Source organism: Pleurodeles waltl, chromosome 7 (genome assembly GCF_031143425.1).
Source record: "Pleurodeles waltl isolate 20211129_DDA chromosome 7, aPleWal1.hap1.20221129, whole genome shotgun sequence".
Classification (NCBI taxonomy): Eukaryota; Metazoa; Chordata; class Amphibia; order Caudata; family Salamandridae; genus Pleurodeles; species Pleurodeles waltl.
In genome coordinates, this window is record NC_090446.1 from 937,484,636 (window position 1) to 937,739,084 (window position 254,449).

Consider the following 254,449-nt stretch of genomic DNA (forward strand, 5'->3'; position numbering starts at 1 on the left):
ACAGGACTGCTCTCTAGGGGATAATGTGTGGATTTGAAACATCCAGGAGCAAGAGGAAGGGAATGATGTTGTTGAGTACTATCTCTCTTTCAATTTATACTTAAAGACGGTGTCAAGCACTACCTCCCAATCATCCGGGTGCACAGAGTCGGAGATCCCTGAGATTCGCTTGGAGTGCACCCGTGAAACATCATAGGCAAACTGTGGTCCTACCACATTAAATATACCATGAAGCAGTGGTTCCCACCCTGTGGTCCGGGGACCCCTGGGGGTCCGTGAAGCCTTCTCTGGGGGTCCACGACTGCTTTGAAAATTAAATATTATTAACAGATTAGGTCCCCAGCTTTCAGTAATAACTCACTGGGGGGTCCCTGGAGTCCAATAATGATTCAGTGGGCGTCCCTGGGTTCCAGTAATGATAAAGTAGAGGTCTATAGATGTCAAAAGATTGGGAACCATTTCCATAATGCCTGAGACCAGGAAGGTTGACAGATTGATCTTTCCTAAACAGGCTCTCGATCTCTTTCAGGACAAGGAAAAAGGAAGCTCAAGAGGTACTGGGACCCTCGAGAGACAGCCCAGCACTCCTGAACAGACCAGTTGCAATTCATCTTTGGACCACAAAGCAAACCTGGACCCTAAGGAGGATGGAAATAGATCCTGGAACACTAGAAATAAATGAGAGACAGCTGGAACTAGAGGTCGGATGGCACAGAGGGTGAATAGACAAGGGCACTAGCCCTGAGGAACACTGCAGCCCACCAGAAGGCAAGAGTTAACCTTTGTAATGGACAAGGAGCACACTCCAACCTGCCTTCTGGACATTATTAACTTCCTAGCCAAAGAAACCCCTCTAACTTGACTTCATCCTACAGACGAGAGATCTATGCACAGACTCTTATGAGTGCCCATGAGGGGGCTTGCACGGGTGGGCCTGGTTGATGGATCAAGCCCTAATGCTAGTCTGGTTGGGCATACCTACACATGTATTGGCGTTCCAGGGGCACCTTGGTAGGGGGTGGGAGTGGTCTCCAGGGGGAGGGTAGTGGTAGTGGTATGGCAGGCCACATTGTGGCTTATCTCTTTATGGGGAATGTTTTGGTTCCTCTTCCCTTGGTCTTGGGGTGGGTGGGAGGTGGGAGGGGTAGGTGATGGGGAGTTAGTGACCCAATGAGAAAAACTGTGAGGGGATATCCCATCACTGTGTCAAAGTGTACAGAATAGGGAAACACTATATAAGATAATGGCGGGATGGTATGTCACACCTGGAAAACTGAAACATATTTATGGTACCACTGATGGGTTATGCTGGCGGGGATGTGGACAAGTAAGCAATATGCTGAATGTGTGGTGGGCATGCCCTAAACTCACGCTCTTCTGCAAATAGATTGTTTGCCACATTAAGGGGCAGATTGGCTTTCCATTACAGCCCTCCCTGGCAACGTTTATACTCATTATACGATCATTTGCTAGAACCCTCATCCCCACCCCCCCCCCCCCCAGCTAATTATAGTGGTCAGGCGTGCTCGCTGTGCATCCCACGGTGGCTGGTTCAACAACATTTGCAAGGGCTGCTTTGGGTTCCCAGTCCGGCACCCGGAGAGGAGGAAGTCGGACTTGACTTGGGAACAATTATTGAAGCTTGATGTTCTGTCCGTACTGCTGATTTTCTCTTGTTAAAATCCGTAAAATATATTTGAACAAAAAATATATATTACCACACAAATCATTATGCTGAAGCAGTTTATCAATTAATATGTAATGTACATTCAGAAGAAATACATTCGAAAATACAGCACGTGAATGCATTTTTGTTAAAATTCACAGCTATACGACATTGAAAGGCAAGGTGGGATGAACCACTAAAACAGCATTCGCCCCACACACAAAATGTTTCATTGCGAGGAAGGTTAGTATATAAACCTCTTTAATACAGAGTGGAAACATATACAACCTTAATCTAAGATACAGCGTTCTGCGTCCTCTATCAGTAGTTCAGAACAGATAGTTTTGATTGCCCATTCTCCCACTCCATACTCAAATAATACTGCATGTCGAGCAGTGCTCCAAAGTAATAATTAAATTGGGAGTCAGTATGCCTTCATAAAAGAGGTCAATATTTTTAAACATCAAATGTGAATATGCAAAGAAATCCTCTAAGGGAAATGTAAGTTTTAACATTGTCACCTTTAGGGTTCTTGCAATTTGATCATCAAAGCCATTCTCCAGGCCAAATGGCTGAGGATGTGGTGTTAGGGCCACATCTGCTGGTTCTGGAGCTGGGGAACCTGGTTTGTGTCTTAGTGTGGGCTCACCATCACATGATTCCAGGCAAATCACATAGGGCCTAGTACAAGTTTGGAAGTCTGTGGACCTCCATGGCAGCATTGGCGGTCTGAACTCTGTCGGGTTAGCAATCAGACCACCAGATTACGAGCCATTCTGGCCTATGGAGCAAAGACCGCCATGATCCCGCCGGCACCGCCAGGCAGCACAGACCACTACGAAGCTGCACAACAGGCCAGAGGAAACAGTGTGCAGGAAATGTTTTGCGAAAGAGAAAGGAACACATGCTGACATGCAGGCACTAGGAATGTTGGGAACAGTGATGACACATAATGAGTTTGCACACCGCCAATGTGACCATGATGGTCCAACCACCACGTCTCAGCAGGTGGAGATGGGGATTATAAAGGGAGAAACTCATCTGCAGGCATCCTTACATGTCTGGTGCCACCATGGACCCCATCAAGCACATCCTGCCTCTGCTGCTGATCATCAAAAGTGAACGAAATCCAGGCCTCCGTGGGGGCAATTGACACAAACCTACCTGTGTAACTAACCGTACCAACAGATCGTTGCGCTATCATCCACATGAAAAGGGTGTCATGCCACAGGCACCAAGTACACGTCTCATTGTGTCCTGGCTCAGAATTATATACAAAGAAGGACTCCTGCACAGTCACAAGATGCCTCGTTCAGGCAGGTCACTCACACTGCACCGCAACACTACACAAAAACACATGTCCACTTATCTCAGGCATAGGGGCATTTAAGTGTACACAACATTATCTCACACAACAACAACAACACACCAACATCACAGCTACAAATACAACTCACACACTCACATTACACACATGCCATGGACTGTCCTCCCATTCAACACACATAGGTGTGGGTGTGGCATGGAACACAAACAACACTCTCAGTAAACAGCCCTGCAATGGACACACACATTGCAACACAATGGAAGGACTATGGGATGCACACTAGTTAGAAAGACAAATATACAAACCTCACAAGGCAAATAATACCTGCACAACAGGTATGAGGCCAGCATGAACACCCAGGGAAGGAGGCTGTACTGGGACACATATCACCATAAAACAACTATTGCACAGGAACTGGCCCTTCAGGTATCTCTGGGACAAACAATACTAGACCCAAATGACATGCCTATCTGCACAATGTGGAAGTGGAAGTCAATAAAGCACATACAATTCAGACTGCATGAGACATATCTCTACATGAAGTAGCTGCAAGTTACACACAGCTAAATGGACACATGCACGGTCAAATGCAAACAAAGCTAGCACAATTGAACACACTCCATGTCCGCACAAGCAAAACTCAAGCTGACACACATTAGATGAACACATAGGTGGTCCTTACAACCCTCGCGTCGGTGTTAAAGCGGCGTTAAAACCGCAAACAGGCCGGCGGAAAAAAAATGGAATTACGACCGTGGCGGAAACCGCCAACAAAGACAGCCACTTTCACACTCTGACCGCCACGGCGGTACAAACAAACAGCGCGGCGGTCACCGCCAACAGACAGGCGGAGGACAATGTACAACCCACAGTATCACAACCTACCAATCTGCCACCTTTTCCGGGGCGGATTCCCCGAGAACAAAAACACGGCGGAAACAGGACTTCGGAGGGAAAACACTCACCTCTACACACCCCACGAGGAATCAGGACGCCATGGAACCCGAGCTCCAGATCCTGCCAGCCCTTATCTTCTTGCTCCTCTACCAGGAGAACTAACGCCGGCGACTAAGACCGCAGTGAGTACAGTACCTACAACACAGGGGAGGGGGGAGAGAAAAAACAGGGACACACACAAGCAGTACGCAACACCCCCACCCCCACCCACCACAACACACACACTAATACATATTGATACATTACAGTTACACCCCGCAACCCCCCCCCGGAAGAATGCAAAGTCAAAAGAAAATGAGTGTAACCATTGTAATATATTAAAATCCAGTACGCAAAAAATATATATATACACTATAAACAAAATATACACCAAGAATAGTAGTCCAGGTAGTGTTCCATTGAAGTCCGTGGAACACTGGGCCCACACGGTATGGGCGAGGCCCACACCCAATCCCCGAACATGACAGAGAGAACACTGCAGGGGCATCAGATAGCAATAAAACAGGCACCTCAGGGGAAAGGGAAAGGGGGGGCACCTCAGCCGGTTGAGTGCACAACGCCAAATCCACAAGGGGGCCACATGCCCACTATTGCATCCTGGGGAGTGCAAAGCCACAGTCTCTCAAGTCTCTACAGTGGGTGGTTTGCCCACTGTTCAATCCTGGGGAGTGCAAAGCCACAGTCTCTCAAGTCTCTACAGTGTGTGGTTTGCCCACTGTTCCATCCTGGGGAGTGCAAAGCCACAGTCTCTCAAGTCTCTACAGTGGGTGGTTTGCCCACTGTTCCATCCTGGGGAGTGCAAAGCCACATTCTCTCAAGTCTCTACAGTGGGTGGTTTGCCCAGTGTTCCATCCTGGGGAGTGCAAAGCTACAGTCTCTCAAGTGGATGCCTTTCTCCACTGGTTCTGGAGGGGGCTTTGTGCCCAGAGTGCTTCATCCTGCCAAGGACATATGTAGTGGATGTGATACTCCGCTGGTTCTGGAGGGGGCTTTGTGCCCAGAGTGCTTCATCCTGCTCGTGATGGACTCAGTAGCCTCAGTGCCCTTGGCGCTCATGGGCCAGCGGTGCTTGTGGCGGCGGTGCCCTGTTCAGCGGTGCTAGTGGCGGCGGTGCTCTGTTCAGTGGTGCTAGTGGCGGCAGTGCCCTGTTCAGCGGTGCTTGTTGCGGCGGGGTCCTTTGCAGTGACTCAGCTGCTGGCGGTCCTGTCTGGCCCAACGGGGCTGGTGCTGGTGGTTCTTCGTGGCCCAGCGGGACTGGTGCTGGCTGGCCTTCATGGCCCAGCGGGGCTGGTGCTGGCGGTCCTGTCTGGCCCAGCGGGGCTGGTGCTGGCGGTCCTGTCTGGCCCTGCGGGGCTGGTGCTGGCGGTCCTGTCTGGACCAGCGGGCTGGTGCTGGTGGTTCTGTCTGGCCCAGCGGGGCTGGCGGTGTCCTCCTGGGCAGCTGGGCTGGTGCTGGCGGTGGCCTCCTGGACAGCGGGGATGATTGCGGTGGCCTCCTGGGCAGCGGGGATGATGGCGGTCTTCTCCGCCATGCTGCTCTTCCCAGACTTGCTGACTTTCTTGTGGCCCTTCCCCACCTTGGAAGGTGTCACAGCTGAATCCACACTCCCACCGGGACCCCTGGGAGTGGCTTTGGTGGCTGGAGTCTTCCCCCTCTCCCGCCGGGCACTGGCCAACTTTTGATGCTTGACAGGTTCGGGACTGTTCGTGCTGTGGCTCCGTGCCACACATGACGCCCTGGTGGCCGGTGCACTCCAGATTCCGGTGACTACAGGCACCACTGGTCCCGGAGATGTTGTGGCTGAGGTGCAAAGGTTGGGACCTGGAGAGTCGGGCCCTAGGAGACGGACGGAGTGGGGGAGGTGTGGGAAGGAGGTCAAGGTTGGACAAGAAAGGTTTTTGGGGAACACTGGGACAGGTAGCTGGAGGGGGTTTGGGAGTGGAGGAAGATGTTGTGGTTGTAGGAGGTGTTCGTTTGGTGACTTTGGGTGAAGGTGCATGCGCTGGAGGCTGTCGTGAGGTGGATGGCTGTTGGGTGGGTGTGTGCCTGCGTTTGTGTATCTTGGGAGGGGGCGTCACAGACACACTGGGAGAGGACAGAGGGGACGTGTGAATGACAGTGGGGGTGGTGACTGCACGTGAGCGGTTGTGGTGGTGGTTGTGCTGGTGATGGAAGTAGTGGCTGTAGGTGTAGTGCATGCAGGTGTGAGTGTAGACGAGACTGGGAGGGAGGAGGGAGACGAGGAGGAGGGGGACACAGTGGAGGCAGTGGATGTTGGTGTGTCTGCATGTGTGTGATGCTTGCGTGAGTGCCTGTGGGATGTGTGGTGCGTATGTTTACCAGAGCTTCCCTTGTGTGTTGAGGTGTGTGCATGCTGGTCTGAAGGTGTGCTTGGGATAGGCTGAGGTAGAGGGGATTGGGTCTGGGTGGAGGAAGTTGGAGGGGGGAGGCTAGAGACAGAGACAATGGCTGCCATCAGTGCTGAGGCCAGAGTCTGAAAAGCTCGCTGAAGGGTCGCCTGACCCGAATGAATGCCCTCCAGGAATACATTTGTTTGTTGCAACTGCCTTTCTACACCCTGGATGGCATTCAAAATGGTAGACTGCCCAACAGTGAGAGACCTGAGAAGGGCATTGGCCTCCTCACTGAGGGCAGCAGGGGTGACTGGGGCAGGGGCGAAGGTGATGCCCACGCTCCTGGGTGAGCGGGCACGGGGCAAAGGCTGAGGGGCTGCTGGGAGGATGGTGCTGGTAGGGGGGGGCGGCTGTACCTATAGATGCGGAGGGAACAGATGTTGCCGCCACCACAAGGGAGCTCCCATCATAAGACGAGTCCCTGTCACTGGTGTCAGCTCCTGTCCCCACCGTGGAGCTCCCCTCACCCTCCGTCCCACTGGTGAACCCCGAGTCCGTGTGGGATGCAGCTCCCTCCTGCTCCTGTGCCACTGCTCCTCCGCCTGATGATGCTAATGCACACAAGAACAGGGAGACCACAAAAAGGGGGGGGGCGACAGAAGTAAGGCATGTTGAGTGCATGCATTACCGCTACCGTTGGCGGACACGATAGACACAGAAGCCCCCTGCACTACACCGCGGACTTGGGCTCCACTGTTCAATCCCTAGGACATGGCCTACAAGGCTATGGACGATATCTGCACACATGGATGACACAGGAGCCTGACTAGGTGTACTTGGCACTGTACACAGGTGGGTTTGGGGTGCCACAGGGTCTTCCAGAAGAAGGGGACCTAACTAGCACACTCGCCCTGGCCTAGGGAAACCCACAGCCCACCTCCCCCACCCAGACACCTCCACTGCACGCAAAATCAGCAGAATGAGAGTGTACTCACCCCCTTGTGGCTGCTGTGATGCCCTCATGCGCCCAATCAACTCCGGGTACGCCACCGCCAGGATCCTGAACATCAGGGGGGTCATGGTGCGACGGGCCCCCCTCCCACGTTGGGAGGCCATCCCCAGCTGGGCCTCCACCGTCTTCTTGCTCCAGCGGCGAATGTCCTCCCATCTCTTACGGCAGCGGGTGCTCCGTCTGTGGTAGACCCCCAGGGTCCGGACGTCCTTGGCGATGGCACGCCTAATATCCTTTTTCTGGTGGGCGCTGACCTACATGAATTTTACAGGGGGAAAAGAAAAGTTATTACCAAATGCACCATCACAGTCATTGGCCCCCATCCCTACCCTTGCCATGATGCACATGCACTGACCGTCGTTTCATGCACGCCTCAATCTCCTCCCCCATCTTTCATCCACCCCACTCCACACAGGCATAGCCCATACAGCATGCTCCAAGTGTATTTACCTGTTTGTCTGGAGGACTGTAGAATAGCGTGTACTTGGGGAGGACCCCATCCACGAGTTTCTCCAACTCCTCCACTGTGAAGTCAGGGGCCCTTTCCCCAGACGCATGAGCCATTGTCTCTTCCAGACCGAGGTCACAGCAGCACTTGCAGTGTAGGTCCTCTCCTGTCGAAGATCAGGTATCGAGTGATTGAACAGATAGAAAATGGCGGTCACGTCCGCAGCGGTGCGTACCGTCACCGATGGCATACATCGTCATTGGCTCCTGGGACCCATAGGGTCCAATGTTAACCAATGCAGCATTGCGCCGCGGTCTTCGACCGCCTACCGCGACGGTGTACAACGCCAGCGCAGTTACCTCACATCCCATTGTCCCACTTTACAGGTCAGGCAGCCGTCATTTCAGGGGCCCACATGGCTTAATTTTTAACTGCGTCACACATACCTAGGCAACATTCGGGTTAGAATGGTTTTCTGAGTAAGCTGTGGGTACGTACCCCTGAGTTGGTTGACTCTGTGCTTGCTGTTGTCCTTCATAGGCACCGTCCGCTGGGACATGTGAGGAGATAGCGACATCATCCGGTGTACAGACCGCTGGTGGACCTGTCGACAATGGAGGAAAGACATGTGATCATCACCTACAGGCTTGATCATGCCACAATCCTGGAACTGTGTGCCCAGCTGGAGCCAGACCTGATGTTAGCTATCCGCCATCCCACAGGAATCCCCCCTCAAGTGCAGGTGCTGTCACTACTCCATTTCTTTGCAAGTGGGTCATTTCAAACAACAGTGCCCATATCATCAGGGATGTCCCAGCCTATGTTTTCCAAAGTGTTGTCCAGAGTGTTGTCTGCCCTGCTGAAACACATGTGGAGCTACATCGTTTTCCCTCAGGTGGAGGATTTGCCTACAGTGAAAGGAGACTTCTATGGCCTGGGACATATCCCCAACATCATAGGTGCCATTGATGGGAGCCATGTGGCTTTGGTACCCCCCACAGGAGTGAACAGGTGTACAGAAACCGGAAGAGTTATCATTCCATGAATGTGCAGATGGTGTGTTTGGCAGACCAGTACATCTCCCATGTTAATGTCAAGTTCCCTGGCTCAGTGCATGACGCTTACATCCTGCGGAATAGCAGCATCCCTTATGTGATGGGTCAACTCCAGAGGCACCGTGTGTGGCTATTAGGTGAGCACCTGGAAGCAAGTCAGTGGGAATGGTTGTCTGGGACTGGGGATATCCCTATAGGTTAGTGCATGTCTAACAGTTGTCCCTCGCCATTTGCAGGTGACTCTGGTTACCCCAACCTGTCATGGCTACTGACCCCAGTGAGGAATCCCAGGACAAGGGCAGAGGAATGCTACAATGAGGCCCATGGGCGAACTCAGTGGATACTAGAGCGGACCTTCAGCCTCCTGAAAGCCAGGTTCAGGTGCCTCCATATGACAGCTGGATCCCTATTCTACTCACCAAAGAAGGTGTGCCAGATCATTGTGGCCTGCTGTATGCTTCACAACTTAGCTTTGCGATGACAGGTGCCTTTTCTGCAGGAGGATGGTCCAGATGGCGGTGTTGTTGCAGCTGTGGAGCCTGTGGACAGTGAAGACGAGGAAGCAGAAGAAGAGGACGTCGACAACAGGAACTCGGTGATCCTGCAATATTTCCAGTGAGACACAGGTAAGAATACAAACCTGCCTACTACATGTACTTTAACACTACTACCTCTCTACTGTCTGTACTTTTCACGCAGTGTATGGTCACTGAGTTGTCACTTTCCCTTACGAACTCACAGATGTGGGTCCCACAGTGTGACATCTGCTTTGTTTCCTCATGGACTAGAGCTGTGTGACATAGGTATGTTGACATTACAATTGAAATAGCATTTTGACACTGTAATTGCTAATATACTATTTCAAAATCACAGACTGATTGTTTTGTGCTTCAAGGGTGTTTATTTAAGTGCTCAATATTGGAGGGGGTTGTAAAATGGCGAGGGGTGATGGTGGAGGAATGTCCATGGCAGAGTCCAGTCTATTAGTCTCACAGGTGCATTGCCCAAATGGGCGTAGGAAGTGGAGATGGGGCAGTTTGAGGATGGACATGGTGACAAAGTGGGACAGAAGGGTGGTCTCATTTCTTGGCGGGGGTTTGGCATTGTTCTCTGTCTTTGTCCTGGATCTCAGGGACCGTTTGCGGGGTGGTTCTCCCTCTGCAGGGGGAGGGGTGCTGGTGTGGTGGTCCTGTGGCAGTGCTTCCTGTCCACTAGCTCCGGCGGAGGTAGTGGGCAGTTCATCGTCCAGGCTAGTGTCAGGGCCCCCTTGTTGTGCCACAGTGTCCCTCCTGGTGTTGAGTACTTCCTTCAGAACCCCTACGATGGTGCCCATGGTGGAATTGATGGCTCTGAGTCCCTCCCTGAAGCCCAAATACTGTTCCTCCTGCAGGCGCTGGGTCTCCTGAAACTTGGCCAGTACCGTTGCCATCGTCTCCTGGGAGTGGTGGTATGCTCCCATGATGTTGGAGAGGGCCTCGTGGAGAGTGGGTTCCCTTGGCCTGTCCTCCCCCTGTCGGACAGCAGCCCTCCCAGTTCCCCTGTGTTCCTGGGCCTCAGTCCCCTGGACCGTGTGCCCACTACCACTGCCCCCAGGTCCCTGTTGTTGTTGGGGTAGTGGGTTAGCCTGGGTTCCCTGTAGTGGTGGACACATGCTGCTTGACGTGTCCTGGGGACAGAGGTATGGGCCCGCTGGGTGGGTGCTGTGCTGGTGTTTCCAGAGGGGGGAAGCTCTGTAGTGGCCTGTGACTGTGTCAGGGGAACCGACTGTCCCAAGGTCCTCGATGGCCTGGGCTGGTCATCTAGATCCAGTTGGACAGAGCTGCTGTCATCACTGTGGGACTCTTCTGTTGGTGGTGTGGACATGTGTGAACCCTCCTGTCCGGTGACGTTGGGTAGGGGTCCTGCAGGGGTATAAAAGGATGTTTATTACATCTGTGTGTGCCATGGTGTGCAATAGGTGGGTGACCGTGTACCCCAGTGCTTGCATTCCTGTGTGGGACCTTGTGTGATGGTGGCTTAGGGAGGTGTATGGGTATGTACAGTGGCCATGCTTTGGTGATGGGTGACCATGCTTTGTTGTTGCATGCAGGGCTTGGTGTTGGGATGGGTGGGTTGTGATAGTGTGACATTTGTGAGGAGTTGGAGTGATGGGGGTGAGGGTGGGGGTATGTGATTGCATGCAGGTAGGGTGGGGGATGTAATAGTTAAGATTTGACTTACCAGAGTCCATTCCTCCATCTACTCCAGCGAGGCCCTCAGGATGCAGAATCGCCAAGACCTGCTCCTCCCATGTTGTTAGTTGTGGGGGAGGAGGTGGGGGTCCGCCGCCAGTCCGCTGAACCACAAGGTGGTGTCTTGATACCACAGAACACACCTTCCCCGTAGGTCGTTCCACCTCTTCCTGATGTCATCCTGATATCTTGGGTGCTGTCCCACTGTGTTGACCCTGTCCACTATTCTTTGCCACAGCTCTATCTTCCTAGCTCTGGAGGTGTGCTGCACCTGTGATTCGAATAGCTGTGGCTCTACCCGGACTATTTCCTCCACCATGACCCTGAGCTCCTCCTCAGAGAACCTGGGGTGTCTTTGCCGTGCCATGGGGTGGTGTGGGTGATGTGTGGGGTGGTGTGTGATGTGATATGTGGGGTGATATTTATTGGTGTGTTGTGTGAGGTGCATGGAAGTTATGTGGGTGATGGTATTGTGTGCCTGTGGATGCTTGGTAGTTGTTTGTGGAGTCTCTCTCGGGCCTTCTCTCGGTAATTGTGGTCGTAGGGGTCTGTGGGTGATGTGGGTGTGTGTTTTATATTGTAATGGGTGTGTGGGAGTGGTGTGTGTATGTGTATCAGGTGTGTGTGTTTCGAATTGTCCAATGTGGCAGTGTTTTGTAAATGTGTGTGTATTTTGAGAGTGGTAGTGGCCGATAGAATACCGCGGTTGAAAGACCGCCGCGTGGATTCGTGTGTCATGATAGTGTGGGCGTATTTCTGTTGGCGTGACGGTGGAGGTTTTGTTTTCGCCCGTTTATCACTGACCTTTGGTGTGGCGGACTGGTGTGGGTGTCTGAATTTTGGCAGATTCCGAGCTGTGGGTCATAATAGCTGTGGCGGATTTCCACAGCCGCGGCGGTGTGTTGTCGGGCTTCTGCACGGCGGTAAGCGGCTTTTACCACCAATGTTGTAATGAGGGCCATAATCCATATCAGGGGCACAGGTCTAACACCATAGTTCACATTGGACAACACAAGATGAAATACTTACCATAACAAACAGTATAAAATGCCATGACACCACCAATGCATTTACACCCACATATCCATATAGTCAACATATACCCTGGTCTTGCGGGACACCAGCACTGCCGACAAAGTCAGATACTGCAAACAACAGCAAATCGATCAGCAAGCAGTCTGAAACACACACAACTGTAGACACACAACACAAGTTACTAAGGAACAACATAAAGGTAGAAAACGATTGCAGGACAAATGTATACCCACAAAACAACAACTCTTTTTGTTTAATAAATCATAACTAGGAAAAATCCAAGGCCATTGGCCAATTCATGCATGTTGGCACAAGCACATCATGTTGCCGTCACTTGACTACTAACTGCCAGGGAACCTCCACAGGAAGGGGCATCAAGTGGGTAGGCAGGCACCTCAGGGATCAACCTTGGGTGGGGGGGGACAGATTTGAGAAGGGGGGATTTGGTCTTGGGTTTGGGGAGGGTGGTCATCTTTTTTGGGGGTGGGCTTCCTCTTGTGGGGAGAGATATGAGTGCTTGCATGGATGGCAGGGGAGGCCTTGGGGGGTGAAAGGGAGGGGCTTGGGTTTGGGACATGGGAGAAGGGAATAGGGGAAAGGTCAAGGTTAAACATAAAAACTTTCTCAGGGACACAGGGACGGTCAATAGAAGGAGGTGTGTATTTGGAGGTCGAGGGAGTTGTCTACTGTGTTGGTGTGGATGTTGTGCACGCGTGCTTCGGTAGGTATGCTTGTGTTTTGGTGGTGTCTGTTGGGTGGGTGTGTGAGTGCATTTGTGTGTCTTGGGGGTCTGGGAGGTGGAGGTGGTGGGGGATGGAGTGGTGAATGTGTGTATGTCTGTTGGGGTGGTGACTGTGGGTATGCTAGATGTGGTGAATGTCTGTGTGTTTGTTTGGGTGGTGTCTGTGGGTATGGTGCTTGTGTGGGTGTCTGTTGGTGTGGTGTCTGTGGGTATGCTGGGTGTGGTGGGTGTGTGACTGTTGTGATGTTGCCTGTGGGTATGCTTGATGTTGTGTGTGTAATGCTGGGGGTGATGGAAGTGTCTGGGGAAGTGGTGACTGTTGTGGTGTCTGTTGTTTGCTTGCGTGCTGGTGTTTTATGTGTTGCTTGTTTCTGTGTGTGCTGCTCTTGTGTGTTGAGGTGGATGCCTACAGATCGTCTGTGTGCTTTCGGTAGGTAGGGGTATTTGGATTGGGAAGAGGGAGGTGAAGTGGGGACGGAAGGTGGGGAGTGACTGGCTGCCGCCATTGAGGAGGCCAGAGCCTGAAAAGATCTCTGTAGGCTAGCCTGTGCACCATGATGCCTTCCAGGAATGCATTTGTTGTAGTTGGGATGGCACTCTCAATGGCTGACTGACCCACAGAGATACTTCTCAGAAGATCAGTAGCCTCCTCACTGATGGCAGCAGGGGTAACAGGCACTGAGGAGGAGGTGCCTGTGGCAAAGGAGACAACCACACTCTTGGGTGAGCAGGCATAGCCAACTGGATGGGTAGCAACAGGGAGGGCGTTGATAGAACGGGGGATGGCGGACAAAGATGATACAGGGGATGCCCCAATAGGTCTGCCACCACTAGGGAGTGTCCACTGGAGGAAGAATCTGACGATGAAGACGATGTTCCAGTCTCCTCCATGGCACTCTCCTCGCCCTCCAGTTCCACTGGGTCCCTCTGTGTCAGTGGTGTGATGACTGGAGGTACCGTGGCCAGAGATTCTTACCCACTCAGCTGTGCCCCATCTCCTTTGCTTGAGGGTGCTGATGCTGCAAATACAAAAAGAAATAGGGTCATCACATGGCCATGGTCACACTTGAACAACAGCTCTGAATAGCAAACATTACCATGATATCAAGCAGGTCCCAGAAACAAACTCCTTATCTAAGTGGCCCATACATGTGTCTTACCATACGCATGCATGCCAGCTGAACTGTCCACAGTTGTCCACAAGAACATCAGGATCTCAGATAACTACAATTGCATGGCTGAGGTTGTGAAATCACAATAACCATTTAACAAGTAGAAGACCCCATAACCATCAAAGCTTTGCCCCATGGAGCAGACCTCGGTTACCTGTTGTCATACAACAGTGCCAAATGCCAATTCATACCCACAGATCCCATACACGGTCATGCACACATCTATTTGTCAGATATATAATGACCCAACGATAAGAAATGATGCTCCTAAATCCTACCATGTTGCTGAAAAAAGTACAATAGTCTGGAGAATGTGACATGGAACTACTCATGACACACTGGAAGCAGTTCCACTATGCACACTTCGCCAAGTGATATTTTTCCCAGTGAGTCATGGAGGTAGTATTAATGTTGCTCAGATAGTCCACACATGTGGAATGAAAATGGACATTGTAGACATCATGTGCAATATGTTAGGGAGCAATGTCCCCAAAATCCACAGCACATTGAATCAGCAAGCCCCAGGGAAATCACCACTAATGTCTGGCATCCCTTACAATGGCATAATCTGAGTGCATCTGTAGATGCCATTAGTCCCTTGGATGTTGGGGAGGCCCAGAGATTTGATAGTACTTGTTGAAATCCCTCAACAGGTAGCCCAACTGGAAGCTACATCAGTGTGTCCATTAGGGTCATGCACACCCATATGTCTGTCTGTCGATGAATGGTTGTACCCAAACACATGTGATTCCAACATAACTGCAAGTCACTCCATGATGCTGGCCTCAGTTAGGTCACAAACCTTACCCATTACACACATGTAGTGCACTTTTCCACATGATGCCACATCAAGGGCATAGAATTGCACAATGTGGCTCAAAACTCCGGGCCTACCTGTCATGTACCTCATTGCTACTACAGTTGTACATGTCAAATGACATGCTATGACGCATGAGGGAATGTGTCAGCCAATAAACAATGGTGACGCACTGCTGTCTGTGGGACAGCACGAAATGTACCCCTATTGTAAATGTCCCATTCCACACACAGCTTAGCATGTACATATGTGTGAGGGAATACAAACGTCAACCTATCAACATAGGTAGACCATGCATGAAACAACAGCTTACAAATGTTTTGCGAAAGAAAAAGGAACACATGCTGACAGGCAGGCACTAGGAATGTTGGGAACAGTGATGGCACATAAATCATGTTAATGGACATTTCCGACTTACCAAGGGAAAGTATTGATTTACAGCTGACCAAAAGAACAATGTAGTCTCTGTCACATGTATGTTGGCCATCTTCACATTACAGACTGCAGGGAGGCAACAGCACCCGTCATACGCTGAAGACAAGTGACTTATGGGTGGAAGATGCATGTATATACTCATTTACCCAAACACATGACTGAGGACAGTGATCCACCACTTACTTACCTTTGGCCTGTAACAATGAAGAGTAGTGGTCTGTTGATAGAAGTTACAAACACTGCAGCAACAAACAGTAGTTGATTGATCAATGTACCCAGCCATCTGTCGTCCCTGGAGAGCAAGTGGTGTGTGGATTCTACCCAGTTTGTCCTAGGTCCCTCGACCAATAGGCAAAGGTCATCAGTATGCACCACATGACATGTCTACACAATCACTCATCCACGGTGTGACTCATGGTTCAGCACTAATTGTCAGGGGGAGCTGTCAGAACCTAACTCAGTCACTTGGCAATGTTACAGGCAGGATTATGCCCTGTACACACTCTCCTTGTGGCTGCTGTGCTGCCCTCAAATGTCCATCAAGTTCTGGATAGGCCACTGCCAGAATGAGGGCCATTAGGAGATCATGAACCGATGGGCACCCGCCCACATTGGGAGGAATCCCCAGCTGGACCTCAGCGATCTTCCAGGCTCAACGTCTCAGGTTCTCCCACATTTTCCTGCAGTGGGCGCTCTGCCAGCTGTGGACCCCCAGGGTCCTCACCTTCCGGGTGATAGCTCTCCATAATTCTTTCTTTTTATGGGCATTGACCTGCATGGATACAAAGACAAATCTAGAGATCATGATCACAAGTTTCGTCACAAATGGTTGAGTCACATACATGTCAGTAACATTAAGCTAGGACTTTTCTATTTGTCAATACTCTCCAAGTGTTACACATACACGCCAATAAGTACAGGGACAGGACTAGAGACATATATTTTTCCATCTGCAGACTAACCCACTAGCCTGCTCAGGCCCTAAAATGACTAAGCAAGCTTACTGAAATTAGGTAGCCCATGCTCTAACAACCTGTACTGTGATGTGAGCCACTGTGAAACATATGACACCTATTTGGCTTCTGAAGGCTAAAACCATAAGGCATGAATGGTACAACACATTCACACTCTGTGAGAATGACTTACTGCATACAGTACAAAAAGTGTCTTCCCTGTCCATGTGTGGACATGTGCTATAACACATGCAGATTCATTCAATTTCAGGGGCAGTGGTTCTGTGCTATGTACCTGTACCACATAACTCTCCTTTGGACATGTGCCCATCCTACAGTTTCTGCTATGTGACCAAGCAACTGAGTCACATATCATGGCCTCACAGGAATCAGCACACTGTCTGTACTCTGGGACTGTTATTTGTGCAAGAAGCCTGTATAGGTCAAATATGACCTGTGGGAAGGTGATAACAGAGCTGTGGGAGTAATGGACCTGTCATGAGTCAAACACACACACTGACAATGATGCTAAGTGCACCTATCTTTCTTAAATGCGCTACTCAACAGTTAGGGTCTCAAGGTGCTGGGGATGGGGGGGTGGAGGGGTGTTACTGCTCGAAGAGCCAGGTTTTGAGGCGCTTTCTGAAAGTTAGGAGGTCCTGGGTCTTGCGTAGGTTGGTGGGGAGGGAGTTCCAGGTTTTGGCGGTGAGGTAGGAGAAGGATCTGCCGCCGGAGGTGGTGCGTTGGATGCGGGGGACCATTGCGAGGGTGAGGTCAGCAGAGCGGAGCTGGCGGGTCAAGATGTGGAAGTTGATTCGTACGTTGAGGTAGGCCAGTCCAGTGTCATGGAGGGCTTTGCGAGCGTGGATCAGGATTTTGAAGGCGATCCTTTTGTTGAAGGACAGCCAGTGTAGGGATCTGAGGTGGGCGGATATGTGCTCATGGCAAGGGAGGTTGAGGATGAGACGTCCGGCGGCGTTCTGGATGCGTTGGAGTTTTCTCTGAAGTTTGGCTTGTGTCCCTGCGTAGAGGGCGTTGCCGTAGTCCAGTCTGCTGCTGACGAGGGCGTGGGTGACCGTTTTTCAGGTTTCTATTGGAATCCACTTGAAGGTCTTGCGTAGCATGCAGAGGGTGTTGAAGCAGGAGGATGATATGGCGTTGATTTCTTGAGTCATGGAGAGAGACGAGTCTAGCATGATGCTGAGATTGCGTGCGTGGGTGGTGGGTTTCGGGGGTGGACCTAGGGTGGCAGGCCACCAGGAGTTATTTCATGCTCTCTTGTTGGGTCCAAAGACGATGATCTCGCTTTTACCTGAGTTCAGTTTGAGGTGGCTTGCTGTCATTCAGTTAGTGATGGCGAGGAGTCCGGCGTGGAGGCTGTTCTTGGTGGTGGATGGGTCCCTCGTGAGGGAGAGGATGAGCTGGGTGTCGCTGGCGTATGAAATGATGTTGAGGCCGTGGGGGCAGACGATTCTGGCGAGCGGAGCCATGTAGATACTGAAGAGGGTGGGTCTGAGGGAGGATCCTTGGGGGACTCCACATATGGTCTTGGTGGCTTTGGACCAGAATGGAGGGAGGTGAACTCTTTAGGTTCTTTTGAAGAGGAAGGAGGTGATCCAGTCCAGGGCTTTGTGGCGAATGCCGGCGTCGAAGAGGCGTGTGTGAAGGGTTTGGTGGCATACGGTGTCGAATGCTGTGGAGAGGTCTACAAGGATAAGGGCAACGGTTTCACCCTTGTCCAGTCTGGTCCTGATGTCGTCTGTGCAGGCGATGAGGGCGGTCTCGGTGCTGTGGTTTTTGCCGAATCCAGACTGGGAGACATTGAATATGTTGTTGTCCTCCTATCTTCTCTATGACCTTCACGGGGAAGGGGAGTAGAGAGATAAGTCAGTAGTTTGTGAGGTCCTTGGGGTCTGCTTTGGGTTTTTTGAGCTGGGTGTTGACTTCGGTGTGTTTCCAAGTATCTGCGAAGATTGTGGTCTCGAAGGAACTGTTGATGATGGCCCGGAGCTGGGGAGCGATGATTTGGCTGGCCTTGTTGAAGACATGGTGGGGGTAGGGGTCTGTTGGGGATCCTGAGTGGATGGAGCTCATGGTTTCACTGGTTTCATCATTGTTGGTGGAGGTCCAGGTGTTCAGCACGTTGGTGCAGCAGGGTGCTGTGGGGTTGGACGCGTCGGTGGTGGTGATGGTGGTTAGAGACAATATGAAGCTTTCGTGTATGTCTGTGATCTTGCGGTGGAAGTAGCTGGAGAGGGAGTTGCAGAGGTCTTGCGAGTGCAGAGGGTCGATGGCGCAGGATGTGGGTTTGGTGAGTTCTTTGATGATGGTGAAAAGTTTGTTGTGTGTTGTTGTCTATGCGTTCTTTGTAGAAGGATCGTTTGGTGGTCCGGATGAGCTGGTGGTGTTTGCGCATGGCTGATTTGAAGGCGTAAAAGTTGCTCACTGATGGTTCTTGGCACAAGGCTTTCTCAATTTTCTGCCATTCTCGTTTGGAGGTCTGGAGTTTCTGCAGTGAACCAGGGAGCTGTCTTGTTGATGCGGGTGTTGTTGGGTTTTTTGAGTGGGGCGAGGGAATTAGCACATACGTTGAGCCATCTTGTGGGGTTGAGGGAGGCGGCGTTGGGGTCGTTGGAAATGGGTGGTGTGGATTGGGTGAGGTTGGAGATCAGTTGTTCCTTGGAGATCTTGTTCCACTTGCAGCACGGGATAGGATGTTTTTGGTGGTGGGTGGTGGGCTTCAGGAAAGAGAAGTGGACGCAGTGGTGGTCAGTCCAATGGAGTTCAGTGGTGTGATTGAAGACGATGTAGCTGTTGGAGGAGAAAATGGCGTCAATCGTGTGACCAGCTGAGTGGGTGGGTGAGGTGACCAGTTGCTTGAGGCCGAGGTTTGCGAGGTTGTCCAGCAGAGCAATGGAGTTGCAGTCGCGGTCAGAATGCTCGTGGGAGCACCGCCAGCCTGTTGGCGGTGCTCCCGTGGTCGGTGGCCCTGGTGGCCACCGGCCGCCAGGGTCAGAATGACCCTCTTTGTCATAGGTGGATTTATTGAAATTTTGAGCAGAAACAAAAATTGGGGCATAATGGAACAGAAAAGTGAAGGATTCAGCCCATGATGGATGAAATTATTGGAGTAGATGCCACTCCATTGGAAGTCCAAAGTCCAGTGTACTCCTCCCATTGGAAATGGAGGGTGGTTTAGGAACAGTCAGCAGAGTGAATCTGTAGCACACAAAGGAGGTCATTTTGGAAGAGATAACTTGCTGGCAGTTGTGGTTGTCTTGCCATCTGCACCATCTGGATTCTTAACCAGACGTCCCTGCTTGTGTGGGGTGGATCTGCTGCTACAAAAGCAGGGGTGTCTGGGGCAGGTTTGTCTCCTGACAGGGCCTCCCTTCCAGTGCCTGGCACCGATGAAGGGCCTGGTGTAGATGCACCAAAGGAAGGGGTAGAGTGTTGTTGTCGATCCCTTTTCAGGGTGGTGTCAATGTCCCTCAGCACCCATGTTAGGGAGGCCATAATGGTAATGTGAGCCTCCCACTGTTCACACATTTCTCAATTGAAGTCCCTCTGCAACTGCTTCATTTCCGGGAGTTCTAAAAGCACCTGGTCCATCATGCCTTGGGAATCTTGATAGACTCCCAAGATGCGGCTAATGGTGTCCTGACCAGGATCAGCCCTAGTGGGCTCACCCCGCAGGCCCACAGCAATCACCCCATGCACCCTACCGCCACACTCCTGTCCTCTTGCCACAGGGTGCCTTCTCCCACTGGTTCCTGGACTATCATCGTCAGAGGTGCTGTTCTGCGACTCAGGATCCTGGCCTGGGGGGCACACAATGGTTGATACTGTGCTAGGGACACAGGTTGGGGGGGGGCGCGTGGTTGCCCCTGATGTGGAGGCAACCGGGCTGGGAGGTGATGTTGTAGCCACAGTGAGATTCACTGTTGGTGTCTGACCAGGTCGCCAGATGGGCCAGAACCATCCTCCATGTCCAGATGTCCAGGAGTATCTTCATCACTAAGGGATTCATCCACGGGGGTAGTGGCAGTCTCTTTAGTGGCCTCTGTGTAGCCAGTGGCAGCTCAACCTGTTGATTTTAAAGAATCAATGTTACTGGTTGTATTGTGACATCTTCCTCCAAAGGTTTTCAGTGACATTTCACAAAGACCTTGCAAATAGTTGTTTTGTAGGTAATTGTAGAGTGACGTACACATGGTATTGGTTGAATTGACATGAGATTTGTGGAGCGTTCCAGATCTTCTCGCCTGACACAGCTGCTAAGAGATGCCCCTTGGATGATGGCCTGAGAATGTCATATTGCCACCAGTGCAGGTTAAACAGTAGGGCTAGTAGAATGTGATGCAGGCAGACCAGGAGTCTGTAGCGTATGTTACAGGGGTCATCATGTGGTCAGTGCTTTGTGAATGTGTCTGCTGTCAATACCATTCTGATGATGCATCTTGAGGCCTTTGGGATCATTGTTTTGCACAGTTGGTAAGCTGTCCTTCCTGTCCTCAATAGTTTTATCTTGGGTTAGTAGGTCAAGATGGAGCTATGTAGCCAGGCACATCTCAGAGCTGGGTATGATCTGTATCTTGGTCAGTCCCAGATGAATACACCTCAAATCCGACTTAGCAGGCAAGGCTATTTGATCAAGTGACCACTGGTGTGGTGTTTTGAATTTGGGAAACTGTGCATCCAGGGAGTTCAAATCATGTCACTGTCTATGCTGCACACACTTGACAAATGTCACCCTCTAGGGTGTGTAGGGTTAATTTGGGATTTCTCTAATAGATAGATTTGGGCAAGTGTAACTGTTTTTTTTCGTTGAAGTTAGGTAAAAAGGGCCAAATGGGCTTTGCCTTCTGGTCACTCCCTGTACTTCCCACCCTTTTTTCATATGGTATCCTCCCAGGTGAGTGAACTTCATTTTGTATTTCAAAGACATGGCTATTTGGGCATATGGCGCCTGGGCTTGTGTCTGGAGTGAGAGATACAGAGGCTCCTGACCTCAGCAGTCAGGTCACTCCCTCTACTACATACACTTTAAAAAATGGTATCCTCACATCTGAGTAAACTTACATTGTGATTTGCAAAACTCAACTCTTTGATCAAATGTACACTGCTCTGGTGTTTGGAGTCAAAAAAATGAGTGCCTCTGTGAGTTGCAGTCCTTTTATTCTATCTACCTCACACACTTGACCAATGTCATCCCTCAAGGTGAGTAAACTTAATTTATGAGTTGCCAAACAAGGCTATTTCGAGAGGAGGACACTGTGCTGGTAGTTGTGGTAACAGTATCAGAGCCTCCTCAGAGTTGCATTCATGTCAGTTCCTTTACTACGCACACCATCCATATGTTGTCCCCCCAGGTGTGCACACTTTGTTTGTGAGTTCACATATATGGGTCTTTGGACTAGGGAACACTGTGCTGGTGTTTAGAGTTGCCAGAACAGGGCCTATTGTGCTTTGCATTCAGGTCACTCCCTCTACTACACACACTATACATATGTCACCCCCCCCCCAGGTGAGTAAACTTCATTTGTGAGTTACCAAACAAGGGTATTTTGAGAGGTGGACACTGTGCTGGTGGTTGTGGTAACAGTATTAGAGCCTCCTGTGAGTTGCATTCTTGTCAGTCCCTTTACTACACACTCCATCCATATGTTGTCATCCAGGTGAGTACACTTCATTTGTGAGTTGACAAACAGAAGTATTTGGGCACTGTGCTGGTGGTTTGGAGTTATTTAAACAGTGCCTCCTGGGGGTTGCAGTCATGTTAGTCCCTTTCCTACGCACCCTATACAAATGTTAACCCCCCAGGTGAGTACACTTCATTTGAGAGTTAACACACTTGGGTATTTCAAAAGCAGGAAACACTGAGATGGGGGTTTGGACTTAGAGTAACTTTGCCCATTGGGCTTTGCAGTCAGGTTTGTGGTACTGAAAATTCTGGACCCGTGTTATAAACATCGTCGTATCACAACGATTTTGGTATCAGCAGACCGAGAATGATTAGAATAGTATGCAGAAGCATTGTATTCATATTCAGGTGACGAAATCACCCGAATATCAGAGTTTCCGTCCTGAAGAATTCTTAGGTTCCATTTAAACGACAGCCATTTTGTGATTGCCCTCACATAGGCCAATGACTAATGCCTAAAACGAGTCTGAAGGACACGTACATCTTTGCTGACTCCTCTGTGACCTGGGCAAGCTGACTCCACTGCCTGAAGCCAAACCTGTTCGGCCAGTTTCTTTCCCAGTGGCCGAATGAGATTAGTATCAAGGCACAACACATCATAAAACCTTTCATCACACACAAACCATGCCTAATCTTACACGCACCTGTCCCTGTTTCTTTCTTTATGACTTGCTTTACAAGGAGGAGGTGCCTGTTTATATTGGGGGTCCGTCGATATCTGATGAAAGTACTGAGCCTTGCCGGGTAATTGATTGAGGGCTGGACAAACTGAAATATGGGCTTGTCATCATAACCCTGCTATTTCTTTGTAGTGAAAATATGTGAATGGTCAACTGTAAAATAAGGAATGTTTGCCTAAAGCATAATATTTTGTATAAAAGAGAAGGTTAGCTTTGCAAAGGGAGCAGTCTCCTGAGAATATACACCGTGTTGTACTTCTAGGATACCTGTTGCTGGCTGCAGCCAATAAACAAGATCTTTGACTTCACCAAGAAGACTCTGTGTTTCTGTAGTCTGAAACAGGAAGGACTCGAAGTCTTAGGGTGTGTTCCCTGGCACCACAGGGTTCTGAAAAACTCAGTACTTCATGTCACTTCCTCTACTTCCCAACATTTAAGAAATGTTCTTCGCCCAGGTGATTGAAGGGCATTAGAGAGAAGACAAACATGGGTATGTGGGCAAGTGTACACTCGGCTGGTGTTTGCTTTTGTAGAAACAGGTACCATTGGACTTTACAGTCATGTCACTCCTACTTCCCAACAGTTAGCCCATGGTATCCTCCCAGGTGAGTACACTTCATTTGTGACTTGACAAACAAAGGTGTTCGGAGATGGTAACACTGGGCTGGTGGTTTGAGTAACAGTAACAGTGCCTCCTGTGAGTTGTAGTCATATCACTCCCTCTACTTCCCAACAGTTAGCCCATGGCATATTTCCAGGTGAGCACACTTCATTTGTGAGTTGACAAACAAGGGTATTTGGAGAAGGAAACCCTGGGCTGGTGGTTTGAGTAACAGTTGCAGTGCCTCCTGGGAGTTATAGTCATGTTAGTCCCTGTACTACACTCACTTGACAAATGTTCTACCCGCAGGTGAGTACACTTCAATTGGGAATTCACAAACAGAGTCTTTGGACAGCTGAACACTGGACTGATGAGTGGAATGACAATAGATGTGGCAAGAGCTATGAGCATGCTTAACATTGCATGTTTGTGACATTTTTAGTGCTGTGACTTACCAGACTCCACTCCCCCAGGTATTCCTGTCAAGCCCTCAGGATGCATGATGGCCAAGACCTTCTAATCCCACGGATAGAGTTGGGTGGCAATTGTCAGTCTTCTTGGCCCACAGCTGGTGCCTGGAGACCAGGTAACAAACCTTGATACTGAGGTCGTTCCACCTCTTCCTAATGTCCTCCCTTGTGCGCGGGGTGGTGCCTACAGGATTCACTCTGTCAACTATCCTGTCCCACATTTTCATTTTCCTACTGAGAGGAGTTTGCTGGACTTGTGCTCCAAACAATTGGGGCTCTACTCTTCTGATTTCATCCACCATAACTCTCAACTCATCTTCTGAAAAACAGGGATTTTTTGAACGTGGAAAAAATAAAAGTAAAATTTAACAGTTGAAAGTGACATACTAAACAGGGGTTGTGCAATAGGGTGTAAATGGAGTGAAGTGTGTTCCGGGTGTTGTATGAGATAAGGAAAAAAAGGAGTGCCTAATTTATCGTGTGTGGATTTGTAAATTCGCTCTATCTCTCCAGGTCTTGCTGTGAAAATGCAAAGGATTGTGGTGTGTGCAGGGGTGTGTTTTATAGTGTCCCTTGCAATCTGTTTCAGCTGTGTTGTGCCATTGTGTATTACTTTGGTGACTGTGGACCACCGTGGTTCGGAATGCCATTGGCTGACTACCATGGGTTGTAATACAGTCAGTGGTTGGTTGCTGTGCTGTCGGCGCTTGTAGGAAGCTGGCTCTGTATATACTCTATCAAAATGAGATATAGTGTGCACAGCGTCCAGGGGTTCCCCAAGAGGCTTGACAGATACAATAATAGATAACACTAATGCTCTATTTGTGGTAGTGTGGTCGAGCAGTTAGGCTTATCAGAGGGTAGTGTTAAGCATTTGTTGTACACACACAAGCAATAAGTGAAAACACACTCAATGACTTAACTGCAGGCAATAGGTTTTTAGATAGAAAAATATTATTTTCTTAGTTTATTTTTAGAACCACAAGATTCATTTAGCAGGTAAGTACATTAAATGAAAGTTACTTTGCATAGTAATAGTTAAGACTGTGAATAAATTCAATATTGTACAAAGTTTTCATTAATTTATTATTATAGTGGCCACTGCAATTTTCAACAGTTCCTTGGGGAGGTAAGTACAGTACAGTTTCAGAGGTAAGTACCACACTTACGGGTTCAGTCTCCAGGGCATAGGTAACCCACCGTTGGGGGTTCAAGGCAACCCCAAGCACCCAGCACCAGCAACACAGGGTCGGTCAGGTGCAGAGGTCAAGCGGGAGCCAAAATAATGTGGATGCCTATGGAGACAGGGGGTACTCCGGTTCCAGTCTGCTTGCAAGTAAATACCCACGTTGTCGGAGGGCAGACCAGGGGTACTTGGAGGAGTACTGGAGGGGCCCCAAGTAGGCACAAAAACCACACCCTCAGCGGCACTGGGGCGGTCGGGTGCAGTGTGCCAACAGGGTGTCGGGTTCTCAATAGAACTCCATAGAGGGACCCAGGGGTCACTTAGGCACTGCAGGCAGGACACAGGGGGGCCTCTCGGGCAAGCCACCGACTGAGCAAGGGTCAGGAGTGCCTGCTGGTCATTGCTGCACTAGTGGTCGGTTTCTCTCGGGCCTGGGGGCTGCGGGTGCAGTACTTTTCCAGGTGTCAGATATCTTTGTCCTGGGCAGTCATGGTCGGGGGGTCCTCGGGATTCCCTCTGCAGGTGTCGTTGTGGGGGTGCAGAGAGATCAGCCCAGGGTGGACACATCATCGGGGCCTCCTGCGGGTCCTCTGGATAGTTGCTTTCTCTGGACACAGGCCGGGGACTCACGCTTCTGGAGTGAGGTGAAAGTCCCTTTAAAGTTGGTTGCTTGGTCTTTTCTTTGGATAGGTCCGCTGTCCACTGGAATTTCTTGGTCCTCTGTGAGGCAGACAGTTGCCTGGAGGCTTTTTAGGGGTCGCTGGTCTTGCAGGATGCGTTGCTTCTTTTCTTGCAGCTTTTCGAAGCAGGAGACAGGGCGGTAGGGCTGAGGCCGAGTCAGTTGGTGTCTCCTTCTTTTCTCTGTGGGATTTTCAGCTCACCAGTCCTTCTTCTTTTTTTAAGTCATCAGGAATCTGAATTTCTGGGTTTAGGGTCACCCCTAAATACTAAATTTAGGGGTGTGTTAGGGTTAGAGGGCAGTAGCCAATGGCTACTGTCCCTGAGGGTGGCTACACGCTCCTTGTGCCCACTCCCTCTTGGGAGGGGAGCACATCCCTATGGGTCCTAATCCTCCAAAGCAAGATGTAGGATTTCTCAAGGAGGGGGTCACTTCAGCTCTGGTCACCTTAAGGGTGGACCTGGCTGGAGGGGTGACTCCTCCTTGTTTTTCTCATTGTCCCTCTGGACTTGCCACCAAAAGTGGGGGCTCATCCGGGGGGGGGGCATGTCCACTGGCTGGAGTGCCCTGTGGGCATTGTAACACCAGGCTTGAGCCTTTGAGGCTTACCACCACGTGTTACAGTTCCTGCAGGGGAGAGGTGTGAAGCACCTCCACCCAGTGCATGCTTTGTTTCTGGCCCCAGAGAGCACAAATGCTCTCACCCCATGGGGTCAGCAGCTGTCTCTCAGTGGCAGGCTAGCACAGATCAGTCAGTCCTGCACTGAAGGATTGGGTAAAATACAGGGAGCATCTCTAAGATGCCCTATGTGTGCATTGTTTAATAAATCCAACACTGTCATCAGTGTGGGTTTATTATTCTGAGAAGTTTGATACCAAACTTCACAGTATTCAGTGTAGCCATTATGGAACTGTGGAGGTCGATTTGACAAACTTCCAGACCATATACTTAATATGGCCCACTGTACTTACAATGTCTAAGAATGGACGTAGACACTGTAGGGGCATATTGCTCATGCTGCTATACCCTCACCTGTGGTATAGTGCACACTGCCTTAGGGCTTTAAGGACTGCTAGAGGGGTGACTTACCTATGCCACAGGCAGTGTTTTGTGTGCATGGCACCCTGAGGGGGATGCCATGTCAACTTTGCCTTTTTCTCCCCACCAACACACACAATCTGCAATGGTAGTGTGCATGGGTTAGGTGAGGGGTCCTTTAGGGTGGCACAACACATGCTGCAGCCCTTGGGAACCTCCCCTGGTCACAGGGCCCTTGTTACCACTGGTACCTTTTACAAGGGACTTATCTGTGTGCTAGGGGTGTGCCAATTTGTGGAAACAATGCTACATTTGTAGTAAAAGAACTCTAGTGCTGGGGCCTGGTTAGCAAGGTCCCAGCACACTCTCAGTCAAGCCAGCATCAACATCAGGCAAGAAGTGTGGGAGGGGGGTAACTGCAACAAGGAGCCATGTTCCTACAGTGCTCAAGGTTGGACAGCCTATTTCCAGTCCTCCGTGCCACTGGCAGACTGCCTATTTTGTATGGCGGTGCTGCCTGTGTAACTTATAATAGGGAGCTCTGAAAGACCGCCAACATTATGGTCTTTTTCAGATTGCCAACATTACGGTCTTTTTCAGATCGCCAACATGCTATGCTTTCAAAGATGGACTGTCAAAGACTACTAGCCGATTTCTTTTTCACAAACCACTGGTAACTTTTTTAGCAAAATTACTTTTTTTGTGTCTATAAATGCAATAGTATATAAAGTGTGCAAATTTTCTAAGTTCAACCTTGTGACATTCTTCTTGGAGCTATGTAATGTGTGAAAGCTGGATAGAGCATTAAAAAAAAATCCACGAGAAATGACATTAGTACATTTTTCACATTCATTGCTGCAGGTGGTGGTATCAATAGTTTCTTCCCGAAACCATAATTAGAAACCAGACAAGTACAGTTCATTCCCTATCATCGGACTCCACAGGAAATGACATCACTGTATTTTACAGCATCTATAATTGCTGGAAATTACATCACTAGTTCCCTTTAACACCATCCTTAAAAGAACCCAGACAAGTGGACTTCATTTACCAGGATCAATGCAGACATCACTGAATATACCAGCATCCATCTCTATAGGAAGTGACATCCCTAATTCTCTACCACCTTTATAGGATGAAGCAAGACAAGTAACCTTCATTCCCCAGCATCCATCATCAAAGGAAGTGCTATTGTTATAACATAGGCTCCATTGGAATCTGTTCTTCGAGGATATCACAGATTTTCCAGACAACTGCCCCCCAGTAGTCATGAAATCAGCGGGCAGCCGCAGAGTATGTGTGAGAATAACCTGTCTTCTTCCTTACATAGTAGGCAATTTGGTGTCGTTGCCCATCCCATGCTATGTAATCTCCGTCTATCATAGTACACTCTGTGAAGAATTGTAAATTGTTTCAGTAGTAGACGTGTCTTTATTGCCACCTTCTCGGGTGCATCAGCATTGTCTCCCAATCTATATCCTCCATGTCCTCAGCCTCAATCATCCATTTCTCTCGCAGCCTTCCCAGAATAACGGGCATGTTATTGTTCAGTGTTTTATAGGTGAGGGAGACCGTCCCCTTCCCCAGTTCTTCTAACAGCAACTGCCCATTCAGTGGTGCATATTCCAGGATACCTTCCCCTGGCAGACCCTCAGACTGCCAAGCATGCGTACCTGTGCATACCTCAGGAACTGGTTGACGTACATTTCCTATTCATGTTACATTGAGGAGAATGGCATGATATGTCTATTTTCTAACAAATCCCCAACCTTGGATAGCTCGATGAGGTCTCAGGGACTAAACTCCTGCAGCTTCTGCACCTCCCGGGGCCAGGTCCCCTCCCATAAGGGTGTCTCCCGTGTGGCCCCATGGTGCCATCCCAAGCTTATTGTGGCCTACCCCCACACCACCAGGGATACCTGGCTGGCAGGGATTAGACTTTGTGTCCCCTTCCCCGTGCTGGCACAACCATGTCTCCCATTGCACCTGCTCAAGTCAGAAAGTGGAGTGAAAACCACATGCCACTGCGTGGATCTTTACAATACAATACAAGGACTCTATTGTGAGAGCCAAAGTTAAATTTCGTCTTAATTAATTTTTATCATTAAGTGTATGAATTTGGTTGCCACATAGGCAAGTTTTTTTCAGGTGTGTCAGTCATGAATGCTATATCTTCTAAACTTTATAGTGAGTTTAATGTCATACTCAGAGGGGATTTTAATGCTAGTTTGGGTACCCTTACCACTGTGAGTGCTTCTTTCTTGCTGCAGGATCGGCCCACTCAATGTACATAAACTGACCAAAGGGGTTGGAAGTTGTATAGGGCCCTGTGTAACATGGGCCTTTCTAATGTGTTAGAAATTGTGGGGGAACTCTCATCCCGCCCCCTACGTTTGTCGGATGGGGCCAAGGTTCCACAATTGATCATGTTTTTATTTCTAGGAACCTGGAATCTTTTGCATACTCAGAGTGGGGGTTATATAAAACAGTTAAAGTGATAATGGATTTTCCCGGAATTTATCTGTTTGCCCTCTTCCTCTTGCAATCCCTGGGTTTACTGGTCTTTCCCAGAAGGATAAGGGCTTAAGACTAAAGTGTAGGGCAATTAATAGCACCACCCTGACACATTTGTTAATAGCAGGAAATCTGGCCATACTAGTCGACTGTCTCTTAACTAGCGATTAATTGCCCCCTGATATTTTAAAGACTTTCTCAAACCTCAGCAGTTCTGCTGGAATAATTATGGTAAACCTTTCAGGAACGAGAAGGCAATGTAAAATTGGTTGGTTTAATAGAGTGTAGAGTTACCAATAATAGGCTTTGTGAACTTTTGAATGATATGCCCCGAGATCAGCAAGGAAATAAGGTTGCAGGGATAAGCCATTAGGAAAAGTCCATTTGAGCTAAGAAGGGAAAGATAGGAACAGCAAGTCTCTACATGCAGAGCTAGAGATACAAGGAGGTTCGATGAGATCCTTAATGACAAACAGGCCTTCTTACATTCGTCTGACAGCCTTAGGCCCAATATTAATCAAGAAAAATGGGTGGCCCACTTCAAACAGATCTACAATTCTGCATCTAGCCCTGTAGCTGAGCCTGCAGAGGCGCTCTCAGTTTTCTTTGGAAATCTCTTTCGAGAATGTTGAAGTTAATAGTGCTCTCATGGTCAGTTCAGCTAATAAAGCCCCAGGGCTAGATGGGGTGTCGATGGATTTGTACAACGTTGAGCTATGGGCCACTCTGATTACTAATGTTTTAAATTCTGTTGCCTCCATTAAAATCCCAAATTCATGGAAAAGAGCAACAATTGTCCCGGTCTTGAAGTTTCAAGGGTAACAGACAGGACCCATGTTGTTATAGACCCAAGTCATTGCTGGACTCTGCAGTTAAGATCGTGAGGTGGGATATTTTAAATCGAATTGAGGCCTGGGTGCAGGATAATAATATCCTCTCTCAGGTACATTATGGCTTTAGAGAATGCATGGTGACTTTAGAACAATGCTTAAATCTTAATATCATTTATGGGAAGTGTACAATAGCTAAGAAAGGGGCACTTTATTTAGCCTTCATGGATTTTAGTTAGTATTTTCAACCTGATAAACTGGTCTAAGCTGTGAGATATTTTACCTGATGTTAGCATGCCTTCTCCTTTAGTAAATTTCTTGTAGACCTTGCACACAGGGGTCAGAGCTTCTGTTAGATTCGGTACTGAGAGGGAGTGTTCCAAACTTTCTGATCTTTCAGAGCTGTTTGCCAAGGATGTGTCCTGGCCCTCATTCTATTTCTAGGGTATAATAATGGTCTTAACCCTTTTTAATCTCTAATGGCAAGGACATGTCCAACGTAAAATCTGCATTCATTTTGGCTCTTCTGTATGCCGATGATGCAGTCTTGCTTTCCCACATACCCAATGGCCTCAGGGGTCTTGTCAATGCCTTTGTTAGGTTTACGGATGGGTTAGATGTAGATGTTAACATCTCTAAGACACATTATATGGTATGTGGAAGGCAGACTTGCAAAACTAGGCCTATCTCAATCAAGGGCACAATATTTCAGAGGGTCCGTAAGATCCTAAAATTGGGTGGTATGTTTGACGCACGGAATTGCTGGTCATTTTGTCTCCCCAATCTTTGGATTCAAATCCTGTGGTGTGTTATTCAAGTTCACCTCCAGTGTTAGCAGTAAACATATCCTGCCCCTGTTAGAAATATATAAGATGAAGTGCCTTCTTGCCCTGACATATGGGGCTGGCATTTGGGAATATCAAGATTGTGCAAGTCTGCAACGGGAAGAGAATCTCATATGTAGAAGGCCGCTGGGACTAGCCCCTGGTACCCCTAGTTTCTTTATGTAAGAAGAATTACATCTACCATATCTAGAAGATACAATTAGATTTGCCCCTTTGCTTCTATGAATGGTGGTGTGGAATAATGAGCATACTGCCCTTAACCATAATGTGATCTTGGATAGTTTAAATTGTGAGTACAGCCATAAGATACCATGGTTTTTCCATGTAAGGTGAATAGCTGGCTCACTGGGTAGACTTGAGCTGTATACGTCTCCTCAAGCGCTCAGCAAGGCAGAGTGGATGACGATTAGGGAGTTGTATGTTGTGCGTGCCGAAGATGACAGAAAAAGGGAGGCCATGAGAAAATTCACATTGAGGGATTACTTGGCTAATAAAACCAGTGACAGGCCTGAGCCTTGTCTCCCACTTGTGAGGAACCCATGGGAAAGGGCAACGAAATGTTGTTTAAGCTCAATCAGATGGCATCTCTGTTTCCAAGCTGGCCCGTATGATCCAACCCTTCTGCAGCCTTGCCCATGTGGTGGTTTTTCCACTCCAACGCTAGAGCACTTTGCCTTGTTTTCTATATATTATGCACCATTTCACTGCAGATGCTTGCTGTCCATTCTTAGATCTCGTATCTTCCACCAATACAGGAACGCCTTTATTTATCTTCAAATGTTCTCTGAGCCGATAGTTTGTTTTGCTGTAGGTGCCTTCTTGAAAAGTGCCTTATCTTGGCAGAATGCAGTAATTTTTTTGTATAATCTGCTTATAACTAATAGTGTATTTATGAAGTCAAAGTATTTTAATGTTCTTAATGATCTTGCACACAGAAGCCATGCTAATACATAATGTAAATGTAGTTAAAGATTTTTTAATGCTCTTGGCAGAATGCAGTACATTTTTTAGTCTAACCTGATTATAAGTAATAAGGTATCTATGAAGTTAAAGATTTGTATGGTTCTTAATGATTTTGCACCTAGATGCCGTGCTATTATGTAATACATATGTAATTAAAGATTCCTAATGCTCTGAATGATCTTGCACCCCAATGCCATGCTATTATGTAATATCTATACATGTTTCTTTTTTTATTAATATGTATTGGTGGCTGTATATTTTATTATTTTATGATTATTTTCATTAATCAAATAAAGATTTATATGATGATGATGATGATAATGTTTTACTTACTTTCGAAGGTAGTTGTATGTATTTTTCCAATTCTGTTTTCAGGTTGCATTTTGAAAATCCCACAGAGTGTCATCTTCTTGCAGCTTTTGTAGTTTTGGGAGTAGTAAGTAGTCACATGTTGTGTTTCTTTTATATTGTTAGTTTAAGTGGTTGTTTAATTGTATTGGTTAATTTGATTTACAGTTTGTTTTTATTGATTATTGTTCTTTTAGTTTGATTTTTACCACCCATTGCCTTTTATGGTGAATTCTAATTAGTGCTTATTTTATAACGTTGAATATTTTTTTGAATATTTTTGTTTTGATGTGGATGTATTATTTGTGCATATCTGTATAAATATTTTTATTTCATGTTTCATATTAGTAGTTAGAAATATTTTTAATATTAGTTTGAAGTACTGAAGTGTATATTTTCTTGGGGGTAATTTAGGTTTATTTTACTAATAAGCTATCCAGCTCTAGCCAGTAAAAAATGATGAAAGATAAATGAGTTCCAGTCTTCTGGCAATAAGGTTCCAGCTGCAGCAACTAAGGCCCATACTTTTACTTTTTTTGAGCCACATTTGCGCCACTGCTTTTGCGTCAAAAAATGACGGAAATGAGGTGGAAAAAAAGTATCAATATGGGTTCATGTTCCTTAACTGTGTAGCAAGGAATGCTCTGAAGCAAAAGTAAGTTAAACGCGATAGACCCAAAGTGGCTATAACAAATGCAAGTCGAGTGAGAGTTCAGTGGCACTTTGGGACAAGTAGTTTGTCTTGACTTCACTTATGTGTTTTGCACACTACAGTCAATGCAGCAGCAAACCTAAATCAAACAAACATAATCCACACTTTGCTTTTTTTAAGCACATTTTTGATGGCCACTACTTCTTCTGACATAGTATTTGTGGTGTGGCTCTGTGTTTCAGAATGACACAATTTCTGAAATTGCACAAAATGCCACAAATCGTAATGGTGGAAATGTAAGTATTTTTGGAGAGACTGGGGTGTAATGATTTCAGTGCACTGTTGGCAACTGTGAAGTGGTAAATATTTTGATGAGGTCACCAGCATTTTTTTTTTCTTCCAGTTTGGAGGCTTGAGGTTTAATGCACACAGTGTGAAGGACTGAAAACTATTACATATTCAAAAAAATAATTACAATGACAGTAGTAAACGATCACCTCCCTAATTATTGACATTATGCATTTTTGCAAACACTGAGCACACTTTAGGCTGCCATGATCAAAACATACACCCTTACACCAAAGTGCAAGGACGAGTGCAAGATGTCAAGCATAGGTTTTCTACTGGAAGCAGTCCTTATGAGTACAAAATACTATGCACCACACATGCAAATTTAGAAAAGATTGTGAAACAGTAACCTTTCTCACACATTATACCGCCTTGAGGAGGCATCATTTTGTAATCGTCGTTGGGAATGCCCTTGTACCATCCGTGGTATGTCACTCTTGACATTAGAACAAATTTGCATTTGTTTGGGGCTACTTTCAAGCGCCAAACATGTTTGTGTTGGAAAGTAAATCCTAAAATCAAAATCAAAACCAAGGTATCCGCCAGGTAGCCCAGCGACAAAGTGGTAGCAGCTTTGACACCGGCTCGTAATCAAGGCGGCGGCAATGCTGCCACCTGCAGGGGACACCAGCACCCTCATAATGTGCACTATCTGCGCAGAAGACAGTGTGCATTATGAGGGTGCTGGGCAGGGGGACCCCTGCACTGCCTATGCCATTGACATTGGTAGTGCAGGAGCCCCCTTGTGGCCTCCTGCACCTGTTCTCTGCCAGCCTTTTCATGGGTAGTTTTACCGCCATGAAAAGCCTGGGGGAGAACCAGGTTGTAATCAGCAGGGCGGCGCTGACTTCAGCGCCACCCTGGCTGATTGCAACCTGTACCGTCGCCAGCCCGTCGTGATCTCTGATCCCGGCTGAGATGGTGGTAGGTTGGTGGGGCTGCCCGCCAACCTTGTAATGTGGCAGTTGGACCGCCACAACATCGGGGATCCAACAGTCACCGCGAGTGTGGCGTCGTAATTAGGCCCAATGTCTTTAAGCAATTAAGGCCTTGCTGAGGACTTACTAAGTTGGGATAATAGTTACTTAATAACTTGTGCTTTCTTTAAATAATGTTCCCTAACACAGCACATTTACCCAAATATTTGTTGAACTGTAGTTCAAACAGCAATATTGGAGAGTCTACCGCACCAGTTTGTTGTTGAAAGTATTGGCCCATTTGGTACACTCCATCATCAGATAGCAGTTATTTTTAATACCTACTAATCCTTTAGGGTTAATGCTCCCACTTCAAAGATTGTTCCAACCGCACCTCTGGCAGCCAATCCGGGCAGTAAGTGGGGAACACAAACACGCCCTCTCAGGCTCCCCACGCAAGCACCACCCTCGCTAACACACGCTGTCTGACAGCAATAAACGACTGTCCACTCCAACTAAAGTGAACTGTGACGAAAAATCAAGAGAAGTGAAACATGGCCATTGTGACAAATGTTTATTGGTCCAATTCCTTATGATGACTCTCCTTAAAATGGACCGTGTGTCAGACACAGAAGGCAGGGTGGCCAATCAGTGCAGTAGGCGGGGATCCTGACCTTGAACAAGAACACACACTCAGGCCCCTTACTCCCCAACACCTGCCATCTGGCAGCTGTACGCATCTCTCCACTCCAAGTACAGTGCACTGTGTCAAACAGTGAGCAGAAGTGAAATAGTCAAGTAAGTGCACTGTGCCAAATGTTTTAAGGGTCGAAGTCATCAAGCTGTTTCTCCTTAAGCTGGAGGAGGGCAACTGGCAGTCCAGGCGGTAAGCAGGGATTTTAAACTAGTACAAACATTCAAACTCACTCAGACATCACCCTCTCCACCACACGCTGTCTAGCAGCCATAAACGATTCTCAAACTAAAGTGCGCTGTGACCAACAAACAAGAGAAGTGAAACACATTCCAGAAAGTGCACTAGCCCAAAGGAAAACTGGTGGGTGATCGGAGATTCATTTTTCGAAACCAACACTGCAGGACTCTGGATAATATTACGTTAAATATTAGGAAGTATTCTAAAGTGGCTTGAATGAGGCACCCATACACATTAATGCCTTAAGTGTAGTTTAGTACAGACCAACATTTGAATAAGTCAAATTCCTCCATCATCTTTTATTGTCCTAATTATCACAACTAGATTTACTAAGCGCCTGTTGTGATAAGATGCCTATTGTCATACATGTTAGTCAATAAAAACGTACAGTCTTCTTCCGATGTCATCCGAAGCATATTCTTTCCCTCAGAATCCGTAACATCACATGCTATCCCCAAGCAGGACTTCTTCTGTAGGTTCATCATACCTCTTTTTTAAGTAAATGTGTTTTATTATTGTCTAGCAAACACACGGTTAGGTTATGTTATGTTAAGTTATGTGATGCATATCTGTAAAGCACACAATCACCCAGGAGGGTATCCCGGTGCTGTGTAGGTGTGAGTCTAGCTTCACCTAGGGCACATTCGAAAAGACAGGTCTTCAGCTTCTTTCAGAACCCAGGAATTGAGGCTGTGGCTCTGATGTGTGGCAAGCTCTTCCAGGCCTTAGGAGCGATGAAGGAGAAGGTCGTATTGTGGACTCTAGTTTTGCGTTAGCATGGGATATATGTAATTAAGAGCCCAGTCGAATGGAGGAGTCTGATTGGGTTGTGAAAGGAGGTGTAGCTATTGAGGTAGGCTGGGATAGTGTTATAAAGCGTTTTGAAGGTGTGTGTGAGGTGTCTGAACTGAGCTGGTTTGTGGATTGGGATCCAGAGGAGCTCTCTGAGGCACAGTGTGATATGTTTGCGATGTGAGAGGCTGAATGTGATTCTGGCTCCTGAGTTCTGGCTGGATTGCATCAGTTGAGTGAGTTGTTTACTGATCCCAGTGCAAAGCATGTTGCCACATTCCAATTTGCTGGTGATGGTGACGAGGATCTGTGTGACAGTTTAGTGGGAGTTGGTTCAGAGCCATTTAAAGATTTTCCTCAGCATACTCAGAGAGAGGCAGTGACGATGCTGATGATAGTTGTCGGAACGTACCTTCTTTTTGGCATGATTACCCCCACTTCTAGCCTGTTGTCAGTGTGTTTTCACTGTGTACCCTTGGATCTTGCTAACCAGGATCCCAGTAAATGTTCTCTCGCGCTCTAAATTTCATTGCTTAAGACTAAGCACACCCCACAATTGGCATACTGGTTATACATGTAAGTCCCTAGTATATGGTACTTAGGTACCCAGGGCATTAGGGCACCAGGGGTTCCCCATGGGCTGCAGCGTGTATTGTGCCACCCATGGGAGACCATGCAAAATCTATCTGCAGGCCTGCCATTGCAGCCTGCGTGAAAAGGTGCATGCACCCGGTCCCTACAGGTCACTGCACCAGGTCACTGTAAGTCACGCCTAAGGCAGGCCCTTCTGGGCCAGAGGGCAGGGTGCAAGTACCTGTGTGTGAGGGCCCCCAGCATGAGCAGAGGTGCCCCCTACAAACTGCAGCTCCATTTGCCTGGACTTCGTAAGTGAGGGGAAGCCATTTTTCCCGTGTACTGGACACAGTGTCCAGCTACAAAAAGGTAACTCTGAACCTGGGCATGTTTAGTATCAAACATGTCAGAATCATACCCCAATGCTGTTGCCAGTATTGGTTGTAAGATTCCATGCTCTCTGGGGGTGCCATAGAGACCCCCAGCATTGCTCCTACTAGTCTTCTGAGGTTCTCCAGGCAGCCCATGCTGCTGCCATCCCTCAGACAGGAGTGAAGGAGTCACCAACTGCAACAGCATCTGGCTGCGTGGATACTCTCTCCTGCAGAACTGCATGTATCCTGCAAAACAGGTGGTGGTCTGGAGTGGTCCTCTTGGTCCACTCTACCAGCTGTCCAACTTAAAAGACGGTGAGCCCTTGCCTATCCTTGCAGGATAGTATCCCTGTGCACCACGACTCTTGCAGCTACCAAGGCTTGTTGGTTCCTCTACCAAGGGATCTTCAGGCTCCATGTAGCCCCAGCCTATAGCACTCATCCCTGCAAAGCACAATCTCCTGTCTGCGGCTCCAGTGACTCCTCTCCAGGTGTGCTGAGTGGGCCTCACTGCGAATCCTATGTCTGCTGCCTGTGAGTTGCCTGTGGGGCTCCATCCTCGGCTTTTGACTCTCCTCACTGCGGAGGGTCACCTGGAACTCCCTTCCTTGGTTGAGTCCACCTGGACCTTGCTGGTCCTGCGCAGCTCTGCAAATCTTAATCTACGATTTTTGCCTTTGCCAAGGCTTGTTGGTGATTTTCCAACACCACTGAGTGACTGCAACTCTTCTTCTGTCGTGGGACATTGCCTGCATCACTTCTGGAACTCCTCTTCTGCTCCGGTGCTGCACAGCTGACTCCTTGTCTCCATCGTTGACTTGGTCCTGCATGTCCAGAAGGGTGGGTAGTGGTTCCTGACACAACCGGATGCTCCATCTTGAACTGCACTTGGTCCCCTTCTTTTGTAGATCCTCTTCTGTCAGCATCCACCATTGTTTTCTTCCAGTCTTGCTTGGGTCTTGCACAGTTTTTTTCCAAAGTTGACCTGTGGGTTTGAGGAAAAAACAGATACTTACCTCTTCTCTCCTGGTCGCTGGTGGGGCACCATGGTACTTATCTTTTGGGCTTCCAAGTTCCTCCAGCTCCCCTCTACCGGTTCCACTTCCTTGGGTGGGGGACTACCTTTCGCATTCCACTTACTTAGTATATGGTTCGGTCTCCCCCTAGGGCCTTCACTATTTTCTATTGTTTTTACTATTTGCTATTCTTTCTATGCTAATCACTGACTTCTAATGTGTATCTAATAGTGTGTTTACTCACCTCCTAGTGGAGTATTGCCTATCCAGTATTTTAGTATTTGTTTTACTATAATAAAGTCCTTTGTTTTTGTAACACTGTGTGGTTCTTTCATGTGTGTAAGTGCTGTGTGACTGTAATGGTATTGTATAAGCTTTGCATGTCTCCTAGATAAGTCTTGGCTGCTCATCCACAGCTACCCCTAGAGAGCTCTGGCTTCCTAGACACTGCCTACACCTCTATACTAGGGGATACCTGGACCTGGTATAAGGTGATAACACCACATGTGCTTACCACACACCAGGACAGCTTCCCATAATGCAGGAATACCTGCATGCAGGAACGCGGCCCGCAGATATGTCCCCGGACAGAATCAGGAGCAACGCTATACCGCATATCTGTTTCTGGGCACGTGCATTCCTATGGAGCCTGTGTTTTAATTTGGGATGGGCGACTTGCCGACTAGACTGACCATGACACATAGTTGGTATGAGTAAGTGACCTGAAAATATCTACTTTATTGTATCCTAATTGGGTCTAGGTAGTACTATCAGGAGAAGTTATGTTTTTGGTCCTGAAGAAGTGTCACTGGATCCTGTGTGACCACTTAGACGCGAAACATGTCGACCTAGCACTATAGGAATTTGGATAGTGTTCATCTTCCTTCCCCTACATGGAACGAGAGTGCGGTTGAGCATTATCTCCGTAAGCACTCCCCATATCAGTTTTTAATGTTGGTCTAAACCATATTCTGAATTATTAAATATGATGGTTACAGTTTAGAGCCAATTTTATTTTCCACCTTTTTCCTCTCCTGTATACACCTATAGTTTGTGCTCATCTTAGGCATAACTATCATTGGTAATAGTTGGTAATAGTAAGAGCCACCGTCTTTTCTTAAAGGGGTGGCCCGTCAGACATTGCAGTGCCGGTCTGACAAGGAGCTTGCCCAGTGATTAAGCTTGACATCCTATTGGGTGTGTGAGGGCTCTTCTGCTCCTGGCTACCGAGTTCCCCAGTGTTGTATTTGTGTGTCTCACTTTAATATTTTTGGAACAGTGTACTTTATTATTGTTATAGCTTCCTACAATAGTCATTTTGAGTTTGCTGTCTATGATGTGATCTGAGGTTTTGGTGTGGTTTGTGGGGATGGTTGTGGGTCTTAGTCCAGGTTGCCACCAAGTGGACTGCCAAGGAGATGGCTTCTTCATGAAGATCACAACTTCTGACTTGTCGGTGTTGAGTTTGAGACAGCTGGTCTTCATAAAGACAGCCACTTTGTTTTTGAAGGTGGTGAAGGTGGTGAAGATGTTCCAGGTGTTGGGTGTCTTGTATAAGCAGTAGACTATGGGATAGGTGTTGTTTGCATAGGAAAGGAGGTCGATGTTGTGGGTGCAGATGATGCAGGCAAGAGAAATCATTTATGCCTTGAAGAGGGTCGGTCTCAGAAATGATCCTTGCAGTACCCCACAGATGAGTTTGCAGGTTTTAGAACAGTGTGGGGCAGCTGACTGTACTTCTGATCAGGAAAGAGCAAATCCATTGGAGAATGGGTCCTTGGATTCCAATACAGTGCAGGTGGCGAATGAGCATGGGGTAGGATACAGTATTGAATGCTGTAGAGAGATTCAGGAGGATGAGGGTGCCCATTTCTCCTCTGTCCAGAATCATGAGAATGATGTCTGTGGCCGTGATGAGGGCTGTTTCTGTGCTTATATTAGGTCTGAAACTGGGCTGTGAGATGTCGAGGTGGCTGTCATTCAAATGGTTGGTGGGGCATTTGTTGATGTCTTTCACTAATATGTTATCTGGGTAAAGTAGCAGGTAGATGGGTAAGTAACTAGCAAATGTAGAGGGGTCCAAGAAAGGCTTCTTGAGCAGAAAGAGGACTGTGTCATTTTTCCAGATGTCCGGGAAGCTGATCGACTAGATGGATGCATTCAGGATTGGTATGAGCGCTGTGCTGAAGGGTTGAAGTCCTTTAGTGAAGGTGTGGTGGAAGCACAGTTCCACTGGAAACCTGAAGTGGATTATCTGCATGCATAGTGGCAGCAGTTTCAACCGTGGTGATAGTGGATCATCTGGTCTGAGTTGTGCCTTTGCGTGAGGGTTGAACTTGCTGTGTATGGAGGTAATATTGTTGCAGAAGTATAGAGCTTGTTGCAGAGGTCCTGTGAAGGGGATATGCTGATGGAGGCAGCTGCTAGTGAGGGGAAATCTTTCACAATGGTGAAGATCTCTTTACTGGTAATGGAGCAGGCGTTGATGTGATCTGCAAATGCCTTGTCCTGGGTGGACTGGATCTGCTAATTGTAGCATTTTCTCCAGCCTTGGTCCTGCTGAATAACTAGGCCACACAGTGAGCTGTAAATCACACACCTTTATTCCTCTGTATGCACCTGAGGTCACTATCATTCTAAACCAAGCGCTCATAGATTATTTTCTAACAGTTACGTCTCAGAGAGATACAGAGTCCTCGGGGAGTCAGAAAGGTTCCATTCTAAAATCATGCAAGCCACTACGTCTCCCCCTCTTTTAAATGAAAATGTGCAATTTTTTTTGAAATCATGAAAATATCTAAATATATAAAGAGAAGCATGTACAACTGTATCTCTTCAATTAATCTTCTTGGTGCTTTGATCTGTCGACCCAAACTGGTCACTGGAAGCTGTAAACGATCATCTTCAATGTTGGAGATTGCCAATGATGGTAACAAATACGCAACAGTCATTGAGTTTTCAGAATCAATCTTTCTTTCACCATCCAATGCTTAGTTTGTGCTTGTTGTTTCTGGTGCTGAAACAGCACTTTGTTTTGAGGGCCGGGGCTCATTCTTCTGCCCCAAGCATTTGCTGCAAGCAAAAGACACATATGGGAAAGACGGAGGAAGAGAAAAACGAAAAGGGGTCACAAGGGGAGAAAGCAGAAAGCTGAAAAAGTGGGTTGAAGGGGCAGTGGGTGGCCTTAAATGGATTGAAGAGGCTCGAGATGGCTTCAGGATTACCCTGCCTCAGTATTCCGTGTTCCCACATTTAATTGCAGCAGCCGCGTGTTTAAGAGGAGGGCTTTGAGCACCAGCACGTTTTTATTTTCAAATTAAGCACTGTCACCATCTCAAGTTAATGACCGATGAAACACAGGCCTGAAGTAAGAAGAGTATCTGTGAAGGGACTTTCCAGGTCGTTAGGACAGTCACCATGTTGTAGACACCACTTGAAAAGGTTTGGTATCGTATAGAGCACCAGATTTCCCTTTCTGTTTTCTGTAACTGTCGAGCCATCACCAAATCTCCTTTTCGGAATGAGAGATCTTTCGCATGTTGTCTCTTATTTGCATACATTCTTATTTTCTGTTTTTGAACCAAGTCCCTTGTATGAATCAGGTTTTCATTACTATTTCTTTCTGCAGTCCATTGGGGTATCTTCGTTGAGTTGGGTATCGAACGATAAGCTTGTAGAGTGGAGTTCAGTAATATTTTTAGACTGAGCTTCTCAAGAGCTGCATGCTGCACTGCTTTCTTTAACATACTCTAAACTGCTCAACATGTCCATTGGCCATAAGGGTGTGATCTTTTGAAGCTTTATGTTTAGATGCTCCAGACATTCTTTAATCTCTTTGCCATTTAAGGGTGGATCATTGCCAAACTTCACAATGGCTGGTAAGCCCCAGGTTGCAAAGATGGCATCACATTTTTTGATTACTCACTCATGTGTCGTGGGTGAGAGATTTACAGCCTAAGGAAAGCGTGAATATTCATCTACGATCACCATTAAATGATGTCCACTGTCAAGGGGATCAAAGAAATTGATGGTGATTCCCTCCAAGCATGTTTATGGAGTTCTGATATGTTCAGAGTATGCTAAGTAACTTTGGTTGACAGGCAATTGCAAATGTGTCAGGCTTTGATTTCCTTTTCAAATCTTTCATCTAGGTATGGAAGCCAAACTTGGTCTCAGAGAGCTCTCTTTGTAGCAACAATACCACAATGTCCTTCATGAACTACTTCTATCACCTTTTATCGTACACTCTTCGAAATCAGGATTCTTGATCCTCGTAATATAACTGCTTCCTGAGTTATGGACAATTTGTCATTGACAGTGTTGTACTTTTGTTACTCATCATCATTTCTGAGAGGTTGAACATGCTTGCTCCACAACTAATGTGTAATTATGGGCCTGATTACAACTTTGGAGGACGGTGTTAATCCGTCCCAAATGTGAAGAATTTACCACCTACCGTATTACGAGTTCCTTAGGATATAATGGACTCGTAATACGGTAGGTGGTATATCTGTCACATTTGGGACGGATTAACACCGTCCTCCAAAGTTGTAATCAGGCCCTATGTCTTCTAACTTTAGCAGGTCACTATCATGTCTCAAGCAGTGACAATGTTAGCAAACAATACAGCTGCTTGTGTACTTGACTTGACAATGAAATTGATGTAGGCCTCTGCAGGATTTTGATCCTTTCCTGGTGGATGCACAATTGTATATTTGTATTCTTGCTATCATAGTCCGCATCATCGTTCAATTCAAGGAGGCATCTTGGCTTTGGATTGCCGAGGATGGTCAGCAAAGCTTGTTGATCAGTCACCAGCTTAAAAGGCTTTCCATACAGGAACACATGGAAATGTTCACAAGCCCATACCTCAGCTAAACTTTCATTTTCAGGCTGCGAGTAAGCACATTCTGTTTGAGGCTAACTTCTGGTAGCATAGGCCAAAATATGTCATCTTGCATTTGTGTGTCCACTATGCGGTGCAAGTATAGCACCTAACCAAACAGGGCTAACGTCAACCAGAATCTCAGTGTGTAGTAGCTTTGTGTTGAAGTATGCCATTTCCGTAGCATGTTCGATGGCAGATGTTCTGGAAACTCTTATCTCATTCTCTTGAGCATTTAAAATAGACATGTATTTGTTAACTCTTGTAATGGAGCACTGACAGTGGCAAAGTTCTTTATATATTATGAGCAGTAGCTGGCCATTCCAAGAAAAGAACGTACCATTGAAACATCTTGTGGTGGTTCAGCATTAGTCAAGGCTTAGACTTTTGCAGGATCAGGTGTCATGGTCAAAGAATTTCAGTTTTGTCGTATTAAATTGCTCTTGTCTACGTTTAAAGTCAAACCTGCATCATTGAGTAGTTGACACACTTGTGGAGGGCTCTATCGTGCTCCTTCTGTGTAGCTCCACAGACCAATTTGCTATTGCCATAATTAAATGCATTCACAATAGGTTTTACGATGTGTCGTATGATGTCTTGGAAAAATTCTGTGGCTGATGACACAGCAAAATTAGGTCGCTTGTATCTAAACAAACCAACATGTGTAGAAAAGATTATAATATATTTGCAGCTTTCTTCTAGGTCTAACTGATGATAACCTTTATTCAAATCAAGTCGAGAGAAGATCTTGGCCCTATTCAATTGCGTGATCATGTCAGCAATGTGCGGCCCTGGATGTTGCTCTGGTAGAATCGCTTTGTTCTCCCGGGGCATGTCAACGCATATGCGCACAGCTCCTTCATGGTCCTTTTTAGGCACTACTACTGTAAGAGAAACCCATGACGTTGTACCAGTGTAAAGTTCAATAATGTCATGCATGAGCAAAGATTTAAGCTCTTTTTCATCAGCTTCTTGTAAATGGAAGGCAACTTGTGTATGTATCTCAGCAATAGGATGGACATCCTCATTAATATGCAGCTTTAATTTGATAGCCTTTAATATTTCTAAATCATGTAACAATGAAGGGAATTGACTTACTATCTCGTGATGAGCCTTCATGTTGTAATGTACTGAAAGTAGTCCCACGTCACCAGCGGTGTTAAAACTGAGCAAGCAGGCACTTTTCTTATGTTTCACTGTCACCATAAACAAACTGTTACTTTTCATGGGTGTCGATGCAGCCCAAGTGTAAACTCTAATGGAGACAGTTCATTGTACTTTTCTTCAGGCATTATCAAAACTCATGTAAGAGTATATCAGTATGCTTCTTTTTATACTTGTTCTTTCAGCCAGAACTATTCAATATCTAGTAATTGTCTTTAAAAGTGCTTGTAAACCTGAATGAATCTGCCTTCACCTTTAACACTCCCTAATTTGTATAGCTTTTTTTTGCGTGACAGCACGGTACCTTTTTGTATGATCTTAATCGTAGTTTCTTGATCAACGATGCATATACTTTTCTGTGAAGCTCTCTTTCCATTAACACGCTTCACACTGGCCAGAGTTACACTTTGACTCTACATAAGCCAATCGTTGACTCAGCACTTCGACGAAAGCACACATGGCATGCATGACAGTTTGCTTGGCCCATGGCACACTCTCCATGAGAGCAATTTCTTCTTTGTGTTACTTAGCCCCTATCTCGTCACCAGTTGTAGTGTCTTCCCCAGCCTGGTACCTGCTGAATAACTACGCCACACACTGAGCTGTAAATCACACGTCTTTATTCCTCTGCGTGTACCCATGGAGTCTAACATTCGAAACCAAAACCTCATAGATTCAATTCTAACAATTACACCACATGGTGATATGGTGTCCTTTGATAGTCAGAAAGGTTCCTTTCTAAATCATGCAAGTAGTAGCATCTTAGGATGGATTTAAAGGTGTTCCTGTCCACCATGTCTTGGCTTGTTCTCCATCTTTGCTCCTATTGACTGCAGTGTTGCTTCATCATCCTGTGTTTCCCCGTGTACCAAGTGACCTGAGGTCTGGATCTTGTCGCTTTATGAGGTTGGTGGGCCTTCCGTCAGCCCACAAGCCCTGTCGAGAGGAGACCACCGCAGAGCTGGCAGTCTCCCCCCCAGGCCGGTTACAATGTTTCCACTGGGCTGACCATCAGAAGCCTCAGAAATCAGAGGTTTCCGACGGTCAGCCCAGTAGGAACAGTGCGGTGGCATTGGCCTCGGATCATCATGGAGCCGAGGCCAATGCTATCGCACAGAGGGTGCTCTCAGCACCCTCTGAATACACACTGTCTGCTGTAGCAGACAGTGTGCATTCTGAGGGTGCTGGGCAGGGGGGCACTTTGGCCCTCAGCACTGGCTTTCTAACAGCCTTTTCATGGCATGGTCCCCACCATGAAAAGGCTGGCAGAAAGAGGACTTGTGATCAGCACGACAGTGCTAACCTCAGCGCCGTTGTGGCTGACCACGACTCTGACTGCTGCCACCCCATTAGAACCATGCTCCTGGTGGTGGCAGTGGTCCGACCGTTAAGTTTGTAATTTGACAGTTGGACCACCAGGAGTGGGGCGGGACTGCCAGACTCGAAATGAGGCCCAGAGTGTGTGAGTCCTTTTATTCGTTTAGTAATGTCGAGACTCCCAAGGTCTTCGAGAAGTGCATTTAAGTTTGGGTAGGTGCAGCCTTCCAGGTAGAATTTTAGGTTTTGAAGGAGGATAAAGGCATGTGAGTTGAGGATGAGGGGTGTAACAAAGTCCCCGATGGTGTCTGCAAATTTGGTAGTCTATAGATGATGATGCCACATGAGGTGAAGTTCGCTGTGATTTGGAGTTTAAAGAACATGTGTTCCTTGATGCTGGGGAAGTGTCCGTAGAGGTGGTGAAGCTGATGTTGTCCTTCAACATGATAGAGATTCTGCCTCCAGACCTATGCTGTCTGTCCATCCTGAGGCAGGAGGGATGGCTCTGGCAATGTTGGGGGCTAATAAATGGTTAAGCCAATCCCCTTGATGAATAACAGGTAGTAACAGTAGGTCGCAGCTCTCTGTGGTGTGTTTGGTGAAAGAGCGGGTGTTGAGGAGCATGCATGAGAGTGAGGACTATTATACAGTTGTTGGCTGGTGGGTGTGGATGTGAGAGTTTTGGGTACTGGATTATGTCTGTACGGGAGAGGTGAGCAGAGGATGTGGGAAAGTGAATGAGAATCTGCAGGTGGAGCAAGAAAACACCCCTTTGGTGTTTTGTGGTGTGGAATGGTTGCAGTGTCACAAGCAGAAGCCAGAGTTGAGGGCATGGAGGGTCTTGGTGTGTTGGGGGGAAAGCACCTGTGTTCCTGGCTATGGACGTGGGCAGGGAATAGATGGGTGCAGAATGGTTTCCCTATGGTGTGCTTTTGGCACACCAACAGTGCTCCCATGGCATGCCTCTTTTGCTTGTCTGCACTGCGACTGCCATAAAGTAGATTCTGGGAGGGGTGATGTAGACAGAACCGGGAGGGAAGGTGAGAAGCGGGAGACTAGAAGCGTGCACGAGGATGGAAAACAGGTAAGGAGCACGAAGGGAGGCAGGCAGAGAAAAAGGGGCTTAACCGAGCAACAGTGGCAACGAGAAAGAGCAAAAAGAGTGAAAGGTTGTGAGGACAGTAAATGAGTGGATCGAACAGAAATGAGTGAGAGGTGTTAAGGCAAGAAAACAGGAGGAAATGATTGATAGGTTTCAAGGAGAGAAAAGGGCAGAAATCAATGTGAGTGGTAAGGAGAGGAATGAGCAGCAATAGGAGCAAAAGAGTGTTGTGAGTCAGAGAAATAAAGGAAGAAAAGAGTAGGAATGAGAAAGAGTGGCACAGAAAAATCAAAGTCTGCCAAAACAGAAAGCTGTGACTGAGATCAAGAAGCCTGGAGTAGTAGTGGTAAAGGAAGCAATATACTCTAAGGAGCAGGAGAGAGATAGAGCCACAGAGCGGAAGGTGCGGGTCCGGAGTCTCAGCAGCATTGGAGAGGGATCGGAAAGGGCCTTGGGAGGACAGAGGTCCGAGATGCAGGTAAGTCCTAGGAGGGTTAGGAAGGTTTGAGAAGGTACCTTTCTCTTCGAAACTAGGATTTCAACTGGGAATTGTTTCCTGAAAGCCCAGCTACGCACACTTTCTGCAGTTTGATCAGAGATGACATATTTCCTTATGGGGAACTCAGTGCCGTATGGTTCATATCACAAGGCCAGCACATCACCCCTCCCCATTTAAAATGTACAAGATGAGGGGGCGTGGCTTGACGTCGTAGAAGGTGGCCGCCTTCACCAGAGCTCCGTGATTGCGACTGAGGTACGGGGAGCCGTTTTTCTTCCTTTTGAAGATTTTAATGCTGCTGAAGAGAGGAAAAGTTAGAGGAATATGCTTGGACGGTATAGTTCCCCTTGAAATGCAGTAAAAGGTATTTTTTTGCGCCTTTTATCACTAACTTACATTTCTCTGAGGAAATTATTGCGACCGCCATTTTGTTTTTTCACTTTTCACCTCATGACTCAGTTTTTACTCTATTTATCAAGCTCTGAGTGTTTCTTTTTGCACTTTTTTGGTCTATGGATGTATATTTATCTTTATCCAATGAAATCAAATCATTAACATTTATAAAGCGCGCTACTCACCCGTGCAGGTCTCAAGGCGCTGGGGGGAAGGGGTTACTGCTGCTCGAAGAGCCAGGTCTTGAGTAGGGTCTGGAATGTGGAGTGGTCCTGGGTGTGTCCTGAGGATGGTGGGGAGGGTGTTCCAAGTCTTGGCCGCCAGGTAGGAGAAGGACCTCCCACCCGCCGTGGAGCGGCGGATGCGAGGGACGGCGGCGAGAGCGAGGCTGGTGGAGCGGAGAAGACGAGTGGGAGCGTAGAAGCTGAGGCGACGGTTGAGGTATTCTGGTCCCTTGTTGTGGAGGGCTTTGTGTGCGTGGGTGAGGAGACGGAAGGTGATCCTTTTGCTGACGGGAAGCCAGTGCTGGTGTCTCAGGTGTGCGGAGATGTGGCTGTTGCGGGGTATGTTGAGGATGAGGCGGGCGGAGGCGTTTTGAATTTGTTGCAGACGTTTCTGGAGTTTAGCGGTGGTTCCTGCGTATAGGGTGTTGCCGTAGTCCAGGCGGCTTGTGACGAGGGCGTGGGTCACGGTCTTTCTGGTGTCGGCGGGGACCCAACGGAAGATCTTTCGGAGCATGCGGAGGGTGAGGAAGCAGGAGGATGATACGGCGTTAACTTGTTTGGTCATGGTGAGAAGTGGGTCCAAGATGAAGCCGAGGTTGCGTGCGTGGTCTGAGGGGGTCGGTGTGGTGCCAAGGGCCGTGGGCCACCAGGAGTCGTCCCAGGCGGTCGGGGTGTTACCGAGGATGAGGACTTCCGTTTTGTCTGAGTTCAGTTTCAGACGGCTGAGTTTCATCCAATCTGCGACGTCTTTCATTCCATCTTGCAGGTTGGTCTTGGCGCAGGTGGGGTCCTTGGTGAAGGAAAGTATCAGTTGAGTGTCGTCGGCGTAGGAGGTGATGATGATGCTGTGTTTGCGTACGATGTCGGCGAGGGGGCTCATGTAGACATTGAAGAGTGTCGGGCTGAGCGAGGAGCCTTGTGGGACGCCGCAAATGATCTTGGTGGGGTCTGAGCGAAAAGGTGGGAGGTAGACTCCCTGGGAGCGGTTGTAGAGGAAGGAGGCGATCCAGTCCAGGGCCTGGCCGTGGATCCCGGTGGAGCGGAGGCGGGTTATTAGGGTGCAGTGACAGACGGTGTCGAAGGCAGCCGAGAGGTCGAGGAGGATGAGGGCGACTGTTTCTCCGTTGTCCATCAGGGTTCTGATGTCGTCTGTGACTGAGATGAGGGCGGTTTCTGTGCTGTGGTTGGCTCGGAATCCGGACCGAGAGGGGTCGAGAAGGTTGTTGTCTTCAAGGAAGTTGGTAAGCTGCTTGTTGACAGTCTTCTCTATGACTTTGGCAGGGAAGGGGAGGAGCGAGATGGGGCGGAAGTTCTTCAGGTCGCTTGGGTCAGCCGTAGGTTTCTTCAGTAGGGCGTTGACTTCAGCGTGTTTCCAGCTCTCGGGGAAGGTAGCAGACGAAAACGAGGTGTTGATGATGGTCTGGAGGTGCGGGCGATGATGTCGTCGGCTTTATTGAAGATGAAGTGTGGGCAGGGGTCCGAGGGGGCACCGGAGTGGATGGAGTTCATGGTGGCTTTGGTCTCTTCTGTGTTGATGTGGGTCCAGGCGTTGAGGGTGATGGCTGGGGTTGTGGGTTCTGTGGTGGTCGGCTGGGACTGGAGTCCAAAGCTGTCGTGTAGGTCAGTGATCTTACGATGGAAGAAGGTGGCGAGGGAGTTGCAAAGGTCTTGTGAGGGCGTGATGGCGTTGGCGTTGGTGTTGGAGAGCTCTTTTACGATGTTGAAGAGTTCTCTGCTGTTGTGGCTGTTTTTGTCCAGTCTGTCTGTGAAGAAATTCCTTTTGGCGGCGCGGATCAGGTGATGGTGTTCGCGGGTAGCATTCTTGAGGGCAGTCATGTTGTCTGCGATGTGGTCCTTACGCCAGGCTTTCTCGAGGGTGCGACAAGTTTTCTTTGATTCCTTAAGGGTGTCAGAGAACCAGAGAGGTTTTTTGGTGTTGGACTGTCTTGGAAGGCGTCTGAGGGGAGCGAGGTTGTCTGCGCAGTTGGTGATCCAGTTCGTGAGGCTGAGGGCTGCGTCGTTGGGGTCGGCAGAGAAGGTGGGTTGGTTGTCGATGAGAGTGGAGAGAAGCTGTTCTTCGGGCATTTTGTTCCACTGTCCACGTGGGATGGGTTGTGTGCGGAGGTGGCGAGTTTCGCGTCGGAAGGTGAAGTGGACACATCTGTGCTCGGTCCAGTGTAGAGCGGAGGCGTGGCTGAAGGATACGTGTTTGCTGGCGGAAAAGATGGGGTCGAGCGTGTGTCCGGCGATGTGGGTGGGGGTGTTCACCAGTTGCTTGAGGCCGAGGTTGCAAAGGTTGTCGAGCAGGGCGGAGGTGTTGGGGTCGTTGTTCTGTTCCAGATGGAAGTTGAGGTCACCGAGGAGGATGTAGTCCGGCGAGGCGAGGGCGTGCGGGGAGATGAAGTCGGTGATGGAGTCGCTGAAGAGGGCGCGCGGTCCGGGGGGACGGTAGATGAGGGATCCTCTGAGGGTGGTCCTGGGGTCTGTGCGGATCTGGAAGTGCAGGTGTTCGGCGGCGAGGGGGGTGTCTTCGGTGGAGGTGGTGACGTTGATGGAGTCTTTGAAGACGATGGCGATTCCTCCTCCTACTTGGTTGGTGCGGTCTTTTCTGGAAATCTTGTAGCCTTCGGGGATGGCTATGGCGATGTCGGGGTCCGAGGAGGCGTTCATCCAGGTCTTAGTGATAAAGGCGACGTCTGGTGCGGTGGAGTCCAGGAGGTCCCAGAGTTCAACGGCGTGCTTGTGGACGGATTGTGCGTTGATCAGGATGCATTTGAGGTGGTTGATGGCGCGTGGGCTGGCGGTCGTGGTGGTTTCGTGGTGGAAGGTAAGTTTGCAGGTGTGACATACGAAGGGTCCGTGGGTACGTTTCGGGTTGGCTTGGAAGCAGGTGCTGGAACGCCCTGGGTTGTGGGCGTGGAGGGTGATGGGGTCGTAGCGGTGCAGCAGGGTTTGGGAGTGCTGAGGGCCAGGGGTCGTGGTGCTGGGCGCGGACGGGCGCAGACGGGCTTGCCTTTGGTGCGCTGGCGGCGCGGCCGTGCAGCGGCCGCGATAAGAGGGAGGAGGGGGGGAGGGGTCAGCTGGGGGCGGGGGACGGGAGTGGGGCGACGAATGGGAGCTGGGGGGGTGGGGGCGTGCAGGAGGTGGCAGCGGGAATCGGAGGGAGGGGGGACAGGTAAAGGGGAGAAAAGATGGGGGAGTGGGAGTTAGGAAGAAAGTTAGGAGGAAAGTTAGGAAGATAGGGGAGGGGGGGTTACAAGGTGGAGGTGAGTGAGGGAGAGAGAGAGATAGAAGGGTAGAAAGATAGGAAGATAGGGGCGTTACAGAGGGGGTGACGAGTCAGGAGCAGGAGGGCAGACGCGGGAAGATCCAAGAAGAAGGTAAAAGAAGAAGAGGAGCAGAAGAGAGAAGAGCAGAAGAGAGAAGATCAAAGAAGAAGGTAAAGAAGAAGAGGAGCGGAAGATCAGAAGAGAGTAGATCACAGAAGACGGTAAAGAAGAAGAGGAGCGGAAGATCAGAAGAGAGAAGATCACAGAAGAAGGTAAAGAAGAGGAGCGACGAGCAGCAGAGAGAAGAGCCAAGAAGACGGTAAAGACGAAGAGGAGCAGAAGAGCAGAAGAGAGAAGATCACAGAAGAAGGAAAAGAAGACGAGGAGCGACGAGCAGCAGAGAGAAGAGCCAAGAAGATGGTGAAAAAGAAGAGGAGCAGAGGAGAGAAGAGCCTAGAAGAAGGACACAGAAGAAGAAAGCACACGCAGGTCGCGTTGCAGAGGAGAGAGAAAGAAGCACACAGAAGAAGAACACAGATGAAGACAGAAGAAACAACACGCAGGACGGGGAGCAGGGAAGAAAGAAGAGTACAGATGAAGAATACAGATGAAGAGCACAGAGGAAGATCAGAGATGAAGAAAAGAAGCAGGAGAGGAGGTGAGTAGCACGGGGCAGGGCGAGGGGCTGGGCGGTGGGGGGGGGTACTTACTGTGATTTTGCTGGGCTTGCTAGGAGGTCTCAGGAGCCTGGGCTGGTGGAGCTGCAGCGGCAGGGGGAGCGACCTACCCTTGGTTCAAGGGTCGCTAACTCTGTCGCACAGCGGCTGCCATAAGAGGGAGGAGGGAGGGAGGGGTCAGCTGGGGGCAGGGGACGGGAGTGGGGTGACGAATGGGAGCTGGTGGTGCGGGGGTGTGCAGGAGGTGGTGGCGGGAAAGCGGAGGGAGGGGGGACAGGTAGAGGGGAGAAAAGATGGGGGAGGGGGAGTTAGGAAGAAAGTTAGGAGGAAAGTTAGGAAGATAGGGGAGGGGGGTTTCAAGGTGGAGGTGAGTGAGAGAGAGAGATAGAAGGGTAGAAAGATAGGAAGATAGGGGGGTTACAGAGGAGGTGGCGAGTGAGGGAGAGAGATAGAAAGATAGGAAGATAGGGGCGTTACAGAGGGGGTGGCGAGTGAGGGAGGTCAGAGAGACGAGTCAGGAGCAGGAGGGCAGACGCGGGAAGATCCAAGAAGAAGGTAAAAGAAGAAGAGGAGCAGAAGAGAGAAGAGCAGAAGAGAGAAGATCGCAGAAGAAGGTAAAGAAGAAGAGGAGCGGAAGATCAGAAGAGAGAAGATCACAGAAGAAGGTAAAGAAGAAGAGGAGCGGAAGATCAGAAGAGAGAAGATCACAGAAGAAGGTAAAGAAGAGGAGCGACGAGCAGCAGAGAGAAGAGCCAAGAAGATGGTAAAGAAGAAGAGGAGCAGAAGAGCAGAAGAGAGAAGATCACAGAAGAAGGAAAAGAAGAAGAGGACCGATGAGCAGCAGAGAGAAGAGCCAAGAAGATGGTGAAAAAGAAGAGGAGCAGAGGAGAGAAGAGCCTAGAAGAAGGACACAGAAGAAGAAAGAACACGCAGGTCGCGGTGCAGAGGAGAGAGAAAGAAGCACACAGAAGAAGAACACAGATGAAGACAGAAGAAACAACACACAGGACGGGGAGCAGGGAAGAAAGAAGAGTACAGATGAAGAATACAGATGAAGAGCACAGAGGAAGATCAGAGATGAAGAAAAGAAGCAGGAGAGGAGGTGAGTAGCGCGGGGCAGGGCGAGGGGCTGGGCGGTGGGGGGGGGTACTTACTGTGATTTCGCTGGGCTTGCTAGGAGGTCTCAGGAGCCTGGGCTGGTGGAGCTGTAGCGGCAGGGGGAGCGACCTACCCTTGGGTCAAGGGTCGCTAACTCTGTCGCGCAGCGGCCGCCATAAGAGGGAGGAGGGGTCATCTGGGGGCGGGAGTGGGGCGACGAATGGGAGCTGGGGGGGGGGCGTGCAGGAGGTGGCGGCGGGAAAGCGGAGGGAGGGGGGACAGGTAGAGGGGAGAAAAGATGGGGGAGGGGGAGTTAGGAAGAAAGTTAGGAGGAAAGTTAGGAAGATAGGGGAGGGGGGTTACAAGGTGGAGGTGAGTGAGGGAGAGAGATAGATGGGTAGAAAGATAGGAAGATAGGGGGGTTACAGAGGAGGTGGCGAGTGAGGGAGAAAGATAGAAAGATAGGAAGATAGGGGCGTTACAGAGGGGGTGGCGAGTGAGGGAGGTCCGAGAGACGAGTCAGGAGCAGGAGGGCAGACGTGGGAAGATCCAAGAAGAAGGTAAAAGAAGAAGAGGAGCAGAAGAGAGAAGAGAGGAAGAGAGAAGATCGCAGAAGAAGGTAAAGAAGAAGAGGAGCGGAAGATCAGAAGAGAGAAGATCACAGAAGAAGGTAAAGAAGAAGAGGAGCGGAAGATCAGAAGAGAGAAGATCACAGAAGAAGGTAAAGAAGAGGAGGAGTGACGAGCAGCAGAGAGAAGAGCCAAGAAGACGGTAAAGAAGAAGAGGAGCAGAAGAGAGAAGATCACAGAAGAAGGAAAAGAAGAAGAGGAGCGACGAGCAGCAGAGAGAAGAGCCAAGAAGATGGTGAAAAAGAAGAGGCGCAGAGGAGAGAAGAGCCTAGAAGAAGGACACAGAAGAAGAAAGCACACGCAGGTCGCGGTGCAGAGGAGAGAGAAAGAAGCACACAGAAGAAGAACACAGATGAAGACAGAAGAAACAACACGCAGGACGGGGAGCAGGGAAGAAAGAAGAGTACAGATGAGGAATACAGATGAAGAGCACAGAGAAAGATCAGAGATGAAGAAAAGAAGCAGGAGAGGAGGTGAGTAGCGCGGGGCAGGGCGAGGGGCTGGGCGGTGGGGGGGGTACTTACTGTGATTTCGCTGGGCTTGCTAGGAGGTCTCAGGCGCCTGGGCTGGTGGAGCTGCAGCGGCAGGGGCAGCGACCTACCCTTGGCACCGCATTTTCCTTTTTGGATGATTTGGTCCAGCTTAAGGAGAATTTTGGGCTGTTCTCATTTTTTAGATGACCCTTCCTTCATAAAACACATGCTTTAATATATCTTGGGCAGAATTATTAATTTTTGCTTATGGGCAGAACTAGGAACCTTCAATTGACTGCCAACAAAGTACAGAGCAATAAAGGTTCTGAAAATATTTCTTGGTCAAACTCATTTGCTCCTTTATCAAATATGGAGGGTCTACTACTCTTGACGCTACACTCTCAACGCCTATTTCCCCTCCTACTGCAATTAATAAAGTATCGTCCAAGCTTCCTGTAACGGTTCCGACATCCTCGAATAACAGAGCTAAAAAGGATCCTCCATCTCCTCTTAAAGTTGTGGATACTGTCGTGTAGGCTCTCATTATCTTAATGAGACTACTGGAGTTTGAGCAGCAAGATCGTCCACAATGTGGGGCACTGAGTCTGACCCACGGAGGATGACACTTGTCACTCCAAATCCGGGTTTTGCTCCAGCTAGCTAGCAGTGCCTCATCTCCCCCAAATGGCAGAGACAATTGGGCAGCCGAGCGGATGACATATCAGTACTTCTCAGGGAAGTCATGGTCACCCAGGTCACAACTGGTTCTCTCATACACAATGCGGTCTCATATATAAATGACAATAAAGGCAGTATAAGTTTTAAAGATTGGTTTAATAAAACAACTGCATTTTAGATAGCAAAGCGTGTGCTGCAATAACCAGAACTACACAACACAGTAATATTAAAATAGTGACTGTGGGAATGAAACACAAGAATAAGGCTATTATGGTGCCACTATTTTATTCTCTCTCTAAGTTATATTTTGAGCACAGCATTTTAAGCTTGTGCGATTAACCGCAGGAGGCGTCGGGACGTCTCTCTTGTTGCTTTCTTCTCTATTCTGATTTGTATCTACAATTGTGACATTCACGTCAGAAGATTCTTCTATCTTATGTAATGTGCCTTGAGAAAGCCCTGGCGTACCAGCATTAAGGGGCGAAACACGTGTTGGCTGCATCCTCGTTGAATATTGGAAGTTATTTTTTCCCTGAACTGATAATGTGCTAATTGGGAAGCAAAATCGTTGTATATTGGAAATTATTTTTCTTTTCAACTCAAAAATGCACCAACTGAGAGACTGCCTTATTGATGTCAATTTCCCCCTACTTTACACTGCTGAATTGGACTTTTGTTATGTATTGAGCACTTAATACTTTCAACTAGAAGATACTTTACATGTGGGATCTTACCAATATACAGTACTTTCGTCAGTAGGAGGACTGGGGTCCAGGCCCTCCGGTTTTAGCTCCCACAGCCCCCACAAAACAGCATTCTTCACAGGAAGTCATCCGTCAGGACCCTCCCCTTTTTGAACGCCTTTCATGTTAATCTCTAAGCCTGCCTTTCAGGTTCCTCCGGGAGGTCATCAACCCTCATACCTGAGCAAAGGCCTGTAATCAGCATCTGCAACGGGGCATTCAGCATACAGCTGTGGTTCCCTGGCTGGAATCTCCCTCTTGACGTGTACTAGGAGTAGAAAGTGTTTTTATAACTAACACGCAGATGTTCTAAGAAAATGTCCCTACTAAGGATGTGTATTTTCTAAGAATGCTGGAGACTAAACTTCTACCACGTTTACCGGCAATGTACCAGACTGTAGCCTTGACTGAAGCACAGGGCGATCAAGAATGCATTATTTGAGAACACAGTGCTGAACTAACCTAACCAGTGTGATAGAAGAAATTAAAACAAGACTGTAAAAACAGGTTATTGTAAAATAACAGTACGAAGCTGAATAAAAGATATCTAGGGCAAAGTGCACAGCAGCCTAGTATGTTAAACTAATGTGCATGGAGCTTCACATAAAATGGCTACACAACAATACCATTTCTAAGGAGTTACTCCTTGAAGAAATAAGAGCACTTAAACCCTATATGGAGGATACAAACAAACAATTACAATTACTGGATGACAAATGGTCTCTTGTGGAAAAAAGATTCTCTCGTGTGGAACGAAGAGTGGAAGTGCTTGAAGATTCAGTGACAGTTATTCAATCTCTGCAGTCTGAAGTTACTATGTTAAAACAACATGCAGAGGATGTAGAAAATCAAAATTGCAGGAATAATCTACGTATCTACGGTTTACCTGAAGGAATTGAGGGCTTGGATTCGCTATCTTTCTCTCAAACATTTCTGCCCAAGATTCTGGATCTCCCTACATCACCTGTCTTGAATATATAAAGAGCGCATCAGACTTGGTCATCCCTCACATTTGGCTTTGACGTCAAAGAATCCAAGAGGAATAATACTTTATTTTCTGGAGTATGTAGAGCTGCTAAAGGTTCTCAGAGCAGCAAAAGCTAAAGGTCGGATCACGTGGTCAGGTTCTACTCTTTTTTTTGCTCAAAACTATGCTAAGTCAACAGCGGACAAACGAAAGAAATTTCTGGATATGCGTCCGGCATTGAAGTTACTTAATGCTCGGTATGGTCTCTTTCATCCATGTTTGTTCAAAGTGGCCTACATAACAGGACCACAACATATGAAGCCCCAGTTTTACTTCATCATTTTATTGGGTTTTGTAGGAGCGACACAATGGACACTTCCAAAATATCAGAGACTTGAATATTGCATTATTTTGTTTCTCTGTTTTACAATTATTCTCTTGTTTAATGGATACGCCCATATTTGGGTTTTGAAATCTTAAGTTGTTTCAGTTGTCCACGGTTTTCATTGTTTCATATGTTTCCCTCCTTTTAGATTTTCATGCATTTACATTCCCGTCTTTTGTGGTAGCAACCTATGTGACCGGGTCCCTCTTCCCTTCGTGCCCGTGCTCGCGGAATAAAGGTTATGTCATCTTCCTTTGTGGTTTCACCACCCCACATTGTTTTTTTTGTCTTATAGGTGTGTTTTTATTACTCGTTGCGTGTTTTTTCTGTAGTTTTCATGTTTTTTTCTTTATTTTGTTCGCTTTGTTTTCTCTTTCTTTGCCTCTTTTGCTCTTAATTTTTCCTCCTTTTCTGATCTTTATTCTATATTTGCATGCTCATAGCTATATTGTTCTTTTTCTGGATAACAAATGTTTTCTTTTGGTTCAATTTCTCCATATTGATAAGTGGTTTATATGCATTTAATTACATAGTCATATTAAATTTTCTATATATAAATTGACAATTAGATTTCTTTCATGGAATGTTAAAGGTTTGGGATCCCCAATAAAGCGTCAGAGAGTTTTGACACTTATCTTAAAATTTAAAGCTGATATTGCTCTGTTGCAAGAGACTCACCTAACAGCTGATGAGGTAGCTAAACTTAAAAGACAATGGGTAGGATATGTTTTTGCATCTCCGGGTACCAGGGAAAGAAATGGGGCTACTATACTGTGTCATAAGGCTTTGAACATTACTGATATTTCTTAAGATTCTGATGAGCAGGGTAGATGGGTTATAGTCTCAATGAATATTAATAAAGTACCTCTCAGCATATTTAATGTTTATGCGCCAACCCAACCTGATAAGTCTTTTGGAATGAAATATTAGCTAAGTTAATGACTCTTTCAGATGAATATTTGATTTTTGGAGGTGATTGTAACATGGTTATGGATCCTTTTCTTGATCGCAAATCCACTTCTCGATTTGTTCCATCCACCATCCTTTCACAGTTTACCTCCATGATTCAACAAAGAGCATTAACGGATGTTTGGAGATTGTATAATCCCACACTACAGGAATTTTCATTTTTTTCCCCAGTACATTTTTCCCAATCAAGGATTGATTATCTGTTTGTCTCACAACCTCTTGTACAACATGTTTTGAGTTTGGAGATTGGTTCCATATTAATTTCAGATCATGCTCCTGTAAGCATGGACCTTGGTCTTATCGCACACAATCCTCCAAGTAACAGATGGAGATTTAACAATTCACTACTTCTCGATAATAATTTTACTCAGCTGTTTGAGAAATTTGCCACATAGTTCTTTGTAGATAATAATACCCCTCAGATATCAGTTCAAATTATCTGGGATACATTCAAAGCGGCCTCAAGGGATTTTATTATATCCTATGTTGCCAACAAAAAGAAAATAGCTAAAAGAAAATAGCTTAATTTAATTAATCGCATTAAACAATTAGAGAATCTTTAATACTCCTTCAAATCTACAAGTTGTCTTAATTACTTACTTCAAGCTAAATTCACTTTCAATACAAATTTGAATGATATCGCTAATTCTTATCTTCTTCAGTCTAGCGTTAAGTATTATGGGGGCCAAAATAAATCAGGAAAACTTTTAGCAAATTATCTTAAAATCAAAAAAGATAGAACAAAGATAGAATCTGTTTATAACTCCTCCAATCTTTTATTACATAAGAATGAAGACATTTTGGATGAACTTGTTCATTTCTACACATAATTGTATACCCATGATTCTGTTCAGGATCTTATTGATCAATACTTGCTTACCATTAACCCACCTGTACTTAACACTTCTGATTTTTCTGAGCTTGATAATGAAATTTCTATTGATGACATACTTAGTGCACTACAACTTATTTAAAAAGGTAAAGCCCCAGGTCCTGATGGCTTTACTATTAAATTATATTTAAGGTTTTCTAAATTATTGGTTCCAAGATTAGTTGAGCTTTTTCCCCATTTTGTTGAAGCGAAATCCTCTGGAAGGTCCTTCCAGGAAGCATTAATAGTCCTTGTACCAAAAGATAATAAAGATCCAAAGCTTTGTAAGAATTATAGACTTATATCTCTAGTAAATTTAGACTATAAAAGTTTTGCTAAAATTATTGCTATGCGTTTGGAATTGCTCCTACCCAAATTAATTGGTAAAGAGCAGTCTGGTTTTATTAAAGGACGCCTATTACCGGACAACACATGCCTATTTTTTAATATCTTAAGGAAGTCTGTGGCATATAAAGTCACTCTAGCTGCAATAGCTCTGGATGCTGAAAAAGCTTTTGATCGGGTTAATTGGTCTTTTATTTTTTCAACACTTTCCTGGTTTGGCTTTGGAGCTAAATTCATAAATTTAATTTTGTTATTATATTCCTCACCTAAAGCAGCTATTTTTCTAAATGGTCTTATTTCTCCCTCGTTCTCAATTCATAGAGGAGTTTGTCAGGGTTGTCCTTTGTCACCGCTTTTGTTTGTTCTTGCCTTAGAACCTTTTTTATTGAAACTTAGAACTAATCCAAATTTGCATGGTTTCCATTATGGGGAAAGACAGATAAAAGTTTCAGCTTATGCAGATGACATCTTACTTTTTATATCAAATCCGAAATCTTCAGTTCCTTCTTTTCTGTCTGAAGTACAGCTTTTTGCTTCTATTTCAGGATATAAGTTAAACAAAGACAAATGTGAAATACTCCCGCTAAATAAATTTTGTTTTCCTGAAGATTTTCAATCCTTAAATTTTCATTGGAATAATGATAACATTAAATATCTAGTTTTGCGGTTTAAACCCTATATTAAAGATACAATTTCTTGTAATTTTTTGCATTTATTTTCTGATCTTGACTCTCTCGTTTCTAAATGAAACCCTCTATTTTTATCCTAGTGGGGTAGATTGGATTCTCTCAAAATTATGTTACTCCCTGTTATTCTCTTTTATTTGTCAAACATTCCAACTAATATTCCAAATCTTTATTTTAAGAAGTTAAATTCCCTTTTAATGAAATTCTTATGGAATAATAAGAAACCCAGAATGTCTCTTCAAAAGTTAATGGACCCTAAATGCAATGGAGGGGTCCTTTTTCCGAATCTCTGCTCTTATCACATGGCTTTTTCTCTTAAGCAAGCTTCTTTTTTATTGAAGGATGATGATTCTATTTTTTTACCCTTATGGGTTGATGTTGAAAAGTCTTTTGTTGCTCCCTTTCCATTTCCGGAGATATTGACTCTGTCAAATAAACCAGCTTCTATCTCTCTTCTGAATTTGAATAACTCTTGTCGAATTTTACAGCCTGTTTTTGCTTCGGACAGTGATGATAAACCAAAGTTTCTAAATTCGGCAATTTGGTACAATAAACTCATTAAGTTGAATAATAGAACCATTTAGTGGAAATCGTGGCATTTGAAGAGGCTACAATGGGTATATCAATTATTTGAAAATGATTCCCCGCTTTTGTTTGTACAGGCACAATCTTTTTTTTCACTTCCATCCTCTTTTCATAAAAAATATGATGCTCTAATACACGTTATAAATACTTTATATCAATCTTTTCCAGCTCAGCAAACACCTTCAGTCCATCCTCTTCCAATTACGAATTTGTTATTAAAATCTGCATCAGCTTCTTGTCTTTATCAAACTCTTACAGCTCTTCCTGAAGATAGACCTAAGTCTGTAATAGAAAGAAAGTGGGAAACAGATCTGGATATTTCACTTTCACCTTCTTTGTGGAATAGAGTGTGGATTAAAAAACGGAAGTCTTCTAGAGCAGCTAATGCAATTCAAACTTTGTTCTTTATATGTGATAGGTTATTAATTACACCTTATTTTTTACATAAAATAAATTCTAACCTCCTGTCCTCTTGTTGGTCCTGTAAAACGCCGACCTCCAGACTTAAACTCATGCTTTTTGAATGTTTCTATACATTTCAATTTTGGGTTAAAGTATGGAGTCAACTTAATACTATTTTTAAAACTCAAATTCCCATGAGTTTTGCCAGCATATTTCTAGGTAGCCTTGCAGCTGACTGGTCTTGTTTTCCCAAAACTTCTATTATATTGTTGGATTTATTACTGGCTGTTGCTTTTCAGCAAATTACGAAAAATTGGAAGGCTTCATCTCAATTATCCTTTCAAGCTTGGTGGTACAGTGTATGCTACAAGCATAGGCTGGATAGAGCTTATGTCTCCCCCTGTATTCCTTTTCTATTAAGAGAGACATGCTATGCTTACCTATCACAAATTAATTAAACTCTTTGGCTTATTCTGCATGTAATCACTTTCCTAGAAATGAGGAGGTCTCTAAACCACCATGAATTGTTGTTTTTCTTTTTCTCCTTACCTTAAGGTACATACTCATATTTAACTATCTTTTATAATATTTTTATTATATGCATATATACTTTGGTTTTAGAGTATTAATATATTTAAAGTATTTTCTTTTGATACGTGTTTTCTCAGAAATTGAACTGCTGTTGTATTAATCTCATTTCTATTATCAAGCGTATTTATATATTTATTTTTTCTTTTTTTTCTCTTGTATACTGTATGATTTCTCAATAAACTTTCTTATTAAAACTTTAAAAAATGTACAAGACAAAAATATAATCAATTTCACCATACGATTCACTGAACTGCCCCTTAAAGTTACACCTTGCAGGCAATTATAGAAAACAAAGATAGAAGACAGAACTTGTACTTTAATTTCTGGTTGCAATTGGTCTGCTATTACTGCTCTAGGTAGGGCTGCCTGTTTTTTCAAAGATGGTAAGATTGTGATTTTCGCAGTATGTTGGTTGCTGCCTTGCCTAACTGAGGGTGCCTTGCAAACTGAGGATGTAGTTACTTCTATTGGAAGCCTGGTGCAGTCAAAATCCATTTACCGTTCTGGAGCTGGAAGTCATCCAACATTACCTCTACTTTGCCAGTATTTGGGCTGTCTGTTGTTACCCACCCAATCTTTTTGCATACTACTGATGTACTGGTTCAGTTCACGGGCATCTCCTTGGAATATATGTCATGATCTCATAGCACTTACGTCACTATCTCTTTATAGGCTTGTGTAGTTTGTGTGTAATTGAAAGCATCTCTTCCTCTAGTATTTATTCTCTCTTCTTCAAAATGCTTCCTGTTCTCTGCCTAGTACCAAGTTTTCTTTCGTTCAACAAAAATGCCAAATCTTATCTCTTGAACTGCCCTCACACCAATTAATGATCTGGTTAAATACTATTCTTTTCATGTTTTGTTTATTATGTCACACAGACTGTGTTCCCATGGATTTATATGGTGAGAGCACCCACTTCTCCGAAGGGCGAATAAGACACCCCTCTCGTGATGTCACAGTCTGACTTCAGTTTTCTGAAGTGATGGCCCATCCTGATCTTACCACGTTCATTTGCCGCAGCAGCCACTTAGGTGACTGTGCTTCGTGGCATGCATGTCTGGCAAGTGAAGTCTGCAATCTGAGTCATGTCCATTCCCAGTGCACTGGCATGATGCATGTATTTAACAAATATCACAGATCTCTAGCTAATGTAGTTCATCAGGTGGTTCGTATCACATGAGGTCAAACTACTAATACTCACTCCATTATTATGTGTCCAAATGTATATATACGTTTATGATTGGGATTTCCATTTTATGTACAAATCATGCTATGTAGAGGCTAGTTTTTATTTTTAAGTTTTTACAGGTACTGTCCATAAATAAAAGTTATTTGAGGTTGTAGTTGTTCAGCCAACATGTTGTGGAGCATTCTGGAAATCAGAATAATAAGACATTCCTTTGGGGCATTGACACCCTTTTTTTTGATGACCCTCGGGAGACCTAAAATATTTGTTAAATCAGGCAGATCTATCTTGACCTATCATGTTAACGTTGGAGGAGCTGGACATTAAGGGGAAAAGCCAGGAATAGGATTTTTCCTTATGGTCATTCAGGCCATAAACAGATACTAGTGTTATGGGTCTATGTGCCGATGTCCCAGTGACTACTATTACCCTCTCCTCCAGGTCTCAATGAATTGTATCCACCTGAAGTAGGATCATAGCTCCAACTAGAATCGCCATCCCTCTAGTTTTCAATGTGTATTGAAATTGAATTATTCTGGGTAGTTTTGGGGCTGGCATCCCTTAACATCACTCGTCAGGAGGTGGGCCTCCTGGAGGAAGACCAGGTCAGCTTTTTTGTGTGTATCCAAAGAAAAAAGGATTTTCTCTTTCCAGTGAGTTAAGGCCTTCCACATTTAGGGTGACTATTGTCAAGAGCTGCCTTATGTCCTGCATAAGGAATGCATAGGAAAGGTTTCCCTCCTTTGCTCAGTTCCTGTCCGTTGGAACCTCATTAGTGTTTCCTCACCGGCATGCATACATGCAGCAAGTGAGGTGATAGTGTCCAAAAAAAGTAGTAAACAGCATACCAGAAACATTCTGGAACAAGAAAATAACAGCATGGGAGAGAGGCACCCTGTGGCGTCAGTAATTGTACTGTACTCCAATGTGCCACTTCTGAGCTGAAGGCCTCCTCCCCAAACTCTAAATAAGGTTTTGGTCACCCACCAGTGTTGGGCTCAGGGTTGGGCTAGCACTTCATAGCCTGAAGGGCTTATCTTTTATCCTACTGTCCTCTCTCCTCTCACCCGGCCCCATGGGAGTAAAAAATTAGCTGACTCGATGAGGCAGAGGTTGTGCTCCAATTCCAAGTCTAATAAAGCATATTGGTGGTAGTCATCTAGATGCTGTCCGTTAGCAGGCCTTATTGATGAGTCTGTGAGCAGGCCTTCATCCCTTTCAACTGCAAAAGTTCCAAAAGTGTACCACACAATGTTTGCGTAGAGGCCAACCACCCGGCATACTTCAACATCCTCCAGCTCTTTCTTGTGACTCCTCTAGCTCTGTGTTGCTCTCTGAGGAGCTTTGCTTTTCTCAGACTGATTTTCGCACCTATTGCCATCTAGATTTCCTTGTCTGTTGTTAACACCAAGACAGTTTTAAGTATGTCGAGTATACCCCATCTGTCCTCTGGTTTTTATCCAAGTGGAGGAGTTTCATTACTTCCAGTCTTGTAGTGAGCACAACTGGTTTAACTTTTTAGCATTGGGGATGAACTAGAACAAAGTGTTAGAGTGGATCCTCGGAACACCACTGGTTCTCTTTATCTTGCCATTCTCCATACCTCCTCTTTCTAGCAGAAGTAGTGCACTCTAGTGAAGATGTCTGGCATCAAATTATTCTTGATGTGGACATAATCGGGAAGGTCCAGATTTGCAACTGAATTGGGTGATCCACTCTTGTGTATAATTTCTGGACCACGTGATTAAGTACACTCAAGGATTTCATAAAGTCTTGTTGCAACACTCCAATCTCCTTCATGAAGGTTGCCGTTATGTTTTGAATGGTCCCCCTTATGGTGAGGAGTCCAGATCTCCCCCGATTTCTTCCAATGAGCCAGGGTGAGCCACAGCCAAAGGAGGGGGTTTGTGGATGTCTTTGGAGGCTTAAGGAGGTCCTTTATCGTGTGTGCCTTCTGTTCTTTAGTGTGGGTCACCACCATGAGGCTGGGTGAGCAATTGACTGCACCGGGATTTACCAAGATCACCCGTGGGCCCAGTCTCAGTGGAGTACTCCAGGTTCCGGCTTCCAAGAGCTTACCGTGTTGATTAGCCATGGCTCTCTACACCATTTGTTCAGGGCCTGCTAAAATTAAACTGTCTCTCAGGGCCTGGGGGGGGTGAGGGGGGACCCCTGATAGCCATCTCTTCCCCATTGATCTGCTAAGTGAACTTCTCCCTGATGGATCTCCACTCCTGTACTCTAAGGCCAATGTCACAGGGCTGAAGGCTACTCCAGATGACCTCTTACTGCCTCTTCAATTCTCTAGGTTACTCTGCAAAAGAGGGTTACTCCCCCCCCATACTAGTTCGATGTACCTGCCATCCATCGCCCTATGAGTTCTAGAACCAGCATATAGTAATGTGGGAATATCCTGCTATTGATACGGGACGCATGCCTAGAACCCTTGCCGCAGGTTCCACCACATCTGGTTCCTTGTTCCTGCACCATGTCTCCCAGCCGCCAGTTGTTATTGCGGCCTCCTGGCCGACACATCAGCCCCAGAGTTGGCCCCTCTCCATACCTCTAGATTGCAAGCCGGATACCCGGCTCACATCACTTCTTCCTTGCACCCTGTCTGCTGGGTGTGGACGGTGGCAAAGTGGGTCCTCGTTGTGGCCCCCAACTTATTCCTTTTTAATCCACCACTATACACTTTCTGCCCCTTTATCCCAATCTTGTAGGTTCTTTTTCATTTCAGCTTTCTCTTTTTGCTACTGTTTTTTCATCTTTCTCTTCCTCCTTCTTTCCCTCTTTGTGTTTTTCTTGCTCTTGTTCTAGGACAAAGTCTGAGAAGGAAAAATAAGTGTCAGTCCCCAAAAATGAGTGCTGGCTGGCCCCAGTGGCTCAAACTAAGTACTGGGCCTACAGCAGACTTGAAGTATCCTGGATGGCAGTGCTGCTGCAAGGACACTAAGCCACACAGAGACAACACGGGCCGTTAGGTTTAGAGTGTCAGTAGTAAAGAGGGAAGGAGGGAGTGAGGGGTAGGTGCAGGGGTGTCTCTAAGACAATAACGTTACAGGGCTGTGAGTCAGAGATTTTCAGAGATTTCCTGACAAGATACATAATGCATTCAATTAAAAAAGGCCAGAAGGTGTGCTTGTGCAGTTGGCCACACATTGAAGGAGGGACTAGGAGTATTGGTTTTAAGTAATTTGAAACCAACCTCAAAAAAAGAAGCCTCAAAGCGACCTTGTCCCTATGCTCTGTTTATGAGAGTCCACCAAGCCACAAAAAGAAACTCCACCTAAGATGAGGAGGTCCATCTGAACCATTTGAGCTACAGTCTTCAAAACCTAATAAAGAAGGACCTGTTTCTCTGCACCATCTGTGCTAAGGTTCTCTGAAAATGCAAAGATCACTCTTTTGGGCTTCCATCTTTCCATGCTTCCGGAGCTACTATCTTCTGACCCACAAACCTGTAAGAAACGCCCCTCAGAACCTCTTCATAATTTCAGTGAGAAAGTGCAACTTTAAGAATTATTCCCTATCTGAGCTACAGCACCCCGGGAAGCTCATTGTGAGACCTTCATCACCCAGCTTGAACTCAGCTACCGACAACCCCTCACCCCAAGTGGAAACATGAAGTACAAATGTCCTGTGTTGCTGCCTGAGGCCCCGAACCTGGAAACTAAACACAGATATGAGATGGAAGCCCTCTAACTGGATTCAAGATAATTCACTTTGGCTTTTGATTCTTCCTGGAAAGAGTGAGTTTTCACCCTGTTCCCAGGTCTCTGCTGTAGAAGTCCTTTCCGAACAGCTAGGTTAGTACTAGTGTTCACAAGGACGTGTCCCTTCCTCTGCTCAAGCCGGAGACACTGCTATTTACAGAAAATAATTCCTTGATTCTACAGGAGACATAAGAAGGCATAACAGCAGAAAAGCGTCCTGGACAACAGAATGGATACACGGCAGGATAAGTTGCAGATACGTTGCACACTCTATTAAAAACACACTTCTAGTGGCTAAGGTGTTGCCGAAGTGGCTAAAAAGAACTCGTGATGGGCCCCATCCAAAGAGGTATTTCAGAATTCCAGGTATTTGTAGTGTAGGGAATTCAGGAGCTGGACCCTTTTACTGCAAAACACTGATAGCTTTCATAATAAGGCAGATGCGTAGCATAACCAAAAGGTCAATTTTAGGGATTTTTATATAGATTGAAGGTACAACAGGGAGTCCCTCAATCAGAACAGTGATGAGGCCTCCAACACCGAGGCACATGTCTTCACAAGACACACAACTCTTAAAGCAACTCGTCTTCGTACGCCAAAATATGTATAGATTATTTGTTTATTTGGAACTTTTACAAGGTGCTAAATGCATTTACTTCATAGTGCTGAATGTTTAGCTATAATATTCGGTCCAATCAAGTAATTGTAAGTTGTAGAGTAGCAATTCCTACAAGGTGTCACCACTAATCACCCAAGGTGCCTGGGGAGGTCCACAGGGCCAACCTCCAGAATCCCACCCCATGATCATTGATCGGTTAAGAAACCTTGAAGCTCGAACCTATATCTGCATACAGTACAGCATGCGAAACATGTACACACCTCTGCAGTGGCTGCAAAAATAAAGTATCTGCAATCGGTGTCCCACCTTAACTTTAGTAACAATTGGTCCTCCCTTGAAACAAGGTTAAACAGTGGGCAGTAACACTGTCAATTTGGTGGAAAGGACTCGTCTTGACTCTCTATTTAGCATAGGGAAGATGGGGTGAAATAACATGATTTGAATGTGCTGGGATCAAGCAGCAATATGATGCCGAATTGAGTATAAGTATCTCGGAAAACAGATTGCAAGTAGCAGTGCTGCCCTAATGCTGAGGTTAGGGAGAACTTCACCAATGTGTATTTGGTTGTGTGCTGAGGACAGGTGGCCAGTATGAAAAGGTTTTGTTCTCCTGAGCATTTTTCGATCAGAGCAGAGGGTTGGGGGGAGTAAAGAATTTGTAAATGGTACAACAATACGGGTTTGCAGACTCATCTTTTAGTGCCTAGGATTAGATCAGTCAGGTGGCTCTGCCGCCGTCAAAAACTGTATGCAGAAGTGCGTGAGTTGAATTTTAAGGTGGTGCAGCAAAATAAATGTGAGTTATAAGTACGACTTGTATTAGTTTGAAAGTGGCGCTATAATAATACGTTTATGATATAACTATAACTGTAGAATTTCTGTTTGTGTAGTTTAATTTGGGTTTGTAAACCAAACATTAATAATGTTTTCATATCTATAACTTAGCTTTAACTTTTGTTTTTTAATTTTAATGGTATATGAGTAACATATATGTAATATTGGTACAGTTTAGTGTTGTGGAGTGGAGTGTTATCAAGTGGAGCATGGTACAATATAGTGGTGGATAGGGTTGTAAAGTGTACTATGGTAAGTGTATTTTGGTATACTGGAGTGGAATAAAGTAGAATTAGATATACTAGAGTGGCGCACACTGGAATGGAATACAGTGAAGTGGCGAAGAGTAGAGTCACATACAGTGGAGTGGCAGGCACTAAAGTTGGATACAGTAGAGTGGCGTATATTGCAGTGGCATAGAGTGTAGTAGCGTACAGTGCTGTAGTATTCAGTGGGATAGCATACAGTGGAGTGTGGTAAAGTGGAGTTATGTCCTGTAAAGGTTGTAGAGTCTATTCACATACACTGTAGTGGCATACAGTGCTATAGAGTGCAGTGTTGTGTAGTGTAGGGATTATATTGGAATATTGTATGCTAAGATAGCATACAGTTGAGTGGCGTACAGTGCAGTTTGATACAATGGAATGGTGTAAGCTGGAATGGTGTACAGTGGAGTAGGGTACAGTGAAGTGCCATACTGTGGAGTGGCATACAATTGTCTGGTGCACAGTGGGCTTAAATAAAGTTGAGTGTTGCGCAGTGTAGTGTTGTAAACTGAAATTGTGTAAAGTGGAGTGGCATGTATTGGAGTGCCACTTAGTGCAGTGGAAGAGGTGACTGTGTTTACCTGTCGGGTAATTGATATGGAAGAGACAAGGATGATTCCTATGTTACGGGCATGCTCAGTCGGAGTAGGTGGTGCGCTGAGCGATGTGGGACACCAGGAGTCATCCCAGGCTGAGGTGGAGTTTCCGAAGATGATGAGCTCAGTCTTGTCCAAGTTGAGCTTGAGGCAGCTCTCCCTCATCCAGGCAGCGACAGCTTTCATCCCGGTGTGAAAGTTCCTCTTGGCTTTGTCAGAGTCTTCAGTGAGGGATATGATCAGTTGTGTCTCATGGGCGTATGACACAATGTTCAGTTTGTGGTCTCTGACGATGGCTGCAAGCTGGGCCATGTATATGTTGAAGAGTGTTGGGCTCAGGGAGGTTCCCTGAGGGACTCGGCAGCTGATTTCTGTTGGTTTTGATATGAAGTGTGAGAGTCTGTCTCTCTGTGTTTTTCTGTTGAGGAAGGAGGGGATCCATTGCTAGGCTTTTCCGCAGATTCCTGCGTCGTGGAGTCTGGTGTCTAAGGTGCTGTGGGAGACCGTGTCGAAGGTTGCTGAGAGGTCAAGGAGTTTGAGTGCTGTGGTGTGTCCGTGGTCGATGAGTGTGCGGATGTCATCGGTGGCTGCTAGAAAGGCTGTCTCTGTGCTGTGGTTGATGCGGAATCCAGACTAAGAGGTGTCCAGAGAGATGTTGTCCTTGAGGAATTGTCGCAGCTGTGAGTTTATGGCTTTTTCCAGGACTTTGGCCGGATAGGGTAGCACAAGATGGGTCAGAAATTCCTGAGCTCTGATGGGTCGGCTGTGGGTTTCTCTGGGTGGGGGCAGACTTCGGCATGTTTCCAATCTTTGGGGAAGGTGGCTGTTTCGCTGGAGCAGCTCAGTGTCTTGAGGAGTTCAGGTGTGATGGATGCACTGTGTCTGTTGTAGATGTGATGAGGACAGGAGTGAATGCTGTTCATGATGATTTCGGGCTCTTCTGTGGTGAGAGTGGACCATCTTTGGATGGCTTGGCTGGGTTCTGGGGGGCTGGGTTGGTCGTAGGTTCCGACGCTCAGAGGGTTTTGCAGGAGAAAGCTGTCATAGATGTCCTTAATCTTGCAGTGGAAGAAGTGGCCAATTTGTCAGGGTCTTGCGACGGGGGATACTGATGGCTTCAGAAGTAGGATTGGTGAATTCATTGATTACCGTGAAGAGTTATCTCATGTTGATGCATTCACGGAATGTGTTTTTTTTTGCATTCTTGATGCGTTGGTGATGGGTGGCAATGGGTGGGAATGGCGGCTCTGAAGGAGGCGAGGTCTTTGCTGGTTTTCCTGGTTCTCCATTTCTTCTCTAGGTGCCTGCAGGTGCCTTTGGCTTCTTGGAGTTCGGTGGTGAACCAGCTGGCTTTTTTTGGGACATGTTTGACTGAAGTTGATCAGAGAGGGGCTAATGAGTTGGAGCATTCGGTGATCCAGGAGTTGAGGTTTCGTGCTGCGGCGTTGGTGTTGTCAGTGGGGATGATTTGGCGAGGGTCGTAGTGAGTTGCTCATCAGGGATTCCGTTCCATTTCCTGTGGGGGCCCCGGGGAGGCAGAGGTGGCTGTTGGGTGCGGTGATGGCGAAGTGTATGCATTGATGGTCGGTCCAGTCCTGGGTGGAGGTATTCTTGATGGTGATCCGGTTGCTTATGGTAAATATGAGGTCTAGTGTTTGTCATGTGGCGTGCATGGGCACGGTGATCAGTTGCCTGAGGCCAAAGGTGGCAAGATCATCGAGGAGGGAAGTGGTGTTTCAGTCGTTGCGGTCCTTGAGGTGGAAGTCGCCCAGGAGGAGGTAGTCGGTGGACACCATGGCGAGGGGGCCACCGATGTCTACTATGGCATCAATGAAGGCTGGGCGGGGCCAAGCGGTCTGTAGATCAGGGTGCCTCAGAGGGAGGAGTTGTGAGTGGCATGGATCAGGAAGTGTAGGTGTTCCATTGTGGTGCAGTGTTCCTCCGTGTTGACTGTAATGCAGCATGAGGACTTGTGTACGATGGCCAGTCCTCCGCCCAGACGGGAGGGTCGATCCTTCCTTAGGAAGTTGTATCCATCCAGGATTGCGATGGCGATGTCTGGTCCAGAGGTTGGGTTGGTCCCGGTCTCGGTTAGGAAGGCAATATCTTGATGGGTGGAGTCGATCACGTCCCAGAGTTCGGTAGTGTGCAGTTAATGAGGTTGTGGCAGGTGTCAGTGGTTTCAGGTTTGGGGTGTTCCGGTTGTCTGTTGTGGCTGAACCTGAGGTTGCAGTTCCAACAGGAAAAAGTTCCATGGGTATCCTTAGGAGATGTGGTGCTGGAGGCATTGAGATGTCAGATGTTAAGGCGGTGAAGGGTCTTGGTGTCGTAATGGAGGGTGGCCAGGGAATGGCTCTTCAGAGATTCAGGGTTCCTGGCACTGGGTGCAGTCCAGGCATGGATGGGCACAGACAGGCTTGCATTTGGTGCGCCAGAGGCGGACAAGTGGTGCACCCGCTGTGCGGCCATGCTGCGGCCACTATTAAGAAGGGGAGGGAGGCAGGGGCTCCAGTCAGCTAGGAGACAGGAGGGTGGGAAAAGTGCTTTGTGGGGGGCGAAAGGGCAGCAGCGTCATTGGAGGGAGAGGGGAGCTGAGGACAGAAAGAAAAAGGGAAAAGAGACAGAAAAAGAAAAAAACGAAGTACTTACTTGTAGATGGTCACTAGGCCATCAGGGATGAGGCGCAGGCAGGAAGGGTGGAGGAGACTCTCAGTTTGTTCCCAGAGGCAGCAGCAGGAGGATCTGGGGAGGGCAACAGACGCTGGCCAGGAGGTCAGTGGAGTCGCACACTGTAGTGTACACCATAGTGGTGTACAGTGTAATAGAGTACACTGAAATGGCGTATACTGGAGTAGCCGAAAGGGTAGTGCCATACACTGGCGTAGTGTACAATTAAGTAGTGTTTACTGTAACAACATTGAGTTTACTGGTGTTAAGTCTTAAGACATACAAGTCTTAAGACGTACATTGGAGTGGCATATACTAGAGTGTTGTACAATTCAATAGGGTTAATTATAGAAGCGTAGAGTCTAGTGACATACATTGAAGTGTTGTTTAGTGGAGTGGCGCAGAATGTTAATTTGTAAAGTGAAATAGCATAGAGTATTTTGTAGGACACAGCAATGGCATATACTGCGTTTTAGTAGAATTGAGTGTCCCAGAGTGAAGTAGCATATACTGGAATAGCATACAATCCAGTAGTGTACCATTAAGTGAGGCATAGTGGAATAGCATATAGTGGAACAGCATAAAGTGGAGTTGTGTACAGTGGAATAGCGTACAGTCGCGGGCAGTACATTGTAGGGTCCTCTAGTAAAGTGGCATACACAAAAGTGTAATAGAATACAGTGGTGAACAATAAAATAGCGTATAGTGGTGTAGTGTGAGGTGCCATACAGTGGACTTGGGTGGAGTAATGTACAGTGGATTAGTACAGAATTTATTGGCGTATACTGGAGTGCCATAGCGTGGACTGGCATACAGTAAATAGTGTAGAGTCCAGAGGCATAAAGTAAATTCTTATACAATGGAGTGGAGTAAAGTGGAGGGTGTAATTAAAATGAAAGGTGCCATAAAATGATGTGAAAACATGTGAAGGTTATGTCTGAAAGATGTGAATTATAATAACCAAATGCTAGTTTTCTGGCTGTATTTATAAATATTGTAAGTAATTATAAACTTATATGTTGTATAAAATGTAGTTATGTATTCTACTACGGTGTACTGTGCAAAGTTCACAGTATACCACACTACATGGGGCTTAGAACTGTTGATATGATTGGTTATTATCTTTCATAAAGTGGTAATAAGTTAGCTTTTTTGTTTTGAAAATTGTATATATTATCAACTTATGGATTTTTTTTTTATATACCCGTGTGACTTTACACCTGTTTGAGGAGTGTCCGCACATTTCAGCAGACTTCTTCTACCAGTTTAATTGTCAAAGAAGTAAACGTTTTGTAGGGTTGGCTGAAGGGGATGTACAGAAAGAAGCGGGGGGTCCCAAAACGTTCTTAAATCAAATATATTTAACATACACTTTTATGTTTTGTGTTGCGCACATCTCGGGAGACAAAGTTTGAATTAATTTGGCAGGATTACATATTATGGTGCACACATTTATTTTGTTTAGTGTAGATAACTAATGTAATTATTTTATACGTTTTAATGTATTTAAAGTTAGTACAATATCTTATTGCTGTATTTTTGTGAAATGTGGGGATATTTAGCTGTGTACCACGGTACATAGTTGTTACAATTCATAAACTGATTAACTAATGATTGGCTTCACAAAAGTTAAAGGCAGTCATGTTGTTTTCAGTTAAACCTTTCCTGTGTTGGACGTTACGCCTTCCGATGTAGGTGGGTATTGGGTTTGGTATTTTTGCCCAAACTATTACCATTTTAGTAAAGTGTTAAATAGGTAGAGCAAAATATTTATAAATTTCTAGATTTTAAAAAAACAAAAAAAAAACTGTGGAGTAGGGCAGGATTACTGTGGTACCCCCCAAAAAGTTTATAAGTTTAACACTTTTGTTTTAAAAAATGTCTATATTTTTATACCATTGGACAGTGAACTGCATTTTATTTTCGAGTAGCCTGGTCATTTTTATTAATTAAAACACCTTTTTGTGCATGTTTAAATATGTAAGACATTCATAAAACAATTTAGCACACTATGGCCCTGATTATGACTTTGGCGGTCTCTGATCGAGACCGCCAAAGGCATGGGTGCCAGAAGACCGCCAGTGCTGGCAGTCTTCCGCCCGCCATATTATGGTTACTGGCAGATTTCCGCCACACTTTGGGTGGATATCCGGCAGGAGCCATGCTGGCGGATGGTGGCATTCTGGCATTGCTACCACCTGCACTGCCCCCCCAGTAGAATGCCACCAGCAATATTAAGACCATTAATACGGTCTGGCGGTGTCCTGCTGGAGGGGGCGCTGCCGGTAGTGGCAGCGCCCCTTCCCTTTCCCTGCCGGATGACCCCCTCGCCAGGCAAGGTAAGTTGGGCGTTCAACAGGGGAGGGGGGCCAGAGGGTGGTGGGTGTTGTGTGTGAGTGGTGTATGCGTGGTTGTATGCCTGTGAGTGAATGCATTTATGAATGTTATAGTGAGTGCGTGTCTACATGTCAGTGTGTATGCATGTTTGGATGTTTGTGTGTATGCGTGTCTGAATGTGGGTGAGTGTGAGTGAATGCGTGTATGGATGTGTGTGAGTATGTGTGAGTGAATGCATGTATTGATGTGTGTGAGTACGTGTGAGTGAATGCGTGTATGGAAGTGTAGGTGAATGGGTATATGCGTGGTGCGTGTGGGTGTCTGTGTGCATGTATGCAGAGAGGTGGAGTATTGGGGCGTCATGTGAGTAGGGAGGGTAGGGGACGCTGTGACTGTAGGGGGGTGGGGGCAGTCAGGAGCTTGCTGGGGAGGAGCCCTCTAGCTGTGACAGGGTAGCCCTACCACCATGGTTTTCGTGGCGGTGCTACTGCCGCGGAAACCATGGCAGAAGGCTGGCTCCTAATACCACTGGTGGTCTTCTGTGGACTGCCGGGTCAGAGATGAACATCTCCCTGTGGTTCATACTGCCATGGCGTTATGAGTGGAGATGTGGCAGGTTGGCAGCGGCCAACCCTCCACGCGCATAATCTGGCAGTCTTCACTACCAGCCTGTTGACGGTGATACCACCACATTAACCCCGGAGGTCGGAAAAACGCCAGGATCATAATGACCACCTATGTTATTAAAATACAGTGTCGTATAGTGCAGTTCATTTTTTTTTACATTTTGTTTGGTACCGCGGTACTCACATGGCACTCTTTAAAAAAAAATGTTAGCATAAATATTTTCTCCACCTATTACCACTTTACTTAACTGAGGTGTCAAGGCAAAACTCAAGCTTGAAACAAGATGGCTGCCTTTAACTCTTGTAAAGACAGCCAATAGCAAATTAGCTAATGACTTGTCATCACTGTATGTTTGGGTAGTACTGCAGTACTACTGCAGCCACAGATATCAGTAAAGTAAAAAAATACTTACCCTATGTACCTGAAGCACCCCACAGAATCATCTTTACACCATTATATATAATCCTTCCAAATTTAGTCAAACTCAGACTGACTTGCTCAGAGACTGTACACCGATTTTTCTGATAGAGACACAAGCATTATCTACCTGAGTTATCTTGTACCATAGGTCGCCACTGAGATCCCTTACTAACTGCACACAATCACACTGTTGATGGTGTGAAGCACTACCAAAAAACAAATTACCATAAATATGGCGCTGAACAAAATGTACCTTTCTCGGGTCTGGTCTGTGGTGCGCTCAGTTAACGCAGTCCCTAGTGCCCCTTCAGATTCCTCTTACAGGCGTGATACTGCATGGTAGATGATGCACTATAGAAGGGCTGATGAAAGCAGCTGCTATCCTCCACTGCTTTAGTCTTTTTCTAGCAGAGCACTGGCAAGGATTAATGGAAACAAATCTGACAGCCCAGGCCCAAAAGATGAAAAAGAAAAAAAGAAGTTGCTGCAAGAACTTACAGTCTCTTGTAGGACTCAACCATTGCTTAGTTTGTAAATAAAAACGTTCCCTCTGAAATTCGCGGCTGCTGCAGTTAAATGTGGGAGCACAGAATACTGAGGCAGCGTAGTGCTAAAGCCAACTCGAGCCTCTTTAACCCATTTACAGCCACTCCCTGGCCCTTCAGCCACTCTTGCAGCTTTATGCTTTCTCCCTTTGGTAAGCTTTTTCGTTTTTCTCTTCTTCCGTCTTTCCCATGGGCCTTTTGTTTGCTATAAATATCTGATGCAGAAAAATAAGTGCCGGCCTTAAAAATAAGTGCTGGTGCCCTGCACCGGAAACCACGGCTCAAGTTAAGCACTGGACCTAACTTTACTTGCTAGGAAAGTGAGCTATAACTGAACACCACAAGGAGGCCTGATTTGGCGTATAACTCAGATGGCCACCGCTGTGGTAGAGGAGCGTCACCCCCACACCCCACCAGCAGCAGCCACTGAAAACCTTTAACAACAAAATAATGATAAACCATTTTTATTATTGTTTAGTTATTAAAGGGATGGGGCATAGGCGATCACTGTGCACTCTCCTCAGTACGCATGATGTTTGTCAGCCGTCTCGGGCTTGCCAAATACACATGCTCACTGTGCTCTCTCCAGTCCGGCACTGTGTTGCCGGGCTGGAGAGAGCAGGCACGAGCTCCCAGTGTGCCTGGGAGCATGCTCTATCCAATCCTAACGCTGCTTTGAGCAGTGTCAGGATTGGCCGCAGGACAGGCTGGGAGCCTGCGCCTCCTGTCAGGAAGAAGGAGCGGCGGCACGGCGAGGAAGTGAGGCAGGTAAGTTTTGTACGTTTTTACATTTTTTAATTTAATGTTCAACCCCCACGCCACCCAGCCCCTTCACCGTGCAGCAAGCCATGACTGCTCGGATGCCTAGTTTTGTACATGGGTTCACAGGGCTCATATCTGCACCCAAGCCCTGCAGGCACTGACAACCAGACCCGACAGCAACAGGGTTGTGTGACCCGACTTAGCATTTATTTGGGGGGTGCTACACCCCTGAGCTATGCTCCTGGGCACGTAGGCGAGGCTGTGATCAAATCACATGAGAAAACAAGTTGCAGAAGGGAAGAACGGAGGGTATAGTCAGGAGAAAAGTAAGCTTGACAAAAGAAGAAAGCAATGGCGTGGTGAGAAAACAGGCATCCCTGAAATGCACCGATGGAGGGGAGTGAAAAAATAACTGGAGTTTTTGTGGAGCCTCCTGAATGGATCCATGATGGGGGCAGTCATGAAGGAAGACATAATGTGGATTACTCCTTGTAGAGTCACCTTCACTTCACTGAAGTGTATCCCTCTCATGAGGCATGAGTAAAATTACCAGATGAATGCGTCATCAAAAACACAATGCTGCAGGTCTACGATTTTACAAATCATTCAGTTCAACTGAATGAGTCTGCATGGATGTCATTTAGTGGTCGCCACGGGTCGCAGCTGCGACCCCTGGTTTGCCTCTTGCGACCCCTGGAACTGTCTTTGCAACCCCGGGCCTCAGAGGTGGCAAAATCAGTGCCAAGCGCACAATTGCAGTGCACCCTTACTGACATCGGGTGAGGATCCTTTTTCGTTTTCTCTAATTTCTTGTATTACACTAATAGTAAATAATGTTTAATTATTCTCTATTAGTGTAGTAAAAATACATTTAGCTGGACTATGGTCCTCCCTGGCAGTTTAGGAAAGTGCAAATGCTTTTAAATGCACGTTGTGTGTGTTTTTGATTGTGAGTGTGTTTTTTGTGCGAGGGAGTGTGTGCAAGTGTGAATGTGTGTATGTGTAAGCATGTGTGTGTGAATGAAACTGAAGGTCAAAGAGCATGTGAAGTCACTTCCACTACCCCTGGCATTTTGGTGACTTGATGTCCATGTGAGTCTGACTGGATCAACTGAAGTGGACTAGGACAACAACCCGCAGATATTGTTAAATTGTTAAAAGCCGCTGCCTGTCCTTTGGGGCTGAGGGGCTATGCACCCCCCCCCCCACCTTTTGCCCCTCAAGAAGAGTGTCTGTCAGGCAGAGCAAAGATCAGCCTGACAGACACTCTTCATTTTCAGGTCAGGAAGCCAGGAGCTAGATATGAACTATTTGCGCAGGCTCCTGGCTGCCTGAGTTGAACTTTGCTGGGCTGAAGAAGACACAGACCTGTGGGTGTGACCTCTTTAGCCTAGCAAAGTTGCCTCGAGGCCGTCATCCTCATCACGAGGGGTACGTCACAGATTGCTTCGGACCTGAGTACTTCAGTTTAAAACCCTGAAGTGCCCAGGGCGTAATGTTTATCACAGACATCTCCTCACAGAATGGAGTGGGGTCAGCAGTCTCACTGACCCCATCCCACTCTGTGATGAGTTGTAACTGCTGCCTTCCCTCATTGGCTGACCTTAGATTAGCCAGTGAGGTAAGGCAGCAGTCCCAATCCTCCTGGGACCTCTGAGGCAGAGCTGAAGGTAAGTGTGTTTTTTAAATAAATGTTTGGTGTATGTTTGAATTTTTGATAATGAGTGTTGTGAATGGATGTGTGTATGTATGTGCGCATGTGTGAATGAATGAGTGTGAGTGCATGTGTGCCTGTGTGTCCCGCCCACCCCCTTTCCTCCTAAAATTAGTGGCCACCACTTGTTGTTAAACCAAAATCCTGGACTAAAACTGTGGCTCCTTGGTGACATGAAACCATCAGGTATCTTTAGGTGTGAGCCACAGAGCTTGAGAATCAGGGTGAGTCAAGTCCCCATTAGCTTGTCAGATGCCAAGTTTCCCAGGTCTGTGCGTGATGTGCTGCTTCAGTCCAGATTTTTTCCTTTGAATTCTGGGGCTTGTAGTCCTGTTTTATAATGAAATAAAGAAGACTACAAGTCACAGAATTCAGATAAAAAACCTGGACTGGGCAGCACATCATGCATTGACCTGGGGAACTTGGCAGGGCTGTAAAACCTTGGTATTGATTACGAGAAGAATTGCGAAGTCATAGTTCTTCCTGTTGACATTTTCTCGAGGTTAGATTTTCACCCAGTCTGTCACCTAGCTGCCTGACAACTGCAGAAAATTTCTTTACACAGCTCCGCAAAGTTTCCCAGGTCCATGTATGATGTGCTGGTCTAGTCCAGGATTTCTATTGCAGTTCTAGGAGTTGTTATCTTGTTTATCCGAGTATAAAGCATAAATTAATGTCCCAGAATTCAAAGGAAAAAACCTGGATGGAACGGCACATCACGTATGGCCTTGGGAAACTTGACAACTATGTTTACAATCTTTAGCTAAGGTGACCACCTCCCTCCAGGTCATTACAGAGACTTTCCATTCCTGGAATTTTGTGTTATAGCAAAATGCATCCTGGGTATTGTAGTTTTGTTTTTCTTCCATTGCACAAACCTGAAATCAGCGATTTGTAGGTGGAAGATTCAGAACTGGAGACAATGTCTGTAATGACCTGTAGTGATATGGCCACCTTAAGGTAAGCTTAGATGCCTCCTCTCGAACAGATATGGTGTGAATGAGCCAAAGTGAGTTACAGTCTTGGATGGCAAACGTTGGTGTTGGACTCAGTGCCAGATTACCAAATAGGCAAAGTAGGCATCGGCCTATGGGCCTCCCTCCTTTTAGGGGCCCCACAACAACAGACCAAAGTAATATTGATTTGATCTTTAAAGAAAATTGCAATCAAGCTTTCTTAAATTATTTCCAAACAATAGAAAAACATGAATCAACTAAAAGAAAGAAATATGTAATGTTTAGTTTTGTGTGACAAAATTGGTTTATTAAAATTGTTGGCTGGTAAAATGAAAAACATATTAGGAAATAATTTGCGACGGGGGCCCGACATATCGACTGTCCAGGGGCCCCATAGGTTTTAATCCGGCACTGCTTGGACTGCTGAGTTGGGAAGGTTAGTGGTGTTTTTTTTTAGTTTGCATTCTATTATTTAATTATAAGCAAAACAGAAAACATCCGAATGCAAGGAAAACACAAAAGTGGGTAAACTGCTCGCACCAAATGTAGAGCAAGTTGAGGTGCCCTAAATCATATATGGCATGAATAATATTAGGGTGTGTTTTAGAATGTAACAAGAAGAGTCTAATATAGAAAAAAAGGAATTAGCCAGCACCTCAAAATGGAAGCGCTTGAGCGATCTGAACTAACTCTGTGTTAGGACTGAGTAGTGCTCCCAGTCGTAATTTTCAATGCATCCTGGTACCTGTAGTTTTGCTATGTTTTCAATAAACTACAAACACTTGAACGAAGAGTAACAAATATCAGTATAGATCTCAGCGCTGCACCAGTTTTCTCGTCCAAAGTCATGGGGCAAAAAGTAATTTAAAGTGTCATACACACTACAAGCACAGCAATGTCACATATATGCATAATAAAAAATTGGCAGCTATGCGTCAACCCTTATCTGCTGACCGTCCCATTCTGGAAAGCACTCTATGGTGACCGAGAAGAGTCCTGGGATAGCTGTGGGGCGAGTTTGTGCATTCGATCATAAGCATGGTTTAACAGAGCGAATCAGAGCTCTACAGGTTGATCCGATATGGGTTTACAGGGCTAGCTCCTGACCTGAGCCACTGCAACAGCTACAAATCGGGAGAGTGACAGGTCCAGCACTGACTTCTACCCTGGTAATGTGTGTTTATCAGCCGTCATAAGTCTAGTCAGTCTTACATACAGGATGGAGTCCCTTGGATTAACTGAGCCGTGGTCAGGAGGATACACATTCAGTATTTAATATTATGGCTGAACGGCTTCTGTTAGATCAGTGTGTCCTGTTCGGCACTTCTGCTGGATCTGTGTGTCCTAGCGGGCGGCTTCTGTTGGATCAGTGAGTCCTGCCTAGGCAGATTCTGTTGGATCAGTGTGTCCTGCTTAGGCAGATTCTGTTGGATCAGTGTGTGCTGGCTGGGTGGTTTTGGTGGATCAGTGTGTCCTGCCTCGGAGGCTTCTGTAGGGTCAGTGTGTCCTGTCAAGGTGACTTCTGTTGGATCAGAGTGTCTTGCCTGGGTGGCTTCAGTTGGATCACTGTCCTGCCTAAGCGTCTTCTGTTGGGTCATTGTGTCCTGCCTGGACAGCTTCTGTTGGATCAGTATATCCTGGTGGATGGCTTTTGTTGGATCTGTGTGCTCTGCTGCCTCAGTGGCTTCCGTTGGATCAGTGTGTCCTGGTTGGTTGCTTCTGTTGTGTCTGTGTGTGATGGCTGGCGGCTTCTGTTGGATAAGTGTGTCTGGCCTGGGCAGCTTCTGTTGAACCAGGGTGTCCTGCCTGGGTGGCTTCTGTTGGATCCGTGTGTCCTGCCTGGGTGTCTTCTGTTGGATCAGTGTGTGCTGGCTAGGTGGCTTCTGTTGGATCAGTGTGTCCCACCTAGGCAGCCTCTGTTGGATCAGTGTGCCCTGCCTGAGTAGCTTCAGTTGGATAAGTGTCCTGCCTAGGTGGCTTCTTTTGGGTCAGTGTGTTCTTCCTCAATGGTTTCTGTTGGATCTGTATGTCCTGGTAGGTGGCTTTTGTTGGATCTGTGTGTGCTGGCTCGATGTCTTCTGTTGATCAGTGTGTCTTGCCTAGGAGGCTTCTGTTGGATCAGTGTGTGCTGGCTGGGTGGTTTTGGTGGATATGTGTGTCCTGCCCAGGCGGCCTCTGTTGGATTAGTGTGTCCTGCGTGGGTGGTGTAGGAAAGTACCATCTTGCCTGGCACGTTACCCCCATTTTCAATGTATGTATGTATGTTTTAGCCCCTGTGTCACTGGGATCCTGCTAGGCAGGACCCCAGTGCTCATAGTATGCGCCCTGTATGTGTTCCCTGTGTGGTGCCTAACTGTATCACTGAGGCTCTGCTAACCAGAACCTCAGTGTTTATGCTCTCTCTGCTTTCTAAATTTGTCACTGCAGGCTAGTGACTACATTTACCAATTCTCATTGGCACACTCATTCTCCCATATAATTCCCTTGTATATGGTACTTAGGTACCCAGGGTATTGGGGTTCCAGAAGATCCCTATGGGCTGCAGCATTTCTTTTGCCACCCATAGGGAGCTCTGACAATACTTACACAGGCCTGCCACTGCAGCTTGAGTGAAATATCGTCCACGTTATTTCACGGCCATTTTTCACTGCACATAAGTAACTTATAAGTCACTATATGTCTAACCTTCACCTGGTGAAGGTTGGGTGCCACGTTACTTAGTGTGTGGGCACCCTGGCACTAGCCAAGGTGCCCCCACATCGTTCAGGGCAATTTCTCCAGACTTTGTGAGTGCCGGGACATCATTACACGTGTGCACTATACATAGGTCACTACCTATGTATAGCGTCACAATGGTAACTCCGAACATGGCCATGTAACATGTCTAAGATCATGGAATTGTCACCCTAATACCATTCTGGTATTGGGGAGACAATTCCATGATCCCCCGGTCTCTAGCACAGAACCCGGGTACTGCCAAACTGCCTTTCCGGGATTTCCACTGCAGCTGCTGTTGCTGCCAACCCCTCAGACAGGATTCTGCCCTGCTGGGGTCTAGGCAGCCCTGGCCCAGGAAGGCAGAACAAAGTATTTCCTCTGAGAGAGGGTGTTACACCCTCTCCCTTTGGAAATAGGTGTGAAGGGCTGGGGAGGAGTAGCCTCCCCCAGCCTGTGGAAATGCTTTGATGGGCACAGATGGTGCCCATCTCTGCATAAGCCAGTCTACACCGGTTCAGGGATCCCCCAGCCCTGCTCTGGTGTGAAAGTGGACAAAGGAAATGTGAGTGACCACTCCCCTGACCAGTACCTCCCAGGGGAGGTGCCCAGAGCTCCTCCAGTGTGTCCCAGACCTCTGCCATCTTGGAAACAGAAGTGTTGGGGGCACACTGGACTGCTCTGAGTGGCCAGTGCCAGCAGGTGATGTCAGTGACCCCCTCTGATAGGCTCTTACCTCTCTTGGTAGCCAATCCTCCTTTCTTGGTAGCCAAACCTCCTTTTCTGGCTATTTAGGGCCTCTCCTCTGGGGAATTCTTCAGATAACGAATGCAAGAGCTCACCAGAGTTCCTCTGCATCTCCCTTTTCGACTTCTACCAAGGATCGACCGCTGACTTCTCCAGGATGCCTGCAAAACCGCAACAAAGTAGCAAGATGACTACCAGCAACATTGTAGCGCCTCATCCTGCCAGCTTCCTCGACTATTTCCTGGTGGTGCATGCTCTGGGGGTCACCTGCCTTCACCCTGCACTGGAAGCTAAGAAGAAATCTCCCGTGGGTCGACGGAATCTTCCCCCTGCTAACGCAGGCACAAAAAGACTGCATCACCGGTCCTCTGGGTCCCCTCTCATCCTGACAAGCATGGTCCCTGGAATGTAGGAACTCTATCCAAGTGACTCTCACAGTCCAGTGATCCTTCAGTCCAAGTTTGGTGGAGGTAAGTCCTTGCCTCCCCACGCTAGACTGCAAACCTGTATATTGTGTGATTTGCAGCTGCTCCGGCTCCTGTGCACTCTTCCAGGATTTCCTTTGTACACTGCCTAGCCTGGGTCCCCAGCACTCCGTCCAGCAGTGCTCAACCCTCTGAGTTGGCCTCCGGCATCGTGGGACCCTCCTTTGTGACTCTGAGCCAGCTCCGGTTCACAAATCTTCCAAGTGCCTGTTTGGGTACTTCTGTGGGTGCTGCCTGCTTCTGTGGGGGCTCTCTGAGTTGCTGAGCGCCCCTTCTGTCTCCTCCTCCAAGGGGTGACATCCTGGTCCTTCCTGGTCCCCAGCAGCACCCAAAAACATCTACTGCGACCCTTGCAGCTAGAGAGGCTTGTTTGCGGTATTTCTGCGTGGGAACACTTCTGCAACCTTCATCGCGACGTGGGACATCTTCCATCCAAATGAGAAGTTCCTAGTCCTCTTCGTTGTTGCAGAACTCCAAGCTTCTTCCATCCGGAGGCAGCTTCCTTGCACCTTCATCCTGGGTTTCCTGGGCTCCTTCCCCCCCTGGACACTATCGCGACTCTTGGACTTGATCCCCTTGCCTTGCAGGTCCTCAGCTCCAGGAATCCACCTTCAGTGCCTTGCTGGTTTTTGTTGTTCTTGCAGAATCCCCCTATCATGACTATTGTGTCCTTTTGGGGTAGTAGGGGTACTTTACTCCTACTTTTTAGGGTCTTGGGGTGGGGTATCTTGGACACCCTGACTGTTTTCTTACAGTCCCAGCGACCCTCTACAAGCTCCCATAGGTCTGGGGTCCATTCGTGATTCGCATTCCACTTTTGGAGTATATGGTTTGTGTTGCCCCTAGACCTATGTTTGCCTATTGCATCCTATTGTAATTCTACACTGTTTGCATTACTTTTCTTACTATTACCTGTTTTGGGTTTGTGTACATATAACTTGTGTATATTACTTACCTTCTTACTGAGGGTACTCACTGAGATACTTGTGGCATATTGTCATAAAAATAAAATACCTTTATTTTTCGTAACTCTGTGTATTGTGTTTTCTTAAGATATTGTGCATATGATATAAATGGTATAGTGGGAGCTTTGCATGTCTCCTAGTTCAGCCTCAGCTGCTTTGCCATAGCTACCTTCTATAAGCCTAAGCTGCTAGAAACACCTCTATTCTACTAATAAGGGATAACTGGACCTGGCAAAGGGTGTAAGTACCTTAGGGTACCCACTACAAGCCAGGCCAGCCTCCTACAGGTGGCTTTTTTTGGATCAGTGTGTCCAGCCTAGGTGGCTTCTGGATGATCAGTGTGTCCTTTCAAGGTGACTTCTGTTGGATCTGTTTGTGCAGACTAGGTGGCTTCTGTTGGACCAGTGTCCTGCCTAGGCAGCATCTGTTGGGTCAGTGTGTCCTGCCTTGACAGCTTCTGTTGGAGAAGTATATCCTGGTGGGTGGCTTTTGTTGGATCTGTGTTTGCTGGCTCGGTGGCATCTGTTGGATCAGTGTGTCCTGGCAGGTGGTGTCTGTTGTACCTGTGTGTGGTGGCTTGATGGCTTCTGTTGGATAGCTGTGTCTGGCCTGGGCAGCTTCTGTTGAACCAGTGTGTCCTGCCTGGGCAGCTCCTGTTGGATCTGTGTGTCCTGCCTGGGTGGCTTCAGTTGGATCAGTGTCCTGCCTAGACGGCTTCTGTTGGGTCAGAGTGTCCTACCTGGATGGTTTCTGTTGGATCTGTGTGTCCTGGTGGGTGTCCCTTTGTTGGATCTGTGTGTGCTGGCTCTGTGGCTTCTGTTGGATCAGTGTGTCTTGCCTAGGCAGCTTCTGTTGGATCAGTGTGTGCTGGCTGTGTGGTTTTGGTGGATAAATGTGTCCTGCCTAGGCAGTCTGTGTTGGATCAGTGTGTCCTGCCTAGGCGGCTTCTGTTGGATCAATGTGTCCTGCCTAGGAGGCGTCTGTAGGATCAGTGTGTCCTGTCAAGGTGACTTCTGTTGGATCTGTTTGTGCAGACTAGGTGGCTTCAGTTGGATCAGTGTCCTGCCTAAGTGGCTTCTGTTGGGTCAGTGTGTCCTGCCTGGACAGCTTCTATTGGATCAGTATATCCTTGTGGGTGGCTTTTGTTGGATCTGTGTGTGCCGCCTCGGTGGCTTCTGTTAGATCACTGTGTCCTGGTGGGTGGCTTCTGTTGTGTCTGTGTGTGGTGGCTGGGAGGCTTCTGTTGGATAAGTGTGTCCTGCCAGGGCGGCTTCTGTTGGATCCGTGTGTGCTAGCTAGGTGGCTTCTGTTGGATAAGTGTTTCCCACCTAGGTGGCCTCTGTTTGATCAGTGTGTCCTGCCTGGGTGGCTTCAGTTTGATCAGTGATCTGCCTAGGCGGCTTCTGTTGGTTCAGTGTGTCCTGCCTGGATGGCTTTTGTTGGATCTGTGTGTGCTGGCTTGGCTGCTTCTGTAGGATCAATGTGTCCGGGTGGGTGGCTTCTGTTGTATCTGTGTGTGCTGGCTGGGCGGCTTCTGTTGGATCAGCGTGTCCTGGTTGGTGGTGTCTGTTGGATCTGTGTGTCTGGCAATGTGTGAATTGGATTGCCTGTCCTTTGCACTTCTCCCTTGGCTAAGCACTACAGCCACCGGATCTTGATGGACTGAACATCTGGACATTCAGATTTCACATCCAACAGGAAACGTAAACAGAACACTACACGTGCATAGAGCACAACACAACACCCCATGTAGGCCCTCGTTACGAATTTCTCAATAATTCAGTTTCGGGCGAAACAGGAGGATAAGCCCGAATATGGATTACAAGAAGTGAGTAAAACCAGTATTTTGGGTGTTTTCCTAGATTCATGTTGTTTGTTAGTAGCAGGAGGACTTTGTGAAAAGCCTCTGTAATGTGGGAAAACCCTGTAAATCGATGGGTAAAAACACCAATTTCCGACGTTGTTCCTCGTTCCACGCACGGGAGCTCATAATACTTTGGGCATTTCACCACGAGGAAATGCCAACATTTGCACTATTGGGAAAATTTGCAGCTGATAAAGGTGGAAAACTTGTAATGAAAGCTATGGTTCTTTATCACCTCACTCATAAGTGAACTTTTCTACAAGCGGCCACACAAAAGGTTAACACAACAACAAAGATACCACCCTACACATCCATTCAACATAACGCAGATACGCCACATGGTCCATCATATAGAGTAGCCATAGTCCTGTGGAATAACAGCATACAGCAGAACCCATGATGTTCTGGGCAGAAACTCATAGCCCAAAACAGTGTTAAGAACAAACTCAGGCTAGGGGGAATGGAGTAGCAATGAGCCCTCACCATGTACAGACCGCACAAGGCTGCACACATGAGAGCAGAGCCACACAGAGCGACACACCTTTGGATGTCGCTTTGCACACAGCAAAATCTTCCACTAGGCAACAACACCCAAAACAAAATCGAAAAGAGCACAATAGCAGTGCCTACCAAAAAGTAATTACTCACAACTCCTGACAACATATTAATAAAAATAAACACACATACGCACATCCAACACAACTAAGAGACACCATCTAGTTCGATCCCAACAAACCAAAAACAGCACTCCACTGTTCATGAAACAATAAATCACTCCTTGATAACACGTAATTCACTAAACCAATACCCATCAACAATCCACACCATGTCTGTTTTATAGGGATACTGTGGGTAAAAACAAGCTGATATGCTCTCATTTACTTCAGACTCTTACTTGAAGTTGAAAAGTGTATAAACCAGTCATTGCAAAAAGCAGTTACCTGAGTTGCTAAAGACATATGACTATACAGACACCACTGTTACAAGACACAATCAACCAAACATACATGAAAGCACTTCTCTATTGATGAGTCAGCTCAAAATAATCTCCATTACTGGGACCTCAGGTGCAGCTCCATCAGTGCACCTCAGTTCACACACTCCAAGCCCTCATCTGTGCCAGTGCCAGGAACCCCACTCACGCTGTCTGCCAGAGCACCTCAGTTCTTGCAGTCAGTACGCTCTGCTGCTCCAGTACTGGGACCTAGGGTGCAGCTCCATCAGTGCAGGTGCAGGTAAAGGAAGTGACCTCGCCGGGGTAGAACTGAGGTCAGTTCTACCCCGACGAGGTCACTTCCTTTCCTCTACTGGGGCCCGCTCACATATTGTTCCATTACAACAGCTCAATTCTAATATTCAGCCCCACTGCCAAGCCAATACTGCACCCAAAAGAGCAAAACACAGCTCAGCTAGTGCATCCCAAGTCTAACATCTACCACCACTGTTGAATGAAACCACCACAGCTACACCAGAATCCATCAATTCTAACATTCAGTGCACTTTTCTTCTCAGTACTAAGGCTCAGACACACGCCCTTCAGGAGTCCTTGTTTCAGTGGTTCAGAGGCAATGCCACTCCCATGTTGGGCCCCACTCGCAGCTTCATCAGGGCACCTCCAGGCTAACACTCGGCAACACTGGCATGCCAATACTAGGTTCCACACATAGCTCCATTAACATACCTCACTCCTGACCTTGTATGCCCGTTACTATTCCAGTACTGCAGTCCACATACAACTCTGCCAGTGCACCACAACCCTAACCTGCAGCACCCCATTATTCATATACCAGCAATTACACGGCGCTCTGTTTCTCATTCCTCACCTGCTGATTTTCTTTTATTCCAGCACTGGGCTAGGACACAGCTCTATATATACCCCCAATCCTGATCTGAAGCACTCCAATATTGCTGTGTCTTGCAGTTCACATAAAACTCTGCTAATGCACCTCCTGCTGTCCTGCAATGCCCCCACCTGTTCCACAGTCTGACTTCTGTTTGAGGACGTGGGGAGCCAATTAAACTGTTCTTAGCTGCTTTATTTGGGAGGATCTGTTTCACCTATCTCACTCCATCCTTTCCTGTTTACTCTCAATGTTTTCTTCTCCCCCACTTTCCGCTTCCCAGCTCTTAAAATCCTTATGTTATGTTTTGCTCTTTCTTATAACTGTTTATTTCTACTCATCTCCCTTTTTTTAATTTCCCTCTTCCTCTTGCTATCTCCTCTTTCAAACTCGCTAAAACTTGGTTATTTCTTTCCTTGTTTCATTCCTCTCTTTTTTCTTCATCAGGCATTTATTTTTTCACAATTTTATCTCTTCCCTTCATTCTTTCTTTGTCTTTTCTATTTGCTCTTTCATTTGACTGTATATGCGTCCTTTCACTTTTTTTTTCTTTTTTTAAGATCTTTCTTCCTTCCTTTCTCTGGTGTTTTTTTCTTACCTTTATCTTTCAATTCACGTTTTACTATAAATCCCTATTTTTCCCGACTGTATATGAAAGCCACAAGTTACTTGTCGGGACCCAAACGTCAAAGTGGTTTTCCCATTAGTGTCTGCGTGAAATGTGTCAGTACATACATGCCCTGATTCTTCTTCCGCTTGTTTCTCTCACCGTCTCTTTTTTCCTCTAATGTTCATTTTTCTCTTTCTTTTCACACTTCTTTCATTATTTTTTCCTCTTTATCTTTCTTTCACTTGTTTCCTTCCCTTTTTTTGTTTGTTTCACACATTTGCTCTATTTTTTCTCTTACTTGTCTTTTCATGTTCTCATTCTTTCTTTCCCTTCTTTCTTTTATTTCTTTGCGACCCTTTCTCTTTCTTCCTTTTGTCTGTTGTATTCCTTTCACTTCTCATTTTCTGCCCCATCCGCTATCTCTCCTGAGCCTATTTATCAATGGAGCAACAGGTGCAGTGGCACCGGAGTCCGGAGACCTACAGACTTCACTCAACTGTAATTACTGCTGTATTTTCCTACCGAAAGTCCAGTCAACCATTTTCCTTTCTTTCTCCAGGGCCCATGAGACTGTTACTACACCACATGTCCTCTCCATCTTTACTCCCGACTCCCTCTTTCCTTTCACCCTCCAATCCATCCCAAATGATATTTTTGTTATGGTGTTTTGAGCATTTTACTCTAATGCCAAAAGTTTATTTCTGAGAAAGGTTTATATGATAATGTTTTAAGATAGAGGAAGAAGGTAAATGGAAGTACTTTAGTTAAATGTTGGGCCACTGGAATTATACGGCAGGAAAAGACAAAATTATGAGGCAGGGTTGACCAATTTATGTGGCAAGAAAAGTCCAGTTATAAATTTACAATGACAATAGCTCTAACTCAAGAAAATGCACGACCTTTTGCATTGCAAATGCTTGTTTTAATCTTGTCACAGAGGTCCAATGTCAGGCTACATCCTTTGACAAATTGCTGCTTATTCCTTTAACATGGAGATTTATATTTTCTTTTACTGGCTGCAGAGTGAGTGGATTTTGAAAGGTGAACTATGTGACAATCTTACTGGGGTACATGAAATGTCTAAGTAAAGGCTGTTGGATGTCAATTTGTTTTTTAAAACACAACAAAACGTTTTGTACCCGTAAATAAACTGTACAAATATTTTATAATATCAGCAGTTAAGAAAGCACAAATTAAACATTTTCTTAGGTAATTCTGAAGTGTGATGAAAACAAAGATTTTGAAGGGATCAAACCAAGACTCTTTACCTATTGATGCACACATGATAATCACTGACCCCAAAGTTGTAATGAGGGCCACAGTGTTTGGTGTCATCTAGTATTATTACTGCATTAGGTGCATAACAAAGGACCAGATCATGACTGTGTTTTTTTTTTATTCAGATTGGAAACTGAAGCAGAATCTAATGGTTAAATTTAAATTGATTAACTTGTATTTCCCACATAGGGCCTACCTAACACCTGATAAAGTTAACAGATGTTATCCCATGGTGACGGCCTCCGTGCCTAGATGTTGAGAACCTGGGGCAGAACTCTTCCACATGATATGGGCATGCCCTTCACTGACTGGGTTCTGGGACATGGTTATTCGTTGTGTCAATGATATTACTCTCCGAGTGATTCCTTGCACACCACTAAATTGCCTCCTAGGAGGCCTCCTACGCTCAGCTAAACACAAAATCACCACCAGATTTGCCAATCTAGCATTAGTCTTAGCTAAACAGGAACTATCCATGCAGTGGAAAAACACAAAGGGACAGAGACTGGCTAAATGGTGGGAGGAACTGATTAAATGGGCAGGTCTAGAGAGTGCAATACTGCTCTGAGAGTTAAAAAGGGGTAGTGGGATGATAGATGGAGTGCAAGCATGGGAACAACTGGTAGATATTCTGATGACCCCAGACTGATACAGACGCAGACACATCTAAAGGCTCCTTATTGTGTGAGGAGGGCTTGATGGATGAACAAACTGAATATGCCCAAACTCAGGGTGAGGTCCCATGAAGGGACCCAGGCTGCACAAAGAGTGGGTCGTGAAGGTTCTGTCATAATATGGAACAATACATAGGGCGACATGGCAGGGGCAAGGAGGGAGGGGATAGGCTGTGACGGAGAGGCACCGTGGCATGGGATTCCTGGGGCCCGAGAAGGCTCAGGGATGGGGGCTGCGCAGCCCCACTTCCCCTTTTTCATAAACTATGCCCCAAACCCCGAAACTTTTCCCATTTTTGTTGAATTTGGCCCTGGGGGATGGTGTCCCAGTAACCTAATTAAGCTCAGGTCGTAGCACCATATGGCCCCTCCACTTTTTTCATTGAATTTGAAAATGTTCCTGGGTGATAGGGTCTCTGGTGCCTAATGAGCCTTGGGGAGGAGGCCCTGTTGTCCCTCTCCCCTTTGTAATGGAATTTGGCACCGGGGATGGGGTGTCCGGGGATTATTAAGGTGTAGGAATGGGGCTGCATGCCCCCTCCCCTTAATGTATATGTTTTGGCACCAGAGGCAGCCAAAGGCTGTGTGTGGTGTGGGATTGGCAGACTGCAGAGATTGGCTGCTTTCGGGTGGGTTGGCTCTGGCCAGGCCATGTGGTTAACTTCTCACCATGAACAGCAAAAGGCCATGTGCATTGTGGGTTTGGATGCCTCTGGGTGGGTTGGACACAGTGCCTGGCAGTCTGTCGGGCCCTGTGGCCAACCCCCGGTGCGCATGACCAACGGCTGTGCGCAGCTTGGAGATGGCTGCTTGAGGAAAGGGTTGGCCACAGGGCCTGGCATGTGGCCAACTCCCCACCAGCGAGGGATTAGCTGCCTAAAAGCATGGGGTTGTCATCAGGGCCTGGCCACATGCCAGGCCCAAATACCTGCAGCCAACCTCTTGTAATGCACAGCGATACCCAGTGCGCAGTGTGGGGTTCTCTGCCTTCAGGTGGGTGGCCACAGAGCCTCACCACAGGCCAGGGCCTGTGGGCACCTTTCTGCCAGCATAGGATTGGCTGCCTTCGGGGGGGGGTTGGCCCTGAGGCCCCCCTCACAGCATGGAGTTGGCCACCTTCAGGGGGTTGGCTGCAGGCCAGGCCCTTTAGCTAACCTCGCAGTGTGGGTTTGCCTGCCTGTGGGGGGGCGGAGGGGTTCAGGATGCAGGGCCGGGCTGTAGGCCGTGCGTGGTTGTCTTTACATATGGTAATAAAATATCACTTTACATTAAAAAAGCATGGAAATTCACAGATCAAAGCAAAGGTTAAAGTAACATTATAGGTAGTTGAAATGTTCAATAACATCATAATGTTTTGAACTCTAAAAACCATAGAAATTCACAAGTTATAATTATCTGAGATACCTATAAGTTGTGCACCAAGGAAACTCTGTGCCCTTTCCATGCACTGCTAATTACCCCACATATTACATCACTCATGACATTTTCTATGTCATCATTGATAATATCACTGCAACATTTGCAATTAAATTATTGATGAGCAAACACTGCAAGGGTGGGGGGCTTGAGTTGGTGATAGCTTAGTTCAGCAGTTCCCAACCTGTGGTCCGCATCCCCCAGGTGTCTGTGACACATTCCCAGGGGGTCCGCAGGCCTGGGCCAGCAGGAAGGCACTTTTCCAGCTAGGGCCTCTCGACAGAGACGTGCATGTTTTTATATATTCATTACTTTCTTTGTGCAGCAGTATAAAAAGCACCTCAAAGTTCCTTGTACATCCAGCAGCTTCCGGGCAAAAATAAAAGTGTCAAGATAACTCTGGTAATTAATGAAGTTGATGGAGAGAGATGGAAGTTTTGTCTAGTGGCAGTTTTGACTTATCTAGGGTAGCACAGATGGTCAATATGCCTGCTGCAAAGAATGTGTGTCATGAAAAGAACACTATTTTATGTGTGTAGCACAGTGGGTTACTGCTTTTGTCACAGAGATTATTTTGTTACTGTGCATTTCATAAGTTACAATTGTAATCTAACACAGTGGGCTATGAATTGCCATCTAAGAGCTGTGTGCAAACTGCATGCACAAATTAGAAAGTTATGTTTTTTCCTGGTCTTTAATTATCCCTATGCTGCTAAAAAATGTTGGCTTCCATAGAAATATATTCTTATTATTAATGTCAATGCTAACCACTGTGTTATGCTCTGAATCCTGAATTTGTGCTTTATCCAGACCAAGCACTCTCACAAAATGCCCACCAGTGTGAATGACATATGAATTGTACATCCTGTAGCCCCCTGTAAAGTGCTCCAACACCCTACGCTGGCATGAGAGGTGCTATGAAACAAAACAAATGAATTACATGTGACATAGAGGCTATGGAGAGATGAGAGGCCCTTATGGTTTTACTTCTTTTCCCAATCACATATTTATTTGAAAAAGATTTCTCATATCTTATGTACATAACAAATAAAAACAGAAATCACTTGGGAAATGTAGAATCTAACCTGAGTGTTCAGCTTTCTAAATAAAACCAAAAATTGAAAAGTTAGTCACCGAGATGCAGCGTCAAGCTTCCCATTAAAATATTTCAATTTTTGCATATTTTTTCAATATAAAATATTTATATCTTTAGTAAGTCAAGTATTTGTGTAGTGGTGACTGCTTCTGAGGAAAAGATCAAAGTCTGGATGTTGTTTCTACATGAGATGAATGAGAGATGCAATTAGGATGAAGATGATGATTTCGGCAAGCACCTGCAGAGTTTGGTCATTTCATCATTATATGAGATGACATGCTGTGGAGGAAGGAATACGAGGCAGTAAACACCACTCCTCTCCTGTCATCGCACACTGTAGACAGAAATACCTGCTGATCTTTCAGTAGTCACAAGACTCTGCAGCTGCACCGTTACCACAGAAGCACCTAAGGGAAGACGTAACCCAGTCATATGCTACAACTATCAACGCCTGGGGTACACCTCTGCATTCTGCCATCAGAAACCAAGGTGTGTACACTGTGGTGGGGAGCATGCCTTCAATCAATGCAGCAGGAATAGAGAAACAGAACCTGCAATATGTGTCAACTGCACAGGAAATCACCCTGCAAGCTATTGTGGCTGCCCCTACCTACAGAAAGCAAATAAGTATTAACCATGTAAGTGATTTTCTCAACCATCCATCCCTCACTGACCCCAGAGGAGGACCAGCAGAAGACATACACCCACAAACCTAGATCATCACGCAGGATCCCAACCCACACCTCAAGAAACAACCAGGGTGATGTGCTTGTGGATGCAAGGACTTACGCAGATGTTACAAGGTCCAAGAAGGCAATCCACCAACAACATCCACCCCAGTTTGCTTTCAAATGGCAGTAACTCATCATGAAGATTGCAAAAGTAGTTGCAGATATGAATATCCACCCTATGGTGACAACAGTGGGGAACCTTATCGCCAGACTTTTCCATGGGGAAGAAATCAACCATCATGGCAACCAAGACTAAAAAAAACTCTGCCTTCTTGATGTGGATTGCCAACAGCATTCAAAAGAATACTGGTGAAATCCTGCAACTGAAGGAATCTAAGGATGAGTGTAGCGCTTCTCTCTGACATCTATCTCCAGGGAAACCAGAAGCTCAACCTAGCAAATTAAAGAGTATACCGCACAGACTGCTCAACAGTAGCCAAGGGCAGTGGAACAGCTGTGATCGTCAGCACAAAAGTGAAGATTCATGACATGCACTACCACTAGTGGCGAGCATTGCAGCAACTGGTGTACAGATCCAGACATCTGCAGGCCCACTTCGATTGATTGCCACCTACTCACCCCCAAGCCAGCTATGCCCAAGCAACATAAATGCTTTACTGGACTCCAATATCCCAACAATAAACGGAGGTAACTTTAATGCCATGCACCAATGCTGGAACTTTGGACCGCAAACAGCAAAGGACATGCTCTTCTCGCCCACTCAAGAAAGAAGTACTTTGTATTTGCTGGCCCAACTCATCTGAAACATTATACACACAGCAGAAACCAGACATCCTGGATATTGTCGTCATGAAGAGCCTTTCCCAGTCTATGGAGCTGGAGACTTTAACAGCACTGACATCCGACCACAACCCAGTATTGATCACAGTTGGAGATGTAATTGAAAACCCACAACAGAGGACCAGGTAAAATCACAAGAAGGCAGACTGGGACCTCTACAAGAGACAAATGGACAAAATACTGACTTTTGAGCCAATATGCTGTATCAAAGATATTGATTGACCAAGCTGTTGATTACTTCACAGATTCAGTCCACACTGCTACCAAATGCAGTGTTCCTCAAAAGAAACCCTAGCACTGTTTCATCTACGACCTCCAAAGATAACTTAAAGGACTCAGACAACTCTCTCTGGAGAATGACCCGACGCTTGACTTTAAAAAAGGAATCAAACCCACTGATACAAGGAAAGACTCACCTAACATGCAGCAACAGAGACAAGGGAGAGGTCCTTCCTGAAACCCTGCAGGCATCCTTCAAGCCCAACCAGGCCAGCAAACTGACAGCAAAAGTAGGGCAAGAAGTCACCAAGCATCAACCTGGAGCATTCACCAGAAACAGAAGCTGCAACCATAGAAGAATGTTCAAGTGATGAACTACAAAGCCTGATAAAGAAACTGAAAAGCGGAAAGGCTCCAGGAAAAGACTGACTAACCAACCAAGCCATCAAGATGCTCCCAAATGCAGCAGTGGATCATCTTGCTGAAATCTTCAATGCATGTATCCAGCACCAGTATTTCCCCAAAGTCTGGAAAGAAGGAAGAGTGATTGTATTCCCTAAGGCTAAGAAGCCACTAAGAGATCCTGCAAACTACAGCCAAATAAGTCTGCTTTCTGGCCTATCAAAGCTGTTTGAAAAGGTAATTCTTGCACGTCTCAGTGATTTTTCATCAAGTGAAAACCTTCTTGCCAAAGAACAGTTTGGGATCCGGAAAGAACACTCTACAAATCATCAACGTCTCAGAGTTGTGGTCATTATTAGCCATGTACTTAATATCACTACTTTTGAGGACAAGGGAAACCCACGGGTACTTAGGGACCAGGGGTTGAAGTATTTTATGGAAGGAACAACGGTCCCTCAAGTGAAACTGTAAGAATCAAATATCGACTGAAGTACCTCGACTCGGTCCTTGAACATTTTTATTAAGTTAGTGCGAGAGAGGATACTGAAGTGTTATTAACTCATTTTCTGAGTTGTAATTTCTGTCACATATGTAATGCCTGAGTATCTCTACTTTGTTGTCTACATGATGTATGTCACTCTTTTTGTGTTTTTGTTTCTCCACTTCATTGTCTCAAATTCAAATAAATGTGTCTACTTTTTACATTTGCAAAATTAGCATAGAATCCATTTGGTTTCTATTGGATATTTTAATTTTACGGTTTCACTTGAGGGACTGTTGTTCCTTTCATAAAATGGATTCAACATCATCAAATCAACTGAAGTTGTCTTCCTGAACATAGCCAAAGCTTTTGACTGAGTATGGCACAGAAGACTGATCTACAAGCTTATTAAGCTGAAGTTTCCAAGCTACCTGGTAAACCTGCTGACTAGCTACCTGGAAGGAAGCACCTTTCACATGGTGATAAGTGAGGATTGCTCAACTGTACACCCTGTTCTTGCTGGAGTAACTCAGGGATCAATCCTTGGACTGTTTCTCTTTAATATATTTACAAATGATATTCCCAAGGACTTGAAGAAAACAGACCTTGCTGTCTACACCAATGATGCTGCAGTCGTCTTCCAATCTTTCAGCAAAAAGGAAGTGACTATGAAACATGAAGCTTCGCTCAGTAAAATCTCTGAACGGTAATGCGTCTGGCAGATAAATCTCAACACAAGCAAAACCACGGCAACATTGTTCATCAGAAAGCAGATGAAAAAGCATCCACAGATTCGCCTCAATGGAGAGGAAATAAAGTGGGAAAGCAGCAGCTCATGCCTATGGGTGACACTTGACTCCAAACTCATCGGGAGAAACCACATTGAGAAGGCATGCCAGAAGGCATCAACCAAACTGGCTGCCTTGTACCGGCTTCTGAGAACTAAATCAATGCCTGTGCGGAACAAAATGTGCACAATAAACGCAATTATTCAACCTACAATGCCAAATGCTTCACCTGTGTGGAGCGGTTGCCAGCTGGAGTATCGGAAACCATTGCAGACACTACAGAACAGGGCCTTACAGATAGCAGCAGGTGCTAGAAGAGCAGACCTGCACAGAGATTTAGGCGTTGAGATGTTGGCCGACCATCTCCACAAACTCAACGAGAGAGTCTACAAGGGACTGAATCAAAAGGAAAAGCCACTGATCAAGAAAATTGCTGACATCTTTGCAAAACCTTTTGACCGCTATGAACAGCCCATCACAGCGCTGACCATGTGAACCAACTACACCTATGACAAAGTGTCACAGATCGATAAGTAAACAAAACAGAAATGTAAAAATTCAAAATCAATATGGAGTAATGAGGCTACCGCCTCGGTATCCAAAACACACCCCTGTCAGAAGGAATCTGGCAGCAGAGAAGAAGACAGGCAGCCCGGGGCCAGGTTTGCAGTACAATACCACCCTGAATCATTGTCATTCATTATACATCATGTGGGCCTAGGGCCCAGAACTTTACATTGGCAACAAGGTGGATGAGATTCCCATACTACAGCAACCCCCTCACCTCACTCTGCTACAGATGATGGTCTCTGTTCTACCCCATGAGAAGGGGAATGCAGTGACTGCGGCCCTGATAGTGAGGAAATCATGGGGACTAAACTTCTTAGCTCAGTGATGCACCAACACTGTCAGCTCAGACTGAAGAGGGAATGAGGTTGTAACAGGAGGTCCAACCTCAGAGGCAGATCATGGGCAATCGTCTCCCAGATACAAGACAAAAGAGAGAAACTATGAGGTTTTGGCAGAACTGCCTATCAGTCTGCAACAGTGCAAGGTAAGGTAGGAAACAGCAAGTCCAAAAGTGGGAGACAACGAGCAGCCAGGGTAACCTCCCTACTTTGGGATATCTGACCCACTCGGAGGGCACCTGTTAGTGGGCAACAAAGAAAAAATATGGGCCAATGAATATATATATATACATGTTATTACATAGAGACAGCAAATGCAAGGCACGGTCAAAAGCAAAGGAATACAAGCTGGTCAAGCGACCTATGGTGCAGATTAACACTGATACTTGGATGGCAACCCTTACCTTCTATGGCAGTATTAAATGTGAGAAAGACCCCAAGTGTAGTGTGGCACTGTGGCTTATATATGGGCATCATCAGGGCTGCCAGTATCAGCTTCAGAAGCGTGGCCTGGTTGTGGTACAACAAAGAATTTAGGTCTAGGAAAAGTGTGTCAGCCACCAAATCTTGAGCAGACTTAGATAACATTTTAAAATTATTCCTGGTGGCGCTCACTGTGTGCTTGTGGGGACTGGAGCTCAGAAACAAGAAGAAAACATTTGTCATTGACAACTAAGCGGTGGTGCATGTTGTGAAGAGGATGGCGATGAGTAATTGAGGCTGCTTAGGGTGCTGATGTGTTTGGAAGGTATTATCTTGTTCAGAGTCAGGCATATTGCACATCTGTAAAGTGGTGTGGCTGGTGCACAGTTTCGTTCACAGTGGGCATGTTTATGTGAGGTTTAGCCCCAGAAGCAGATGCATGAGATCTGAGAGTTGCAGAACACTTGTGAGAGATCAGACTGTGGGAGCAATGGAGATGGCTGACCACTCACTGGCAGAATCAAGTAGGCAGCTGAGCCCACAGGCAATTGACTGCAACCAGACATGGTGGTGCGACAACTGAGAGAGAATGATTTAGTTCAGTTCACAGGCTGGAGTTGATCAAGATGATGAAGAGAGTTTGGGAAGCCTGAGAGACAGGTGAACGAAGATGCAGTTTGGATGGACCCAGTTGTTACTCAGGAGAACGTGTAAGGTGCCCTGGAAGATGGGCATGATTAACAGTGCCAGGAAAGAGGTTAACAGTGTAATTTCAGAGTTTTGCAGGGCCAAAGGGATGAGGGTTATCAAGCACAAGGAGATAGTTTATCAGTTCCCAGTGTTTCGATATTATGGGTTCAACCTTTCTATGCTTAGAGGCCGATGGTAATAATGGAAGAGTAGTGAACTGAGTCAGGAGCCTGAAGATGGACAAAAATAACATCTCGGTGGGGTGGGAGGGGAGGGTGGTTTCAGCGTGTTGCTTGAAGGGGCTAAGACAGAGAGATGCTTAACTGGGAGAAACTGGAGATAGTGAAAGTATGGGAAGAGAGAAGAGGAAAGAATTAAGATGGAGCCTGGGCTAAAGAGGGTAAGGCAAATCAAACAAGGAAAGGGAATGTCAAAGGAGAACACAAGAGATTATAAAGGCATAATGACGCAGTCTTCATTATTGAGGGGTACATCAGAAAGAAATATTGGGGATGGAGTTATTTAGGGGTAGGAGATTGGGTTAGGCGCTATTAGACATTTGAATATTTTTTTTTTTAGTATATGTGGTTCTGCCAACGTTTGTAGAATTGCCCAGCTTGCCCCGAATATGGGTGACCTTTTGCACATATGACGTAATGGAGTAGCTTAATGAGCACCTTTCAATCTTGATTTTTCAACATCTGCCCCAAAAGACAAATTTCTGTAAATGCAACACATGCATTGCATGCATGCATAAGGAAGGTCAATTTAGCACAAAGGAAAACCACTCTTCTTGTGCACCCATGCAGTGATAGTTAGCAACACTCATTAGGAAGCAATTTAAATGACAGGGACTCTATGTGTCAAAGTTGTATTTACATTTCTTCCTGTTAGTAGCACAAAAGTACCAATGTTGGTATTTTACTGACTCTTGTCATAGGTACTCCATGTTAATGTAAATACTGTCAGATCATTCTGTGCAGGCTTGCTAGACATTTTGTGGGGCCGAGGGCCAAACTTTTTTGCTCGGCCCCTATTTGACTTCTAATCAGATCAAGCTATCATAATTAGGAAAATAGTATGCTGGGGAAAGAGAAAACACAGGCCCTCATTACAGCCCTGGTGGTCAAAGACCGCCAGGGCTGTTTTGGAGGTTGCACTCTCGGGTATTATGACCGCAGCGGAATCGCCGCGGTCGTACCGCCGGGACCGACGGTTTTCCGCCACGTTGGTCCCAGCGGATTCAATCCTACAGGGCAGTCATCCCCAGTATTCCTTTTAATGCTCCTTCATGCGCTATCAGTTCCATCAATCATAATGGCAAGTCTGGAGAGTAGGGAGTACGGGTGTGAGTTTGCAGTAGTCAGCATTGCCAGCATTGTTGTACCACCAAGGTTTCCTGGGTGGAAGTGGGCAGGCACCGTCAGGGGACTAGGAGAATTGAGGAGACATACCGAACATTGGGAAGCGAGGCAATGACCATTTCCTCAGGGTGCATTCTATAATAAATCCATTGATTAAGCCACTGCAGCAGGGCTGCTTAGTAATAGGTCTGTAGATAGGGTGCTGTCATTCCTCCCTCTGTCACAGAATGCTGCAATTTGGACAGTGCCACTCTGCGTCTAATCATCCCCCAGATTAGCTCCACCAATAGGGAGTCCATTTCATGAAGAAGACAGTGAGGGATCAGCAGAGGCGACATGGAGAAAATGTAAAGTAACCTATGGAGTGCCACCATCTTGGCTACTGCTTTCTAGCCTGGGATGGATAATGGGAATCATTTCCAGAAATGTACACTGGATGGGAGTCTAACAGGCCCCACTGCTTGTGGCATATTTAGACTCCCAAATATTTTAGGCATGCAGTATTTCATGTGAGGCCGTGCAGGTTCTGGGACGGAGTGGTGTCCCAACCAAGTGGAAATAAATGGGACTTTTGCCAATTGATTTAGAGGCCTGACACAATACCAAAGTGCCCCAAAAGATTTATTGCTCCAGGTGAGTCTAGTTCAACATCTCTGAGGAATAGTAACATGCCATCAGTATACAGTGACGTGTAGTGCGAATGTCCTCGGACGTTTTCATGTCTACCTGTGCATGCACTGCAAGCCAGTGGTTCTTCTGCTATGGCAAACAAGATTGGAGAGAGGGAACAACCCGTGTGGTTCCCTGGCCCAGAGGGTATGTATTAGCTATGGTTCTACCCGTGTGTAGCCTTGAGGTGGGACCTGAGTATAGAAGTCTGGTCCACTGGATAAACCCGGGGCCCAGACCCATCAGTGCCATGACCTGATAAAGGAACTCCAAAGTTAGGCTGTCAAAAGCCTTCTCTATGTCTATCATGCATAATCGAGAGGAACCTATGAGTATTATGCCCTGAGATAAAGTTGGTTTGATTGGCTTGGATCAGGTTGGACATGTGGGGGAGGAGACGAGTCACCAGTATGCCACTAAGGATCTTATAGTACATATATAACATGTGCAAGGGGCACCATGCTCCGGCATCTCTATGGGGGCGACCAGGTTTTAGAAGTAGAACTAAGGTCTCACAGGTAGAGTCTGTGAGGTGGCCAGTGTTACATGCATCAGTATACAGATCCACCAGTTTCAGTGTCAGAATGTCCCTATGGGTAGCTAAGAAATCTACTGGCAGACCGTCTGCGCCAGGTACTTTACCATGAAGCATATTTTTATAGCAGCCCTAACCTCTAGCATTGTGATGGCTCCCCCAGTATCTCAGCATCTTCTTGTGAGAGCATCAGGAAAGTCACAGGGGTGAGGAAATCTTCAAATGCTTGGTGTTGCACTTCGGGCAATGGGGTATACCAAGTTGTGTAATATTTGCGGAACCTAGCATTAAGAGCAGATTGGCTATAAATGGGTTCTCCAGTAGCAGATTCCACCTCCAACATTAAGGAACCCGAGTGCTGGGTTTGGTGAGCCATGCTAATAAGGTGCCGGATTTATCACACTCAGCATGGGTGAGGGTCAGATATTCCCAGGAGTTTAATCAGTAGAGTTTCTCAGCTCTGTCCACCAGTTGTTCTTTTGCCTCCATCAGTGAGCATTTAAGGGCCCGATTTCCTGGCTTCTGCTTTTTAAGATCCCTCAGCGCATCTTCTTGACTTAAAACTTCACCCAGTAATGTGAGTCGCTCTCCTACTACTTCAACAATGCATCTGCCTCTGATGACTATTTTGAAAGCGTCCCATTTGATTAGAAGAGAGGCAGCTTCCAAGTATTATAAGTAAAGTAATCAGTTATGGCTTCACCAATGGTATGCTGAAAGACTGGATTATCTAATGCCTCCATCCATAGGCACCAATCAGGAATGGAAGGGCATTCCCAATTAACAGAAAGTAACACCAGGTTATGATCTGAAGTAGTTCAACACAGATATTCTATATTACAAACTGCTCCCTGAATAGCTGATGTGCAGAGGAAGATATCAAGATGAAATGGAGTTTGTACATGTTCAAGAAGAATAAATAGTCATGCGTCATAGGATAGAGGTGCCTCCAGGTGTCCACCAGTCCCCATCGCTTCTGCTATTCTGCGAAAATGTGCACTGAGCGGTGGGTGGATCGGTCAGGGCAGGGTCAGTGAAACTTTTGAAATCCTCTCCCAATAACATGTTTTGCATTAAATAGGAGGCTAATATTCTAGCCAGCTCAGTCAAAAATCCCCCCTGGTTTATATTGGGGCCGTATACTCCAACTATGGCCAGGTAGTGTCCCGCCAGTCGCCCCGTAACCACCACATATCTACCCTCTGGGACTATGAATTGCATTGTCTCTCAGAAAGGGACCCCTGATCTCACCCACAGCAGACCACCCAGGCAAAGGTCCTCCGCCCTCAAGGAAACCGGCTGAGCCCAGCAGACACTCTTGAACACAGCAGACACTCTTGAACACAGAGTTCAGAACTTCTCCAACTGGATCGCCTCTACGCCGACTCCATCGCTCCCCTCAAGAATACTACCCCCAGCAAACACACCAAGACTACAAGCTGGTTCACCCCAGAACGCCTGACCCTTAAAGTGCAAGAAACTCGAAGGACACTGGTGCACTGACAAGACCTGCGCCAAACTCAATGCCTTCAAAGCTGCCCTGAGGAAGTACCACCAGGGACTCAGAAATGCCAAGAAGCACTCAACACCAGCATTGAAGCAAGCGCAAACCATGCCAAAGAACTCTTCAGCATCGACAGAGAGTTCTCCTCCCCACCACAGAGAACTCAATCCACCCATCCCAAGTGCTCTGCGATAAGCTATCAGACTTCTTTCACTACAAGATCATTGACATCTACAGTAACTTCAACCTCCAGCCAACGATCCCAGACCTCATCCACACCCTAGCACACCTCCCCACCTGCTCTCCAACTGGAAACAACTCTCCACCAATGAAACCATCTCCATCACGACCTCCATCCACTCAGGATCACCCTCGGACCCCTGCCCCACCACATCTACAACCTCAATTATGCCACCGGAAGCACCCTCACATACATCATCACCCCCATCTGTACTGCCACCGTCCCCAACACCTTGAAACACGCTAAGGTAAAGCCTCTCCTCAAGAAACCCACAGCCAACCCCCACGAACTCAAAAATTACAGCCCCATCTCACTCCTGCTCTTCCCAGCGAAGGTATTGGAAAAAACCATCAACCTCCAGCCTTCACAATAAGGATTCAGACCCAATCACAGCGCAGAAACCACCCTCATCTCAGCCACAGATGACACCAGATGCCTCATCGACCAAGGAGGATCCACTGCCCTCATCCTCCTCGACCTCTCTGCAGCCTTCGACACCGTCTCCTACCCCACCCTAACCACCAGACTACACCACACAGGAATTCAAGGCAATGCACTCAACTGGATAACCTTCTTCCTATCTGGTTGAACACAAAGGATCCACCTACCACCCTTTGTTTCCAAGTCCAAAGACATCATATACAGTGTCCCATAGGGCTCCACTGTCAGCCCCACCTTCTTCAACACCTACATGACATCCCTCGCAGACATCGACAATACCCACAGACTTAACATCATCTCCTATGCCAATACCCACCTAGTCTTATCCCTCACATACGATGCCACAACCACAAAAACAACTTCCAAAACGCCCATGACCAACATTGCCAAATGGCTGAAGACCAACTGCCTCAAGTTGAACTCAGACAAGAAAAAGGTCTTCATCTTCCGGAACAGCCCGTCCCCCTGGGACACATGTGGTGCCCCCCATTCTCAGCCCTCCCCCTACCAACCACGCACGCAACCTCTGAATCATCCTGGACACCCAACTAAGCATGAAGCAACAGATTAAAGCCTTATCCTCAACTTGCTTCAACATCCCGTGCATGCTCACAAAGATCTTCCGCTGGATTTCACTGTCTGCCAGAAAAACTGTCACTCAGTCCTCATCACCAGCCAACTTGACTATGACAACACACTCTACGCCAGAGCCACAAAACAACTCATGAACTACCTCCAGACCATCCAGAACCCAGCCGCCAGACTCACCTTCAACCTCCCCAGAAGGACCACCATCACCACTCACCACAGGGCTCTCCACTGGCTCTCCTTCAGCAAAGATGCCTCTTCAAGCTCCTCACCCACACCTAAAAGCCCTCTACAAATCAGGTCCTGCCTACCTTAACAACCGCCTCGCTTTCCACCAACCAACAAGAGAATTTCGTTCCTTCTCCTTCGCCCAGGTCTATGTACCCCACATCCAGTGCAACCACTCTTTCTCCTGCATTGCACCAAAAGCATGAAACAACCTCCCCCTCTCCCTGTGAACCTGCCCTTCCCTTCAGGATTTCAGGAAGCAGTTCAAGACCTGGCTCTTTAACCAACATCCCCACCTGGCCGATGATTGCAGAACCCCAACAGCACCTGGAGATCCCCCCGGGGTGGCAAGCCGCGCTCTATAAGATTGATTGAGGTTGCTGCATATATCTGACCCTGCCATCTGTTATGGAGGGCTAGTGTCTCAGCTGCAGTAAGGTGGGTGTCAAGAACTAAGGCGATATGAGCTCCTTGTCTTTTAAGGTACGTATACAGTTTATATCTTTTGGACATACTTTTAAAATCCCAGGCATTCCAGGAAATGAAGTTGCAAATTAGGGAGGCTGCCATTCAGGTAAGCTAACATTTTGCAAGGGGACAAGAAAAGTGGTCCAATCCCATCCAGATAATGTAGGTCTGGTTCCTTCCCAGCAGCACTTTGGAACAGCAGGCCGGGGCAACCCAATAAACCTCACACAAATACAAACAACAAACCCAACTTCCCATCCCCAGGATCAGAAGCAAATGGCTCCCCATCCAAATCAGTTTTAAAAACAACTAACATACGTGCATGCATCACAAGCACAACTGTAAGCGGGTGGTCCCATAGTGGCGCTTCCCAGCCAGACACACCACCACCAGAAAGTGAAAGGGATAATCATTACCACGTTTGGCCCTGTACGAGAAGCAACCTAATGTAAACGTTGGAAAGGAAAGGATAAACTGGGTTTATCAGACATTGTCGGTAGTACCACTTAAAGCTCATTCAAAGAAAACAACTAGTACTCTCTTCCTCTGACAATCTCATTGGCAGTGCCGGGTTTGATCTTGGGCAAAGAGTCCGCAGAGTCTTGGGAGGGAACAGATGAACCATCAGGGTCAAGAGCATGTGGTTCCCCCTTGCCTCCAAGAGAAGGCAGAGCAGAGCCCCCACTGCTCAAGGCAGCGACTGCTTTGACCACCCACAAGCGTTCCTGATGTGCTTAATACTGGGACGGAGTAGCTCTCTGCAAACGTTTGGCCTTTTTCCGATGTGGTCACCAGCTGTGTCTTTTGTTCTCCATTTGGGCGCCCATGCACTACTCAGGGCAACGATCTAACCAGTACCACAACACTTGAGGCAATGTGAAAAAGTTCACTTCATCATCCACCGACACCCTCAGTCTTACAGAAGACAGCATAGCGTATTCTAGCCCTAGGTGTCGGAGGCATCTCTTGGTCTTGGTGCAAGGCCCTCTGGACCACCTTGTGATTTTCAACCAGACTCTCCCCCCGAATTCTGGCTTTGTTCAGAATATTGTCACGATACCTCTAATATAGGATTTTCACCACCAGTGGATGGTAAGCCGCTCTAGGGTGCAGGAGTTGTGAAGGGACACGGTGAGTGTGCTCCAATATGCTCAGGGAGCCTGATAATTCTAATGTTCTTCCGCTGTGCTCTATTTTCGGCATCCTCAGCCCTGACCTCTAAGGTCTTAACCTTTGTTTCCACAGTAGACAGCAGAGTCTGCACTGAGGCTATTTACAGGGTTAGATCATCTACAGCATGTTCAGTGGTGGTGACCCATTCTGCCAGTTGTTGTTGGTCATCTTGCGGTAGGCCCATGACTCCCACCATAAAGTCTATTTGTAGTTGAAGGGCTTCCCTGGAGACACAATGGCCTGAAGAATTGTGTCTAACTGGGTCCGGCGCACTCCCCACCGGGATACACATAGCATGGGTTGAGGACATCAGGTCCTGGGACCCCAGTATCTGAGAGGCGCAGGGTTCAGATAAATCTTTTTTTTTCAAGGTCTTACCCATGTTGGTGGTCACTCAGTAGCAGATGTCTCCCCAACATAGTTCAACCCAGGGCAGAGACCGTGGTGGGCAGAGTGGTTGTCCTGGCACAAGAACGAGCAGGGGTTCAGCAGGCACAGATCCCCCAGTATATTCACGACAGGTGGCAACAGGTGATTTTGTAAAGTGTGAAGGTCATTGACGGCCGCAGGCCGGAGTTGAACTCCAGAAGATCTAGGGTACTAACCTCCGCTGTGATACAGCATCAATTAAACAGTATGTTCAGGGCTGAGAAAGCAGGGGCCCCGGGCCTGGGAGGGCAGCAGCAGCTGGTTGCAGTGGGGGGAAAGGCTGCTAGTTGCAGGCCCCCTTACGGTTATACCATCAATTCAGTAATGGAGTAGCATCATATAATAGATTGAATTATCCAGTGTCTCCAACCCAAGTGGAATTATAGGGGTAGCCAATAGTCTGGAGGAAGGGAAGGGGCACCAACTACTCTCATTAGGGATGTACAGCTGGGTTCTGCATCAATGTTCAACAGTGATGTGAGCCACCACACCTGTTCAAGTGTCACTTCAGGAGCTCACATTGATGAAGGCCCACAGTGCAAAACAGCAGGTTATGAAAGATTCTTAGGGGCATCTGCTGCTGCAGGGTAAGAGGCGGTCCCTGCAGTTATTCAATTCCTGACCTCTGTGTTTGGAGCCTGACGGAGTCCCTCCAGGCATCTTTTGTGCCCAGCACTGCTAACAAAGCCCCCACTGGTCAAATAAGATGCTGTGGAGCTGTGGAGGGAGGGGATTTGCTACCTCTCCCTAAAGGAGGCCAAGTATTGGGATTACATTGGCAGCCGCGGCAGGCCCAGGCAACCTGTCCGTATCTGAACAGCCACCCACTGCGACTTAAAGATCCTGTGGTCGTGCTTCCCAGGACCGGACGGTCGATCACAAACAACCAGCCAGGCCAGCTGTACAGGCAGAGAATGGCACAGAAAAGCGAGGTGCAGGCCTCAGTCCTTGCGGTCCACCTACCCACCACGAGTTCTTCTCTGAGCTGACGACCCGGAGTTCCAGGCAGCACAGAGGCAGAATAATGCAACAGGCAGAGGTCGCATTTGCCCTGGTCTGCTGCTCACAGGCTGTTCCCCACATGCTCCATCTTGTAAAGATGTCTCTCAGTGCAAGTGGGCTCAGGGGGATGAGCCACTGTTATGGATTCTCTCAGCCAGCCCTGTTCAGCATTCTCGAGGCCTCCACCATCTTGTGTGAGGCCACGCCAACTGATGGAGTGGAAGTGGCAATAGTCTGGCAGCAGTCAAAATTCCTGCAATGGCAGCAGATTCTCAGGCATGCAGGGGTCCGCTGCTACTATCTTATTTGGCCAGGCATGGTAGATGAAGGTTGGCAGATGGCGGTGCCCGGCCGAGAGCCCCTCAGTAAAAGTCCTGCTTCATCGGCGCCAAACCACAACCCCCCAGGGCCTCACCTGATAATAGGTGACTGCCCAATTGCCCACCCGGGGAACCCACCAACCAAAAGGCTGGCGTAGTGGGGGAGCCACAAGGTCTCCACAGCCCCAGCCAGCTCTCTGCATGGTGCAGGAGCTGGCATTGCTCCCGCACAGAAAGTGCAGCTATCTATGCTTGCTCCCTGTAGGTGGGAGCAATATGTTTTGTTTCCCTGCCTGGAGGAGTGCGGTCAGGGAAAAAGAACACAAGTCTGCTCCCAACCGGTGGGAGCATTTATGCATCTCCTGCCTGTGGGGAGCAGACTCTCATGTTTGCTACCGTTTCACAGGAGATTTAAAAATGCTCCCGCCAGATGAGAGCAAACTTATGTTTGGCTGCCTGCTGTGGTGCAGGCAGTTAAACGACTGTGTCCCAGCACTGAGTTCCCCAGGACACCTTCACTGAGCCAGCCCCAGGGGATGGAGTCCCCAGGAATGTTTAAGGCTCAGGGAGGGTGGCCGCATAGCCCCTCCCTTTTAATAGGTGGCGCAGCCCCGGGAATTGGTGTCCCTTAGGTCCTACGGCTCGGTGAGGGGCTGCGAGGCCCCTTCCCCTTTTTTAATTTATTTCAGATCCGGGCAATTTGGTCTGCAGGGACTCTTTTGCCTCAGGGAGGGGGGCCACATGACCCCTCTTTGTTTTTTACCACAGCCCTGGGGGAATAGGGCCCACTGGGCCTCTCAAACACTCGGGGAGGGGAGCCACATGTCCCTGCTCACTAAAAGAAATGTTTTGGGCCCCCAGACCATGGCCCACCCCGGGGATTTTGAAGAAACAAGTGAGGAGCCCATTTTTTTTTTTATTTTGCTGTGGATTCATTGATCCCTTTAGGACACCACTGGCAAACTTAGGGGGTCAGGGTACCTGTACCACGCTCCCTATGTCTTTTTTTTTCTTTTTTCTTAGGTCTCGAGGTTGAGTACTGAGTCCTAAGATGGCTGCCACCACTTCCTGGCTGATGTGGTGGCAGCCAATCAGATCTCAGCTTGAGATCTGTTGGTTCCACAGATCCTTTATTGTGCGATGTATACAAAGTATTTCAATCTTAATTTCTCCAAAACTACTGAATGGATTTATCCCAAAACACAAAAAACACTCCTTCTGGACCACGATCTAGCTTTCAGCCAGATTCACTGTAAATGAGTTCAGCAGTTTGGGCTGGAGCTGTGTCTAAAGTTTCTATGGAAAAATGAGTGGGGAAAATGGGTTTTGGGGCCCCCTTTTTTCTCAGCCCCCTCTTGGCAGATCACCCCAAAACCTTCAATGCACAAACTAATCAAAAAGTAGCACTTCTTTTGAATGTTTCGTGGAGATTTGTCAAACAGTGCCAAGGTCATTGGCAACACAAAAAGGTATTTACTATGGAAACACAATCCTAACTCTAACTACCAAGTGGCGACTGCCACTGTTTTATATAGAGCATACTCAGGGCCACTGGAATTATGCGATTGTGCGGTTGCTGGGCTTTTCACTTAATTATGGATCTGCCTCATGTGACACATAATCCATCATCTGCTGCATAATCTGCAGATTTCACCCAAAAAAGATGTTGCTGCGCAGTGGAAGGTCCTTTGCAAAGGTTGACTAATCACCTTTCTGATGCTTATTGCTATGTTTGAGTGTTAAACTGAGTTGCAACCTATGCCCAGGCAGTGTTCATAAGTGTAAAAATGACAAAATAATGCAGTGCTGCTATCAGAAAATGTGCTGCATTATGCTGCTTAATTTTCCTTTTCTTGCTGCATAATTTATTCAACCCTGCCACATAATTGGGCCCTTTTCTTCCACGTAATTCCACTGGCCATGATCATAGTGGTGGTAGCCCTAGTTATAGTTAGGATTCTGAGAGATAAGAATTTCTTGGATTTTTGATAGGGCATATCTTTGTCACCGTTTCACCAATCTCCACCGAACATTGCAGACCTATTCCTTTTCTACATTGACTGATTATACAAAATTTTGTAGACTTTTTAAACAGATGTAGCACCAGGTTGGCTGAACTATGATGAAGTTTGGCAGGAACAGAGATTGTGGTACGGAAAGGGACATTTTTGTTAGTATATGTAAACTGGTTCAATAGTTTTTAAGTAATAATGGACAAAACCTTAGTGCTAAATTGGGCCATGGTACACCAAGGTACTTTCGAGGTATGCCAGGGTACTTGGCAATGATGAATCACAATATGTTTGGTTAATGAAAGCCCTTCTAAAATGAAAAGACAGCCATATTGTTTATGGTACTTTGGCTTTCTTGTGTGTTTTTTTGTGAAATGTAGGTTATTACTCTTGTTTTAATTTTGATGAAGAAATGATGGAATTTAGCAGTAGTTTTATTGATTTATATATTTTTGAAGAAGTTCATGGAGTACCGCAATACTCTCACAAGAGCATCTTAAAATTACTGTGGTACGTACTGAAACACAAAAAACTCATATATGAGAAAATAAGAGAAGACATAATATAAGGTGGCTCTTAAAAAGCCTTTGTTTCTTTCAACTAAACATATTTAAATATGTTTGTCAAGCCAATCTTTTAGGTTTGAAAGTAAAACATGGTTTCCATAGGTTGTAAAATGTGCGCCATCAGAATGATACAGTGCTACATTGGAATATGTTATATTCAAATGAAAAAATTGAAGACATTTTATGATCTCAAAGGAATGCTGAGACAGCCTTGTTGACATGTCTTTAAGTCCTTTTAAAGTTAGCAGCATTCAGAGTAGACCACTTCCGTTTCTGACCCGGTTTTGAGAAGATGAAATGTATGTTTGGAAAAATAGACTTTGAGATGGAAAATGTCTCTTTCATTTCGGTTTCCAGTCTAACTCTAGTTAAGTGTCCTATATCACTGGCACTAGAGTGGATAACCATAAAGTGGGGGTGGTCACATTTACAGCAGAAAGTAGAGGAAGTGATTCGATAACAAAACCTCTTTCACCAATTCATGTTATTTTGACTCCTTTCAAGCTTAAATAATTTTCCAAATCTGCTTTCTTGGCATGTTCTCTTGTCCAAAACATGAAACTGCGCCCAACAAGCCAAACCCGATCCATCTTGCATATACACTAACATACATGAATGAGAAACACAGAGGCAGACAAGCAAATATATACTGAGTTAGTTCATTCACCATTAGGAAAGTACATAATAACAAATTAATTTTGAAAGGAGGACAATGACTGGTTTGGGATACTAATGTAGCACAACGCTACCAAAACCCAAAATTAGGTAAGAAAATAAGCTAGTCTGCAACAATGAAGTTTCACAAGTACTAGAAAGGCATTTGAAACACCCATTTCTGGTCACATGACAATGAAAAACAATAGAAAACTAGATAAGATATAAGATTAAGAATCAAAGCATTATGTAATTGGTTTTTAACACAGAGTGGGCTATTAACATAGCCCAATAACACTAAATAATACCAACATCCATAGAGACTCTGCTGACTATTAAAATGTAACACAGCTGTATGTCTTTCTCAAAGATATTACAGAGAGTTTGAAAATTATTCCTCATCACCTCCATCTCTACACATGTCACTCCACTCCACTACACTGCACTCCATGACACTCTACTCCACTCTACAACACTTGACTCCATGACACTCTGTTCCACTCATTGGCACTGCACTCTATAACAGTGTACTTCACTCTATATACAATCAGATATTACTTTTGTAGTTGATTATAAACTTACCATCTAGTATGAAGTCACCAAAAAGGCACATATTTAACCTACCTTTCACTTACCTTTTATCTCAATAGTAATTACGATCTTTATTTCTGATATCTGAAACAAAATGGTTAATATTCATATAGGCTCTTTATTTTTTATCTATATGTTTAGTTCTGAAAAGGATGAATATTTTCATCTTTTATTTAATCATTTTCTCTAGAATTTTTCTTTTTTTTAAAGGTCAACATGACCAACCAATCAAAAAAGTCTTAACAGAAAACAGGAGGACAACCCAGGAGAAAAATAAGATTGTTTTTTAAAGACACTATGACACGCTCCTTCATGTATGGTGAGATATCTCTCTCCTGCAACAATCATGGTATGGCACAGGAGACAGTATGTGTCAGTATTTTCATATTGCTGTACAATTTGTCTATTCTGTCCCAAGAGATCTACTGGCACTGCAATACCAGGAGTAGGGATTGATGCATGGACAGCTGGTTGGAGGTGGTGGTGCAGTTGAAGATGTTGAAGGGGGTGCTGGAGGGACATATGCAGCAGGTGGTGGTCCTGAAGATGCTTCCTGCTTTGGACTTTCCAACTCCTTCTGATGCCTTCTTTCGGCCCATGCAAACCTGGTTGAATGGATTGGCTACAGTTGTTTCCTCATTCTTCTCATACCAAATGAGTACTGTTTGATGTTCCCCTGGGAAATTACCTTTTTGCAAAGTTTGCAGGTTCCCAGTTTGGCATTGAGTTTATTCCTCCTCTCAACCTCCTGTTCCTCCTCTTGCATCCTACTCTCCACCTTTTCTACGTCCTGTTCCAGCAGAAAAGGCTGTTCTTGGTGAGCCTTGCAGTACTGCAAAAACTCAAAGCTAGCATTTGAAAAGAACATTTTCCCTTTTGGAGAGACCACAACCTTCCCCTTTGAAGATCTAAATTGAAATTAGGAAAAGGGGTGTATACTTCATGTTTCCTACAATGGACAGAGTTCTAAGCCAATCAAATGCTGCCACAAAAAAGCGAAAGTAACGCTGTAGTTATCTCATTACTATTGCGGTACCGGTAGAGTTCACAAACACAACCTATAGTCTCAATATTAACAATTAAACCATTAAAATACATAACTAACCATGAAATCCTACATCTGATGTAAATAGCATTTTACAACTTTACATGGTACCACAAAAGAACTGCGGTGCTAAAAAAAATGTAATAATATCATAATAAAGAATATTATATGGTTAAAAACTACTTTAAAAAGCATACAAATTCAATGAAAAAAAAACTAAAGTTAAATCTTAGTTATACCTAGGAAAACTTAATATATTATTTCTATACAAAATCAACTTAAACTACACAAACCTTAGAAATTCTACAATTATAGATATAATTTACAGTTCTAATTTATGCCACAGCCAAAACATCCTGTAAATGGTGCACCTCCAAACATAGTGTTGCCAACTCTCTATAAACTATAAACTCTGCCCTCTACCATACACAGTGTACTCATAAATGATTTAATTAGAGACGTCATGAGTTTTTTATTTATTTTTATGAATGCCATCATTTAACATGCTACAAGTGAACTAATATCAAAGGTTATAAGCAGATCATTGGGAGGCGTAAGCATAGTTAATGTAGTGTGACTAATAAGTTGGCAACACTGCACGGAAGTGTGCCACTTATAGAACGTTTCCGCAATGGCATAAATTATAACTATAAGTTATAACTGTAACTTTCCCATTTCTAAGGTTTGTGTAGTTTAGGTTGCTTTTGTATATAAATAATTACGTTTTCATAACTATAGCTGTGCTTTACCCTTTGTTTTTTATTGAATAAATAAATATACACCACTTTTTTCGAAAATGTTTTCCTTCCTACAGTTGTTTTGTTAATGTCTGTCATTTTGTCAGTTGAAAACTTTCTGTCAGTCTTATTTATAATTTTATGTAAGCAGTTTACTAGGCTGTCTCACTCCTGGTATTTTAATCCTTCGAAAGGGCGAGTATAGTTAAGAGGTAAGTAAACTAGTTATTGAAAAGTAACTAATTGATTTTTATCTATGCTCTCTAAACGATCTGAAAACTGCAGATACTGAGTAGTGCCTTATAATGCCTTATTCCAGCATTCAAGGGACAAACAAGCAGGTCACTTGGCATTATCACATCTGCATTTTAAACAGGTCAATGAAAACTGGCCCTGAAAACTGGCCCTTCATATGTATTTTTGTAAAACATGGATAAGCAGAAAAGAGATATTTACAAAAACGTGCTTATTTTTGCACACTACAGGTAATTACAGAAACATTAGAACCCCGATGGGTTTTTCTACCCATTCTGAGCCTCAGCATTTTTTCAATCTGACTGACATTAAGCTGTTCCTAATACCATTTTATAACTGCGTGGTTTCATACCAGGTTCCTCGTATAGACTTCATTCCTGCATCCAGGCTACCTCTTTCCTACAAAACAGCAACACACCAAGCAGCTAAGTGGTTTGGGGAAAGGGTGGTGATGTGACCCGACCCGGTGTTATAAGGTAAACATTGCCCTCTGCTGAGCATTTTAAGAATACTGCAAGTCACCTCAGTGTTTCATGACCTTATAAAGGAGCTCGGCTGTATGGTCCCAAAACACCGTGGTGACTTCCAGTATACATAATGTGCGGCAAGGGGGTACTTTATCCTATATATATTTGAAAAATGTAGGCTCCCTTCAAATAGAAAAAATAAAACTACAGCAGAGGCACGGTTAAAAAATACTTCTACTCCCCCCCCCCACCCCGTGCTACATTATATGAGATGAAGGGATTGTGGGGAAAAGTAAAATGGGTTAGAAATGTCATTTTCCAAGTTTATTTTAGACCAGAAGCAGGAGAGTCATGCCACCCCTATGGATAACTATGTTCTATTGAAAAAGAATGGCGTCAACCCAGCTGCCGTCACTTCAATCAGCACTGAGGAATACCGTGTCAATACCATGGAAAGAGCATTCACCCTAATGGTAAAGCTTAGTTACGTTCTTGCATACCATGATTCCACTTCGGTACGTGGCTGTACTGCAGGGAGAGTGAATGGACACAAAACCCTGGTGCATTTTTGAACGGCAGTAGACTACCTTCTCTTTGTTTAGCCTACCACAGAGCCTGAGCTGGGAAGCAGAGACGCCCTCGTGTACAGTGAGCACAGGGGAAGGACGACGGATGTGTTGCCAGACAACTGCAGAAACTCTGAAAGAGTTAAACGGGAACTTAGCCAAACTAAGGCTGTGTAGGAGGTCGGAGACCTGAATCAGACTGCAATTGCAACCATCTCCTACTCCATCACAGCTATCAAATTTCAAACATTTACTTTGCTTATTCAGCAGCTCTTTTTAAATGATTCAACCAAGCTTAACTATTTTTTGCTTTACAATTTTGTCATTCTGTTTCATTTCTAATTTCTTCTAGCAGTTGGCAAGTGATTTACAATAGGTACGATAGCCTTTAAATGTTCTTTTCACATTTCCATTTATGATAAAAATCTACTTTATTGTTGTTTTTGTATAGCACTTGCAAAATCAGGAGGCCACTTCAGACCACTGATAAAAACATAACACGATCACAAGCACTATAAATCCCAGCTTGGAAAAGTGCACTGACGTCCTATGGCTCACTTGCTATAATCGGTTACGAATAAATGCACATGGCTTGACATCGCATCACTGACATTATCTTGGTGAGCTCCAAGTACAAAGGATAACAGCACTGTATTACTTCCAGGGTCCTTATGTGGAGGGAGCAGCTAGGTCTTTATATCTTAGAGGCTGCTCCCTGTGTTGCTACTTCAATCTATTTATATAACACAAAAGCAGACTTACCTTGCTTTGTGATATAGGGCCAGATTATGATATTGGCGGTCCGAGGACTGCCAATGCCTTGGTGGCTGTCGGACCGCCGCAGTTGTGGCAGTCTGATCGATACATTACAAGGTTGGTGGGCAGACCCGCTAACCTACCACTGTCTCCACCAGGGTCCTAGGTCCCGACGGGATGAGGGCGGTGCAGATTGTAATCAGCCAGGGCGGCGCTGAACTCAGTGCCTCCCTGCTGATTACAACCTTGTTCTCTGCCAGCCCTTTCTTGGCTGGTGGAGAATAGGTGCAGGGGGCTACCTGCACTGTCCAGGGCATGGGCAGTGCAGGGGACCCACTGCTGTGCAGGCAGTGCACATTCTGAGGGTGCTGGTGCCCCCTGGTGTGGCAACATTGCCGACGGGTCTATTACAAGCCAGGCACAAGGCTGCTGCCACTTTCCCACTGGGCTGAGGGGTGGAAGCCTTGGTTTCCACCCCTCAGCCCAGTGGGAAAGTCCTAATGGGGCCAGCAGGGATGTCGCCAGAATGATGGCGAAAACCATGTCTGGAGCTTGCCGGATGGGTGTTCTTGTTTGCGATACTCATAATCGGGCCCATAGTCTCAATAACACATATGGAGTCATTCACCACTAGATATCACCTTAAAACCAGAGAAGGGACACACATCACTTTGGTGACTTGGGCCTCACAAAATCTTCTGACAAGTCTGAGTGCTTCTCATTCTCAATGATGTAATTTAGTCCTTTTCCCTGGCTCATATTGTTGGAATGTTATTATGCCATGTTCCTTGGTTCATACTGTTGCTGATTGTTTCCCCCACCCCGTCTCAATATGTTCGGATGTTTTTTATCCTGACCCCTTCCTAATACTCTAGGGACATCTTTCCCATGCTCATATGCTTGTATCATGGTACAGCGTGGCCTTCAATGGAAATTAAATGCTGTTGCCTCGTTCTGTTTTTACCACATAATCTGGTTGTTCAGGATAAAGCCTTACATATCTCCCTGTGCTGTGGATTGGTCCCTGGATTGATCCATCGTGGTGGAGTGCAGAAAGTGTCTTTCTTGTTTTATCCTTTTCCATAAGAAGTCAACTATTGAAGTTTTAAAATGCCACAAAATCCCAGGCAGATGGCTAATGTCCGAGTCCTGCACCCAGCCGCTTCCAGCAATTTCTAAGACCATTGGATGTTTCCCTCCAGTGTGCAAATCAATGCAGTGAGTTGAGTTACTCCATGATGTAAAAATTGTCCTCTGCGTAGCTTTGGACATCCTTGGTAGCTACTAAGCCTCCAGGCTCAAAGCCTCTCATTGGCAGGGAGCTGTGGAAAGATTCATAAAGAAAATATAAGACTCTCATACCTTCTGAAAACCTTTGGCCGGAATGTACCCTATCTTATAATGTGCTGAACATGGTGTAACCTCTATCTCTTTCAACCTCATTGCTGCCTGTGGAGCAAGCCTTGGACTAAAATCTGGTCCTCAGTGCATTTATAGCTTTATAAAGGTTGTTGCTCGACCTTCTGCACATCTCCGGATTTTTCATTCCAAGAATGAATGGACTTGTTCCAGTTAAAGTAGAAGTCACCCCAGAGGTCCTCTGATCTTGAGATGCTTTAACAAATTAACTCCTACTCTGACGTCAGCTGTAAAGCCACTATTCCTGAAAAACATACCTGATCCTGGGTTTTGAATGTTGACAATGTGATCCTCTCAGGGGGACTTTGGCTTCTGGGCAAGTTCTACAGAGGGCCTCAAGCTGGCTGTCTCATCAATTAAAACTCTTTGATAGCAATCAAATAATCAATAAACCCACTCATGTGATTAAATAAATTAGCTCTCTTGACCCAATATTTACCAAAGCTTTCATTACCGCCCTTGCCCGGATCCAGCAAGAGGTCTGGAGACTGTGCACAGTGCAGCAGTTACCTTGACCTCTGACCTAAAGCTCCATGTTACCATAGTGCGCACAGTAAGCCTGTGTTGGAAAACTCTGGTATATTTTGCGCACATAAACTTTTTAAAATTGCTGTTCTTAGCCGCTGAGTTGGCTGTTTTCGCGTGTCATGTGTACAACAGTGCACGTGTGCATTCAATTCGTAATTGTCATGCCGAAGTGTGGCGCTTTTAAAAGTTTATTTAACCGGAGAAAATCCGCAGCTCCAAATTATACATTTTAGTAATTCAATACACGAGTCACACTTAAGCATCAAATCACTGTTTGAATCTCGAGAAGTGACAGTTTTACGAACTGCACAGTAAACGTTGGAGATAGTCAACAACAGCCACTTAAACAAATAACTGCCCGTCTCACAAAATGTGCACCACTTTGATGTGAAGCACAAGGGGTAGATCGGATGGCATGCCTCGCGCACAGACTGGAGGACGCTCATTGAGAGTAGCAGGCTCCACATAATGGAATGCCCGAGTATCCCATTTGTGATATATTCTCTAAGAACACTCGGAGTTTAAAAACAAATGCCAGAATCCCGCTGCTCTACTCCTCTCCGATCTGCCTATTTTACTTTCATCCACGTAATCAATCAAAGCGCCTAAGACTAATTCATGTCAACGTTTTGCGCTATAAAAACAGTACACAATAAAATACTATAAAATACATCAGTGGTTGGGACGTAACCACGGGCTACTCTTTAGGAAACAGGAAACATATAGGCCCGTATTTATTCTTTTTTTGCGACGCATTTGCGTCGTTTTTTGACGCAAAAACGGCGCAAACTTGTAAAATACCATTGTATTTTGTAGGTTTGCGCCGTTTTGCGTCAAAAAGCGGCGCAAATGCGGCGCTAAAAAAAGTATAAATACGGCCCATAATACTTATGTGTACCTCCCTCTCTTCTAGTGCAGAGACATTTCTCTAATGTATATGCTAGTTCATCAGATTGTGCCCTGGCAGTTTGTTCCGATTAGCGCACATATGCAAGTTAACAAAAAAAAACTTGTTTGCAGTGATTTAAAGCACTGCTTCTCAATCAAGTAGAGTTATGAATGCTTCCGGTCGGGATAACATTTAATTAGAATCACACACATGAATTGCTCCTTTACTTTAGGAATGTTCCTGAGCTGTCTAACATTCATGACTTTACCTGATTGAAAGAAAGATTCCTTAAAAAATTAGTGAAAAATATGATTTGCCATATTTGTGGTGAGGATCAACTTCATTAAATGAGCAAGAACTGAAGACTAATGTAATAATTAGCACGGGGTATGGGTCAAGACTGATGATTAGATGTATACATTCTAGAAACACGGTTGTGCACACACCAATATTTGCACATTCAAATATGGTTCACAATACGCTCCCAATGCCTTGCTTACAGTCAGGGTGGAGTCTATCTTGGGTTGATCTAGAAAAGTTGAATTCCCACAGAGATTTGCATTACCTGATGCATGTTGGATTTTTATTTGTCTTCAGTCTTCTGATGTAAAATCCTAATAAACAAAACAGGAAAATAAAGTTGAAACTCCATGAAACAAGTTAATGTGAAAGAGACACATAACTTCATAGTTAACTTTTCCTAGGCACAGCTGTGGAACAGCTCCTTCATCCCAGGCAAAGGACATCTCAGCTACAAGCGCCTTTGCCAAGGTACTTAGATCCTTGACCTGAGAACAGCACAGTGAGTACACTTTTGTCTTTGACGACAGACAGCCCTGCGAGTGCACATACATTCTAAATGCGGGACAGCTCCTGAATAAAACCTCTATGTTTGTTTAGAGGCAGTGTGTCACTGGTCCTTCATGATGTTTGTCTGGCTAGCTGCGATCTGAATCACTTGCTCCTGTCACAAGTTTCAATTCAATTAAAATAGTTCACAGAGTTATCTACCTTCTTCAAAGAACTCTGCGTAACCTACAGGGTACAACCTGGAAACTTTTCAGGTTTTAACTGAATCTTTAGTTATTTTTATTAAGTAACAATTAATTGTGCATTGTGTGCTATCAAAATAATTATTATTGGATAAATTCCACACATAGACAAACATAAGCCAACATTCCTATAGAATATGCAAAGATCCATGGGGCATATTTATAACTCGGGTTGCGTCTCTGTTGCAACACGCAACCTGGGGCGTGTGTGATGCAAGCCCAAAATGTGATTTATAAAGCCACTCAAGGCCATCTTGCGTGACCCTGAGTGGCTACATTAATCTGGAGTAATATAACACAGCGCAAATAGCTATGTTGTGTTACTCAGCCCAGGGAGGTGTTCCACGGGTGTTCCCCCCAAAAAACATGGATTTTGATGCATTTCTCAAATTTACCAGAAGTGGCAGATGTGTGAATGTGCCAAAATGCTACACCATTCCAGGGGAGGCAAAACAAGGAGAAATATCTATGTGTGAGGCATTCTGCAGCACACATAGAAAGAGGAAGATGCCTCAGGGGATTGTTTTTAAGCAGGAAGGTGCCCCTTCCTGCACAAAGACAATTCTCCTTGCAACACAGGCACTACATGCAAGGACAGAGGCAGGAATGTGCTGTATTCTTTTACATAAGGCGCATCTCTGTCCTTTCCCTGTGATGCAAATCATAAAATACAAAATTGACTCTTGAGGGATCAATCAATAAACATCATTTGGACCAATGAAACAATAATTGTTTTTGTCCTATTATATATAATTTCTTTTATTGTTTCAATGTACCCTCTGTGCAACATTAACTACTTGCCACTCTGGAAACACCTCTGGGACAATTACCTAAACATCACCTATAGTCTATAAAACCATTATATACAGTACATCTCCCTTATGTGTTACTTATTAGACGGCCCTATTCCAACTCTATTTCAAACAATACAAGTCCGTCTAGCCAAGTAGTCCATTACCCTAAACTCAATTGCCACAGTCTATTGCTGTTGTTTTCACAGTAGAACGAATAGCAGAATCCACCACTGTCCACATATCAGTAGATAATAAGCACTCCTGGTATGTTGATGTCAACGCGTTTTGGCCTATTTAATTCTGGCCTCTTCGGGGCCCATAAGGTGCATGTATCCTATCAAATAAAATAAAAAACATACAGAATCAGAATTACAAATCTAATCATTGGCTCTTATAAAACAAAACATTTGTTATTATACACATCCTCTTGTGTCACAAACAAGAGTTGTCCGCTTAGGTGCTGTGGACGTAAACCCAACACCTCCACCTGCCTTTGTATTCTATGATTATTTTCGTGCTGTTTCCTAATGATTTATATGTAGCCCCGTCCATTGTGCACTCCCTGTGATGCAGCACAATAAGGAGACTTGCTGCACTGACCTGCGCTGTCTCACAATCTTATAAATATGCCCCTACATATCTTACCTACAAATGGACCTTTAGAAAGTCAAAATATTTTCAAATCTCCGTTTATCTCTTTGAAACTTGTGAATTGACACTGTGGGGGTGATTCTGACTATGGCGGACGGCTGAGGCCGTCCGCCATAGTACCGCCGCCAAATGACCGCACCGCGGTCAAAAGACCGCGGCGGCCATTCAGACATTTCCTCTGGGCCGGCGGGCGCTCTCCAAAAGAGCGCCCGCCGGCCCAGAGGAAATGCCCCTGCAACGAGGACGCCGGCTCAGAATTGAGCCGGCGTAGTTGCAGGGGTGCGACGGGTGCAGTTGCACCCGTCGCGTATTTCAGTGTCTGCAAGGCAGACACTGAAATACTTTGCGGGGCCCTCTTACGGGGGCCCCTGCCGTGCCCATGCCATTGGCATGGGCACGGCAGGGGCCCCCAGGGGCCCCGCGGCACCCCCTACCACCATCCTGTTCATGGCGGGTTTCCCGCCATGAACAGGATGGCGGTAGGGGCTGTCAGAATCCTCATGGCGGCGGAGCGCGCTCCGCCGCCATGAAGGATTCCCCCGAGCAGCGGTAAGTCGGCGGGAGCCCGCCGACTTGCCGCTTCTGACCGCGGCTGAACCGCCGCGGTCAGAATGCTCGTGGGAGCACCGCCAGCCTGTTGGCGGTGCTCCCGTGGTCGGTGGCCCCCTGTGTGTCTTTGTTTGCCGTTATGTGATCCTGTCTGTGTTGGGCTGCATAATGTGAGGTTCCAGGCATGCTCCTCTGGATCTGCCCTGGCTAGTACACAACCTGGACTACAGAAATTAGTGATTATCCTGGAGAGCTATTTGTGGCCAGATTACACTGAATTGAAAATAAGACCCTTTCATCACTCGTGCCGGCCACTTTTCTGCAAGACAAAGCACACACTGAATGAGAACGATTGTGACTGCAAGTGTCTAGCACACTTCACATTGACACATCAAGGTCGGCTCCAAACAAGTATCAGTTTAAGAACAAATGTGGGAATCCAGCTGGCCGCACGCTATTAAAGCAGTGGAGATGGGTTTGTACCTAGGATCTGATTTACGGATCGAGGTAAAGTAAGCCAGTTCCCGGCAGATGTTGGCTGAATTATCTGTAGTGAAATTGCCACCACCATGCTGTAGTAAGGTGGCAGTATTTTCACCAGCAGTAATTCCACAGGTGGTAATCCCATTGATGCCATGTTTACTGCATCCTCAAGCAAACAGTGAATTAAATTTTACAGTAAATATGTGAATGAAGCCCGTAGTTTACAAGGCCACTTTCTTTATAGAAGCCTTTAGATATATGCACCCTGGATCTGGAACTAAGGGCCAGATGTACCTCAAAAGTGGCTTGCAATTCCCTATTAGCAAATGTTTGCGATTCACTGTTAATAAATCACAAACTACAATGTACAGTATGTTTCACACTGTCTGCAATTCCCAAATGGGTTGCAAGGGACCTGCCTCATTACTATTATGAGACAGGTCGAATTTGCGAACCGCGGGGACCCCTTCGTTTGCGAATGGGTTACCATCTCCTCCATGAAGTTGATAAAGTATGAATCTTTTGCGACTGCATTCCAGTCGCAAAAAACTCATACATTACCCTGTGACTCGCTATTAGGAAGGGCTGCCCTTCACACGCCCCTTTCTAATAGTGACTTACAAACCCTATTTTGCGATTCAGTAATAGGTTACTGACCTGCAAAATAGGGTTGGTACATACAAAAAGGCTATTTAGCGGTCACAAACGGCCCAATTCGCCTTTTGCGGCCGCTGGATGCTTTTGTACATCTGGCCCAAGATTCCTGTATCAATAAGGGACACTTCAATAATGCTTCAATTTAGGAAGTAGATATAGGGGGTCATTCTAACCCTGGCGGTCGGCGACCGCCAGGGCTAAAATGACGGAAGCACCGCCAACAGGCTGGCGGTGCTTCCTTGGCCATTCTGACCGCGGCGGTAAAGCCGCGGTCAGAAAAGGGCAACCAGCGGTTTCCCGCCGGTTTACCCCTGGCCCAGGGAATCCGGGGATTCCGACCCCCTTACCGCCTTCCTGTTACTGGCGGTTTTCACCGCCAGGAACAGGATGGCGATAACGGGTGTTGTGGGGCCCCTGCAGTGCCCATGCCACTGGCATGGGCACTGCAGGGGCCCCCTAACAGGGCCCCACTTAGATTTTCAGTGTCTGCAAAGCAGACACTGAAAATCGCGACGGGTGCCACTGCACCCGTCGCACCCCTTCGACTCCGCCAGCTCCATTCAGAGCCGGCATCCTCGTAGAAGGGGGTTTCCCGCTGGGCCGGCGGGCGGCCTTCTGGCGGTCGCCCGCCGGCCCAGCGGGAAAGCCAGAATGGCCGCTGCGGTCTTTTGACCGCGGTGCGGTCATTCGGCGGTTCCCGCTTGGCCGGCGGGCGACCACCGCCCGCCAATGTAGGAATGACCGCCTTAGACTCATCTCTTTAAAGAGCATTAGATCCTAATGGGTATTTGGCCAAAATACAGATTTTTTTCTATCGGGAGACAGAAATATCGGAAAAACCATATTGTGAAATAAAACTATCGTGATGCAGAAATGTTGTTCTCAAGAATACAGTTTTTTTCTGATAAGTAATATTCTTATTAAGCATCTAGTTGCTGTTATTATCGTTTTTAATAATAAAGTTGTAAAGAATGTCATTTTTTAATTATTTTATTGTGTTAGCTTTTAGATTAATTTTATGTGTTATTATTCTTTGTATAATTTTTTTTTTTTTAAATATAGTTTGGAATTTTAAGTGATTGATAATTTAATAGTCAATAGTAAACTGTAGTGTTCTAGCAGGTTGTTGGGTTTAAAGGGGGAAATGGTATGACGTTATTTAAGTAATAATTATTAATTAATCATTAATTTTTAGGTAAGTATATGATTGATATTAATTATGTATATTATGTAATACTGATTTAATTTACTTATATTTTAGGTATTAGTAGCTGTGTTTGTAGTGGTATAGGGTAGGAAGTTAATTAAGTAATGTTTAAAAATGAATAATTAATAATGTATAACTATATATTTAATTGATTAATAAACATGTACATTGTGTAATAATTACATATATTAGTTATATTGTAGGTGTGGGCTTCTGGGTTTGTAGGGTTGTTGGCCGGAAAGTTAATTATGTAATTATTAATTAACAATTAATTATTAATTGGTTATTTAATTGATTACCAACTATGTAAATTGTGTTACAGTTATATATTTTAATTGTGGGTTGCTAGGCTTGTTGGGGCATAAGGTGGCAAGTTAATCAAGTAATAGTTGAATAACCATTATTTTTAAATTGAAAATTAAATATTTAATTTTTATGAATTTTCTAAATTGGTTCATTGTTTTTTTAAAATAGATATATACATATTTATAATATATATTATGTTGAGTAATGATTATATTAAGAGTTTTATATTTTTCTAAAATAACACGGTTATGCAAATATGCAATGTGTTTGAAGTGAAGTAGTTTACCTACTATTGCTTAAATTGGAGTGAGAAGAGTAAATTTAACCTCTCCGAAGTCCAACGCTTCTACTGTTGCACAGACTGGAGTGTGAATAGGAAATTTAACCCCTCCGAAGTCCAATGCTTTCCCTACTGTTGCACAATTGGAGTGGGAATGGTAAATGTAACCCCTCCGAAGTCCAAAGCTTTCTCTACTGTTGCTTAGATTGGAGTGGGAATAGTAATTTTGCCCCCCTCCAAAGTCCAGTGCTTTCCCTGCTGTTGCACTGTTTGGAGTGGGAATAATATATTTAACCCATCTACTGTGACATAAACTGGAGTGGGAAGAGTGTATGTATCATTCCAAGACTCAAGTAGATTTTCTAACAATGTTTACATATATTTACTAATATTTGTTCCTAATTTTAATTTTATAGTATTTGTTTAGATTTTATTTGTTTCTAATTTTTCATATTATTTTTTGTAAATGTCTTTTTTTTATTATTTGTTTATGTAATTTTATTTAATTGAATTGGTAATATTTTTTATGTTTCATGTTTCAGTTGATAAATGGTACACACAAGGGGGAGTATTAGAACAAGTCAACCATTATAGATACCTGGGTGTACTATTTGATAAAAGGGGTTCCTTTCTCCCTCAGAAGCAGGATTTACATAGGATTTACATTGCAAAGGGAATGTTCTACTGCTTGCATTTGGAACTCTGAAAACGTTGCTAAATGTCCCTAGCTATCGCCCCCTCTTACAAGTTATTGCAGCAAAACTAAATTTGACTATATGGTACGGTAGTGAAGCCCTGCGAGGACAAGACACAGCTATTTTAAATGGAATAGTTGGAAAAATATTTAGGTCTCTATTCCATCTACCAGGATACGCTTTGCAAGCTCAAATTAGACTGGAGTTTGGGTACTTAAACCAAAATATAGCTAGGAAATGCAGCTACATTAAAACATCGAAACACCTACAATTAACAAAGGAAAATCATCTCTGCCTGCCACTCTGGAAGGAGATCAGCTCGAATCCTACAACCAAATCTAGACAGTATTTAGATCAGGTCCTAGAAGACGTGGAGGCATAGGAACTATGGGATTCAAATCTCTCCTACTGCACCTTTAAAAAAATCCTAAACCAAATAACAAAGAAAAGATCAGTACTTATGGATAAGAGCCTGTTAGCAACCAGGTCGCACTCCTGGATGGTTATAAATGAGTACAACATTTTGAAATGCCAGCCATATCTGGAGGCTGGGTGGTCAAAATCTAATAAGAATCTTTTTATCAAACATCGTTTTGGACTTATTCCTGGAGGCGCTCACCTACCCCCATGGGAACACACTGAAGCAATCTTCCAGTGTAGGCTGTGTGGAGTCGAAGACATTACCCATCTCACCTTTATCTGTAATGGTCTGCTAAATGAGAGTAAGACTCTACTAAAAACAGCCTTTAATCAGAGGGGAATACGTCCTGTAGAGAAGCGGTGATAGCTTGTTTTAAACCTTCTGACTATACCCTGAACGCCAGATTTATAAAGTTTATGCGTTTGATAGTCAAAAAAATTATCATATATCCATCAATCATTATAAACATAATACATGCTTGCTGGCGTATAAGATGAAGATCATCCAGTTTAAGTTTCCCCCGTTCAGAATCCATGGAAGTATTTTTGCTTTCTGAGTACCAACTTAACTTTAAATAACTTTATAACTTAATATTTCAAAATGTTTAAGGTAGAATGATAGTAAAAACGTTTATTTTTTAAGGTACCTTATAACACACAAAGAGTTTTAATACAAGATGAGAGGAGTGGGAACATGATGCACCCAACTGAAATACCTATGTGGGTGTGAATAGAACGTTTTTTCACTCATATCAAAGAGGTTTTTGTTAGTAATGACAACTAATAATAATATATAGCTATGAAATACGAATTGAAGAACTCTTGGTTAGTTATATTGAATCTATACTGTATATGTTATAATTTTGAAATTGGTGTGAGCATGTATGATGTATTGGTTTTAATTAACCATGCATTTAAATAAACTTGATGTAAAATATATACTGTATGTATATATACATATAATAATACATATATATAGTGCTTTTCATATTAGTACATTTTAATAATTGAACCAAAAATGTGTATATTGTAAATATACATGTATATATAGTATTGAATATTAGTTAGTTTTATTTCATTAACATTATTTTAATGGTATATATTACAATATTTAAGATTTAGTACTTTAAAATATAGGAAACAATATTTTTGTATGTCTTTTAACAATTTGTGTGAAACAATATTTTTTCCGATATTTTTGTACGTACCATTATAAGGATAGAGAAACAATATTTTTGTAAATTATATTTTTGACACAATATTTTTGGTACACAATATTGTTGACTCCAATAGTGTGTCAGTGATCCATCATAACGATTAGCTATTCACAGACCCGCTACCTCTCCTATCACTCGCTGACTCTATGCTTGTCTTTCATGATGTACCACAGTTCTGCCTTTTGGGCAGGTTCAAGCTATACAAATACCATATTCATCCATACATTCATACATACAGTTGAGACTGCCAGGGTATCTTCTTGTCCGTGCTATAGTACATCAGCCCTTCAATTAGGGTGACTCTCATACCCAATCATCCTACCATACGGTGATGAGCATCACTGGCAGGAGTGTCCTCTGCCTTGGGGTTCCATTAGATCAGCAAGGAGTTTACATCTGACCAGTATTGTGATCGTAATAGATCATGTTTACTCATCCATGAGACCCCTGGAGCTCAGCATCAGAATCAAATCAATGGTGAACTAGGGTCTTTAAATATATAATATTTCCTCAGATGCATCAATTTCATGGGTGGGGTACTGACTTGTTACTCCTGTTTCACACTCACCTGCAAAACGTATTTATGAGAGGTTTGGTTGGAATTTTCAATGAAGATTTTTTTTAATGTGACAAAAATATTCCTTTTGCATGGCATTGTTTCCTAAAAAGCTATACATTTCACAAACCATTCTGCAGGGAAAATTACAAAATATTTAAATACTTTGAGATCTGACTCAGTTCCCTTGATCATTGTTTCTCTCAAGCAGCAAATCATGTATGTGCCTCTAAGAAAATTGTGTGCCGCTGCCTCATAGCAGTTGTTGAGCAGGATGGGTCAATAGTCTCTCATCCATTCAGTCCACTACCATCCAGGCTTTGGGACTTTTTCTGTGTTCTTTACAAGGGTTCCACTGGTCTATAGGGCAATCTGTTAGTACCAGAGGGCTGGCCTGACAGGTCATTGAGTGAACCATTTTTTGGCTTTTGTAGACCTATTTTATGGTCTAGTGGGCTGGGTTTTACTGCTGTGTTCTCTGATATAACCACACATATTGGCTACAGAAAGAACAAATTGATGCAATCTTCTGTACCTTGCAAAACACCTGTATAGTGCTTTTTTACACGTTCACAATTTCCCCAATTTGTAAAAGTAGGCCACTTTATTAACTATCTGATTCACTAATGAGGGCCACTTCTATTTTGCTGCCCCAGTATATGTTCTGCACAGTTAGGCCCATCCCCTACAATACCCAGTTCCTGCAGTAAGTGATAGTGAACAACAAAGCCAGGCACACAGCTCCTATGTGCTACTTCTTTGGACCTTAACCCAGGCCAGAGAAGGATGTCCATTTCTGGATAACAGTGTTGTCACTAAAGCATTTGAGTACACTGGAATGCTAACAGTACATTTAAGGTGAAATGGTAGGGGAGAACAATGTCCAATAGAAGCTGACAAGGGGAGTCGTTCTACTAAATAAACTGTTCTTTAAGATAGTTTGAGTGGTTTGCAGAGGTGAGAACATGATGTGTGATTGCAAGAGGAAAGAAAATTCCATAGTTTAGGGGCATGAAAAGGTGTGAACGGTGACAAATTAACAAAGTATACAGGCCAAATATTGCATGATCTCCTTTGTAAATGGCTTAGTGTGGTATATCTGGAATGTTCCTTTTTCTTTATGAAAGCATCTTTGTAGTTTCTTATATGGAACTGTCATGCTGGAATGTTGATGTTCAGTTGGGGAGTCAGTTATACATGAGCTCGGGATGGCTGCAGTGTTACGAAAGGAGATGGCAAACCTATTTGTAAGTATTGGTATCTTTACCATGAGCCAGTTATTTCACACTTAGGCTTTGCTGGTTCAAAGGGGATAACACAGACCATTGGTTCTTTCTTGTGGGCCAGTAGAAAATCACTCTTCTCTAACAAAATGAACAGCCATTTGAGAAAGAGCATTGTTACTTTCTAGTTATATTCCACCTCTCAGTCCTCACATCTGTATTGGATTGTTTTGAAATTGGGTTTTGTTGGACCTGGCCCTTTTTGCAGGGTCATCCACAAACTTTTTGCCTCCTTCCTCCTATTTTTCGGCCCTGTTTTTGTTGGCTTTAGGACTCTGTGCACTTGACCACTGCTAACCAGTGCTAAAGAGTATATGCTCTCTGTCTAAAGTGTATTGGTGATTGGTTTCTCTATGGTTGCCCTATTTTATTTATTAGTAAGTCCCTAGTAAAGAGCACTGGAGGTGCCCAGACCCTGTAAGTCAAATGCTACTAGTGGGCCTACAGCACTAATTGTGCCACCCAAACGAATAGCCCTGTAAACCTGCCTCAGACCTGCCATTGCAGTGCCTATGTGTGCAGTCTTGCACTGTCTATTTGACCTGGCAAGTGTACCCACTTACCAGGCCCAAACCTTCCCTTTTACTATATGTAAGTCACCCCTAAGGTACGCCCTAGGTAGCACCATGGGCACGGTACAGTGTATTTTAGAGGTCGGACATGTACTGATGTGTTTTACATGTCCTGATAGTAAAATATTGCCAAATTTGTTTTTCATTTTTGCAAGGCCTATCTCTCCAATAGGTTAACATCGGGATTGCCTTTAAACATCTTTTAAGTACACTTTCACATTAGGAGCAGTTAGAGATTTGGAGTTTGCGGTCTCTGAATTCACAATTTAAAAATACTGCTTTTGGTAAAGTTGTTTTTTACAATGTCTGTTTGAAAATGGCACTTTTAGAAAGTGGGCATTTTCTTGCTTAACCATTCTGAGCCTCTGCTTGGCTGCTGAATCCACGCCTGGGACAGACTGACAGTTGGGCTGTTTGTGAATTCACTGTAGACAGTGACACAAAGGTAGCTAAGGTGTGTGACCAGCATATCCCAATGAGTCTTCCTGGGCTATAGTGGGAGGAAAGAGCTGTCACCTGCGCTTGAAAAGGCTGTGTCTGTCCCCTCACAATACAGTCTCCAAGCCCTTGAGTGTGGCTGGGTCAGGGAAAGAAAGAGCCAGCGTCTTGTGCACTATAAAGACTTTCCTTAGAAGTTTGCCTACTTCAAAGGCAGAAATGAGTATAAGAAGTGGAACCAAAACCCTAGACTTTTAGAACACTTCTGAATCAAGAGGAACCTGTGCCAAGGAGAAGAGCTGAAGAGCTGTGAGAAGGAGTACTGCCCCTTTGCTGTGTGCGCTTTGCTCAGCTGGCCATGCAGTTGCTGCTTCTGCCTTAGAGAGGACAAAGGCTGGACTTTGCTGTATATCCTGCTTGTGAAGATTCTCCACCAGCTTAGACTGAGCTCGCCTCCTGTTAAGGAGTCTCAGGGACATCAAAAACGTCATCGGCCAATACCAAGGCTCTCTGGCTGAGACACCTGACTTGCCAAGTGGTGCCACTTCCAGTCCCTGGGCCCCTGCAAGGAGAAGCTGGCAGAACCAGAGTGAAAATCCACGCACCTGAGCTGAGCGGCCAAACAATAGACACAGCCCCAGCACCGCAGCTGATCGATCCAAGCAGTGCTGGTAAAATCTGCTGTGCATTCGGATTTTCCACACATCATCTCTGGGCATCAAAATCTTCCACATCACCGCATGGACCCGAAGTTGTGTGTCCAGAAACCAACGCATCCCCTCCCTGCGAGGAAAGAATCGGTGCATCGCTTACCCAGCGGAGAAAGAATCAAAGCACGGCCTCACTTGCAAGTAAGGAATCAATGCATTGCTTGCTTTTCCGATGCACACTCACCCGTGTGGCTTTATTTTTTGACGCATACCAGGTACTTTGTCCTAGAACAGCGCATCCATTGATTTCTATGGAGTAAGACTCTTTTTACTTTAAAAATTCATACCTTTGCATTTGTATGTGTAGTTTTGCTCTTGTTTGATTTAGGTAAATATTGGATATTTTTCTAAACTTGTCTGGAGTCCTTTTGTGGTGTTTTCCCTGTGTTACTGTATGTGTTTGTGCAAATACTTTACACATTACCTCTGAGATAAGCCTGACTGCTTATGCCAAGCTACCAAGGGGGTGAGCAAAGGTTATCTGAGCGGTGTATCTCCCTTACCCCAAGTAGAGTGAGGGTCCCTACTTGAACAGAGTGTAAACTGACTGCCAACTAGAACCCCCTTTTCTAACAGATTTATTTAGCGCTTATGTACTAGTCTTTTTAATAATTAGAAATTTGTGCTTAATTTAGATGTGTTTAAGTTAGCACAACTTGGCCGAAGTCGACATGGAAGGCTACAACCAGTTTCCATTGACATCCATTCAAAAATAAATGCACACTTTTATTTCACATGAACAAGCCTGTCTCTGTGTGTTTTTCAATTTTAGAAAAATAAGTGAAATAGAAGATCTATTCACTGTGTCTGTTTGTTCAGAAAATGTAGTTGTATGTATTTGCCTCCTCATAGAAATGCCATGTTCGGGATGTTCCTGTATGTTGTAATATTCAAGGGCCTTTGCCTAGGCTTGAGCGAGATAAGCATTCATTCTTTGAAAGGGTTGTTGTTTGTTAAATTACATAAAAGTACTAACATTTCCTTCATTTTCTATGTAAGTAAGGGACATTAATATGCATCAAAGTTGGTGTTTACTAGATGTAACTTATTTGATGTATCTTGCTTATGTGAACAGTCATAGATAAATCACATATATCTTTGGTAATCCAACCCTAATATGTCATTTCACACTATGTTAGGTGTGTGGCTTTTCTGCCTATGACTCTGTCAGTCTGTCTATTAATCTATATTTGGGCTTTTCTACCTTTCTAACTGTGCAGACTGTGCACTGGTCTGTCATTTGATTTAAACTTAAAACATTTTACACTTGCTTAGAGAGCAGAATTTGGTCAGTCTGTCATTTCACTTTATATTTGGTTCTGGCTGATTGCTTGTTTCCGAGACCGATTCTATGTTTGTCTACCTGCAGATGGCCCTCGTTACGAGTGTGGCGGTCTTACGACCCCCACACTCACGGTGGCGGTCAGGTCTGCCGCCAATGCGGCTGTCCGACCGGCAAATTAAAACCAGTCGGACCACCAGGGAACCGCCAGCTCCGCCAGGACCTTGGATCCCGGCGGTCTAGAGGTGGTGGAAATCCTAATCTGCCAGACGGATTACGGCCTCGTTCTCCACTAGCCTTTTCATGGTAGAAACACTGCCATGAAAAGGCTGGCGGATAACAGGTGCAGGCCTCCCCTGCCCAGCACCCTCGCAATGTTTACTGTCTGCTTTGCTTTGCAGACAGTGAACATTGCGAGGGTGCTGGTGCACCCTGTGGGCTACAGCATTGCCACCAGCTCGATTACGAGCTGCAGACAGTGCTGTAGCCTATTTCCCGCTAGGCTGGCGGGAAACTCTTAATGGGGCCGGCTGGAAGGTAGCCCGTGTGGCGGAAACCTCCCAGTCCGAAATTCAGTGGATGGCAAAAACCGTCCTCCAAACTCATAATGACCCCCAATGCCTTTGACTCTTTTGATCTGAGCTAATTCATGATTTGGCTAACAATCTTTTTGCCTTCTGTAATGATCCTAATTCTGAATAAACCTTTATGTTATTGACTTGTCTTTTGTCTTCTGAAGGCTTTCTTAAATGACATTAGGATTTAGGGCCTGATTTAGATCTTGGCGGTCGCACCACCAACTTGCGTTGGCTGCAGACGGGAGAAGACCGCCAAGTCAGCGGTCTTCCGCCCGACACATTTACCTGCTATAGCTGTGCAAGACTGGCGACAGATTACAGATGGAGGTAAAAGGAGGTGGAACCCAATGGTCTTCGCACAATGGCAGGGGCCATAGAATAGTGTTAAGTGATACACACACATGCTTTATCTTAGCCATATATGTACCCCCACACTACACAACACACCACATTCACACTATAACCCATTACCATTCCAACACAACCCGTACATGCCAAAAAACACAAATTTACATACATCCATGAACCAGCATACACACACCATCAACACTGTACCCATATACAACACAACCACAACAAACAACACAACTACATACTCAGCTACACAAACACGCTCACACACATGCAAAACTGCACACATCATGACAACGTCTGCCACACAACGACCACACTCACCTGAATGAATCACGCGGCAGGCAACACAATATACAACACATTGTTCTCACATGCAAATGACACACATACAGACACAAAGCAGCTCCCTCCCCCTCACCCAGCCAATCACATCCCATATACGCATAGACATACTGACTCACATGCAACGCACAGCACAAGATGACTGGTACGGGTCCCCTGGCAGTTTGCACATATGGTCATAGTTGACAGATGTGAATGTACTGTCATTGTGGTGCCAGCATTCTTTTGCTAATAAATACTGGCACCATAATGACAGTTGTGTATGTGGGCGATATGTGTTGTGTATCAGTGTCAGACCCATTCATGTCCGCAACATATGCATGTCACAGTAATGTACAAAAATTACTGTGACATGTATATGCCTGCAATGGTCCTGACCTCCCGTGCAGTGCCCACCCAAAGTACCCTGGCAATGCAGCATCCCTACCTTTGAGGCCATCGACTGGAAGGGGGAGGTCATATTTTCTCAGTGGGTCAGTGGCAGCAGAGACAGCAGGTGTTGTCCAGTCTTGTTCAGTCAAAGATAGAGGTGGAATCGGGAGCAAAGGTGAGTTTTCACCCCTTCTACCTACCAATCCACCAACTCAGACATGGAGGCCGGACCAGCACTTTTTTCTTGGAGTAAGACACATCCAAATCTGCATGGGTGGCTGGGGTCTCCAGGCATCCACTTTTCCCTCTCCTGCAATCGACGCAGGTGGTGTTTCTTGGTGGAGACGGCAGTTTGAATGTGGGTTTTCGTCTATGGGACTTCCAACATATAAATAAGGTGGGCAGCCCGTCACAGCAGCGGGCGGGTTTTCAGTTGAAAAATTGTCAGCAGGACCGTTACCAGCAACATCTAAATCAGGACTTTAGTCTTACAAAGACATACTAGGTCTTACAAAGACCAATTCCATTTCTGCACAGCAACCCTCTAATAATTTAATTAGAGAACTGGCACTCACTACTTCTGACGAGTCATTAAAGTTCTTTATGGTGAGTAGCATGTTACTTTGGAACCCAAAATTAGTAGTTAACCCAGTGATTGATGGTTATTGGTGGTTATGTTGATAATTCTTGCGCTCCCAATGAACACATTCCATGACTTTGCTTCAGTCTGTCAGTTGGTGCAATTAATGAATGGACTAGAGAAGATTATAGTTTGTTAGGGGGCATGAGTATAGCTCAGTGAAGCAGAGGGCAATGAAATGAGGTGTTGGCAATTTTCAGAAATACAATGCACAATATTAAGGGAGACAGACATGCAACTTAGATTGGGCTATTCCTAGAGAGAAGAGGCATTCAGAAGATGGAGGTAAGGCGACGTTGTCACCAGGGACATCTTAAGGTTTTTGGGGGCCCTGGGACAAATTTATTTTGGGGGCCCCTGTTAGGAACAGTTTTGAATTTATGATCCAATTGCAACTTACTCATGCTTTCTTCGGCCAGCTCACTGGCGGTGCACAGGTACTCTCAACTAAACCTGAAATGCTTTTACATCTAATATTCAGGGATAGTGATGTGTGTTTTCAATATTGTAACTAAGGCTCCCAGTTTTCCATTTTTACTGCTCTGTACAGAAAAATACAGACAGAAAACAATGTGTTTCCTGTCTGCATTTATTTTTAAAAGTGGAAAAATACAGAAACTTGTGCTTCTACTGAGTGACTTTCCATGCTGTGCGTTGTGAATTCCAAGACAGCAGATGAGCAGATAAACATCATGGGGAGTTAAAAAAACAGGTTAAGAAATCTTAAATACATGCATATGTTAAAATATGTTTGTAGTAAAATGCTAATATGTACCTATGATGTAGTGTTTTGCTATTTTTGGCTGCTGAATTTGCTAAAACACAACAGGTATCGAAGTAGGAGTGCATGTTTATCCGTTAAATAAATGTGGAAATGTGCCAGTTGTGACTTTACTTATTTGCAGACCATAAAAGAAATATGGATAAATACTAATAAGATGGTCATAAAATAAATATGGTTAAATACAGATGGAAATGTTAAAAAACATAAATGCCATAAAACTGGGAGCCCTAATTGCAACACAGCAGCAGCTCAGTAATATCACTGAAAATAATCTCTGTGACAAGCTCCCATTTCTCATATGTGAAGTCCTGTTTTCATCTAAAGGAACCTTTTTTATTGGATGTTACATTGAACATAAACACAACATTTCTCTGCAAAATATCTATAATATACTCACACCTTACCCACATTAAAAATAATTGAAAGGAAAATAGTATTTAAAACAATCGGTTTAAAATGTATTGAGGGTCATCAGGGCAAGGCTCTCAGCAGAGGAGAGCTGGCTTATCAGGGGCCCCCTGAAAGGCTGGGGTCTTGGGCTAGAGCCCACTTTGCTCATGCCTTAAAACGTCTCTGGTTGTCACTAACCCTTTATTTATTGAAGTGGCTGCCTCTGCAGCTCCTACATACATTTTGTATTACATTGTATATCGTGCTGACAAGGCACAGAGGCATCGGAGCACCGAACATTATGAATGAAACAAGACTTAAACCAAAAATGTTACACAGAGACTGGGTTTTATAATGTAATGTAAACCATAAAATATTAAACACACGCTGGGTATATACAATAGTACTATGGATATATAGCTGACCCTGCATATAGGCAATCATAAAATAGGTATATATGCAAAAAATATAAGGGTAAAATACATTTTAAATATGATAGGGAACTAATTCAAGATTTGGAGCCAATGTAGATAGATAATTGGGTCATCTAAGAATGGTGTGACACATGATTAAGATCCTATGGCGACTTTGAGATCAGGAGTTACAAGAGTTCCTGTGCATATAAATGAGCAAGAACGAGATAGGGAGCTTGAAAATATCACGTATTTATGTTTGCAAATGTAAATGTGGGTGCACAGGGCATTTCTGTCTTGACTACGCGGAGAGCTGAAGAAACTTGGAAGCTTTTCAAGATAAAGGCGGTCATTATGAACACGGCGGTACACTCCCACCAGGACCAATACCCCACCCAGGCAACAGCCACTGAATCCACCCCCCCACATGACCACAAACCCACTAACAGGCCCACATCCCTCCCCCTGTGCACAGCCACCTACCCCTGCAAGGATTCACAATAGAACTACCCCCCCCATGCAACCCCACACCCTAAGCAAAATGCAGTGTAAACCTCACAAAGACACCCTGGATGGCCACTCAAAGTTACACCAGCACAAAATAGCCCAGTCCTGTGCACCCCAACCGTTCATGCATTTGTAACAGACATGTCTATGTCCCCCAACAGGCACACCCACCCATGCCACCCTCAAGGACGGGACAAGGAGTGCCAGTGCCCCCCATGGAGAGAGAGGCACCTCACAGGACACTGGTGAAGGATCCCTGAACACTGATGGGCAGGCAGGCCCCACACACAGTCCTGGACTGTCACCATGCAGCAGCCCCACCCAGGATACCACTGACACCCCTACCACCCAGTCAAGAACAGCAGCCCAGGGCAAGCGTCCCCACACCAGTGTATCTAGGCCACAGACTGGTGGAACACAGGTACAGAGGCCACAGTCTCCTACTCCCAACATGCAAGAAGGCGAGGGCCCCAGTACAAGTGGTACCGCCAGACCTGTGCAGGGGACACAGGCACAGGGGGCTAGGGCAAGTGCTAGTGCCTCAGTGGGCCAGGGGGGAGGCCACAGGATGGATGTAGCAGCCCAGGACGTGATATCTGAGGTATTGGGGGGCTATCAGCATATCCATGACAGTTTGGCACAGATAGTATCCACCCTGGAGTACAGTCAGAGGATGCAGCAGGAACACCACCAACAGGCCATGGGGCAGTGGAAACAGCACAATGCCACAATGGCCACCATAGCAGGAGCACTGCTGCAGCTGGTACAAACCCAGTCTGAAACCTACACAGGACAGGAGGTCCCCACTACAGCACCAGACACGGACCTGACAATTACACCATCATCAGAAACATCCCAGGAACTACTCTCAGAGGAAACCCAAGGGCCAACCAAGTCATCCTCTCAAGGTCAACAGCAGGTGCCCAAACGTACCCTCAGGCCAAAATATGGCACTGGAACCCCAGCAAAAAACAAGGCCCCCTTCAAGAAGTAACTCAGCAACAATCTGCACTGCAACCATCCCACTCAATCAACCACCACACAGTGCTAAGAAGCAATATGAACTAATGTAAGAATTAATGGACCCATCAATACTACCAACAAGGCTGCCACCATGTCCACTTGCCATCACTGTAAATTGCACTATTCACTTCCTGCCACCAATAAAACACATATCACACCTGCAACACCGTCCTCTGTCATACAATGTGAACAAAGTGAAGCATGGATGCAACTGGCTGATAACCACTTTATTGTCAAGGCGTTGCATGAAAGGACTCCTGTGTGCCTAAAGGTGGCCCCAAACTAAATGCACTAAATTGTATTCTGTACCATGCAGACCTGGACCCAGTTTCACATATAAGAATCAAACCCCCCTAGACGACAAACCACACTGACAGTATGTGTCACAAACCCCAATGTCAGCCCGTAGTCCCACATAGTTATTGGAAGTAGAGTTTTACCAGTTGGGTCCTGGAATTGACATCTTCCCCTTCCTCATCATCACCATCACTCTCCTCACCTCTCTGAGGTAGCTGGTCAGGACATACAGCACCCTCCACCTCCAAGAGAGGGATAGAATTTATCACTGCCACGTTGTGCAGCATGCAGCAGGCCACCACTATTCTACACACCTTTTCAGGCCCATAGGCTAGGGAACCCCCAGAGATATGTAGACAACTAAATATAGCCTTCAGGAGACCTAATGTGCGCTCTATCACCCTCCTAGTACGTCCATGGGCCTCATTGTAATTTCTCTCTGCATCCGTCCCAGGATTCCTCACTGGTGTCAGGAGCCAACGCAAGTTTGGATATCCAGAATCACCTACAAAAAGGTGCAATACGAGTAGTCATTGTCAAGCCTCTTAGTCAGACAGCCTGGCTGTCTGCTATGTGTCAGTTACTGACAGAAACACTTACCTATGATCCACCCTCTGTCCTCTTGGAGTTGTTCGATCTTCTGTGGCACACTACTGTTCCTCAGCACAAAGGAATCATGGACTGAACCTGGGAACATGGCATTCACATTTGAGATGTACTGTCTGCAGTACATACCAAATGGATGTTCATGGAATGAAAGTTCTTCCTGTTTCTGTACACCTGTTCACTGACTCTTGGGGGGATGATAGCTATGTGGGTGCCATCGATGGCACCTATCACATGGGGTATGTTGGCAAAGGCATAGAAGTCTGACTTGATGGCAGGGAGGTCAGTACTTTGGGGAAATCTCACATAGGACTGCAGGTGTCGTACAAATGCATTTAGAAATCTTGTCAGTACCATGCTGAACATTGGCTGTGAAATTCCAGCACCCATGCCCACTGTCACTTGAAATGAGCCCGGATCCAGGAAATGGTGTGTGGAGAGCGCCTGCACTTCAGTAGGGATGGCATGCTGATTACGATTTCCCAGAGTTAGTGCAGGATCCAGTAGTGCACAAAATTCCAGAATTGTTGCACGGGTGAGTCTGTAACTGATTATGATCTGACGCTCCACCATGGTCCTCATATCCACAAGTGGTCTGTACACCGACGGTGCCCTTCCTTGCCACAAGGGTCAGTACCTACGAGGTATATCAAACAAGTGTGAGGAACACACATACATAGGCACACATTGTCATCAATTGTGCACTGCATACTTGATTGTTGTGACTCAACAGTAACATGTTCTTGACAGATCTACATCTACACCTCAATGAGGGAACAGAGGTTTTCATGTGTGTTATTTTTTAAATGGTCACATACATAGGTGCTTCATGTGGAAAATAGGGCCTGCATTGTGCACAATTATTTTTTATAGATGCGTAGTTAATGCCAAAATGTCTTCCCCCTGTAATCCAGGCCTGTCATTGTGGAAGTGACCTCATACCACTAGCGGTTGACTTAACAGCGTCAGGCGGTGTTTACCGCCGTTTGCACCGTCATTGGTTAACATGGATGCCAATGGGGAATCCTGATGTACCATGATCGCCACCAGCGTTGACGGTGCACACCGCTGCGGTACGTACGCAAATTCATCATCTTTACTTCACTTGACTCCCTGATCTCATGCGGACAGGTACTCCACTGTGTGTACTGCTGTGTTCTGCCTCTGGTCATGGAAGTGGCTCGTGTTGCAGGGGAAAGGGCCCCGGCCTTCACCCAGGAGGAACTGGAGAGGCTAGTGGTCCTGCCCCTGTACGCCAAGCTCTACGGATGGCCAGAGGTACAGGTAAGTCATGGTTTGGAGTGCAATGTTTGGGTGTAATGGATGGTGTTGTAAGGACATATTTGTGCACCTCTGAGCCTGCATGGGCCATGGTGCATGGCATGCTGTGTGCGTATGTCCTGTAAGTCTGACAGTACTGTCCATCCCATAGTGGACAAATAGCTTGCTGTACCTATCTTGCATGTTCCTGAACTCTGTGTTCCATTTCTGTGTCACCCTTTTAGGTCAGCGCCCACCAGAAGAGGGCACTTTGGCATGCCATTGCCAAGGAGGTGCGGACCCTGGGGGTCTACAACCGGCTGAGCACCCACTGCAGGAAGAGGTGGTAGAACCAGCGGTGCTGGCCGCGTAAAGTCTGTGAGGCCCAGCTGGGGAAATCCTCCCAACGTGGAAGGGGTGTCCGTCGGGCACTAAACCCCCTCATGCAGTGCATCCTGGCGGTGGCGTACCCAGACCTGGATGGATGCTTGAATGCTGCACAGCAGTCACAAGGGGGTGAGTACTCATGTCACAAATCTTATGCCTGGATGGATGTCTGTGTGTGCATTAGGGTTCATGCTGCTTAGATGCAGGGACTCTGACTGTGGTTCATCTACATGATGATGGTCCCCGTAGGGTGTAGGGGTGTCTTGGTCAGGTTTCCCACATGTCGGGTCCTTAGGTAATTCAGGGGATGGGTGTAGAGCAGGGTTCTGATCAGTAGTCAGGGGCATGGCCAGGGGCATAGTGAACGGTGCTGCCTGTTGTGGGTGTCTTCTGGGTGGGTGTATGTCTGCCCACTATGTACCTCTATTCAGCTATTTACAAGTGTCTCTCCTGTTTTGTCTCCCCGTCCCTGTTCTCTTGTGTTGTTTTTGTACATCAGCGACCTCTGAGGAGGGAGCTGAGGAACCAGCAATTGGGGAAGCAGCGGCTCAAGGATCCTCGGAGGCAGAGTCATCTGACCCCAAGGGGACCAGTGGGTGGGAGGGTGAGCGCAGTACCACGGGGAAGGCAACTACCACTGGAGGTAGTGACTCCGATACCTCCTCCGATGGGGGCTCCCCGGCGGTGGCAGACCCTAGTGGCCACACCACTACAGTGACATCTTCCGCCACCCCCATTCCATCACCACCCTCCCTTCTGCTCCCCACCTTGTTGCCCGTGCCTGCTCAACCAGAAAGGTGGGCGTCTCCTTCGCCCCAGGCACCTCCTCCCCTGCCCCAGTCAGCCCTGATGCCCTTACAGAGGAGGCTATTGACGTCCTGAAAACCATCTCTGTAGGGCAGAAAACCATTGTCAATGCCATCCAGGGGCTAGCATCAGAGGTGCAGCAGACCAATGCCTATCTGGATGGTGTTCACGGTGCCGTGTCTGGCCTACAGAGATCTTTTCAGGCTCTGGCCTCCTCTTGGATGGCAGACAGTTTCTCTGGCCATTCCGTCCCCCCTCCAACCTCCTCTACCCCTTCCAGCACCCCACTCCCTTCACCCTTCCAAAGCACACAATCTGACACGCAGTCAAGCACCTCAACACACAAGAAGCACACTTCTAAACACAAGCACCACACCTCCCACCACAAGCATTCACACAGCCAACATACATGCACACACAGCAACATCCACTTCCCCCCAGTGTGCCCACCTCTTCCGCCTCCTTGTCTGTCCCCTCTACATGCATACCCGCATGCACTGCACATTCAGTCACTGTTGCTGCTCCTCTTACTGCACTCACCACAATAGCAGACATCCATAAATGCACCCCAGACACCACACCTGCACTCACAACAACTACTGTAGTTGATACATGCAGCACACTCACCAGACTTGCAGACACCCACACAACATACATCCACACTGGCAGCCTGTCTTCTCCCACTGTGTCCACCCCCCTTCTACAAAAACACACAAACGCACCAAGACACTCACCCATCACACATCCACCACACCGCAGCATACTGTCCAGTCACCTGCACCCACTACACGCAACCCTACACCACATAATTCCACACCTTCTGCCTCCACTCCCACAACCTCATCCACGACCACCCCAATTGCTCCGAAAAAACATTTCCTCTCCCGTGCTGACCTCTTCCAACCCACTGGCCTACCCCGTCTTATCCCTAAGCATGCACACATCCTTGTCCTTTCCACTCCTTCCACTTCACAGCTCACCCCTGTCCGCCCTTTCACATTCCCGTGCCCCTTCCCCAGAGAAGAAGAAGCGCCGTGCAGAGCCAAGTCCATCTGGCTCCACTCACTCAAAACACCCCCCCACCTTCAAAGGACAAACCCACACCCCCTCCACCTTCCAAGCACAAGTCCAAGGCCCACCTCTGTTGCAAATCCCTACCCCCACCACCCCTGCCCAGTTCCGTGAGGTGCCTGGATGCCCCTCTGTTGCCCCATTAGGTGGAGTACCTTGGCCTTGTTGGAAATAGTTGGCTCTGTGAGCTGTAATAAATATTTTTGTGTGGCCTGTGTTTTGGCGCCACACTGTTGAACCCTGGTCTTTCGTTTCATTGTTTGTGGGTGTGGGGCATTTGTATGTACTATGGTCAAGTTGGATTTCCCTTGTGTCGGCTAATTACCTCTTGCTGTGGGGTGTATGGGTTGTGCTGCTGTGAAGGGTTGGGGGGCGTTGCTGGGTGGGTGGAGTGTGTGGGTATGTAACTGTACCCTTTCCTCCCTTGTTTCGTAGGCTGCGGTACTTACCGTCGTCTTCTTCATCGGTGGTCTTGGTCGTGGAGGTATATGGCAAGGAGCAGGGCTGGCATGATCTGCAGCTCTCTATACATGTCTGCTTTGGCACGTTGTGTGGGCCTCCGGTGAGTGTTTCATTGGAGGGCGTTAACACCATACACGCTGGCGGTCGCCATCAACAGCCAGGAGGAAGACAAAGTACCACCCACAGTCTTATGACACAGGAAACCGCCAGTATTTCAGGGGCAGTGCCAACGCCATCAAAAGCCTGGTGGAAACAGAACACAGAAAACAAAAGACTCACCAACAAGTACACAGAGGACCCCGCCACTGCCATGGAACCGGAACTTCAAGTGTTCTCGATGCTCTTCTACGCCATGCTCCACCTGGAACACTGACGAAGATGATGACAGTGAGTACAGCCGCCTAGCACACAAGGGAGGAAGGAAAAGGAGAATTACACACACACAGACCACACACCATTCACACACACACCATACACATAACCAGCTGCAGACGTAAACCAATGGCACGCAACAAACTTCACAATAAAACAAGGACCAGATTTCGGAAGTATTGAAAATGTATTAGCAAGAGAAAAGCCACCAAATGAACCTGATATGTACAATTGACCACAAAGGGCCAATGCCCAGTCCAAAGTACAAAGGAGCCACATGGCCACAGGGCACAGGGCACAGTCCAAGGCCCAACTTGCCTCCAGACAGCAACTGCACAGAACTCTGCCGGGGCATCATTTTGCAAGTGGGCAGGCACCTCAGGGGGATGGAAGGTGGGGGGACACCACAGTCTCGCAGGTGGGAGACTTTCCCACTGGTTCTGGAGGGGGCTCCATGCCCATTTCTCTGTGCTGGGGAGTGCAAGGCCACAGTCTCTCAGGAGGGTGACTTGCACACTAGTTCTGGAAGGGGCTCCATGCCCATTTCTCTGTGCTGGGGAGTGCAAGGCCACAGTCTCTCAGGTGGGTGATCTGCTTACTGTTTCTGGTAGGGGCTCCCTGCCCATTTCTCTGTGCTGGGGAGTGCAAGGCCACAGTCTCTCAGGTGGGTGACTTGCCCACTGGTTCTGGAGGGGGCTCCTTGTACAGCAGTCCCAAGAGGGTTGCCTACATGCCCTCTGCTGGAGGTGAGGGCTACGTGACCACTGGTGGTATCACCCTGCCAGGCTCTGCTGGAGGTGAGGGCTGCACTCTGTCAGTAGGTGAAGGTGCCCCCTGGGCAGCCTCTGCTGGAGGTGAGGGCTGCACTGTCCCAGCAGGTGAAGTTTCAGCCTCTGCAGGAGGTGATGGTCTCTGTGACCACTGGTGGTGGTGTCACCCTGCCAGCCTCTGCTGGAGGTGAGGGCTGAACTGTGTCAGCAGGTGAAGATGCCTCCTGGGCAGCCTCTGCTGGAGGTGAGGGCTGCACTGCCTCAGCTGGAGGTGAGTGCTCTGTGACCACTGGTGGTGGTGTCATCCTGCCAACCTCTGCTGGAGTTGAAGGCTTCTTCCCCTTCATGGCAGAAGTCAAAGGCTTCTTCCCCTTCACGGCAGGAGGTGCAGCCTCCTTCCCCTTCATGGCAGGAGTCGAGGGCTTCTTCCTCTTCATGGCAGGAGTCGAGGGCTTCTTCCCCTTCATGGCAGGAGGTGCGGCCTACTTCCCCTTCATGGCAGGAGTCGAGGGCTTCTTCCTCTTCATGGCAGTGGCTGTGGGATCCTTACCCTTCCTGGCTGGTGGAGTGGGATCCATAATTGTCTTGCCTCCACGACTAGGAGGTACCTCCACTGTCCCCGTGGACTGTTTGGCTGCGGTGCTGGGCTAGGTCATTGGGATCCTGCTCTTACGGGCAGGATGGGTGGTGGGGGATGGAAGAGGCCAAGTTGCGCAAGGAAAAGATTTTTAGGGACAGTGGGGTGGGAAGAGGGAGGAGGGATGGGAGTGGATGTTGAGGGAGTGGTTGTTGGAGGAGTACCTCTGCAGGTGCATGGGGGTTGTGCTGATGTGAGGTGGATGGCTGTTGCGTGTCTGTGTACTTGCGTTCGTGACCTTTGGGAGGGAGGAAAGACAGGGTTGGAGAGGACACAGGGGATACGTGCATGGATGTTGTGGAGGTGTCTGCTAGTGAGGTGTGTGTGCTGCTTGGTGTGATGATGCTGGCGGCAGAGGTTGAAGCAGTGCATGCAGGTGTGAGTGTGGACGTGACTGTAAGGGCGGCTGTGGTTGTGTCTGCAATTGTCTGGTGTTTGCATGAGTGCTTGTGGGCTAAAGTGTGGTGCCTGTGTCTGACTGTACCACTCCTGTGTGTTTTCTTGTGTGCACGCTCATCTGTATGTGTGCATGGGATGGGTTGGGGTTGAGGAGACTGGGACTGGGAAGTGGTAGTTGGAGGGGGGACGATAGGTACAGGGACAATGGCTGCCATTAGAGAGGAGGCCAGCGCCTGAATCGATCTCTGTTGGGCGGCCAATCCACCGTGGATGCCCTCCAGGAATGCATTGCATTGCGGCATCTGGGATGCCAGGCCCGTATTCACAATGGTTCACTGCCCTACAGAGATGGATATCAAGAGGTCAGTAGCCTCCTCACTCAGGGCAGCAGGGTCACTGGGAAAGGGCCTGAGGTGTCTGGAGCGAAGGAGATGCCCACCTTCCTCGGTGAGTGGGCACGGGCAACTCGCTGAGGGGCTACTGGGAGGGTGGTGCTGGTACGGGGGTTAGCGGCTGTACCTGCAGCTGGGGTGGTCACAGAGGTGTCTGCCACCACCAGGGAGCTTCCATCAGAGGAGGTACTTGAGTCATTGTTGTCATCTCCTGTTTCCGCCGTGGTGCTCCCCTCTCCCTCTGTCCCACTGGTTCCCTCGGCATCAGTGGACTCTGCCTCCAGGAACCCGTGGGATGCAGCTCCCTATGTTGCCGTTGCCCCTGCTCCTCCCCCAGATGATGCTAATGCACACATGAACAGGATGACAGAAGATAAAAGAGGGGGGGAGAGAGAGAAAGGGAACACTGGGTCAATTACTGCACCAGCACCACAGTTGGCATACATAGCACCGTCACACACAGGGATCAGGATTGAGCACTATGCATTGCACTGCAATTGATTTGGGTAGATGCCACAGCAAGATGAGGGCCAAACACTGTGCAACTGCACATCTCCTGGGACCCACTAAGCCCTGTCTGGCATGGAATGCAACCTAGCTAGGTTACCTAGTTTTCCCTTTCAAACATTACCCTGGAGCTGGATCATGCTGCAATGTCTGGCCTGGCATTAAGGGGCACCCACTAACTGACACCCACCACCCGGATCCCATGCCACCTACAATTTATTGTTGTAACGGCCACTGTACTCACCCCCTTGTGGCTGCTGTGATACCCTCAAGCGCCCATCCAGCTCTGGGTAGGCCACCGCCAGTATGTGGGCCATCAGGGATGTCAGGTTCCGACAGACACCCCTTCCTCGTTGGGAGGACATCCCCAGCTGGACCTCCACGGTCTTCCATGCCCAGTATCTCAGCAGCATAGTTTCCGACAGTGGGTGCTCCGCCTGCCATAGACCCCCAGGGTCCGCACGTCCTTGGCGATGGCACGCCATTATACCTTCTTTTGATGGGCGCTGACCTGCAGAAGGGATACAGGCGGAAGGTCACCATTACACATACAATCCAGCCTGTCACACATATGGCCCACCAATCCCGTTTCCTTAACGATTGGCACACACATCGCCCGGCGCACACCATGTACACCACCACATGACAACCCCGATGACACGATGCTTGCATATACATCTCCATGCATCCTTCCCACATGCATCATGCCCAAGGTGTACTCACCTGTTGGTCTGAAGGCCCATACAGCAGTCCGTACTGGGGTAGGACCCTATCCACCAATAGCTCCAACTCCTCCAAAGTGAAGGCAGGGGCCCTATCCCTGGTCACACAGGCCAGGGTAGGTTCGAAACACAGGTCACAGCAGCACATGCAGTGTAGGTGTTCTCCTGTTGAAGGTCAGGAAACAACTGAGGAATCAAATGGCGGTCACGTCCGCGGCGGTGTACACCGTCACCGCCGGCGCAGATCCCCATTGGCCACTGTACTCCATAGAGCTCCATATTATCCAATGAGGAGTTGCACAGCGGTAACTCCGCCTTCCACCACGATGCCCAAAGTCAGCGGAGTTACCTCACTTCCACCTGTCCCTACATACAGGACAGGCAGTCGCCATGTCATGGTGATGGAGGACCTTTACTGCATCACTGCATAGATTTGAACATACATTGCCATTCCCACTGTCTCATCACATAAATGCAACATGTACACTGAGGTTGTGGTTCCATTGTTCAAATTGTGACAGCTTACTCACTCTTGTGTCCTGTAGATACCTGCCGATGCGGATGAATGGGAGGAGGAGAGGAACCCCCGAGTACAGACCACTTGTGGACTTGGCTACACTGGAGGACATTCACATTATACTGACTTATAGACTGGACAGGGCCACAGTCATAGAGCTGTGTGCCCAATTGGAGCCTGACCTGATATCAGCTATCCGTCATCCCACTGGGATCCCCCCTCTTGTGCAAGTATTATCAGTGCTCCACTTCCTGCCAACTGGTTCTTTCCAAGTGACAGTGGGCTTGGCAGCTGGAATGTCACAGCCAATGTTTTCTATCGTGCTAGCAAGGTTCTTGTCTGCTCTGGTGAAACGTAGCTACATTGCTTTCCCCCAGATGGAAGATTTGGCCACTGTGAAGGCAGGATTCTATGCAGTGGGCCATATCCCCAATATTATTGGGGCGATTGACAGTACACATTGCATTAGTCCTCCCCCCCTCCAGAATGAACATGTGTTCAGGAATCATAAGAGTTTCAACTCACTGAATGTGCAAATGGGCTGCCTGGGGGACCAGTACATCTCCCACGTCACTGCCAAGTATCCTGGGTCAGTGCATGACACCTTTGTCCTGAGGAGTAGCAGCATCCCAATTGTGATGGCCCAAGTACAGAGGCACAGAGTGTAGCTAATAGGTGAGCCAGAGCCCCCACCCACTGTATGTCAGTGTATGCCTTCAGGTGTTCTCCCCATAGGATCGTGTACGGCTAAATGCTGTCCCTCAATACTTGCAGGTGACTCTGGCTACCCAAACCTATTGTGGCTTCTGACCCCTGTGAGGAATGCCAGGACAGGATCTGAGGAACATTATAATGAGGTACATGGGCGAACCAGAAGAATAATCAAGCGGACCTTCGGCCTCCTGAAGGCCAGGTTCAGGTGCCTCCATCTGTCAGGTGGATCCCTGTGCTACTCACCCGAAAAGGTCTGCCAGATAGTAGTGGCATGCTGCATGTTGCTCAACCTGGCCCTCAGGCGACATGTGCCTTTTCTGTGCTGGGAGGGGACTGGAGATTACCCTTTGGCAGCAGTGGACCCTGAGGACAGTGAGGATGAGGAAGCAGACGATGAGGATGAGGACAACAGAACATCAGTTATACAACAATACATCCAATGACACACAGGTGAGACAGTGGAACTGACCATTACTCTGCCTATTGATTTATCTGTGTGGATGTAGCATGATGGCATTCGCCTCCTTTGCATTTCAACTTACTGTCACCTATGGCTTCTCATTTTCCAGATGCTGGTGATATGACAAAAATATCCTGATGTGATCACTACAGACAGTTACAGGTCATTATTTGTATGCTATCACAGTGTTCAGATCTTTTGCACTCGATGTGACTGTTCCCACAAATGCACATTTTCAAAACATAAAATAGCGTCACTCAAATTGTGTTCAAGTGTGTTTATTGTAGTGCTAAAAAAATGAGGGTAAAGTGCAATGGAATGGGGTGATGGTGGAGGAAAGTCCAGGGTATTGTTCCAGTCTGTTTGTAGCACAGGTCGAGTGTCCAAGGGGCCATAGGAAGGGGAGCAAAAGCAGTTCAAAGTGGAGAAGGTGACAGGGTGGGACACAAGGGAGACAATCAGGAGAGTCTCATTTCCTGGTGGTGTTCTTATTCTTGGCAAGTGTATCTGACTTCTGTTTGGTTCGCAGGGAACGTTTGCGGGTTGGTTCACCTTCTGCAGGGGCAGAGGTGCTGTGGCCTGTGGATCCTGTGGCGGGGCCTCCTGTCCACTAGCTGCAGGGGATGTGGTGGGCTGGTCATTAGACTGGCTAGTGGTAGGGGCCCGCTGCTGTGTAGTCCATTCCTTCATGATGTTGGCCAGGTCTGCCAGCACCCCTGCTATGGAGATCATGGTGATGTTGAGGGCCTGCAAGTCCTACCTGATCTCCTGATGGTGTTCCTCCTGTAGCCGCTTGTTCTCCTGCATGTTGTTCAGGATCTGACCCATCGTGTCCTGGGATTTTTGGTAGGCACCCAGGACATTTGTGAGTGCCTCCTGGAGAGTCGGTTCCCTGGGCCTGTCCTCCCTCTGGCGCACGGCAGTCCTCCCAGTGTCCCTGTTGCCCTGTGCCCCTGTCCCCTGAACGGTGTGCCCACTGCCACTGACCCCAGGTCCCTGAATGTCTTAGGTATTGAGTGTGGACTTTGGTCCCTGTACAGGTGGGCACACTGCTGATTAACGTATCCTGGGGGCAGAGGTATGGGGACGCTGGTTGGGTGCTGTGGTGTTTGCTTGTTAGTTCTTCATGCTGTGAATGCTTGGTATGGCATGCAGGGCTTGGCATTGGGGTTAGTCGTATGTGTTGGTGCAGTGTGTGGGATGGAGTGGCGTGACAGGAGTGAGGGTGTGAAATGGCATGTAGATATGGAGGAGATAAGTGGTAAATGTTGACTTACCAGTGTCCAGTCCTCTGGCTACTCCAGCGAGTCCCTCAGGATGCAGAAATACCAAGACTTGCTCTTCCATGCTGTGAGCTGTTGGGGAGGAGGTGGGTGCCCATCGCCAGTCCTCTGTATGGCGAGCTGGTGCCTTGCTGCCACGAAACATACCTTCCCCGTAGGTCGTTCCACCTTCCACCTTCCTTTGTTCTTGGATGCTGTCCCACGGCGTTCACCCTGTCCACTATTCTCCGCCATGGCTTCATCTTCCTTGCAATGGATATCTGCTGTACCTGTGCTCCAAACAGTTGTGGCTCTACCCTGACTATTTCCTCCACCATGACCCGCAACTCCTTATCTGTGAAACGCCGCTGCCTTTGTGGAGCCATGGGTGTTGTGTAGTGCATGAGGGAAGTATGGGTGTGTGTGTAGATGTCACAGTGGTCTTGATGTCTGTCTGGGGGCAATGATTTGTATTCGTAAAGGGTTGTGGATAATGTGGGTGTGTGTTTTATAGTGGTGTGAGTGACTGGGTGTGGTGTATGTATGGGTGTCAGGTATGTGTTTTTTTAACTGGCCAATGTTGTGTAGTTTAGTATTTGGGTGTCCATTCTGAGCACAGCGGTGTGTACCGCCAATGGTTTACCACCATTGAATGTCCGCCGTGGTGATTCGTGGGTCATGATGGGGTGGGCGTTGTTCTGTTTGCGTCACGGTATGGGTGTTGGGACCAACAGTTTACCTCTGACCTTTGGGCTGGCGGATTTGTGTATGTGGCTGTATTCTGTCGGTTTGGTGTTTGTGTGTCATAATATGCCGAACGGATAATCGCCACTGCGGCGTTATGTTGGCGGCCGTCAGCGTGGTGGTAAGCGGTTTTTACTGCCAATGTCGAAATGACCACCTAAGTGACATTTAAAAAATGAAAGCAACACTGGAATTACATTGAATGTCATTAGAATAACCAGAGGCTTTTATTGGAGTGGTACTTTGCTACTCAGCCACTTTTTGGGTCATTTTCGCATTTCATCGAGCTCTCATAGTGCCCAAAACCCTTGAGCACTTCAAAATTATTCTATGGAGTTGAAATGCCAGTGTTTCACCTCATTGTTTGAGCACCCCATACTCAGAAAACAGCCTTCCAATCCTCACTTACGTAATCACCCACATATGTACATATTAACATCTTCTGCACACACCCAAAGACCCACACCTGCTTCACTCCTCAACCTGGCGGATGCACTCCCTACTCTGCCACAGTGCTCATCTGGCCTTGACACCTATGGCCTTCCTGGAGGAGCCACCTCAGCAGTTTAAAGTTAGCACTAGAGCTCTGGAAGCCTAGACATGGTTACCCAGCCTAGTAGAGCACCACAGCCTGCCCTCTGCACCCCAGGAAGGACTCCTCCTTCAAACCCTGATGTTTTTCTCCTACCACAATTCCTGGAAACATAGAGAAATTATGGCTTTTAGGTTAAAGCCAGCAGATTCAAATCCCACATCCTCCAACTCAGGATCCAGCTCTGGGTTGTGGAGGAAGGTCACTGCATTGATTAGTACGAGGAAACCAGAAGGATTTGAACCTCTGTCCTTTTACGTTCTCCTTCGTTACTTCCAGGCCTTCTCTCTTTACCTATCTCTGTTTCTCTCATACTCTCTTTCTCCTTTTGTCTTTGCTCTCTAAAGCTATTGATATTCAGACCTGACATTTTCCACTCCTCCCAAATCGCCATATATTCTTTGAAGTTCAGTTATTCCTTACTGCAGTTGATATCATGCAAAATGTGAACACAATAATATAAAAATACAACAATAAAATCAGGAGAGCATCCACAGTGCTTAAAAATACAATCTAAAGGCACCATTTCGAAGTTTCGTTGATTTTGTTTTCTAAAATACGAGAAGATCATTTTAGCACCTTCATCACTATTGTGCAATTATCATTATTACGGCCTCCCAAGTAAACAAGCAGTTCTGCTATTACAGACGGATCTTTCTAGAAACTAAAATCATTTTCCAAGTAAGTATTTGCCAGACTCTCTTAGGAATGGGCAGATGTATGAAATATTTGATTGTGGTTCGTTATCAAACCTCAGAATGTGCAAGTAAACATAGTTGATGCTGAAGGCAGGTCCCTACTCCATACAGCAGCCTAATGTAATGAACTTTGTCTTGTTCCCTGGGTTTATAAGGAACTTTGGGCCTGATTCTAATGTTGGCGGGCGGCGGGAGTCGCCCGCCAAGCTACCGCCGCTGAATGACCGCACCGGAGTCAAAAGACCGCGGCGGCCATTTAGACATTTCCTCTGGGCCAGCGGGCGCTCTCCAAAAGAGCGCCCGCCGGCCCAGAGGAAATGCCCCTGCAACGAGGACGCCGGCTCAGAATTGAGCCGGCGGAGTTGCAGGGGTGCGACGGGTGCAGTTTGCACCCGTCGCGTATTTCAGTGTCTGCTTAGCAGACACTGAAATACTTTGCGGGGCCCTCTTACGGGGGCCCCTGCCGTGCCCATGCCATTGGCATGGGCACGGCAGGGGCCCCCAGGGGCCCCGCAGCACCCCCTACCGCCATCCTGTTCCTGGCGGGCGAACCGCCAGGAACAGGATGGCGGTAGGGGATGTCAGAATCCCCCATGGCGGCGCAGCAAGCTGCGCCGCCATGGGGGATTCAAAGGGCAGCGGTAAACGGCGGGAGACCGGCGGTTTGCCTCTTCTGACTGCGGCCGAAGCGCCGCGGTCAGAATGCCCTGCGGGGCACCGCCGGCCTGTCGGCGGTGCTCCCGCCGACCCTGGCCCCGGCGGTCTTAGACCGCCGGGGTCAGAATGACCCCCTTTGTCTTGTCTCTCCTGCCGTGTGAGGAACTGTGTCTCGTCTCACAAGCTATGTAAGAAAATGTGTTTTGTATCCTTGGTTATTATTTGAACTCCTACCTTGCCCCGTTGTCTATGGAGTCTCATCTCCACTTGCTTTCTACCATCCGCCAGCCTCTTTCTATTATACTTCTGTCTCCCTCAATTTTCACACCCCAAAGAGGCAAATGTTCGCACCTAGCAGTAGGGGTGGGTGAAAACTTCTGCTCCATTGGCGGAGTTTGTGGCGTTTTGGCCACTCTGCATTCCATTTGGAGTTCTGGCAAAACTCTGCCAAACACCGCATGGTGGAGTTTTTTGTCGTGTGAGGCTCTCCAAAGTTAAGTTGGTGAGTGTGAGCGAGAATCTGCGTTCCCTAGCGTAATTTTCAGGTGCTAAAATGCCTCCTGTTGACGTTTCTTAATGCGGGCAGTCATTGCAGGTCGCAGCTGTTCGCATTGAGAAAGCTGCTACTTGAGTAGAAGATCTACTCGAGTAGCAGAAAGAAGCAGCATCCTCTGGCGCACTGTGTGTTGCAGTTCATGCTGATTTTAAGGAAGAAGCTCCCGGCCCTGAAAGTCAGCGCGAGCAGTGCAACATGCCGAATTCTGCTCGCTCACTGAACTCCGTGGAATCTCACAGAGTTTTTATGTAACTCTGTGGAATTCCGTGGAGTGAAACTCTGTAAGTTCTGCCCACCCCTATTTAGGAGCATTATAAAGCACTAAACAAGTACATGAATAAAATACCTTTAAGAAGTTCAAATGAAAAGAGCATTTGGGTTACCTATAAGAAGTGTTGAGTTTCAATTGGTTTCAAATATAGCAACAGTGGGCAGCACTGGGTACCCTCGGATATAAGTACAGTAAGGTTTGGTTCTACTTAGAACAGCGCAGCTAATAATTTCAAAATCTGAATAAAATGAGTGGGTGGTTAACACCTCGGTCAAGTTTAAGCCCCAGCAAGCATCCTTCCTCTGAAGCAGCTGCTGTTTGTCAACTCTTACAAAGCTCTCTCCTTCAGGCACTAGTGGCCAACCCTCTTTTGCCTCTATTCACCATGTCTGCACCCTGGAAGATGTACCTCAGTGGCCTGTCTCACATAAATGTGTGGTTATTCTAGTTGGCTGCCTCCTCAGTAACTCTCATTCGTTAATATTTCTCATGCTTTGAGACCAAATGAAATGATGCACATGGCGCCTCAGAAACAGCTAGAATTGCGAATGATAAAGGCCTTCAATAAAGAAAACATACCTGCAACAAGCACAGACAGGGTGAGCACAAGGACAGGCACCACTACATAAATAGTTGTGTTTGTCTTCCACAGTGACTCTTGTATGTCCTTTACAAAGGTCTTTGAAGAAAGGGTCGTTTTCACTGGAGTCAGAACAGAGCTGTCTGACTCTTCTGGTTGTTGTGTAGTAACACCTTGTGAAAGTGTGCCATCTGATACCTGCAGGAGCAGAGCAGGAAGGGGGGTTCAAAAGAGAAAAAAAACACTGATTGTCCACTGTGCAGCAAATACAAATTAAAATTTTAAATCAGTTTGCAGCCTAAGGATAATCTTCATATAAAAATGTTCTGTTGCCTCTTAGCATCCCATTAGAAGGCATGCATCAATATAGTTCTTCAGTGTAGAACAAGCAGTTGTTTGCAATATGTATTTTGTCTGGTTAATAAACAAAACTGCCTCTTCTGTCTCTGGTGAGTTTAGCCACTCAATAACTCATCTAACATGCACTCTGTCACTCATCCTTACACTCATGCATCCATTCTTCCACTCACTGACTCATTTTTCCATCGAAATACCCACCCACCCACTACCTCAACAAACATATGTAAGATAAAACTAAAGAATGCAAGTAAAAAAAAGGGAACAAGTATAGCCCTAAACGTGGCAGGCATCTTCGTACAATAAGAAGCAGGTAAAATTGAAACACAGCAGCAGATGGCCATTTTGGAATGGAATTGTGCATAGTACAGTATAAAAAAGGTCATTGCCATATTTACAAGCAATGTGTTAGACATCTTGGAATGGTAAAACAATGATACACTGTGCACAATATAATTTCTAAATGGTCACTAAGAACAAATCGCTCTGGGCTCTTAGAATAATTTGCATAGTGTACTGGTGGTGTACCTATCAAACTTGGTCAATATGTTAATTTGAAACATAATTGTCATCTAAAAACAGTAAAAAGATACGTTATGGACAAGGCCATTCCAAGATGGCCACCCAGTTTAGATGCACTGACCATGCCGGATACGGCATACTTGAGGCAACATGAGCAGTAAGTGAGTGGTCAAGTAGCACTGTCTGTGGAGCTGCTGGGCACTATAAAATATAAGTAAAAAAAGGAAACAAATTGAACAGGGACCTATAAAGAAATAAATGAAAAAATAACAGGCTGGCCCACCAGCCCTGGAACTGAAGCACCCTCTTTTTCAGACAGTTGTTCATATGAGCAAGAGAAATGTAGTCACTTACAAGGCAATAAAACCAGTGGGTGAGGTAAACGGACCCTTTCTTCATGCACAACTTTGTACAACAAGGGTTGGTCAGAGAGGGTAACCAATGCCAAAGCCCTTGCTTAATATGGTTATCTGTAAGATTTTATGTAAAGAACTTCTTTTTTACAGGTTTTAACCCTGTGAAATAACAATTCACTCTGAAAGAACTATTACGGTTAACAGGTGCATTTCACAAAAAATAAGTGATAGCTTTCGTTTATTAACACATCAGACATATGGCATCTGACGTAACTTTTGTTAATGAAGTAACAAGGCCTATAACCTTTTTCACTGGCTTGCCAACATAACCAACTCAGGCCTCCCATATTGAGCACTAGGTTTCCCCAAAGGTACCCATCAGGCGTATGATCATAAAATTACAAATACATAAACATATTTACAGTCTGCAAAATAATATCCAATCCGTTCTAAGTAAAGTTAACAAGGATTATCACACTTCAAATCTTCTACCTCAAAGGTTTGTCTGCGGCAGTAACCAACACCAAAACCTTTACCTACTACTTTAATCTGTGAGATCCAATGGAACAAAATTCCAGTCTATGTGCTTTTACTCAGTGTAATACTGATCTAAACACATCAGTTGAATGGTATTACTTTATTACAATGGAGCAATGTGGCCTATAGTTTGACCTTTGGCTTGCCACCATAACCGACTGAGGCATACTTTGCCAAGCAAAAGCTTTGAAAAAAGGTCAAACAAGCACTCTATATCAATGAAAGTACACACCTTCTGCCAAGACAAAATCTCATCAAGAGGAAAATCACGGTGCCTAATTCCCTCTCTGAGTACTGCTTAATAAATCTCTTTATCTGGTGATCACGTAAAGTCTAGTGACAAAAGCACCAGATCTAAATATTATCTGGAGAACACACTGCCTAATAGTCTGGGGTCAAATCTATATGATGCCTTGTGCTGTTGAGTGTACATTCTATAGAACCATGACCTAAAATCACAGGACAACTTTACAACTCTATCACAACAGTATTTGCTGACATTCCCGTAGAGCAGTGGTTCCCAAACTGTGCGCCGCGGCACCCCGGTGCGCCGTGACAAGTTGCCTGGGGCGCCGTGCGCATTTTTGAAAACATGAAATGCCACACTTCAGAAACGATTTCTGCACGCGGTTTATACCAGCGTAACTTACGAAGGGAGGTAATTTTTTTCCAGTCGAGCAGTACACATTAGCATTTCATGTCGGGGGGATTACATGAGCCCCACCTGTCAACGTCTTGCATTATGGTTTCACCCAGCGTGATTACGTTCTTCGGCATTTACAGGCGCGCGGCAATTCAGAGACTCCGAGAGCCCCCTCAGCATTCCAAGTCAAATTTCAGCTCATTGTCAGGTAATTACCTTAATTATTATCGTTTTTAGAATTTGGAATCTACAAGACTGTGTAGTTTGGGGACTCAGCCTAGGTCACTGTGTCACATATGTTTTTGTAATTATAAGAATCTCACTCAGGGCCTGCTTTAGGGGGTGTGGCTGGTGTGGCCGAACTGGGCGCTGACCTGGAAGGGGGCATCTGACCTCAGGAGAGGGGGTGCTGTGCTTACAATTTAAAAGCACATGCTGCACATTTCCTTCTGCATCCATCTGTCAGGCAACACTAAAAATGTCGAGATGCCAATGTTTCCAAACGTTCTATTTTCAATTTGACTGTTTTAGAGACAGAGGTGAAAGCAATGAAGCCCGTCCTGCCCTTTACATGGGCCAAGCAGGCAGTGCAATATCTAGGCTTACAGATTCGCACTATCCCAACAACTACAGCTGAGGGTAACTAGACCTCCCTTCTGAGTGAGACGCGTGGAACCTTAGCCAAGTGGAGAGGCTATGGGCTCTCTTGACTGGGCCAATTGGCGGCTAGAAAGATGACGCTTCTACCCAAAGTGTTGATCATTATGCAAACCCTGCCATTACAACCCCACCTGAATGCTGGGCACCACAAGAGGAGCGAGGCGGCAGGAGATGGCAGGGCGATAGGAAGCAGTGTTGTCTTTCTTTTGAAAACAAATTTGTTTCCCCCATCGTCCCCTGTTATCCGCTGTGGGGAGGGCACCAAAAAAGATTGTCGCACAGGGCGCCACCACTGCAAAGGCGGGTCCTCATCCTACTACTGCCTGGCTTAAAACCCAGGGACCAATCGGTACTAAGGCTTTACTTTGCCTGCCTCAGGTCTCCTAAAAATTTGTAAATGCACCATCAAAATACACTGGGATTTCTGCCCACCCTCCTGTATCTCTCGGTCTCCTCCCTCGGTTCTCATTAGTCGTTGTCCTTTGTCAGGTACGAGCAGCTCGTTCAGTCTTAATTTTTTCGTTACAGTCTGGTAATTGAAGTCCCGGATTCATAACAAGAACAGCCGAAGGCAAGGGCTAGATCAATAACCCAGTTGACCCCTTAAGGGAAGAACTGATCAGGCAGTTTGGGCTGCGCTGTTCACACTCTTCACATTGGAGCAGGGTCAAGACTGATTTGCATATGGCTGGGACTACTAAACTAAAGACTGAAGTGGCACAGTGTGCAAAATAATGATGGACTGGAATGGGGTCCTGAGAACTTGCCAATTTCCTACTGCAGCAGCTCTCCCCAGGGATGTTCAAGGAGTAGTTCCTAAAGAACGTTTAAAAAAAGTAGAATATATTGGCAATTTAAATAAAATAAAAACGTTTTCAAGCACATTGGCTAAAAAAGCTATAAAGCCAAATATATATTGAGTGCCATGTGAACTTAGAAATGAAGATCTGTAATGGCGTTAGCGGAGGATAGTTGGGGGTATGTGGTTTACTTTTATTCCTGGTTGAAAGTATACTGCAGTCATAAGAGAGATATGGAAAGTGAATATTGTTTGACAAAGAAATGCACATGTGATATTTTAAGAAACTTTAAATTACTTGGTTAGATGTAATATTTACATGTCTCTCATTTGAATGCCTCGACTCGAGTACAGGTACTTACAGAGTAGTTAGAGCAGATGGGAAACTAGTGAGCCTTCCTGACAGTTTCTTGCTAAAAATGAAACCACATGCTGGTATGGTTTGACATAGTCAGGCATGGATTACGATTCACCAAAGTTACAGTTGGAGACTGACACCGTACGTACACCATGTGACCTTTAGCCCATCGAGAGTCTTCTATTTGTTGTTAAGGGGGTAACAACTTTGCCTTGCACCATAGTTGTTAATGCCTTCACATATTGCCCCTATCTTGATGCTAAGAATTGCACCCTGCAGAAACCACCCCTTTTCTCAAGAAACTGCAGAGTGGGAGTGTGAACGACATTGCTTAATTTGTAAATAAAAATGTGCCAGTACCCAAAGTCCTCCTCTTAAACATGGGCTGCTGAAATTAAATGTGGGAAAACTGAATACTGAGGCAGTGTAATACTAAATCCATCTCAGGCCTCTTCAATGATTTTAAAACCACTTCCTACTCCTTCAGCTCACTCTTGCAGCTTTCTGTTTTCTACCATTGTGACACTATTTCGTTTTTCTCTTCCTCAGTCTTTCCCTTTCTTCTCTTCTCTTCTACGTGTGAACTGATTGGCATCTTTATGATTGACAATGAAGAGATTTTTAATACCGAGTTCAAGTTCGTCTGAGCAAAGTGAAGTCTCAGGTTCTTCAGAGAAAAAAGAGGATGGGAAGCGAAAAGCCAAGTACAGAAAGTATGATGACAGGTATCTAGATTATGGTTTCACATGTGTACAGGTTAATAATGAGGAGCGTCCTCAATGTGTAATCTGTTTAAAAGTTTTGGCTTTAGAATCCATGCTTCCAAGTAAACTAAAGCGTCATCTTGAAAGTCTTCACCCAAATGTGGTTGGAAAGCCAAGGGAATTTTTCCAAAGAAAACTAACAGAAGCCAAGTTACAAAAGACCACTTTCTCAAAACAAGCCAAAGTTAACAGTAACGCCCTCTTGTCTTCTTATAAAGTGGCCTATCGTGTTGCACAGTGTAAAAAACCACACACAATTGCAGAAGAGCTAATTTTGCCTGCTGCTGTTGATATGGTAACCATCATGCTTGGCGAAGATGCTGGTAAACAGCTGCTCAAAGTGCCTCTTTCTAATAATACTATCAGCCGGAGGATAAACGATATGGCTGACGATATTAACGATCAGCTCATCTGTAACTTAAAAGGCAAAGACTTTGCACTTCAACTGGACGAGGCAACAGACAACCAAAAAGACACCCATCTTATTTGCTATGTCAGGTTTGTTAATGAAAAAAAATAGTTGAGGATTTGTTGTTCTGTAAGGAAATGAAAGGTGGAACTACCGGTCAAGATTTGTTTGCGGTTGTGGATGATTTTATGGTACAGAATCAGATTGACTGGGAGAGATGTGTTGGAGTTTGTACAGGCGGGGGTCGTTCAATGGCTGGATGCTACCAAGGACTTCAAGCTCGCATACGGTCTAAAGCACCTAATGCTATGTGGACACACTGTATAATATACAGAGAAGCACTAGCAGCAGGAAACCTCAGTGAAGAACTGCATAATATTCTGAAAATAGTCACCAAAGTGATAAATTTTATCAAAACAAGACCAAGGAAAGCAAGATTTTTTTCTAAGCTGTGTGAAGACATGGGTGCCGAACACTCATGCCTCTTGTTCTACAGCAGTTCTCGATGGCTGTCTCTCGGTAACTCCATGCTTAGGGTATATGAGCTTAGGAATGAAATATACTCATATCTACACGATGATGAACATTGTTTTGCTGACAAATTTATTGATGCAGACTTTCTAATACAAATGGCTTTCCTTTCGGATCTTTTTGAAAAACTGAACACACTGAACAAGTCCTTGCAAGGTAATAATACTAACATCTTGCAGCTCTCAGACAAAGTTTCAGGGTTTAAGAAAAAAGTAATCCCTTGGAAAGGCAGTGTAAGCAAAGGTGACTATAAATGTTTTCCTTCAATGGACAAGTTTCTGCAAGACAATGAGATGGCATTAAAGGAGAAACTGAGGACAGTTTTTGTTCTGTATTTGTCACAACTGCATTTTTACCTTCAGAAATATTTCCCAGAGGATGAAGTGGAGCCAATAAAATGGGTGAGAGATCCCTTCAATGCTGAGATACCTCAGCATTTCAATAACGAGGAAGCAGAACAGCTCATTGACATTTCAAGTGACTCAACATTGAAAGTACAATTCCAGTCTCTGTCACTGCTTGAGTTTTGGTGCCAAACTCAAGATGAATACCCAGTGATTAGCAAGATTGCCCTGCGTGTTTTGATCCCGTTTGCTACTTCCTACCTTTGTGAAGCTGGTTTCTCAGCAGTTGCAGTGATAAAGTCAAAATATAGGGCAAAAATTCACCTTGAAAAAGAAATGCGTGTTGCGATCTCAAAAATAACACCAAGATTTGAGGAGCTTTGTAAAGAAAAACAAGCACATCCATCTCACTAGGATTTTCCAAACATAGGCCTTTCTATTTTGTTCACATTCAGACTCCGTGGTTTTTCTTGTTAATTAAAAAACATTTACTACAGAAATTTGTTGTGTGGTTAATCTTACATGTGTTCAAAAAAGGTTGCTAATTCGTGGAAACATTTTTGGCTCTTGATATTGTATTGTTTCTGACTTAACTGAATAAAAAAAAAAGTAAACAACTTGTATTTTTATTTTGTTACCAATATGATAATACCTTCATCGCCTACATCCCAATTATTTGCAGGGAGAAAATTTGAAGTACTCCTGAGGCTGGGCTTACATCGCCCACCCGAAAAAAAAAGTAACATAATGGGGAGCCGCGGGCAATGGCCAATGTAGGTGAAGGAAGCCGCCGGTCGAAAAAGTTTGGGAACCACTGCCGTAGAGTGACATCAGGTAGCTATGCTTCATAGCGTTTCAACCAACATTATTGTGCAGAAAAGAAATCAGTAGGTCACAGTAGGCCCACAGGATGCATTTTAAATACCATTGTGAATAATAGTAGGTGTAAGATACTCACTGGAACTTGGATTTGATGGGTATAGCCTACTGTGGGCCCCATGGAGACATTGACTCTGGTATCGAAGGTCACGTTGGGTGAATTGGGACCTAAGCAAAAAGATATGTATAAAATAATGTTATTACTGTGAAGGAGCATCTGAGGAGACACATGAATGGTGTGGTCATACAGAGTAACTTGTTGACTCTGAGTAATGAGTAAATGAGTTTACTCTCTAATGAAAATATATTGTTTGGGGTCTCTACAACCAAGGATTGTCAAAATAGAGAAAACTGTACAAAGTTCACTTTTGAAGAAGATCAATAGGATATTTTATCAAGGGCCTTTGTGGTTCTACAGCTGAAAGGCTGCACAGCACTGATGTGTGCATGTCCAGTCCTTATATGTCTGTGCTATCCCTCAATGTTTAAAAACTCTTTGCTGTGTTTACATATCCTCTATCTGTCCCAGTAATTGGAGGACAAAAATGTAGGAGCTGCTTCACAAAAGGCATGTATGTAAGTATGTAAATTTGTATTCCAGTAGCACTACTTTCCACACTCCAAATGCAAATCACAAACCAAAGTGTTGAGACTCCCATATTCATCTCTCTTATCTATTGTGTGCAGAGAGCTCCACCATAGGTCTACAATTTTGTGGTAAATTAGGAAAAGACTGGGGCTATATTAGGAAAATGGGAAATAATTGCTCCAAAACTGGTAGGGTGATTGAAAGATATGAATCATGGTTTGGGAGAGGGACACACTTATACTAAACACATACCCACAGATGAGTAAGACAAATGCAAATCATAAATTATACTCCTAAATTTACAATCCCTAATAGAGTAAAAACAAGCTGAAATATACTCCAGACCAGCCATTGAGTAAGCCAAGCACCTACCACATATATTCATCGAAAAAACAAAGGTTAAAGTAATGTTGTATTAGTTAGGTGACTATGTCAGTGTCAGCATTAAAGTTCTCGACTCAAAAAAACACTGAAATTCACCAGTGAAACTGTGGCCCCGTCATGGACTCATGACCTCTCCTAATTACATCACTCATGATATGTTCTATGTCATCATTTAGGACTTCACTGATGACATCTCAAATTACATAATTGATGAGGTGTGTGGTAGTAGTTCTCCGCTGGACTGGGGGCTGTGGCCAGTCCCTGCGGTAAACCCCCACTGGCAGCCAACTCCACACAGCCTTTTGCTGTGCACAGCAGGGGGCTAGCAACAGTGTCTGGCCTGTGGCCAGGCCCTGTGGTCAGCCCACCCAGAGGCAGACAACCCCCCCCCCCCCCAGGCAGCCAATGTCATGCTGCACACAGCCTTTCCTTGTGCATAGCATGGGATTAGCCACATGGCCTGTGATGCAGCCAGGCCCTGCTTCCAGCTCCCTGAAGGCAGCCAGTCCCACACGGCACACAGCCTTTGGCCATGCTCAGAGGGGGTTGGTCACAGGGCTTTTCCTTCAACTAGGCCCTGTGGTCAAACTCTTAGCTGGATGCCAAACCCACACTGCGCACACCCTTCAGTGTGTGCAGCATAGGTTTGGCCTTAGGACTCTGGGATCCAATCCCCTGGAGCCAAAAAATCTATATTACGAGGAGAGGGACATGCTGCCACCTCCCTGACCCTTAATTGGGTCTAGGAATCCAATCCTCTGGGGTAAAGTACAATTAAACGGGGGAGGATGGCATGTGGCTCCCCTTTCTAAGCCTTAACAGGCCCCAGGGACCACATACCCCAGGGCCAAATACAATACAAAATGGGAGTGGGCATGCAGCCCCCCTTCCCAAGCCTTCTTGGGCCCTATGGAAAGGAAAGTGTGCAGCTCTCCTCCCTGAGTCTTATTAAGCCAGGGGATCCCATCCCTCAAGGTTAAATATAATAAAATAGGAGCGGAGGGCCGGGCGGCCGCCATTTCCAAACCTTATTAAGCCTGGTGATACCATTGCCCAGGGCCAAACCAATAAAAAAGTGAAAGGGATCATGTCGTCCCTCTACCTGAGCCTTCGTAGGTCCCAGGGACCCCATACCTGGCCATCATTTTTTGTTTAAAACTGAGAGGGAGCTGCATGCCCCCCCTCCCCAAGCCTTTTTATTTCCAGTGGAACCCACCCCCATGGCCAATTTAGTAAAAAAGGGGAGAAGGGCATGTGCCTCCCTTCCTTAGCCTTATTAGGCCCAAGGACCACATCCCTGGGGCTGAATAATTAATAAAGGGAGGGGAGTGCTGGCCACCGTCCTTGAGCCTAATTAGGCCCTGGGCACCACATTCCTCAGGGCTGAAATGCAAATAAAAAAGGAGGAACTATATGTCCCTCTCCCCAATTGTTGTCAGGCCCCAGGGACCCCATTCCCCAAGGGTTGAGTAATTAATAAAGGGAGGAGGGTGCATGATCCCCTGCCTGAGCCTTATTAGGCCCTGGGGACCCCATCCCCGGGGCTGTGTGTGTGTTTTGTTTTTAAAGGGGATGGGGCCATGTGGCCTCCCTCCTTGAGCCTCATAGGCCCTGGGGACTCCATTTCCAAGAGTTGTATTAATTTTGAAGGGGAAGGGGGGCCACATGGCTCCCTCCCTGAGCCTTATTAGACCCTGGGGAACCCATCCCTCAGGGCTGTATTTTGTGTAAAGTAAGGGGGACAAACAGCCCCCCTCCCCAAGCCTGTTATGGCACCGGGGACCCCATCCCTCAGGGCCTTCCTTTAACATGGGTGGGTGCCCCAGTGCCCACCCGGCATTGCTCCCACCCGTAGGGAGCAGCTATTTATACTGCTCCCTCCGGGAAGGAGCAAGCAGAATGCAATGATGCTCCCAGCCGGCAGCACCATTTTTAAAGCTCCCACCCACCTGGAGCAGATTTTGTGTTTGGCGAGAGATTCATAATGCTACCACCAGGAAGGAGCAAACACGTTTCCTTGGGAAACTACTGTGTCCTGAAGGTGGGCTTCCCGGGACACAGCAAGTGAGCCGGCCCTGAGGGATGGGGGTCACCGGGGCCTTCAACGGCTTAGAGAGGGGGGCCGTGTGGCCCCCTCCCCTTTTTTTTTAAAGTCAAGGCCCAGGGGGATGGGGTTCCCTGGGCCAAATATGGCCCGGTATTGAGGCCACACGCCCCCTCCTCTCAATAATGAAATTAGACACCAGGGATGGGGTCGCTGGGGCCGACAACTGCTTTTGGATTGGGGCCATGTGCCCCCTCCCCATAATAATAAAATTGGGCACTAGAAGGATGGGGTCCCTGATGGTAAAAAAAGCTCGGTGGGGGGGCCAATGCTCCCCACCCCTTAATGAAACAATGTGGTCCCAGGCCTCCATTTAGTTTTTTTGCCACAATCTGGCAGGAGTCCCTAGGATTGCACCACAAACCACATATTCTTTTAAAAAACGTATTGCGGCCCCAGAGGGGATGGGGTCACTCTGGGTTCCCCCTTTGGGCCTAGGGGTTAAGACAGCCCTACCGTGCCCCTTATATTATTTACTTTATACAAGTTCAGGACAGGGGAATAAGTCCCCAAGTCCTGTGATGGCTGCCAGCAACATTCTTCTCATGTTGCTGGCAGCCAATCAGAGCATTTGCTCCAGTGGGGAAAAAAAAACATCCTGGGCCAATCAGAATGCTCTATTTTTAAATTGACACTCCTGTGAGACTTTTGCAAGCCTCTCGCAGACCCAAACATCCAGATATACAATTATTTGTAAACCTTAATTTCTCAAAAACTACTGAATGGATTTATACCAGATCACAAAAAGCACAATCTGCAGACCAAGATCTAGCTTCCTGACAAACATAGTGTCATTCCGTTCAGCAGTTTGTGCAGTCCTGCTTCTTGAAGAAGTTTATGGAAAGTGTATGGGACTTTTGTGTTTTGATACCCACATTTATTCTTAGCCTGCTATGGATAAATCATCCTGAAACTGTCCATGCACAAACTAGTCACAAAGTGGTACACTTTGTGACAGTTTTGTGGAGATTCGTCAAACAGTGCCAAAGTTATTACCAACACAAAAAACACATTTTCTATGGAAATGATGAGCTAACTATAACTACCCATATATATAACAGAGTGGTGATAGCCACTCTGTAGTTATAGTTAGGATTCCCAGCGATAGGAGTTCCTCAGATATTTGCTTGCTAACAACTTTTCACCCATTCAACAAATCTCCACAAAACCTTGCAGGCCTATAGCTTTTTCTACAGTGGTGAACTTTGCAGAGCTTCACGGAGGTTCATTAAGGTGGTGCAAAGCATACAGGGGAGGTCCCAAATCCAGTTTTTCCACCAATGCATTTTTCACCAATTTTTGTACTGTGTGTAGCACAAAAACAGCTGTGCAGATTTGAATGAAATTTGGCAGGAGTATAGATTATGGTCTTTAGATTATTCTTTTGGGTACTACAGGTGTAGTTTCGCAAAGTTTCATGAACGTACCGCAGTACATGCTGATGATAAGGTATTATGTGATTGGCTAATGACTGCCTTTCCAGAAGTTAAAGGCATCTATGTTCTTTTAAGTATAGTTAGCCTTTGTTCTGGTTAGGTAAGTTTTAGGATTTAGGTTTTTCTCTACCTATTACAACTTTATTACATCTACCATATATTTGAAACAAATATTTAAAAAAAAAAAAAATCTTTTTATTGAGTTTTTATCAGGATCCACCAAGATAACAGAAAATAATAATAAAAAAAATACATTGCAGTTCCAAACTTTGGGGGTCATTCTGACCCCGGCGGTCGCCAGGGTCGGCAGGAGCACCGCCAACAGGCTGGCGGTGCCCCGCAGGGCATTCTGACCGCGGCGGTTTGGCCGCGGTCAGAAATGGAAAACCGGCGGTCTCCCGCCGGTTTTCCGCTGCCCAAAGGAATCCTCCATGGGGATTCTGACACCCCATACCGCCATCCTGTTCCTGGGGGTTCTCCCGCCAGGAACAGGATGGCGGTATGGGGTGTCGTGGGGCCCCTGGGGGCCCCTGCAGTGGGCCCCAATGGCATGGGCACTGCAGGGGCTCCCGTAAGAGGGCCCCACAAAGAATTTCAGTGTCTGCTGAGCAGACACTGAAATTCGCGACGGGTGCAACTGCACCCGTCGCACATCCTCCACTCCGCCGGCTCCATTCGGAGCCGGCATCCTCATGGAGGGTTGTTTCCCACTGGGCTGGCGGGCGGCCTTTTGGCGGTCGCCCGCCAGCCCAGTGGGAAACCCAGAATCACCGCGGCGGTCTCCTGACCGCGGAGCGGTGTTATGGAGGGGGGAACTCTGGCGGGCGGCCTCCGCCGCCCGCCAGAGTTAGAATCACCCCCTTTGTCTTGAATAACTTCCCCAATGGGGAAGCTCTAAACAGATACAATGAGACTAGGTAGCTATGCAAATTCATTCAATAGGTGATTTAACCAAGAAAAGATTTACCCTTGATTGTCTAAAAAGAATTCGCCCCAGATCAAGGAAAACGTTTTACCACTTCCAATTCTGCTAGCACATCTCATTTCCTGATTTCTGACTTGCATCATTTTGCTCTGCCATTCTTGAGGGGTGGGATATAACTCAGATCGCCAGTTTCTTAACAAGAGAGATCTAGCAACCACAGTGGCGATAAAAACGAGTTTCTCCCACCTGGAAGGGAGCCTTGTCTCGGGGTTGAAGCCTAAGCACATCAACCGGATACTGGGAGTTATAATAACCTGAGCCATAGTTGATAGCATCTTGAATATTCCATCCCAGTACTCCTGTATACATCAACATGTCCCAATCACATGTATCCAACCCGCCACCCCTACTACCTTACAGTGAAAACAGAGATCAGGGCAGCTTGGCACCACTCGGGATAAGGCTTGCGGGGTTCGATATAATAGCCATTTACTAAAAAATATCATTAGATGCCAGTTCGCACCTCTGAGAACCGAGAAATTTAAGTGATTAATTCTCTCCCAGCACTCACTTGAAAGATCGAGGTCCTCCTGACGGGCCCTTGCCCCAAGATCAACCTTATCCCTGTCTAGCAATAGCTTTCTCCATGCCCCGCACTCCTTATCCCAGGAGGATCCACCAATTCTGAGACTAATGCCTGGGCATTAATAATTAAATTGATATCCAGATCCCTTAGACTATGCAGCATAGTATTATAGGATCCCACCAGAAGAAAGTCATTTTTGACAATCACCTGGATATTTAAGGGAGTTTCCCAGTGGTCATTGATGCGAAAATCCCTGATTTTACTAAATCCTGCATGCCCCCACCTCCTTACTAAGTCTGCATTGAGCTGAGCGCCAGAGCGTAACGTGAACTGTGTAAGAGGGGTGTTGAAATGCAAATATGGGATTGAATATTTTCTAAAAAGATCTGATTTTCTCTTAAAGAGCATTTGAGAATATTATAGCGAACTTTTTTGGGAGATTTCACCAAAAGTGCTGGATTCCGAATATCGTGCTCCCTACATATTAATTCATGAAAGTCATTAGAGAATGTGAAACCTACAGATTGATCTGCTTTATAACTAGTGAGATAATGTGCAAAAAAGGCAAAGTAATAATCTTTAAAATTGGGCAAAGCTAACCCCCCTTTTTCTTTATCCGTATATAATGTGCTAAATGCAGCTCGAGCCTTCTGATTTTGCCAAATAAATGGGCGAAACATAGACTCACATTTTTTCAAAACGTTTTGTCTTAAAGCACACGGAATGTCCGAGAACAGAAAGTTAAATAATAGTGAAACTGAAATTTTGGTCAATGCAATTCGACCTAGTATAGAAAGGGGGAGACACCACCATCGGGCAAGCAAAGCCTCCTCATACAGGTCTCCTATATCGGCTGAAAAATGAATCCCAAAGTATCTCTTTGGCCTAGTATTCACACAGTGTCTTAATTTGGGGAGCAGTTTAATAGAAGAAGTGCCACACAGAATAATATCGTTCTTACTCATATTAATCTTGTAGCCACCAATTTGCACAAATTCGGCAAAAACATTAAAAGCCGCTTCCTGGGAAGTACGTTCTTCATCTAAAAACATAATGATATCGTCAGCATAGAGTTTAATCTTCCCCATTGACTTTAAAGGGGGTTGAATCTGATTATTTTGTCTGATTTTAATGGCTGAGGGCTCAATGAAGAGAGCAAAAAAAAATAGGTGATAAAGGGCAAACCCTGCTGAGTCCCCTGTTGTACTTGAAGTTGACCAACACAAGCGGAATTGAGAATAATATTAGCTTCAGAGTTTGAGTACAACCTTTGAATTAGTGCAGAGCTGAGAAGGCACCTTATAGCTAGACAATACTGCCAAGAGTGTATCCCAAACAACCAAATCAAATGCTTTTTCCGCATCTAATAAAAGAACAATGGCAGAAATTTTATTAGAAGCGAAACAGTGAAGAGCCTCAGCCAAAAAATGCGCATTAGTTGCAAGTTGCCGACCAGCTATGAACCCGTTTTGATCGGGATGCACCAGTTTATTGACGGCCCCGGAGAGCCTATCAGCCAAAAGTTTCATAACAATTTTATAATCTGTATTTAGCAAAGAGATTGGACAATATGCATTATGATCTTCCATGGCCTTTTTTGGGGGGGGAAAACTAACCACATTCCCTGAGTGCCAAGAATTGGGAATCTGTTCGCCCCTAAGTAGGCCATTCATTAAAGACAAAAAATCATCAATAAATGTTTTAATGAAAGCTTTAAAAAATTCAGCTGGAAAGCCATCAGGTCCACAAGCCTTCCCCGTACGGAGGTTCTTGACAACCTCAAGGAGTTCTAACTTCGTAAATGGCTGTATTAGAGCATCGCTGTCTTCTTCAGTAAAACTAGGAATATCCAGTTTCCCCAAGAATTCCTTAATATACCTAGGGTCAATATCCGGAGCATGGCTGTGAATTCGCATATAATGCTCTAGCATAATCTCATCCACAACTCTGGGGTCAGTATGTCTAACCCCGGTGATAGGGCATCTCAAGGCATGTATAGTATTACCAGCAATTCAATCCCGAGCCTGCCATGCTAAGAATTTGCCTGTAAAATTACTCTCTTCATATACCTTTTGTTTATAAGTCTGATAACCTATATCAACCTTCTTGAGAAAATTGTTGGCCCGTGCCTTTTTGGTTAATTCAAAAGACTGTCTATTATTTTGCGAAGGGGCATGTAGGTAAGCACTTAAACACCTTTGCACTGCCTCTTCCTGAGCCCTGGTTTGTTGTCTCTGAGAAGATTTGTCTGCTGCCTCCTTGTCGATTACCAAGCCCCTGAAAAAGGCCTTAAACGAATCCCAGATTATAGCCGGAGTTGAAGATCCCTGATTGCGTTTGAAAAATTCACTTATTTCATCCTTAGAAATCTGTACCCATCCCTCATCTTGAAGAAGCTGCTGGTTAAAGACCCACCTTCTAGTCTGAAACTTGGGGACTTCCGAATAAAGAGACACTTCCAGCACCAGGGCGGCAGGGTCAGATAAGCCACAGTGCCGCACCGACTAAGTCTTGAAGCGCAATGTTTTAGATATCAGGAACAAATCAATGCGAGAGGTGCTTTTGAACCGGGTTGAGATACACGTATGCTCTCTCTTGTTGGGGGCGTTCATTCTCCAAGGGTCACAAAGCATCAACACTTTGACGTAGTCTTTAAAGATTTTGGCAACTCTAGGCTTATGTTGTTTCTTACCCCTAACAGTGGTATCCAAAATTGGATCCTGAAGAAAGTTAAATTCCCCTCCAATAATATTTTGCAGGTCGCAACCTGTTAGCAACGCGCAAAATAGGGTTTGCGACTTACTATTAGGAAGGGGACTGCCAAGGGGGTCCCTTCCTAATAGCGAGTCAGGGGGATGTATGATTGTTTTGCAACCAGGAATGCGGTCGCAAAACAATTGCAATGACCATCTACTTCAAGTAGGTGGTAACCCATCCGCAAATGGGAAGGGGACCCCACGAGACCCTTTCCCCTTTGTGAATGGGGGCACTAACTTTTTTTTTAGAGCAGACAGTGGTCCCACAGACCAATGCCTACTCTGAAAAAATGCAAAGGAAACATATTTTTTTGTAATGCATCCCGTTTTCCTTTAAGGAAAATGGTCTGCATTTAAAAATTTCAAAAGCAGTCACAGACATGGTGATCTGCTGACCCCGGCACGCCACCATCCCTGTGAGTGTTGGTCATTCCTAATGCATCACAAAATGGGACCTGCCTGATGAATATTAATGAGGCTGGTCCCTTGCAACCTATTTGCAAATCACAGTGTCTCAGACACGGTTGTACATTAGAGATTGCAACTAGTAATTTGCAAATCACAAAAGTTTGCAAACTGCAAGTCGCAATCTCTAATGGTCATGCATCTGGCCCATAGTTTACTACAATGTATTTTCAAATGTTTACATATTTAATTTTTTTTTTTTTAAAAAGGGTATGGAGTATCACGGAAATACATATAAAATACTGCACACTTAAACAATTTTGAAAAAACACGTACTTGTTAGGTACTAGGGTAGTGCTCCATAAACCTTTTAAAATATATATTTAAAAAATACATTTCCCTATATATTACCACTTTAATATAGGGTCACTAAGTAGGGAACTATTTACCTATATCTAAAGCCCTAACCTAAAACAAATGAAAAGTGTGATAAAATTATATAGCTGCCCATTAAATTTTGTACACACAGGCATTAGCCAGTCATATACTGCCTTGTCATCGACATGCACCCTGGTATACAGCAAAGTTACTGCTGTATACCATGGACCAATATATGACTAAGGTCCATATGTATTTATGGTATTGCACTACCCTTGCATCACGCATTGTCTCACATGGGCAACACAATACTTAAGTCACAATAATTGGCCCTGGGTTGCTTGATAAATGTGGAAAAATCCAAGGCAGCTCAAACAGCTGTTTTGTGTTACTCTGCACACCATGTTATACATTCCTGCCAAATGCCATCTAACCCATACCCTCCTCCACTCTACACAACCCCAATCTATGGTATTCCACTGTATGCCCCTCCAGTGTACACCACAACACTGTGCACCACTCCAATGTACAGCCTGCCACTCCACTCCACACCACCTCACTCTACATCACTCCACTCTACACTATTCCACGGTATTGTAATCCGCTCCATGCCACTCCACTCTATACCATTCCACTCTACACTATTGCACTTTATGCCACTCCTCTCTGCCACTCCACTGTACACCACTCCACTCTACGCCACTTCACTTTATACTATTCCACTGTACAAAACTTCACTCTACGCCACTTCGCTGTATGCTGTCCACTCTACCCCACTCCACTGTAGGCCACTCATGTCTATGCCACTCCACTCCTCTGTATGCCACTCCACTCTATGCTACTGCACTACATGCCATGCCACTCTACTCCACTCCACTCTATGCTATATCACTGTATGCCACTCTACTCTATGCCACTTTACTCTGTTCAGCGGTGTGGTACTCTACTGCATGGTACTCCAATGTACATCACTCCGCTGTATGCCACTCCACTTGACACCACTCTGCTCTACACTATTCCACTGCATGCCACTCCACTGTACACCACTCTACTCTATCCTACTGCACTATACATCAGTCTACTCTACACCATTCTGGTAATCCATTGTATGCTATTCCACTGTACCCCATTCCACTGTATGCCACTCCAGTCAAGGCTACTCCACTGTATGCCACTTAACTGTACGCTGCTCCACTCTACACTATTCCACTCTGCACCACTCCACTGTACCCCACTCCACTCTACACTATTCCACTATATGCCACTACACTTTGCATTATTCCACTATATACAGCTCCACTGTACATTACTCCACTCTACACCACTCCACTCTATGCCACTTCAATCTATGCTATTCCATTGAAGGCCATTCCACTCTACACATTTCTACTACATTTGATGTTGCTGCACCGTACCCCAATCCACTATATGCTATTCCAGTTACAGCACTCCACCTAATGCCATTCCACTCCACCATACAATGTTTCACTGTATAGCACTTCAATGCACAACAGTGTACTCCAGTCTATCCGAGTGTGTGCCACTCAGGATTACTATGTGCCACTACATGTCACTCTGCTCCACTCTACGCAACTCCCTCTACCATTTCAGCCCATTTTACTGCACTCTACTAAGACACACTACTTACTCTACTCTAATCCACTCTACACCGCTCCATCCTATGCTACTCTATTCCACTCAACTCTGCGAGACTCTATGCCACTCCACTCTACTACACTTTACCACACTTTGTTTAACTACACACCACTCCACTGTAGAACACTGTAATCCATTCTGTGGCACTCTACAACACTTTCTGACACTCTACGACACACCAGTCCATGCCACTGTATGACACAGCACTCAACTCTATGACACTTTACTCCACTGAATAATACGCCAGGCCACTGCACTCCACTCCATGTCACTGTAATCTATAACCTAACACTCTATTCTATTACACTTTCCTCCACTCAATCTATGAGACTCCACTAATCTCCAATCTAGACCACTGTACAATACTGTACCCTACTCTACGCCACTGTTCCACACTCCACTGTTCTCTACTCCACTCTACACTTTCCTCTACTTTATAAACTTCACTCCACAAAACTCAAACTCAACTACATTCTATGCCACTCTGTGACACTGTACTAAATGCTATCCCTGTACACTGCACTGTACAGCTGTATACTCCACTCTATGCCTGTACACTCTGTTGTACAACACTCTACTCCACTCTGTGAGACTTTCCAACATCCTATGGCAAAGCACACCACTCTACTGTATGAGACCAATTTATGACACTTTACTCAGCTCTACTTTACACAACTCTACTTCATTCTACGCCTCTATACTCTATGACATGCAAATCCACTCTATTATACTTTACTCCACATTACATTATGCCACTACACTTGACTCCATTCCAGTCTACTCCACGGTATGACACTTTACATCACTCTATGCCACTGTATAAAATCCACTCTTTCTCTCCACTGTACGATACACTAGTCTACTCTATGCAATTTCATTCTACAAGACTCTACTACACTCTATGACATTCTACACCAAGCTATGTCCATCTGTTCTGCACCATTGTACTACACTGTAAGAGACTGTAGGACATTTCACTGCACTCCTCTCTATGACACACCACCCCACTAAATGACACAGCACTCCACTCTGTGACACTCTCCCCCACTATGCAACATTGTACCACAGGCCTCTGTATGACACGCCACTCTACGACACTCCACTGTACAACACTAGAGAGTATGCAATTCTCTTCCACTCTACTGTACGCCAATCGACTCAACAACATGGAACTGTATGACAGTAAGATGAACAGGAGCACAAGAACACTATAAGAGGAAACTTCAAAGCATTGTGGTGCAGGGAGTGGCCAGATCTCATTCCTTATATAGGCCTCGAACAGGAAATGTCTTCATGCAAACAGGGTTCCCATGCTCGATTGGGAAGCCTTCATAGAGTTAAATGCTGTGGCAGCCATCTTGGATTGGGAAGAATAACCTATCCCAGAATTCCTCACTTGATGATTCTGGGAAGAACAATTATGGCGGTGCTGAGGGTGCTTCCCAAGGTAGGTTCTCCAAGGAAAAAAGTGAGGATGAAGAATATTGCATCGGTGGACTGGCTGCCCTGAGGCAAATTTGTGTTGAGAAAGGCCACATGTCCCATACGCCTGATACTACCTCGGGTGCTGACTCAGGGATGGACCAGAGGTGCAGCGCCTCAAATAATTATATATTTCTTTACTGAAAAAGCCAAAGGTTCGCAGAGACATTATACTTAGGAAATAGAAGTTAAAAATTAGAAATTCACTGAAAAAAACACAGGTTACCGGGAAGTAATATTTAGGCTCAGATTTTACACACACAAGACCACAGTAATACAGCAGTGATAGTTATGAGCTAACTATAACTAAGGCCCCCGCAATGCACTGCTTATGACCTCACATATTACATCACTCATGACGTGGGCAGCGACATCACTGATGACATCAGTGGTGGCATCTCAAATAACATCACTGATGACATAATCTAGGTAGTGTAAGTGCTTTCTTAAAGTTTCTGAGACTTAAAGATCCATACTAAGCTACCACATAAGTTAAATTACTATTCTTACAGTATTACAAATGAGCGCTGTTATTTGTAACATATGTCATCTGATCTATAATCCAGTTTTTAAAGCATATGTACTATTTATAAGTGAACTAGTCATTATACTGACACATGTCCCATGAGGATGTATGTGTATGGCAGTGTTTCGTGACAGTCTAAACTTTTCATTGCAACTTCACTCCACAATGACGGCTCAGTATAGTTCTGTTTTAAAACACACTGACCAGTTTCCTTAGACCTCTCTCCTTTGTGATGAATGACTGTAGCAGTAGATTGCAATAAATTAATCTGTTCACTAAGACCTTTCTCTAGCAAAAATGGCCCGGTTTAGCAGACATTTACAGCAGACTGGCCTCTCTGCTTACACCTTTCTCCAGAATGAATAATAATTTTATTAATGGTTTATGGCACAGTGGCCTGTCCGGTAAGACTTCTCTACTGATCGTATGTTGTAGTGATTTGTGTAAATATGACATCTACACTAAAACCTCTTTCTAGGTTTATGAATGGTGTTGTTGTGTTTTGAAGTAAACTAGCCCATACAGTTAAACATTTAACTTTGGTCATGAATGTTTAGAGTAGTGGTTCAGTGCAGACAGGACTAACCGTTGAGAACCATCTCTTAGGTCAGTGGTTCCCAACCTTTTGACTTCTGCTGACCCCAACTTTAACAGTACTGGAACCCGGGAATCCCCACTAAACCATTAATGAAATCCAGGGACCCCCCATTGAGTGGTTACTGGAAGCCGGGGATCCAGGCCTTAACACTGCTGATGATTTAAACTGCAGAACAATACACAAAAATGTATAACAAACAAGCATTCCATCAAGCACAAACACAAATGATAACACATTTTATTTAATTTGCAAACAAATAAAATAAAAAATAAAAATGTAATTTTAATAGGAAGATTGGAGCATTTCTAAATTCAAATGAACTGACACATCATCCATACTATGTTCTGTTTGATGCATCCTGCACTGCTCCCCCAAATCAATCTGTGGATGCTAATTTAATTTTTAACCTCACTTTCAAATTCCTTGACATCTCCAGTAAGTTTAAAAATGTTAAATTATACGTTTAACCACTTTATTTGTATGCACATTATTAATCTGTTAATATTAGTTAATTTCCTAAGCCTTCACTGACCCCCTGAGGAGGCTTTGCGGACCTCTAGGGTTCCCTGGACCCCAGGTTGGGAACCACTTTCTTAGGTCATAAGTGAGTATAGAAGTTCATAAGCTTGCAGTCAACTCTGTGCTGCATGCCTCTCACCTGTGTTGTCTTCTTCTTTTTTTAAAATGTTAATGGTGTTTTATAAAGTATATTGATGTTTACTTTGCTAGATGATGTCATCAGTGATGTCATTTGAGATGTCATCAGTGATGTCACTGACCATGTCATGAATAATGTAATATGTGAGGTCATAAGCAGTTCATTGGGGGCATAAGTTATATTTAGCTCAGATAACTATAACTGCTGAATTTCTATGATTTTGTGTAAGAGAAATCTGAGCCTAACTATAACGTCTGTGTAACCCTTGTTTTATTCAGTGAGTTTCTATGTTTTTTAATTCTATTTACGAACTATAACGGCCCCATAATATTTGTTTTTTTTGTGAATTTCACAGTTTTTAAAAAAATATATATTGTACTACAATTTCATCCTTACATTCAATTTAGTAATATCCATTTTCACAAGTTTATAAATACATTTTATTAACACACTTATTATGAATATGTACTTTAAAAGTAACAAATAACAAATCAATGTGAGGTAATTTATGTAAACCTTCTATAACTATAATACAGCAAGTATTTATTTTTTTGTATTAATTTTATAGATCCACGAATCTGCCACAATTCCAGGAACACATCCATACCTCAACTTCTCATCTGACACACCAAGTCTCCACCCAACCACATTGCAAACAACACACTAAATCATTTATTTGGGTTTTACATCTCTCTCTCTCTCTCTCTCTCTCTCTCTCTCTATGAAGTCATACTCAAACCCATCATTTTTCTGCCTTTCTGTTTTTCTTCAAATGAAGAGGGTTTCAAAGTTAAGATGTCTTCTGCTGAAGGCAGAAGAGCTGGGGAAGAGCAGTACAAGGAAGAAGACGACTTACCACTGCCAAAGAATTTCTCCGACATTTGAAAATATTTCTCCATCTCTTCAGGACAAAAGAAAGTTAGTCCTAAAATGTGTCTGATGCAATATATGCAGCAAAAAACTGTCAAGCGGTATGGTGAAGAACTTTTCACAAGACATATCACAAGATAATAAGAGAGAGTGAAAGTGGTGCATCATCATCAGCACCTGGACAATCCTTGGGACCCTTACATCTTGACCAGATGGTTACCATCCCCACTGTTTCACCAAAACTGGAATACATGGCCGCTCATTGTTGAAAACGCCATATGCCAGTTGCACTAAAGATATCATCTATTGCCCAGTTTATGGATGCTGTCAACAAGCATAATTGTTATTTTTTTTTTCACCTCACAATTGAATCTTCCGTTCCTTATTAAGCAAAAGTAGATATCTGAAAAGCAAAAATAGAATACATTTAACTTTTCATTACATACTATTTGATAACAAAATATAAGCAAGTGCGTAGCTACATAAGTTGTTATGTCAGACTCTAAAAGGCTGTGTAAGTGTCGGAGTATGGGTGTATAAATGGGTATATGAGTGGCTGTATGGGTAGGTTAATTGGTGTGTGAGTAGTTGACTGGATATGTGAATGAATGTAACAGTGCCGCAATGGGTGTGTCACTGAATTTGTAAGTAACTGTGTGGGTGTGTGACAGTGCGTTAAAGACTGTATGGGTATCTACATGGGTATGTAAGTGGCTGTATGGATTCGTAACATGCTGTGTTAGTGAGTGGGTGTGTAACTGTGTGTGCAAGTGTCTCTGTTAGTGGTGGATACATAAGTGCTGTGTGTGTGTGTGTGTGTGTGTGTGTGAGTGTGGATGTGTAACTGTCTGCTGCAGTCTGACTGGGTGTAGGAGTGACTGTATAGTTTTGTAAATAGGTATTTGACTGGCTGTATGGGTCGGTGACTGGGTATATAACTGGGTGTATGGGTGTACACGTGCCTGTGTAACTAACTGTCTGAGTGCTGGGTACATAATTGGCTGTATAGATGTGTGAGTGGTTGTGACAGGTTGTGACAGTGCCTGCATGGGTGCGTGAATGACTATGGAAGTGGATGTATAGGTGGTAAATGGGTGTGTGAATGGTTTTATGTGTGTCTGTGAATGTGTCAGTGACTGTCTTTGTTTATGACTGGTGGGTACATAAGTACTTTTGTAGAAGTGTAACTGGGTGTGCAAGTGCCTATCTGGCTGTATGAGTGTGTGCAAATTACATACTATTGAATTACATACTATAAGGAAGCAGCCACATCTAATTTCAAACACATTAATTTTTTCATGACTTAATAAAATAACTACATTTCCAGTATAGCATTCCTCTTCCTCCTTTGCTGCTCACTATATTTTTACGTAATGTTCTCATCTAACCTCCCTTTTATTTGGCATTTTATAGTAGTGTCTAGAAGCTACATATTTTCTTTCAGCTTAAATACACGTATAGGTTTTTTTTAAGAATATTTTTTCTAATACAACCTAATCAACATACCTGTAAGATCTATTTGCTGTCGTCCAACTTTCATTTTAATATTGCTTAACATGAGTTTTTCACTGGAAATCAAGTCAGAATTATGGCAATCTGTAGAGATCTTGTTCACAAACAACACTCTTCAAATCGGATTGTGAGCATATAGGTTTATTGGCCACAGTCAAGGACAGCCTCCAGACAGCAACTGACTAGTTCAGAGCCTTCCATATTCATATGACTGGGACTGATAGGACGTACAGCACCACAACATCTCCCTTCTTTTACAAAAATATTATCACAATAAAAATGAAAATAACTATATTAATTAAAGCAAACATTGTATAGGATGAGACTTATACTCTTAAAAGAGAAACAAAAAAACATAACACATAAACCATGTTGAACATATCATAAAATATGTTTCTCATAAAAGAACTGGACTGTAGATAAAATTACCAATAGACATTGTGAAAAATACACAACCAACGCAACAGTACTTATACATCATGACACCTCCCTGGTTTGGTGATTTCCCATAAAGTTCTGTGCAACACTAGTTGGCCTGCCTTTCTCTCATCCAAGCTTGGTTTTGATCTAATCTGCTCAATATCAACCTTATACTCATGATTCTTTTGCACAGGACAAGAAACTTTCACCACTCATTCTTTATTCAACCACTCATGTTGTTTTATTCGCACTGCATTCTTGGTCACTGTGTCCATCTTTCCTGGAGACCTGAATTTAGACATATCTTTGACCACACGGATACGATCTTTGACCCTTATCCTGCTCCCACCTTAATATCACACCTGACCTCTGCCACTTTTTGTCTTGCATCGTAGCCTTCTTGAATCTTTTATTGAAAAGCTTCAGTGCGGGGTTGCATTATTTTGTCCACAGAAAAAGCTCGACCAGTGCACGGTTGCAACTCTCTCAACCATGCAGAACACGTCGTGGATGAAGAAATTCATCCCCTCAAGATTTCAAAAGGGCTCAGACCAGAGACCACAACATACTCTCTACTGCATTCTCCAACTCAATGTTGCTTTGAATGGACTACTGAATGCATTCCACCAAAGTGCAGTTCATTTTTTCTACCAGGCCATTAGCCTGGGGGGTTGTAAAGCGCTATTCGTCTATGGATTATCGCATTTCCTTCCAGAAATTCCTTCATTTCTCTCGATACAAACTGTATCTCGTTGTCAGGCACAATTTATTTTGGTGCTTCCTCTCTCAGAAACAATGTTTTAAGATTTTTTTTTACCCTGGCAGTGTTTGGCTCCTCCATCAAATCTACCTCCCACTACCATGGCAAACGTGGATTTACATGGAAAACTGTTGAATGGATCAATAAAATCTATAGCTAATTTGAACCAAGGCCCATTTGGTAAAACACAGAGCTGTAAAGGTGCAGCGCCTGTCTTCAAGTCTGTTTCACTCATAGCACAGACAACACACGCTTTCACACTTGCAATGATTTCCATGTCCATATCTGGCCACCAGTAACTGTCCCTGATTTTCTGTTTTGTGATAGTTTGTCCAAAGTGTCCTTCATGACCACATGCTATTATTCTCTCTCTTGACGCACAACAGCATTACACTCTTCTCTAGAGATAATTAATCTGCAACTTTGAATTAATATTGTATATTTATAGGTAATGCTTTCTCTTTGGGTCACCCTTCTTTCACAGACACCTTCACAGTTTAAAGAACTTCATCCTGTGACATTTCCTCGATCCATTCATCTTCAGTGAAAACATTGTCCTGGCAAACATCAATCGTAGCTATCAGACTTTTTTCATCCTCTTCATCCTCACAACTCATGGTCTTCTCCTGACTAATTCCTGGTGTACATAACAAATACTCCGCTCTGGTATTTTTACCACCAGGAATATGTGCAACGCCAAACTTATACTGCAATAGTTTCAAACTTAGTCTAGCCAATCTAGGAGTGTGGTCTTCAATCACAGTACCTCCCAGAATATTACCTAAAGGTTTGTGATCAGTTTTAAAGGTAAATCTCCTCCCCCAGATAAAACATTTGAACTGCTCAACTGCCCAGGAAGAAGCTACCATCACTTTCTCTATGACTGAGAAACAACCTACAGTCTTTTCCTAACCATCTTTTGGTTTCTGAGCGAGGGCGACTCCTTTCCCACCATTGCATGCATCCACAGTGATAATGCATTCACTTGTTGAGTCAAATGAAGCTAGCACTTCAGCAGAAACAATGTCATTTTTTCATAGCATAAAATTAATTCTGACATTGTTGACTCCATGAGAAACCCTTTTTTCTATAACAGTTCTCTCAGATGCACAGTTTTTACTTCAAAATTATTTGTAAACTTTGCATAAAATGTGCCTACCCTTATAAATGATGCTACTTGCTCTTTAAATGTTGGGCAAGGTGCTTTTGTTATGGCTTCCACCAAACCAGGGCCCTCATTACGAGTTTGGCAGTCAGTGAACGGCCGCAGTGGAGATGGCAGTTGCACTGCCACGGGACAGGTGGAATACACCGCCATATTACGAGTACTGGGAAGGTACCTGCAGAACACAGTCAACTTTCCTTCCGAACCGCCAATGTGGGTGGTCCGTATTGCCGGTGGAAGACCTCTTCAGGCCGGTGGTCAGACAGTTTCCACCCACTGTATTACAAGGTTGCACATCGCCAGGACTTCCGGAAATGGCGGAAACGGACAACATAAAAGGAAGCACCCACCTTCTAGAAGAGAGGCACATCCGTAGGCGCCATGGCACGTGAATTGCAAGTATTTCCAATGCTCCTGCTGCCTATTGACATCCAGGAACAGTGACGCCGACATAGACATCAACCGTAAGTACCCCATCCTAGCACACACTGGAGGGAAGGACATTAGTACACACACACGCACAAACACACAGTCACCATACATGCATGCATAAGGAAAGCCAGGACAAGCTATGTAGCATCAACACCAATGGTGCCATTGTAGGTAAATAGTCTTGTAAATGTAAAAAATGTCATGACAACAACTAAGCACAAAATGCCACAAGGGCCAGTGCTTCATTGTCCAAATGTACCAGGCACACTGGGCATGTGAGGACTGCCCAACTTGGCTCCTGACTGCAATGTGCAGACCTCCACAGGGCAGGGGCATCAATGAGGGTGTGATCAGGGTTTGGATGGGGGGGTCCTTCCTCTTCTTATCAGGCTTCTCTCTGTAACTGTCCTTCCGTCGGGGGGACGCCTTAGCCTTGCCCCTCTTTCCTGCCTTCTTAGGTGGGACGGGGTGGAGGCCACCAAAGCAGGGGACCCAGATGGAGTGCAACCAGGGCTGGAGGTGTGAGGGGCAGGTGTGCCTGTTGTGGCAGCACTGCAGACTGCTGACTCCGGGCATGGCTCAGCCCAGAGGAGGACAGGGAGGTGGAAGGCAGGGTTCTGGGAAGGGTAGCAGGGCGTTTGGAGGGAACAGGGACTGGACCAGGAGATGGGAACAGGGAAAACTCATGCAGGAATCTCTTTTTAGGGGCAGCGGGTAGGTCATGGGTTAGGGGTCTGGGAGTGGAAGGAGAGGGGATGGTTGATCGTGTGTACGTGGATATGGTTTGGGTGCTGGTGCGAGGGTGTAGGAAATGTGTGTGCTGGGTGTGTGTTGGGTGGATGAATGTGGGGATAAAGGTGTACTGGGAGGAAGAGTGGAGGAGACACAGGGTGAAGGCAGGGTGGATGAGTGAGTGAATGTTGGAGTGGTGTGTGCAGGTAGGTTGGATGTGCTGCATGTGGTTGTGTTGACTGTTGTGGTGCGTGCTGATGTGGTGTATGGGGTGCATGCATGGGGGAGACATAGGCAGATGGCAGGGGGATGTGGGAGTGAATGTTGGGGTGGTGTGTGCAGGTGGGGTGGATGTGCTGCATGTGGTTGTGTTGACTGTTGTGGTGCGTGCAGATGTGGTGTATGCATCGGGGAGGCACAGGCAGATGGCAGGGGGGATGTCGGAGTGAATGTTGGGGTGGTGTATGTAGGTGGGGTGGATGTGCTGCATGTGGTTGTGTTGACTGTTTTGGTGCGTGCGGATATGGTGTATGGAGTGCATGCACGGGGGAGACACAGGGAGATGGCAGAAAGGATGTGGGAGTGAATGTTGGGGTGGTGTGTGCAGGTGGGGTGGATGTGCTGCATGTGGTTGTGTTGACTGTTGTGGTGCGTGCGGATGTGGTGTATGCATGGGGGAGACACAGGGAGATGGCAGGGGGATGTGGGCGTGAATGTTGGGGTGGTGTGTGCAGGTGGGGCGGATGTGCTGCATGTGGTTGTGTTGACTGTTGTGGTGCGTGCGGATGTGGTGTATGCATGGGGGAGACACAGGGAGATGGCAGAAGGGATGTGGGAGTGAATGTTGGGGTGGTGTGTGCAGGTGGGGTGGATGTGCTGCATGTGGTTGTGTTGACTGTTGTGGTGCGTGCGGATGTGGTGTATGCATGGGGGAGACACAGGGAGATGGCAGGGGGATGTGGGCGTGAATGTTGGGGTGGTGTGTGCAGGTGGGGCGGATGTGCTGCATGTGGTTGTGTTGACTGTTGTGGTGGGTGCAGATGTGGTGTATGGGGTGCATGCATGGGGGTCAGCTGTTGTGGTGACGGTGGCAGTGACAGGACATGTGTCTGGACCTGGGACTGATGATGTGGTGTCTTCATGTGTGAATTGCGATGTGACTGTGAAGGGGGAGCATGTGGGGGAGTTAGGGTAGATAGTGGATGTTGGTGTGTGTGCGTCTGAATAGTGGGTGTGTGCATGCCAGTAGTGGCGTTTGTGGTGCATGTGAATGTCCTTGCGCTCTGGGTCTGTTTGTGGGGATGCATGCTGGTATGAAAGTGTGCTTTGGATGGGAAATGGGAGATGGATGTGGGATGTGATAGTGAGAACAGGTAGTTGGAGGGGGGACGGAAGAAGAAGGAACACTGACTGCCGTCAATGAGGAGGCCAGAGCCTGAAACGATCTCTGAGCAGACAGGGTACTGTGAATGCCTTCCAGGAACGCATTTGACTGTTGCATCTCGGATGCCAATCCCTGGATGTCATTTTCAATGGTTGTCTGCCCAACAGAGATGGACCTCAGGAGGTCAATAGCCTCCTCATTGAGGGCAGCTGGGCTGACTGGGACAGGGGCAGAGGTGCCTGCGGCGAAGGAGATATCCACCCTTCAGGGTGAGCAAGCACAGGCAACTGGGTGGGGAGCTACAGTGATGGTGGTGCTGGTAAGGGGATTGGCGGACAAGGATGGTGCAGGCATAGGTGCAGAGGATCCACCACCACCAGGAAGTCACCATCGGAGGAAGAATCTGATGATGGTGTAGATGTTCCTGTCTCCCCCGTGGGCCTCCACTCGCCCTCCGTCCAACTGGTCCCCTCGAGTCCGTTGGTATCAGCCTCCTGGGTCACGTAGGGTGCAACTTCCCCATTTGCTGCTGCCCCTTCACCAGATGACGCTGTTGCACACAATCAATCAATCAATTTGGGATTTGCTAAGCACACTACTCACCCATGAGGGTCTCAAGGCGCTGAGGGGAGGATGGGGAGAGGGCAGGGGGGGAGGTGCTGCTACTGCTCGAACAGCCATGTCTTGAGAAGTTTCCTGAAGGTAAGGAGGTCTTTGGTCTGATGCAGGTGGGTGGGAAGAGTGTTCCACGTTTTTGTGGCAAGGTGCGAGAATGATCTACCACTGGGTGTAGTTCTGCGGACGCGTGGGACAGTTGCGAAGGTGAGGTCGGCGGAGCGGACATGCTGGGTCGGGCTGTAGAAAGAGAGTCGTCTGTTGCGGCATTCTGGTCTGGTGTTATGCAGTGCTTTGTGAGCATGGATGAGGAGTTTGAAGGTGATTCTCTTGTTGACTGGGAGCCAGTGCAGGTTTTTCCGGTGGTCTGTGATGTGGCAGTGGCCGGGGATGTTGAGGATGAGGCGTGCAGAGGCGTTCTGGATGCGTTGCAGCCTCTTCTGGAGTTTGGGCGTGGTTCCTGCGTAGAGGGCATTGCTGTAGTCCAGTGTGCTGCTCACGAGTGCTTGGGTGACTGTTCTTCTGGTTTCGGTGGGTATCCATTTGTAGATCTTTTGGAACATGCAGAGGGTGTTGAAGCAGGAGGAGTAGATGGCGTTGACTTACTGGGTCATGGATAGTGAGGGGTCCAGGATGAATCCTAGGTTGCGTGCATGGTTGGTGAGAGCCAGAGCAGTTCTGAGAGTGGCAGGCCACCAGGAGTCATCCCATGCAGAGGGGGTGGAGCCGAAGATGAGGACTTCCATCTTGTCGGGATTGAGTTTGAGGCAGCTGCTCTTCATCCATTCGGCGATAGCCTCCGAGCGGAATGGGGGGAGACGGACTCTCTGGGTTCCGCCGGTGAGAAAGGAGGTGACCCAGTCCAGGGCTCTGTCGTGGATTCCAGCATTGCTGAGGAATGAGCGTAGGGTGTGGTGGCAGACGGTGTCGAGGTGCTGAGAGGTCCAGGAGGATGAGGGCCACGATTTTGCCGCTGTCCAGTATGGTTCCGATGTCATTGATGCCAGCGATGAGGGCGGTTTCGGTGCTGTGGTTGCTGCGGAATCCAGAATGGGGAGGGTCCAAGGTGCAATTCTCCTCTAGAACACAAAGACAGAGGAGCCAAGGGAGGGAGGGTGGGACAGTGAGAGACAGTGGGAGGAAGAGAAACAGGGAGCAAGTGGTCAATGTCAGCACAACAGCCACATACAAGTCACTGCAACATACTCCAGTGCCATGTCATTAGATGCCATGCCTTCACACACACATGCCACTGCAATGACAGCCTATGCATGCCACCTCAGTCAATCACATGAGTTTCACACAAGCTGACACACATTCAATCCTGTACAGGATGAAAGCTATACCCTCAACACATCTGACCCACCCCATTGGCTCATGGCTCCATACGCTCACTAGACCCAAACTTTTTACTCTACAGGGCATTTGGAGGCATACTTACACAGCCACATAACCCAAGCACATACAGCTGTATGATGTGAAACCTCAGACTTCGCAGACTACACACACACCGCATGCCAGCTGACAGCAGATGGAGATATGGCCCCAGCAACACTGATTGGATAGTTGGGAGTACAATATGTGTGAACTCCAGAAGCAGGAACCATGTCCACATCTAAGACCCTGCTCATGTACTACACAGTTGCCCTGTCATCGATGCCACTTAGCAGTAAAGGTAACCCCAACTCACATCCTGCACGACATATGAACACGTGTGTAGCACATCCGGCATAAATGTGTCCCAAGCCTAGTCATACAGAAGCTACATAGCACACATTTCACAGCCTTCACACACTGCACAGACTGCTCCTATCACTCACCACATAACCTAAGTACGAATGTGAACTCACCCCCTTGTGGCTGCTGTGCTGCCCTCAAACACCTATCCACCTCAGGGTACGCCACCGCAAAAATACGGCACATAAGGGGGGTCAGAGTCCGATAGGCACCCCTTCCTCGTTGGGAGGATGTCCCCAGCTGGGCCTCATCAGTCTTCCTCGCCCATCGTAGCAGGTCCTCCCCGCCGCTTCCTGCAGTGGGTGCTCCAGGGTCCGCACTTGCTTGGCAACAGCACGCCAGATACCCTTCTTTTGATGGGCACTCACCTGCATGGACAACACAGAGAAAAGGAAACAGTCATGTAGTGTGGCATCTTAGGGACTGCATTGGACACAACACATCCCCTGAACAGACGCACATTTCAACCTTCCAGTTGTCCTCACAGCCCACAGCCAGGTCTTTCCACAAGTCACTCATCCTCATCCAAAGGCCCACATCCCCATTTGTACCACTCACAGACAGTACAATCATAGCACACTCACCTGCTGCCCTGATGCCCCATACAACTGGGCATACAGGGCTCGAACACCCTCCGCAAACTTCTCAAGTTCTTCCTGTGTGAAGGCTGGGGCCCTATCCCCTGCATCATGTGGCATCTTGGCTATACTCAGCAAGCGTGCTAGGAGTCAAGAGAACATGAGCACATGAAATGGTGGTCACAGCCGCCGTGGACCTCACCGTCACCACCGGCGATGATCGCCATTGGCTCATGTCTCCCAAAGGCAACCATGTTAACCAATGAGGAGTTGCACGGCGGTTGAGACCGCCTACCGCCATGACATCCTACGCCAGAGGAATTCGCTCACTTCCATCTGTCCTGTGCATGCAGGACAGACGGCTGCCATTTTACTTCTACAATGTGTACAGAGGGGGTTTATGAGGTGTGTCATGAATGTTTAATAGCGACCTGTGCACAGCTCTGCTGCGTCCACACAGTCCTTCATGCACATAATGATTGCCACTCTCTCCTCTTCCCAGGTATGTATGGTGGAAGAATGATGATGAGGAATGCTCCTGTCTACAGGCCCCTGGTCGATATATTGCTACCCTTGAAGAGAGGCACGTCATCCAGTGCTATCGGCTCAACCATCAGACCATCATGGATCTTGTGAGGCTGTTGGAGCCGGATCAGCGGCATGGTATTCGTCATCCCAATGCCATCACACTCACAGTACAGGTGTTGGCAGTCCTCCACTTCCTTGCCTCAGGGTTCTTCCAAATAACAGTGTGCTGGGCTGCCGGAATGTCCGAGCCCATGTTCAGTAACATCTTGAAGAACGTCCTATGTTCCCTACTGAAACATATTGGCAGCTGTATCAGGTTCCCCCAATGTGACGATCTTCCCATTGTGAAAGCAGCCTTCTACGATGTGGCACATGTGCCACATGTGATCGGGGCTATTGATGGGACCCACATTGCCCTGGTACCACCCAGGAGGAGTGTTTAGGAACCCTAACAAGTTCTACTTAACCAATGTTCAGGTGGTATGTCTCGCAGACCTCTACATCACTCAAGTGACTGCCCGGTTCCCAGGGTCAGTGCATGATGCCTACATACTGCGGAACAGCAGTATCCACACCTGATGGCACCACTGCAAAGGGATCGTGCCTGGCTCATCTGTATCTATTGTGTCATATGTGTGCCTCTGTATTCTGCACTCTCTACACCACCTTCCAGATTACCTACAGTTTTCAATATGCCTATAACCTCTATGCACACAGGGGCATCTGGTTATCCCAACCTGCCATGGCTACTGACACCTCTCAGGCATCCGACTACAGCAGCATAAAACCGTTTCAATTACACCCATGGTAGGACCCGATGGGTAATCGAACACACCTTTGGAGTGCTGAAAGCCAGAATCAGGTGCCTGCACCTTACTGGAGGGGCCCTACAGTACAGACCAGCAAAAGTGTGCCAAATCATTGTAGCGTGCTGCGTGTTGCACTATTTGTCTATCAGACGTCATATCCCATTACTGGATGCTGAGAAGGGTGCAGCTGTGCCAGTGGCTGATGAAGGGGACATGGGGAGTGATGAGGAGGATAATGATGCAGCTGATTCCAGAGAAGAGCTGATCCAACAATACTTCCACTGACATACAGGTATATGTCAGAGCCATGCTTTTTAACCAGTAGCATTGTCTGCCGTGTGCAGGGCTGCTACCAGGGTTGTGTATTCAATGTGGGTGTAGTGTGTACACATTACTTTAGATGTGGTGCTGTCAACTGTGTTACAGAACTTGTAAATGATTGCTCCCCCTTCTAGCACTGTCACATAAATTGGTAGGTCACTGGTCTTCCTGTTACATATGTGATGGCTATACAGAATGTACTCATGGTAGATAAAGACGTAGACAGAAACTGTGCTCAAAGGTGTTTATTTTTATGATACAAGTGCAATGGCTGATGACTGGGGTGATGGCGGGTGGGATCATAAGAGTACTTAGCCCATCTGTGGTGAGTCGTTGTCCAGTATGATGGCCATGTGAAAAAGGTGTCATGACAATGGACAGTCAGCAGTGTGTTGCTGTGACACACAAGGTGGTATGTTCTGAAGTGGCTCACTTGCTGGCGGTGGTCTTGGTCTTGGTATCAGTGGAGGCTGTATGTCTAGTTGGAAGTCCTCGCTTGCATGGGGGCTCCTCAACTACAGGGGAAGGGGTGCTGGTGTCCTGCATGTCCTGTGGCAGTGCCTCCATTCCACTGGTTGCGGCTGACATGGAAGGCTCAGATGTGATCTGGATTATGGTAGGGGCCTGCTGATGGGAGGTAGACTGACCCTGGATGGTGGCAAGTTCTGTCAGCACCTTTGCTATGGTGGCCATTGTGGCATTGTGGGTCTGCCACTGCTGCATGGCCTCCTGAAGGTTCTCCCTCTGTAGCCTCTGGGTCTCCTGCAGGGTAGTCAGGATCTGGGCCATGATGCCCTGGGTTTGGTGGTATACACCCAGGACCTGGTTGAGGGCCTCCTGGCCAGTCTGATGTTGTTGATTCCCCCTCCCTTGGACCACAGATCCCCTGCCACTAGCCCTGGCCCCATGCCTGTGCCCCTGGCACAGTGTGCCCACTCCCAGTAGCACCCAGTCCTTTATTGTCTGGGGCGGGTGCTCTTGACTCAGGCCTCAGTACTGTGGGGCACACCTCTAATTGAATGGTCCCTGAGGCACAGGTTTGGGGAGGAGGGGCTAGCTGTGGTGTAGTCGCCAGACAGGAGGGTGAGTCCAGGGTATCTAAGTTGGGGCTGCTGAAGGTGGACTGGCATTTCGTCGACCTCCAGACACCCACTAGGGCCTTCATCCTGGGGAGGGCTGTCTGACCCTGGTATCCTCTGCTGAATGGCAGTAGCAGGGTTTGCTGTGGATGGAAAGGGTAAGAGTTATTACGTGGAAATGTCTTTGTAGTGTCATGGTGTGCCGCTTGCAGTGAGTGGAATCGTTACCCAGGGATGGCAATGACATTTGCAGCAATGCTGACAGTGCATGGTGAATGGCCTTTGGGCCATGCTTGTCATATCAATTGTAGTTGTAGGTTTGCTGTTTGACATTGCTGAAATTGGCATTGGTAATGAGGTGGTGTTGGCAAACAGTCTGGGTGGGCTGTAGGATGAATGTCCAAGAAAGTGCACCATTGTGAGGTGTGAGTGTGACTCGGATCTGGCATCCCTAGTGATGGATTTTGGGAGTGGTAGTGAAAGTTTAGCATTCATTGTGCGGGGTGGGTGTGCGAATGGTGGGAGAGGGGTGGTGTGGCATGCAGAGTAGAAAGTTAAGGGGATAGTGGGGGTGCACTCTTGTGGTTTGTGATATGATGGGGAGTGGTAGGTGCTTGGGAGGCATGCAGGACTGGAGTGGTTAGTGGTCAGGGGGTGTAGGTTCCTTGCCAGTATCAACCCCCCAGAATGATTCCTGTCAGGCACTCAGGATGCATGATTTCCAAGACCTTCTCCTCCCAGGTTATCAGGTCAAGGGGAGGAGGTGGGGGTCCACCGTCAGTCTTGTTGAGGGAGATGTTGTGACTGGACGCCATGGAACGGACCTCCCCCTGAGGTCATTCCACCTCTTTCTGATGTTCTCCTTTGTGCGTGGGTAGCTGCTGACTGCATTCACACTGTTGACGATCCGCTCCAATAGCTCGGGTTTCCTGGCCATTGATGTTTGCTGGGCTTGGGCTCCCATCAGTTGTGGCTCAACTCTGATGATCTCGTCCACCATGATCCGCAACTCATTGTCGGTGAAGTGTGGGTGCTTGTGGCGTGACATGTTGGGGTGTGCGTCCTATGCATCTGTGCAACGTGTGAATTATTGCTCTATGTGCAGTGGTTCGTGGGTCGTATATCTCTGGCTCGTGGTGATATTCGCAAGGGTTTGTGAGGGTGTGAGGGGGTGTGTATTATAGTGCGGTGAACAGGTATGTGTGGTGTGTATATGTGTGTATGTGTTTCAGGTGTGGGGTATTCGGGCCGCCAATCTGGTGTTGCCTTCTATTGGCGGTGATTTTCTACCCCACCGCAGTGCGCATCTCCAATGGTTTACCGCCGTGCATGTTCCACTCTGCTGAATTGTAACTCATAATATGGCTGCTGGAATAGTGTCGGTGTGGAGGGCCCAGCGGACGGACAGTCACTCTTTCCCCATCAGTGGCACTGGCGGTGTTGGATTTCTGGCTGTGTTTCATCAGCTTAGTGTTTGTGACTCATAATACGGCAGACACTGTACCGCCAACACTGGCGGGATGGTGGCGGGATTTTGCATGGCGGTCTTGCCCAAAGACCGCCAAACTCGTAATGAGGGTCCAAGTCTTGAGTCCACCCCATATCAGAAATACCATGACCTAAGTACTTATGTTATTCTTTGCAAATTCACATTTCTTTAAATTGCAACAATTCCAAATGTATCTAACCTTTTGACACCCATATACAAACGGTCATCATGAGTCTGAAGATCTTGCCCTGAAATCAAAATATCATCTTGAAATCAATCCCTTTCAACACTTCCTCCCAAATGCACTGAAAACAGAGGCTGCAGATGCCAATCCAAAAGGCATCCTTTTGAATTGGAATGTGCCCATCGGTAAAACAAATGCCGTCAATTGTTTGGAAGATTTGTGGAGTTCAATTTGATGCTAGGTGTTAGCTAAGTCAATTTTACTGAAATATTTAGCACCAGCAAATGTAGCTGATGTCATCTATCCAAGTAAAGGGATGGTAATCCACCCAAATAACCTTATTGAGTCTTCTCAAGTCTAGACAGATCCTCAACTGGCCATTTTTTCCTTGCAATTATGAAAGGAAATACCCATATAGAAGACTCCACAGTTTCAATAACCCCACCATTACACATTTTTCTGACAATATCAGCTAAATCCTGAAGAACACTAAACAGCACATTCCTTAACTTGTGTTTAACAGGGGAAACTCCATCTTGAGCTTTGATTCTGTACTTGAATCCCCTCACTCTACCACGTTTGTCACTGAATACATGTTCATACTTCACCACTCTCTTTCTTTTTTCCAAATTCCATGGACTGACTCGTTTGTTTTGAACTTGTATTCTCTTTGACGACAGCCACACCATTTAGCTCTTGACATGTGAGTTCCTTGCAGGACTTCTGAGACAGTTCTGTACTCTTAACAATGTCAATTGTTTCTGTGAATGTGTTTTTTTTTAGGATAACAGTTTTTCCTGGATCTTCATATCCCCACAACAAACCGCAATCGGATCCCGTATTAATTGTGATATGAAACTTTTGAATTCACATTCAGCACCCAACATATGCAAAGCTGCCACATAACAGTCTATAGACCCGTCCTGAGGTTGTTCATTGGTAAAGAACTTATATCTGTTTACTATCAAACTGGGCTGCACATCGAATTGTTTTCTAGTCTAAAAACAGCTAACAGGTAATCATCAATGTCTTCATCTCTTCAACTGCCTGGTATGGCAGTAAATGTTCATCTGTAGACTGACCTTCAAACCCTAAATTGTGTTCTAAAAGGTATCTCTTTCACTCCGAACAGTATCTGTTTCCCTGAATTGCACCAAGATATTTTGTAAATACCCTGAACCAATTTCTCCACATATTAGGTAGGTCACCAGGAGTTTAGAGAAAAAGGGGGGGCATTGATCCTTTGCATACTGATCTGAACATATAACAGGCAGAGATATTATTAGCAATTGCAACTTCAATTCTAAATAAACCAAAGTCACACATTTACAGAAGTATCTAACATTTGTACAACATAGTTCAGACAGAATAATGTAGGGTCTCTGCTCAAATCCTTGTCGGTTTCTACATGTAACTCAGGAAATCTGACCCTAAATGTTGTTAGAAGACTTCTCAACGCTCTTACACATTGGTCAGGAATAGCTTTCCACTTTATAATGTGAGCGCAATACAGTTACACACAGTGTTAGTTGAAAATGTGTGTGTGACACAGTAAGACACACTTCACTTCATGCAGTAGTGGTAGTGCCAGTGACACAAAGCATCATGAAAATATGTGCGTGTCACCGTACTTGTAGAACTAACATCAGTTATACACAATATTATGGAAACGTGTGTGTGTCACAGTAAATCAGCTCTCAACATGATGCTGAAATGTTTGTGTCAAGGAATTGTGTAAATGTCACGGTACTGGTAGAATTAACGTCAATGACATGCCATGGTCATTAAATGTGTGTGTGTCACAGTAATTCACCTCCTAACGTGATGTGCCTTGCAAAGCTTGAATGTGTGCATATCACAGACATTTATGGTCCAAACTACCAATATGGCTGCTGGACGTACAGTACGCTCTTGCGCAAAACGATGTATGCTGTAATGCGTGAAGCAAATGCAGTGCACCTTCACGTATCCTCTATGACGTGCAGATCTGCATGCGTCGTGCTGAAAGGCCAGCAGCAGAGATTGCACTTGCATTGCAACGTGCAGTACACCAGTAGTGACGTGTGTGAAGAAAACCACTTGCACGAGCTGGAAAAGGTCAGTTACACGTGTGAAGGCTAAGATGTCATTTGATCACGTCATAGTTAAGATCCAGCCTGTAAACAACGTTTCCCACTCAATTTGCTAGTTGTTTTTGCAGATTAGCGGATCCACCGCATGGCTCAGTGCAGCTCCCATATGGTCTGCGGTGGATCCCTGGATCCACTTTCAGGCATCAAAAGCATTTAACAATCTGCTGTCAGTGCACTTCATTTATATTTCATTTTGTAAAATATTGTTAATTACAAGACATACACTCCCTACTGAGCTATTTTTGTACACCAGTCTGTTTTTCAGTTTCACATTGTAGTCTCTCTTGTTCCCTTCCCCCACACTCTTTTAGCTCTGTTTCCATAGTAACCATGGGCCAGATGTATGAAAGCATTTTGCATTCGCAAACGGTGTGAATGCCCGTTTGCGAATGCAAAATGCCATTTCAGAATGTATGAAATACATTCTGAACGCAATTTTAAGGAATCGCTAAAATAGCGATTCCTTAAAATTGCGACCCTGTTTAGAGAGTCGCAAATTGCGACTCTCTAAATTAGAAATCGCAAATAAGGATTCCTTATTTGCGATTTCTTAGCACATGTATGAAGCAATTCCTAAATGCGATTTTGGCATTTAAGAATCGTTAATTACCACCAAGTTGAACTTGGTGGTAACCATGTGCAAAATGTAAAAATGCATTTAAAATGCATTTTTAAATTGTACATGTAAAGCACACATGCTCTTTTGGCATGTGTGCACCTTACATGTCCCCAAAACATATTTTGGGGTGCAGCAGAGGGGGCCTTAGCCCCCCCAGCACCCTGGGTTTTGCATTCCCTAAATTGCGATTTCTAGTTCAGAAATCGCTATTTTGGAAGTGCAAGAAATTCGCAGATATGGGCCAACAGGCCCATAGCTGCGAATGGGGCCGGTATCGCAATTTGCGATTCGGTAATAGCATTTACGATTTTTAAGAAATCGCTATTACCGATTCGCAAATGTGATACATGGCACTTTGCGAGTTGGAAATAGCGATTTCTTACAAATCGCTATTTCCGAATCGCAAAGGGCCGTGATGATACATCTGGCCCCATGTTTCCAATAGTCTCTACCTACCAGTAGGCCAAAGGCTCACAAGACTTTCTCTCAATAGAATACTATCTTCACATTAACTATAGCAGGTGTGGTTGACTGTTTGCAATTCCAAGCATATCTGAAGCAACATAACACATATTCATTTTCTCCAAAGCCAATCTCAGAGTTAGTTACTTTTGTTCCTGAAATCACTACCTAATTTTAGTTCCCTGCACATCTCCACCATCCAATCAAATATGTTCTTTTATATTTGACTTGCTGTCCTCAATTTTAATTGCCTTTCATCTTCAAGACTGACTCATTCTGCATCAGCATTTTCCTGTGTGATACTCCTGCTTGTCTCTAAACCTACTACAGGACAAGTCATCGATATATTTGATCCATAACAGAATCCTATCCATCCCTTCACACATCCCTGGTCAATTAAGTATCTACTCCTCCCACCAGCCCTCATGCAGATTTGCATAGGTGGGGGCAAAACAGGTACCCATGGCTGTTCCCCTTTGCTGCTGAAAAAGTTCACTATTGAACATAAACATGTTTCTACTCAAGGACCATTCAATCATTGGAAGGAGCATGTTATTATGTGCATAAAGCTTCAGCTTTACTGCCCTCAGGCTGTCCTCATGGTGTATGCTTGTGTTTAGGGTAGAGACATCTAGAATCATCATCAACATCCCCTCCTTCCAGGCGACTTCAAAGATTCTTATAAAGAACTCTGTGGTGTCCTTAATATGTGATGTAAGGCTACATACCAATGTTTGTAAAAAGTGGCCTAAATAAATGGAGGTGTTTTCAAAGAGCCGTTTTATGGCAGCTATAATAGGTCTACCTGGTGGTTTGAGTGGATGTTTATGGCTCTTGGGGTTAAGATAAAATATTGGTACCACTGGGTGTTCTGTTCTTTGAAAGTTATAGTCATCCCAGCTCAACACTTTAGCCTCCCTCCATTCAATCAACTGACTGAAGTAATCTTCTTTGACCTTAAAGTACTCTCTTTCTGATATCATATTGATGCATTGTGTGTCGTTCAATTGCAAATGTGCCTCTTCCATGAACAAGTCCTTGCTACATAGCATAACACTGCCCCCTTTATCTGAGGCCCGCACCACACAATCATCACACTTTTCCCATTTCTGTATCACTTGTTTGAATTTTGTATCTTGTCTCCCAACATGTAGTATTCTGTGATTGTAGAATGTTTGCAATTTCCTAAGCTCACCAATCATCAATTCTGAAAACACATCTATATTGTCATGCACAGAGAGTGAAATGAAGGTCATCTCACCCCCTTCACCAGTGTTCAACCTATTCAATATTAGAGTATCCTCTACCTGAGGATCATGGGCTTCTGATCCATTCTCCAAAGATATCAGGTCCCTCATATAGACAATGTCTGAGACTTGTAACACATCACAAGAAAGTCCTTTGTTAGTAACATTCTGATTTTGTTTTGGTTTCAGAGTAGAATGTTTCCATAATCGCAGGTTGTGCACAAATTTAAATAAGTCAACATGTGATTTGTGTAGTTAAAACCAAATGAAGGACAGAAAGAAAGGCTTAGGGACAAAACCTCCTCATTTTCTAGGGATAAATGAATGTAAGTTAAATTTATCACCATATTAGTTCTGTCTATCACTTTTGGTTGCTGTGTGTAAGTCGGCCCTTGAAGTATACATTCTTTCCTTTTTCCTTGCCCCCTCGCTGATGTTTTCTGCACCTTTTTGGTTTGCTTGTCTCTGTGGCCTGTGATTTGTGTGCCTGTCCATCCTTAAAAAATGGAACTCATGTTGGACTGATGTGCTTTCCTATCCCATCCATCGCACTCCCCTTCCAATTCTGACCCTGGGTCAGAGCTAAAATCACTAACCAATGTTTTCTGTCTGAGTTGGTTGGCTTCCCCCAGCCTCTGTCTCTGCATTTTATCAAACAATCATGATGAGGTGAAGATTTGACCCCTCTGATAATCCAGTTTGTCTCACTCAAATGTCTGGGCTATTCTTTGCTTTATTGTGTTCTCATATTTCACCATTCTGGCCTTTAAGTCCTTCTGAAAAGCCTTATTCATTCTTTATCTTCCACCTTGCTTACTTGTTTATTGATTATTATAATCTGTTACATTTATGAATCTCTCTCTATTTCTGTGTATTTTATGAGAATGCAGTTCATAGTCATGGAGCTGTTAGTGTTTGCTTCCACCCATTCTTTTATTAGGTCTAGGTGGGGGCTCTTGTAGCTTGGTGTAATCATTATCCTCAGTCCTAGTGGTATGCTCCCCGCTTCAATGTACTTCTTGAGGGGCACTGCATCCCAACATTTTGACACTTCAGAATTCAACAGTTTTTCCAATTTTACTAGCAAACTTTGTACATCATTTCCACTTGCTAAACCTGTATTGCCGCTGCCAGGGTATACTGTACCATCACTTTGGCCTGCACTTGCAAAAAGAGTGTCAGCAGCCAATAGCCTGACAGCAGTCTCTTCCTGCGCCATATTTAATGTTGCTTTGGTACTTCCTCTACCAGTTCAAACAGGTCACTGCTCCATGTCCCGACTCCTGCGATCTAAATTCCATATTGTTCTGCACAGGCAAACCAATGTGCGCATAAAGAGCGTCCTCCAGCCCTTTTCACGCTCCCATGTCCCACTCATGCGAAGTGTTCCTGCGCAGGGGACCCGGAGGCCTGAACAGCTTGCTGAGAAAACGGTGTACTGCTTCTGACCACCAGTGGTGCCAGTAAACCATTGCTACTCAGTGCGCTGTTAAATATCAACACGACTCTTCATGCACTTGTAGAAAACCACAGCACTCCAAGGAAGTTTTGCGGTGCCCAAATTCCATTTTCTGAACAGCAAAGGACTCGTCAATGCATTTCGTCGATACATATGCCTTTTCCACAATGCTGATCAAGGGTTACTAAGTGCAGTATATCAGAGCATATAAAAATATCAGCGCATTTTCATTGGAATTTTGGACATCAATCATTAGTTATGCAGTTTGCCAAAACCCGAATGTATTAGCGCTGTTATGTGATCAGACATTGAATATACCAATCGTATAATATGCTGGAGTCACTGCATAACCTATTTCAGTGGTTCCCAAACCTTTTCGGCCAGCAGCTCTCTTGACCTATTGCCCATTGGCTGCAGCTCCCCGTTATGTCACTTTTTTTTTTTTACAGGTGGATGGATGTAAGTCAGACCTCAGGAGCACTTCCATTTTTCTCCCTGAAAATAATTGTGATGAAGCCGATAAAGGGTGTATCTGACGAGGCTTGTCTTGAGTGACTTGGAGTATGCATTGCCAGTAACCTGTTGCTGCAGGCCAGTGCACTACTTTTTGTCATGCTCTTTCTGTCTGCCATAGCTCTTTCTCTTTGCAAGTTAAAAAAAATATATATAAATGCTAGTATGTTTGATATTGGAGCCTGCAGAACCACCCACACTTGCAAGTCCCACACATGATAATAGACCTGATTCTGGCCTCAATGGGAGAAATACATTCTCCTGGTTCTTTTTTTTAAATCCTCCCACTTTCCTCTTAAATGTTGGCATGTATGTGATTTCATGATTACCTGCTTTTCCTGAGTAGCTGAAGAACATGGACAACAATACCACTCCATCACTGTCCTGATTGTGCCTGGCCCTGCCTAAGCGGACACACTCTTTATTTATTAGGCAAGACATCATGCGCTGGTCCAAACCATTCCAGACGCTGACAAGTGTGGCGTCCATAACTCCCTCACATGGCATTCACACATGGGTTACTCTGGGCTGCAAATGCACATTTCAAAACCCTAACAAGTTTGACTTATTTGCACTGTGATTCTTTCTTTTTCATACTACTGTACAGCTCCATTCTAAATGTAACGTCTTTAGAATGGAGCCGTACAGTAGCATAAAAGAGAAAGAATCGCAGTGCAAATAAAGCAAACTTGTTAGGTTTTTGCAGTGTTAAGATGTAAATTGCAAAACCCATAATGTTTGATTTGTTTCCACTGCGAGTCTTTCTCTTTAATACTACTATGTGACTTTGTTAGCTGTATGGTAGTATGAAATAGAAAGTCTTGTAGTGGAAGCAGTGCTTAATTTGAAACTGTGGCTTCCGGTGGGGGGCACCGGCACTTATTTTTGAGGGCCAGCAGTTAGTTTTCTGCATCAGGCATTTACTGCAAGCAAAAGACACATTTCAGAAAGACGAAGGAAGAGAACGACGGAAAAGCTCCACAATGAGAGAAAGCAGAAAGCTTGCAAGAGTGATCTGAAGGGACGGGCAGAGTCTGTAAATGGATTAGCGGTCCAAGAAGGCTTTAGGATTACCGCTGCCTCAGCAGCCACTTGTTTCAGAGAAGAGCTTTATTTACAAATTAAGCACTGAGTGGAGACAAATCAAACTTGATGAGTTTTACAATTTACAATATAACAAATTCAAAAGCCTAACAAGTTTGATTTATTTGCACTTTCTTTTTTATACTAACTACTGTATGACTTTGTTCTAATCATAACGTTTCTTTAGAATGGAGCGGTGCGGTAGTATGAAAGATCGCAGTGCAAATAAATTAAACTTACGTTTTTGCAGTGTTACAATGTAAACTGTAAAATCCATCAAGTTTGATTTGTTTACACTGCGAGCCTTTCTCTTTCATACTACTGTGTGGATTTGTTAGCTTTACAGTAGTATGAAAGAGAAAGACTCGCAGTGGAAACACATCAAACTTGATGGGTTTTACAATTTACAAAGTAACATTGCAAAAACCTAACAAGTTTGATTTGTTTGCACAGTGATGCTTTCTTTTTCATGGTACCATACTGCTCCATTCTAAACATAATGGGCCTGATTCTAACTTTGGAGGACGGTGTTAAACCGTCCCAAAAGTGGCGGATATACCACCTACCGTATTACGAGTCCATTATATCCTATAGAACTCGTAATACGGTAGGTGGTATATCCGCCACTTTTGGGACGGTTTAACACCATCCTCCAAAGTTAGAATCAGGCCCAATGTGTCTTTAGAATGGAGTTGTGCAGTAATATGAAAGAGGAAGAATCGCTGTGCAAATAAATCAAACATGTTAGATTTTTGCAATGTTAGGATGTAAATTGTAAAACCCATCATGTTTGATTTGTTTCCACTGGAAGTCTTTTGCTTTCATACTACCGTGAAAGCATTGCCAATGTTCCCAAGAAATGTGCAGCACCCCTGGTGAGTTCTGACAGAGCACCGGGTTGCTGCGGCGCACACTTTGGAAAACACTGACCTATTTCAAGAAAGCAGTGAGTGTCTGGAACACACGTTTGTCCTTTGTCAGCATAGTGAAAAACACATTGATGAGTCCCTAGCTGTTCAGATAACAGTGGCGGACGGTGACCCTCAACAGTGGAGGGGCATGGAATGGACAGAGAGCCAAATGACGTGACAGGCATTGTAATAAATCACAATGCCTTTAGGCTCAAAGGCCACAGCTCTCATGGCTGAATAACAGATTTAAAACATGCCATGACTGACAGCTCTGGAATTGAGGCTCAAGAAAATGCCAGTTTCTCACAGTGCCTCTCAGTGGGCCAAAAAGATAAGAAAATAAAAAATTCACTTACCTATGAATCTTCTTCCCCCGTTTTCTTCTTCAATGCCATTAGGGTAACAACACCTCATGAAGCCTCAGTCAACCACCTTCTGCAAATCCCGACACCCCTCTCATGGTGTGGCTGAGCAGCTTGAGAGCAGCACCAGGATTGGCTGGAGTGGGCTGCCCCGACGCTCCTTGAGGCACTGGGTGCCTGTGCCTGCTCTCCACCCAGCTGTCTAAGACAGCTAGGTGGAGAGGTTTGCATTGCACATGTCAGGCTGGTCATCTCAAGACAGCCAGTCAAAGTGACGTGTGCAGTGTAAACTTGTGGAGTGAGCGCCACTCCACTGCTGCCAGTCAACAGCAAGGGCCATTCCCACAAACACTGCTGGGCTGGGAGCAGTGAAAAAAATTGTAATTCATTTTATTACCATTTTATTTTTCACCTTTGCTACACTAGCAGTGGGGGGCAAAGCTTCTCTGCCCTAATGGGGGGCCGCCACTGTCAAATAATAAAATGTGGACATCCCAAAATGTGTCTGAGTGCTCTGGCTTTCTACAGGTGCTTGGATTGTCGTGTTGATGTATATATGTGTATAGACAGACAGATAGGTAGAGAGAGAGATAGATATGATAAATATAATTACTGTATATTTTTATCAGTCAGTACTCTATAAGATGCTCATGCAAATTTGCAGTTAGGCCAAGGTGGGAAAAAGATATGGAGGAACAGCTATGGGGCGCATGTGGACCTGATCACTTCAATATAATAGGATGGAGCAAGCAATGCCAGATTTCATCTTGTCCAGTGCAAGTTTCTACACAGAGCATATTTTACCCTGCAGTCCTAAAAAGTATATATCCATCCCAAGTAGATGGTAGTGCAAGATAAGTGGCCATGGACTCCAGGGATGGTCTTTGGACATTTCCTAGCTGAACTGGAGGCATTGGAGGCTGGTTTTGAAAGCCCAGGGCCACTGGTGGTGTCTCTATCACCTTCTGACAATAATGGCAGCAGGCACACAGGACTTCAGAATTGAGGGGGGGAGAGGAAGAGAGGGATGGAGAGAGGTCAGAGAGAGAGAAGGGAGCCAGGACTGAAGGAGAGAGAATGGATAGATGAAGAATGACAGAAAGAGACACCAGTGCTTCCCAAACGTTTTAGAACCATGGTCCAATTTTTAGAAAAAACATTTGTTACCTACCTAGTTTTAATAGACATGAGGGGAGGACGATGTTTAATGTAATAACAGCAATTATTTGTAAACTTTATAACCTTGACCATGCCCTTCGATATCAGACTGTGACCAAGATACTGATCTGCCCATAAAAGTGACAGATGGTGAACTACACTGGAGTCTGGATCAGGAACACTTTTCAGCCTGAGGTTCTGGCCTTTGGCATACATTCACTAAAATCACAAGGCTTCTGAAAAATATTGGTGTTGATCTAGTGATTTTAGCAAATTTGAGAAACCTTTTTTGGTGGCATGGGGTAAGGGCTCATATCCATTTTTTGTGTTGAAATGATGCCCTCTGTTCTATTTTGGATTCCATATATATTTGCAGGTATAGACAGTGTTTATATAGCATGAACACAATTCAAGGGCATTGCAGCAATTTACATGAGCAACAGATTACAATACACAAGGTCAGATTCATTCTATTTTAATCAAGGAATCAAAGGATGTCAATGTCTTGAATCCCACCTGGTTCCCCAGATCCAAGTGGGCAGCTCTGGTCATTAGGCCACATCCATATTTCTCAATTTATGTGTGAAAGTCATACCCAAGTGGTATGGTTGTGCATGTTCGTGTACAAGGATCGCATTGTAATGATCTGCTGAAATGACTTTGTGAAGTCAAAACAAAGCAGCAACAAATACTGAAGGTCACCCACAATCTTGAGTGGGAATATTTGCAAGGGCTTGTTTTAAAACTGGACTTAGGGACATTCTTGATGCACAAACAGGCCTGGTCATTTTATATATTACTTATCTATAGATTAGGATTTAGCAGCTCACCGAAAATAGACTTGCGACCCACCAGTAGGACCTGACCAAAACTTTGAGAAACAAAGAGATAAAGCAATTAGAGGAAAGGAGCGGGATAGATTTTGCCAGGACTGCTTTAGGCTCTCCAGTCTGGCCCTGAGTGTTCCAGATTTTCAATATGTAACCGAAAGAGCCTCTATATTTGGGAGCATACTGCTACACCTACAAGAACCAGTGGGAAAGTAATTAAACTCACTATAAAAGCTGTATTCTCAGATTGCTCCCATGACCAAAGAAAAGAAAAGTATAATGTTTTGTTATGAAAAGACGTCTAGTTTTTGCATTGGCTGCCACCTGGGGGGGCGGGCCTCCTTCAAGATGCATTTAACAGATCTGGAAGAATGGTGGCCTGCTGGTGATGTACGCATAGCTGGGGTGTACTTTGATGACAAGTTGAAGGAGGAGGATATGAGTCGGGAGGGAATTATTTTTGGACCGACTGAGGGTGGGGATGATCATCTGGTATAACACTGATGGATGAGGTGGTGTGTGCGAAGCATTGAGAGATATTGGAGTAGGATTATACCTTATAAATTTACAGAATACGCTACCTACAGCGCTAAATATATACAATAACGTTTACTGAGCTGTGCATGATCCATGTAGTCGCCTACTGCTGTCCCACTGTGTTTTCTATATTTGTATGTTTGGAAACCAATACCGTGTTGTTTAAACTCAAAAAAGATGTCACTGATAGAAGAGAGTAACAAAAAACAGCAGCAATTAAACGTTGACGCAATAGTATTAGATGATTTGTAAATGTTTGTTTCCTTATAGATCTGTTCGCTGGGAGAATGAATTAAGCCACGCCTATTCTAATGCAACTGGACTCACATCTTTACATCCTTCAGCTGAGCTGCACAGCCTATAAATTAATACTATCATTCCCCACACCCTCTAAACAATTTTCCACCCATACAGGTCCCACTCCTTTTCTCAACAATAAATGTGTAACCAGTGTTACGTCTAAGTCCCTCTTGCACTCTAACTTCTGTCTCCTGCCACTTCACTTTGTTTGTCCAGCCTGCCAACTCCAGGATCTGACCTACCCTCTTGCTTCTCCTTCCTCCTCCCTCAATCCCCACTTCCTTCGTTCTTCCTTATGCTTGCCTAACCGAATGGCCATTCTCTGAACCCTCGCACAGACACCAGAACCCGCCCCCCAATGTGCTGTTCTTTCTGTTCTCCCATAACCTCACTTCACAGCCTGTTTCTCCATCTTCCCAGTACCTCCTTCATCTTCTCTAGCTACAGCCTGTTCTCCAGCAGTGATAGTTGCATACCTTCATGATGAAATAACATTCTAACACAATATATCCATCCTTAATCACCCCAATCCCTTTTGTCAGGCAGATGTTCAACATCTCTCTGTTCAGTTCCTTGTGTGCTATGTCGATTGCTGTTGGCTTCCTAGATCTTCTCTGTACCCTTTTGGGAAGCAGTAGTGTCCAATCGGGGCCGTCCTGCCCCACCTTTCATTTACCTTAGTTAAGCCCCTCTTTGTCATTTCTAGCGTATTTAGCCTCTGTCCTCTCCAAGAAGGCAATACTATACCATTTTCCTTCCATGCCACAGCCCACATTTCAGTGCACCATTGTCCCTTCCAGCATACTGCAAAACCTCCACTACCTGATACATCCAAAAAGATCTTCACTGGCCAAGTCACCAGCCTATCCTCGAACCACAATGTTCCACTGTTTAAATGTACATAAATCCCAGCCTTGTTAGTATGCTCTTTCTCACACTGTCCATCATCCTGACCCAGTGGTGTGGCATAGTCGACCATTGCATGGCAAAAGCCAGTTGCTATCAGATATCCTTCTTTGGGCAACCACTTTGCAGGCAAAGCTTAAGTGCCCTAAAACCTACTGTTTCTTTGCATTTCTTTCGGCACACCGCTTCGTATAGCAACTCCCTTGGTTTACCAGTTTATCCACTGTTAGACCTGACTCCATGGTCACTAAGGCGGTGATTCTAACCGCGGCGGGCGGCGGTCGCCGCCCGCCATGCGGTTACCGCCAAATGACCGCACCGCGGTCACAAGACCGCGGCGGCCATTCTGGCTTTCCCGCTGTGCTGGCGGGCGACCGCCAAAAGGCCGCCCGCCAGCACAGCGGGAAAGACCCAGCAACGATGAAGCCGGCTCCGAATGGAGCCGGCGGAGTTGCTGGAGTGCGACGGGTGCAGTAGCACCCGTCGCGAATTTCAGTGTCTGCTAGGCAGACACTGAAATTCTTTTTGGGGCCCTCTTACGGGGGCCCCTGCAGTGCCCATGCCATTGGCATGGGCACTGCAGGGGCCCCCAGGGGCCCCGCGGCACCCCCTACCGCCATCCTGTTCCTGGCGGGAGACCCGCCAGGAACAGGATGGCGGTAGGGGGTGTCAGAATCCCCATGGCGGCGGAGCGCGCTCCGCCGCCATGGAGGATTCTCAAGGGTAGCGGAAAGTCGGCGGTACACCGCCGACTTTCCGTTTCTGGCCGCGGCTGAACCGCCGCGGTCAGAATGCCCAGCGGTGCACCGCCAGCCTGTTGGCGGTGCTACCGCGGTCATTCGCCCTGGCGGTTTTTACCGCCAGGGTTAGAATGACCACCTAAGTCTAATTTGATTGCCAGAAATGTCAGGGACATGGACGGGCCTTCATCCTTTTCCAGTGCTAACAGAAGGCAACATTTGCTAGCCACCGCCACTAACGTATGGAACAGTTTACTGCACTCCCCTGCCACTCCAGCACTGCCTACCATCAAGAAATCATCAAAGCGGTGCAGCATTTGCTCAGACCTTGAGTCCTGTCTCACTACCCACTCCTAAAAAAAGTAAGGAAAATTAAAACACCACAGGTGCCACTGAACACCCTGGGCATTGCTTTATCTACATAGAAATGTCCTTTGAACTGAAGTCCCAAAAACTGGAAATCTTCAGAATGCACAGGCAGTGCCGATTTGACATCAGCCTCTGAAATCTCGTTTTACCAATATCGGCCCAGCCTCCCACCACATGCTCTGAAATGTGCCAACCCAATACCAGCACCCCAATCATTCTCCCCTACACACCTTCCACATGTTCTGCCTTCTGTGGGCATATGGAGCCCTCCTCTTCCCCTCATGCTTTCTGACACTTGCCCTCATTTTCGTACTCTGTGTTTTTCCTACTTTACCTGCACATCTCTGACCTCCTGGGCCACATAGCCCTGTCCGTTTGCCCCACAGAGAGATGTAGCATATGCTGCAGTGCCTCCTCCACGCTTATTATCAGGCTGATGGTATTAGCCGTATGCATCCCTTGCACCTCCATCTCATCTTCTGAGTCGGACAGATGTGGTGATCTTCTTGTATTCCTTGCCACTGCTGTAACCCACACCCTGACCTTTCTATCAAACCTCTCTTCCCTACCTCCACTGAGCTGTGCACCTGTCTATCTTTCAGCCCTTGGCTGTCCATGCCATTGGTTGTCTATCCAACCAATCCCATACTCTTCTCACATCATGCACCTGCTCTATTAAGCCTGTGTCCCACTCTGTAGCCCCTATCACAGATCCTTGGCCTGTGTACCATCACAGCTGTAGATCTGAGGACACGCCTGTGCTCCATTACCCACGTACACCCCCCTGGCACCCACAACAATCTTCTGTGCCCTGAACATCTTTGTCTTGTGCCATTTCTCTCCTTGAGGTAAGGGGTGCCCCTTCCTCCTCTGTCCTTTCTGTCTCCAACCAGGTGGCTGCCCTTTAACGCCCACATTGAGTCCTCATATCGGAAGAGTGTACCCAAGTAAATCTGCCACTCTGATTGGGATTGTGGGCCAGAGACACCTCCTCCATACCTCTTAGAAATCCATTTTGCATTATATCTCAAGTAACTGCGGCTTGGGCTGTAGCCAGGATTACGATGTACCACCAGCCATGCAGGTTCTGTGCTGCCTGTGTTGAGACACATCTATATTGTGCTAGCTTTGTTAATATAGGGAAATAAATTCACTAACTTTGCAATAAACTGGTGTGGTTATTCCTGGCTGAAAGGTCAGGGTTCGCCGAAATGTATTCTGGATTAATTGTTAAATGTTATGTTGTTCAAGGTGTTGCTTATGTTCGTTATTGATTATCGATAAAAGGTGATTGATCGATTAAGAGTACAGAGAGTTCCCACTTAGTCAAAAGATTCATCGACCTAAAGAGCGTCCGAACGCAGGTAAATCGTTACCACGTTCCGCTCTATCAGTAGATGGTAGCAGAGGACGGTTACGTCTTTTGGGACCCTGTACCATTAGAGTACATGGTGTTGGATTAACGGTTACGCATTTGAGGCCTCATTCGGAAAGTTGAATTAGATTTTCTTGGATGAAAATAATTGACAAGATGATGATGGGCTAGGTCCTCCGCGACTTTCCCGGGATCTCGGAGCTGCCTTGCACAGCTCCCACCTCATTCGTACTGTTTTGGTTTCCCATGCACTGTTGGCCTGAACCACTGTATCCAGGGCCATCGCCAATGGACCCCATATCCTCTAATCTGTCCCTCCCACATGCAACTGCTCACTCCACCGTACTTAGGACATTTCCCCAACTTGTGGTTCTGCTAGTAGTGAAGCTTCCAGATAGGACAATCTAGCCCCTTCCTGCCTTCGTTCAAGCCCTCCACTCTCCAAGGGGATTCCCCTAAGGAATAGGTAACCCTCACTCCTTGGAACGACATGGCCCCTAACTATTCTGTGGCTCTTGATTTCTTCCTGTTACCTGGGGAAATGGCTGTGTCAGACAGTGACGGGCCCTCAGACGTAATCGCCTCCCCATTCCTAAGTGTTTGTCATGGAGACCTCCACAATTTCCTCCCCGCAGAGGGGTTTCCACTCTCCCTCTCCATCTGAAGGAGCCCTCCTACTCCAGCATGTGGCTGTTCTCTACATGATGCCTCTGGAGGAGCGCAACTTTTTTGTTTTTAGTTGCATAATCAACACATTTATTAGAAAAGTGTGATTTACATTGTAAATAATAATCATTTATTTTGTAGTAGATGACTGCATTTAGCCATTATGAACCACATCAAGAGTGAGAACGAGCTGTAATATTGCAAAGTAATACCTGGTTGAATAATAATAGTGTGTTTTCCTTAGACTAGCGAAGAGATACTTGCTGGCTTCAAACTGAGAAGATCTTTCTCACCTCTGCTGATCTCCACTTCCAGAGTGCAAAGGCTTTATGCATAAGCATTCACATTCTCTCATCAGAGACCTTTATTGGTTTTCTGAAGCTGACACCTTACTCTTTTTACCTACATAAATGCCCTTTCCCGATCTATACCTGCTTAATTTAGGATAGGGGTTTCCTTTCTGGAACACACTTGTTGCATATTTTGTATTATTTGCGTAATTCTTGTTAATATTCTGTTTTACCTCATTTTGGAATATCGACTCATGGGCTATTTAAACTTGTAATAGAGATGCCTAGCCCCCGAAAACATTATTAATTAATGACTTGATTTAACTAATATTGTTAATAAATCGTTTAAACTTTCTACAGTTCTTTTTGTCATTTCCTGTGGAGCCCTGTTGATCTTCACTGTTCATTAAAATGAATGTCAATGATTGTTCCTAGGACTCTCTCCTCATTGACAAAAATAGTCCACACGATCAATAGCAGGGTTTATATGATGATTATACCCAGCGACTGAAACTTAAAGATTCCCACTGCATTGCCTCCATGCTCCTCTTTGACCCTGGGGAAAGCTACAGGCGAGGAATGGTCTCCGGAAGCAACACAGAAGCTACATATGTAGGTCTAATATCTTGTCCATATGGCCCAGGGGCATTCAGCAAGGGTCAGTGGCGCCCTACCTGCTGCTCATTGGATGTGAAGGCACAGTCATCATCCATCTCGGACGGAGTGCCAGCTTATGACATCCATGTTGCTTCCCTGGTGTGCAACAGGATATTGACCCTGCTGCGCCCTTCATGTGATGATGTAATCATTCCACGCCACCTCTCCTCTAAAAACTCCCTGGGCATAGAGGGTGGTTCCACACCTTCCGCCCAGAGCCCTTCTTGCTCCAGAGATGAAGAAAGAGTGATCAGCTCGTGGTCAAAGCTCATAAGGGAAACCCGATATCTTGCACTGCACCATTTACACTCGTCCTAAAAGTGTGCTGGCACAAACGTGCCTCAGTTTTGCACACTGGGGCACACCTGCACATCTCCTGCCCAGTGCCCTCTGTGAAATACAAGACGTCTTTCGATGCCTTACCTCTATGCAGGTGGAGCTGAACTGTCTCTTTTCGGGCTGGGACCTATAATGATTTGCATGTAGGTGGTTCTTTACTCTAGTGCCACAGACAATGGAATGTGCCTCTGGACGTTACCAGCCATTGAGACTGATTCATTTCCATCCATCCTTTTTGTTGTGTACATGGAATCCTCCAGAGTTTAGCAGACGTTTAGCATTATGTAAGCTGGGCTTGCATTACTAACTGCAGCACCAGGGGAAACTTCTTCACATGCCAGAGCCATGTCTTATGAAAATATCCGACTCAAACTCATGCTCTTAACTTCAGGTGCCATGAAGTGCTCCTCATTCCTATAACAAGTGAGAGAATGTTTTACTAACATCATCTGTATCTTTCCCACCAATGACATACATTCTTTTCATAAGTTCGTCTCTCACGATGACTGGATATTTTACGTGAATGGTATTCATTTCAAAAGCCATTGAATGAATGTCGATCACAGCAGAACAGAATTTCTGGTGAGGCTTTGGCCGGAGGGTTTATTTAGCTCGGGGGCACGGAGGGGACGTATGACAGGAAACAGTAAGAGTTAATTGCGAGTATTTGCTCTTCCTGTTGTTGCCCCCTGTCTTTGACTCTGTTTAACAATGGCTGCCTGCCCTCAGGCGCTCACCCACAAGGATACAAAGTCCCCAGAGGCATGAGGACCTAAGCGCGCCACAGACACGCCACGGATGCAGGAATTATCCCCAATTCATCTTGTACTGAATGACCCAGTACTACATACTTCTTACATCTTAGCTCCGTCTTCCGCTTATTGTGACAGGAAAGCTAAGCTTGATAGAGGTTTGAGCGTTATGGCTTAAAGGCAGAAAATCCACTATGGGTTATGAAGTTAAAGTTTTACCGCTAAACGCCAGATCTTTGGCCCCAGAGTCCACCTGGTACAGATCCCTCCTCTCAGGCTCTGCCAGTCCTACCCTTGGGCAGGTAGAATAAGACTGAAGACGCTGTGGCCGGCGTGGGTGTGTCGGGCTCTCACCCTGGCTGTAACATCCCCTGCTGGCATCAAGGACAAGCCCAAGTCACACGGTTAAAAGGTGAAAGAGCCTTCCTTAAAATGCCTCTTGTCGCCACCCCTCTGAAGTGGAATGATCCAACTGGCAACTCATTTCACACCAAATAAACTGCAACAGGCTCCTCCGCAGATCCTTGAAAAAACCAAACATTTTAGCATAAAGAAACCCAATTACCGCCGGCTCCCCAAAACTGCAAACTGGAATAATCTCGACTGGCCCAGTGGGCCATTTTGAGTCCTGAAGTCTGATGAAGCAGAAAATGAAGGTTTTGATTTATTAACGCATAAACGTAGTGCTGAAATAATCATGTGTGATATTAACCGAACTAATAAAGATTGTACGGGGACAAAATGTGCCCTCAGAGTAGTTTGCCATCATTTATATGCGTGCTTTATATAACGTGGTGTATTAGAATTGCACTAATCCGACATAATCATAAACGTGTGCTACGATTTGCTTGTTTGAAATGTTTTAGCTTAGCATTACTTTAGCGGAGGCTTTGGCCTAGTTGCCTGGTCTCACGGTTTAGATGCTCGTATTTTTCCACTGTGCTATTAAAACGTGTATTCTTGCTTGAAGCTGTACTTTTCCACAGAAACTGTTCACATGCTTATCTTAAAGTTAGTGCCAGCCGGCATATTTTCTCTTTAATTCAAGGTCGACTTGCAGGTGCGGACAATGGAGGCTCTGAGAGTAAGCTAATCGAGAGACAATGTTGCAAATTACGTACCCATCTCCAAGGATAATGTATGCTTAAGTAAAAGCTTGAGAACTGTCGTTTTTGATTGGTCAATTTGAAGCTAACCTATGAACCCACCAATGGAGACCCTACTGGACTTGAACTGTTGTCTATAAAACCCAGGTGCACGAGAGGAAAGCTCTCTCTATCTTCGGACATCCCGCCATTTTGACTTTGTAGCTACTATGGCCCACTTTGCTGCGACGCCATTTTGAGAGACTTTGATGCTTTCTCTAATCGAGAGAAATAGACTTTAATGATTCTTGCCCTAGAGACTTTAACTTTGATTTGCCACTTTGCATGAAGTAGTAGTCTTAACTTGCTGCCGTGAGGCAATTGCCCCGTTCACCCCTGCCCCTTTGTCCCGTCCCATGCTGATCGAGAAACGGTACCTGTGCGACGAAGACTTCATTGATTGCTGATCGGAATTGGTAATTATGAAAGGAAATTGTAAAATTGCATTGTGTTTCTTTTAGGTAACCAACTGCTGATTTTGGTAAGAGCCCTAGTTAGGAGTTTTCCAAATTGATGTTGCCAAATTGTTTTGCATGAAGTCCCACATGCTGATGCTAATTTGAGGTTAGACGAGGATTCCATATGTCGCACGATGCAATTTGAGATCTTGTTATGCTGACTAAATGTACGCAATTAGTTCATTACAGATTATCGTATTAGTGCTTTGCATTGCCATTATCGAATGCCTTGTGATTCAAATGCTTAATAGATTACACTTGTTTCGACGTTATGGACAGCTATTAATGTTCATATATGTCTATCATTTGGTGTTGAGACACATCTATATTGTGCTAGCTTTGTTAATATAGGGAAATAAATTCACTAACTTTGCAATAAACTGGTGTGGTTATTCCTGGCTGAAAGGTCAGGGTTCGCCGAAATGTATTCTGGATTAATTGTTAAATGTTATGTTGTTCAAGGTGTTGCTTATGTTCGTTATTGATTATCGATAAAAGGTGATTGATCGATTAAGAGTACAGAGAGTTCCCACTTAGTCAAAAGATTCATCGACCTAAAGAGCGTCCGAACGCAGGTAAATCGTTACCACGTTCCGCTCTATCAGTAGATGGTAGCAGAGGACGGTTACGTCTTTTGGGACCCTGTACCATTAGAGTAAATGGTGTTGGATTAACGGTTACGCATTTGAGGCCTCATTCGGAAAGTTGAATTAGATTTTCTTGGATGAAAATAATTGACAAGATGATGATGGGCTAGGTCCACCGCGACTTTCCCGGGATCTCGGAGCTTGCGAATGGAAAGAACGGAGGTGTGGAATCAGCGTTGGCGGTACTAGTGATGGTATGAGTGAAGTTAGGGTTTTGCGCTTGCACAGCTTATTGCCGCAGGGTGTGTGAAAAGGTTGCGAGGGTTTTCTTTTTGAGGATAGCGGAGGTGCGACTCCGAGTGTAGAAGTAGTGAAGTCGTCGAACTTCATAGAAATAACGGAGGTGCGGCTCCGAGTGTGAGAGTAGGGAAGTCGTCGAACTTCATGTGCGTCTGGCGCTTTGTGCATAAAAAGGTCCACGTGGTTGTTGTTGTTGAGACGGGCCCTGCGAGGTCAAGAGACTCCGGAGTATGTTGATCCATGTTGTGGTCTGGGCGGTTTAGTAGGTTGATCGGGCGTGGTCAACGAGTGGGTACGTGTGTTAGGGAGTGAAAGAAACTTCGACTTCGGGCTTTGACAAGATTCTAAGTGCACTAGAACAGATCATTGACAAGTTGAGAGTAGGTCTGCGGGTCAGATTTGCTTGCGAACGTGGGGATTGAGAAAGACGGAATAGCGACCGAGGCTGGTGAAAGAGATCGAATAGTGGCCGAGGTTAGTGAAAAGTCCCTAAGGTCCTGAAGCGGTTGTGTTACCCTTCCTGTAGTAAACCGACAGATCTGTTTTACTTTTTGGTAGCTCGCGATATATGCAAAAAGTTGTTACGGGAGGAACTGAGTGAAGGAGGACTAGCCGCGAGGCTTTGTCAGCCGCAGTGTGCGTGAGTGTGACGTCACTAAGAGCCGCGCTGAGATAGGTTGGTTGGAGAGAAGGGTCGCGCACGGATTGGATGCAGTCCGTGGGACTCGGTTGGAAGGGGAAAGGCAAGCGAAGAGTATTCCGGGAATTAAAGTCACCTATTGATTACAAATTTTGTGGAATAACAGTGACCGATTGATTATAAACTTTGTGAATTAAAAGACGAGAAAATGAAATTCCTTAAAGCATTCAGGAGCGCGATGAAGGGAGAGTCATACATTAAAGCGAGCGTAGGAGAGGAAATGCCGCCCGATGGTACACCAGCTTACATTGTAATGGAGGAAAAAGGGGTAGCTCCGTGTCTTTGGCTAAAGCAATGGCACAAGTGGACAGAGAAACATGGGAGCGTAGCATTCCCGATACATGGGACATTCAATATAAGGGTCCTAGAGAATTTGAGATTCACGATGTATGACATGAAGGTGCCTCCAAGGCCAGCACAGTTTGAGGCTCTAGCAATCTGGGAACTCATGGCTAGACAGCAACAGAAAAACAAGTTTGAAACAAGGATGAGGAAGGTAGAAAAGACACTAGCGGATGCTAGGTGGGATAATGCGCAGAAGGTGTGGAGGTCAGATGTATTGCAGGGAATAAAATTGTTCCCCGCAATTACTAAAGATGAAGAGGAGACAGGTAAGAAAGCTACCTGTAAGACAGACAGGAAATGTTCCAAGGATAGAGAGAACGAGGAAAAGTTGAGAAGAGAAGAGGAGTTAGAGGATGAGGAGTTGATAATGCAATTGCTGAATGACCGTCCACCACCTTATGCGGAAAATGGACAAGGTCCAAGTACCAGTTCTGCCCCTCCGGCATTGGTACAGGACAGTGAAAAGCAGAATCCAGGAGCACCATCGGGATCTAAGGATCCGAGTTTACTGCTCACCCCACAGGTACCGCAGATTAGGAGAATGTATCCGGATGTGCCCGTGTTGAAACCAGCGGAAAATTATCAGCCGCAGATGCCAGGGTACTACAGCAGTGATACCAGTGGAGGAATGATTCTAGATCCGACCGTAAGGGGCGTACAGAATGGTTACAACCCAACAATGGCACAAGCTGAATCAACTCAGTTTATGATGCCTCAAAAGCAGATGCAGGGAGGAAATGTTCATGCTCAAATGACGGGGAGTCAGATGGGCATGCCGGCAATGATGGCCCATAATATGGGGATGAACATGCCTCAGAATATGGGATATGGACAAAATCCAGATGCAATATCACTGCCCATTACCGTAGGTCCAGTGGTACCTCTGTATAGTCAGCCTAACTTAGGCATGAGCAGTCAGGGACCAATGCTGCAGAATGGGACAGAAAGAAGGTGCATAGAAAACACTCCAGGGATAACCCCGATAGCGACTCAGCCAAATGGGTCTGGGTCCTTGATGGAGTTTAGTCCCGTATGTGCTCAGTCAACACTGGTGAGGTCGAGCCCCCCACTAATAATACCATTAACATCAAACACTGAAAAGTTGCCGCAACCATCGATGGCAGTCGATGTGAATGCTACACTGATGGGGGTAAATGCGCAACAGCTGACACAGTGGTTCAACAGTTTAAATTCCACACAAAGTTCAGACAGTGGGAAAGGAGACGATTACTTGAGCAGGATGAGGCTGAACATGGAAGCACAAGAATTGGTGGAAGGGAATATGGGTGTGAACAGGTTAGAATCCTACACGGAAGAGGAATTGAGGTATCTATGTCCAAAAATCACGAAAGAGGTAAACAAGGTACATAAAAGTTTGCAGGAAGTAGCAGACAGGAACGGGATTGACATAGGCAAGACGAAACACTTGAGCAGGAGCTATAGGTTGGATTTTGGGACCGCAGATTTTGAACACATGAGATCAGCAGGCATGAAGGCACACCTTAGAGAATTGTTGCAGAGTGCCCAAGTGTGGAGGTGCTTAGACAAGTGGGAAAGCAGATGGGTAAAGAGGAAGGATAAGAGGAGGGACAGTGCCACAGAGCACAATGAGAAAAGACCGCAGAGCAGCGAGACCGTAACCATGTTACCCATGAGGGAGACAGCAGGGGGAAAATTAATACATGTACCATGGCACAGGAGCGATATTCAGTCTTTTACGAACGATTTTCCCAAACTGAGGGAGAAGCCGATCGAATGGTATCAACAGACTGATAGGTTTGTGAAGCTTGCCAAATGTCTCTGGGAAGACCTGAACACTTTATTTGAGATTGTGGTTCCGGCAGATTTGTGGGAGGATTGCAAAAGAGCTGTAGGTTGGCCGACAAGTGAACCAGAGAGAGACAGGGAGACGGGTGCACCATCACCTATGGTGATGTGTCTGTACTATAAGGTGATTGAGCATTTGAAGACAAAGGTTGCCGCGAAAAATGTGGATTGGCAGAAAATTGATCGAACTGCCCAAGAGGCTAAATAATCGATTCATAGTTACTATGAGAGGTTGTTGACGGCGTTCAAGAATTACAGTGGCACGGAAGCAATTGAGGCGAAAGATATGCTTCATTTTGTGTTCAGATTTGTGGAAGGGCTGAAACCAGAGATAAGTCAGATGATAAAATCGCATTTGATCTGCTGGCAGTCGAAACCGATTGATGAAGTCTTGACTTATGCGAAATACTGTAGCGACGAAATTGAGGTGAAACAGAAAAGGCTGAAAGAGAAGGTGATGATGATGCAGCTTAAGGTCGGCTCAGACAGGCTTGCAAGGTCTGCAAGGACTGCAAGGGTTGCCAGGGATGCAAGGGTTCCAACAGCAGGTACCGCAACAGCAGCCGCAGTTGCAGGGAAACATGGCGTTTCAGCAACAGCAGCCGCAGTTGCAAGGAAACATGGCATTCCAGCCACAGGCCAGAGGCAGAGGTAGAGGAGGTTTTGTGAATAATGGTCCGGATTTGAACACTGTTGTGACGGGTGTGCAGGCAATGAAAAAGGTGATGCCGTGTCACGTGTGCGGAAACGTAGGTCATTGGAAACGCGAGTGCCCGATGGTGGTGCAGGAAGGTGCAGGTGCAGGTGTAGGTGTTGGTCAGCAAAATAATGATGTCAATGCATTTCAGACAATGAGAGGACCGAAAATGAGAGGTCCAAACACAAATTTTCAGACCATAAATCAATTGCAGGGATTACAACCTATGCAGCCGCAGCAGATGCAGATGCCCCGTGTGCAGATGACGCAGATGCAGCCGATGCAACAGCAGTTATCTATGGTACCTAATCAGCAAATGCAAATACCTTTGGCACCAATGAGTCAGCAGCAAGTGATGGTTCCTCCACAGGTAACGGGTCAGGTAATGAGTACAAACGGCACAGTACAACAGTTCCAATTACACAGTGAGAGTGGAATAAACAACGTATGGGAGAGTGAAAGTTCAGGAGAAGAAGGAGACTGTGTGCTTGCGGCATCCTTGGAAGTCGATCAAAGGGGTCCGTACGTAGAGGGAAGAGTAATGGGTCATCGTGTTTCATTCTTGGTTGACACGGGAGCCACACGTTCAACTGTTAAGAGCAATGAAGTACCAAATTTGCCACTCTCAGGGAGGACAGTTCAAGTGGTGGGAGTAGCAAACAGGCATCTGACGAACCCAATAACAGATCCGGTACCAGTCAACATTGGTAACTATCAAGGGGTACATCAGTTTGTGGTGTGTGACTCAAGCCCGATAGCACTGTTAGGAAGAGACCTATTGTGTAAATTGGGTTGCTCGATCATGTGTTCAAACGAAGGAATAACAATAGAGATGAGCAATGATGGGGAAGACGAGGACAGTGTAGAGGGGGATGAGATAGAAACAGTCGACGAAGAGTATCCTCTGATTTGTCTTTTACCGATGATAACTGAAGAAGATATCCCAGCAGAATTACGGGAGACAGTCGGAAAGGAAGTGTGGGACATGACAGGGAAAGAGGTGGGATTGATGAAAGGAGTGGAACCAGTAAAAGTGATGATAAAGCCCAATGCGATCTTTCCCCAGACCCCACAATACCACATGCCACAAGATACCCTCATGAAAGTTGCCCAACTTATTGACGAATTCGTATAGCAGGGAGTACTAAAAGAAGTATTAAGCAGCCCATGTAATTCACCGATAATGGGACTAATAAAGCCAAGTGGGAAAGTCCGACTTGTGCAGGATTTGAGGAAAATAAATGACATCATAATCAAGTGCTGCCCTGTCGTACCGAATCCAGCTGTGATAATGTTTCAGATCCCTTGTGAAGCTGAGTGGTTCTCAGTCATCGATTTGTCACAAGCATTCTTTTCTGTGCCTCTTCATGAGGACAGCCAATTCCTCTTTTGTTTCAAATTCCTAGACAGAGTGTACAGTTGGTGTCGAATTCCTCAGGGGTTTTCTGAGTCACCGTCGATATTCAATCAAGTCCTAAAGAAAAATTTGGAAGAGTTAGAGTTGCCATTCGAGTCAACCCTAGTACAGTACATTGATGACTTACTGGTTGCATAAAAGACAGAAAGTGGCTGCACAGCTGATACCATTGCTCTGTTGAACCATTTGGGAGGGAATGGACACAAGGTGTCTCCTTCCAAACTGCAGTTCTGTCAGAAGAAAGTGAAATACTTGGGTCACCAAATAGAAAAAGGGTCACGGAAAATAATGAAGGAAAGAATTACCAGTGTACTTCAAATGAGTCCACCAAAGACAAGGAAGGAGGTGAGGAAGTTTTTGGGAATGGTGGGATACTGTCGCCAGTGGATTCCCAACTTCTCGTCTCTAGCGAAGCCTTTGCTGAAATTGACCCAGAAGGATGCCTTGGATCAGATCGAACTGAAAGGGGATGAGATGGATGCTTTTGTTGAATTAAAGGAGTGCATGTGTAGGGCTCCAGCTTTAGGTATGCCTGATTACACGAAGCCTTTCATATTGTTTTGTCATGAACGTGATGCATGTTCTTTGTCTGTCTTGACTCAAGCCCATGGTGGCATAAACAGACCAGTAGCGTATTTTTCAGCTACTCTGGATCCGGTTGCAGCAGCACTCCCAGGGTGTTTGCGCGCCGTAGCAGCAGTTGGTATCAGCCTCACTCAGAGTGAAGGAATAGTGATGGGACACCCAGTAACAGTCATGGTCCCTCACTCAGTTGAGATACTTTTGACCCGCTCCCGAACGCAGCACATGACTGGAGCAAGACTCACAAGGTATGAAACGACTATTCTGGGCTCACCGAATGTGCAGCTGAATAGGTGCACCACGTTGAATCCAGCTACCTTGCTTCCTGGAGAAAATGCTGAAATTGAGAACGCTGAAGACGTCGAGCATGACTGCCTTCAGGTGACTGAATTTTGCACAAAACCCCGACCGGATATCAAGGATACAAAACTTGATGAAAATGACCAAATTCTTTTTGTTGATGGTTCATGTCTAAGAGATGGGGTGGGAATTTTGAAAGCAGGATATGCTGTATGTACTGTGACAGGGGTCTTGGAAGCGGGATGGCTCCAAGGAGTCTATTCTGCACAAGTAGCAGAACTTGTAGCCCTTACTAGAGCATGTCAATTGTCTGCATTGATGAAAGTCACCATTTACACTGATAGCCAATACGGGTTTGGGATTGTGCATGACTTTGGACAACTATGGTCACAGAGAGGTTTCCTGACTTCTTCAGGATCCCCAGTGAAAAATGGGGAGAGAATAAGGGAGTTGTTACATGCCATTCAAGTGCCAGCTGAAGTTGCAGTGGTAAAGTGCAGTGCTCACACGAAGGGTCAGGACTATGTGTCTCTGGGAAACGCCTATGCAGATCAAGTCGCAAGATTTTGTGCCTTGAACTGTATACTGTTAAGGGAGGATTGGAATACAATAAGTGAACCAGAACTCGAACCAGCCGAAGCATTTGCCTTGAAGGTCGTAGATACAATAGAAGAACTAAAAGCACTACAAAGTAATGTCAGGGAGGATGAAAGAGATTCCTGGATTAAATCACAATGTATAAAGAGACAAGACGAGCTATGGGTTTCACATGAGGGAAAATTTGTTCTGCCAAATAGTCTCTTATCACAGCTTGCGCGGTTCTATCATGGGCAAGCTCACCTAGGGAGAGATGCCATGATAAGATTGTTCAAAACTGATTGGTTTAACCCCAGATTTCGTCAAGCTGCAGAAGCAGTTTGCCATTGATGTGTCACTTGCCAACAGATGAACCCAGGAAAGGGGACGGTTGTGAACGCGAGTCACATTGGTAGGGCAAGCGGTCCTTTTAGCCGTATGCAGATGGACTTCATTGAGATGCCTGTGCATGGAGGTTTAAGATATGTGTTGGTGATTGTGTGCATTTTTAGTCATTGGATTGAGGCATACCCCACACGTAGAAACGACAGCCTTACAGTTGCCAAGCTATTATTGAGGGAGTTAATACCACGTTTCGGATTCCCGATCTCTTTAGAATCGGATAGGGGAAGTCACTTCAACAACGAGGTGATGAAGTTACTTTGCGAAGCACTGAACATTGAGCAAAAGCTGCACTGTAGCTATCGCCCTGAAGCATCAGGACTGGTGGAGCAGATGAATGGTACGCTGAAATCGAGAATGGCAAAAATATGTGCATCAACAAATTTGAAATGGCCTGACGCATTGCCCTTAGTGCTAATGTCAATGAGAAACACTCCGGATAGAAAAACTGGATTGTCTCCGCACAAAATTCTCATGGGCAGGGCTATGAGACTTCCTGCAGTTCCCGCAAACATGCTTTTGAATATTACAGATGATATGGTGTTAGACTACTGCAAAGGTCTGGCTGACGTGGTTCGCTCTTTCTCTCACCAGGTGGAAGCGACCACCTTGCCACCGATCCAAGGTCCAGGACACGCACTGAAAGCAGGTGACTGGGTCGTGATAAAGAAGCACGTGAGGAAGTCGTGTCTGGAACCCCGTTGGAAAGGCCCTTTCCAAGTGATCCTGACGACAACTACCGCTGTGAAGTGCGCGGGGGTTCCCAACTGGATTCACGCCAGTCATACAAAGAAGGTGTTGTGTCCCACAGATGAGGAAGTTGAAGCGCTGAAACTACCAGTGCCTGATAAAACAGTGCCGAGTGCTGAGACAGAACAAAAGCGAACTGAAAGCGAACAAGCAACAGCAGGAGAAAAGGAAATATTATTGGAGAACGAAGAGTCTGACTCGCTTGGGGAAGACCAAGGAGAAAGTTCAGACAGCGACGACGAAGCTGCAGGTGACAAAGAGCCTGAAGCAGCTGAGGGTAGCAAAAAGCCTGAAGCAGCTGAAGGTGACAAGGAACCTGAAGCAGCTGAAAGTGATACTGAGCCTGAAGAAAGTAACGGTGACGAAGGGCTCGAAGAGAGTGAGAAAGCAGGAGAGCCTGAGCAGAAGGGGACTTTTTCAGAAACAGACGATACAGAAAAAGAAAAGGAAAACGTGACTGATTCCCCTGAAGGTGGGGACAAAGAAGAGCAGAACGAAAGAGCTCAAACCTCTACAGAAAGGATCGCAGGTCCATCAAACGGACACGGTGCAAAAAGAAGACTAAGTATCTCACCGATAAAAGAAAAGGGTAAAGAAGGTTTGAACGAAGGAGGAAGGCCAAAAGTGAAAGAGAAAAGAAAGGAAGTGGCTCTCGTGGAACAATCGTCAAGTGAAGAAAAAGACTTGGCGAAGGAGGAGAGTGCCAGCGAAGCAGAATCGAAAAGAGAAGCAAAATTGAAAAGGAAAAGGATACCAAACAGGAGGTATTCCGGTCCTGAATGGGCATATGCAGTAAACGATGATTGGACTGATGAGTTTGTATCTCTAAGCATCGAGAACGAAGAAGAAGAAGAGATACCAATAGAAAAGAAAAGTTTCATAGACTCTGTTGATTGAAACGGTAGTAAATAGTATTGCTTGCTGCAATCTAACGTGAGACAAACAACCAGCTGAGACATTGCTAAACCAAATTGAGACAAATGCTGCTAACCGATAAGTGACTGGCCTTTTGAAGAAGACGGTGTGAACATTGTGCTCGTTCAGCTTTGTAACTGAATTGCTAAGTAGTTTCATTTATAAGTGCTTCTAGCTCTCTGATTCTATACAGATCATGCCTAGGTACGCTATGCAGAATAATAGAAAGAAATATTGTAAATACGTGTGTATAGGCTTGGTACTAACATGTGTACTAATAATAATGGCAATTGTGTTTGGGATGCATGGAAAGGGTGAGAATAAGACTATTGCTGCTTCTACTATTGTTCCTGTTACTGTCACTGAACTAACACCATTGAAAAGATTAGCAATGGATGAGAGGCTCTTGCACGATAAGAAAGAGCTTTCGTATAACGTTTTCTATCGCTTACTAACAGAGTATGTTGAGACTATGGATGCGAAAGATTGTTATGTGTGTACCCAGATACCGACATCAGTAAAGGAAGGGGTGACTTATCACCACATGCCTCTTACATATGGGATTACATGTAGTATAGTAATGTCTAGGTTTTATGGTCAATCTAATATACAGTATTTTTTCTCAAATTATGATGTTACCTTTGCTTATGTTCCTATAATAGCGCAGCTAAGCGAGACTGCTAAATATTGGGATTACAAAATTATGAGGGACTTTTTCGAGCCAATGCAACCTTTTGAAACGGCTCATGCTCATAGGGAGAACCTTACTTGCTCCGTCTCTGCTGTAGAAATAAGCTTTTTAGATCGCACAGATGATAGAAGGGCTCAAATGAAAGCGAAATTAGAAAAGGAGCTATACAAGAGGACTTCAGTAGATAATTATGATTTTGCTGCTATAAAGACACAAGGGAAAATTGCTTTAGATGCTTGGCATGTAGGGAAGTTTTGTATATATCGAGGTGAATCTTACTATGATAATATTTTTGTAGGAGCGAGTGAATGCAAACATACGTTTATTTTTAAGGCCAAATGGACATTCATGATGGACGGACTTGACCCTGTCATTCCAGGGGTGTATTATATTTGTGGGCATAATGCCTATTATCGTCTTCCAAAGGGATGGTGGGGGAGATGTTATTTGGGTATAGTGTTTCCAAAGGTTTATCAACTGGATGACATATCGATGATTGAAAAGACACCTGGATCCCATCGTATCCAGAAAAGAGAGACCGCAGCTGCTGTGGTAGGCGATATATTTGGAGCTATGATTCCTTCATTGGGAGTTGTGCTGAATTCCATCAAAATAAGGAAGTTGTCTACTATAGTGGATAACATGCTGACAAAATTTTCAGGTGCTATAATCCTGATGGATGCTGAACTTGCAGCAGAAAGAGCTATGACTCTTCAAAATAGGCTTGCTTTAGACATTCTTTTAGCAAAGGATGGAGGCGTTTGCAAAATGATTGGTGCACGTCACTGCTGCACCTATATACCTGATAATAGTGTGAAAATTAAAACTATGCTTGCTAATCTAACAAAAGAAAGTGCAGATTTGAAAGAACTGAAAGAACCAGGAGTGTGGGAGAAGGTTGGAAAGGGACTTGCTTCAGTGGGACATTGGATTGGGGGAATTTGGAATGGAATATTATTGAAAATAATAGAAGGAATATTAATAGTGATAATTTGTGTATTTGGAATTTGGGGAATAAAAAGGGGAATAATAATGATTATGGAAAGAATTAAAAGAAGAAAGGAGGAGAAAATAATGAAAAGAATGGCAGAAGAATATAAAGCACAAACTAGGGGAACTAAAAGGAAAAGGGAGCTGACAGAATTTTAAGGGGATAAAATGTGTGGGCTAAATTTGTGTGATGACAAGTAGTCATCAGAGGAGGGATTGATGAAGCAGAAAATGAAGGTTTTGATTTATTAACGCATAAACGTAGTGCTGAAATAATCATGTGTGATATTAACCGAACTAATAAAGATTGTACGGGGACAAAATGTGCCCTCAGAGTAGTTTGCCATCATTTATATGCGTGCTTTATATAACGTGGTGTATTAGAATTGCACTAATCCGACATAATCATAAACGTGTGCTACGATTTGCTTGTTTGAAATGTTTTAGCTTAGCATTACTTTAGCGGAGGCTTTGGCCTAGTTGCCTGGTCTCACGGTTTAGATGCTCGTATTTTTCCACTGTGCTATTAAAACGTGTATTCTTGCTTGAAGCTGTACTTTTCCACAGAAACTGTTCACATGCTTATCTTAAAGTTAGTGCCAGCCGGCATATTTTCTCTTTAATTCAAGGTCGACTTGCAGGTGCGGACAATGGAGGCTCTGAGAGTAAGCTAATCGAGTGACAATGTTGCAAATTACGTACCCATCTCCAAGGATAATGTATGCTTAAGTAAAAGCTTGAGATCTGTCGTTTTTGATTGGTCAATTTGAAGCTAACCTATGAACCCACCAATGGAGACCCTACTGGACTTGAACTGTTGTCTATAAAACCCAGGTGCACGAGAGGAAAGCTCTCTCTATCTTCGGACATCCCGCCATTTTGACTTTGTAGCTACTATGGCCCACTTTGCTGCGACGCCATTTTGAGAGACTTTGATGCTTTCTCTAATCGAGAGAAATAGACTTTAATGATTCTTGCCCTAGAGACTTTAACTTTGATTTGCCCCTTTGCATGAAGTAGTAGTCTTAACTTGCTGCCGTGAGGCAATTGCCCCGTTCACCCCTGCCCCTTTGTCCCGTCCCATGCTGATCGAGAAACGGTACCTGTGCGACGAAGACTTCATTGATTGCTGATCGGAATTGGTAATTATGAAAGGAAATTGTAAAATTGCATTGTGTTTCTTTTAGGTAACCAACTGCTGATTTTGGTAAGAGCCCTAGTTAGGAGTTTTCCAAATTGATGTTGCCAAATTGTTTTGCATGAAGTCCCACATGCTGATGCTAATTTGAGGTTAGACGAGGATTCCATATGTCGCACGATGCAATTTGAGATCTTGTTATGCTGACTAAATGTACGCAATTAGTTCATTACAGATTATCGTATTAGTGCTTTGCATTGCCATTATCGAATGCCTTGTGATTCAAATGCTTAATAGATTACACTTGTTTCGACGTTATGGACAGCTATTAATGTTCATATATGTCTATCATTTGGTGTTGAGACACATCTATATTGTGCTAGCTTTGTTAATATAGGGAAATAATTTCACTAACTCTGCAATAAACTGGTGTGGTTATTCCTGGCTGAAAGGTCAGGGTTCGCCGAAATGTATTCTGGATTAATTGTTAAATGTTATGTTGTTCAAGGTGTTGCTTATGTTCGTTATTGATTATCGATAAAAGGTGATTGATCGATTAAGAGTACAGAGAGTTCCCACTTAGTCAAAAGATTCATCGACCTAAAGAGCGTCCGAACGCAGGTAAATCGTTACCACGTTCCGCTCTATCAAGTCTAATTGATATACCTGACTTTCAGAGCTCACCTGCATCCACCTCCAAAGTCTGCTCGCGTTTTTTGTCATTAAACCAGCCTGGGATCTCCACGCGACAGCAGTACGTCGCCGTGTCTGAGAAATTCACATCCTCAATAGTCAGAGACACGTCCCCCTCTGCAATGTTCCCTTTCATCTGGTATCTGGCGGATTTACTCCATGTCACCTTCCGACCATCGGTGCGAAGGATTTCAGTGTCGCACCCCGAATAAGGGCAGTGTTTACGTCCCCAGCACATGGAGGTGACGTCCGCGGATGCTGTAAGAGGGTATGTGCAGTGCAATGTGACAGGCCGCCCCACAACTCCTCGCACCACTGACCCCGAAACAGGGATTCCTGCAAAACAGATGCAATAATGAAGGATTAGAGGGGTTGGCTCATAGCGATAAGCGATACTAGAGAAATACATGATAACTAAATTTAGTCACTCCATTTGCAAAGGGTACCGAGAGACCTTTCTCCTTTCCTGCAACTATTTGATTGCAATCACCCAAATATAGGCCAAGGACTGTAAATTGTTATCCATCTGAAGATGATGCATAAACCATGAAAACTAGAAGATACCCTTTATGTAGATCAGGGCATACTTTGTCACTGTTGTCTCCAGAACAGTGGCCATGTCAAATGCTGTGTCATATCCTGGGATTGTGTTAGATGAATTTGTAGGATGAATGATATTGACGCCAAACTATGGAATTCATTACCCCCACCTATATGATCCACAGATAACTATCTTGTCTTCAGAAGACTACTCAAGAGTTGGCTCTTTTCTTCATAACCACCACATTCAAACAGCTATGAACTGCATATGTTTGATAAATATTTTTCATCTTATGTGTATATTCTAGTTACATATTTTCTAAAGAACTATATATATCGCCACTATGTCATAACAATAAACTACACACATACTCTTTAAACCTGTTTAATGTATATTTACTCACAGTTTAAATATGTATGTACATACATGTGTGTATATGTGTGTGTATTCATGTGGGTATGTATGTGTCTACCTATCACCATGTCATGTCTCTTATCAATCTATCCTCCATTCCCACTCTGACTCATCACAAATCCACTCTACTACTTTCATCCCCTAAATAACCCTGCCTAAGCTCTTCCCTCCACTTCCACATCTAACTCACCCAAACCTCAGTTTACTACCATGATCTCCCAAACAACCCTACTAAATTCTCCCTCATTTATCTCACCTTTAACTCATCCAAAACCCCTAGTGCTACTATGATCTTCCTAACTCTCTCAACAGACTCTTCCCTCCTCCATCCCCCCTTTACTCATCCCAAGCCTAAATCCTATTACTATATACTCCCAATTAACACTTCTGGATTCTTCCCTCCTCCACCCCTCCATTACTCCAGTCAATCTAACTAACAAACTCACATATCCGCAACTCAAAATAACTCATAATAATACTAAAACTGTACTCATATTTCCCTATACTAATCCACCACTAATTTTCTTTTGGGTTCCGGAGTAGCGTGCTACTCGCCGAAAAGTGATTCTACGCCTCGTCAGGGGTAGTAAGCGCTATCTAAATACTATTAAAATACAATACAATAATGGAAGAAAAGCCCTGATGTGCACTGAGTAAGACATGACCTCCTGCAGAAGAGCCACCTATCGGCGTCCCGTTGCACTGCAACCTGAACAGCCGAAGGAGAGAACCATCGGGCCTTTTACCCTACAGTATGAAGACATCTAGTGTCAGAAGAAAGACTCTGTATTCCCCCTACAATCTTTGACAGCAGGGCTTTAAGGGCTCTGAAAAGGGGAGTAGCCTAAGAAGCGTTAACTATGAACCTTTTCTAAAACCCGTGGCCTACAAGATTAAGGGCGTGGCTTAAAACAAACTAAAAGCCTGTTCTTCCCATATGTACAACCTGACACTACCTTGGTGCCTCCCTGTGCGCGTTCTGTGATGTCTTTCAGACTTATCACACAGTAACATAACTGCACCTACAGCAAGCCAAACCTTCTACCTTTGGCAATGCTTGTTAGCATTACCATATAAAGGAGAAGCAACAATGGTTTTATTGTGAATAATTAAAATTCAAAATGTTTCAACTCTGAAAATATGAGAATGTTGATTAAATATTACTTAGGTCTGTGGAAGGGCTAGTATTCTTCTGAGTATGGTTCCTCTCTTCAGACCACTTTCCCTCTCCCGTTGTTCTGTTGGACATGTACGGCCTTTATCTCCCAACATCTTTCTCAGATGTTCCATCTGTATATCTCAGACCTCATGTATTTCCTGATCAGCGCTCTCTTTTCACTATCCGTCCTTTAGGTATTTTCTTGCATCCTCTTCTCTTCTCTGCCCAAATACACGCTGAACGCATCCACTCCACTCACCTATAGGCACTGCATTTTTTTCTACTATCGCTTTGTCAATATTTCTACAGCGCTGCACTTCCTTCACATACATAAGCATACAATCACAATTACAATTAGGGATTATTGCACTGTGCAACCTGCAGGGAGGCCAAGAATTGCATGAGCACTTGTTCTGAACAATTGTATGAGTTTTCGCCAGGCACTGTGAGAAACACATACTGCCCTCAGCTTTAACATCCCAGCTCTCAGTTGTATTCCACTCTAAGTACCAACCCATAACCTGAACTCACACTGACATCTAGAGGCCACTCAGTTCACAGTACGCAGCACTATACCAGAGTGATATGCCACACAATTACAGAAGGATCCTGGAAAAACACAAAAAAGCAAATAATGATGATATAAAAGATGTCAAAAGTAAACATGAACAACATCCCTGAGATGGAGTACAGTCATTGCTCAGAAATCGTCAGTGTTTTTGCCTTCAAAGTTAAGAACATGAATATAGGCTCGATAGAGACCCTTTGCAATGTCAGTTTTTATGTTGAAGCCTACCAGACAGTGCAGCTGTCTGGTTTCTAAAGACTTCTTAGAGACATTTTGAATGCTGACTTAAGACTGCGTTCGGCCATTACTTACCATTGGCTTTGCGGTTTGTAACTCACATTCTCTTGTTTTCTATTTGCTGGCTTTACTTTTTTAGGCTGCCTAGCATGTCTTTGTCGCTCCGGTAGAGAATAGCCTGTTTACTGCACTATTCCATGAGTGCTCCTTTCTGTGAAAAGGTCTTTACATTTTGTACTTATCTTGAAATATTTGCTGTGCATTCCAAGCCAGAGGTCAAATGTCAGGCTCTGTCTTCTGAGGGAGCTCTGTGTTTACTTTGCTTTCTCTAACTTCAAACTGAGAGAATTTATCTGACAAAAAGGAGCAGCTTTTTTCTAGCACACAGCAAAACATATGTGTGTAAATGAACTGTGCAAATATTTTAGACTATATGAGAATTAAGAAAGCACAAACTAAGGCCATTTTTTGTAATTCCCAAGTGTGGTGGAAACCAACATTTTAATTCGATCAAAACAAATCAGTACGCTAGGTGATGCCATTTCCACATATTGTTTTGTCCTGCATAGTTTTGACAGTAAAACTGTAGGTCTGTTCAAATCTATTGGTCATTTCAACTGAAAATGTGTTGTATGTAATGGCAGTGCACTATCACACCATGCATACTCCTCTTTACAACACTCCACTCTCTGACACTCTACTCCACTCTAGTCCACTCTACGGCACTCCACTCCACAACACTCATCATTCCACTCAATGACACTCTGTGCCACTCCACTCTATGCAACTCAATGCTACTCTATGCTACTCTATGCCACTTTACTTTGCTCTCCTCAGCTCTATGCCACTCAGTCCTCTCCTCTCTGTCACTCCACTTTATGCCACTTAACTCTACACCACTCCACTTTACGCCACTACACTCTGCAACACACTATTCTACTCCACTCTATGCCACTCCACTCAACTCTTTGCCACTCCACTCCACTCTAGCTTCAATCTATGACACTCCACTCTCTGACATACCACTGTATCCCACCCAATCTACTTTATGACACTCTGTCACTCTACTGCACTCTACACTACTCCACTCTGTCACTCTACTCCACGCCACTCCATACCACTCCAATCTACAGCACTCTATGACACTCAAAGCCACTTCACTGTAGGCCAATCTAGTCTTCTGTATGCCACTCCACTATCTGCCACTCCACTCTACAACACTCTATGCCACTTCACTCCATGCCACTCTATGACAGTCTATACCACTCCACTCTACTACATTTCACACCACTTTACTCCACTCTACAACACTCCACACTACATCACTACACTCTTTTACTTTACTCCACACTATGCCACACCATACCAATTCACTCTACTCCACTCGACTCTACAGTACTCCACTCTACAACACTTGACTCCACTCTACCTCACCGTATTCCACTTAACTCTATGCCACTCTATGCACTCTACTCCACTCTACCCCACTCCACTCTACAACAGTCCTCTCTGTGACACTCAATGCCACTTCACTCTCGGTCAATCTACTCCTCTCTAAGCCACTCCAATCTGTGCCACTCCATTCTGCAACACTCCACTTTACATCACTCTGCTGTACGACACTCCAGTTTCCGACTCGATGCCACTTTACTCCACTTTGCGCTCCTTCATTCTATGCCTCTTCAATCAATGACCCTCCACTCTTTGCTCCTCCACTCCATACCCCTCTACTTTATTCCCCTCCATTCTATGCCCCTCCAATCTACAACACTTCACTTTACGACAATCTATGCCCCTCCACTCTATGACACTTTACTTTTCTTCACTCTATGTCCCTCCACTCTATACCCCTTTACTCTACACCTCTCCACTCTAGGCCACTCTATGACACACTACACCAATCCACAACACTGTAAGCCACTTAACTCTATGCCACTCTCCTTTGTGCCTCTCTACTCCACTGTACTTCACTCTACACCACTTTACTCTATTCCACTATATGACACTTTATTCCACTCTGTGTTATGACACTCAACTCTACTCCACTATATGCAACTCCACTCTGTGACACTGCACTCCACAACACTCTACTCCACTCTGTCACTCTACTCCACTCTATGCAACCCTACAGTACTCCACTCTATGCCACTCTACTCAACTCTATCCAGTCCACTCTATGGCACTCTATTCCACTTTATTCCATCCCACTCTACTCCAATCTACTCCTCTCTACTCCACTCCATGACACTCTTCAACCCTCTACTCTATAACCCTTCACTCTATAACCCTTCACTGTATGACACAACACTCTACTCTAAGAAACTCTACTTTACAACACTCTACTCTCCCAACACTTCACTCTACAACACTCCACACTGCGACACTCAGCCTATGAATCTCAATGCCACTCCACTCTATGCCGCTCTAGTCCACTCTACAACCCTCTGCTCCACTCTATGCCACACTCCAATCTACTCTGCCCTGTACCACACCACTTTGTGGCATTCTAGTCCCCTCTACACCCTTCAACACTCTACTCCACACTATACTACTCCTTTTACCAGGGGCATCTTCTTCTCAGTGGCGATGGAGCTTCGCCCCACTGGCTTTGCCAGAAGCAGAAAAATAAAACAATAGTTTTCTATCAACTTATTTTTCTGCTTCTGGCACAGCAGTGCAGGGAGGGACAGGGCTGGGCCACGGGAGGTGGGAGGAGGGGAGAGTGCACTAAATGCACATGTGTGTTTGGCCGGTCGTCTGAGGCTGGCCAAACTCACATGCACACTTAGGTTTCTCCAAGCCCGCTGGAGAAACAGCATAGACCCCAGGCTTGCCTGAGCGGCAATCACTGCCGCTCAGTTCAAATCCTGGTGCTGCTTACATGCTATGCATAGCATGTAAGCAGCACCAGGATTGCTGGGGAGCCTGTGCTGGTGTCCCAGCAGATGCTGGGACACCAGAACAGGCAACGAGGACGAGCGAGGTGGCAGGAGAGGACAGCTGCAGCGATGGAAAGAGGTAAGTCTTTTTTTATTATTATTTTTGATTCCCTCACAGTCCCCCACCACCCCTTCCCTTGAAATTTGTGGCCGCTGCCTTTAACACCACTCCACACCTCTTTGCTCCACTTTACCCCAAGCCACTCTACTCTATGACACACTACTCTGTTCTACTCCACAACTTCACTCTACACCAATCCACTCTAATCCATTTTATGCCACTCTACTCAACAACACTCTATGGCACTCCACTCTGTGACACACTACTCCACTCCATGCCCCTCCACTGTATGACTCTCCACTGTACGCCACTCCACTCTACAACGCTCTGCGCCACTGTCCTCCACACCACTAACTTCTAGTCATGCTGAACAGCATCCATGCTGGTGTACAACATAGCTAAAACACATTGGCAAAGCCAATAGCCCTTACATAGGCGAGTATATCAGCTTTGCCAATGCTTGTTATTACTACTAGAGGGAGCCACATCAACATAAAACCTTTGCGCGCGAGGACATCTGGTTGTAGAACGAAACTTTTGCATACCACACCAACATATGGTAAAGGGCCTCCCCCAAATGAACAGACATATTCTACTAAAGCAAAGATGTTTTACTGTCAGCCCCACCAAAGAAATAAGCATTAGCAAAGTCAAGAGGTCTCGATTGTGTGAGATAGAAACACGAAGATGAGCAAACACATTACACTTAATTGAACTGCATTAAAATGAAATGAATGTGTTTGGCCACGTAAGGCAACGTACGTGGACGGTTACATCAAATAAAAGGTGTATATACCCCCCCCCCCCCCCCCCTTCCACAGATGTGTGATCTTCCAGTGGGCGCTCTCGCCCTTCTCCCTTTTACCGTCAATTATGGACAAAAATACCTTTTTGATGTGAGTGGCCGCAGTTTATGAACATTTACAATAGCATTGGTCATGAATAGGTTCATCTCTGTGGTATCTTGTACATCGATGTCCTTTGCTCCTAATTGGTCATTCAATGAACGTCTTTACTTTTATTGCACACGTTCGTATTTCATAACTTGCCATGCAGCTTCTTCACAGCCATAACATCTCTTTATTGGTTGACCATAAATCACTTTCCATCACATGTCATGGCAGCTTATTCTGCTGTTTACTTGGTACAGCGGGTGGTGGCTTCGAGGCTTCCCTTGCTACCGAACGTCTGGCGTTCACAGCCCTGAGGCCATGCCTGGACTGCAAGTAGCATGTCCTGTGCTGACCATTTCTTACCCCTTTGTTTGCCCTCGAGTGTCCATGTCCTCGTGTGATGTTAGTTTTTTTTTTTATCACAGTAGCTCCCCCGCACACCTCTTTCCTGGCGGCTGAGACGCTCTCAGTAGTTTGCTGTGGATGGGTGGGATGACTCTGGAAGCCGACAATGAGGAGGACCGCTTGTCCCGGTCGCCTTTAGGCTGCATTGAAAGCCTGCCCCCTTCTTCCTCATTGGGCCTTTCAAATTTGTTGCCTGGCGTGCTTTCATGCTTTCCAGGCTACCTGCCCCTTTGTTGCTGCCGACAAAGGGTAGGGGGAGGTAAGCCACTGTCTCCTATGGGTTGGCTACTGCCTCCCGGACAGGTGGAAAAAAGTAGAAAAGGAGATGAAAATGTGCAAACACCTTACATGCTAATTAATGTAAAATGCAAATATGTATGAATGTTTTTAGTACAAGGAAGATATCGTACTCAAGCAGAGATAATAAAAACAAGAAAAATGCGAAAGAGCTATATAGGGAGCAGCAGGCAGGGGAGAAAGAAATAGCACCCCAATCACGCCAAGAGCAGTGGACGGGCAGGGATTAACTTGAATCATTCTGTGCTCCTTGGTCTCTGTTCCACAGAAATGACTGGAAATGACGTTTTGCCTGTACTGATCAATTAAGGAGGCTACCAAAACAGTGACAAGAAGCTAGCAAATGGTAAGCAATGGGCGTACTGCAAGCCCTTTTTGTAGGCAACAGTGTCTCGCAAGCAAGCACATGTGCCAGCGCATGCTCTCGCAGACTCAACCCTAAAAAGAGGTTTGGTGCCCCTTGAACTTGGCTTCAATGAGCACTGTAGTCTCTGGTAGCAGAAGAGACAGGTTTTTATCGGTCAAACCATGAGAGAGCAGCAGGTATTGGAAGACATATCTCATACCACACCTCAAAAGACATGAGAAGGCTTTCATTGCCATATTGATGACGTGCCTTTATTACGTACTTCAAATAACCATAATTTGCCCAGCGTTTAACAGAGCCATTCATTATTAGCCTGTGTGTATTGTCTTTACAGTAAACACATAATTTGGTGTGTGAGTACCAGGCTCCTTCTAGTGTAATCCGGACATCTGGTTGTGCACCCAGCACAGTGGGAGACAGCATTGTGGTCCAGCATAGTATGAGACAGCTCACTGGTGCTACAAGGAGCAAGGTGTGAGACAACCATCTGGTCTTGCACACCACACTGCGAGACAGTGCACTGAAGCTGCACTCAGCAGTGTGGGATAGCGCCCTGATCTTTCAGCCATCACAACGTGAGCCAGCACACTGGTGCTGCATCCAGCACAGTGTGAGGCAGTGCCCTGGTCTTACACCTAGCACAATGTCCTGGTCTTACACCCAGTGGAGTGGGAGACAGTGCCCCGGTACTACATCCTGCACTGTGTGAAACAGCGCCCTGGTGCTGCAACCAGCACAGTATGAAACAGTATCCTGGTCCAGGATAGGGTGTGACATAGCACTTGTGCTACAAGCAGCAAGGGGTGAGACGACGCCCTGGTCTTTCCCGGCACAATGAGAGGCAGTGCACTGGGTCTGCACCTACCACAGTGTGAGACAACGCCCTGGTTTCAGAGCAATTACAATGTGAGACAGCATACTGGTGCTGCGCCCAGCACAGTATAGGGCAGCATCCTGGCGCTGCATCCTGCACAGTGTGAAACACTGCCCCGGTGTCATACCTAGCACAGTGTGAGACAGCACCCTGGTGCTGCAGCCAGCACAGTGTGAGGCAGCACCCTGATCCATCACAGTGGTGGACATGACCCTGGGCCTACACCCAGCACAGTGGGCGACAGTACCCTGGTGCCACAAAATCAACACATTGTTATGAAGGATCCTCGTGCGACACCCAACAGTGTTCAACAGCACCCTAATGTAACACCGAACACAGATAAGGAGCATACTTGGGTTTGTTCTTTAGTTGCTTACCACTCATTCCTCAGTCGTTGGAACTTATTGCGTTTTTCCATGGTTAAATCAGTTAATCACCAAGTGCATCAAATTATAAATATGTTTGAATGTGTAGATATGTGTGGTGTATGAGAATAAATGTATATGAATCTAGTTACAGTCTGAATTTGATATTTCTACTAGCCTCCTCCTCATTCCAGTTTCTGTAATCTGGTTTCAACTGCCCACCACACGCATAATACTCTTATGACTGAGGCTGTGTTGAGATACTGTAGTTCAATAACATTTTCTATGTAATTGTGCATAAAACAGTGTTAGGTGGCTCACTAATAGGCAACCCATATGGGGGTATTCTGGGACTGTTATCTGGGATTTACCGTGTTGCATAATGCTTCATATCACCCGATTACACTAAGGTATCCACTAATACTGTACAGAGTGCACAGCGTGACAGAGAGCACAGTATTAGTGGATATCATAGAATGATACACAGTACAGAATTATCATAGAGGCTAGCATGACACTAAGCACACTTTTACCATAGACAGAAACCACCAGGGTCTTTGCAGGCTCTCTAGTGTGAAAGGCCTGGTATGAGACACCAGACAGCAATAATGGACTGGTAAATGTGGCACCCAGCACAGTCAAAATAAGGCAAGGCAATTAGTGTTGACACACCCAAGTGGTAATCCCTAATGAGGAGGAAAGGGTAGGACCTTCTTATAAATGTATGAGAATAGTGACTACAACCAATCAGATGTCTTTCCTCTGTGTCACAGGTACCTCAGTACCGTGGGGACGTTAGGTTAAAGTGGGCTATCTTGTGTGAAACTTTTTAATTTACGGCATAGGTACTCACAAACATTTTCTCATGGGCCTAAAAGTATGGTTGTTGACCAAGGTCTGCACTGAAGACAGCATGGTGGGTGTCAGGAGAGTGTAAGGTGGGTGTGGGGGAAGTGTGGCATGTTTACGGGGAGGACAATGAGTTGTTGAGTTATTTTGAGGGTCAAATCATATCCGTCCTATGTATTTGGCTCCTTTAATTGCCATTATGTGCTAGAGGTAAGTGTGCCACTGAAGGCTCCAGCCAGATGCCTTGCTTTGGCTCAGCAGAAAGTTGTCTTGGACAATCAGGGCCAAAATGAACCAAGCCTTCATGTGGCTTTTTTCTGCCACCCAAGCTGCAACCTCTTGCACCAAGAATGAGGAACAAAACATAAGTTTTGATGTAAAGTTGCAAGGAGAAAGAAATATCTATCTAGGCGATGTATTGCATGAGATGAAATCAGAAAAGCTGGGATCAATATGGGCTTATCCACATGACCAAATTGTATGATCACTGGCAATTATTTTATTTCACTTTGTCTACTTTGTATTTATTATTAAATATTAGAGGATCTTGAAATACATGAGTTCAAGATGTGAGTTGTACAAAACCTTCTCATGTGTTTTAATTAATAAACTATGTTGTTCGATGTACAATAAGAACTTAGGCCACTCAGAGCATAAACCTTGACAATTGTCTTGCCACTTTGTTTACTAATGGCAAAGATGTCAGGGCGTGGGGAGGCGTGAATATTTCTAAGTTCATATATGTAAGCTAATACTTTTAATAAATTGTGAAAAATTTAGTGATCTAATCTGATGCACTAAGGTGAAACACTTCTGCTTGTGTAAATGAAATACACTTTTCTACATTTTTAAGAGACTTCGGGCCTGATTTAGGTCTCGGCAGATGGAATACTCCATCACAAACATTACTGATTTCCCTCAGCTGTATCACGACCTCTATAGGATATAATGGGATCATAATATGGCAGACGGGATATCCGTTACGTCTGTGACAGAGTATTCCCCTCTGCCAGGATTTAAATCAGGCCCATGACCATAGTTTTATATATTGGTTACAAGATGTCTTTAAAAGTAAAGGTGTTGCGAAAGATTAGTGATGCAGGGCATTTTTCCTGCTTCTTTTGCTTTGCTTCACTTAACGTAGAAATAAATGCTTGCCCGTTTGTTTAAAATCTTTACGGATGTTAGCTCTTTAAGCCCAGTGCCTCTGTTAACCAGTGGGACAAATGTAAAAGTCAGGAGGACTACAAGCAGCCCGTAGGCCAAACATCCCAGTTTTAAGGTGTTAGGTAAAACCCTGCTATCAGACACCAGTAAGTGATAATGGACTGGTATTCATGCCACCCAGCACAGTGCTGGAAGCACCCTGGCGTGGCACCTGGAGAAGCAACCTGGGGTAGACACAAGAATATTCATTGTGCAGGACAGAGCCTATCACTCTGATTAAATACATCTGTATCTTCTACTGCGCCACAAGAAAGCAATTGCAGTTGTCTTGGTTGTGCTGGGAACAATTAGCTATCTTGTGGGAATTTAGCTAAATCGCTTGATCTTACTCAATAGGGTGATCCTCTGCACTGAACAACTTAGTGCTCACCCCAGACACTTCTTGGGCCAAGATGGGTGCTCACTGATTGAATCTTCACTCCTAGCTAACTTGGGACATTAGGGGTCGAAACATCAACGTTTATCTGTTTGGACTGCCAACTGCCTATGAAACACATCTGTGATATCTGTTCAGTGAATGACGCAGTCTTTCGCTTTCAGAATCAGGCTAGGGACTGTCAAATGCCCCAAACCCTGTTCTATACACCTTATTGCACCTCTCTTTCTGAGCAGTCTGAGCACTGCCCAACACTGATTTATGCAGCATCTATTTTGTGATAACTAAATAAATGTACTCCTTGGTACTTATATTCCACCAGCTGTTGTTTTCAACTGGTGTACACTGTGATTAAGCAGACTTAATCCATAGTCATTGTTGAGTATTCCTAAAAGTGACTTGATTGCAGTCACTGTAATTCTCACTATGCTGATGTGACATTAAGTGCAGTGTTAGGCTCGTGGAAACCTCAGATTAGCCCCCTAGTGTCAGATCCCCAGAAGTATGACTTCCAGAGCATTGTTTTTGGTATGTTATGTTATGTATATTTGTAAAGCAGGCTATCACCAGCGACAGTATCCTGGTGTGGTGCAGGTGTGTAACATTCAGAAAGATGTTAAACAAACAGGCAAGCATTTATGTATATGTTAAGTGAAGCAAAGAAAAAGAAGCAAAGAAGGTGCCCTGCATCACTTATCGTAAGCAACACCTTTACTTTGAAAGACATCTTGCAACCAGTATGTGAAGCTGCCAATTTGACCAGGCAAAACAAACCTTTTGCCAGGCCTCAACCTTCCTTTTTAATACATACACGTCACCTCTAGGATATGCCCTAAACAGCCTAATGGGCAGGATGCAGTATATTTAAAACTTTGGGCGTGCCCTTTTAACTTTTACATGTCCTGGTAGTGAAAACCTCTTAAATTAATTTTTCAGCACTGCAAGACCTACCTCTCCCATAGGATTATATTGAATTAACTTATAACATTTAATAAGTGCTAACTTTTATTTGGGAGCAGGTGAGAATTTTGAGTTTGGTATCTGCAGGTAGGAATGTCAAGTTGGTGTCTAAAGAACTGTAATTTGAAGCCCTCTGTAATGGCAAAGTCAGATTTTAAGTCACAATTCCGAAAATGCCACTTTCAGAAAGTAGCCATTTTTTGTCCCAACAATTTGGTGTCTGCTGCCTGTATCCGGGGTCATATGACTAGGTGTACCTGTGTATTGCTCCCAGACAGTGAAACAAAGGGCCATAGGTGTTGGCAGGATGGGCCATCTTTGACTTCATGGGGGGTAGCTGTCACCTACCACACTTGCACATCACGAAGGCTCTGACTGAGTGCACTAAAAAAGGGTTTAACACTACTCTGTTGTGAGCCCAGGCAATCTGGGGACAAGGCAGGAAACTCCAAACACCTCTGGGAATGCAAACGTCTAGGTCATTCTCCTACTCCAAGGTGGGCACCAGGTATGAATATGGATCCTCAGACCCAACTCTTCAGTACACCTCTGGACTATTGGAAGACTCAGAAGGACTGCTACTCTGTTGCCCTGCTACTCTGCTGCCTGAGTGACAGACTGGACCTGCTTCTTGAACCTAGTACCACCAAAGTGACTCCAAGGGCTAGTTGGCTGGCCTCCTGACCAGAGCCTCATGGACAGAAGGCTACAGCCACCTTGAACTCAGCGCCTGGACTCTGTGTGCTGTGAGTCCTACCCTCCCAAGTGGTGCCATCCCAGTCTTGGAGCTTTGAAAGTGATCCTGAAGGTGGTTTATCAGCCCAGCTGTGGTCCCAGCAGAACTGATGCAGGGTGATGTATCAGCTCACAAAACTCTGAATCAGAACCCCTGTGCGACACATACTCGACACAGGCCTTCACTTCTCAGGCCCCTTGTCAACTGCATCCTCGATGATGCAGGACTCTACATTGCAAGTCCTGCGAACTCTTTGATCCAGCCGGTGCACGATACACCTTCGACGGAGGACTTTGCATCTAAACCCCTCATTGGTGGCATTCCAGATGATGACGCAGGACACCATATCACAGCCTCCCAGTTTCCAACAACCACCACTGTGTGATGCATCGCCACACCAGGACCTTGCATCTCCTCTGTTGCATGACACATCCTCAACGCAGGATCTCCACCGCTCCTTAACCACGATTTAAGGAACTCTTGATCAGCGGACCTAGCTGAGTTCCTGTACCCAACCCACACTACATCATCGTAGGCCTTTACTATTGTCTTTGTCCAGGTCTGGCATGGTCAGATAACCACAGTTGACACTTTGTGCTTCAAGCCACTATTTTTACTTAAACATTTAAAATTGCATATCTCCTGTCCTATTGGATTCTTGTCATTTTGGTGTCAAGTAATTTATAAAATTGTACTCTATTTTTCTAAATAGGTGTTGGATTTTTCTTGTGTTGTGTTTTCACTTTATTACTGTTTGAAGTGTTGCATAAATGCTTTTAAATATTGCCTATAAGTTAAGCCTGACTGTTTTGTGGCAAGCTACCTGGGGGTTAAGTACAGTTTAATTTGGGGTTTGCTTGTATCTTCACCCTGACAGGAATTGTGGCTGATGCTAAAGTAGGTTTTCACCCCCTCAACCAGTAACCCAATTTCAAACAGCAAAGGCTGTCTTACAGAAAGCGCCCTGGTGTGCAACGGGCATCTGAGCCAGCTTTGTGTGACCCTGGGACACTTTAATATTACAGCAGGGGCTGCAGATGCTAGTGTGGCCCATGCTATAATACAGATAGCACTGGCGCACATGTAGCACCAGTACTATCTGAAGAGAGCGTAACCTCATTTGCATGGGACCGTGGCCCCATGCAAATGAGGGAATGTTTTTGCCTCTGCACCTGTGCCAAGTTATGTGTGGGAGCAAAGGCAAAGAAGCTGTCCGGGGCACGACGAAAGTGCGCCACAAAAAGGTGGCTCATTGTCAGTGCACCCACTGATGGAAGCTCTCTGTAGGGGCTCAACATCCCCTTGCAGGCAGGTGCAGTCACTCACTGCACCCACCTGCAAGGGAATCTCTAATCTGTCTTAAAAGTGCAGCCGGGTTGCCACCTGCACAGTGAAACACTGAGCAGCTTTGAAGCAGCAGCACCTTATTTCAGTTGAATGTGCTGCCCCCATGGCAGCATGAATTCACAGCTGCCCTGAGAGCAGCTCATTTTTCATAATAGATCTCACTTTCTATGTTTGCTCATAGTGCATCTATTCATTTTTACACATGGTAACACTATCTGTGGAAAGACTTCACCTCATTAGTACCTGCCTAATAACCACATGCAGCAATAAAGAACTGAAAGTAGACTAGTCAACTTTTGCTAACGGCCTGCCACTGCACAGAAACTAATAACACAATTTTTTTGTAAGTTTTGATCCTTTTGAGCTAAAAGCATTTTTTCTTGTTAAAATCTAGCAAATTATGAATTAGGTGGCAAACGTGGCAAAACCATAATTATACAGAAACACCACTGTTGCATAATTACATAATTTCAGTGGCACTGTATAAACTTCGGGCCAGATTTACAAGGCCCTAGAGCCTCTTAGCATCACACTAGCGTCATTCTCTTTTTACACTAATGTGGCGTTAAGGAGGCCATTCTCCTTCACCATATTTACAAAGTGGCACAATGCTTGCATTGCGCCACTTTGTAACCCCTTGCGCCACATTATGCCTGCACCAGGCATAATGTATGCAAGGGGGGGCATTCCCCAGCAGGGAGGCCCATAAAAATGGTTCAGTAAAATTTACAACATTCCACTGTGCCATTTTTAGTGTCATTTTTAAAGCCTCAGAGCAGTTGTTAACATGATGCGCCCATTACTTTCAATGGGCCTCCCTTTACTTTGCAGGATTAGCGCCACAATTTATGGCGCTAATCCTGCAAAGTACCACAATAGCGTCCGACCCTATTGTCTGAACAAGCACCATGGTATTGTAAATACAGCGTACACATGGTGTCATTAGGGGGGGGTGGAAGAAAAGTGGCGCATCACAGCTGTTGTGCCACTTTTTTGTAAATCTGGCCCTTAGTCTGATATAGAAGTGGGTGAGCCTCTTAATCCTCGAGTCAGAGACCTGGCTCTGGCTCACCTTGAGTTCCTCTTAGAGTATCGAGCCCAAAACTAGCCGCGATGTAATGTGGCTTCAGCCTGCAACCCACACTCTACCATTATGGGCCAAGAATTAAAAACAAAGCATAAACCTTTGGTATTAAAAATAAGAGGTAGCCATATAGTGGGTGAATTACTTATGTGAAACCAGAAAACCTGGGACCAATCCTGGCTTCCCCGCTCGATCAAATTTTGTTATCCTGGCAAATGTTTCATTTTACAGAGACTCCTTTTTCTCATCATATATGAGACCAACTTCCAAAATGTGAATTCAGGATGTGCACTGTACAAAAATATTCTGATGTCTTAAGGTGAAATGCTTCTGCATGTGAAAGAAATCGTTTTCTTTTTATTGTAAAGAGACTATCATATTTTCACACAATGTTTGTTGCATGATTTAGGTTTCAAATATTTTCACAGCTCGACTGGTGCATGGGATCTTGGAGCCAAGCCAGGCTCTTGGGTTCGCGCTCCCTATTCATTTCTTGGCTTGCCAACCTCTAGTGTGATCCACAACAAACATTAGCGTGACACCCAGCACAGTGTTAGCAGGACCCTACAGTGACCCTGTTACCATAGACCCTAGAGTGATCCCAAACAGACACTAGTGCCACCCAGAACAGTGTTAGGAGATAATCTGGTCTTACCTGGGAGTCGTGTTTGGCTTCCAGGACGCCTTTGGGCAGCACCTTTGTGTAACAATCTGCACAGTCTTGGTGTGCACTGCTGTGTGAAAACCAGCAGCGTTAGTCGGCTCTCTAGTGGGAAACCCTTTATGGTGTTCCACCAGTTGACACCCAGCAAAGTGGCAGAGAACACCCAGTTGCACAGTTTTAAGAATCAAGTTTGATTCTCATGGTATTCGCTGCAGTGGTCCAAGGAGGCTGGTGGCTCAATTAGACCTGGGTGCTTGCCGGTGATTTATTAACACATTTTGCAAACTAAGTGGGGAAGGCAATTTTCCGCCCTGCTTGAAATGAGTTGTCTAGTCAAAAATAACCCTCAAAAGACAAAAACCAAACTCCCACCACGCCCTAGTGTTGCTCTCCTCTGATCCCCTCTATCCCGCATAGCCAGGTGGTAGTTTTATAGTCATATCAGTGATCCCCACCCAGTTACTGGAGTGGCTCGCGGGGCTTTGTTGGGGTGGGGCAGCGTGGGAGGTGAAGGGGTGGCACACGTGGGGGGACAAATTACAAAAAAAAAAAGTAAAACAAATCACTTACCTGCTTCTCCGCTGCGCCGCTCCTCTCCCGTCGCTGCAGGCACAGGGTCCCAGCCTGCCCCGCTGCCAATCCTGACGATGCTCAAAGTAGCATTAGGATTGGCTCAGAGTACTCCCAGGCAGACGGGGAGCCAGTGTATGCTCTCTCCAACCCGCCAACTGTGTTGTTGGGCTGGAGAGAGCCTACTGCGCCCGAGATGGCTGGCCAAGCATACATGCGCACTGAGGGGAATGCACAGTGCACTCCACTCATTGTCGTCATCTACCATGGCCCGATCCTTTAACAAACAAAATGATAATAAACCATCGTCCTAATGGAGGAGTCGCAACTACCCAGTTATCTTCATATATGTCTGTGAATCCACCCACCTTTCCGTTTGGCGTTTGCGTAGATGAGCTCAGGCGTGCAATGCCCATTGGGCTAAAAGGGCTCCAGTACCCCACCCCTCCACCCCCCTGGCCTGGGGGAACTTGCCTCACGGAAAGCTCACAGAGTGCAGAACACTGTTCGGGAAGTTGCGTCGGAGAAGGCCCTTCATTTCCTTTAAAAGACAGGTTCAGCATCTCCTGCTGCTATGGAGTGTTTCCTCAGGAAGAAGTGGAGGTAGCTGGTGATTCACAAGATCCTAAGGTACACACCCCACGGTGGGGGGTCTCGCTGTGCAGGGCAATGTGTTTGAGCCTTCACTATTGTTTTAAAGTAGAGCTAATGGTTGCCGATTAGGACTGGGATGTGAGAGACCATCTGAACTTAAAGGTGATCTCTGGCCCCTCCCAACTCGACTGATACCCATTGGAATTTCTAAGAAAACAAGGTAGAAAATGACAAATTGTACTGTAAGGAATTGCATTTATTTATAGTGCTTATTACCCACGAGGAGGGGTAGCAAGCACTATATAAACCCAATAAAGGGTATATTTGTTTCGTTTTAAATGGGTTTGCAGAAAATGACAAATTGGCAGAAAAGGACAGAAAACGGCAAATTGTAGTGTATGCAAAGGCGTTTCTATACAGCAGTTATTACCCATGAGGAGTGTAGCAAGCACTATATAAACCCAATAAAGGGGTGGGTTTTTCTCTTTTCACATGGGCTTGTAGAAAACGACAAATTAACAGAAATGGACATAAAATGGCAAATTGCACTGTATGCAACAGCATTTATATATAGCCCTTATTACCCAGGAGGAGCGGCTGCAAGCACTGGATAAATGCACTAAAGGGGAGACTTCTTTTCTTTTTGCTCGGCTTTTCAGTGCTTTAGTGTTCACCAGACAGTCCAGACTTTTCGATCAATAGTATCACATCCTCCATTCTGTTGGGGGAGAGGTGGCTTGTGATCTGTCTCCAAAAATGTCCAAATAGTGGCTAACAAGTTAGGAACTTGCCAAGAGGTTTAGGCTGTACTTTGCTTCGATGGTTGCTGGTGGATGGTAGCAGCACTCATAAACAGGGTCACTGTGCCAGGGGTGTCCATTGTCGCCGATTCGGTTCGCGTTGGCACGGGAGCCCCCGCCATGCGTTATCCATCAGGGATATACCTCCGCTGCATTGCGTTTACGCTTCCACCTCCGGCCATATCTCTCTATGCAGATGATATGGCACTCTACGTACAAGACCCGGAAGCATACTTAACCCCTCTTATCAGGGACTACATTAGGTTTGAAAGGTACTCTGAGCTCAGTGTTAATTGGGTGAAATCGTCCATAGTACCTCTTACAACAAGTACAACCCCTCATCCCTTGGCATATCCTTTGGAATGGTGTCCGGATCCTGTTAAATCCTTAGGAGTATGGATTCATAGACACTCGGACTTAGTAATGACCTACAGTTATGGAACAGCACTGTCCAATCTAGAGGACAAGGTGAGGCGCTGGTCAATCCCGCCCATGTCAATGGCGGACCGCATTGCAGTCATGAAAATAATTATTCTAGCTAAGTTTTTTATCTCTTCGTATAACTCTCAATCAAGTACTTTTTTAAAAGCTCCAATCCCAAATGGTATCCCTCGCCCAGGATTAGTTGGCGCACGCTGAAACTTCCTTACGATCAGTGCGGGTTCAATGCACCGGACCTCTATTTATAGTATGTAAGCACCAGTGCTTAATTTGTGCTTGTTGTTTCCGGTGCGGAGCACCGGCCCTTATTTGTGAGGGCCGGGGCTTATTCGTCTGCCTCAAGCATTAGCTGAGAACAAAAGACACGTGGGAAAGATGGAGGAAGAGAAAAACAAAAAAAGCGTCACAATGGGGGAAAGCAGAAAGCTGCAAGAGTGAGCTTGTTGGGGGGGGGGGGGGGGGGGGGGGGGGGGGCTTTAAGAGGTTTGAAGAAGCCCGGGATGGCTTCAGTATTACGCTGCCTCAGTATTCCGTATTTGCATATTTAATTGCAGCAGCCGAGTGTTTGAGAGGAGGGCGTTGAGCACCGGCTCCTGTTTATTTACAAATTAAGCACTGGTGTGCACACAGTACTGGTTTTACCCAACGGTGTACACTCCTCACCTAGCCCTAGAACATGATGATGCATTCCCCATCCCACTGAGAGCGATGATACCATATACTCGTGCACCAGGGTCTCGTGTGAAGATCAACACCGTTAGCAGTTCTACAAAGGTCTGGCGAGAGTTGGGCAGAAGGGCAGCCAAGACCCCGTTATATGCCCCGGCGTTCCCATTACCATGCCACCCTAACATAGCGGTAACACACGAGCCAGATGCTATGACACTACTGGGCGAAGCAGGGATAAGAACGCTAGGGGACGTATTCCCGGGCGGGAAGTTCATAGAACTGACTGAGATCGTAAGTGCACAGAACCGTTCTCCCCCGTTACATTTCGCATATCTCAGGCTGTGGGCGATGCTCAGAGCTCTCCTTCCGCAGTTCCCTAGGGACCGCCCCCACCCCACCCTGCAGGCCCTACAGGTCGTTATCACTAGCCCCTCCCGCAAAACCCTTCTAACTGAGTTGTATCTCGCTTGGCAGCAGGACGAACGGGTAACACCGAGTGCAGTATTGGGTAAATGGATCGCTGTCCTAGACTCGCAGGTCAGTGCAGAAGAGTGGAGCTTCAGCTGTGTCCAGACAGGACACCTCAAGGAAAGTGGAAATATGCGAATAATACACATGTTCACAGCACTATACACCAGCTCGGCTGTTCAAATATGGCCTGCGATCTGAGGACCACAGTATGAGGTGTGGGGGAAGGGGGACTGCTGGGTTGTACCTCGATCCATCAATACTGGGAGCACGTAACACGTATATCACCAGATGTAGGAATGGAGCCTGTATCATGCATCCCCAGATGTCTCTCCTGGGATATGTCAAACCATTGCAGCCGACCAGTCGCAAGCTAGTGGCGAAATCACTGGTCTTTTGCTAAATGCAGAATTGATATAAAATGGTGGGAATCAGTTCAGTGTGTTAAACAATGGTTAAGAGATCCAGCATACTGCAGAGACCAATTAGAAACATACCCTGAGGAACTACCAGAGGCGTCATGCCGCGGGACATTTGGAGCCCACTGTCGGTTTACCTGTTGACTGCACCCGAAGAGACCACGTGACCACATAGAATAGTGGTGGGCAGTTTTGTTTCATTTATACTTGGGATATACTGGACTTGAACACAGGGCAGAAGCTCGTAATAGATTGTGATATTTGGCATATAAGACATCATTGTTTTACATGTTGTTTACACTTGGGAGATAAATATTTTTTAAAAACAGGGCCACTGGAATTATGCGACAGGAGATGAGCAAACTCTGTGGCAGGGGTGACTAAAGTATCTGACAACAATAGGGATACTATGCTGTGTAACGTGGCACATTTTGTGATAGTATCACTTCATTATTTTGACGTTTTATGCATTTGGCTTAAGGTTTGAGTTCACTAGTACTAGTTTAAAACACACATACAGGAAAAAGTAACTAATAGTGGCCAGTCAACCTTCCTGTAAGGCCCTTGACTACCATCAATGCATCTCACTTCATTTTCAGTAACTTTACATCCATTCGCGATGAAAGCAAATTTTCTGCTACAATCTCCAATATGTAGCAAATGCAAATCCATAATGATATAAAAAAGGCTGTGGGCGCAGAATTACATAATTCCAGTGGCACTACTTATTAGTGGGACAGGCTGTTTTAAAAAATGGGCGCAGTCAGCAGTCCGGATTCTCTGAGTAAAATAAAGCTAGAGACTGTTCTGTCTCAGTTAGAAGGAGAGCTGAGGCCCGATCACTGATGTTGCTTGTGAGTCTGTCATGCAGTACTGGCTTCGGGGTGATGGCTTGACAATAACATCATGTTACTCAGTTACTCTAACAGTCAATACTCAGGCAGTGTTGCAGAGCAGCCTGTCCCCACTCTCCTCTGCCTCATACTTGCTCTGTGGCTAGGTTTGGCTAGAACAGGATATGCACACCACAGGAGGGACACACACAAGGTGCAGTATTCTCTATGCCTTTGTCGAGGACTGTTGGGTGCTAACCTTTCATAGTCCACTTCAGAGAAGGCCTTTGTGTGCCTGTTGCCCTGCGTGTTTAGTGGATGGATACATAATGGACTGAAGAGGAGGATCAGCTTGGCACTGGGCATGGGCAGTACCTGGAACTGCGCCTATTGAAGCTTTCTGCTGCAGCCGCATGGTACGCCCCAATCAGCCCAGCAATTGTGGGGTCTACCTGTTGATCATCTTTCCCATCTCTGCAAGCGAGAGCTGGAAAACCTTGAGATGAAGGGAGGAGGACTGAGACACACATACATTCCAAAGGCTCACTTGAAATGCATTTTGGCTTCTCAGCCTTGCTGCTGTTTCTCAACCTGATACGTTTTTGCAGTCAGCTGGTGCCTGCCCCACCTTCCACAAATCTATGCCAAATTCAAACCAGGAAGTGAGCCACCTCGTTGAGCTGGCACTGCAATGCCCATTGGGCCCCTCAGGGGAGCTCTTTGCCAGATATCTTCTCAATTTGCCAAAGTAATGCTAAGGATATGTCGTTTATCCCAGTATAATGGTGGGAAGTTGGAAAAAGGAGTGTTCTAAAATTGACTACAGATATTTCTAAAAATATTTTTAATACAAAAAAAGTACATAGGTCAAGGTTAAAAAGGTGAAGGAAGTCGGGGAATGTAATGATCCTGCCTTCTCCTGAATGGAAATGGTGTGGTCCAATGTATTATTAGTGGTATTAATGTCATTAGTGTGAGGTCAATATGTTTCATGCCTATATCACGTAGATCGATTGAGTGGCATTTCTTCAGGACCAAAAACTATATGGGTGTACCGAATCTTCACTCGGGGAGAGTAAGGGTACTCTGCACTGAGTGCTACCCCATTTCAGTGCTTGGTGTGTAGTGTAACTTACATTGGGATGTGGATGCTCTTGCAGTTGGTCACCTTTAGTAAGATTCAGGCCCCTTGGTGCTCATGGTCATTGCGGCTTCAGACATTATGCTGAGGCAGAAGCGGCTGTCCATTCACCTACCCTACGTCCACAATCGTGACATGGCCTGCCTCTGATAGGAAGTGAAGGGAAGGAGAATGAAAATGAGAGAGAAGGGATTGATAGAAGAAATTGTGGAACAAGATAGAGAGAAGAGGTATAGAAAAGTGAAAAAGAAAATTGCAAATGTGTGAGGGAATATTGAGTGAAAAGAGGAGAAAGAAATGAGAGAAGAATGTGACTGAGACAGCAAAGAAGAGAAGAGTGTGGAATGGGAGATGGCGGAGTGACTGAGGTGTGAACTAGCAGCACAACAATTATGCTAAGGCAAATTATACAGCACATTCCACCAATTCCTTTTGCTCCCTTCTTTACCAGAAGTCTGGATGTTATCTTGTCTGTAGGTGATGCCAGTGCTCGCAGTGGATGTCGCAGGAACCAACCTCCAAAATAACATTTTGAACTCCAGCACCTTGACGACTGGAGATCTAGGTTTGAATCCAGATTGACACTTGCCTGAAAATTGTGCAGTTCTGGCCAGATTACTTAATATCACTGTGCCTAAACTTTAGATTTGTGAGGTGCAAGTGTAAGTAATTCAAAGATTTAAGCCCCCCGCTTGAGACCACTTCCCATAATTTATAGTACTCCTGTGCTAATTAGCTAAGTCTGTGCAATATAAATATCAACCAATACTTGTTCTTACATTTGTGAACAGGTATTCCCCTTATTCCGGTTTGTGAATGCCCCTGTCATTTGAGCTCTTGTTGACCCATCCTCATTTTGTGGCAGACAGATATAAGCCCCCCATAATGTTATTGATGCCAGTACATGCATCACATCATTAAAGGGATTCATATAAATCTACTTCTGTGTCCTAGAAGCACATTCTTGTGCTCATTGGGAGATCCTCCCACAAACATGTTCTTGTTCCTTGGCATTTATTTATTACGCGTCTTGTGTTGCTTTCAGTAAGAAAAGACGCCTCTCCACTAAAGTTTCCCTGTTTTCATTTCTGTGCGTCAGACATGAAGACCAGACACAGGGCTCATTTGGTGTTATCTTCCAGACATCTGATGATGCTTGCAGGTCTGGTGGACGCTCCTGAAGTCCAGTGGTGCTAAATGTCTCAGGGGAAAGCAGGGGCAAAGCCAATAGATCAGGCTTTAAATCAAAAACAGAGATGCATAACTGCTGTTAGCATGAGTTGGCACGTGAAAGATGATCACACTGGCTCTGAAGATGCCTCCGTCCCCAATGCGTGAAGTGGTAGCCCCACCGCTGAAGCCTGAACTACTGCCCCACCCCTTCAAGTTAAAACCTAGTTGCGACCCCGGATGCACTTACCGGTCCCGAGAGGCAGCAGCACACAGAGGAGGCGCAGCATGGCGCGGGAGCCACCCGGACTCAGGCGCGCAGAGAAGGCCATCAGTGCGCCTGCAAGAGCAGTCACTTTCTGTCAGATTACAAAGGCGGCCAGACACCAGGATGGAAGGAGGGGTTTCCTCACACAGCTGCGGTCGGCGATTTATCTCCGAGATCTTTCAGCAGCCTCAGAACGATCTCGTGATGTGTGTCTGAGGTCTCTACTTCCCGGAGAGAGAGCTCTCCGATTAGTTTTCTTCCTCCCTATCTATATTACAGTTCTTTACGTTCTGATGTCTCCGCTGCCGCGTTAGAGACGTGTTTGCTCTTTAGGCGAGAATACGGTCGAACTTTCCGTAGACAGATGTTTCTGCAAGAGCCTCAGAGAGAGATGATCGTGCTGACGTGTCTCTGTGACTAATCAGGCGAAAGAATTAATGTTTTTTTTTTTAAAATGCTGGTATTGCTCAAAATATCGTTCTTCCTCCCAAAGGACTACGGGCAAATAAAAGTAAAACACATTCTTTCTTTCTGCTGCAACATGTTTTGAAAAATCTTCTGTTGCACGCACATATGCTGCCGTTTTATTATCGGTAAATTGTGGGAACCCATCGCATGAAATAGTGGCACGAGGCAGAGATTCCCCAGACACCTCATTAGTACGCTATTCCTTCGCATAAATTATACCTGCTTGAATTGACACGGATCATGTATTTACTAAAAATACAAATCTGGCGTTTCAGGACATTTTTTATGGAAATTCTAAGAATTTGGAGGAACTCAGTTTGTTTTCTCATAATGAATTTAATTATAAAACGTGTGTATTTTCATACACCACCAAGGTGATATTTGGAGACAAAAAAATACATTTTCAAGTATTTATTTAATTGAGATGTGTATGTTATAATCAATACCTGTGTTGGAAATCCTAATCTGTAACATTAGTGTAACTCCTTGCTGGCTGGACCTGTGAGGTCATCACCTGAGCAACAGGAGTGTTGCGCGAGCCTGTAGCGTCGGTTTTGCTCTGCTGAACTGCCTGAGATTTCGCGAGTTGTGTATTTTATCGCTCTACCCATTCCACGGAGTTTGTCTGCCCCAACCTATGTTTCAGAATCGACTTGACAGGGGACAGATGGAAACATGAAAGGAAGTGAAAAAGAGAAGTGTATGTAAATTCCATGCAAATGGCAGAGTGTGTGAAATTTCATTTTGTGGACTGCCTGTCACCAAGTACTTTTTAGATCTTTTCTTTTAGAAAACATTGCCGAAAATGCACCAGTTTGCAACAATTTTTTCTCAAAATTATGTTATGGCCTGTGAACGTGTTAAGATTCCTGAGGAAAAATGAATAGGCTATTTCATGAATGTCCTTTCATACCTTATGTTTTTTTAGTCAATGTATGTACATTTTTTGCTGAATTGTGGACTATGTGATCCTATTTTTTCATACATTTTCCTCTGAGAAAATCGACCTCCCTCACTTTGCCTCCTCATGGCTATTTTGGGCTGGTATCACACCCCTAAGATTACCAGCCACATAGGAGTCACGTTCAGACTTTTATAATTCCCTGGGATCTTTGAGAGTTGGCCATTTTGCAGTCAGTGTTGGGACAGTTAAACATCACAACTGTTTACTTTCTCAGTTCCCAATAGTCATGTTCATGTTTTTTTACGTCTCTTGTGTCCCCGACGGTCTAGACCTCAACATTATTTTTAGAGATCACTGTGAAGGAAAAAAGGCTGCATATCTCGATTACTGCAACAACGGCCATGATGTTTCAGTACTACTGGGAGCGTTGGGCATCTCATGGTTAAATGCCACCAGGCAGCAACATGAGCACCAATACCAGAAACCCGAGGCTTCAGAATTGTATTTCCCCACCTTAGGTCCCTTGTATATTTGGATGAAGTGCTGCAGGTGACCATGGTTTCAAGAGTTTAAGTCTTCGAAAATTCAAATCTGGTGGCATGTGAATTTATGTGGAATCCTGGTGCGACCCAATGGAGATGAAGTGAAGCTTTCATCTCCTCTCAAGGGGGGGGCTTTGGCCCCCTGCTCAAACCCACCCAGGTAGCTGGTGGCAAACGTGCTACGGATGTAGCACAAGGAAGTGTTCTGGTTTGAAGGCTGGAATGGTAGAAACGCCGAGCACAGACTTCCACAAGGCCTTCCAGGGGTGGGTCACCAAAGATGATCGTGGTGGAGAACTTCTGGCTGTGAATGGCAGCTGGTTCATTGCCCTTGGTTAGTTTATATTTGCTGCATATGTTGTCTTCCAGCTGGTCAATTACTTAATGTGGGTGACTTTAATTTGGCCAGTAGCAGCCTCTCCGTGGATGTCAGGAGAAGTGCTCAAAATTGACTGTAGTTTCTCCTCTCCCTGGGGTTCTCACTGGTGAACAGTAGGCAGATAGGGGGACAAATAGGTAAAGAGGCGGGCCAAGGCCCTGAGGAAGGTTATTATGCAGTTTGTTCCTGTATGGAAAGAGAGCAGGCACCTCGATGGGGCAGCACTCTGGAGGTACAGTCAGGTCTTCTACAGTCTTCAAATGAAGTAACTTTCTGGTTTGAGAAGTCCAGTACTTCAACAGCATTTGGATCTGTGTTTGGGAAGAAGGGCACAGCCCTGAATCAGGAAGGAGAATTAGAAAATTTGAATGTTGAGAGCTCCAATGAGGCTTATAATGACTGGTATAAGCCTTCTTCTCCAGTATTACAATGTTTGTTTTTCTGTGTCTCCCTTTTTAATTTAGCACTTTCTACCCTTAGTATGTGGCATGTTTCAATAGCCTTATAGCCCTCTGTCTCGGGCTATACCTGTTGATAAAGCCCCCACCCTTCTTAATGGCCCTCACCTGTGTTTCAGGCCAACACTGGTAAACCTGGGAATGCGTCCAAATGCTGAGCAACAAAGAAAATATCTTTATTTCTCCTCTTAGTTTTGCATTTTGCAGCACACTTAGAAAGAGGAAAATGCCTCTGAGTTTTGTTTTTTTGCAGGAAGGTGCTCCTTCCTGCACATAAACAATCCTGCCTGCAATGAAGGCACCCTCGGAATACGGTGCAAGGGTGCCTGCATCCAAGCAATGCAGCATATTGTGCGCCAGCGCAAGGAAAGGACAGGAATACACCATTTCATGTTAAATATGGCACATTCCTGACCTTTGCCCTTCACACTGCAAGGTGGCTTGCTGCACTGCAGGAAAGGTGTTTGATAAATGTGGCCCTTAGTTCTTATCAAGAAGATCATTCAATCAACTTAAAACAACTCCTAGGTGCACTGTTGGTTCCAGCGGTGGCTCATGGGAAAAGGGAAATGTCCACAGATCCTGGTTACTTGCAGAACAACTGTTGATGCAGCAGGCGTTTACTTCTTTCATTGGGCTTTCTTCGTACATTAAAGAAAATTGCTGCACCTTCGTAATAGTATAAGGATTCATTATAGGGCACTGCATGATATATTACAGAGGGGAGCCAGTAGGCATCAATTCCACGTTACAGCTGAACCTGTACCTGTACCTTTAGGTATGGTGCCAAAGACAAAGAAATACATTTGTCTCATCCCCTTGCACACATCAATTACAAATCCTCTTCTTTTGAGAATCTGTCTCTCACCAAAAATGAAAAAATAAAATGTCACTCTGAAATAGTTAAAAGTATATTTTCATTTTGATAAACATGCATATTCTTTCCCAGTATTGGCAGCCGCTTCGAATGCAGTCATCTGAGCTAAAAGGAACATTACTTCCGTACAATTTAAATCATTTTACTAAAAAACAGCGGAGATCCAGCGCCGAGACGAGTACAATCTAACATTAGGTTATATAACAGGAAAAAATACAGAAGAAACTAGACAGGATGTAAATTCAACCTAACGCAAAAGACGAAACCTACCTTCCTGTCTGGTAAACTCCGCAAGTAGGGGGGGGTGTCGGGTTTTCTGAATCATCTTTTAAAAAAGCGTAATGGACAACATCTTGGTTAAATACGCCAAATCATATTTGTCACTAAGCTGACTCACAGCATGAGGAAGTTGCTTCTTTAAGCTGGTGCTTCTCAGTTGTGGGCCTCTTTTGCTCTGTTTTCTGCTCGTTCTTCCTTTTTTTGTGCCTTTCTCATTCGTTTTCTGCACTGTTTTTGCCCTATTTTGTATCACCTTTCTGCTGTCACCCTGTTTTGTGCCACTTTGCTCCGTTCTTTGCTCTGATTTGTGCTTCTTTTACTCTGTTTTCTGTTCTGTTTAATTCTTGTTTTGTGTCTCCTTTCTGCTGTTACTCTTATTTTGTGCCTCTTTTCTGTTCTGTCCTTTTCCCATGTTTGCACCTCTTTGCTCTGTTTTTGTGCCTCTTCTCAGTTTTGTTAATGGCTGTGTGGCTGTATTTTCTCTCACCCTTTCTTCCCCCCAGCGTTCTACCTTGTTTCCCGCTCACAGGTTACATTGCACCCCTCAGCATAGTCGCCAGCTCCTTCATCCTCCTTAAGACCTGACTTTTTTACCTGAAGAACCACACCAACATGATCACGATTGCCCTCCTAGGTCTCAAACAGCGTTACTAGACCCACCCACACTGCTGGTCACCTTCTAGAACCTATTGTTTTCTCCTTCGCAACATCAAAGTAGACAAGCCCTCTTCAATCACCTGGACAGACCACGTCCTCTTCAGTTTCAGCATCCCCATTCCATATCACCACAGACCTACCACCACTTGACGTGCCCGCCACAGCTGAAAAACCATTGCAGAGGAAGACTGGACTTCTGAGTCCTCTGTGTACCAGCCCGAGCACGCCAAAAGCTTGCCAGCAGCTATCAAAAACTTTCAAACTGGATCAGCACATGTGCCAACTCCCTGGCTTTCCTCCTCCGCATCAAAACAACTAAAGTCAGATCATACATCAGCTAGTACAAAGAGGTACTCAGGCTGATCACCCCATCAAAGGTTTGCTGCTACAAACTCTCGTAATTCTTCTGTCTCAACAAGATCACCTCCATATACGGCTTTGACCCTCAAACCACTGTTTTGCTTTACCCCAGACGAAGAGGAGATACCCAAATACTGAAAGGAACTTCTGGTATCTCCTCTTAGTCTGCGGTAAAGCAGAACACCGCTGTCACCCTCACCAAGCAATTTTGCATCTCAGCTGACAAACTGACTCTGCCCTGGTGGCCAGCTGTCAACATGAATGAGACCTCCACTACCATAGAGTCCATGTACACCAGGGCCCAACAAGGCCTGGGGCCCACCAATCCTTCACTAGCGGCCTCCTACTAATTTGTGAAGCTCTACCACACATCCTCGATGACACCACCTCAGCTACCTTCCCAGCCTACTGAAAACACGTCACTGTCACTCCCCTGCTCAAGAAACTCTCCACGGACCCAGAAACACTCTCCAGCTACATATCAAGCTCCCTCCTACTATACCTAGCCAAGGCCTTATAACAGACACCTCACCAACCACCCCAGTAAAAACCAGCTCCTCGGTGCCACGCCTTCCATTTTCAGACTCAACCACAGTACAAAAAAAGCCCACATTGCCACAAAAGATGTTACCCACATGTTCCTGAGCTGAAAGGCCTTCAATCTTCTTGACCTCTCAGCAGCATTTATCATAGCCTCACACCCCATACTCATCAGATACATAGATGAGATCAGCATGCAAGGGTCCACTTTCCGCAGACTCTGCTCCTTCTTGACAAATAGAACACAAACTGTTGGCCTGGCACCGTACTCTGCAAAAATCACGATACACTGTTCCAAAAAGAAAGGGACAAGAGGAAGAAATACAAAGGAGTCCTAACATTTAGGAGCAGAAACTTCACACACCCAAATGGGTGTCGTGCTTCATCATCGGAGTTGCTCCTCGTCAGACCGGCGCTGCAATGTCTGACGGGCACCCTCCGAATGGGGGGCTCTTTGCTGGAGATCTTTTCTCGATGATGCCAAGACCCCAAGAGTGAGTTTGGAGAACAAAAGGGAAAAGAGGAGAGAAATAATATAAAATAAAATTGACTCTGAACCCTGACTGAAGAGTAACTAATTTATTAGTCCATGTAGGGTATAGGCCAAGATTAAAATCAGTAGGGAGAGTGCACCTGAAATAATGGTCAGGTACTCTCAGTCATACTTATTAAGGCAGAGGAGGTGCAGAATTACCAAACCTTCCCTGAGAAAAAAGGTCTACATGTTTCGCGTCTCTATGGTCCAGCTGGATCCTATGACGCTTCTTCAGGACCAAAATCACATATACTTCTCCTATCACAAATAATAATGCTGAAAAGACTCCTATAACCTGCAACTGTCAGTTATAATGTCTCCAGTCACTTACACATTATCTGGTGTAACTTGAATGTACTAATCCTACTGGTTGTTCTCCAAGCTGTGAACTACCAGCACAATCAGTAATATGTATACATGCATTCATGTATGAAGGTATTATAACCTGCCCTGCACAATGAAACGTCCGTGCATCCTTGGCATTGGCTGGTCTGTGCCAGGAAGTTTTCTGCCTGCCCACCAGAAGCCTTTTGCACTGGATGCCCTAGGCGTGGATGCCTTGTACTCTTAAAGCCCTGTGCAGTGCTGGGTCTGCCAGCTCTGGGCCCAACCCGTTGTGCATCTTGGCATCATGTACAGTGGCAGGTTAGAAGAAAGTCAACACCGTGCAAAGATGTCCTGGCTGAGACAGTCCTGAAGGCAGCTCTGCAAGCAAACAGCCCTGAAGACTGACCCTGACCAGCAGCACTGATGGCAGCTGTGCCCAGTGGTAGCTGTGCGCACATGTAACCTTGCATATCAGCCTTCCAATTTACAGGAGGCAGTGTGCAGGGCCAGCTTTAGGGCGGTGGGAGCGGTGCGGCTGCACTGGATACTGACCAGGACTTGGGGGCCCTGACCTCAAGGGGGCGCTGTGATTAGCAATAACTTCTGAAAGTTGCGATTTAAAAGCACCTGCTGAAAAGTTCCTTGTGCATCCAGCCTTCAGGAAACAAATAAAATGTCAAGATACCTCTTGTGATTAATGTTCCTGCTAGGGAGAGAGATGGAAGTTTTACCTAGAGGCAGTTTCGACTCACCATAAAGTAGCATAGAGGGCTAACATGCCTGCTGCAAAGAACAGAACTATATTTTACGTGGATAGTTGAGTGGATTAGTAAAGCTGGATTAGTGAAGCCAGCCTTTACACACACTTTAAAACAAATGAATGCATGTAAAAGGGGGCCTATGGAGAGATGAGGGGCACGTTTGCTGGGTGGTAGCGAGGGAACCTCAGGAGGTGTTCATGGAGTGGGGGGTTGCCAAAAAAGACTGTTGCATACGGCGCCACCAAGTTTCGTAAGTTATTGTTAAACACAGCACCCCCTTGAGGTCAGTGCCCCCCAATCTAGGTCAGCACCTGGTGTGGCTGCATCACTCGCACCGCTCTAAAGCCGGCCCTTTTCTCTCATAGGATAATGTTGGATTACCGTATGAGTTTTAATAAGTGATAACTTTCAATTGGGAGCAAGTGGAAATGTTGAGTTTGGTGTCTAAATTTTTTAATTTAAACCCCTTTTTAATGATAAAGTCAGGCTTGAAGTCACACTTTTGAAAATTGCACTTTTAGAAAGTTGGCATTTTCTTGTGCCAACTATTTGGTGCCGGCAGCCTGTATCCTGGGTCACATGACAAGATGTAGCTGACAGTTGGTCTTTGGGTATTATTTGCAGACAGTGAGACAAAGGGAGAATAGATGTTAGCATGATGGGAAGTCTCTGACATGATCGGGGGGATACCTGTCATCTACCACACTTTCACATCACAAAGCCTCTGTCTGAGCACACTCACAAAGGATTTGCCACTATTATTTTGTGTCCCAGACCAGCTGGGGTCAGAGGAGGCAGGACGTTTTAGAGAATGGAAACTTCCAGAAACTTCTCCTACTTCAAAGCTGGCACAAGTTATGAATATTGGACACTAAGGACCAACCCTTCAGTACACCTCTGGACCTGTGGATACTACAGAAGAAGGACTGCTCTGCTGCTCTGCTGCTCTGCACCCAGAGAAGCAAGACTGGACCTGCACCTTTCATTCCAGGCTGAAATAACCCCAAGGGTCAGCCAACTGAACTCCTGTTCTGAGTTACAGGGACAGAACAAATCTCCAGCAGCCTCTCTGCATCTGCCCTGCTGACCTGCTGCCTGGACTTACAATTGGACTTGCCTAAACTCTGCTGGCTTCTGCTGGAGTGAACTCCTGATCACTCAAAGGTGCCCCTCTGGTCCTGGATCTCTTGTGTGGCATCAGCTGAGCTCCCTCTCCCAGAAAAGGAGACATCCTGAAGTTTTGACCTCTTTATAACTGCAAATTGGCCTGTTCATACTAAAATCTTGCCATCCCCACCGCTTGCCAATGCAAAGCTCAAATGAACCTGGCATTTCTGCTTCAGTGACCGCCAGTGACAACCAACAAAGTGAGATCTGCACTTTGAGCTATACCATCGACAGCCCAGAATGAACACCAACATGAATCTCGAGCAATGACCATCTGTGATGCTGGACAAGATACTTTCACTACAGCAACAACCTGCAACACCTGGCCTGCTGTTCATGACACAGCGATGAGCATCCACAACGCACTCCCAGCTCCTGGTGTCCTTTTTTGACAGCAAACCTTAACGCTTTGTGCCGAACTTTAGAAGGTAACTCTTTCAGCGACACTAACTTGGTCCCTCCCAACCGGCTTGCACTCTATTGTGGTCGGCCTGAACTTATGACTTTCAATTGGTTCCATACAACCAGCTAACCGCAAGCGGGGGCTTTGTGCTTTTAGGCACTATATTTACCTTAAATCATTGAAATTGTATTTCTCCAGTTCTACTGATTCTATTTTTTTTTGTTTTGGTCTCTAGTACATTAACAAATTTTATTTTTCTAAATTGATGTGTGATTTTTCTTATGTTGTGTTTTCATTTTTTACTGTTTGAAGTGCTGCATAATTACATTACATATTCCCTCTAAGTTAAGCCTGACTGCCTTGTGCCAAGCTACCAGAGGATTAAGCACATGTTAATTTAGGGTTTACTGGTATTTTACCCTGACAGGAATTGTGGTTGCTGATTGAGTAGGGCTTCACCTCCCCCAACCCAACCAGTAACCGAATTAGCTACAGATTTCCAGGGGTTGCTCCTCCACTAGGGTGAAGGAGTGCCGCCCTCCCCCCGCCAGCAGTGGCAGCTGCAAAACATTCACAAGGAAACAATAATAAACACTGTTTATTATTGTTTCCTTCTAAAGGGGTAGGGCAGCAGGGGTGACAAGTGTGAGGGGGAGCGCTCAGCACTCCCCCTCACAGCGCATATGTGTTTAGCTGGCTGTCTCGGGCGCTGTTAGCAGCATCAGGATTGGCCGCAGGGCAGGCTGGGAGTCTGTGCCTGCAGCATGCTTAGGAGATGGAGGAGCGGCAGCAGAGCACAGTGTTCAGGTAAGTTTATTATTGAAAAAAAAAAAATGTATTAATATTTTAACCTCCCATTGCCCCCCTACTTCCCAACCCGTGCGCACCGCCGCACCCCCTTTAACAACCGCGAGCCGTGAGTGTAGATTTCATGAATTTTGCCAAACCTGCTACTTAGCACCAGCCCTGAACCGAGTCTTGTGTTCAGCCACACAACGTTTGACATCTCTGCACACTAACAGCACTCAAAGCAGACTTGTCATATGCAACCCCTGTGCACCACGTGCTCTCCACATTTTGTGGCAGTCTGGCAAATTACCATATCTGTACACTGCCAATCCTCTGTTAGACAGGCTCCCAATGAACACTTAGCCGTTCTCTAAAGTGCGCATTGTGAAGGGAGAGGCGCTTGTTTACTGGAGGTGCTGTAGCACATTAGTTATCATGCCAAAGTCTTCTGTAGTAGTAATATAGTCCGTACCTTTATTTTTGCGAAGTCTCTGGAAACTACCGCCAAACTGAGGCATTCTTATTTGCCTGGTTTTTAAATTACAGGTTGTGAAGCTTTGAATCTGGAAATATTCATGGGACACGTAAGGTGATTAATTTCCCCTTTACTAGAGGCCACCAGGTTATTGGAGACATTGCCATTGCTGTGGGTTTCCACACTGCTGATCGCTGACACTTTGCAGGATGGTGTCACTTTCTTAAACGTGATCAAGTTATTGGTGGATATGCTAGCGCAGGTGTTTTAATAAAAAAAATGTAATGAGTGTTCTTGTACTATGAGTTATGGATTTGTGCAGAAAATGTAATAACGTAGAAACATAATGCACACATTTGAAAATGTGATCACAATGAGTGGCCGCTAATGTTCACAAAGTATACTTATTAATGGTTTATTTATATGAAAAGTTGAGTATATGTTTTATTAGTGTAGTAATAAGTCATATTAAGGGTTATGCATTATGTATTAGCTTTATTAACTGTAGGCCTAACTTAGCGGAGGTCTTGGCCTAGTTGCACGGCCTCATGTCAAGCTGTATTTCTTAATGTTTAATAAAATGGCTGTTCAGAGAATTAAACTGTGATTTTCCACTGTACTGTCTAAGTGTGCTCGCAGCTAAGAGTCTTTCTCACAAGAACCGTTTGCTAGAAGATGCAGTTCTTGCTAAATGTAACATTATGAGTGTAATGTGTTTAAGACTGACTTTCTCAGGAGAAGAACAAGAGACACTGACTGGAGTATAAGCTGTAACAATATTGTTACCTGACCAGCTGGATGATGAGAACATTACAGGAGAAGCCAATCAGCGACATGTGAACTGAGTAGTGGTAGAATTCATGGATTTGAAGTTTTAGTTTTATTGGACAAAGTGTGAACATGCGATCCCTTGACCAATAGGGACCTGAGAAGTAGTTTTAGGGAATCTAACTTAACAGGCCTGCACAGAGGGAACACAGCCCATTGCCTATTTAATTTCTGGCCGAAAGGTCAATATTTTCTTGTGCGTCTTGACAAGAGACGTGGTTAACTTTAATGCTTAAAGACTTTGCGTTTCTGAACTTTGATGCTGAATCCTGAATTCTTGCTGACGAAATTGATGTCCTGATAATGAAGACTAACTTAGCTTGCCGGTCCAATTGAGGAGAGATATTCTTGTACCCATGTGTTTGTTATGCCTGTTGGCCTTTTTCCTACTAGGTACCAACCACACTGTTTTGATAGAGCCATAGTTAGATGTTTTCCAAATTTGTGTTTGCTAAATTGTTTTGCATGAAGCCCAACATGCTGATGCTAATCTGATGTTAGATAAGGATCCTCACTAATGAGAATTTGTTATAGGGAATAACGTTTGATGAATTTCTTCACGGAATCTAAATGTATCTGATATAGTTTGTGCAAATATTCTTGTTATTGATTTGCACTGTAACCTTAGAATGCGTAGTAGTTCAAGCTTTGATTAAATTGCGTTTCTTTCACCGGTTTGGACAGCCAGTGTTGTTTCTGTATGTGTATCATTTGATTTTGAGATTATCACACTTGTCATTAGCAT

General features: G+C 45.7%; 1 protein-coding gene across 1 annotated transcript; it reads right to left on the bottom strand.

Moving 5' to 3' along the window:
* Nucleotides 1-109,938: 109,938 nt before the first annotated feature.
* Nucleotides 109,939-243,360, bottom strand: LOC138245756 (hepatitis A virus cellular receptor 1 homolog). The gene is made up of 6 exons (XM_069199637.1): nt 242,938-243,360; nt 219,211-219,555; nt 157,981-158,069; nt 150,742-150,940; nt 117,013-117,061; nt 109,939-114,933 (listed from the first exon to the last, which is right to left on the bottom strand). Exons 1-6 carry the CDS (start codon nt 243,017-243,019, stop codon nt 114,840-114,842), a joined length of 858 nt encoding a protein of 285 aa, XP_069055738.1. The 5' UTR covers nt 243,020-243,360; the 3' UTR covers nt 109,939-114,839.
* Between the last annotated feature and the right edge of the window lie 11,089 nt (nt 243,361-254,449).

Excerpts from the sequence above, each read along its gene's own strand:
- LOC138245756 (XM_069199637.1), bottom strand. The coding sequence starts at position 243,019 with ATGGCCTTCTCTGCGCGCCTGAGTCCGGGTGGCTCCCGCGCCATGCTG. Across the intron at positions 219,556-242,937 it reads GCTGCTGCCTCTCGGGACCG|GAATCCCTGTTTCGGGGTCA; the intron begins GTAAGTGCATCC and ends TCTGTTTTGCAG. Across the intron at positions 114,934-117,012 it reads AAAAATCCAACATGCATCAG|CTCCCTGCCAATGAGAGGCT; the intron begins GTAATGCAAATC and ends ATCTTTCCACAG.